The sequence below is a fragment of the Oreochromis niloticus genome, linkage group LG6 (assembly GCF_001858045.2).
Source record: "Oreochromis niloticus isolate F11D_XX linkage group LG6, O_niloticus_UMD_NMBU, whole genome shotgun sequence".
Lineage (NCBI taxonomy): Eukaryota > Metazoa > Chordata > Actinopteri > Cichliformes > Cichlidae > Oreochromis > Oreochromis niloticus.
The window spans coordinates 20706700-20950492 of record NC_031971.2 but is presented as its reverse complement, the minus strand read 5'-3'; the positions used below and the strand labels follow the sequence as shown (position 1 = coordinate 20950492).

At 39.9% G+C, this 243793-nt stretch overlaps 6 protein-coding genes and 1 long non-coding RNA gene across 24 annotated transcripts; 4 read left to right on the top strand and 3 right to left on the bottom strand.

Moving 5' to 3' along the window:
- Positions 1-480: 480 nt before the first annotated feature.
- On the bottom strand, positions 481-36345 carry LOC112847114 (uncharacterized). The gene is made up of 2 exons (XR_003220457.1): positions 36243-36345; positions 481-722 (listed from the first exon to the last, which is right to left on the bottom strand). It is a non-coding gene; the product is annotated as an uncharacterized LOC112847114 (long non-coding RNA).
- On the top strand, positions 18705-66060 carry ndst3 (N-deacetylase/N-sulfotransferase (heparan glucosaminyl) 3). Of its 2 annotated transcripts, none has more exons than XM_003454233.5 (15): positions 18705-19146; positions 20898-22199; positions 30849-30936; positions 33267-33421; positions 34746-34931; positions 41531-41659; positions 52504-52686; positions 53238-53334; positions 54201-54324; positions 54886-55060; positions 55469-55639; positions 56189-56298; positions 60965-61067; positions 62136-62246; positions 64916-66060. In XM_003454233.5, exons 2-15 carry the CDS (start codon positions 21201-21203, stop codon positions 64943-64945), a joined length of 2661 nt encoding a protein of 886 aa, XP_003454281.2. In that variant the 5' UTR covers positions 18705-19146; positions 20898-21200; the 3' UTR covers positions 64946-66060. The 2 variants fall into 2 exon arrangements, with proteins under 2 accessions (XP_003454281.2, XP_005458798.1); XM_005458741.4 differs by having other exon boundaries at positions 18706-19146; positions 64911-66060.
- Positions 66061-68514: 2454 nt separating this feature from the next.
- prss12 (serine protease 12) lies at positions 68515-90956 on the bottom strand. Of its 2 annotated transcripts, none has more exons than XM_003454232.4 (13): positions 90423-90956; positions 89220-89358; positions 84970-85142; positions 84650-84797; positions 83867-84045; positions 82682-82823; positions 82351-82568; positions 79165-79306; positions 76489-76694; positions 75818-75896; positions 75112-75234; positions 72129-72424; positions 68515-69779 (listed from the first exon to the last, which is right to left on the bottom strand). In XM_003454232.4, exons 1-13 carry the CDS (start codon positions 90754-90756, stop codon positions 69457-69459), a joined length of 2502 nt encoding a protein of 833 aa, XP_003454280.1. In that variant the 5' UTR covers positions 90757-90956; the 3' UTR covers positions 68515-69456. The 2 variants fall into 2 exon arrangements, with proteins under 2 accessions (XP_003454280.1, XP_005458797.1); XM_005458740.3 differs by having other exon boundaries at positions 84650-84800; positions 90423-90952.
- Positions 90957-92067: 1111 nt separating this feature from the next.
- Positions 92068-106193, top strand: mettl14 (methyltransferase 14, N6-adenosine-methyltransferase non-catalytic subunit). The gene is made up of 11 exons (XM_003454210.5): positions 92068-92315; positions 92717-92805; positions 93135-93222; positions 94897-94974; positions 99177-99264; positions 99340-99430; positions 100771-100912; positions 101233-101325; positions 105043-105159; positions 105300-105510; positions 105666-106193. The coding sequence occupies exons 1-11, from the start codon at positions 92250-92252 to the stop codon at positions 105971-105973; spliced, it is 1371 nt and encodes a 456-aa protein (XP_003454258.1). The 5' UTR covers positions 92068-92249; the 3' UTR covers positions 105974-106193.
- An 11053-nt stretch (positions 106194-117246) lies between these two features.
- On the top strand, positions 117247-133752 carry LOC102081708 (uncharacterized threonine-rich GPI-anchored glycoprotein PJ4664.02-like). 12 transcript variants are annotated; one of them, XM_019359922.2, is made up of 26 exons: positions 117249-117376; positions 119117-119168; positions 119429-119467; positions 119775-119927; positions 120414-121829; positions 122956-123212; positions 123499-123563; positions 123765-123913; positions 124051-125223; positions 125555-125811; positions 126098-126162; positions 126364-126512; positions 126650-127561; positions 127714-127910; positions 128312-128376; positions 128599-128747; positions 128866-128898; positions 129079-129564; positions 129730-129771; positions 129802-130007; positions 130280-130344; positions 130435-130571; positions 130680-131266; positions 132581-132642; positions 132739-132872; positions 133068-133752. In XM_019359922.2, exons 2-26 carry the CDS (start codon positions 119135-119137, stop codon positions 133154-133156), a joined length of 6921 nt encoding a protein of 2306 aa, XP_019215467.1. In that variant the 5' UTR covers positions 117249-117376; positions 119117-119134; the 3' UTR covers positions 133157-133752. The 12 variants fall into 12 exon arrangements, with proteins under 12 accessions (XP_019215475.1, XP_019215471.1, XP_019215474.1 ...); XM_019359925.2 differs by having other exon boundaries at positions 129730-130007; positions 130680-130735; positions 131036-131266; XM_019359924.2 differs by having other exon boundaries at positions 129730-130007; positions 130680-130782; positions 131083-131266.
- A 10685-nt stretch (positions 133753-144437) lies between these two features.
- On the top strand, positions 144438-155003 carry LOC100695334 (5-hydroxytryptamine receptor 4). Of its 4 annotated transcripts, XM_025908279.1 has the most exons (8): positions 144438-144507; positions 144670-144734; positions 147696-147748; positions 148154-150069; positions 150324-150424; positions 151490-151540; positions 152075-152130; positions 152702-155003. In XM_025908279.1, the coding sequence occupies exon 4, from the start codon at positions 148167-148169 to the stop codon at positions 149241-149243; it is 1077 nt and encodes a 358-aa protein (XP_025764064.1). In that variant the 5' UTR covers positions 144438-144507; positions 144670-144734; positions 147696-147748; positions 148154-148166; the 3' UTR covers positions 149244-150069; positions 150324-150424; positions 151490-151540; positions 152075-152130; positions 152702-155003. The 4 variants fall into 4 exon arrangements, with proteins under 4 accessions (XP_025764064.1, XP_025764062.1, XP_019215726.1 ...); XM_025908277.1 differs by lacking the exon at positions 144670-144734 and having other exon boundaries at positions 144444-144507; XM_025908278.1 differs by lacking the exons at positions 144438-144507; positions 144670-144734 and having other exon boundaries at positions 146869-147748.
- Positions 155004-155177: 174 nt separating this feature from the next.
- Positions 155178-165000, bottom strand: adra1d (adrenoceptor alpha 1D). Of its 2 annotated transcripts, XR_002062356.2 has the most exons (3): positions 163603-165000; positions 155785-156603; positions 155178-155348 (listed from the first exon to the last, which is right to left on the bottom strand). XR_002062356.2 is itself a non-coding variant. In XM_003454209.5 (2 exons), the coding sequence occupies exons 1-2, from the start codon at positions 164555-164557 to the stop codon at positions 156053-156055; spliced, it is 1506 nt and encodes a 501-aa protein (XP_003454257.1). In that variant the 5' UTR covers positions 164558-165000; the 3' UTR covers positions 155178-156052. The 2 variants fall into 2 exon arrangements, 1 of the variants encoding a protein (XP_003454257.1); XM_003454209.5 differs by having other exon boundaries at positions 155178-156603.
- Between the last annotated feature and the right edge of the window lie 78793 nt (positions 165001-243793).

The window sequence follows — 243793 nt, the reverse complement described above, 5'->3', positions numbered from 1 at the left end:
TATTGTGTGTGCCCCGCGGCACACGCACTGGCGCACAAAACAGTGTGAAGAGTTTAGATATGGAAGTTAAATGTGGAATTTTGCAGCTGCAGATCACAACATTTTGCCGGATATCAATCAGTTTATCATCGAGATTTTTTTTTTTAGGTAAAACTCTTAATAGTTTGTTTCACTGGATGATTTTTTTTCTTTTCATTGAAATGCACATTCCTTCACTTTCTCCTTGGTAACAGTAGCTTTCTCTGTGGGGAGCTCCTTGCCACCACCCCCACCACCCCCACCACCCTCCCACACTGTTCCCCTACCCCTCCTGTGCTATTCATTCAGTGCTGCTGTACCAAATCAGCCAGGGGTGAGGGCTTTGTGGAGAATGGGAGTGGGCTAAAGGGTTATGAGGGAAGCATGAACCATAGAGAATAATACAAGAATAAAGGCAGGCTTTAAAGTTAAGATAAAGATCCTATGTTTTTTTCTTCAGTCTTTTTTTTTTTTAGCTTCTCTTGTGTTTTTGTTGCTCTGGCTTTGCTGTCTTCATCTGCTTCATCTCTCTCTCTCGCTCTCCTCTCCCTCTCCTTGGCAGTGGACGGAAGGAGTCAGGGTGATAAATAGGTGGTGTCCGATGTGCTTCTCCTCTCCTGTCGTTCTTCCTCTCCTTCTTTTCCACTCCTCCTCCTCTCCGGATTCGGCTCACCGCACTCCCCAGGCTTACAGCGTGTTCATTCCTGTCAGCAAAAAGCGAATCACTGGAACAACCAGATCTTCTGTGCACATGTGCACACACACACACACACACACTTGTCGGCACACACACAGGAATAAATGAAGAGTCACACACAAACATAGACCACAGAAGGCCTGATGAAATAGGCCAATGGTGGTATGCTAATGTGTAAAATGTACTCTGATGCATAGAAAGCCACAGTACTTAGCAGTTCTTGTAGAAATACACTCACAGCCACAGTCTATTAGTGTTCACAATGCACATAGTCTGGATGAATTAGCATCACCAGTGGCCAGCATTGACACTGCAGATAACTATTTAAATCAGGCATTTTCATGCACACGGGACAGAGGTGTTTGGGTTATTTTGAACGAAATTTGGAGAGAAAGAAAGAAATTAGGAAAAGTTGATCCGTAGTTAGAGCCCTGAAGCTAGAGCTCATGGTAGCTTTATTCCTCCTAACACCTACGGGCATTTTTCCTTAAAGGTATACTCTATTTCTACCAGCACCACATATTTAAACCTTGAAGATGGATCAGTCAAGAAGAGGCCCCTTGAATCTGCCACCTGTGCAACTCCTATCAGGACATCTCAGATAAGACCAACATACCATACTCTGTTTTTGAGTTTGGACTAACACAGCTTGCGGTGTCAACGTACCCTCTCAAAACATTCCCACTGTAGTGCACTTCCCCTGACCTCATGTATCAGTGGAGTTTTATTGAAGAACAATTGGTGTAAGCATCCCCTCAATGGTGCCATGCATCACTTGTTGTATAATTGAAGAAGCTGGTTGCCTTTTAATGATCCCCTGGCTGACCCTGGGCCTGTATTTGCATTGTTTTTAGCTTAGCACATGGCTAATAGCTAGCCTAAAGGTAAGCCGGCCTTACTTAGGATCGAACACCAATTTCCTCCACGCCAAGGGCGAGCTCACCACATCATTTGAAACATAAGAGAAAAGGTGCACGCTCACTCACAAACGTAGCTACCCATTCTCTGCACTGCACAACAGACTTCCACAGACATGTGCACAAACACACCGTATTACTGCACCTAGCATGTGGCCTCAGGGTGTGTTAAATAGGAACAGTGAAAGGTGCTATTTATTTAGATGATGAGCGTGAACCTGCTAATAGAAGGGCTATGGGAGGTAGAACTGTGTTTTTTTCTTCCCCTTAACCTAGGTAGACTCCTTTAAAGAGGTCACAGACAGTGAAGTGCAAAGACAGAACATGGCAAAATAAAATTGAGTACAAATAAAACAGGCTAACACAGAGACACGCCACACCCGCTGCCATGCCATTCTTTCCCAACCCTGAACATGTCTTTAAATTGGGTTATAAAAATGTGTATCTATTGGCCTTATATGAGAATCCAATCTTCCACGAGGAGGGGGTGAGCAACAGAGCAAAGTGATAAAAAACAAATAAATCAATTTAGTTGCCAGATTTATTTTCCGATCAGAGGGAGCAGTGAGTGATAAAAACTGTATTACACCCAATGCTAAGCTTCGCTTGCATTTTTTGTTTATGTGAACAGAATCTGTGTGTGTGTGAACTATGTGTGCGAATACATTTGTGCGAGATCGTTGCCTTTGTCGGTGGTGAGAGACATTTTTTTGTGTGCGCGCTTAAGGCAAGTCACCTAGCAGATGTACAATGTCATAACCAATACACTGTAAAAGCCCACTGGGTTCCATTTAACAACAAAGAAATATCTACTATGGTATGTGCACAGATATAAACAATGTTACAGCTCCATCCCTGGCCCACTGCTGCCCTTACGCTGTGTCTATACTTCACTCTCTTTATGGTACTTATTATTGGAAAGTCAACAGGCATAAAAGGATAGGGAAGCCCAGCCAATGTTTTGGAGTGTCGTTTGGCAGGTGTAGTGAGGAGGATATTGGGAGATGGGCAACAAAAAATCGCCTCGATTCACAAAACTACATGGGAAATAATTCACTTGGACTGTATGTCTCTAGGCACTCAGCATTTAGAATGGGCTCTGCCACTTTAATTGAAAGGGAAGGGGGAGACAGGGAAAGAGAGGGAAAAGCTGTTACAAACAAGAGCATGATTTATGAAATCCATCCTTCTGTTCGTCCGAGCGAGCTCATTATGTATGCGCAACAGAGAGAGTGTGAGAAGACGGATGAGTCGTCCCCGTGGCAGAGGAAGAGGAATGGCGGCGCTAAACTCCGCCGGTAATCAACTGGTGAAATTAAACATCAAAAAAACAGGAATGATTGTGTGCGGCAAAGCGATTTGTCTGCAATTAGCGACCAGTCGCATAACTCACGCACAGGCACACATAAACACATTCAGTCTTAATGGAACAAGACATGTCACTGGGTGTGTCTTTGCATGTGTGTGTGTGTGTGCAGAAATACGGCGCAGGGTAACCATAAAAACAGTAAGTTAATAAACTGGAGAGACATTAACAGGATCTGGGGCAATTGGTGAACAGCTACTTCATTTGTCAGCAGCTTTTATTGAACACTTTCTGAAAGGCAGCTGTATTTATGACCTTTTGGCTGTCATTTGTTTACACTAGTTTAGGAGAACTCAGAAAGGGCGTCAAAACATAGCTATATGAAAACAGCTTATATGAAAATGGCAGATATAGTGAAGTTATTTTATGAGGCGTAATATCCGTAATGACAGGGTCAGCGTCACCTTTTCTCACAGCTTAGGAGCTCTCTTTATTCCTTGATTGCTCTCAGCAGCTTTGTGATTAGCTCTTAAGTAGAAACTCTTAGTAACGCTTAGTGCCATTTAGGAGGACTAAGATAAGATGCTTTGTGAATGCCACCATTTTTGTGAAAGTGTTTTATGAATGTATCCTGCATCAGTATTTGCAGAATATCCAAATTACCAACACTCACATATCACCGTAACAGAGCGTGTTACCTAGTTGTAACTAGATTTCCTTTTAAGGGCATTTTGCAAGTTGTGTAATTTTTAGGAAACAGGTTGCCAGCTCTCAGCTTTTTGGTGTGTGGTTTTAGCTTTTTAACTCCAGTGTCCTGCTCATGGGGTCTCAAGCGTATTCTTTGCAAACCAAAAACAGACAAAGTTGCTGGAGGTGCATGCATAGGCCCTGTCTGTAATAATATAGCCTAACGTGTTTGTGTTGTTTTAATAACTGAGACTTTAAAAGGGTTATCCACAGGATCCATGTGTGAGTCAGAAAATCAGGATACTTGCACAAATTAAAGCATGCTACACAGCAGCAATAATTTCCTTAATTACTCTAAAATCTTCATTATTCTCAAAACAAAGACATGATTGGTCAGAACCCTACACTAAATCAAAATCTGTGCTTTTCAACACCTCAGAGCTGGCACGTTCTAAGTTGTTTTTTTTTAATTCTTTTACACAGTGTCCATTTCTAACATTGAGTCTTAAACTCCATTAAAGTAGTTTTTGTACTGCTGCTAAAAACCTGATCATTTCTCAATTTTCAGCCTTTATTCTAAGTATAATTTGCAGTAGAGATTGTGTCACATTAGTACAAAAAGTTACAGACTTTCACCTTCAATTCACAAATATCATTGCATTAACTGTGTTTAGGAACAGCCATTTTTATACCCCATTTTTAGGGGCTCAAAAATTAATTGGACAATTGACTGACAGGCAGGTTTATGACCAGGTGAGCCCTGTTCACTTGTTATTTCATTACAAGTGAAGCAATCTGAAGTTGATTTTGTATTTGCTGAATTTGTATTTTATAGCTTTTATAGCTTATATATAGCTTATTTTCTTTTATAGCTTATAGGGAGGTCATCCTTAGGATGAAAAATAATCTTCCTTCCTCTTAATATCCAGTCGTGATACTTACACAGTACTTGTGGATGGTTTATATTTTCCATGTGTCTTCTGTATGATCCTTTTTCTGTCATTTGAGTTTGATATTATAAGTCTAGAAGTCTGATTATTCTCTAATACTCTGTTTGGTTTCTTTATAGTTTATTCTCTATTGTATGTGTTGAGTCTTTGGTTCTTTGGTTAGTTTTAGTTGCTGACGACTTTGTAGAGTTTGTTTTTAATTAGTTCCTACTCTTTTTTTTCTTTTGTTTCTCCATCCATCTCATCTTCATTTATCTTTGTCTCCCAGTGTTTCTTCATTCTTCATGTGTGGCGACTCTTATGTTCATGTTCAGTATATTTCCTATAGGTTATTTCTTTCTTGTTAAGTTTCTGTTTTGATTTCTCTGCTTCCTTTAGTTACTTCCTGTTTTTACTTTGAAGACTGTGCTCTTCTGTCATATCATGCATAGTTTTACTTCATGCCTCTGTCCTCTCTGTTTCTCAGCTGTTCTTGTTACTGACCTGTTTTCTGTTAGCCCAAATGCATCTGTGTATAAATGGCACTAGTCTTCCTCTTGTTTCTTGTAGTACTCTATTGTGTTTTCTCTGACTGTGTAATCGGTGTGTTTCTTCCTAGCACAGCCAGTGCTTCTGGATTTCCTTATTCTCCTTTTTCTGAACTCTCTGCATTTGGGTCGAACATCAGCTAACTCCTGAACATGACCATACAAAGAGTTTACAATGAAGAACAGGGAAGCCAGATTAGGCTTTGTCTACCTAACTACCTAAAAATGTTTGGACAGTTCTAAAACAAAATCTTGACAGATGAAATAAAGATTAAGAGAAAAGTTTGGAGAAGGAGAGAAACAATCAGGATTCAAAGTATTAACACATTTTCTGTCAAACATGGTGGAGACAGTGTTATGACATGGGCGTGTATGGCTTCCAGTGGAACTGGGCCATTGGTTTTTATTGATGATTTGACTGCTGATAGAAGTAGCAGTGTGAACTCTGAAGTTTACAGATCTGCACTCTGTGCTCTCTGCTGCAAAACTGATCAGACAGAGCTTCACAGTGCAAATGGATAAAGACCCAAAGCAAACTGCAAAAGCAACCCAAGAGTTCCTTAAAGCAAAGATGTGATATTCTTCAATAGACAAGTCAGTCACCTGATCTCAGCCCAACAGATCATGCTTTTCAGGTATTAAATACAAAACTGAAGGCAGAGAGACCCACAAAGAAGCAGCAAGTAAACATGGCTGCAGTAAAGGGCCTGGCAGAGCAGAGCGCCACATTTTTCTAGTACCATAACTTGCTGTAGTTACAAATATTAGCATCACGCATCTAATAATTGCAAAATCTGAAAAAATAATTAAAAACAATCACTTAATAATAACAGGATATGCAATTATAGATAATTGTGTTGTGGGACATCACCAAAGTGATTTTTTTTTCTCCATTCAAAACACTCCCTAGCAGCGTATAGGTATTTTGTAATCACTGTAAACAATTTGCAGTGTGAGTATTTAAGAGAAGCAATTTTCACGCATGCACTGCACCCTGAACATTTCTCATCATTATCTGGCCGAGCTGAATGCAAAAGTCTGAATCTGGTATAACGCAGACTATAATATGCTAGCTCCTTTGCACAGACTTCACGTGAGAATACAGCAGCTAAATGTCTGGAGAACTCACAGTGACCAAGTGGGCATCAGTTGTCTTGTGCCTGCTGCATGTTCTACGCGGGTGCAGCCCAAAGTGTTTCCAGTAGAGAAAATCAGATCCGTGTGATGTGTCTAATGAATTTGCTGCCATGTAATTTGGACTCACTTTCATATTTTCTTCCTCCCCTCTTAATCATTGATTTTGCCTCCCCACTAAGCTTCAACAAACTCCTCCTTTTGTCTTTCAGAGCTACTCCTGAGGTTAGTACTAACACATACTTAATAGTAATATTAGGGAACCAGCCAGTCAAAAGCTTCCCGGCCCTTTTCTATGCATAATACCACTTGATTTGCTGTGCTTAAATAGTTCCTGGTTTTTATATGAATCAGGTTATGTCTGGTATACAAAATGAAAACTCCCAACAAGCAGCTTTGGACAATTTGAGAATTATATATACCCTACAATGCAAATTTTATGAACATTTACGTACACTGAGCAAGCCTGCACATTGCAGTAGTTGCACGAGAAGGTCAGCATGTCCTGTTATTTGTTATTCACATTGAATTAACCACTGCTAGTCGAGGCTGATATCTCTGGTTTGCTTTGGAAAAGGGTTGCGATAGGAGCTGATGAAGTCCTGCAGTCAAGCAGCAAATGTGGGTGTCTGCATCATTTCCAAAGCCTTAAAAGTTAAAAGGAGTCCACAGAGTAACCAAAAGTCTCCATTTTAGGGACCCTAAAGCACTACAGCTATATGGATTTCAAAAGTTTTGCATCTTACACAAACATATTAGTGTAGAGTCGAACAAAACCATCACATTCCTCTGTCCCCTGAACAGAAAATCACTTCTGTTCAACCCACAGGGGTGCTGTGAAGGGAGGGTGGAGGGGGGGCTTCGAGCATCTGATGATTTGTGTGAATTGCTCTCGCAATATGTTGGCTCTTCACCTCATGCCAAGAAGCAGGTGAAATAGAGTTGACCCTGATGCTGTTTTGCTGCAACATGCAAAGGAAATGGAATCTCACAGGGTTCATCAAGATCACACAAACCATAGGGCCCAACCCAAAACCAGATCTACCAAAGTCTCTTTTTTGGACAATACCCGAACCTCTCAATCTCTATTTACCCCTGCTGTCTTCAATCTATCTTTTCCTCCCTACCTCTGACCTTTTCACTTTTGAGTTCCTTCATACCAATCTGCTCTTTCATCATGTCGTCTATTCTTTCTCAATCCCGCCATACTACTGACCTTTCAGTTTCATTCTTCCTACATTTCTCTGCCTCTCCTTTCCTCCTGGTCTAGGCTGTAATTCAGCTTGTTTCAGGGCCAGTTAGGCAGCCAGTGGAGTTAATCTGTCTTTTCAGGTCATAAATCACTGCTTGGCGTCTCTCTCTCTCTCTCTTCCTCTTCCTCTATCTCTCTCTCTCTTTCTTCTCTCTCTCCCTTTTCCTTGCTCTTACCTGCTGCTCAGACATAGAGTATACTTTGAGGTTATTGTGCCTGACAGTCAATGCTGGTGTTCTTTGTATGCATGCTTGTGTGTGGTTATCACTTCTTTAACGTCCAACAGATAGAGAGTGAAACTGCATACTCTGGAAGTGCCACAGCCAATAAGAAAAGACTGTTAAAATGTCAAGACCAATCAGAAGTGATGCTTCTCTCTGCGGTGCAGTTTGCAACTGTGTGTGTGTGTGTGTGTGTGTGTGTGTACGTCAGCCTTTTTGCAAACACAACAAGAGCATGCTCTGGTAACAGATGGAATCTACTGGCTGAAATTTCAATCAAAAGCTGTGCAAAAAGAAAAACATTTTGAGGTTAAAGACATGCTCTGTGCACGTGCGTGCCCATGTGCGCATTTCTCTGTGTGCACGCCTGCATGTGCTCGCTGACATGTGTACAACCGAGCAGGTGCATGGGAAACTGTTGGCCTCTACAACAGACAAAACCACATCAGGAACTAGAGTGGCGGAATTGATGGGGGAAGAAACGCAGAAGAAAGAAGGGGTAAGGAGAGAAAACAGATTAGCGTAGCAGGAGGGAGGAGAGAGAAAGAAGGGGAACGCAGGAGGAGAGTAAAGTTGAATAGCAGGAGGGCGGGAGTTGGAGAGCGGGTGAATGAATGTGTTGTGAATCTATTGTGCCCGGACCCTGAATGGAGTGTTAGTAAGCTAAGTAGTAACTGGTGATTTACTGCTCCAAGGCCATATCAGCTGAAGTGGCCAAACAATGCCCTTTCGCAAGCAACATTTACCAACTAGAAGAACCGTGTAGGACTCTGATCAGGATCAGAAGTGGAGCAAAGTGTTTGGGATGAGGCTTCGCCAGAGAGGGTGAATGCTGGGGCAAATGCTACCCAGACGGATGACTGAAAACTGAAAAATCAGGGAGATTTTAGTGACTTTTCCAGTGCATTGTTTAAGTTCTGAATTCCATAAGAGAACTGATGGAGGATGAAGAGGTGGTTATCATCATATCAGCAGTGTTCACGTGTATCACACATTTAGAGTTTAGCCCTGACAGTGGGGATTGTATTTTGCTAATTATATTTTCAACATTTCAACACAAACACATTTCTCTCTCTCTCTCTCTCTCTCTCTCTCTCAGCTTCTCACTTTCTCTGTCACCTTTTCCATCACACTCAGTAAAAAAAAAATTGAAATGCCAGTCATTACGAGCAAAACCTCCCAGCTTGGGGACCCTGAATTTAGACCTATCCATGACATTAGAAAAACAAGCCCTGTGACGAATGAGAGAAAATAGACGAGTAGCAGTGTGTGTTCATGTTGGTGAGTGTGTGTGTGTGTGTGTGTCCTTAGCTACATGTCTGCCATTCTTATTTGTTGAGAAAGGGAGATTCAGTTGACCACTCTGACTCTGTTGCACTGCAGAATTGCGATAAGGACCACACACACACACACACACACACACACACACACACACACACACACACACACACAAACACTCACTCACACAATCATTCATCTAATCTCTAACTCCATTCCTTACTGCACTGCATTGTTGCTCTGCATATATAGTAGACTGCAACCAAGATAATCTGCATCAGAGTTTCTGCAGGAGTGTCACAGGAAAGGGACACTCAGAGAAACATGATCTCTTTCCACACAGAAAAGCACACACAAGTGCTGCATGAGCAACAGTTGGCTCTAACTTGCCTCCAGAAACCCCACAAGACCTCCTTTCAGAGACCCCAGAGACCTCAGCCTCCATCCTAATACTCCTCCATCCCTTTCCAATTCATCCTCTCCTCAGTTCTGTCCCTCCCCCTCCTCTGCCCTTCCCGCCCCAGCGAGTTCTCAGTTCTGACAGAACAGTTAATCATACACTCTCTGCAGGGTCTCATCCTAGGTGCGTGCATGAGGCGAGGGTGTGTGGGTGCGTGCGCACGTGTGTGTCTGTGTGTGTGTGTCCAGATGTACACCTTCATTTTCAGCAAAGCAGAAGATCCATCTTTCTCACAGCTATTTTTCTCGTTTTATTTCGCTTAAAGAATCCTTATCTCCATGCGTTCATGAACAAGCACATGCAACTCAAACAAAGTTTTTCTTTTCAAATACCGGACGTTACAGCGGAAAAGAAAAGCTCGCCGTTTGGTGAGAATTTCTCTCTGGCTTCCTAGCTGATTGGTTTCATAATTAATCATTCATTTTCGTTTCATTCACTGCTACGGGAGGTTGTTGATTAGATCAAAGAAAGAGGCTGCTGAGCTCGATTCCTTCCACACACTTTTTCAGAATTTCTGCGAAATTCCACTCAGAGTGAAACATGAAAGCAGCGCATGAGTAATGTTAAATAAATAAATCAATTAATATATAAATAAGGCCTGCATATATTCTTGATCAGGCTGTTATAATGGCAGAAAGAGTCGGCCGCATGTGTTTGCTGTGAAGTGATTTCGGCGTGTGGTGGAGTGCGCCTTTAATCGGAAGCAAAATGATGTGAAATCTTGACTGTGGAGGAGGGTGGAGGATGTGGAGAAGTCCTACTGTCTCGAAAAAAAGAGAAAAAAAACCTGTTTAAAACGGAAACCTGTTACTTACACTACACGTTGCCACCTTTGCGCGTAGTGAGCGATCTCCAGCAATGCAGACCAAGTTGTTATAGGAGGGAGTTGTGAGGAAGCCTGTGTTTTATTTGAACCAGCTCTTGCAAGACTTGGAAAATATCTCAGCTAGTGAAGTGTGAACCTACTGGGCTTATGCTCCACTTTGATGCGTGAAACTACAAATGTGCTGCAAAATGTGTCTCTTTCAGTATGCTGGTTCGATTTTAAGTGGACTTTTATTGGCGCTGTCAGCCAGGAGAGGAGCAACCTGTCGACTATCTGATCAACTCAGTAACAGACCAGAGAATTTCCATTAATGTGTGAACTTTAAAACTGTTTTTGATGCTGCAGCACAAATAAATATCTTCACAGCGTATGATTTTAAAAGCTTTATGGCTTTTGGTTTTTAGAAGAGTTGAAGAGATCTACGGGATTTTTAAAAAAATGAATACATTAATTTCAGACAGGCGTGTGCGCCTTTGAAACAAACAGAAAGGGTGGAAAAAACATTCATCAAAGTGCAGAGAGGATGAGCCAAAACAAATATCAAATATCGCCCAAGACCATGTGATTCGCTTGAGATTGTCTCTGGAATGGAAATCTTCCAGTTGCAGCTCTCTGACACACACCTTATGTTTTGGGTATTTTCAGTTAAATTTTTATCAATAAATGAAGTTAACTTTAATGTGTTTTATAGATTTCGTTCACCAGGCAAACCTCTTAGAAGCTTTTATCTCTGCCAAGGAGGTTATGTTTTTGGTAGCGTTCGTGTCATTCTGTGTGGAAACATGAAAACTCGAAATGTTTTGAATGAGTTCTAATAAAACTTTGTAGGTGTGCTGAGTGGGGCCATGTTAACAATCCACTGAAATCTGGCTTACATCCACCAAGGTCTTCAAGGTCTACTCAATGATTGATTGGTTAAAAAGTGACAAAAAGACTTATAACTTAGAAACTATGATTCTTGCTAGTTTGCTGTTTCATTAACATTAACAAAATGCACCCTAAAAAGATATTAAATTTTATGTCACATCTGATCTCTGAACTCTCCCTCAAGGTCAACAGATTGATCAGAAGGTCAAAGTGAAAATAACTCTATGCAATGCTATTTAATACAGTGTTTCTTACTGCTATTGTTTGTACTGACAACATATAGGCATACAGGAAATATAGATTAATGGGGAGAGATTAAGTAAGAGATTATGACTTTTTTTATATGTTACAGCAACAGGTTATAACCTTTTAAATGAATAACAACTGAATATTTGTATTTTTTGGTAATAAATAAATAAATTTGTGATCAAAAACTTGTAATTATTACCAACTATTAAAACAAATGTACTAAACACTGAAATGAATACTGTACTTGTTTTAAATCCACATAAAAAATAACAATAAAAAATCATAGTACTCAAAAATATGTCAAATGGATTTCAACAGGGCAAATAACAAAATGCTGCACTTGTTTGCATGTATGTTTACTGCACTACAAACTTCTTAAAGTTCATTTACAGAGAACAATGAAAATATATATATAGAAAATACAATAGTACTTCTTACTGCCATTATTTGTATTGACAACCTATAGGCATATAGGGAATGATATATGGGGATCTAAATCTCAGACTTCTTCTTTAATGTCATGTAAATTCATTACAAATTTTCCTTAAATCAAATTTTCATGATTTTTTTTTTTATCTTTAAAACTATATTTCAACTGTCTTTTTTTTGTATTGGTAATATTTAGCAAATACTGGCATATGGGGATTGTAAATATCACATTATATTTTATTTAGAAATATGATGTCACATTTGACCTCTGACCTCACTTTTACATTTCACATCTGCCTTTCTTCAAGTTGACCCCAAAATGTGTTATATCTTTAAATAAAGTAATGTCAGGAGAAAGAGAATGAGCTTCCAAGTTAATTAAAAATATATATCAGTATAATATTATATAATAAACTCAAATTATTCATGTCCGGTTATCTACAAAACAGTGCCTATTGTGCATTACCTTCACCTACATAATGTTTGTGTAATCAAAGTGAACACACGTCACCTTTTTCTGATTTGTCTGCACTACAAACTTCTTAAAGTACTTTAAAAAAGAACAAAGAAAACAAAATGGATATATACAATTTAATTCTACAGTAAATACTGCCCAGGAGTTAGCTGACTTAGCAGAGGTTTGTGCTCCCTGAGTGCTTCTAGTTTGGTTATTGCATTGTTGATACTTGGATGCATATGTGCAGATTTTATTTACTAACACATTCACTCATTTTAACTTTTTTCTTACGAGAAATGTAAGGACTTAAACCTTGTGATCAACTCCAGCATCAGTGAAGGCAGGAGGAAACAAACATGATTGTTAGGACCAGTGCAGTCAAGATGACTTTGTTCTGTAAAGCGTATCCACGGGGAGAAGTATGAATTGCTTTGGAAGAGCATTTGAATTAACATTTGCTAAAGTAGTCAACCAAAACACTGAACTTCTCCCGACCACCTCCTGCTCACATTCTCATGTTACATGTCCTCAACTGGAGTCTGCAGGGCAAACCATCTTTCTTCTCCTTTGTGCTGATATAATATGCTTAGGGACACACATCCTCTGCCTTGCACACACACACACACACACACACACACGTCAAACATGCACACACCCAAAGTGCACATGAAAGTGTGGGCGTGAGCGAATATTAAAGTCAGCAATTTTGAGGTGCGAAAATTGCTCTTGCTCTCCGGGATATTTTTAATTTCCTATTAAACATCATTACGCTTGCATGATTATGCATGAAAGCCACACCTATGCACGTGCTCACACACTCACGCTCCCGACGCACACGCACCCCCTGACAAACTCACCAAGTTCACATTGCGTGACTGACCATGTGATTCTCATCCTTGTCCTTCATTTCATTAGACAGGGGGCTGAGGGAGCTATTCTGGGAGAGAATGGTAACTCTTTGTTGGTTGCTCAGCTGAAGAGATGTCTCCAATAGCAACTGAGACCTATGGCCTGCCCCCCGTGGCGTCCAGCGCTCATATTTGTGGCTGTGAGTGTCCACGTCTGCATGGATTCATCCCTCTGTGTGTGCCGCCTTTAAACTGTGTTCTTGCACGCGTGTTTAAGCGTGTGCGGACGAAAACAGCGGCCAACTCGTCTGTCATGGCAGTGCACAGCAAGGGATGAACACGTTAGTGTCAGCTGAAGATGTGGAAGGCGAGTAGAGGACAGGAGTGATGTGACTGTTATTGATCCTGTCTGGTAATTACAGCACGATTTATTACCAGAGGAAGATGGGGGAGGAAGCAGAGGAGGAGGTATCATATTTAGTTTGGGGTTGTAAGTCAGGTTTTTGGCGAGCGTGAACAAGGTCAGAGAGACAGAGACGGATCACTTTACCCTTCCTTCCCTTGAGCGCTGTGTGATCTGATCGCTGTTGTGCTTTCTGACATCCTCCCCCTGTACTTTCTCTATCTCTCTGTGCTCATTCCTAATTTTCTGTTGTTTAAATTCTCATACGACCACATGATATGCGGCTACAACGCCGCCAGACTGGTGTTTGTTTTTCTTAAACGCTTGCGCACACGTCTAGCCTTACCGCTACTCTGTGGCTTTTTGTCTGTCAGAAACATCACTTCTAATCAGCGCTGAGATGAAGTGTTGATATGATATGAAATGAAGGTGCGCTCCGTCACTCTAACAAGCAACAAGCCTGCCAGTGTTTGTGGCTTGTAAAAGTGTGGGAGTGTTGGGTTGTTTACAGAGATGTGTGGGCGTCAAGCATGATCTTGTGGGTACGTGTGCGCATTTATGTGTGTTTCTGTTTGCGTGGAGGCAATATTGTTCCTGAATTTGTCAAAAAAAGCCCGTGTTCTTATTGGCGAACCACATCCTGTCTGTCAATGAGTCACACGGAGTAAACAAAGTCTTACCAAAACACACTGCTGCGATCCTGCTCACTGTTTGCACTGCTGAGACATGGAGATCTTTTCCACCTGACCACTAAATGTAATCTAACGAGGTTGCATCTCTGTAGTAAAATACTTCCTAATGATAAAAATGATTACAAGCAGAAAAAAAAAGTCTTATAATGGTTGGTGGAAGAGTTTAAAAAATGTAAAAGAAAAGTGTTTTTTCCCCCACAAAATTCCCAAGAACACCCAGAAGGAGCTGGATGTGGAATCTGTTGTGCTTCATTTCTGTTGTATAAAATTTGCTGGAGCTGAGAACTTTAATAGCCTCCATATTTTCTTCCTCACATTATACAGAAATCCAGGGAAGCATGGGAGGTAAACAAGTCTCCATTACTGCAACGACTTCTTGCATTTTAACCTTTGCTTTCTATTATGTATTATGTGGTACTTTCTCAGTTCTCTGTTGCTGCTCCAACTGTATTGGCAAACTTCAGCACTGGGAAAAATAAATAAATAACTGTGAAACACACAAGTCTTTACTTCACAACAAGCTCCCCTATCTGACCCAACACTTAATATAGGTTTACTGGGTGTGCAGAGCACTAGGATTAGCTTCAAGTAACATTTTATCTAACGTTGTGTTGGTGCTGTTTTTATTTCTTGATTTTATTTAAAGATTTTTGTGGTGGTTTTTTGGGTGGGGGTGAGGGGAGCATATTAAGACTAGAGGCAAAGACAATGGCAGCAAGCACTGATCATAAACTAGCTGTGTCACACTGATGCAGATACCTGTGAAATAGCTGTGAATTTATCTAATCATTAATCAGATTAAATGCTACTGAACCTCACCTGAAAAGCTGTTGCTCCACCAAGTAAACGCCTCAGGAGTGACAGCAGCAGAGGGAGATGGCACAGTACTCACGTCGGTAGCCGAATTATTCGAGCCTGTTGTTTATTCTCTGATTTACAATTTTAATTCATCAGGAGTAAAAATCTCATGTGTTTGCTGGAGTTTTTAGAATTCTCTCTCTGCACCGGTGATTTGAACATTTTTCCAGGTGTCTGACATTCAAAACTCATTGTTGGCGTTTTTGGTCTGACACCTTTGCACCCTGTAGTGCTGGGATGTCAAACGAATTTTGCATCGAGGGCCACATGCAGCTCGCTTTGATCTTACGGGGGCCGGACCAGTGAGACTCCAATTTCTGTCACTGTGAATTAGCTCAACTACACATTTAATCCCTGAGATATCTCAATATAAGTAAACAGAAGTGCAATCTCAACAGTACATCTCAGATTTTCTACATAACAAAGAAATGCTACTGAAGTAATGCAAGAAATCTGACTCTTTGGGCTTAAATTGTTAGAAAGTCATGTGTAAAATTACATAAAAAGTTGTTTAATGTAATTATAATTTTTTTTTGCTAATTCACAAAAATATGCTGTTTTATTTATTTATATATATATTTATTTATTGTGGGTACATTGCAAAAAAACCAGACATTTCTACAGTAGACAGTTAAAAAAAAACCTTTTAAGTAATTTAATTAATACTTCATGACTGTAGAATGAATGGCTGTGGGGGGAGGCTTTCTCAGTAGGACAAGCTGTAAAATTTATAAAAAATACAGTTAAAAGTCCAAAATTTAGGTCCTACTTCAAATTTTCCAAAGCCATCCAGTTGGCCGGATTGGAGCCTTTGCTGGGCTCATTGTGACCCCTAGGCCTTATATTTGACACCCCTGCTTCAGTGAATACACAGTAGCTGTGGGCTTATTGAATAACATAGCTTCAGCCCTGTTAATTCCATTTATAATTTTTCTGTAAATTGCTCTACAAAGCATCACTGAGCCCTGCTTTCACTCAGGCTTTTTCTTGTAATGAGAGGGAACGTGTACAGTTGTGCTATATGAGTATGTTATATATGTGGTATGAGGCAGGATAAAATTAGCAATTTATCCGTGTTTGTAAAATTAAAAAGAAAAAAAAACCATGTGATATTATTCATAACAGACTATAGTTGCTGCTGTATGTTGCTATGGTAATCCTGCTACTGGCAGCCTTCCAGTGATAGATTGATCCAGGACTGGTTATTCTATACACTAGACCCAAAGATGGGAGAAGAAAATCTTTCTTTCTCCGTGTGCGTGTGTGCATGCATGTGCTTGTTTACTGTTGTGTACGCGTATCTTTGGCTTATCAATCTGCGAGTGCTGTATTGATTGGCCAAAAGATATTTCCTCTAATGTGCTTGGGGATGATGGGTAAGGGGGGGAGGCAGCTTTCACTTAGCCTCCAAGCTCTTAAGAGAACATCTATCTATCAACATTTCCAGGCAAGGGGAGGGGTCAGGAGCGGGTAGGTAGTTCGATCTTACTCACTTACACACACACACACACACACACACACACACACCACACACACACACACGAAGAAGAAGAAGAAGAAGAAGAAGAAGAAGAAGAAGAAGAAGAAGAAGAAGAAGAAAAAGAAGGCACAGGAATCATTGAAATAACACCAGCATCAAGCAGCCAAGACACCTTAGCAAAGCGAGCATGTTGTTGTTTACACTGTGGGAGGCAAAGAGCTGATACATCTCAGAGAGCTGCTGCTTGGAGCCATAGATCCTGCGCTTTGTGGAAACAGCCAGCAGAAGAGAGTATCGTTAGTAGTGCCCGGGCACAGGTTCCACTGTGTGTTCAGTGCGAGCGTGCAACAATCTGTCCAGTGTTTTGTTGTGTTTTTTAATTAGGACTGTATAGTGTGAACGATGCTCTGTGTAGATGCCTGCTGCTCTGACTCTTGCGACTATGTGATGCATCGTGATGATAACGTCCCCTCGTCCCCCTCCTGCTTTTGCACTTGAGCTCCATTTGCTCTCTTCAGGGCCTCGCACAGGACCAGAGACTCGCAGAGCCACCATTTAGCTCTCAGCAGGGAGAGAGAAAAGAGGGGGAATCAGTCGCTCCTCCTCTCTTATCTCTCACTTAACAAAAGCCTCTGATGAAGACAACAAGCATTCTGCCTCCCGCTCTCCATCTCTCTTGCTCTCTCTCATTTATCTCCATGCTTTCCTCTGTTGAACAGTCAGGGTGCTAGTTGAACATGGCAGCTCTGACACTTTTCACATAGTCCTTTGTTGCGTGTGCGCTCTCACATGCATTTGTGCGAGCGGCTGCATCCTTTTGTGTTCCGCTGCGAGTTGGAGACAGCGTATACTTACGCATGTGTGAGCTTAGCATTCTCAGCACTTATTATTCTTGGGGTTTGTGGCAACGGGCAAGTCTGTAATTACCTTTAGGGTTAGCGCAGTCACGTGTGGGAACGCATACACATTGTGGGCCCACGCTTGCACCCTGCACACAGCTGTCTGGTTTTCATTTCTGGCTTATTGTCTCCAACTAGCACCATAGCAGGGCCGCTTCTTCACTTGTAATGTGGAGGAAATGGGTGAACAGCCTCTCTAATTACACTTCACCCACTGACACTAATTTACATACAAACACAATCACACTCCAATCCAAACCTTCATTATCTCTGGATTCCATTCTGTAGGGCATGATATTTTGGCTGTTATGCGGTATTTCATTCAGGCTCTGTTACTCACCATCACCGCTCAGTTATTATGGCTAAAGTGGGAGCCACGAATTGTGGAACTATCGACTCAGAGTATGACCCAAGAGTGGGGAAAAAATTCTCAAAGTGTGTGAGAACTCACATGTTAACAGTTTGGATGTGTTTTCCACCGCGCTACTATGTGCGCCTTAAAGTTCTTTGCATAAAGTTTCCGGTGAGGCTCTCCTCTCTCTCTAAAGCAGATACATTATCTTTATGCCGTCTGCTCTCTGTCGAACACACACTACTACAACAAGCTCCATTGTGATGTGAATGAGGGGCCCACCAGCTCCACAGAGACTTGTGTGAGCTAGAGTGTGTCGCTACAATTAGGTTAAAGAGATTGATGAACTACTAGAATGTAAAAAGGGAACAACTTAAAAAAAAGATTAAAAAAGAAAGAAAGAAACACGAACACTCCCCACCCCACCACTACCACCCCTCATGATTGACAAGCTGTGACTGTTTGATGGACATGTACAAAATTAGGCACGTTGAGGCTGAATCACATGTGGGCAAATATGCATGAGTCAGGGCGCTTTGAATAGTGATTATAAGACATTTCCCGGCACTGGTCATATTCTTTGTGACGCGAACCTGGCTGCAGTCTAAAGCGTTACTCCTTTCTTCTTATTCTTTCATCCTTGAGTACTATAACTTGTCCGAGGAGAGCGAGAGAGAGTCGGTAAAAGCGCGCCATTAACTTGCACCGGTGCGTATCGGTGTGTGACATCCCTCACCCAACTAACACCAACTAAAGGGCCGTTGAGCTTTTACCGGGTCCGTGATCGCTGATGCCCGAGAAAAAGGCTGTTTGTGTCAATCAAACCGAGCCCCAACCCACCCCTCCTTCCTCTTCTATCTCCCACCTCCCTCTCTCTCTCTCTCTCCCTCCCTAGCTCGCCTCCACTCGTGTAGGCGCTTTTAAACCGCGGCGTTTACGCGCGGCAGCCAGTCGTTTACGGGCACCTCCTGCGTCTACGGATATCTGCCGGCTAATCTTCACCTTAATAAGCTGAGATAACGGGACAAGTGAGCATAGCTCGTACCGAGAGAGGAGACAGCGGGTGGAGACAGAGTAAGAGAGAGCGAAGAATGATGAAAGAGGGGAGGAGAGCGGATCATTCCGGCTGGCCGCCCCTACTGCTCTAGTGGAGGGGAGAGAGAGAGCGAGAGAGGGAGAGAAGGAGAGAGAGAGAGCGAGAGATGGCACAACGCCTCAGCATCCGAAACACACGGGAGTGGTACGCCACCGACACCGGAGCTCTGGACTCATCCGAAGCAGCGTCGCACACTCACCGCTCCCCTCTCCACGCACGGCGGTGCCTCGTGCTCGGTTAAAGGTAAGTGGGCGAATCGGTTCTTCACATAAAGTCCAGCTTGAGAAAGCGGATTGGAAAACTCTTTTATTGCCTGCTGTTAAGTTTGAGTTAGCCTTTTTTTATTCGATCTGCCTGAATCTGTGGTGCGTGTCGCCTCTTTTTTTTTTTTTTTTTTTTTTTTCTTTCTGAAGAGGTATTGTTGTCTCCGTGGGTCCAACAGACGCAAGACTAAATTTGTGTGTTTTTTCTCCCACCCTCTTCAGGCTTCATAATATAGTTAGAAAAACTACACTGTTAATCTAAAGCTTCTTTTTTGTCTTTCGGATTTTAAAGAAAGGTCGCAGATAAAATATCACCAATTATAAACCATCAACAGTTATTTTGTGACAAACACCAAAATTTCCTTCTTTTTTTTTTAGCTAAAAACTGCAGTTTTGAAAAATTCAAAGCTGCACAAACTTTTTGTTTCATATTAAACTTGACAAAATGTGCAAAACGAGCTGTTTCCTATTCTGTTTTTCTTACTAACGACAACGGCGCTTTAAGTTATTAAAAAGGGGGCGAAAACTTCCACATGAGGCGTCCAACTGTCCATGTTAATCCAATTCCAGCGCCCTCCTGTGGTTCCAACAGTGGGGCACATGTATGCATAGAGTAACAGGTTCAATCAGCTCAACCATGCCGTTGAGAAACTCACCTGTCCCTAAGTTATAGGCGCTTCTTTATCCGCCTCTTACGCTCCGTTTCTAAGAGTCTCCTCCGCATTTTTCACGCGTGTGTAACTTTTGAACACATTTATCAGAGCTACTACTCCCAATTCAAGTTAGGATGACATACATTTTTTCAAGTAAGTCATACAACTATCTTCTTCATGTTGGCGTAGAGATAAAAAGAATACATTTTCACATCATCCCATTTCATTTCCTGGTGTTACATTTAAAGCCCCCTTCCTCTGAAACCTTCTTGTTTCTCGTGTTCACTAAATGCGAGGAACACAGTAGGGTGGAGAACATGAGGAAAGACTATTGATATTCAAAGAGACAGAAGGAGAGAAGAAGAAGGGTGCAAAATGACAGAACTTGGATTGGATGATGGGGGGGGGAGAAAGAGTAAGAGATGCTGTGGGATCTTTTTCTCTCCCTGGCTCCCGGCAAATACATTAAGATGCTAATCCTGGTCTTTTTTGTCTCTTTCTATAATTCATTGCATTTTTTTTCCCTCTCTGCTCTTTTTCTCTGTCTCTCTTATTCTTACGCTTTTCTCCCGCTCTTCATTTCCTCTGTACTGTCATGGACTCCCCCCAGATTAGTGCTCCTGGCAAAAGGATTCCGACTCTAATTTTGTGGTATTTCAGATGATTAGGCTCAGAAATAGGACAGAGGTGCACAGAGTTTGGCGCAATTAGATGTATTCTCAGCGGAACTTTATAGGAGTGATTAGTTGAGCCCATATCCACCTCCCCGCACAGCCATATTAACACACAACCAGCTGTTGTTTATTCGCGGGGATTGACTTTTGTGTTGTGTCTGTGCTTTTTTAACTGTGATGTTATTTGTGTGTGTGTGTGTGCCAGAGGTTGGCTAAGCCCTAAGGATGTGAGTTGTTTTCAATCAGCACAGTAGTTACCAGCTGTGCCCTCACATTCCCCAGGGTGGCACAACCAAGGTACACACACACCCGCAAGCAGGCACGCAGAGAACTAATGCATACTATTCAACCTTGCCTGGCAAATTCACTCTTTCTTCTTTTCTCCTTGTCCCCTTTCCCTGCAGATATTAATCATCGCCCACCTCCATCTGTGCACGTGATTCCACTGCGAGGACTGGGAGTCGAGCACCTCGGCTGCTTTGCTTCAATCAAGACCTTTGTTCCCTGACATCCGGCACAGCTCCCTTATCCGACTGCCATGGTGACATGACACACACCTGAGTGGCTTTGTGGGTTTGCTCCTGTCTCACGCCTAGTCAATCGCTCGGGTTTCCAGAAACGCTCTGTCTCCTGGACTTGCTCGCTAGACTTCAACAAACTACAAAAGACGTCACTTCTTCCTGCGCACGACCCCTCAACAGGTTGCAATGACTGTGGCCGTCCGATTCCGCCGCCATTTACGAAGGCTCTTGCTCCTACTGGCCTCCTGCTGTCTCGTCTCCCTGCTCCTCTCTGCCTATTTTCTCTTTACGAACTCCTCCCCTTCCATGCAGCTCGGACAATCCCCTGAGCCCGCCTGCTCCCAGCCGCTCTCCATGTCCCCTTATCGTCAGCTCCCGTACCCCTACCCTCCCAACCCTCCTCACACACATGTCTACACTGACCAAGTAGTTCTGGTGCTGGTGGAGTCCCAGTACTCCCAGCTTGGCCAAGACATTGTAACTATACTGGAGTCGGCACATTTCCAGTTCCGTATGGAGATTGCTTCAGGAAAGGGCGACCTTCCGCCACTTACAGAAAAGGGCCGTGGACGATTTTCGCTCATCATTTATGAGAATCTGTTAAAGTATGCAAATGCAGACACGTGGAACAGACAGCTGTTGCATCAGTACTGTACTGAGTATAGAGTGGGCATCATTGGCTTCTATCGCTCCACGGAAAACTCCCCATCTACTCTCAAACTGCGAGGCCTACCGCTGGTGCTTAGGACCAACCAGGCGCTTTGGGACTGCTGTGTGGTCTCTAGTTCACCTCTTCTCCACCTTACCAAACCCGGGACAGATCGAGGACCTTTACCGGGTGAAGACTGGACCTCATTCTCCTCTAATCACTCCACATACCAGGCGGTGCTGCACGCACGGGCTAAGGAGGGTGGAGGCGCAGGCAGCGGAGATAATTCAGGGCCTGGGTTCAGTCAAGGCCTCCAGGCCACAGTGGTACAGGACATGGGACTATACGATGGGGTGAGGAGAGTGCTTTTTGGCCAGGGACTGGCCTACTGGCTCCACAGACTCATCCTGGTGGATGCCATTTCCTACCTCACAGACAGGAAGCTTACTTTGGGTCTGGACCGGCACATACTGGTGGATATAGATGACATTTTTGTGGGGAAAGAAGGGACACGCATGAATGCCAAGGATGTGAAGGTATGATGGTGCTGGGGCGTGCGTGTGTCTGTGGGATAATGTGCATTAGAGAGAGAAAGATAGGGATAAGGAGGATGAATTCATGTCGGGTCAGTTGAGTTGGATTAGATTTTTCATTCTGGTATCAACTTCTAAAAACAGTAATTGATGGCAGTGCAGCGGTGGAGATAAGGAGGTTTTGCCGATTGCACTGTAAGTCACCTCAACAGAAGATTGTTCCAGGAGAGTATTTTAGAGGATTTTTTTTTTTTTTTTGAGCTCGGGCATGAGTGCTTTGAGGAGATATTTGGAGGAGCTTTTGTATGTGTGTAAGGTCCCTGTGTGTTTGTGTATCAAGTGCATATTTGTTGGGGTACAACGAGAGGGTATTCTCAAATGGAGATTTAGCCAAAAGAGGCCATTTAAAGGAACAAAGATGTGGTGTGAAAGGGGGAAACAGGAGGGGTAAGAGAGAGAGGGGGAGAGAGAGAAAGAGAGGTAGTGAATGAGCCAGTCAAAAGATGAATGGCATTTATTCCTCTTTTCCCACGTTCCTCCTCTTAGGAAAACTAAAGGAGAGTCAGCCGTGCAGCCTGCCTCTCAGGACAGCTATTGTTTCAAAACACACGCTTGCATGAACAAACACACACACACACACACACACACACACACACAAATATGCAGATAAAGAGCCGTGCACCTATGTGATGTATGCGTGGCAAAGTAAAATATTTCCAAAGACTTAAAATCTTGAGTGAATGTAATATTTATGAGAGAAAAAGTATTTCATGTTTGCTGGAGGGTGGATAAATCTCCCCAGCAGGAGGAATTTTGTTTGAAATCATTGGTCACATTCTCCCAGTGCGTTCTCGCTCCGAGAGGTTCAAGCAAAATAAATTGTGTTTTGGGGGGTTTTCATGTATGGCAGTGTGTCTGTCTGTGCGACTGTCGGAGGTGTTTGTGTGTGCATGTCGGGGGAGGACTCTAAGGAAGGTGAGATTTATGCTGCTATGTGGTTACGTGCATGAGCTAAGAAGAGAAGAGTCTGCTCATCACCCTGCAGTCACAGGATACATATACGTGATATAGAAATGTGTGTGTTTGTGGTTGGTTGCTTCCTGAATCACTGCTTTAGATTAGAATGTCACTTTCACCTGTCCTGTCAGGCACTGACAAAAAAAATGAGGCACCTGTCCGTGGCGGAAATTTGGGCCGGAGATGAGAGGAATGGAGAAAAAGCAGGAATGCAGTGTGTGGCGAAGTGGAGAGGAATTCCACCCTTGAATATAAAAAGGATGCTTCTATCCAAAAAGGATAAAAGAGTGCATATTCACGCACGGTCACACACATGTACCTCCACGCACCGACGCGGGCACACTCTCGCACACATTGCTGAGCGCATGCGCGTTCACAAAATGAACACACAAATGCTCCCTAGTTGGAGTTTTCATTTTAAGTCTGCCTGACTCTTCAGCTTTGTAGCATAAATATACATGAGGATGAACCAGTGCCATAACAGAAGGGCAGGGAGATGCGCACGGAGTAAGCGATGGAGAGGAGGAGATGGATAGATAGAGAGAGATAGGATCTGGAAAAAAAAAGAGGGAGGGATGCCATTTGAAACACATTACCTCCATATTTCGACTCGTCTCTCTCGACTTCAGGATAGCTGGCAATTGCAGACAGGAAAGCTCAAGGAAAAAATCAAAAAGGAAAATAGTTTGAGGGCGGGAGGGGGGAGGTAGAGAAAGTTGGAGCGCTGCGCCCAAGGGAAGAGCTAGCAGCTAACTTTGCATTTTCAGAGAAACAAAATGCTGAAGGGAAATGAGAAATCAGAAGGGAGGAAGTAAGGCAGCAGGAATATGATGATTTGTAGCAGCTGTCCCCTCAGAGACGGACAGCCTCGGGTGGAGTTGTCAGATTACAGTATGAGTAAGGCAACTTACCACATGCACCAGCAGCCACAACATTAAAACCACTGACAAATAAGCGAACTTTAATCACGTCGTCACAATGCCACGTTTTTGCTGGGAAACCTTGGGTGTTGACATTCAGCAGCAGCGGCCTACCCCAGCGGGGGTAAAGTGCCCACTGCAAAAAGTGGTCCAGTTGAAAAATGACAAAAAAGAAAAAACACAAAGGTGTTGAGCCAGCCAGCAAAAATCGACGGAGCATCTGCAGAATGAGCCAGAACAATCCCGACTGACAGAGGCAAACCTGCTCTTATGTGTCGAAGCCATTTTTTTGGAGGCGATATTAGGTGATGTTAGGGCTTTAACATTCACAATGACGTGACCCACCCATTCATTTCCCCTGTTTTCTGCTACGTCTGTCACGGTGCAGCGACTGAGTAGTAAAAGCTGTTGCTTAGATTTCAGATGGGCTCTTAAAAACAAGCCTGTCCCTTCGAGCAGGATGTCACTGAAAAGCTGTTGAAAGGGATGACTCATATTAGATGACCCTGTGCGTAATATACATCTGGCTTTGTGTGAAGGTGACAGCTGAAAAAGATGAACACTAGCGGAATTCGGCGAAATTATTTTAATCACAAAAGCGAGCTGTCTGCCAAGGTCTGATGGAGATAGCTTTATGGAGTAAAATATGTAAATTGTTGTTGATTCAATTTGGGTCAGAAGTGACCGACTGATGACCGTGATGATATTAAAGGCCGCTTTTATCTCCCATAATCAAGCGCTTCGAAGGTCTGTCCAAGCATTTTTTTCATATTTCATAATGGTTTAATTCAACCATGTGACATCTGACATATGATATAAAAAAAATAAAAGAAAGATACCACAATAACTACTTTTGAAGGACAAATACAATCCTCCCCGGTGCTTTGAAAGCAGCTTATGTTCAACATCGCAGCAAAGTATGTAACACGGAATGTTATCGACCAATTAGTGGAACAAGATGTTTGCAGGAGCAGTGCTCGAAATCCTTTTTTACCTCTGCAGAGCCAACATTCAGTCTCATGTTCTCTCAGAGAGGAGACTGGAGTGAGACAGAGAGAGAGAGACCAATTAAAATGCCACCCTCCTTCTCTCTGCACTCTTCATTAGTCTCACCCCACGAGTTCATCTGGTGACAAACAATACCTACACCCCCCCCTTTCTGTCTGCACACACACTTACACACACAGCTGTATTTCCTCTATTAAAATGATTCACAGGGAGGCACCCCACGGATGACATTTCTCAAAATGAGGAATGATGCCAGTCAAAAGCTCCCATCAATGATACTTGTGCCAGTGGTTGTGTTTTTTAATTCATGCGTGTAGGTTTTCTCCTCTCCTCCGCCTCAGAGTGGTCCTGAGGGAGGTGTCAGATCCTCATCTTCAGATCTCTCTTTATCACCTCCACCTTTCCGCCCTTCCACCTCCTCCTCCTCCACACACCTTCCTCCTCGCCTGAGTCATTGATCACTATCTCTGGCCTATCTGTATTCCTCTCTAAGCCTCTCTCTCGACTCCCTTCTCGTTCTCTTCCTCTCCGAGGTGTTTTCTGTAGTGGCATCATCAAGTTTAGACGAGACACTCGTGTAAACATGCATCTTGCTTGTGGATTCAGAAGCCATGACATGCACACTCTTTCAGAACACGGGGCTGCAGTCATCTGAAAAAGATTTTTTTGGATTGTTGTGTTTGCAGGAAGAAAACAAAAGCCTCCCTGATTTGCAGGGTTTCCTCCATGTTGTATAACCTCTCCCCCCATATTCCTATGCATATATATTCAATTGTCCAGCGCTAGACATCATATCTCAGTCATCATATCTGAGGAAATTGCCCACAGTTTACCATTTTTATATGTACCCCCAGTCCACATCTTGCACTCGTAAGAAACAAATAGTTGAGTAAATAAGAATAAATTGTGTTTACGGAAACAGAACAATTCCTTTTTGCCATTTTCATTATTTTTTTTTAATTTAGTGAGTCAAATAGTTGCCACTTTCATGTGGCCTAATAAACCGTAAAGTACCATTTTGTCTGTAAGATTGAATAGAAGGCCCGGTTTTTGCAGCGTTCCCTGACACAGGGCCGAAAACAATGCGCTGCACGCAGGTTTGAAATAGATGTCTGAGCTAAAGTCTTTTATTTTAAAATATCCTTATAATCGCTTTGATTTAACCTTAAATTGAAAACAAAAATGGCATTACACAAAATGAGCAATATACAGATTTCAGTGAAGGTTTTTGGCTTAGTTGTCTCTAATTTATTGTGCAATCCTATTTCGAGTTAATCTTTAGACCCAATTAAGTATGATGCACATTTGCAACTTAAGTCAATCAAACTAAGCTCTTTCCATATCCGTTTACCAGTTTGCCAAATGCTGTTACGTAACTAATGAATTAAAAAAGACATAAACAGTGGATGAAAGATTAAACAACAAAAAAAAAAATCAGTGCAGAGCCAAGGAAATTCGAGAAAGACAATTGATTAGGGTCTTTTGTTACAACAGGCACACAAAGCTCTTTGTTTTTGTCTGTGCTACAATCATTTAAAGCACGCACCCTTTAGGTAAATGACAACGTTGCAGGTGGGAAAGAAGAAAAAGAAATTATATAGAGGATGCCAGAGGAGAGCGGGATAATGCTTCCAGCATGATGCATCCTGACATCTGCTCTCACTCATCCCCCCGATCAGGGCGAGAGAAATGATCACAGCCAGCCCTGCAGAGAACTTTTACAGATATGCTATTAGGGAAATGAAATTGCAAGATTAAATTGTCTTTATTTAATTATTTTTTTAAGACAGTCACCACTGTTGTAAAAAGTACTGCAAAGAAAGCATTTACCTATTTAAAAAAAACATATATATATATATGTATATATATCTTTATAGCTCATTTTGTTTAATTAACAGTTGTTGTCAGTGCTCTAGTTTTACTCCAATTAAACTCTAAGAATGTGGCCGTGGGCCATGTATTTTCTCCCACAAAATGAGGCAGGTTTTGCAGTCACTGCAATCACTGAAACTCAAACTCCTTGAGGGGCTGCCAAGTAGAATTTAGCGTGAGTATGGCGATGCCAAAGCAATCACAAGTACCTTGGAAACATAAATGCAAGTGAATAGATGATTTAGTAAAAATGCTTCAATATAATAGGCTACACTGACTTGAATCTGACAAGTGAGCGTGGAAGTGGAATAGGGACGGGAAGAGTGAGCGAAGGGAAGGCTGGCATTAACTAGTGCGGTTTTCTTTCTGCTCATCAAATAGAGATGCCTGACCTAGTTAAATCTGCTGGTCTAGTGTTAACATTACACGCACATACAGTGTAGGCACAAAGCACTCATGTAGATGAATCGAGAACTTTGACCTGCTTTGTTTTCGCAAAGAAATTAAAACTCGATAAGTGTTCCTCTCTTGTTTGTTGTTTCTCTCGCCTTCGAATTTACTTGCGCGTAAAAAAAATTCTACTTAAAATAAGTTATTTTATAATTGCTCTTATTATTTTAGATATCCCAGTGAGCCTTAGAGCTGTGGAAAGGAAAAGGAACGGGGGAAAAAGAAGCAGTGCAAATGCAAGAATGACAGAATGGGGATATGGTGAAGAGGTGGTTGCTGTAAAGGGTTTTTGAAAGGCAGTGAGTGCCAGCTGTCCAGATGCCTGTCTCCCATCTGTTTGAACCCCAACATCTAGCTGGCAACTCTTCCTGCACACACACATGAAAGTACACGCACCGACGCACACTGCCACTCGCACATACACAGAAACAACTGGCATCGCTTCTGACACTAGCAGTGTTAGGAAGCAGTGGGATTGGGCACAGAAATTAGGGCTATTGCTCGACCGCTAATCCCAGTGTGTGCGTTTACCTTCATCGCTCGGATTGGAAGGATCTCTCGCGCCCTGCATGGTCCTGCCTCCCAACTCTCACTTTGCCTACCACAAAGAATCACTTTTGGCCAGTTTCAGAACTATTCTCAGGATCCAGCAGACACTCGGGCTCTGTTTTTTTCAGCTCCCCTAAGAAAACCAGCACGAGGAGACGTCTCTGTCCCTCAGAGAGACAGAATTAGTTTGAATTCAAGAAGTGAACTCCCTTTATTATTATTATTTTATTTATTGCTCACCATGTACCCACGCTTCTCCCTGCTCATACCTGCACATTCTTTAGTGGTTCCATAAACTCTGAGAAGCTGGGTCTAATTTGAAGGCAGTAAACAGCAATCATTCACCGAGCGCAGTGGGTTCTTTTTTTGTTTGGTTTTTTTCCGATTAGTCTTTGCTTTGTTTTGTTTTGCTATCACCGAGGCATTAACAAAACACTCTGTCTTCTTTGTTTCTTTTCAGCTTTCTTTATTAATTTCCCACCAAAATGTAGCTTTTGAATGGATTTGGAAAGCCACTCGAGAACTGACGCACGGTTGAGAACCCTATCTCAGTTAGCAATTTGTTGCCGGTAAAGGTTTTTTTTGTAATTGCCGAGTGTTTTGAAAAAAATACAAACACCTCCCTGTCAGTTGCTTCTCTGATGTTTACAATGTGAGAGTTGGCTCCTGAATAGCAGCGTCTTTGATGCAACAATTTGTCAACATCACATTGTCCCTTTCACAGCGCTGCATGTCAGAATAATCCTTTTCAGGAGCACTCAAATTAGAATCCCCCCAAAAATGGAACATCAACAAGAAAAAAAGAGTTTAAAAACATATTCTGCTAATAAAAGTATGTGACGAGTCAGAAATGGGAGGAAAATATTTAGTGAGACACAGGTTTACCCTTATGTGGGTCTAATCTTTCAGAGGACCTGCATGTAAATGGGTTTCAAAAGCAAAGGAGAAGATAGGTTCTGTTTTACTTCCCTCTAGATAAGAAAAAACCATGAGATCCTAAAGTATCTGCACACAAAACTGTCCTTGAGGTTTCTACAGCGGTAAAACACAAGACGAGGAATGGAAGGCAGTCGGGTCATCACGCTTCAGTCTCCACCTCTTACCAGACGTGACCCCTTCAGGCCTCCAGAGCAGAGGGATAAAGTCCCAAAAATCCATACGATGAAACAGAGATGCCATGATACTGACTTTCATAGCCAAACATGCTAAAAGCAGCAAACATTTTCTTTGTGACTCTTCTGTTTCCTCTGTGGATGTTTGGTAACAGAATACAAATGAGACGTTCAAACTAATATACCGCACACTTGGACACACACCTACGCCGACTCTCACAGTTATCTACGCACGCGTTAATAATACATTTTGACCAAGTGCATCAGGCAGTGTAGATTGAGTTACCATGCAAAGCACTCAGCTACAAACTTAATTTAATTCTTAAGTCTTTCTATCCACACGTTGGCTCGCGTGTGCATGTGTGCGTAAGATATAGAGGATGTCATAGCAGAGTAGACAGGGGATCAGATTAGGGAATTGTGCACATCTGTCAGCATGCAGCCATCTTCAGCACCATTAGATTAGAGTTAATGAAGACACTCCACGCATGTGTCTGTGTATTTGTTGGTTTGAGAGACACACTCGGGAGGAAAGAAGAGAGGGGAAAACGGAGAGCGTGAGTGGGGAAGACTGCCTGGAACCAATTCCTTGCTCTCAGTTCAGCTGTGCTCAGGTCTCGTAAATCACCGAGGGTTCCTGGGGATCGATTAAAAGCGGCATGACAAAGATTGGTAGTGGAGATGTGGAGCTTATAGCCCAACAGAAAGACCCAGCAGACTGAGATATAAAGAGAATTACAGGAGTTTTATGTATAAACAAAATATTTGCGGGCGCAAACGGCGAGGAAGTGCAACGATAGCAAGAAGAGTGTGAGAGCGTCAGAGAGGGAGCAGGGGTAGAGGGCTATAGAAAGGGAGAGTGAGCGCTCTTTCCTCCATGGTGCTTTAGCCTTCCTTTCAAATTAGAGCAGCCCTGTCTCCTGAGAATGTGACATTTTCACGGCGCAAGCGAGGGAGAGATGGAGGTTGAGAGAAGGGTGGGAGGGGTGGAAGACAAATGGGGAAGGGGGGCAGAGAGGCAGCTGCAGGTTCTCACAAGTGGGAAGATGGAAAAATAGAAGGAGAAAGGGAGACAGAGAGAGGCAGCAGGGATATTCAGGGTTTCACTTGGTAATGTTAGGGATGGATGGAAACAGTGATCAGAAGGGAGGAGACTGTGTGTGTGTGTGTGTGTGTGTGTGTGTGTGTGTGTGTGTAGTGGGGTGGGGGTATTAGTCCACCCTCCAGAGGCTACTAATGCACTGACCTTCATTAACTTGCATTACTGTCGGTGTGTGTGTGTGTGCGGAGTGTGCGACTCTCTTTAGTTAACACTCATTACAGAGTCTTTGTTTAAAGGCCAGTAAACTAATGAAGTCATTAAATAAGTGAGGAAAATCCCGATTCGAGCATTGAAACTAGAGATTGCAGAAACTTTAAGTACGGGAATGGAAGACTTGTGCGCATAGAAAACAAAAGAGGAGACTTTAATAATGAGACACAGTGCAAGAGCACATTGGTGACTGCTTCCATTGAGCAGCCATAGTTTAAGCACTCACGCGAGCACACGGCCATCCTGGCAGCTGTCGAAGGAACAACTGCTCACTTAAATATACATCAAAGAAACACAAGATCTAAAAGCAATTTGTATGTGTAGACTCAAGCTGGGGAGAAATAAACTTAGCATATTGCGTTTATTTTGAATCTATCTATCTGTCTGTCTGGCTGTCTATCTGTGTTTACAGGCTCTCCTTGATACTCAGAAGCAGCTTCGTTCTCAGATCTCCAACTTTACCTTTAATCTGGGCTTCTCTGGGAAGTTCTACCACACAGGTGTGTTTTCTTATGTTTTTCTATCTAAACTGTGCAAAATACTTTAAATATGATGAATACTGTATGTATACATATTTAAGAGAATCAAATAAAATAGAATAGGATAGCCTTAATTGTCATTGTACATGTACAATGAAACTGTGGATGCTCCACACCAACTATTCCTCCCTCCACCCAACCGGTCGCGGCAGATGGCCGCCCCTCCCTGAGCCTGTTTCCGCTGGAGGTTTTCTCCTGTTGAAAGGGAGTTTTTCCATACATGAATCAACATGACACAAATACATCTTTATAGTTTAATTAATATTCCACTAAGGTGACACTAAGAAAGGGAACTTATTGCAGAGAAGTATAAACTACACTGTTTTGGTACAGTTAGCAGCTGCAGTGAACCAACGAATACAAACCCTTTCATCACCATTTTAAGACTTGGACACCAAATAGTTTGGTGTTTTTATGATAAGCCTTAGTGACTTTATAAAGAATACTGCAAAAATGTAGGCATAATGTGTTCAGTCACATAGAAGAAATGTGAAGGATTTATTTGATTTATTTGAAACTTCAAATGAATGCGAAATGATGCATGTGTAACTATATGCATCGGAACACAGAAAACAATCTCAGAACATACCACCAAGTACTGTGTAGTCCACTAAAATCACACTACTTACATTTAGCAATTACTTTATTAGGTACGCCTGTTCAACTACTCGCTAATGCAAATATCTAATCAGCCAATCATATGTCAGTAACTCAAAGCATTTAGCCATGTAGACATGGTCAAGACAGCATGCTGAAGTTCAAACTGAGCATCAGAATATGGAAGAAAGACAACTGAATGTGGATCTCAGTGCAGCAGAACACCTTTGGGATGTCGTGGCGGGGGAAATTTGAATGAGCAGCTGACAGCAGGACGCAGTTGCTGTCGTGTCAGCACGAAGCAAAATCTCTGAGGAATATTTCCAGCGCTTTCCTGAATCTATGCCACAAACAGTTCTTAAGGCAATAGAGGGTCCAACCCAGTACTAGCAAGGTGTAACTAATAAAGTGACCAGTGGGTGTATATGTATAGTATATCCTTGTGTCTAATTAGCAGTGACATGGCATGTAGCTGTGACTATTGAGAACATGTGTTTATTTTTGCGAGCGCTGACAGTGTGTTGCTGGCCTTGCTCTTTCAAAAATATTTGAAATAAGTTTGAAGTAATTTGACTGAGAACACTAATGCAATACTGGACAGTATTCAGGAAAGTGAGAGATGAAGGGTACTGACACACAAAAGTACACACTGTTTTAACAAGCTGTGACATTCAAATGCGTCAACACACTAACAAATATTTTTAGCGTTGAAAAACGAATAGCAGTGAAGCACGTGTAAAATAACAGCAGTGTGCACAAAAATAATGAGAAAGCCTAATGTCGGTGGGGAAATGCATTACTGATTTGGGAACTGCGTTAAGAACAGTGAGAATGACGTTTCTGGTGTGAGAGTTGCACCAAAGCGATTTAGAAAAACTGTAATTTTCGAAATTATGGCCATAGTTAGAGACCATCAATCAGAATATGCATTTGGGAACAGCTACCATATAATTTTCAAGTAGCTGGCGTGTGACGAATACACCTCAGTTTCTTAGTTTGATCCACGCATGACAGGTCACACCTGTTTGCAAAGCACCAGGATGGTAACAGGCTTTAGGATGGGACTAACCAACAGAACAGGGTAGCTACATCCATCTTTTTCATACAGACTATTTTTTTACAGGCGTGTTAGCTGGAATAACGTGACCCACATGGTTCTAATTATAATTATAGTGTGCATATGTTATCACATCATCACTAAAACCAATATATGTTATATAATAGCTTTAAATTTAAAGTTGCACAGTAACACATTTAACACATTTATGAGGTTATGACATACTGCATTGGATCCTCCGCTGCCTTCTGGCTCCAAGGACGGTGCTTATTGATTTTCTACTTAAATTGTCTAAATCTGCAGTAAGAGAATGAAGGTGTGGGATTCACTGGAAAAGAAAAATCGAGGTGAGGCTGAACATGATTATAATTAGAAGAAATCTGATGCAGAATGGAACACATCTCCATCGCATCTGTTATTGCTATGGCATCACTTTTCATCACCATGGTATCGGACCACCGTATTTAGCAACACAACCTTAAGACAACTGGGTTGCATAGTGATTCTTATCTAACCCTACACCAGCAGGAAGCTAGCAGTCATGTGGACGTAATCTGAATCTGCTTGTTGTTGTAAGGTGCTTAATGCTTTATTTCTCCTTTTGCCCTGTTCTGTTTGTGCGTTTTTGTGCACGTAGGCACAGCGGAGGAGGACGAGGGAGACGATCTGCTACTGAAGTATGTAGATGAGTTCTGGTGGTTCCCCCACATGTGGAGCCACATGCAGCCTCACCTCTTCCACAATGAGTCCTCACTGCTGGAGCAGATGGTCCTCAACAAAGAGTTTGCTCTGGTGAGATGGATGGGCAAGCATGCACACATATTTCTTTCACCGTCTCTGTCAGTGTGGTTTTCGTCTTGCGGGTCCTTGATCATGCGAATTTCCCAAGACTGCACTTTTTTCAAGGGCATCTATGGCGGCGTGTGGGGCTGAAAATGAAGCCGTTGAAAAACTGCAGTTCCCTGAGTGGCCACATGAGGATGGCTTCAAAAGCGAGTCAGTCCCCAAAGATTATTCCCGTGATAAATTGCTCAGCTTTAGAGCACATGTAAACATTTTTACAGCCACTTTTGGTCCCTATAGATAATTTCCCTTTTTATGCCAACTTTGCAGGGAATTACATTTTTATAAGTCACCAGTTTGAATTGCATTCATGCTTAAAGTCATGCAATAATAAAGGTGTGTCTGGATTTAGTGAATTGGAGTCATTAAAATTGATCCCTCGACTGTATTTGAGGTTTTGGTGCCTTTTTCATATTGTGATTTGACATCAAACATGATAATATATTCAATGTAAACTGTGCTATTTTTTGTTTGATGATATATTTACAAATGTTTGGGGAGATTACACTTCCTGCTAAACAAATTAGTTGCATATGGGCATGTTTTAACAGACTGAGACTTGGTTGGGGCGCAGCAGCGAAGGAACAATTTTGCTTCCGACAGACAAATAAAATGTAATATCCCTGCTGGGAATGATGCACTTATTTTAAAAGACACCTGAGTCCTATTTAATGTCTCCTGGTTAATCTGAAGCCCTCAAGGTTGAGTGCTTTTTGTTGCTCTGCACTGCTTTATTTTGTCTGCTTTGTTAGTACCTGTGTATGTGTTTGTGTTTGCGTGAGCGAGCAAAAGATGATTTGTATGACCGTGCTGGAATTCGGTGTCACACACGCGAGACAACGAGGAGGGGTTGGTTCATGCTGTTGAAGGTGAGCGTGAACATAAAGTCTGATCACTAGCCTCTGCTGTACACACACACACATGCACGCTTCCCTCCTTCATCCCCTTTGGCCGCCGATGCTTAGCTTTGACAGTGTGTGTAGGTGTGTGTCAGAGCAAAGGACAACACCATCAGTCTTCGGGATGCACCCGGCAACCATCCACCCTCACACACACACGTACACATGCTCGTACAAACTATATATTTTTTTTAATTTCCAACCCGAAGGCCAGCATCATAACAAACACGGTACAAGGCACGTGCTTCGTCTGCAAGGTCAGGCTGTTTATGTGCTACAAAGTCCTTTGTTTGGGAGCTGCAAACGTGCCATTATTTCTGTGTTTATGTGTATAACCCTCATTTTCCGTGTCTTTGCACGTCTCCCCTCTCCAGAACCACAACATCCCGGTGGATATGGGCTACGCTGTGGCCCCTCACCACTCGGGTGTCTACCCGGTCCACCTGCAGCTGTATGAGGCTTGGAAACGTGTGTGGAACATTCGGGTCACCAGCACTGAAGAGTACCCCCACCTCAAACCTGCCCGCTACCGTAAGGGCTTCATCCACAACAGCATAATGGTGAGGAGATGACGCAGCTTCACATCCAGCACATACATGCAAATGCATCCCTCCTTGCTCGTGTGGATAAATACACATTGATTAATTGACATATTGCTGCAAATGCATGAAAAGCAATTAGGCTCTTCGCATCTACCTGTTGGATATTTATAGCTGAACATGCCTCATTTTTGTGTGCAGCTAAATGCCAAACCCCAAAAAAACAGGCTGTCAAATATCTCATTTCAAAACATGTTTTTTTTCCTGAAAACATATTTCTGATTATTTCATTATTTTCTATTTTCCCTGCTGTTTCTTTTTTTTTTTTCTTGTTATTTTCATCTTCTCTCAGGCTAGAAGTAGTAGTCATTAAGCTTGTTGTTGCACAGCACTGTGTTGTGGCGGGTTCCTCTTTGATAGAAGTCAGAGCTGGTGCTGTGTGCAGACATGTTTTTAATAAAACACTTTGGCCTGGCAGACAATGCATAGATGTGCATTTTCTAGTGCTGTGTGACGCTGCAGATTTTGCTATTGATCCAATACCAAGTAAACACAGGGCCAGGATGGCCAATAACGATACTTTTAACTTATAAAGGCAAGTTATACAGAGGAGAGAAGTGTGTCGTAATTTTTGAGATGAATCATCATCAATTTGCAAATTCTGAACATATTTTAAGGACTAACTTACTGTGATTTTTACTTTCAACAACAAAACAAATCAAATGCATCTTTCAGTTTTTCATGTATTTTTTAAACTGCTGGGCCCACGTCCTCATTTTAGGTTTGACAGTGTTTTAGTAGGTAAAGGTGAATGCTTGGACATGAATTGAGCTGCGGTTTGGGGAAGACCTCGAAGGGGACTGGCGACGGCTCCCGGGCCTGGCAGATCCCCATGTGCTAAATAGGAGTGAAGAAGTTAAAGAATTGAGAACAAGGAGGGAGGGAGGGTGGGGCACGTAAACAAGAATGAACAGCTTGCAAAACTGGGGGAACATATATAGATGACAACCGGAAGGAGCGTGTTTGGAGGCGTGGTCCCGCTCCAGAAATTACATACATACATAATCTCCAATTTTTGGAGACCTGAAATGTAAATGTGCCTGTCTCTAAAGGCATTGGGTTCATGCAATAGGCTATAAATAAAACAGACGTGACAGTCAACACAAAAAGTTTCAGATATTTTTCACAGTGCACATTAGAGGTATAGTTTTCATCTTTCAAAAGTAATTAATTTAACACAATTCAGTTAGAGGATAGAAACAAAGTATCTAGTACCAATACTAGTACCAGTATTGATATCGGCACTATCAATATTTGGACTGATCCACCCACCTCTAGCATTTTCTAATGAAAGCTGGTGAGTCAGGTTGGCCAGATAAAATGATGACTCTTATTCTGTGAGATTGACTCTAGCACTCGAGGCACATTAACGAGCTTCCTTCCCTGTAGGTGAAAAAAAAAAGAAATATTAGCAGATCTCTGACTGGAATTAAAACAACAGATTCTAAATTTGTGGAGCAGCTAAATTAAAAAAAGCTTAAATCTGTTTGAATGTTTTGCTTTGTGGCTCTGTTCTTTTATCCTGCTCTGAAAAAACCCGCATGACTCCCGTCTGTGTTTAAATAAGTCTTTGCTGAATAGTAAATTGCGTGATGATTGTTTCTTGCGGCCCCCTAAACAAAAAATCAATGATGCTGTGCATGGTGTGTAACCTCTCTGTGTACACAGAGGTGTATGCGATATGAATTCTTTGACCTTGTCTCACCGCATGCTCAGCTTCACGTTAATTTAACATTTATTGGCTTCCCAGTGCAGTCGACGGGCTGGGCTTTTCTTTGGGTTTATTTTCTATATGTGCAGGATGTACCGCAGACTAAAAAGCTTTGGTAATGAGAGCATTTTTAGCACTTCTATGCTCCAATAAATTATTCATCAGTCGCCATTTGAGACGACAATAGAATAAAACTTTTGTCACCCATTTCACCTAAGCAAATTGCCTTCATCCCTCCCTCTGCCTCCCCCTCTTTTCTTCATTCACTTGTCAGTCAGGCTCTTTGTCAGTGTGCACAACAGTTCCCCTATTGACAAAAGAACCAATCACATCTGACATCAAAATTACCGGTCCGTGTTGTTCTGTCATATAAGGGTCTCGAACAAACAATTTGAACAGACAGCTATGTCAATTTTCTAATCAGTCCCTGAAGTCTACTTTTATTTTCTCGTGACAGCATCATGAAAGACATCGACGTAATCCTACTTCCTCTCATTACAATGGCACGCTCACTTTTTGACAGGCTACAATAAGTTATTGTGCGTGATCAATAGTAAGGATTTATGAAAACTTATGAATCAATGAGTTCAATAAAGAGAAAAGCAAAACATGAGAAAAAAAAAAACGGATACATACCTGTTAAACAATTTTACGATATGACACATCACAAGGAAAGATGGAAAACAAGAAAAGCCACAAATAAAATTGTTTGTGTTTTATGTCAGAAGAACTTGAAAAGCTGCTGACAGAAAAACTGAAACAATTTCAGATGCTCAAAAACAAAAACAAAGAGATTTCCGTGCTTACAGCTGACAGAAATGTGATATCGCTGTCCAAGTGTTGCCTTTGAAACACTTGTTCCTTTTGTCTTTCAAATCTAAGTGAAGGCTGTAATGACACACTTTTGAATAGTGAAATAAACTTGTTTTCTGTTTTCTCAGTTAGAAATATTCATCCACATTGACAGTGGGCAAGGACATATGCAAATTAGATATATTCAGCTGAGCTCAGGCTGGAAATGAAGGGACTGATTTCCTGATCGTGTTGCTTCCACAAAATCAGACCGCGGACCGATGGACTCGCCCGTCACTGCTAAGTACAGACTCTACATTTACATGTCGGAGGAAATGGTATTTTAAAAAAAAAGATGTGGTGACATTGCCTCCAGCATCCTACACTAAACCGCAGGTCTGTGAATCAGAATAATCTGCCACTGGTGATCTACGAGGTAACCCAAACATGCTGCGACTAAATCACTCCTATAGAAGCCTTCAAAACAATGCACATTAATCATATAATATAAAAAAAAGCTCAATTTAACCTCATTAACACTGTGTTTAAAGGAAGTAGTATTATTGGATGTTCATTTTGATGAAGTTGCCCAGCTTTTGATTTTTGGAAAAACACAGTTTAAAAAATTAATCTCACCTCGAGGTGAATTTATTAGCTGTTCTGAAGCTTTTTTCATAATGTAAAGTACTTGCATTTACATAGTGCTTTTCTAGCCCTACACCCCACTCAAAGCACTGCAGACTACAAGTCTTTTATCCATAGAAGACTATTCTGTGCATTTAAAGCACTTCCATGGCCATACCTCACGTCCATGCAATCAGCCAGTTTGCCTAACATGCATGTCTTTGGGAGTGTGGGAGGATGCTGGAGTACCCGGAGGTAACCTACTGTACTGGAGGAACATCAAAGCTCCTCACAGAAAGGCTCCAGCCTGGCCTCAAACCGCTGCCCCGCCACGCCACCCATGCACCCGTGTCATACTGGCTTCATCAAGATCTTTATTAAGATCAAGTGATGTGACTGAAAGCTACACGACAGCTACTTAGGCGACATTACTGTGGCGACATCAAACTGCATTTAAAAACCGTGTTTAAAGTGTAACCAGTGTGTTGAAAAGGCCCATCTCTCGCTCCAAGACATTGCACGCTACACTGACTAAATAGCAAAGGGAGGCCAGAAAAAACAGAAAAACAAAATCAGAGCATAGCTCATGGAGGCAGAACAGTTTTTCTGAGAGGCAGCTTGTGTGGTGGTTCATGTGTGTATAAATGTGCACCTCCGCGCCAGTTAAAAATGAAGTTTCGAATGAGCTCACCATAAATTAGCTGATGAACTTTAAGATTCTGATGCTTCTTCTCGCTTCCCGACCTATTGTCTTGCTATTCTGGGACATCACTCACTTCCCTCCCGTTGTCTTTACCTTTCACATTTTTCACTTCCAATTTTTCCCGCAATTTCTGTCGATTAATCTCTTTCTCCTCTGCCGCTCGCTCCATCTTTGTTTGTTCCGAGGAGGACAGGAAGTTGTCTTAAGGCTGTAAAATTGGCGTGCGCGTGTGTCTCTGTCAGCAGATTGAGAGCCACCCACTGGACCCACAGTATCAGAACAAATCACACTGAGATATGGGGCTGTGCTGCGTGTGTGTGTCTGCGTGTTTGTGTGTCTGCATGCGCGTGCGGTTGTGCGAACATGCATACTTGTGTGTGTGTGTGTATTTCTTTTTAAAATGTACTATATCAGTTTGAGCTATAGCTCTGTGGATAATTGGTTTGGTGAAATAGTGCTGAGTGTCTGTGGCTCTGGTGGCCTTCTCTCTCACTCTCTCTGGTTCCATCTCTCTTTCTCTCTCTCCCTCTTTCTCTTTTTGACTCTGCAGTGTTTTATAGATAAACCAATATCTGTGCTTCCAGCCTTTTACTCTCTATTTCACACAGAGAAGTGCTTCACAAGAAGTTAATGCACTTATTTTGAAAGACCTTTTCTCTTCTCTTCTCTTCTCTTCTCTTCTCTTCTCTTCTCTTCTCTTCTCTTCTCTTCATTTAATCATTTAATGGACTAATTAAAAGACATTTAGTTTATCAACCATTAAAACCCTCGATCTGGCAACCTCTCATTTTTTTCCCCATTGTTCTATATCTCTGCAGGCAAATCATTTAAATTAACAGAAATAATGTTTGTTTGAACAGTCTAAATTCTAGTACTTCTTTTGGGGGTGAAAAAAAAGTCTTTACTCAGTTCAGGTTTCTGACGTTTTGGACCAGTTTTTGTATCTAGGTTCCTAGCTACACAGCTCCCACAGGGTGTGGGGGTGGGGTGTTTTTATTATGTATTTTTATGGCCAAAGGTGCACAGTGCACCTGCTTGAGGTGGGATTAAAAGTAATCTGTTATCATCTCCTCCTGCTTCAGTAAACAGCAAGTTACCAAAATACCAAACAGGTGCAGGTGAGGTGAAAAAAAATTGAACAGTGCCTGAGGAAGATTTAACTAATCACCAAAGCCTTGTGCTGCACACCTGCATGAAAACAAGGTCTCTGTTGCTTTGGTGAAGACATCTCGGCTGGATAGCACTTTAGGACACACAGCTCAAGCGCACTTGATGCAGGGGATGGTGTGTCTTTTGACACCATTAATTGGGCTCTGATAAACCTTTTTCACAGTAGGCATGTTGACTTGTCATTACAAGGAAAGGTAGAGCTAAAAACCTTTAATAATGGCTCTATTATGACTACGTTTCAGTTAGCCAGCACGGACAATACCAAAGGGCCTGGAAGTGGAACACCTGAATTGAATAAAACCATTAGTAATTACGCCTTTCCTTTTAATCTTACGGCAAGTCAAAGCACTAGTTGTGAATAAGGTCTGCTGAACTGCGCAAGACTGTGACTTGAGCCATCTGCAGATGTATGCGGTTAACAATGCCATATGCTGTGTGAGACATCAGAGTGACCTGCTCAGATGTCTGCATTTTCTGTTTGGATAACGCCACACAGACACACAGCTGTACATTTAATCTTATCATCATTTAATCTTTACATCTGTCATCCGAGCCATTGCTGTTATTTTACGCCATCTTTCTACCTGGTTTGTTTGTATGTTGAATTTGAAACAGATGAGTGATCGGTACTTTAAAAAAGAAGCTCACATAGGACCAGCTGTTGTAGCTTTTTGATTTCAAATCACTGCATCACGTTGGTTTCATATGCATCTTAAATGGGAATTCCCTCACTTTAACAAGGTGTGATCGCAGGAATATTGTGATCACACCATATTAATATATATATATATATCTAAAGTGCTTTATGGCTTGAAATTGGATAAACTGCTTAAAGTGGTGTCATATGAAGATTACAAGTCTGAAAATGAAAACCAGGTCACCAGATGTCTGTAGCTTGCTCCTCATCTGTGCTTGAAGCCAGAGGCTCAAGGCTACAGTAGCCTCTACAAAAAATCTGAACTATTTTGCTGTCACTTTTTTCTGATGCTATGTGAAAACTGTAAGCCCAAATTCGCCCAGTAGTCATTATTATAGTGAACTTACATTTTGTAGTTTTTTTTTACATCAGTATAGCCTACATGCTGCACTAAAGGTATCCAAAGCTTCACTGAGAAAAGGTTCACACAACATCTCCACCCAAGAAGTTTTCTATACATTGATTTGGGCGAGTACCCTCCGTAAAATATGTATTTACCACAAAAATGCATTTATTTTTTTTGACCAGCATTGTTGTGCCATGTTTTCATGGTGCAGCATTAGTTATATAATTAACAGAATGTCCCAAGTAGTGTCAGAGTTTCTTCATTTTGCCAGTAAACTGACTTACACATACATCCAGTCCTCAACATAAAAACCACTGAAAAAGGAGCTGGGAATACTGAATGAGTGAATAATGTTGGTCACAGCCCAGGAGTCTAACAAGGCTAGAGATGTCCCAGTGCCATTATTATTATTTTTGCCATAAATGAGTGCTGGATAATGATATTTGTCTTATTTATTCGCACTTTTGATTTAACATGAAAATATATCGTATGTCTGTGTTTGTGTTTTTGTGTGTAGGTGCTGCCTCGCCAAACGTGTGGCTTGTTTACTCACACCATCTACTATAAGGAATACCCTGGAGGACCAAAAGAACTGGACAAAAGCATCCGTGGGGGAGAGCTGTTTCTCACCGTGCTGCTCAACCCAGTGAGTCAGAGACAGCACGCCCACAATCAAACACACAACTTCTCATGCAAATGGATATAGGGAGGGAAAGACAGCACTTTAGTTAGTTTTCTTTTCACCTTATAGAACCAACAGGGCTTCCTGCTCTCGCTCTAAAGGTAGCTTCCTCTCTGTCTGGTTCATTCTGTTTTATTTTTGCTGTGTGTGTCTGTCTGTCTCTGTTCCTGTCAGGGGCTGCTTCTCACTGTGGAGCTGTGTTCATCTCCCCACTTTAAATTAGGTCTCACCACAGGGGGGTTGCTGTCTCACACACATACACACACACACACGAGCGTGCATGCACGCACACTCGCGCGCGCATCCTCCCCCTCTCGCTTACCCCTGCTGTGTATGTCAGCTCAACTCGATTTTGCTTTGAATTAAGGAACAGAATTAGGTTTTGGTGGCAGTTAAGATACTCATCCATGTGCACATCCTCACGAGTGCATGCACTCACACAAGAGAAATTCACAGGAATTGTCCCCAAACAATCTCTTTCTCTCTCCGCCTGTGTCTCAAGCCACACGAGCGTGCACGTGCACAGACGCACACAGCGACGCTCATAGACCAGCAGTAGGCTCTACTGAAGTGTCAGGTAGGGGAGTGCTGAACTAGAGGAGCTGTCAGAACTCACCGAACATCAGAGAGTCAAGTGCGGCTCCGTACAACAACCCAATCTGCCTCTTTTTTTTCTGTCTCTGCACCGCTTTGTCTCCGTCTCTTTCTTTTTTCTTGCTCAGGCTTTCTTTCTTCTTTTCTTTCCTCCTTGTCGTCTCATTTTCTCTGTTTTTCCTCAGTACTTCCCATTTTCTTCTTTTAAGCACAGAGTCTGAAGTGTTTTAAAAGGAAATAATGCACGACGTTTCCATTGCAATAATTGCTGCTTTGCTCTCAAATGACACTTAATAGGAATCAGTATGTATTGAGTTCTACATAATTTTTATAATTGCTTTGCATCAGGTAAGTCTCCAGCAAACATGAAGTGTTTTACATTTCCCCTTGCAGCAACAATAGCTTTCTAATAATAGACAAAACTAGGTGGTTGGCACAGAACAAATACTAGAGGGAGCATAATTTGCCTTTTTTCTGTCTAACCAGCATCATGATTAGGAGCGCTGCTTGTTATGTATTGTTACGATGAGTGAGACAGATTGTATTAATACACTGAGTTAGCAGGAAAAGTGTAGCATTTGAAAAGGTTCACCTGTGGCTCTAAAAGTATGGCCACTTTGAACATGTCACATCAGTCATGTTAATTACGTGCTATTTAGCAAGAGCCTGTCTAATTCATGCCATGGCTTAAATTGGAGCCCAGTTGATTCAGGACTTTTGGATCTGATGCTGATAAATCTTTTCTGTTCTGTGAAGACATCACTTAGCTCCTCACCTGCATCCACACCTCAATTTGGCTCCATTTTTTCTGTCATGCCCAGTTGTGATTCTACTCTTCTACGTGCTGCGGACATACTGCTGTAAATACTGCAGACTATAGAGTTGGGACTGCTGTACTGGACAAACTATGTGTTGACATCACCCCGAGCATCTTTTATTGCATAGCTTTCTGTCAAAAGAAAAGGATAGCGGTAAATACTGGATAATGCAAACAGTGGCACCAGTATGTCTGTGATAAGCCAGCATCAGCTGAGTGATATATGGGCTGGCTCCAGCTTATATATTCGACTTTTCCCTGATATCTGTGAAACTGAACTGCTTGGGAATCTATGATGATGCCAAGAAAGTACCTGGTGCTTGTTTTTAGTAGTTTCAGTGTTAGTTTTACTCTTTTTAATCATTATTGTATGGAGGGCATACGTCAGAGGCAAGATTTAGAACAATCAGTGCAAGTATTACAATATGAACACAGAACTTTAAAAAGCAGTTGACTCACAGGCTTCATCGACAGCACGAGTCTCAATAAACTCGTCCATCAAAGCCTCATCAGGCAAGTTGTGATAAAGTTTTACCAAACTAACAAATACTTAACAAATGACAGAACCTTTTTTAAAATGTTACATTTTCACAAAAATGTTTCAGTTACTCCAATTTCTATTTTTATTTCAGTTAGCTATGAAAGCCTTGCTCCGCTGTGTAACGCTTTACATATTTTCTTGACAAGTGAAAGGTCGCTGGCTTGCTTTTTGCCAGAGGAGCAAATCCCTTCCCGATTTGCTTCCTGATGGGCATCCTCTACCAAATCAAAACCTGTGGCGCTACCAGCAGTGGTCACCATTATGAAAGGTTGGAGGTTCGTTTCCTCCTGTCTTCATGTCTGCGTGGGTGAATGTAGTAAAAAAACACTTTGGGTGCTCAGTAAGAGTAGAAAAGCAGTATAAAAATACTGGACTATTTACACAATTCCCTGGTAGACACAAGAGTGCAGCTCTGTTCGACACAGTAAGGGCGAGCATCTCGTCAAACTGACATGCTCCAGATTTAGGCCCTAATTTTTGTCATGTAAATTCTGACAATCCTCATTAAAAATGTATTAGTGTCATGCTTTAATACCACTATACATTAATACAATTGTGTAGCATTAATTCTTAATGAATAAAACAAATTAACCAACCTCCAGCATATTTAGGAACACACTGAAGTAAAATAAATATTGTGAACTCAGCATAATCCGAAAACACTTTGTCCTCTTTGTCCCTCTCTTCTACACACTCACTCACACACACACATACACATACACACAGGATCTATACAAGAATTTGAAGTTCTTATTGAGAGCCAGAAACACACACACACAAGCTAATTACACCCTCTCAACCCCCCCCTCTATTTCCACTATCGTTTGTCCTCTCTTTCACTTTCTTAATCAGTTTAAAAAGGGAGATGAAACTCTCCTCTTGTTATATCAAGAAAAAAAAAAGCAATTTTAGCTCTAAGTGGGAGCTATCTGCCATGAATACATCTGCACACACACAATCCATACGCATACAGACTGATGAATCATTTTCGCTTTCTCGCTGCTATGTTTCCATTTTGCAGACGTAAAAACGTAATTAGTGTGTGCACTTTGCCCATGTAATCAATAGCGTTCTCTAGCTTGCTGCTTTAGTCCCCGAGGGTTTCCTATTGTTCGATGATCTGCACATTGGTAACATTGACACTTTCTGTGCAGTGACTTTAACTGACCTTTTGTAGCCGTTCACTCCTGGCAACAATCAAAAGCACGCATGTGCGTGCATGTGTGTTTGTAGGGTCTGGATACTTTTGCGTCAATCCAGTCTGCATTAACGTTTACTGAGTTCAACTCTCACATACAGTAAACAGTACACTCAGCAATTGATTGGACTCTGCAAACAGCCAATAGGCCACAATTCATTCCCCAATAAATGGCCAGAGAGATGTCGAGAGAGACATGAGAGAGAGAGAAAAGGGGGAGCAGGGTGAGAAGGTGGCAGACAGATTGAGATTTAATTTTCAGGTCACGGCATCTTGTGTCACTTGAGAATCCAGACACATACAGGGAGGAAGTGATGCACATATAGGGTCTCACACACAAACACACACCGATGCAATGTTTGTGCATCCAAGGCATCTTACTGCAGTGCGTGTGTGTGTGTGTGTGTGTGTCTTTCTTTCTTGTATAAATGTGTGTCGAGCTGGCATAAGCAGAGCTATAGACATATATCAGGGCTGACATTTAGCGCTTAGCTCTGCCACTAAGCTTATTAGCCAAACACCAAATATCAGCACAATCTCCCTCCCTCCTAGCCCTCTGTTTTACCCACTTCTCACCCTCACATGCTTCTCCTTTTTCTCCTGTCAGGCTGTCTCGAGGCCTCCCTTCTCTCTTCATCTTATCTTTTTGTTTTTTTTCTCTTTTTCTAATTTTCAACATTTGCATGTTGACTGTGCTCACACATGTGAATCTTTCCACTCTTTTTCCTTTTTGTCTCATTTCCACTCCTTTCCACCTTCCCTTTTTCCTGCTGATTGCAACTGAAGGCTTTGGCAGCTCGTCAACACATCAAGGCCCCTCAAACACACACATGCTCACACAAAATGAGCCACAGTCCAAACAGGGAGAGAAATTACAAAGTGAGAATAAACCTGTGAAAGATGCCAGTATGGACGGGGCCAGTAGATGTTGACTCGAGCGGGCAGAATAAATTGAATTGAAATCATTTGCTGTATTGATGTTCAGCTTTCAATTATCCACTGATGAGGCAGAGACAGTGAGATGGCCTGTGAGACGGGAATAGAGAGAGCCACTGCGAGAGCGATAAGAAGAGAGAGGATGATGGCGAAGAAGGAGGAAGAACTGGGGGGAGGGATTTAGGCTTCTGTTTAGTAGCAATATCAGTTCAATCAGGGAGGAATGTATGTGGAACTAAGTGGTCTGTAATGGGAAACAGGCTACTACAGCTACACATTTAGGAGAATAAAAGCACCAGAGATTGGTGGTGGTGGTTTGGTAATGGTTGAGGGGAGAATAACACAGACACACACACATATACACATATATATATATATTCAGAATCGTGGAGTAGGTCTGGGACAGCATGAGTAAACAGAAGCAATTAAGGCTGCATAAATCATCAGTAGACCTATGGAGAACTTAGGTGAACTTTTACACAGTTTTTCAAGGCACTTCTACGCTGGAAAGTTTCTGCTGTTTGAGAAGCTTCTTTTGGAAAGTGTGTTCACGAGACAAACTGATCTTATTATTTTCTGTTTACTAAACTTAGTATGAAGTTAACTGTTAGATAAAACTGTGACATTTTTAATTAACGACCACTGATCTTTTGCAAATGTGTTTATTGCTGTATTTTCTCTGCGAACACCGTTGCTGTGTTGTGACGTTGCCTTTTGATACCAAAATTTTGTTTAGTATGTGTTTTGTTTTTTAGTACTATGCAGGATAGTTGACACACAGCTTCACATGGCACACATCTTAACCTCACTAGCAGCTAAACACACGAACAGCAGCACAACAAACACAGTGAAACATTGTAAGACTGGCACTGCTGTCTTTATGCAGAATTCGTGAGGTTAGTAAAGCTTCCATGTCAACAGCCTTTAAGTATGAACAGTGATCATGAATGTTAACCTGGCTGGCGCACACATTAGCCATTTAACATTTAGCAATTACTAACTTTAGCAATCTGAATTTGAAGTTACCATTAGGCTAGCGGCTATGGCTATTAATAAAATGATAACATTAAAGTGGCAGCAAGTGTTATCAGTTCTGCTCATCTGTGCAGTGTTAACAGGATAACACAATTATTTGTGTGTAAAAAGTGTTATTTTCTTCCTAAAACTCCAGATAAAGATAAAAGTCTGCCGGTAACCTAGCAAAACCTGTGGCAATCAAACTTACCAACGTTCTTTGATCAGTAACAAAATCCAAGTCACCAGAAAGACAAAAAAATGTGTAATCTTAATTTTTTTAAAAGCATGGACATTAATTTTGTCATTTTTTTCCTCCACGGTATCCAAAATTGTACACTATGATAAACAATTAAGGTATCATGATCAGATCAGAGATGTTTTCCAGACAAACTTACTAAGTGAATATGATACTGAGTGTGCAATGTGAACGTCTTGAAGTGTGTTTGAGAGACAAAGAATTCGTGTGACGCATGACAGATCACAAAATTAACATGAATAAAGTGTAAACTGCCATTATCTCTTATTATTTAAATAATAAGAGATTATATCCTATCGTAGAAAGTATATGTAGTTTTTTGATATATCAATATACTCCAAATAATAGAGAAATTGTTGTTTAATAAATGAAAGAAAGCATAGATGTCGATTCAGTATATTTTCTATAATCGTCCTAACAAGCGATGGCTCAGAAACACATTTTTTTTCACATCTCAAACGAACGCTACTCGCCCAGTACACAAATAAATGAATGAAGAAAACAAGAAATGCTGCCAGCTGGCTTAACGTTAATGTTGAGGAATGGCGGTGAACAAAACCGTGACATTCTTCCAATAAGACAACATTTCAGAGCTGCAGAAAAAGTAATTTTCACAAAACCAGCAACTTAGACAAAGCGAGGCAGAGTTAAATCTGCAGAATTTGAGTCCGTGTCGCTTTGTCTGCTTGACTTTATAAACTTCAGCTGCTGTGGTCACCACCAGTCTCATCAAGGGGCCTTGAATGACATACTGTTTAGTCAGGCAGCCAGCGATTATTATAGCTTGCTTCAAGTTTTACACTTCCTTCTCTGTCGCCTTCATCTCCCTCTTTCTCCTCATCCTGCTCTTTGTGCCACCTGTCACCACTATTGTCGGCAGTGATGGTGGTGACATCCTGAAAAGGGCCTGTAGCATGCACATGACTGTTTTCTGCAGTTTCAGCCATGTTTGCCTGAAGGGTCTATCTTTTGGGGCCCACAGTCTCTCCCTTGCGTTTTTTCTTATCCGTTTTGGAAATCTGACTTTGTTTACTGGTGTGCATATTAACAAAGGGATTAAGCCAAAAGGGGAAAGGTTTTAAAGATGGGGCTGAGCCAGCCCAGTGTCAGTTTTACTCCCCAAAACATTAAATTATTCCATTGTGTGAGTCATCAAAATCTGATCCTTCCACAGCTCTGTCATCGAGATGCACCGATTGCAGTTTTTCTGGCCACTGTGATTTCTGTTTTTTGTGACCTGCCAATTCAGATTTTCTTCTAAGAACTATAACATGACAGCATTTACAAACTAACAAAACAAAACAACTTTCATTCAATGCAAAATATTATTTTTATAATAAAATCAAATATTAAACTTTACAATTTCCCTCAAACTGCAATAACTTATAGGATCTTCTTGTACTGAAATAACTGAAAAGAGGTGCTGTACACCTACTTTTACCCGACATCTTTACACTTCCAAACCAATAGATTTATATCACATAACAGATAACAGGTTCTTACATCATTTTCCAGCAGTTTTTTATGAATTCACCAGATAGCAGGCCATCAACCCTTTTCTCTTCTTCTCTCCTCATAAATTTCCTTTAGCTTTGATCCTTTGCTCATACTATGGCTTCTGGCTTGTGGCTGGCTCTGAGTTCTGGATAGCTTCAGCTATCACTCGTTAGCTTCTTTTAAATGTCCGGCTGTGTGAGGTTGATTTAAATGTCTAATTAAGTTTGTAGTTACAAATGTTTTCATGTTGGTCCCCTCGCAGTTACTTGAGCAAATTTAGTGTCTTCCTTTTTCAGTGCAGAGCTTTTGCTCTAATGACAGCTTAGCACATTGTGTGAGTATGCACGCGACTATTTGTCTGCGCCTTTGTGCACTTACAGCATAGGCATGAAATGGACCAGCTTGTAATCGGATGTACGTGACGCTTACAAACCCAGAACTCTGGATATCAGCTGACTGATCCCTCTATCAGTGCATCTATAGTCTTACCTGCTAAACTTACATGTATGGTATCAGTTTACCCTTGAACTTCACTGAGATGTGACTTCTAGTCAGTGTCAGGCACAACTATGGTATCGTATAGTTGTAATTATATCTATACACCTTGAGTATAACAGAGTATCAATGTGCATATCCTCCTCAGGGAAGGATTTTACAGTCGCACCAGCCGGCACATGAATGAGGATGTTCAGTGTTGTAATACTGCACTTAATGCACTTACAAAATCCATGACAGTCTACATATTGTATTGTACTGTATGTATATATATATATATATCTGTATATATTCTCATACATAGATACAAAGATAGATAGATCAGTAAAACAAGTAATTTCTTCCAAAATGCAATAATGTTCAAGAAGATTGGCGCATGTTACAAACCTAAAATACATGACCCATAATCTTCTAGGACATGGTATTTATGCTTGTACGTGAGTGTTTCTGTGCCCGCGTGTTCATGTGTGCATGGATTTTGAAGAACATCACTCCATGTTGGACTGACACGCCTCATCAGATCATCTAGGTCAGCATGAGATTGGAGAGAGGAGGGGAAAAAAAGATGATGAAAAAGTGACTTTTTCAGGCAGATGAGAAAGCGAGAGGAAGACATTAAATGGATGAGAGAAGAGGAAGGAAATGAATGTACGCGGGGGGAATAAGGGGAAAAAGACAGGGGACAAAGATTAAAAGAGGGAGACTGAGGAGTTGGGTTCATTTCTCTCATTTTTATACTTCTCTTCCAGTCTAGCTCCGAGTATGATTCGAGCCCAATTCTGCTGTTAAATTATTAGGATAGTATTCTTTATTAAACGCACATATGGGGCTCAAAGCTATCCAGTATTCAGGAAAAGTATCCAATATTCAACAAGAAAAGGTTTATATGGTTCTGGTAATTGAATTCTTAGCCAGAGCGAGCCCTTCCACCGAAAGGGTTTGGAGGTTTTGCTGTGTCGGGAGATTAACATTCTCTCAAGTGGGTTTTTTTGTTGTTTTTTAATTCAGACTCACCTGCCAAGGTTACTCCTGCTGTCTCCTTCCTTTGTTAGCCCTCTCTGTACTTTTTCTCTTTTTCTGCAGCTCTCCAATTACAAACACAAATCATCTTTCCTTTCCCCCTTTGTTTAATTTGGCAGCCAGTGCTTAAGCTCCATAATGAATAATTTCCATGTTCAGTAACACTGGGATTCTCTCTCTTGCTCTCTTTGTCTTTCATGCATATACACCTGCACATATGCCACATAAACACACGCACACACACACACACACATACATACACACATACATACAGCACAGCCTGTCAGCCTCGCTCAGACATCATAGGCTATTGAGTGGTTTGAAAGGAACATAAATCACTTTTTGATCATCTTGCCTTGCTTTCAAAAAAAGCACAAAACAACACAAAAAAAGGAGATTTTGAAATCATTCTTATTTACACAGGTAAGATTTGCCTGCACTCAATTTATGCCACTCCAAATCCTTTTCATTTATATTCGCAACCCACACGCTCCACCCTAACTACTGAGCCACAATATTCATTCTCCCAACTGGGGCTGTTTCCAGTGAGACATGGTTGGATTTAATTTTACACTATTCTAAGAGCAGTGCTTCAGCTATGTTTTTTTTTTTTTTTTTTTTTTTGGTTCATCTTCCAAGTAAAAAGGTTTTGAGGTTTTCACATTACAATTCATTGGAGAGGATGAGCTAGCAAACAGTTTTTAGTGGCGTGCCTTTCTGTTGTTGTTCCTGGCTGAGTGCTCGGTGATGCCTTGACAGTGGTTCCACATTGTTGCTCTAACATCAAGTAGATTGATATGAAGCAGGCAAGCCTGGGTGGTGCACTGCTGGCTGCTTACAGTGAGCACAAGATAAGAAGACACCGGCGGATGCACTCAATTGCGTTGGAATATACAAATGCACAAATGCATAAACATTTGCGGCGGCATAGATACATAGACACTCGCGTGCACCAAAAAAAAAGAAAAAAAAGAAAGAAAAATTAGTCTGACGTGGATACCATTGCGTTCTCACACGCAAGTATCCCACAATTCATCTGTTCCCCTTGTCTCCTTTCCGCTGTGTCTCTCATGCTAACACACTCACATCAATGTTCGGAGGCGATCAGTATTCTGAGCAGCTTTCCAGGTCAGCCGGACGCTGATCCATCAAACCCCCGACACTGTGTCGCTCTGTATCTACAGCAACCTTCGCCGTTAGAGACGAACAACAACAGTCCTCTGTCATCAGGAAATTCACTGTCTGTGCTTGAATGAGTCGTTGTATGTTTGTGCATTTGCACGGACTACTTTCATTTTAGGAGCAAAAAAAAACACAAGGTCAATATTAACATAAAGGGGAGGGAAGGCAAATGGTACTGGTAGGGTCCTGGTAACTCCCCAGGGAATGAAAGTAGACAATGCACTGTAACTCTGTAATGTGATGTATTTTAAAGGTGAGGCTGTTTTGAGGTTGCAGTAAGGTTCGGGTTATGGTTGGGGTAAAGAGAGGTTTTGATTAAGGCAAGACTTTATAGCTATGGTTATATCATAGTTATTGTTAGTCTCCAAGAAATGAACGTAGTCTAAAGAAATCATAGATACACGGCTGTGTGTGTGTGTGTGTGTGTGTGTGTGTGTGTGTGTGTGTGTGTGTGTGTGCACGCACGTATCCACACACATACTTCTACACAGACACATTTATTCATGCATATACTGACACACAAGCTCACATTCAACAAATAATTCATACCTTAATGGCTGATGTTACCGTTTCATCCGGACACATTCTCAAGCTCTGTGCAATCACAAAAGAAGCATGTGTGTGTGAGTTTATGTGCGCACACTGACTCGCGTGCATTTGTCTGTAGCAGCTATCTTAGCTTGTCTCTTTGATCAGCCTATAAAAGCACTGAGCCGTGGACAGATAGCCCGGACCGGCACACTATCGCTCCTTCGCTCCCTCTGAGTCTTACCTTCTTCCTCACAGACATTCACTGTCGTGAACACAATCTGAAACACTCCCCCATGTGTAGGTGCATCTTTCCGATCACCCGGTGGCTACGAGGAGCATTGTGCTGCCTCCTCAGCTTTATCTAGGAGTGGTGAATACATCAGTTTCAGTTTATCTGTTTGCCTCTTTGTACTTGAAAGCGGCATTGTGCTGAAAGTTAATGTACAATCTTACATAACAAAAGTGACTGTGTCACTTTGCAAAGTGATAGCAAATATTTATACTGGCTGGACAGCTGCTCTGTTAGGGAATTTAAAGCCATCGCACTCTGAGAAATAATCTGTTTGCTTTCCACTGCACCCAACATCAACAAACATGGGAACTTGGGAAATGGGTTTTTGACTTTATCTCAATTTTACAAAATATAATAAGTACATATTTCCCACTCTCTATTTACATCCCTTTCCCTCTCCACCACCACCGTCTCTGCCTGTGTCCTTTCCAGATAAGTATATTCATGACCCACTTATCTAACTACGGCAATGATCGACTGGGGCTCTACACATTTGTCCACCTGGCCTCCTTCCTTCGCTCATGGACGAACCTGAAGCTTCACACCCTCCCGCCGCTCCAGCTTGCACATAAGTACTTTCAGCTCTTTCCTGAACAAAGAAACCCACTCTGGCAGGTGTGTTTGCTATGGTATTTTCCTACAGGTATGGACTTGTATTGCTGCTTGCATTTGTACGGTTTTATCGGTGCTGTTGGGAGTAATAAGATGTTCTTATTACTAGGATTAAAACATATTCTGGAACAAAAAAGAAAAAGAAATCCTGAAAAATTCAGATGTACAAATGATCTAAAATTAGATTAGTAATGTCATTTTCAGAAAACACTACTTAGGTGGTGTTTGCTTTGGTTGATTGTAATTGTTTTTGCTTGCGTATGATTATGATTTTTGTTTAAATATTACAAATATCAAGGTTTATTCCTAATAGGGTATTTTTTTCTTCAAATATGATGCTTTTAATAGTACTGTTTGAGAGTGTACAGTATATAAGCTTACACAAATTTTTAGTGACTTATGAGCAGTATGCATAAAACAAAAACAAATGCTTAACTCCTTCTTTTTATGCTGCAAATCCTCTGTGGTATGGATTTTCAGGGGCATGTTTGTGTTTCTGTGTATAATATGTGCATGATTGCTTTAACCTCTAATCCCTTTTTTCTGTGATGTAGAACCCGTGTGATGACAAGCGACATAAAGACATCTGGTCTAAAGAAAAAACCTGTGACAGATTACCCAAGTTCATGGTAATAGGACCACAGAAAACAGGTAAAAATGCAGAAAAAAAGCCCACAATCAGACATGCACAAGCAACAAAGAGACTGCTTCTGTGTGCCCAGGTGTCTGGAACTACCACATCAGAGCCTATTCATTTAATCCCCCCCTCGCTCTTGTGGTCCTGTCAGAGGCAGACAAAGGAGGAGGCTCTTACCACCTTTCTTCCACCCACATGTGATCTACTTTAGATGCACAGATAGAGAACCTCTCCCTTTTTTTTCCTTTTTCTTTCACTGGGGGTCGTTCAAAGACTTAAAAACATGGTAGTGTGTATACATTACACAAGTCCTGAGTAAGTCCTCTAATTGCTGCTGTTTGGTGTGAAAGGTTAGGAGGTTCTAGCCGCTCATTAACCAGGTGATAATCTCCCAAATGGGAGGAGGGGGTCATTATAGCAACATTAGCAACCAAACAACAATAATTACAGCCCTCTACGTCCTCATTTTGTTAGAGGGTAAGTCAGAGATGTTGGAACAAACAGGAAACAAGACGAGAGGGAAAAGTAGCAGGATTGTGTATGAGATAGTGTGAGGGGGACTGGGTGAAAAGAGAGCTGCTCAGGGCGAGACAGAGGGCACGACCAGAGCCCCAGTGCTGATTGGTGTCAAATGGTTTTAAATCATTTGATGGGAAGGCCTATGATCACTACACACACACACACACACACACACACACACATTCACATAATCAGTTCTCAGCAAGATATAAATCTTGCGGAGGGAAAACTCATCCAGTATGGATCAGTGGATGACAGCTCTCACACACACACTGATGAACACACACACTCACACACACACTGACTACTCTCTCCTGAGCTGAATTAACAAGCCAGTTATGAATTATGCCCTTTCTTCCAGGAACGACAGCACTTTATCTCTTCCTACTCATGCATCCCTCCATCTCCAGCAATTTCCCAAGTCCAAAGACTTATGAGGAGGTCCAGTTCTTCAATACCAACAACTACCACAAAGGAATTGACTGGTAAGAACAAGCACAAACACACACACACACACATAGCCTAACCACTGTTTGTTGTCTTTGCCTTTTATTAGTCAGTGCTTAAGGTGAAATGAAAGATTACAAGCCTTTTTGTGAAGTTGTTATGGATTGTCCTATGTCTTGCAGACTCGAGTGATCCATTAAGCAGTTCAAAACAGTTCAGCAGCGTCTTCCAAATGATCTTTTTAAGCCTGCAAACATAAGCCAACAGACATATGGCTGCCTAAATTGACCCATAAATGGGTTACTTAGCTGACAGAGACACAGCTGGTGCATTCTCCAAAGTCATCCATAAAGACCTGACTGTGAAAATTCTTCATTAAACACAGTTTAAAATATATCACGTTTATTTCAGGATCATTGTCTGAGCCCATATAAAGGCTGTAACTTTGTGACTTTAGAAGTGACTTTGAAAAAAAAACCTGCTTAAATGCGGCTGGGTGAGTTTGCAGTGATGATTAATGCTTGTGCATGAGGGGTACGTCTTGAGTGTGTGCATATGTTTATATGACTACTTAATTTTCCCTGTGTCTACTGCCTCAGGTACATGGAGTTTTTCCCCGTGCCCTCCAATGTTAGCACAGACTTCCTGTTTGAGAAGAGCGCCAACTATTTCCCCTCAGAGGAGACCCCACGGCGAGCTGCTGCCCTGCTGCCCAAGGCCAAGATCATCACCCTGCTCATCAACCCTTCTGACAGGGCCTACAGCTGGTATCAGGTAAGTACTGTGCACAAACACACACAGAATACATTAGATGCTTTTGCCTGCTCACTTTTTTTTTTTTTAACTTGCTACAGTTGCCTACTTCATCTGCTGCATCTCTTTATTGATTTAAAATTGAGTTCTTTATCCAAGAGTGTGCTTGGAGTCGCTTGCATGCACAGAGTTAATGAGCCTAATTATCTATATATTTATCTATGAATATCATTACCGGAAATGTCACAAGATCCCAATATCTTTTCCTTAAGCCTGCTTAATTAATGAGATATGAATGTCAACTATGTGCCAGCGTAAATGTTATATCACTGACCACAATGAAAACACGCTCTCACGCAAAAGGTGTGAACGTATTACTCGTCCAGAGTATTCTGTGAAGCTCATTTGGTAGTTGTGATCCTTCTCCAGCATCAGAGGGCTCATGAGGACCATACAGCCCTGCGCTTCACCTTCTATGATGTCATCAGTGCGAAAAAGGGTGCGCCGGCCGAGCTGCGCTCCCTGCAGAACCGCTGTCTCATCCCTGGTCTGTACGCTACACACCTAGAGAGGTGGCTCACGTACTACCCTGCTAACCAGGTATGCACAGACACAGACACGGGGCTATGCACGTGAAAAAAGTAAATAAGAAGTGAGATTAGCTTCTTAACAGCTCTTTGTGATTTGTGATTGTCATAAAAAGACATGGCTGAAACAATGGTAATCGTGTCTTCATTTTAGTGATTAGATTTTGCCTTGACGAATGAGAAATTATTGATTCAGCTTATGAAAAAAAATTAAAGTAAATTGGTCTTAACCCCTTAATGCCTAGTGTGTCATATTTGATGCATAAGTAGTAAAATATAAAAGTTAAAAACTAAAAATATTGCACAAGACATTTACAAAAAAAAAAGAAAGAAAAAAAACTGCTGGATGTAGCGAATATGATGCAAATTAAAATTCATATATGCTAATTAACATATGATCATTTTTTATTTGTCAGAATTAAATAATAATAAATAAACGTAATAAAACGTAAAAAAAAAAAACGTAAAAAATTGAATTTTTTGGCAACTATTTTATGGTTCAAGCTTTAAAGTGTTAAAAGTCAGATTTCAGATCTGAGCACATGATTGCATCTGTGTGTAGTTGATGATCATAGATGGCCATCAGCTGAGAACTGACCCTGCAGCAGTGATGGATGAAGTTCAGAAGTTCCTTGGTGTCACTCCCCATTTCAACTACTCCCAGGCCCTTACGTAAGTCTCTCCCACACTCTCTCGCTGACTTCGACCTCTTTTTTTCTTAGTGTCGGTCGTGACTGTCTTCCATCTCTGGCCTGCTGGAGTAACCGAGTGTGCACCGAGGTGGAAATAATTAAAGAAATTAAACCCATAACAAGTCCCTATTCCAAATTTGCGTGAAGCCTGACATCTACTGGTGAACAGTGGGGACAGCTTGCTAAGTGGTGTCATTCTCTGAAAAAAACACAACAGTGACATCATATGCCTGTTGCTTAAGAGTTATTAAAGGTCACACTTGGATGTTTGTGTGCTTATTAGAGCACACAATTCCAGACCACTGGACAGTTTTGGAAAATGTGAAGCAGGGAGTAGATTTTGGAGTATTTTCACAAGTTTTCCTGCTGATAAAGACCTCCACCATGGCTATTCATATATATCAACATAATTAAATAACAGATAAACAATTAAATGATATTTAACATGAATGTTTTTCACTATCTACTATAGAAATTTCAGTTTTTTTACAATGTATCGACAGGGGGGGAAAAAAAGGAATTTTCGCTGAATTAACAAAACCTTCCATTTTATAATTACAGGACAATCAAGTCAGTAAGCTACAAGAATTCATTTCTGTAATTTTAACACATTTCGTACAATTTAGCCCCAAGCTGATAAACTGATAAATGTATTTGGTGTGCTACATCAGCATTTCTTTATGGTGTAGAAAAGAAATAGAGGTGTTTTGGTTTTTTTTACACTGAGATATTTCTATAATTAAATTTCTTTACATGGACAGAAATGGGACTTTCTTTGGTTCGGCCCTCTTAAGATCAAAGTGGGATGCATTGGCTCATGTTATAAAATGAATTTGACGTCCCTGGTGTATGAGGATATGTGGAGATGGACACAAGATAGAAATGAGAATGTAAACCTTAAAGAGTAACGTGGAAGTAGAATGATAGAAGAAGTTTATGTGCATAAGAGAGAGGTGAATACTTTTTTAGTGCAATGGCAAATTAGCAAATAACAAAATATTTTTAATGCTTTAAATTTGTTGAGGAAGTCTGAAATATTCTGATTTGCAAATATTATTAGATGTTCACCTTTGGCCCACACTTACTGATATCACTCCCCATCATTGGGTATATTAATGTCTAATTGCATTACTTGCATTTTGAAAGTAATGTATAATTCTGGACAAGTGTGTAAGAATTACATAATCACTGTGTACCACATTTCTAGATGTATTTGTGCAAGAAAGAAGGGAATAATTAATGCATACTTTTGGTAAAAGTTATTCAGCTGGTGAAGCTTCCACCTCTTTAAACACAGGACAGTAGCTATCCTCACATACTGTATCTGCTGCTTAAGTATTTTGTGTTTCAGCTGCCTGAAAAAAAAAGGATAAGTCTGCTGCACAGTGTCAATCCAAAAGAACTAAAATAGCAACGACGACAGTGCCAGTTACCAAGATAAATAATGAACACATCCATTGCAGTCTTTCACAGCAGATAAAAAAGGCATGTGCACCGAGCAAGTCAGAAAAATGGCTTCAATTGTGTAGCCAATACATGCTGTTTGCAACCTCAAAGACAGCATATTCCACATATGTGCTCAAATTTCTTTTCACGTGTAGTCACTAAAATGACCCCAGGTTCATTTTTAATCACGTAGATCGATATAATACGCTGTATATCAAATGTTTTCAGATACGAGTACATCTAATATGTTGGTTGAGCTGCCTAAAATATGTCAATCGAACTCTGTCGAGCTGGGATAACAACACAGGCCGGCTGCAGGATACAATCTGGCCCACTAGATGGTTTTTGAAAGTGTGAAAATTGCAGCATCATTTTTTGGACTTCTTACTGTTTTTGGTTTTTTTGCAGCAGGAATCATTGTGCAGAAAAACATTAAGAATTGATCAAGAGAGTGGTTGTGAGAGCTGACTTATTATTGTGGCAAAGATGTTACAGATGGTTTGCCATAGCCAAAGAAGATCCTTGTTGTGTTGCTTTGTAATGATGATAGAGTGAGTGGCACTTTTCAAGACATGTTGGCTGTTCAGTAACATCCATCCATTCACACTTCCATACAGCTTCTTCCACTTAACCAGCTGAGGATTACGGAGGGGCTGGGGCCTCTCCCAGCTCTCACAGGGCTAGAGGCAGGGTGCACCCTGGACAGGCCACCGGACAGTACCTGTTTTTCAAAATAGATTATTCATTAAATAATAGATTTTTGTTTAATTATTATATAGTAGTACAACTGGTCCAGCCCACTTGAGCTCAAATTTAGCTGTATGTGGTGCATGAACTAAAGTGACTTTTAATATACATAACTCAAGAGAATTAGCTTCCGCCTGTGGATGCTCTGTTTCAACTCATTCTCCATTAGAGATGTTGCATTTGACCTTTACGTTTTGGAGGAGCGCTAAACTGTTTATTTCTCAAGCACCACTCATCAGAATGCAATCTGCTTGCAAGCCCTCGAGTCTACAGACAGGGACATCTAGAATTTGTAGCTCAGATTGGGACAGAGTGCCTCTGTCTTGGATCACACACCCACATGCATACAAATAATTTGTAAAGAGATGCATTTTGACAGAATAATAAGGAAGCTGTGTGTGCGCTTGCGAGGTTGTGTTTTGGCTGAAGACCGACTTACACAGAAGCCTAATCTTTCTTTTCTCCTTCTCATTCTTTTGACATGGCAGCAGTCTGACAGATCCTCAACGCTGGAGCCTATTTATTTAATCCCCCTTTCATTTCTTCCTCCTGTCCTGTCAGAGGAAAACTGAAGAAGAACCACTTAACTCTTTTTTTATACTTCTATACCTGCTGATGCATGCAAATAAAGAAAATATTTGCATCTTTCAATCATATCCACATTAGCCCTGATCCTCCGTCTGTCAAAAGCAGATAACAATAATATGCATCTTTTTTTATATTTATCTCCTTTTCACCTCTTTTATCTCTTTATTTGTGCTACTGTAATGCACAAAAATCTTCCACAAAACTAAAACGATCTAGTATTGGTTTAAAAAACATAGTTCTGACTGATCAGGTTATGGACACAGGAATCCTTTGGCAGCTGATCCCATGTGTCCGGTGCATTGTGGGGAAGGTCTGTATGAAGTTTGGAGGCTAGGACAACACATTGGGACGTTTTATTTTGTTACATGATCTTCTGCTGGACAGTTTTGAGGGGGTTATCATGTTGGATTGGTTGCTTTTAATGTTATTTGAATCACAAGATACAAGTTCCTTATCAGTAAATGGCCACATTCGCAAAATTTTGCTAATGTTTTTATTATTATTTAAAGAGCTATAAGATTAGCCATAAGGTAGATTGATATGAAATAGCTGTACTTTTGAAATTTGACTTTTGAGTTTCCATCAGTGGTGTACATGCCCAGGTATTGACATGTGCCAAACTGTGGAAAATATCAGAATCTTTGAGCCATACAGTCAAGGGTTCTGATGGCGTTGTTATGTTATTAACAGCATAATTTGTATCTACATGCCGCTTACAGGAAAGAGTCACTGCAGATCAATATTCAAGTTTTTCTGTCTATTTGATGAATCATTTTTTCCTATTCTGGTGGAAATTGGTTTCTTCCATAGTGATTATACCCCTGTCCTGGACACGAGAGGTCCCTGAATGGTTTGATGGATCGTATGTTATGGCATGATGTCAACCCAGTTGAAGATCTTGGCCTGACGCCTCAGAGAGCAGGCTCCACCACCATCATCAAAATGTATTGGGGAATGAGTTTTGCAAAAGTAGTCCAATCCCTCCAGCAGAGTACAGTAATTCACAAAGGCACTTTGCTGTGAAGGTCACCCACTATCTTCTTGTCTTAAAAAACAGGGAGGGGGGTGCAATGCTTTTTTTTTTTCCAGTGTTCTAATTTCAACAAAAGTCACAAGGAAAATGTAACACAGGGTGGAGAAATGATACTGAGGTCACAAAGTGGCCAGAAGCAGCACATTCATTTACTTGTGACACTACCTCTTCTATCAGAAGCCATGTTTCCTGATGGCTGCTCTTTCAAAGTGCAAGATTGCAATTAGCCACTCTGTGCCTGATCATTTACCTCTTATTCATGGCAGTCAGGAACGTCTTGCAGTTGTCCTTGCAATTGTTTCTGTCACAATGAACGAGTATTATATTAGCTGTTTGCTGCTGAATATAAGACACATGACATCTTAAATGCAATGCCATAAATATGGATTGGTTAAAGTGGATTAAACAAACATACCATTTAATGGTTCTAACTTGCGTGCTCCAGGGTATTTTTTTTCACATAGAAAACAGAAACCGTTCCAGTGAATAAACAGGCTATAGTCTATGCATATTCCTGTATCTTTTTTTCCACCACAGAAGAGGATTACTGTATTAACCAATGAATAAACTGTACTTCTTCCTACTGCGTGACTGCGTTAAGACGACGAGAGAGCAGGAAAGGTGACGAGAGAGTGGGCATAACATAGATGATGATGACAGAAAAGATAGGAGCTGAATGCAACCTTTCTGTTTAGTTTGTGCGAATAAGATGTGTCCTCTTTTTCAGCTATAGCTGCTAAAAAATGGAGCACTTCCAAATAGGATGGCCTTGACAGCAGCACTGAGGTTTATTTTTTTTAAGTATTTGATTTTTTTCTTCCTATTGTCACAGCTTTGACCCTCAGAAGGGCTTTTGGTGCCAGCTCCTTGATGGAGGAAAGACTAAATGTTTGGGGAAAAGCAAAGGAAGGAAGTACCCCCCTATGGAGCCAGAGGTAAGATGGTTTTAGTTTAATTAGAACATATTATGCTCATGAAAGTACTAACATACTCCCTGGATGAAATGTTTGAAAAAGATGTACAAAAAAGAAAAAAAAAAAGAGCTGCCAGACTGATTGACAGTGACAGCCCACAATCCCCTCTATCATTGTGGCAAAATTTCCCACAGGACTCAGCATTGGATGGAAACTGTCACCCAATCAGATCTAGCCAGAAACTTACAACCTAATCATGAGGACTCGATAGTGACACAACCCCTGTGAGAGAGAAAGAGAGAGAAGGAGAGTAAGGTGGAAGGAGAAAATCCAATCCATAAATCTTTGTCCTGGCTACTGATTCCACAGAGGAGACCAGACCTGCAGACAATGAATCACACATTTGCTCTCACGTGAAGACAAACACATAGATACAATTTGTCTTCCCACATGTACTCACACATGGCTAATGGCTGCGCCTCACTGTCACCTATAATTAAACTGTTTCTGAGTTTCCACCAGGGGGACGGAGGTAGAGGACAAAGCAGGGATGGGGAGGGAGGAGGTGGAGGTAGCACTGGGCAGACAAGAGAAGTAGAGAGATGAGGAATTCACACAGGGGGGCGAGAGAGATAATGGATCTCATGCATCCTTCATGTAATTTTCTTCCCTTTATAACTTCATTTTTTAGCTCTGTTGGTACCACTTGGCACTTAGTGGCCCTAAAGTCCTACAGAGGAGAAATAAACTGATCTTGGTTTGTGGCTCATCATTAATCTCTCTATATATATCTCTCTCCCTGTCTCGCTTTTATTGTTTGTCTCTTCCCAAAATGCCTCTACATATCCCTCCTTTTCAACCCCTTTTCCTCCTCTTGTGCTTCTTTTCTCCTTTTCACCCGATACCTTTTCTGCCTTCCTTCCCATTTCTTTGTTTTCCTGTGTTGTCTTTCCAATCTACAACGTATCGAATCCTGATGGACCAACCATTCCTATTTGTGTTACTGCCTCTCTGTCTCCCTTACTCCCCCATCTCTTGGTCTTCTCTATTTTCATTCTTTCATCGTCTCTCCTTTGCTACTCTCTTCAGGCACGTGCATATCTCTCCAGGTACTACAGAGAACACAATGTGGAGCTGTCAAAGCTGCTGCACCGTCTCGGACAACCTCTTCCCTCTTGGCTGAGAGAGGAGTTGCAGAAGGTCAGCAGATTGCTTATCTCACCAGCCTACACAGTATATGTTAGTTGAAGAGTCTGAACACATTAAGAGCGTATTAAACTGAGCGGTGAAATATACAGCAGCAATTCAAGTTTTATAGGTTTTTTTATTGATTTAATTTTAATTTTACAGTGGAAAACACTGCACACTTAAAATGCCCAAGGCTAAAATGGGTTAACTTTATTGAGCTCCCATGTTTAGAAAACTATTCAAGACAATGGTTCAGTGGATTCTGTGTTGGCAGAATTGTTTCTGTTAATGTTGGGTTAATCAAACAAACTAAAACTGAATTGTTATAACGTGGTTGTACATTTAGTCTGCCAGTCACAGTTTTGTTTGTCCTCTGCTCATCATTTACAACTTAATGATGATACCAAAACTTGAGTATAAATCTGAGTCAGAATAATATGTAAATATTGTATATAAATATCCACACTAGCCCAGTTTTAAACAGTTGATTTTTAGGCTGTGTTAGTTTAGAGCACGGGTGTCAAACATAAGGCCTGGAGGCCAGAATTAGCAAGGCAAAAACTCCGATCTGGTCACTGGATGGCTTTAAAAAAAGTGAAGTAGGGCATAATTTTTGAGTTTTCAGATGTATTATCAAAAGTTTTACACCCTTTTCTTCTCATAAAAACTTCCCCCATGCCCATTTATACAACACCAAAGTAACTGAGTAATAGATAAGGACATTTTCTGTGAATTAACAAAAAGTTTTTGAGTTTATAATTGCAGGGCAGTCTTGCCAATGAGCAGTTTTACACATTTCTTTCAGTTTACCCCCAACATGTAAAATGAGTTTTACCTCCTGGGTTTAGAGTATGTTTAGAGGTGATAGTGCTGAAGGCAATCAACAGTTATCAATGATTTCAACAAGACACAACTCAGTTATATAACCAGTTGTGATATACTTTGGGGGAAAATGTTGTCACAACCCCCGTGTGACAAAAGACATACTTTATTGATCTCAAAGCTGGGAAACACCTTGAGTACAGCAGTTATACTTCAGGTATACACAAATATGACAATGAGCTTAAATAAGATCAATAAAACGGAACACAACATGACCAAACAAAATAATAACAAGATAAAAATTAACCTGGAATCAGTATAAATACAATAAAGTTGAATAATTGTAAAATTAAATACAAATGCTAAGTAATAATATAGTATATAAAACAATAAAATATTAAATATCGATCAAACAAAACTGAATTTAAAATGGCCTGCAGAATGTAGTTAAAACAACTATCAGATGCTCACTATAATCCGGTCTCTAAGTGATGACATATGAAACCTGCTTCCAAGCCTAAACTACTAAGCCTGTTGTGTTTTTAACATGGTTTAATGCTTTGCATCTTGTTCTATTTAATCTCAACAAGCCCCTAAAAACAGTCAGTGATCACTATCGGCCTCTCTTGGTTTTTATTACAGCTATTCATTTTAAAGCTTAGTTTTTAAAACCTTATGATGTAACTACAGCCCGGGCAATACAGCAGTATATTAATGACTAACCTTATATTGTGGATTTGGTTATCTCAGTTGTTCTCCTGACAGAAGTTTAGTCTGTTTACAGCATCCTGCCAAGCATTTACATTTGTCTCTAACCATCGGGAACCCTCACGTTAACTTGTGGAAAAAAGTTAGCGTTCATCCTCCCGCTTCACTGTTTTTATGTTATGCTAACATAGCTATGTCGCTAGCTATCATGTAGCACATCATTATATAGTCCAACTTCAGTAACCCTACAAAGCGTCACTGCAGTTTAGTCTTCATTTATGTTCTCTGTGATAGCAGAGCTGTACGTTTTAATTTTTTCAGAAACCCCTCAGTCAGAACATGATTTATCATGTTTAGGTGGAAACTAGTGAGCTAACTTCCTGCTAACTTCTACCGCTGTTAAATTTAATAAATTCCGTTTTCATGGATGGCTGGAAAAAGAACAGACATTCTGTACTTAAGTAGAAGTATAAATACTACTGTTAAAAAATACTCCAGTAAAAGTTGAAGTACTGATTCAAGTTCTTTACTCAAGTAAAAAAGTACTTGAGTACTTGCAGTGATAAAACAATAACTCCCCCCAAAAGCGTTAAAGCAAAAGTAATGAGTAATGAGTTGAAAGTACAGATATTTGTTTAAAATGTAGGGAGCAAAAGGAATAAGTTGACAAAAAAAAACTTCTCAAGTTAAATACAGATACCAAAAAATTGCACTTAAGTGTAGTAACAAAGTATTTGTACTTTGTTACTTTCCACCCCTGGTAATGAACAATGCAGTGCAATAAAAATGCTGAGTGTGTGTCACAGTTTGTGATGTTGCCCTGCTGAAAAACCCCCAAATCAATCCAATAGATATTCAAAGCATAGAAGATACACGAAGCTTCATAATGTTGTTGTTCTCTTTTTTTGGCACACTTGAATGTGCTGCATTTTATCACGGTTTATGAGTCAAAGGAAGCCAGCCACATGACATATAAGTTTTCCAGTCCACTGACAGCATTCAAATCATGCTCCCGTTCTATTAATGTACTTAGCATTTAGATCAATAAATCAACAAAGTGCAATTAAATTACTTTATCCCATTTCCTTCCCTCGTCTCTGCATTTCCCTCTGAATCCCCTCCCTCTCTCTTTACTGCTTCCTGAAGGTTAGATAACCTTTGCATCCATGAGCCATGGTTAAAAGTCTTGGGGTCAGGGACCAGGAAAGCGACCAGGAGCACCTGACCTTCAGATGCACTGTCTGTGGCCTTTTAGTGCACCCTGAGGTGAAAGCGAGGACGGAGCGCCTTGGTTCACCGAAGAGCTGTGACCCTGCTGAAGGGACCAGAAGTCATGAAAGCGCAAAGAAACTTTGTGAGCTGATACAGAACTCTTGGATGGATGGGTAGATGGGTGGGTGGATGGATCTGTCAGGTGAATAGACAGCTCTGAAGAAAATGGGACTAAAGGGAAGAACCACATGACAACAATGATGTGAACTGTGGGACAATGAGAATTTGGAAAGTCTTTGATGCCCAAACCCTGTTCTGGTGAATTCTCGTGCACACCTGCAGTAAATTCAATGATTAATAATTTTTATTTTATTATCACCATTAAATTATGTTGCCAGAACAGCGCTGGTCAGCTGTGCGTGGTTCTCATAGACATTACTTTGCACTATGTTCTGTTCTATGTATCTCCAATACAAAAACACATGCTATGAGGTCTCTTTTTACCTTTTTTTTTTAGTTTTTCTGTTGTAATGAAAGAAAGAAAGCAAGGAGGACACATGCATAGACTCAGGGTGAGAGAAAAACTGTTACTTTCCATGATAGGTTCTCATTTTTTGTGATTTTTCTTTCTTTTTTTAAGTACAGCTAGTTTTTGGTAGATCTGGTAGCTTTGTTAACCCTTAGAGATGTCACTTGTGGCTTTAGCGGGAAAGTTTGGACTGTACATGAGTCACTGAAGCAAAAAGAATTGCCTGCTCATTATTTTCCTGTGACAAGACATCCAGGGGAACATTGTGTCCATTAAGCAAAGAATGAGTGCTGATGATTTCAGCTCTAAGGACTGAGGAGATATGAGTTTGTGGGTGGAAGACTGGTCAAAATCAGCCTAGTGACTATGACAGTTAAAGTAGCTATGCTAACTGCAGGCAGTTTTTGTTTTGTCGGTGTCTCAGTTAAGTCTCAACTTGACTTTTTCTTCCCCCTTTTACAAGCATTGGCCTCTGTTCTTTAGCTTCAGTTTGAATGCAAAATCCCTCAGTGTCAAACACAAAAACCAAAATTAAAGAAATGGATATGACTGACAGCTGATCTTTTTTAATGAGTATATTATATTATTATTACCTGAATGTGGAATCTATACCTGAATCCACATTTGTGAACTTACACTATGCTGTTACTACTCTTCAAAGGTAAGTAAAAATGACATGATGAAAGTATGCAGTGTATCTGGTATTGTATCAGAGAACATTTAATGAATACAGCAATACTTTCCATGAGATTTTTCTGCTTTGCATACTTGCTAACAGTAGTTGTGACATAGTATCTTGGTGCAATATAAATATAAGTGAAATAGCAAGGGGGGGGGAGAAAGCATACATTCAAAACAAATGCCCCCCCTTTTTTTTTTTTAAGTTTTCTAACTTTATTTAGTTGCATCTTAAATGGGGTATATCTTCCCTTTGATCACAGAATAACAGTCTAGAAAATCAAAATTATGCTTCACCTTCCTTCATTATCCTCACCTCAATTTTCCTTTCTATCGTCCCAAACACTTTTTAGGAGTTCCTTTGTATAGAGAAAACCAACATATGAGAAAGCTTCCAAAAAAAAGCCACAAAACCATAAATGTTGTTGAATGACATTTCGAGAGTTGTTTAAAGCTTTGATTCTTACACTGTCTGTGTGCATTTACACTCACTGTCCTCTGTATGAGGTACCACTGTTCAGCTGTTCAATTAAAACAAACATCAGAGCAGCAAATCACATGGCAAGATGGCATGTATCCATGCACGGAAACAAGTCAAGACAACCTGCTGAAGTTTCACTCAAGCATCAAAATAAGGAAAAATGTGATTTAAGTGACTTTGAGCATGGCATGGTTGATGGTGTCAGACGGTGTCGTCACAGTTTTTTAGAAACTGCTGATTAACTTGTATTTTCACAGTAAACTTTTCTAAGTTTTACAGAGAATATTTCAGAAAAATGAGGTAATAGTTGATGTTAGAGGTCATTACTGAGTATTAGCTCAAATAACAACTTTTGAACAACATGTTGAACCTTGAAATGATGGGCTACAGCAGCAGAAGACCACACCACTCTTGCTAGCTAAAAACAGGAAAGTGAGGCTACAGTTCATATGGGTTCAGACGGACAACAGAAAAATGAAAAAAGGATGTAATGAGTTTTGGTTTCTGCTCCAACACAGATGTTAGGGTAAAAATCTGGAGCAGACAAGAAAACATTGATTCATCCTACTGTCTATGAGTGGTTCAGGCTGGTGATGGTGCAGTGGTTTGGGGGATATTTTCTTGGCACAGCATCATTAAAACACCACAGCCCAAGAACTGTTGCTGACCATGGTTATCCCTTTATAACCACAGTGTAAACATCTACCGAGGCTGCTTTCAGCAGGATAACCCACCATGCCACAAAGCACAGATAATCTTAAACTGGTTTGTTGAACATGCCATTGAATCCATTCGATTTGTGTTGTGGTGGAAGATTAGATTCTTATCATGGATGAGTAGCTGACAAATCTGCAGCATTTGTGTGATGCATGACCATGTCAATATGGACCAAAACTCTGAGGAATTTTTTTCAGCATCTTGACATAAAGTTTAAAGCATTTTTGAATGTAACATTAGAATAACTTTATAACTTTGCAATGTGAGATAATGACCACAAGATGGGGCTGTCAGACTTAGAGCTCTGAAAACTGCACCTCTAAAATAAGAAATGCTTTGATTTACACCAATGTTTAATCCCAACTTTTGGGATAAATGAAGTATATTTACCATTTCTTGCAATGTGTGCTTTTTGGGCACAGAAGTGAGCATGAACTTACAGGAGTGCAGTCTTCTTTACATGTAGAGCTTTAAAATTTGCCAAAAAAAAATAGATTTTTCTACACATGTAATTAATTTAAAAAAAAATTTAAAATACGAGTGTTCTTGTTGTATGTTAAGAGTAGGAATTTGCCGAGATCCTAATTCATGAGGGAGGCGTATACTGCGGATACACCAGAAGGCCTGATTAGATACAAAAACCGAAACCCCACCACTACAGTTTTATAGTGTATACTGTCTCATGTGAAAGCAAAGCTTCATGTACTTGTGCTGAAAAAGGTATGATGACATACTTGTAATCTTTTAACACATTTTGAAGAACATAAAAGAAACACGAAATGCTGGTTTTGCATTCACAAATGCTTCTTCTACATCTTGTCTCGTAAATCAGGAATACTCATAAACTGGTGGCAGTTCCTGCACACGCTGTGTGACATACCAGTGTCATTGTTTGCCAGTGGGTGTGTCTACACATCATCTGACAAGGGGTTGCTTGCTTTGACACTTTGCAGTGAAAACAAAAAATCCCTGAAAGAGCTGTATTGTTCCAGCAGCTGTGACCTATTAGGTATGGTGGAAAGATGGAGCATGTAGTATAAAATGTAATGGTATAAGGTGAATGTATTTTTTAACTTAAAAAAATAAAATATGAACTTATATATTGGCATCTCAATTAAAAACACAAACTCAGATTTTTTTAAATATATATTTTTATCAAAATTCGTGCTTACTAAGAAATGTTGAGACAAAAACATGGTCATTTATCATTTAATAATAAGGAGGCAGTGGGTGGTTTTTTTTTCAAGTGTAACAGATTGTCTCCTTTCACTGTTGTTAGAAGCATGACAACACTCAATTATCTGACCAAGACCTTTGAGTCACTGTGATAGATCAACACTTCAAAAATGCTTTGTGCTTTTAATCAGAAGGACTTACGCCCCTTCCTTTCTCTGCATATGTTACGTAGTGCTACGTCAAGGACAAATACTGACTGGATAGCAAATACAAAAGCCTGAGAATTACCAAGACCTGAAATCACACAAAAACATTACACAAACAAGTATGAAATGAGGTTAAAAGTCATGTTTCACTTAACACAGAAGCACTAGATCTCATGCATTAAGTACCAAAAAGGATTTCGTAGTGCAAGTATGCAATATTGTGCTATTACATACTGTTTCAGCATGAGTACATGCACATTTACAGTATGCTTGTTCTAACACTGTGGTCCCTTTTCAATGTTTTAGTAGCATATTTCATGACATAAGTTACAAGGTATAACTTCATAACAAAAGCGAGTACAGAAAACACAGTTTAAAAAAGAAAAATCAAGGGCTGTACGTGATGCTACATAAACAAAGAGATGCTTAGCTTACAGAATACACCATCAGAAATGAAAAGCTCATAAAAATGTTAAATTAGTAAAATAAGTGCTAAAGAATAATTTCCCTTGACAAAAACAAAATACAATAAAGTTCGACATTGTCTTCCTGTCACTAAAGGTCGGGTTGTGAGATACCTCACAGGATTATTAAGAACGTGACATCAAGTATTCATAACTGAAATATGCTGTTGTGTAAGTAGCAGGCTGAAAATTAATCCTCTTGATTTAGATGTCCGTTGTTTTCAGTTTATTACTTCTTTTTCTCATCCCGTCCGATTACTTTGCGTATCCAGGAGCTAAATGCGGAGACTTTGGTGTAGACACCAGGGGACTGCTGTGTCCTGCAGGCATGACCCCAGGATGTGACCCCGTAAACGACCCAACCCCCTCCTGGGCGCTCACACACCAGTGGACCTCCACTGTCTCCACGGCAACTGTCCACACGCCTTTCTGAGTGGATGCTGCCGGCACAGAGCATGCGGCTTGTGAAGGCTGTGTGAAAATGCTCCTGGCAATGGCGGCGTGGAAACAGAGACAGAGGAGCCTGCTGCAGGGTCTTGGAGTATGAACGGCCTGGAAAAGGAGAGAGCAGAGGACAGCAGGTTTCAAAGGCGCGCCTGAATTTATCCTCCAAAGAAAGAGAGCAAGGTTTCAACGGGCAGCAGGAGAAAAAAACTGCACTTTCTTCTGCATCTTCAGCAACATCAGCATCTCATGGCTTGGCGCACGGTCATAGCTCTCAGACACACATTCAGCATTCAACTCTGACTGACAGCAGCAGCTTCACACTGTATGATGTGTGGGTTGCGAGATTGTGATGACGGATGGGTTAAATTTGGATAGATTGTGTGTGCGACCATGATTGGATTTCAAGGAAAGTGAGGCAAACATACAAAACTGATGTTTTTATGACGATTACTCACAGTGAATTCTCATTTAGTGCCATCATCAAGAATTTCTGTTTATCCCACAACTTAGATATAAAACATGACCTAGAACACATGACTGCATGTGGTTAGTGAAAAACAGAAATACAAAGTTTGCATGATGTTGAGCTGTTAAATGTTTAGTCCATTGAGTATTATTATCACATGGTAGAATGCTGATTTTAAACATTTAGCTCACAGTGCCACACAGCTTTTAATCTTTGCGGTTATGAAGCAGTGTTCCTCATGAGTATCACTTTTGCTTAGTAAATTTTAAAAACTTGACTGGCAAGTATGTGGCAGCTCCACTTGACTGACTTAACTTCATTGCATTCCTATGAAGGGGATTACAGGGTGTTGAACTTGGAGACAAGTCAGTTTCAAGTCTTGTGGCTAAGAGTGGCTTTCTTTCATTCCACATGGTTCCCACGCTGCGTCTCTTTAAAAAAAACACACCCTCTTACATCTGTTACAGCACACATAGCCTCCTAAAGGCCAAACAACAAGCAGCAACCCAGATATTATCCATTGTGGCTTTCCACAACTGTGTTGCTGAGACAAACAACCAAACTACAGGGAAGCACTGCTGATAAGTAAGCTCAGAGCTCTGGAGTTGTGATTGGTTTCTTTCTCTGACCCTCTCCAATGCCACACAGTGCTGCTAACTATCCAAGGCAGCTTAGGGTGGCACGTATGTGTAAAATGTGCTTGCGTGTGTGATATCAGAGGGGCACTAACAGCTGTACTGAGCACACATGTCCTCACACCCTCTGAATAGCCTGCATTGCCTCACTTAAATAAACTAATAAAAACGCTCTTTTCCACAAACATGAATGTTTTATGGCACGTGGTCCACTACTTAGAATCCATGTGTGAAACACGCTCGGATCTTGGTAGGGAGTGTGTGTTCTAGCATGACCGTGTCCTGTATTCTTGTTGTTTAAAGATCACTAACAGATGTGCATGTGCGCATATGGCTAGAGACAGAAAATGAAATCAAACAAGTACAATTTCCAGTACTGATGAGGGACTCGTCTTTACTTCATCTGGCTTTGCAGGTGACCTTTAAAAACACATTCAAATGAGAACATAATTTTTCTGCTCTTTGGAGAATCTCCCTTAACTGAATACAGAAACAACCCTTTGGGTGCACTTGTTTCCCTTTATTGCTGTATTGTACCACATCTTGTTGCTTGATGAGGTTTTGTTCCTTTTTAACAGTGAGAGGCATCTGGAGGTCTCCGTTAGTTATTTAAATAAATTTTTAACAGCAGAAGTAATTGTGACAAACTATTTTCAGTTAACAATTAACATGAAACTGATAACGTGCAAATGTAAAATTATAAAATCTATGTTGGCCTTGAGAGGTAAAAAAGCACTGCAATTTAAGAAAACACCAGCAAATAGAATAAATATTTGCTTCGTTTTAATAATAAAATAAATAAAAATAAATAATAAAACCATGAAACAAAACGGAAGCGTTTTAGGGGAGACAATAACGTGATGGACCAGCTCCAAAAGTGGCAAGCTAACAGTAAACGGCTAATAGCAAACACGTATCTACAATATGAAATAAATAATGTGATTACAACACGCATTACCTCCATCTTTTCTTCCCTCTTATCTCCCACAGATGAATCCTCCACTTTTTTGAGAGTTTCAAATGATCTGTGTTTCAAATTTGGTCTGAAAATCTCATTATTTGGTTTTTGTCACTTCCGCAGCTGGTCCATCGCGGTATTGCCTCCCCAGGCTACTATGATTTATTCAATTTCTGTTGTTTTGTGTGCTTTTGCAGAGTTTTTCTATTTGTTGGTGTTGTTTTAAATTACTGTCCATTTGACCTCTCTGGATCACTACAATACTGTGGCCCTATGGCGTTAAAGAGTTATGAATGAATACTGATGTATATTTTGCATAACGTTGCGTAATGTTTTGTGAATTCACGCTATGCACCCCAGGCTATCCGCTCTCAAATACACATGCACGGCCTCACCTGTGTCGCCCCACCCGGTAATGTGACAGTTGCTGGCTTGTTTGAGCACTCGCTCTTTCCTCATGGGGAGGCAGGCGGGAAGGACATGACGGCTGAATGACACACACTCTCCCGGGATCTGGCCCATTGCCCCCGGTGACAGACGAACCAGGGCCAGGTCGTAGTCATTGCTATAAGAGTGGTAGCTTGGATGGAGGACAATTTGATCAACACCGTACTCCTCTTCATATTCCTCAGGGACGAGGGAGTGGTAATCTCCCACTCTAACTTTATACTGCTTGGTGCTGTTTCCATACCTGCAGAGGAATGAATAGAGATATGGTGTTTGTTTTGGTAGCAACAACAATTCAACTAAACACACACAGAGACATATAATATATAATATACAGTAGTTTTATGAGTTCTGGTAGAAAGAGTGTAAAATGCATGCATGCACAGAGCTCACAAAGCTGTAAAATCCTCTAAAGTGACTGGTTCTAAAATTCAGGTTTCAGTACAAATACACAATTCACAATACATTAACTTTAGCAGCATTCACAATACATTAACTTTAAATGTTGGGAGAAGCAACACAGTACAAAATCTTCATGCAAAAATCTCATTTATCTCATAAATGCTTGTACTAAGGTCTAAACAAACAGAGCATAGCTCAAGACAAGAGTGACAGCAAATCTGTCATTCCCTCCATGCAAACCTGTAATTATCTGACTCATAGTGCAATGTACTTGTTTTTTCACACTTTCAATTTTTTTCTTTGGCGTTTGAAGTCTTTGAAATAGAGAGGGAGGGTTTAGAAACAGGGAAATGAAGAAGAGTGAAAGAAGGAGGCTTTTTAATTGAGCCAAGTCTCCGTGTCTGGTTACGCATAGTGCAGTCTTTCCGGAAAGATCTCCTGACCTGGGAATGCTACCGGTTTCCTGGCAGAGCAGAGACACTGCTGACGAGCCTTTCGATTACATAAATCTTCACAAGCACACAGTCACAAATACTTCGATATCCACAAACTCACACTGACAATTTAAATTAAAAAGGTAACCAGGCTTCATCCTGTGCTTAAAGCAAAAAATCCGGATTACGACGGATTTTTCACATATTGCTGCTGCTACTGAAATCTGTGTGTAATATTATTGTTGGCACACCTGCAGCTGTACAGCTACAAGAAATCAATCGGTTTATGTGTTGGCTGCGATAAAATGAGGTCATTTTTCATAAAGAGAATCAAACAACATGGTCATGGTACGAAGGTTGAACAGCTGTACTTATTTCATATTTAAGCCATCTATACTTGTAGACAAAATCGAGCGGACATAAGTGAATACACCAAGTTGCTCATCTAATTTCTCTGACCTATAAGGGTCGCATAGTATTTTGTTGCTTGTTGCTGTGTGTAACTTTGTGCTTGTGTATGCATCGCTCTATTTTGGAATATACTGGAAGAAAGGCGACACCGTGAAGTCGGAAGTCTTCACAGGTCTTTGTCCTCTGGCTCGCATACAGCAAATTTCTTTTCAAAGCTGTCATAACCGAAGCCAACAGGTTGAGCCATTGAAAACTGATATGTAATCAGGCAATTAAGACAAGCAGCACTGATCTTATATAATTATACCAAACCCACTGCATGCTTGACTGTAACTATTGAAGACATAAATAGCTGAGCTGGGTGTCTGTGGCAGATATGCTGGGCGGAACTATTTTTTGGAATTCTGGTTTCTGTGGTCACTACAGAATCTGAAGGTCATACCATAAATGCACAAACACTCGCAAAGGTTCAACAGCGAGTGCAGTGCAAAAACAGCACAAAAGACTTTGACACGTGTAATGACTTTCACAATGAAAAGTGCCTTGAGGTGACTGCAGTTTAGACTTCATGATATACAGATAAGGCTTAGAATTGCAGTGAAAACACGACAAGAGGCTGTATATGCAAAGAAACAACTAATAATGAGATGCTAATATTAGATAACTGTGGCTCTCATTCAGCAGTCTTACATGTCAGCCCCACCTCACAAGTTAAAAAGGTGAGTTCCTTAGGGCTGTTTCTTAAGCAGCTCTGGATGTCTGAATCAGTAAAATGGCAGCCACACAAAAACTATTAGAAACTTTCTTTTGCAGCACAAGAACAATTAGAGCATTATACTTGAGGATAACTGTCAAAGGTACCACAAGGCCTACAATGCAACCTTTGAGCAAGTCGTCAGTTTAATCTTACCCTGGTGATTAACTAATCACCAAGTAATCACTGCTACCTAAATCTACCTCCTGTAAGTAAGTATAGTTAATTTGGAGCAGTTCCTGTGTGTCGTTTCGAAGTAGCTGAAAGTAGCAGTTTCGCAGAGGAGTTCTTGTATATACATCCTCTGACAGTTAAAGTGGTCTGGGAATGGCTCAAGAAACGGCACTGGGAAAGATTTAGTGAAAGAATTCTTCCTCTCTGTAATGTGGAAACACTTGGATTTATAGTGATGGACCTTCTGGGGTCTTTATGGGGTTGTGGTTCTCCCACCAAACCCCACCAGTGGAAGTAAAACCCAGTAACAACCAAAATATATTATCAGTAAAATAAAGCCTGACAATCCAACATGTACCGTGTAAACATTTAATGTGGACTATTTCTTTTTCCACTGCCTTCTCTACTGTATGATAGATTTTTGGTTTGTGGCATCATGTGGAGGCCTGTAGTCCAGATGAATTTGAGATGAAGAAATTGACTTTCTTCCTGCCACCTGCACCACAACCACAGCCAAACCACCACTGATTAATGCTCACATGTTCAGCTCTCAGCCCTTCATCAGTCTTGTGCATGCACACACATTGTCGAGCTGCTTTAGGGTGAATTCAAATATGCTAATTCATGCAAAACACCTTTAAGACTTAGCAAAATATATGTGTAAGCACACTCCACATTTCCACTTCAACAGTTGAATATGTGCGATATGAAAAAAATTCAGTGTATTTGTCTGATTAGCGGATGTGTGTTTTTGACCTTTTGAAGCAGTGTGCCGAAGTGAGGACCCAACAGGTGTCAATGAGAGTTGCTCCACAGACCAACCTCCCATCTACTCGAGATCCTCGCAAACGGATGGCAGCCTGCCATGGCCAGCCACCCCTACAAAGGAAACAGTCAAACGATTTAAAATTGTATCTTTAGGCACTTTCTTACTAACAACTTGTGACAGAAACAGGAAATAAACACATAATTTGTAATACTTAAAGGTAAAATTGTATTTTTACAACAACAACAAGGTGATTCCCAAAGAACTATTGGCTAAAAACATCGCACATCGTGGCATGGTGTGTGCTCTTAAACAATTTGAGAAAACTGGACAAGTGCAGGACGTTCACCATTAATGAAGCAGTGTGAGATCATCTCGATAGAGTATAGAACCAAAAGGCAGCCGACATCCAAAGAAGAGCTTTGGATTTCCCATTTTCTCAGCTAAATAAAATGAAATAAGGGGTGGCTCAGTACTTTTTCACAGCAGTGTATGACATGCTTTGTTTTAAAACTTGCGTCCCCACACAGTGTATCTTGATGTTTGTCTGCACACACGGTTTTCTTTGCCTATAGCTTCAGATCAGCTGTTTTCTATCTAAAGTTTGCTTGAAAATGTGGCCATTATTCTTTATTCTATATCTCTGACAGGATTTTTCCATGCTGTTATTAATCCCCGCTCTCCCTGCCAACTTACCTCAGAGAGTTTTCTCCTCCTATGACTCGCCGCTGGCGAGTGTGTATGAGCCGCAGACCGCAAATTGAGTCCACAGGATCTGACAGAGACAAAAGAGGGACCAGTGGTTGTGTATATTTGAGAGTCTGTGGGAGGGTGATGATTGCTAAACCATACATCTCAGCTCCAGTGTTGGTCTTATTAAATGTTTAGTCTGGTCAAAAGCATAATAATTCTTTTCCTACTTTCCTATATGAACCTGAATTCAATTAATAAATAAATAAAGAGATCCCTTTCATCGTTTGTGTCTATGTGATGTCCAAAACTACATGCAAAACGAGACAAAACACAGTCCTGCACTGGTTATGTGAGAAATGGTAGCATCAGAACATGTGCAGGTAATAGAGAGCATTGTGTGCGTCTGCCCCGATGTGTCGCTGACAGGATGAAGCAATAATACTGTAAAACTCTCCATTTTACCATCTGGATACGCACAGTCATTGAAGTCGCACACTTTCTGCTCCAACTTAATGCTGGTCCTTTCTTCAGCCATTTATATCTTTTGAGTTTTCCGGTTTATATAACATTTTGGAAGTGTTTGCTAAACATGGTATAGTTTCCAGATGAATAATAGAAGCTCTATTTATTTTAAGAGTGAAAAGTGAAAAGCAGGTCCTGACTAACTGACTGACCTTTCACCTCTTTATAGCTGGGTTGAGGAGCTCCGTAGTCGCATATGACCCCGGCGTCCTCGCTGTGGCGGCAGTTGTGCGTTCCTGGAACCTGTTTGATACAATCAGCTAACGAAAGCTCTTCACCAGTGCACTTCACGTTGTCCACGTGGATGGGGCCCGTCCCTTCACCGAAGTATGCCATCACGCGGGCCTTTGCCACGCCACTTGAGAGGACAGACGTATAAACAATTTAATACATCGCTTTCTCAATTATAGAAAACAAACATGAGAACAGGCTGAACTCTCCAAAAAGTAGCACATACTGAGAAACACATGTTTATGATCATAGGGAAAAGAAAAAAATCTGTAACACAAATGAAAGGAAAAAGTAGGTCTTAGTAAAAATATTTAGATGACTTGGGAGATCTGATGGTAGTTCTAAAGAAGAGTTAGTGGCCACCATCAGTGGACCTGACAGATATTAAGTTATATTGTAGTAACAGCAATTTCAAATATATTTATGTAAAACAAAATAATTATACTAAATATAGAACTACACTGTAGCTCTGCATTGCATTTTCTGAACTTTGTTTTTGCATAAGCAGCAATGGAAAACTCTGACAATGAGCTTTTGTTGGTATTTGAAATGGAGCGATGTTTGTTGTGTAATACTCTAAGGAAATTTTGAATGTGTGGCGCATCCAGACCCGATTTATTACCTTTTATGCTGATCTTTCAGCTGTAACAGATCCGACTGACACGAGTGACAAGGCTTTTTCCGAATTCCATTTACAAATGTCTATAAAGAAGAGTTGAACATTATGGTATACTTTACTTGTTGCCACATAGACCAGTTTAGGTGCATAAGTGTAGGCGGTGACAACAAAATGGTTTAGATGTTAACATTTGACATTCTCAGACTGTGACGCAAACCGGGTTGACTAAGGATAACAAAACTTTGTACCATTATCTGACCCCTGACTTAAATTAGCAAACAACTAACGCAAACTGGCCTGTAGGATGAACTCGTGTAGGTACAGGCTGTAACTGTGAATTTAATTAAGACTGAAAGATAACAGAAAGAGGGGGTTTTATGTTGCATCCCTGGAATCTGTTGGGTGACAGGTCTCGTTATCCACTGGGAACCTCGTGTCCCTTACTTACTCATCTAATGTTGTATCTGTGTGTTCAACAGCTCCCTAGACAATGCTCAGCATGTAGAAAGTGACCCTCTGAGTTGCTTGGAGCTACGCCTAAAGACTGACATCATGCTAGCTTGGTGTGTCTCTGAGGCAACCTGCAGTTAATGTACAATAACAGTTAAAAAAAAAAAAAAGAGAGAGACCTACTCTGGATATAAACCACTGAAGTTGGAAAGGAGGGCCAAGTGTTTTCTCAGACATCATATTTCATGCGCTTCCATTAATATTACTTGCATTCAGCCCCATTGTGAATGTACCCATTATCTAAAGACCATTTTTTTCTCAGTTTATTCTGTTGGATAAGTTCTTGATATTAAGACAATCTTTGTGAGCGCGTATTCTGCAAAGGTGAGTAGAGTTGTTGACAAGAGCCATGTCTCTGCCAAAATGCCTCCGCAATTGAGCATGAAAAAGCTGTGGGAAAAAAACATCCATCCATCCAGCCATCTTTTCTCCTTATCCATTTGGGGGTCATTGGAGGTTGGAGCCTATCCCAGCTGCCATAGACAGAGAGGAAGGGTATTCTGTATATATACATACATGTGTATATTTTTATCACCACCAGAGCAACCTGCAACCCTTGCAGACCATTCACCACACCCTGTATGAGACATAATGATAATTTCAAAATGGCTTTACATGCCTTTAACACACTTCCATCAACTCTCTAACACTTATGCATTCCAGATGTGGCTTTCATCTGCGAACAGATGTGTCACAGAAAACTTGGTGACTAAGGCATGAGTATGCTTTGCTGAGGAGTGATGAGAAAGGAAATAAGACAGTTTGTTATAGTGAAGTTTTCCCTTGTCATCTCATTAACATTGTTCTTGAAAACAAAAAGGCGTCTCAGAAGAAAATAAAAAAGAGGCCTCGGGACAGGCTTTTCAGTGCCTGGAAACATATCCGATACTTCAAACGTGACTTTTGCATCATTAGCCTGCGTGTTAAATCAAATGTTTATTTTTGTAAAGGTTACAGAAAGGTCACCAAGAAAAGCTCATACTAAAACATTTTAACAACTACAATCAAAGAAAGAAAATTAATAAATAGTGAAGCACAGTTGTTTTTTATGATTTATAATCTACTGTAGCTTTTTTTTTACTGTAAATAAACTCGAGCATTTCAGACGTGTGATGAAGTGTGAAGTGGAAACGTGGGGGGGTGGGGGTGATGGATTTTGCAAACCGAGTAGATTCAGTCTGGATTCACTTAAGTGGGTATATAACGTACGGGGAGATCACGTTGCAGTTCTACAACTTACAGCTAAGCTTTTCTCAAACACTTCACAGTACCTCTATCCAGATCCTGTCCAAAAGTGCTTGCAGTTTTTTCTTTTTAAGCAGTTAGTGGAGTTGCGACGTAATTAGCTAATGAATCAATGCCGTGTGTGTGTGTGTGTGTGTGTGTGTGTGTGTGTGTGTGTGTGTGTGTGTGTGTGTATGTGAAATTAGCCAATTCCAGGTTTTCCCATATGCATAAACTTACATACCTATATCCCAACTGCCTGCACACCACCTCAGCATCATGATCGGTCCATCCATCATCACAGACAGTGCCCCACTGACCGGACAGATAGAGCTCGACACGCCCTTCCCTAGGGCTCTCTCCTCCCACTAGTCTTACTGGTACACCTGAAGAGCACATACACACACACACCCGTTTAGGCTGACAGTGCATAAAGATCACATGCTGGCTCAGTTGATTGAAGATGTCTAAAACCCAGAGTCCTGAAATGTTCAAAGAAGCACACATTCCTCTAACAAACCTGATATGTCTATTGAATGGAAGCATGTGTGTACATGTCCTCTACAAATGAAGGAGCTGGAACACCTATCTATTTTCTTACACACAAACACAGTGTGTGTGTGTGTGTGTGTGTGTGTCAGTATAAGATTGTTTATCCTTATTGGCTGTCATCTCATTTTTTCACACGCACACACTTTCTCTTGTTCTTTCTTTCTTTCAAGTGTTGTTCACTTACACCGTCAATCAAAACAGTATAAGCTCTACATTGATCTAATAGTTGTGAGCATACTGATGCCCAAATATGCACGCACACACACCCACACACCAAACAGATTTAAGTGTATACTAATGTCTTTCCCATCTGTAGACATTTTCAGGATCAGTTTACATTCTTTCTACGTTTCAGCTAAATCTGATTTTTTTTGTTTTGCCACTGAATCCACATTCCTAGATAGAAAGAAGAAAGATTTTCTCATGGAATTTTCTTTCTTTGCTTCTTTCTTTGTTTCTCTAAAAGATCATTTCAGAGATATCATTTTTCTTCTGTTTTGTAGTCTAAACATTCCTAAGCAGGGAACCTCGGTATAAAATTATTCTGGCTCCATCGCATTAAATGAAATGCCAGAATTTTCTTAATGACTGTGCTTTTGGGACATAGGAAATTTAGAAGGGTGAGTTTTAGGGTAGGGAGAGTTAATTGTGGGAATGTTTACATCTTAGTTGGCGTTGGCAATCAAGGAAATGCTTGTCCATCCTTAGAAACACAAACAGTTTTTCCTGTCTTAACACACACACACACACACACACACACATAGAATTGTGTTTAATCAACTAGTGAACATTACCTATATAATTTTCTTCAGACTTACCCCGGTCATAATCATAACCTGTATCAAGTGCCAGCATTAAAATAAAAGGCTTTAGATTTTAATGATTTACATCAGTGAGTTTTGTTCAGGAGGGAAGGTCTTCTCAATGTGACTATGTGGAGCCATATTTATATCCCCTCAGCATGAGTAATAAAAGTAAACATACGCACACACACTACATTACTGCTCTGACACGGCCTTAATGTGATGATCTATCACAACAGAGAGTTAAAGTGAAAGGCTGAGTGCCTGGTTTATCCTGCCTGCCTGGTTACTTTTTTCCCTTTTCCAAAAACAACACAGCCTGATCTGTCTTCGGCATGCCGAGGGATGAAGTAGGGCTTTGCTCACACATGTAAACACTCAAACACAAACATATAATCAGACGCGCATACAAATGCTCCACAGTAATAACAGAATTCTTGAGTTGCATGTTTGCGGGGTAAGAGCGTCTCTCAGGCTATTGCCAAACAATGTAAGCCATCTAAACCCACCAAATTAAACAGCCACTTCATGTTGTATGTGCTCTCTCTATACAAACTTCAAACCTGTCCTCAGTCAGGATGTAAAAATCACAGTGTTTTCTGTGTCATTGGCCAGACTTATTAGACTTTTACATGTGACATTTGCAGAATGATCTGAAACCTGAGCCATCTGAGCCTAAGGGCAGAGATGTATGAAGCTTTACCCTCCAGCATCTCTGACCCTGCAGAACTTTATCGCTGTCTGGAAGCCACAGACATAGATCTTGTGTTATGCGATAGGTCGGCCATACATGCCCACTGGTGCCTGGCAGAAATGATTTTACCATCAGAACGTGTAGGTAAAGGTCTGTAGTGGAGTCATTTGATCATGATGACTTTACCATGATGTCAAGTTATTAAGGCTGTAAAAACCAACTGACAGCTGTGCTTACTCGAGTTAGCATGGCTTATATCCTCCTCTCTCTCTCTGTCTCTTGGAAAAGGTTGGCTTTGTTCTTCTACGCACGATGAGCTTTAATTGCCTGCAGGTTGTGGCAGATGTTTCAGAAACAGATTTCAGATGAAGTGGACCTGACAGATATTAAGTTATATTGTAGTAACAGCAATTTCAAATATATTTATGTAAAACAAAAAGAATTATACTAAATATGGAACTGCACTGGAGCTCTGCATTGTGCCTTCTGAACTTTCTTTTTGAACAAACAACAACAATGGAAAACTCTGACAATGAGCTGTTGGTATTTGAAATGGAGCAATGTCTGTTGTGTAACAGTCTAAGGAAATTTTGAATGTGTGGCGCATCCAGACCCGATTTATTATCTTTTATGTTTATCTTTCAGCTGTAATAGATCCAATTACCTGACCAGCACGAGTGACAAGGCTTTTTCCAAATTATATTTACAAATGTCTATAAATAGGAGCTGAACATTATGGTATGCTTTACTTGTTAGTACATAGACCACTTTAGGCGTGTAAGTGTAGGCGGTGTTAACCTTCATGTATGCAGACATTTAAAAAATAAAAAACTCATCTTGGAGATTCTACTTAAGAATGGAAACTAAATTCATTTCTTGGAAAGTATAACAGGTTGACTGACTCCTGGGGCATCCCATATATGCAATGAGGTGATTCCTACTGGGCGAAGGCGAACCAAACACGAGAGGGGGAAAAACAAAGTCAACTGATCAGCAACACTGAAACTCTTAACATGGACTAAAATCAGTAAAACTGGAGAAAATATCATTAAGTGTATGTGAAAATACATTTCTTTCTAATGACTAACCATGAACCCTCAATGATATTTCTGAAAAAACAGTATGAATGTAAATGTCTGCATACCAACCACTTTTCCTAAAACACTGTCCAGAACGATTTAGAGATTATGCATGCCTGCACGCCCAATATTTCCTGTGTTGTTATAATAATCCAGTCTAAAGTTTTAAGTAGCACAAGTAGCACCATGCTTCAAAGAAATCTGTATATATACATACAGGTTACAGTATAATAGTAAACATAACCACATACATAACCATGCATCTCTCCCATTATATATAACCTTTTAATGTACTCTCTTACTGGTTGGAAGACCCTCTCCATTGTGCTCAGGGCTGCATGCAATGGTAACATCTTCCTGGTGTGTGCAGTCATGTCGGAGCCACTCCCTCCTGTTGCACAGCAATAAGCTAGGTTCTTTCCCCGTGCAGCTCACATCATCCAACAGAATAGGACCTAACCCCACCCCGAAGCGTGGCACTGGAGTGTCTGGCCCTCCAGTAGAGAGAGTCTCTCCCAACCTGCACATGCAAACACACATCCACAATCAAACTAACATGTTTAAGTTATTTACGAGTAATGAATTGGAATGAATATAAAGATGCATGAACGGGTGGGAAATACTTCACATTACCTGTAGCCAAGCTGTCTGCATACCACTTGTGTGTTTGAGTTTGTCCAGCCGTCGTCACACACCGTTCCCCACTGACCACGGTAGAAGATTTCTAGACGTCCCTCGTGGCTGCCAGCTCCCCCAACCAACCTAACAGTACCATCTGGAGAGAGTGATTGGGGGTAAACGGGTTGAGAGAAAGAGAAATGTCCTTTTTTATGTGAATAAATGTCTTCCAGATTTCTTCCAAAAATCACATATTTTACTTTTATGGTTTTTTAAGTTTTGCAGGAAATAACAGACCACAGCACAGCTATCAACTGCACTGTGAACGTTCAGAGAGTAATTACTGATGTTGTAATGAAGAAAAAAGCACGCCCAATATTTCCTGTCTGAACCAAATGGTCAGTTTATGTAGCCAGTGTTATGACTGGAGACTTCTGATTTTACGTTTTGGTAACTTACATCCACCAAGATGTAAGCTACCAAAAGTCAACTTAAGGATTTATTGGTAAGAATTTAAAATTTCATGTCACATTTGACCTTTGACCTCTCCTTCAAGGTCAATAGACTGACTAGATATGAAGGTCAAAGAGTTAATAATGCTATATAAAGCTATTTAAAACTGTTTCTCACTTCCATTGTAATGACAAAATATACACATATAGGGAACGATAGAGGGAGATAATAAATATCACATTATTTTATTATGACTTTCTTATGTAGATGACAGTAACAGGTTATAATTGTTTAAATACATAACAATTGGAATACAATTGCTGTGTATTTTTATGAATAAGTTTCTTTTTTTGGAAGGGGGGGTCAAAAATTAAAATTATGTGTAGGATGTTAAAATGTTTCCACAGGGCACTAAAACAGGCAAATAACAAAACCCTGCACTTGTTTTTACGACAGACCTCTTCTACTCCAGTAAAAGTAAATACAGCCTAGAGATTGAGCTGCCTTGGCAAAGGTTTGCGCTCTCAGAGTGCTTCTTGTTGTTAATGTTATCAGTTACACCTGTGCTTGATAAATCAAAAATGTGGGAAGCAACAAAAAGCAAAAAGCAAAGTCTTTCAGGGTCGTGGGAACTTCGTGATTTCTCCGGTATGAGGTGAGAAGCTTTGATTTCTATATCTTTTAAAATGCCTGTGTGTATCTCACTTGCATATTTTTGCTCCTAACACTGATTGTTTGATGACCTACCTGTAAGAGGATTGCAGGACACCCCTGCGTCCTCAGAGTGCAGACAGTTGTGTTCTCCCCATGCAGTTTTTGGACATTGCTCCAGAGTGAGCTCATTGCCTGTGCAACGCACCTCGTCCAGCCACACGCGGCCCGAACCCTTGCCAAAGTGTGCCTGGCCCCATGCCCTTGCAATGCCACTACAAAGAAAAGGAAAGATGCGGAATTCTAAGATGTCTGGTCTCTAGTAATACTAATGCAAAACACATGTGCTCATTGGACATGACGTACAAAATGCAGCGCATGCAATACCGTATCCTTGTCTCCTTTTATTTAGCGGATTTACAGAGTGAGCACATATGTCATGTTTAATATCTGGAAACTGGTTGTCACGCACATCCCTGCGAACATAAACATTGTATTGGAGCGATGTATTTGCTCCCCGTATAGCGCTGCTAAATATGCATATCTCTGTGGTGCTAGAATTCTAGCAGGAACAATGAGCCTGATTCACTGTCTGACCCCCAGATGTTCTTTACTGCTTGCTCCTCTCTCTGTGTGTCCGAATGGAAAGAATACTTGTCATACTTTTGGAGACAGAGGGAGAGAAAGACGGCAGGATACCCACACGAACTCATCTGCAGCTGCCTTCTGTATCTTTCTGCATCTTTCTGCCACGTTTTATATCACTTCTGTCACATCGGCAATGTATTTCCTTTATGCTAATTATTGAGCAGAAGTAATATGAATATGAAAATTTGTATCACTTTGTGTTTCTGTGTGTGCGTGTCAATACAACTTAACCTCAGCCCCAGCTGTCGACACACCACCTCTGCGTCACTGTCATCCCATTGGTCATCGCATATGGAACCCCACTCCCCGGCATGGAAGACCTCAACCCTGCCCTCTGACTTTGACCGGCCTCCCACCAGCCTTATGGGAAGGGACACACCTGCTGAAGTGTGAGCAAGCATGAACACAGCGTCTGCTGCTTCTTTATTTTTAATTTTTTTTATTTTAAAGTATATGTTGATTGAAATTTGTACTTTGTATAGTTTGTAAGATCATTTGATTTCTTTCATTATATTATCACAAACGTCTGCCCATCGCAGACCTATAATTACCTGGCTGCTGGTTGCAGGTAACGGCTGCAACCAGAGAACACTCCTCTCCATTCCAGGTAGCCTTGGGACACTGGAGCAGGTCTGGCTCTTTGCCTTGGCAATGGACCGCTGTCCAGTGGAGCTTGGCTGTGCCTGGACGGAACAGAGGAACTGCTCGAGCACGACCTGAAAATCTGGAAGAACGTCAAAAGGGAAACATATTAGTTACAGTCATTTGAAAAGCTTTTTTATACCCCAGCTGACACTGACCCATCCCTCCATCTATTTTCTTAATTACTTATCCTTCTTAGGGTCACAGGTTGACTGGAGCCTATCCCGAATCACACTTGGCAAGAGGCAGTCCATAACAGGGCTAATACACTCTCACATCCTCTCAATAGCCAATTTAGAATTACGGTGGCCCCTAGAGACAAAGCACGTACAAACTCCAAAACACATGCAAACTCCAAAACACTTGCAAAATCCAAAACACTTGCAAACTCCAAAACACTTGCAAACTCCAAAACACTTGCAAACTCCAAAACACTTGCAAAATCCAAAACACTTGCAAACTCCAAAACACTTGCAAACTCCAAAACACATGCAAAATCCAAAACACATGCAAAATCCAAAACACTTGCAAACTCCAAAACACTTGCAAAATCCAAAACACTTGCAAACTCCAAAACACATGCAAACTCCAAAACACATGCAAACTCCAAATCACAACGGAAGTGCTCCAGGACGCTAGGGGCAGTGTTGAGCTCAATTTGCAAAATAAACGGCAAGTTTGTCTGTATGGGACGGTCTAGTCTCCGTCGCGCTTCCCAGGTTGCCTAGCAACCATGATACTAACCGCTGGAAACGTGTCATACAACTTTGTTTGACAGAAAGGAAGGAGAACATATTTTGTTCATTTGTTTGTTTGTTTCTACAAGAGCTTTGTGTGATTTGATAAGTATCTGAGGCTGAGACCACAGGACTGTAAAACATGATTTTTGGGCTTCATTTCTGTAATGAACAGTCATTTAAGATTAGTTAGTAAATAACAATTAGCTAATGTTGTTCATGAGACTAAAGTCATATCACTTTGGTAATGTAAATATAATATGGCCAATATTATAGTTATTATATTAATCATTATTAGCTATTACAGCAGTGAACATGAACTCTGTGTCAAATACTGAGCCTCAGTACAGATTCAAGTTGCAGTTATCTATATGTCTTATCACCTTAAATCTTCACTCAAAGAGAAGTATCTTTGACAGTGCATATATAGGTGTATCATATATAAGAGACAAATGTTGTTCCTTCAGTATGTTGGCATTGCTAAATTTGGCTCATTGCTTACATATATTTATAAAAAGAAAATGTACAAACTGTGATAACTGTTTCTGATAAAATGAAGAGTAGACTGATATATTGAATATTCCTTTATTGGGTGAGAAAATCAGAGCATGTCATAACTGCTTTAAGTCATACAGAATAGATATCAGAGCCTTAAACAGGCTGACTTCTGCTAAATGGGTCAAACTGGGCAGAAAGTATACAAACACATAACATCCTTATAGAATATGATGTAACACTATAGATCAACTTACCTCAGAATATATAAAGCATATAAACAGTTACAGCAATATGATGCAACAAACACAGCAGTGCTACTAATCCAAAATACTCAAAGCTTCATAGAACTGAAACAAACATTTATTTTTAGCTCCATTCTGCTGCTGATACATACTTTAGGTTTCTGAATATTAAACTTGTTGCTGCCTTTCATAGTGTGTAACTTGAAGGCCCTGAGTACTTTCTCCCACACTGAAAACACTGGGATGATAACATTATTTGAACATTACCTAATAAGACTGATTCAGGACAGACAATTAGTTATGTTAAACTTTCCTAGCAGTCCTTCACAAACAGGGAACAGTCTGTCTATTCTCTCCATCTGTCAGCTGCTGCTGGCTCTTCCTCCTCCTCTTCCTCACACACTGCTGAGTTTGTCCTGGTGGATCATCAGGGGTGCAAAGCCTCACAGATGATGTGCAGCAGTGGGTCCCTCAGTCTGTCCTCACTCTGGACACTTGCAGTTGTCACACATGGAAATCAAATGTGTGATAAGCTGCAGGATTCAAACACAAATGTAACTTATAAATACATGTTCATACTTTTATTCCACAATCAGAGAGAAAGAAACAGAGAGAGAGTGCAGGACAGACAGACAGGTGACAGTCTCAGGTGTACACACTGCTACAAAACAGCACAAGAGAAGGAGGATTTAGTGTTTGTGTTATTACGAGTGCTAAACAAGAAGAGTTCCCAGATGGTCCAGTGGACACATGTGTGACTCCTGTGATTAAAGCATCTTTCTTTCAGCTTAACGAGTGAACCGTCAGCTCGTTCAAACACACGTTAAAGTCCGTTTGGCTCGACACCACCGAACAGAGGCAGCAATATAACATAGCTAACATTAACAGTGCAGTGAATCCTGCTTGTGCCGTCATATTCAGGACTGCAAACCGAGCAGCATCACTGACTTTCAGCTTGTTGTGTTTGTGGATATATGACTGACTTTAATTATCCATAAAATCATCACATTCTCTGTAAGATTAAAGTCAACTATTGAACGGCATATATTTTGAAGTAAAGGCTTTAAAACCAAGTTAGTACAAACATCACTAATGTCACTTAACTTTGCTGACATGTGGCCAACAGTAATGTTTTAATGTTCTTCATTATAAAAACATTTGCGCATAAATAAGTGACATAATATTCAGTACTTACTTCTGAAAGTTTACTCTTTGGCGGCTCCGCTTCCGCCGTTTTTTTCGGCAAAATTATCCACACCACGGCCGCGCTATGAAATCTGGGATATGTTGGGCCATGACGGCTACACCGACCCATCCTTAAAATTCAGGGAAATTAAGGACGCATTTGAGGGCCGCATTTCGAGCAGCCTTTGAATTGGGACAGCCTTCGTCGTTTCGCTGTGACATAATCGTCCTTAAAATGTCGCCTTTAAGGCTGCAGACCCTGAATTGGGATAGAGCCCAAATCCGGTCATTGGTACTTCCTGGCTTGTGTAGTTACTAGGTAACGAAAGCTCAACACTGCCCCTAGCGTCCTGGAGCACTTCCGTTGTGTTTTGGAATTTGCAAGTGTTTTGGAGTTTGCATGTGTTTTGGAGTTTGCAAGTGTTTTGAATTTTGCAAGTGTTTTGGATTTTGCAAGTGTTTTGGAGTTTGCATATGTTTTGGAGTTTGCAAGTGTTTTGGATTTTGCAAGTGTTTTGGAGTTTGCAAGTGTTTTGGATTTTGCAAGTGTTTTGGAGTTTGCATGTGTTTTGGAGTTTGCAAGTGTTTTGAAGTTTGCAAGTGTTTTGGATTTTGCAAGTGTTTTGGATTTTGCAAGTGTTTTGGAGTTTGCATGTGTTTTGGAGTTTGCATGTGCTTTGGAGTTTGTACGTGCTTTGTCTCTAGGGGCCACCGTACCATCATGCCACCCGACACTGATCCAAATCTCATTTAAGAACAAGAGTTATGAATTACAAGCAGGCAGCTTTATTAACCTGCTAGCAGTAAGCTTGAGCTGTCTGCACATGCATAATCTGTTGTTCTGGGCCAATGCCATCAGTAGTTCTTATACCCAACAGCTTTCAATAATTAAGCATCTGAAAGTCATCACCAAGCACTCCAAATGACATATGCCTGGCATTTGCCCTTTTTCCTTTCTGCTGTAGACTTTCATTGACTCCCGTGTGAATACAAACACACACGCAGGCAAGTGTTCGTATGTGCCATGTGCCAGCGCTGGTGTTAGTGACAACATGTGCAATAAGTCAAAGAGTTTCTCTGTTCTCCAGGGAGAGCAGGACACTTTCTCACCTGACTATGGACACTGCTGTTATATACAATCTGACTATAGGCTCCCTTGAGAAGCATGACTAACATCTCATAATCAAGTCCACGACACACAGCTAGAGGCAAAACAGAAACAGAGAGCGTAGGAGTGTGCGGGAAACAACGTAAATGGCACGACACTCAAGGTATTTAAGTGCCTCTGGGGAATAGAGGGCTGGAATGTAAAGAAGAGTAGGAGCAGAAAAGAGGAGCGTGCTTGAATGAAGCTCTGTTAGACCACTGTAAGCAGTTATGAATTTAACGGCAAATGGTGACAGAACCTGCACCTGTGTCTGACGACGTTTGTGAGAGGGAGGGATAAAATAAATACCGCACATTTAAGCACATGTGTACACGTTTGTGCTCTCTCACCCCTTGCCCAGCAGTCTGCAGACCACTGTAGCATCTTCCTCTCCCCAGTCGTTGCTACAAATAGACCCCCACGTTCCCCCAAGGTACACTTCGACCCGGCCGTCTAGCTTGGAGCGGCCACCTTGCAGACGGACGGAGCCTGAGATGGAAAGACGGTTGGAGAAAAGTAGATGTAAAACTATATGTGATGTGCAAAAGAAGCTTTTTGGGGAACATTGAACTTAAAGTCTGTGTGTGTGTGTGTGTGTGTGTGTGTGTGTGTGTGTGTGGTGGTGCTGGTGGGGGGGTATCTGATAAATCATCAGATATACTAACAGGTGTTTTTGTGTATTTTACCACATCAGATGCAAAAAATAAGACTAATGTAAAAAAGTGAAATATTACAGAATGCAAAAGATGTGTCTGTGACTGTTTTTAAATGTGACACCTTTTTATATTTTCTACCTGCACAGCCTTTTCCTTCAAAAATGGAGAGACATGTTCCTCCTGTACTGCCCCACAATGCAAATCATGATCTAAATATTTATAACCCATAAGATGAATAAGATTAATATAAAATGAAAAAGCTGCATTTTTCTGATTTATTTGATTTATTATTTGCAGTTATAGTCACTCGGTGTGTGAGCATGCATCAGGGTAACCTGGTTGCTTTACATTGTAAAGTAAGAAGCTTACAGCGAATGCCTCAGTCCAAGTCCATGCTAACACACACATACACACACACACCTGGCGTCCTGTGGCTCTCTTCCTTGTGCAATAGTAAACACACTGAATCTGGAGACCTCACTTACAGCCATGTAATTGTTAAAACGTTCAGTAACAGACACCAAAACTGTGATATAATACAGCTGCATATGGTTAAAAAAAACAGAAGAAGCTGAAAACACAAATGTTTTCACATGAATAATCACATTCACACTCTGGTAAACCAAAGGTATGATCACCTTTAATTATTCCATGGGTGGATGCTCTGTGACTCAGCTGCACAGCACTGTAAAAACACATCTATCTACAGCTGCTCAGCCTATACAAAAATGTACATTCCATTCATATTGGCCTTGCTGTAGCATGTCTTGAATCCTGCTCGTCTGGGGATTTCACCTTCTTCTAGGTTTAATATTTGTAGCCACGTTCAACAATTTCGAGGCTGTTAATTCCTATAAAACACAATAAAGCTGCTGCTCTGTAGGCCTGCGTGTTTACCTTGTTTACAGTCGCAGTACCCCCAGTCTACTCTGCCTCTGTGGTTCCTAAAAAAGCACCAGGGTCGGATTCGGCCGTCCGGGTTGCGACAGTGGTTGTGCTCGCCTATGCCTTTGCCCGGGTAGCGCTCCTCGAAGCCGGCCACTTCGGTCCAGTTCATGCACCGGGTACCGGACTCGGTGACGTCTATCGCTCCCCGGTAGAAGCCGTCTTTTCCACGGCTTCGGGCGCAGTCGGTGAACGGAAGGATGAATGAAGGGACGCTGCTGGCATAAAAGCAGCAGCTGATCGCAGCCAAAAGAACGGCTTTTAAAACAACAAATGGCACACTCATGTTAGGGCTATGACGGATCCTATCATCAGCTGAGGGTTTCCACGCATCCAGTCAGCCTCTCGCCCAGCCGTGGGACGAAAGTGAGAACGACGCGGATCGATGAAACCCCCTTTTCTTTTTTGCATAGGCAAGGCAGTCCTCCAACGAAAATTCAATAACATAGACTACATGATTGCTTCGACCAAACTGCAGTGTACCTATATTTAATAGGAATGGGTTTTTTTTAGATATTTTTTTTTCGCATTGTTTTATATATTTCAGTACCCTTTACTACTCATTAACCACTCGACCAAGTAGTTTAGAAATATTCTATAAAATCAAATCTAAAACCCCTCCTGACGGACAGCATTCAAATCCTCTCAAATATTAGGGCATTTGCTCTAATAACGTAAAACATGAAAATACGTGGTATTTAAATTTTAAAATGCTTCTACTTAAAAAAAATATATATATATATATATATATATATATATATATATATATATATATTTAATATTTATTAGACGGTGGTGTTCCTATTATTGCTCAAATTATACGTATTCAGTCGTTTGGAGCCGATTTGTAGGGAGTTCATTTGAGATGCGTTCTTGCAGGTGAGTTATCTGAAGCACTTGCTTTTATCATTTTGCACAATTTTCTCCTGCGCAATCTTCTCTCAAAAATGCGTACGCTTTTTCATTGCGTGTCTTTCACAACTTGAATCTTTTGTGACGGATCGTGTCTGCAGGAGTTTAACAACGTGATGTGCTTGAAAGATAACAAATGTTAAGAATGACTTCTCAGTGAACCAGTGCGTGAAAACTCAACACCAATAAAGTCAGCGACGAAATCAACGCAGTGAGGTGTGCTGGGATTGATTGTTGACATGCTAGACCGGCCTTCCTGTCAGTGGTGGATACGCCTTGAGGTAACGTGAGCGCTCTCTGCTGTGATTGGTGTTTAAATTATTAGTCGGGAGCCCTCGTGGGATCTGTCCGCTGCTGCTTGAAGAGCGAGGAGAACTAACCGTCTCTGATTGGAAGACGACTTGCGAAACGTCAGAGATACACGCCGAAAATTGTGACATCATCGCACCGCGTCCGTTCAATCACAAAGGGGTTCACTCTTTAATTAATACCGGCGTACACCGCCAATCGCTGAGACAGGCGGTAAATCACTCTTTTCTTAAGACCCAATCATTGTTCATACTATGATGGTTTAACCAATACAGTTAGGCATAACTGTATAGGAGCCAAATACACATGTGCCTTTGACTCTCATTTTGAACAAACTCCACCTGCTGATGGGCAATAAAGTGGCACGCATAGTGCCTGTGCGTACTGGTGTCGAAACCGATTGCACCTATCGACTTTTCCATTTTTTAGCGGTTATCCCCCATTAGCCGGTTGCTAGCTGTTGTTACAGATAGCAATAAGTGTTATATGAACATATTTTATTTACACCAGCCGCCAAGGGGGTTTAATACTGTGTCAGAACCCGGTACATAAGACGCAATGAACAGCCGTCTTCAAGAGATACGCGAGAGACAAAAACTTAGGCGGCAGCTGTTAGCTCAACAGGCAAGTACACAACGAGCCCTCCAGCTGCCTGTCAACTTACCTACATACCTAACGGATTTGTGTTAATAACGTGGAGCTAAGCGTGTTATGTGCAAAATGGATTTTCAGATAGTTTTCCGCCCAATACACCGATGTATGGGTGCCGATAACAAGCCTACCCCTTTAAAACATTCAGAGTGGTCGCCCTTGAGAGGAGCAGACTCGGTGTACGTCTAAATAAAAGATTTGAGCGCATTGAGGAGCCATTACAATTATCCGTAACGCTATGGAGTCACGTACCAGCAGTACAAAATACCAAGGGGTGTTTTATTAAGCACATGTTTCGTCATAGTTGGCACTGTATTGTTAACAGAACACAGGCAGGAGGGACTTTATATTTACTTGCTCTATCGTTACCACAGCTGGGAGCTGAAAGCGCAGACAGCATCGGAGCAGTCCTACACAGTAAAGACGAACTAAAAGAGATCGAGGAGACTAGAGAAACATGCAGGTAAGCTATAGTGTTGGTACTGTTCATGGTGGCTGTGGCTCAGGCGGTAGAGAGGACCATCCACCAATCACAAAGTCTGTGAATCATTCCTCATCGCCACATGTTGAAGCATCATTAAGCAACATACCCCCCAAGTTCCCCTGAACCGTTAAGAGTCCCAGTCCGTTTACTAAACTGCAGAAATCCTCAGAAGCATTTTTCTCTTTGGGTTTACTGCATGCACAGTCTTTTTGTCATCTTATGAGCTCCGTGATGTCATTTTTTTCAGTACCAAATGCTTGCTTTGGGACTAAGGAAATGTTGAAATATAGAGGTGTATTCGTTTTCAGGGCTTCATATGACAGCACAGCCCCATCTTCTAAAAGGAAAGCACAGACAGAAGGAGAGGACACAGAGGAGGATGTGGAAGAGCAAAAGGTGAGTGTAACCACATAAATGTTGAGTTTATGAGATTTGGCACTATATAAATAAAACTGAATTAAAAAGCCTGGATGTGTCAGGAGGAGTTAAGTATTGTGACATTGTGCCATAGACAGCAATAACATATGCTTAAAGTGGTGGAGCTTATGGCAAAGCTATGTTCAAAAGTGTCTTTATCTGACAGTACAGTTAAAATGGTCACTGACATCAGTAGTGACGACATAAAGGCTCTTATTCTACAAGCATCAATACAGGAGTGCCTTGAAATTTGGCGTGACTTGTACACAAAGGCTTGTAAAGGTCTGGATTAGAGGACAAAACTAATCTGCTAATCTCTTGTCTGGTAAATGCTGTCTTTGAGCCAGAGTTTGACTTTGCTCTTTTGCATGACTATAATGACGTAAATACAAATGACTTATGAAAAAGGTGGAAGTATTAGATCATTTTTCCATTTAATACTTTAAAGTATTTTTAACACTACAACCCATTAAAGGTTTTAACAGATTATATCTTAAGGTAATGAATTGTATGGTGAAGTATAGATTTACAATCGTAATTTCAAATAAGTTGGCATGCTGTGTGTGGTAATAAATTGAATGAATAGAACAGAATAAAGTACAGAAAACATGTAAAATATTGAAACATTTTGCTATTTTATTAAAACTAAATGGTTAGCCCAGAGATGGATTGGCAAAATATGATAGCTGGGATAGGCTCCAGCCCCCTGTGACCTGCAACCCTAATAAGGATTATGGAAGGGAATGCATGGATGGATGCATTTAAAAAAAAATGGCCTTATGGAATTTATTGGCAGCAACACATTTCAAATCTCACTGTTGGATGCTGGTGATGTTACATGGTGCTAGACTGCATGGGCTCCAAACACTTCCAGTCTGTGAACAGAGCTTACCTTGGACTGTAGAGCAGTTGAGACGTGTTCTCTGGATTGACAAATCATGTTTTTCCATCCGGCACTCCCCTGGATGGGTCTGAGTTTGGAAGTTATGTAGAGTCCAGGTGCTGAACTGGTCTGCTTGCAGTCCAGACCTTTAACCAATTTAAAATATCTCGAACATCATAAAATGAGACGTGCAACAAGGAAGACCCAGGAGTGCTGAGCTGCTAAAAGGCTATATCAGATAAGCCTAGCAGCTGGTCTCCCAGACATTTACAGACTCTTGTTAAAAGAAGACGGGGTTCTACACAGTCCGTAAACATGGCCCTGTTCCAGCGTTTTGGGGAAGTGTTATTGCCATCAAATTCATGATGACCTATTGTTTTTCTTAAAATGGTACATTGTCTCAGTTTCTGCAGTGAATAAAACATGGGTTATGAGATCCGCAAATCATTGTATTCTGGTTTTATTTACATTTCCCACAATGTCTCAACTTTTTTGGAATTAGTGTTGTATTTTAATATAGTGCAAAATGCATTGATTCAGATGTGTTAGAACAAATGTATGGAAATGTGGACAGATTTAATAGGCTGACAATGTCCCATCTCCCTCTTTGATTTCCATCTAACTGATTTAATGTTTTTTGTACATTTGTGTCTTTGTCTTACTCTCCATATTAAACAGTGGTGGAGTTTATTATAGTTAGCAATTCTCTTGTTTTATTATGCAATTACATTCGGCTGTATTCGTTTGCTAACCACATGTTTGTGTTTTAGGATGAGTTGGAAGTGCAGCAACCAGATGAAACCAACCCATACGAAGAGGTGTACAAGGACTCAAGTACTTTTCTTAAGGTTGGGAAACTCTTTCTTTGCATTCACAGTCTCATTTATGTGGACTTGCATAACCTGTTTCCACACAAAGTATCCAGCAACTTTAAGACAAAAAAATGTTTTTGAATGGACGTCTAACATTCCTAGATCTACAGATTATTCAACAGATATGAGAACACAGCAGGTTGTCTCAGTCTCTGCTCTCTGTCTACATTTGTTTTTTGTGGTCAGTACACACACACACACACACACACACACACACACACACACACACACAAAAGAACATGTCTGTTCTTTTGTTCCTTCCAAGCAATGACAGTTTGTCGCATTTTCACGAGAATAAAAGGTGTACCTTTATCAGGGAGTGCATCTAACCTTACTACACAAGTAGATTACTTGTAACTGGAATGCTTCAAAATTCTTTGCCATTGTGTGCACATTTTATTAGTTCTGATTGGATCTCATCTCTCCAGAATATTTTCATCTCAGTTTCATTCATTGATGAAAGTGTCAGTAGAGTTTATCATAGTTTTTGTCCTTGTCTGTTAGTTTTTATTTAGTTATCATCTTGTAGATGCTATAAAACCACCAGAATATAAACCTAATTGTCTGGCTCGCTTTCCTCACTTTGTTAACCTCACTGCCTCGCTTTATTCACTCCCTCTGCTTATAAATGCTACGTTTGTTAAGTGTTGCAGGTTTACTGGACATGAAACGTTAGATCATGATTACACCAAATGTGAAAATGAGTAAAACCTTTATATAACCCACAATTCTTTATGTATCCTCTTCAAACTTCACAACAATATACTAAGCCTTGGGGGACACAATTGCCTAGGTTGGCTAAGCATTTGACATTGACCTTTATTGTTAGCACTCAAGGTCAAAGTTGACCTTAGAAAAAATATCAAGAAACTATATCAAGTAATATATCGTTTGACAGGGCATGAAGAGAGATGTACAACATCCTCTCTGTTTTTTCAATATGACACCTAGAACATCACAGTGACACTATAATAGGCTAATGTCAGTATATTCTAATAAAAACATCAAAATTTAAGTATAGCCCTTGCCCTTCAGGTGTAGTTGTGCTGTCAGAGTTGTCTTGTTTTCAATTTTAAATCAATTGCACTGATGATAGATGGTTCTGTGCAAAATATAAGCTGTAGGTATGTTAGACATGCAAATCCTGAAACCCTACACTATTACTTAGACTGTAACTTCACATGTACCTCCACAGAAACTGAATTACACATCGCATTAATGCAGCCACAGCTGTGGCAGGCCAATTTAATACCATAATTTCTTACTTTAAATTTTGAAATTCTTCTTCTTTCAGCAGTTTTTGAATTGATTGGTAACAAACAATCAGCTCAAAGAGAAAAAACAGCCTCCAACTAATGTGTAAGACAAACAAGTTTTATTGTGGCAGCAACAGCCGCCACAATAAAACCAGAAGTGCAAGTTTTGTTTGTCAGTATGAACTTGGACAGCTTGGAGATAGTCAGTGGAATGTTTTCTAACTAATTACATTATTGATTCAGTGCCACCTTCTATTGTAACACTATGCTACCTGTACTGTAAGCATTTATGCTGTGTTAGTCAGTTTAGAAAGGAAAATAAAACTTCACAAGAGGATAGATAAATCATAAATGCTTGTATTGTTCTTAAAGGAAATGCCAAAATCAATACTTAAAAAAAGACAACAAATACTCTGAAAGTGCAAACCTCCACCAGGGCAGCTTACTCTCTGAGCTGTAATTACTTTAAGGGAATAGTATTTTATTTTGTTTTCGTTGTTTTCTACCCCTCAACTGTGAAAGGCTGATGGAGTATTGTCGCTGTCCCGCCGAGCAGGCTGGCAGGCTGAATGGCACTGTGGACACCCAAGTTTGTGAACGTGATTCACAAACTTCTACTAAAAATCTTGTGCAAGTTAGAATCTCAGGAACTGCAAGATCAGAGGTCAGGTTTTCTGAAAATACTGTGAATGCAATAAGTTAAGAAAAAGGCAATGTAGGATTTTGAAATTGATACCATAGATGCGTCTACTAATAAGCTGAATGGTAGCACTGGTAGTCATCAGTATTTTTTGAACTTACTTTAAGAAATTTGTAGTGGAATGAAAACAAATACAAAGTGCAGGCTTTTGTTATTTGCCCCTTTAAAAACCATTTTATTGATGCAATTTTGAGTACAATTTTTTAAAAATTTATTTAGATTCATTCTCTGGAAAATCTTTCTTTAAGTGTAAAATGCATTTTGCAATCAACTCAAAAGAAAGGCAAATGTGAAACAGACAGACATTATGCGCATATCGTGGTCTAAACCAATCAGAGATAGACCTCTCTGATTGGCCACGGTCCAGATATTCCTGTAGTCCTACGCGTGTGTACGTTTAAAAGTGCAGGCGGATAGAGAGAGGTGAGTAGCTTGAATGAAGCGATATTGATAAATTAAATCCTGAATCGACTTTTAAATATAAATGTACATTGGCACAAACGCCAGAATCTCAGGTTAAAGCTCGCAAAACTATTTTAACAATCACCAAACAGCTAAAACAGCAAATGAGAGCAGGTAAACGGATTCCACACAAAGACTTGAACACAGAGCGCAGATCCGGCGCATCACAATCAGCAGGTTGTGGCTTTCTCACCCTACCATGCGGGCACGCCGTCGGGGCTGAAAGCTGATAGCTCACAGATTCTGATGCGTCGGGTCCGCGCTTTGTTTACACGTCTTTTTTGCGTTAGATTCTAATGCTGTGGGTTTTGGCTCTCTCCAGCCAAAATTGAACCAGCAGCAAAAGAAGATCAAAACTACGCTTCACATTTGATAAACATCGTCATTAATTCCCTCGTACTTTTGCTGTTTTGCTTCCACCACGATAAAATCACACTGCCTGCACAGCGCTCTCTCTCTCTCCGCTGTTTTTTTGTTTTGTTTTGTTTTTTCCAAAAATGACCTCTGACAAGAACCGTTCACGTACCGAACGTGATGTACAGAAATGTTACTACATGTCACATCAATGCAGCTACAACTGTCATAACTGTGAATGAGCCATTCAGTGCCTTCATTTCTTCCTGTAAATCTCCATTCTGATGCCACTTTTTGTAATGATTGGCATAGATTGATCTGCTCAAAAAGAGAAACCACACCACCAACTAATATTCTTTGGCAAGTTTAGTGGTATGAATACTGGCAATGGCATTAACCTCTTACATAGGCAATTGCTTTGGTGATCTTACTCTTAATTGTGGTCAGATTATATGGTACAGTCAAAGTGACAAAAAGTTTGAAGAAAAAAAAAACCCCTAGTAACTGTATCCTTATCAGGTGCTTCTGAAGTAATCAAGAGCCAAGAATCTGTAAGAACAAAAATATTTATTTTGCCTAGTGTTGACAGTTCCAGTTAAGTTTGCCAGTATGAATATTTGACTTGGACAGCTTCATGGTTGTCAGTGGAATGTTTTTAGCATCACTTTCTATTGTATTACAATACTAACTAGTATTAAAGATTTATGAGTTAATAATAAGATTCAAAAGATGAAGGTTAATTATTTTGTGAATACTTCCTAGTCCAACAGTCGCACTGACAACTGTGCAGTTCAATCCAGCACTTCACAGAATTGTAACCAGTCTGGTGAGTCAAAGTGAATGACTTCTCAGTTTAGTTGTATAATTAATAACAATACAGAAGAGCAGTCTGCCTGAGTTGAATTTGTGCCCCCATTTTCTTTCTTCTTGGGTTTTTTTGTTTGTCTGTTTGTGATTTAGAATCAAGAACCAGAAGTAAAAAAAGAAACAAACAAACAAAAAATGAGAAAGATGGTTCCAATCTCTAAATTATAATCTATACGACATACCATTTTGGTAAATATGCACAAAATCAGTGATCAGTATCACTGTTACAAACAACAATCAACTCTGGCAAATAAGGGATAAATGAACAGGATTGTTCATGTGCCATGTCATACATCTATAGTAAAATAAAGTGATCAGTGGGTGGCAGAGTATGGAGTGACACATCAGTATCCAATGTAGTGGTTTATGTGCAAGTATATCATCAACACTCACACAAATACAAGAAAACATCCTTTGAATAGCTGTCCACTGTAGTGACTACTATGCGTGAAAAGGTTAAGATGGCACATATTAAATGTATGATAAAACTCGTGTTCATATGTTTGTTGGCTCTTATGGCAATTTCTTTTCATTCTCAGGGTACCCAGTCATTGAATCCTCACAATGACTACTGCCAGCATTTTGTGGACACTGGGCATAGGCCACAGAACTTCATCAGAGATGTTGGTAAGTGTGTGCTTGGCTGTTTGAGTGTTTATATGCATGTATGCAAGTCTGACCTCTGTGTTGCCTGTTGTAAAGGCTTGGCCGACCGATTTGAAGAATACCCTAAACTTCGAGAGCTGATCAGACTGAAGGACGAACTCATCGCCACTACCAACACCCCTCCCATGTATGCTAAATGAATACTTATATTTATCTTATTATCAGTGCAATTAATTTATGCTTGAATTACAGTCCATCTGGAATGTGTTCACAGCACTTCAGTTGTTCTACCTTTTGTCATGTTACAGCCTTATTTTAAAAGGGATAAAATTAATTTTTTACCCTAAAATCCCTTAATTTGATTTGATTTTTAAAAATATTTATAATGTATTTATTAAAATAAAATACTAAAAAATTATAAAATCTCACAGTCTTCACCAACACATTCAGAATTGAGGACTGGTGCATCTTCTTTCCACTGATCATCTGTTTCTACAACATGAATCGAGTCCACCTTTTATAAATTCAGTTGATTGAACATGATTTGGAAAGGCACAGCTGTCTATATAATGTCCCATAGTTGATAGGTCGTGTCAGAGCACAAACCAAGCCATGAAGTCCAAGAAATTGTCAATCTGAGTGAATTGGGTAAAAGGACCTTAGTCGGAGAGGTGATTGTTACTCTGACAGAGCTCCAGTGTTGCTCTGTGGAGAGAGGAGAACGTTTCAGTAGGACAACCATTTCTGCACCACTAAACCAATCAGGCCCATTTGGTAGAGTGGCCAGACTGAAGCCAGTAAAAATTCCTCAGTAAAAGACACATGACAGCCCATCTGAAATTTGCCAAAAAGGCCCCTAAAAGACTGACCGACCGTGAGAATCAAACATTCTCTGGTCTGATAAAACAAAGATTGAACTCTTTGAATGCAAAGGGTCATGTCTTGAAGAAACCAGGCACTGCTAATCACATGGCCAAAACATCCCTACAGTGAAGCATGGTGGTGGCAGTATCATGCTGTGGAGATGTTTTTTCGGCAGCAAGAACTAGGAGACTCTAATCAGGGTCGAGGGAAAGATGAATGCTGCAATGTGAAGAAACATCCTTGATGATAACCTATGCCAGAGTGCTCCAAACTTCGAATTGCGGCGAAGGTTCCTCTTTCAGCAGGACAGTGACCTTTAGCACACAGCCAGATAACAAAGGAGCAGCTTTGGGACCACTCTGTGAATCTTCTTGAGAGACTCAATCAGAGCTCAGACTTGGACCCACTGGAACATTTCTGGGTTTTTTGCATTTAAAAAAAAATGTATTAACTTTGCAAGAATTTCAAAGAAACCTTTTTTCTTTACTTAGACACTACGGTTTGTTTGTTGAATTTTGAAGTAAAAATGAATTTAATTCCTTTTGAAAAAAGCTGTAAAAGCTGTATGACAAAATACTGGAATAAGTGAAGCACTGTGGATATGTTCCACTGTAAAGTAGTCACTGACTGTTTCAAGTTTGGTATATGTGTCTGTGTGTTTAGGTATCTCCAGGCAGACCCAGAGCACTTTGACCTGAAGGATTTGAAGTGCAAATTTGATGTGATTTTGCTTGAACCTCCTCTAGAGGAATACTACAGAGAATCAGGCATCAGCCACACTGAACGCTTCTGGACCTGGGATGATGTATGTATACTATTTCTGGCTGGTTTGCATTCACCGGTTTGGGCTAGCATGTAATTAAATAGTGAATATTTTTACTACGTATGTTTTTTTGTTTTGTTTTTTTAAAACACTACAAAACTAAAATAAATAAGCTGGAGAAGTTATTATCTTATATGTGAAGGTGAGGTAGGGGTTGGTTTGAAACATGACTCAAAGGATAGCAAACAGATTGGACCTGTAGTATCCAGAATGGCACTGTTTATCTGCTGATGTGAAAATGTGTCATAATTCTGTCATTTTTGCTTATTCCTCTTTCCATTCCCTTCACTCTCTTATTATAGATCATGAGACTGGAGATAGAAGAGATATCTGCTCTACGTTCATTTGTCTTTCTCTGGTGTGGCTCTGGTGAAGGACTGGACCTGGGCAGGATGGTAACGCAATTTTTTTTTTATTCACAAAAAAAAGAATTCAGTCGTGGAGTGACCCAAGATTTCCCAATGTAACAGGTTGATCAATATTAGAAACTTTACCTGTTAGTGGTTTTAATGTTGTGGCTAGACAATGTAAAAAAAAAATTCTTTTTTTTTTTGTCTGCTTGTTCACACTACAAATAAAATGCGACAGCAAACGCGCTCTAGTGTGAACGCTCAAAGCGGCCCGCATGCGCAAAAGAAGACGTCACACACAACGAGCTCTGTTTAGACCCAGACCAAACAATAGTGTTTGACTGATGGCCCTTAATATAAAGACTTCGGACTTTACGTTTCCCAATTTTTGCTTTAAATTATTCTGTTATTTACATAATAATGTAAATATGTTATTTACATAATAATGTAAATAACCTAATAATGATCCTTATTGCTGTTTTAGAGAGGAGCGGTGCTTCAAAGGGTAGTTGCAGATTTCTGTCAGAATCTGCAGATTATACAGTACAAATAAAATGTTCACGTTGTCTTCCCAACAGTTTCACTGACATCTACACTGGATGGCCAGGAAGCGTTCGCGATGTCTTCTCGGGCGCTTCACCGGCGCTGATAATTGGCGTCTGTCTTGTGTCAGTGACGTAAAAGACGGATTTAATGCGACATGACTGTTCAAACAGCAGTCGCTTTCTAAAACATCGGATATGTATTGGATTCAGTACCACATACGAAAGTGACCCAGATCGGATTTGAAAATATCAGATTTGTGCCGTTCACACTGTCATACCATGATCGGATATGGGTTGCATAGGGTCAAAAAAATCAGATTTGATGCGCTTTCGCCTGCAGTGTGAACGTAACCTAAGCCTCACTTATGAGTTTCAGGGGAAGAATATATCTGCTTTTGCATTGAAGTTAAAAAAGTTTATGTCAATTTTATTTGCCTTTGACAATTGGTGGAATGAAAATTTACTGATATCAGGACCCTGTTCCAGAAAGCAGGTTTAGAGAAAATCTGAGTTAATCAAGACAACAGGAAAAGTTTGTAGGTTTTCCCATCTGGAAGGAAAAAAACAATTTAGTGAGTAAACAATTTAATTCGGTTCAATTTTATGTATACAGTGCCAAATCATTACGGGATGCCTCAAGGCACTTTATATTGTAAGGTAGATCCTACAATAATACATACACGAGAGCAAGAGCAATAACCTAAAACCTGTATTAGCTGCTGGGGTAAGAGTGTGTGTGGTTAACATGCTCATTGGCATATTTTCTTTGGAAAAAAAAAACCATGCTTCTCCTGTGGTCCTGGCCAATTTTAAGAATCTGTATGACTCACAGTTTCGTTTCCTCATTCATTTAAGTGATAACAAAACTAGAGCTGGGCGATAAAACGATAACGATATGTATTGCGAAATAACTTTTTCTCGATAGAAAAATTAAACTATTGCGATAGACCTCATCTCTCTTGTCCTCTTAAAAAAAAAAAAAAAAAGAACAGCCAATCCAAATTAAGTAGCGCAGAGCCGAACCAATCACAGCCGCAGCGTCACGTCACATGACTTGTTACGTACAGCACAAGCGCCAAGGCGCACATGTGTATTTGTTTTTGCAGCCGGGCCGCCCAGGTAATGAAGGAAATGAGTTTGCCGACTACAGAAAAATCAACCGAGAGCGTGAGCGAAGGTTACCGAAGAAAAAACAGATGATGGTTCCAATGCTGGAGAGATTGTCAAACGGAAGGGCCACAGAAGTTCCGTAGTGTGAAGGTATTTCGGCTATTTAAGTCTGACAAAAAAACAAAGTAGCGCACTGTAAATTGTGCCGAAAGCAAGTCTGGATATACAATAAAGCGGTGCATGCTCAATCTCTGACTGAAAGCGCTAATTCGTCATTCGGCTTTTGTCAGACTAAAGTAACTGTTAAAACTGTTTGAAAAGCTAAGCTATACAACAAGGAGAGATTGATGCTACGTCCACACGTACCCGGGTATTTTTTGAAAACGCAGATTTTTCTATGTGTTTGCACCTTTCGTCCACACGTAAACGGCGTTTTCAGTCACTGAAAACGGAGATTTCTAAAAACGCCTGCCAGGGTGGATATTTTCGAAAACTCCGTTTTTGCATTTACGTGTGGACAAGAAAAACGGAGAAAACGCAGCGTCAAAGGTGTGCGCCTTTTTTGACGTCACACTGTGCGCCACGTTATTGTTTCGGTGAAATGAATTTCTACAATACTGTTACTGTTAATTGTACTCTCTGCAGTGTTTAAATGCTTACATATACACACATAGTTACTGTCCCTCCACACATACGACTCGGTTCTGTTTCTATGCCCCATCTTTGTTTACTATTTCCTACCGAGGCTTCTAGACTTCTGATTGGCCAACATTTCTACACGGTTAGGAATATATCGCCACCTGTTGCTTTGGCATGTTCCTAGCAGCGTTTTCCTTCATTTTTGCGTTTACGTGTGGACGGGATTATTTTTTAAAACGAAAACGGAAAATCTCCGTTTTCAAAAATACCCGTGTACGTGTGGACGTAGCCTGAGAATTTCCTTTTAGTTCTCAGTTTATTTGATATTGACAAAAGTTAGTCAATTTTGTCTGTTCTTCTGTAAAACGACCTAAGATTTATTTTTAGACTTAAAAAACTTAAAATTTTGTTTCTAAGTGGAATTGACAATTTAGTGGTCTGTTTTGTTTGTTCTATTTTGAAACTTAAACGCTTTAGCGGCTGCCTTTTGTGTAGTTTACAATATTTGGCTTTATCTGAAACTGAAGTCTCATGTTCCTTAAGTACATCTACCCTGTTGAACTTATTATGGGAAATAAATATTTTAATTAAAACAAGCTGCTAATTATTTCACATTTTACTTGTGAGGAACGGCACATTTAAATCTTACAAATATAGTTATTTGGCTTATATCGTGATATATATCGTTATCGCCTGAAATGAAAAAAACATATCGTGATATGAAAAAATCTTATATCGCCCAGCTCTAAACAAAACACTTTCCAGAGTTCTGTAATCTGTAGAAATGTCCATCTTTGTGAACACTGAAATTGCAGTCCAGCTGTTCTATATCTAAAGAACAGTTCCCTGCCATCAGTGCAAAGACGGAGAGAGTGATCAATGGACGTCGCAGATTACTAATAAACTCAGAATAAATTATATAACACGTACCAACATAAATCTTGTGACATAAATGTAGTTTACAGTAGCTTTTTAAATACAGATTACTTACAGTCTGATCTGTTCTGACTGTGTAAAAATGTGTTCACATGTTGACATAAGCAAAAAATGCTGTGGAATGAACACTTGAACCTCAACATTTGCAGTTTCTAAAAACAAAATTGCCACCAAATAATATCAAATTTAAGAGGAAATTCCTCTTAGTTTCATCCTCACCTGACAGTGATCACATGCTCTCTTTCAGTTTCTTTCTTTGTCTTCCTTGTGTGACTGCTAGTTTTTGGTAACTGAGCCTAACTTTAAAAAGTTTAGAAATGTGTTTTCTTTTAAAGATAACAATTTACAGTAGATTATATACGAGTTACACATTGATCTGGCCTACAGTAAATGGGTAGGCTTTACTCTGGATTTACTGTGCTGACATATCAGTAATATAATCCCCTCTGATAATACTGAGGGTGGTTATTTATTCAGTCCATGCAATACATTGGGATGTCATAATACCTACCCTTTATTACTTCTTTTTCAGTGTTTGAGGAAGTGGGGCTTTAGGAGGTGTGAGGATATCTGCTGGATCAAGACCAACAAGAATAACCCAGGAAAGACCAAGGCACTGGATCCAAAAGCAGTATTCCAAAGGACCAAGGTATTTTACACACACACACACACACACACACACACACATGTCAGATATGTACTCATATATAATTTGGTACATTATAGATGTAAATTGTGGGATTAATTGTATAGCATGATGCACAATGACAAACAACACGTTCCTTCCAGGAACACTGCCTAATGGGAATCAAAGGGACAGTGCGTAGGAGTACTGATGGAGACTTCATCCATGCCAATGTAGACATTGACTTGATCATCACTGAGGAGCCTGAGATGGGAAATGTAGAGAAGCCCGTGGAGATCTTCCACATCATTGAGCACTTCTGTTTGGGCCGCAGGAGGTTGCACCTGTTTGGAAGAGACTCTACCATCAGACCAGGTACGATGGATATGTGCTTTTCTTTGTAAAATATGTTAACTTAAAATTAATTGACAACAACATTTTATTTACTTATTTTCAGTTCAATCTCTCTGTCTTCTGTTCTTGTTTGTCATTACACATATTGTTTCTTTTTTTCCACTCTCTCATTCTAGGCTGGCTGACAGTGGGCCCTACTTTGACAAACACCAACTTTAACCCAGAAACCTACGCTGCACATTTTGGTTTACCTAACTCCCATCTGTCTGGCTGCACTGAAGAAATAGAGAGGCTCCGGCCCAAGTCTCCCCCTGTTAAACTTAAGTCGGACCGTGGTGGCGGAGCACCCAGAGGGGGGCGTGGTGGGCCAAATGCTGGAAGAGGGGGAGACAGAGGTCGAGAAAGAAACCGACCAAATTTCCGTGGAGACAGAGGAGGGTTCAGGGGGAGGGGAGGGCCACATAGAGGCTTTCCACCTCGCTAGAGTAAAGAACTAATGCCATCCACACTATAGTGGGAATTTCCATTTGTTTTGTCTGAGGATTACTCCGTAACTCATTTTTGGATGTAAATGATTTGGATGGAAAAAGTTGAAAAGTTTGCCAGTGTGGTTACTTTTTTAATCATTTTGATTTCTTTATATTTTTCATGGATATACCTTAGATTGAATAGGAGTTTCCTAAATAAAGTAGATTTTCACCATTTCTGTTTGCTTATTGATTTTTGTATTTGGAGATGAATGTATATGTACTCATACAGATGATCGGGTTTTCATATTTAGACAGGTTATTGACAGTAAGTGGAAAGTATAACAAACAGTGTTTATTGTTGATGGAAGATAGAATAACAGTTAACGTCCTTATTATTATTGTGTGGGTAACATTAAGTGTATCCAATTTTACACTTCTCAAAAAAATGCAAGATATCACAGTATATGTCACAGTATATCAACAAGTCAAACTTTAGGGATATCTGTCTGTCACCTCCATTTATGTCAAAGCAGGCGAGAGCAATTAACAGCAGCTTGTGCTTCGTAACTGGACTTATTCAGTTGATATCATTTTAAATCAGACGGTTGAGTTTTCCCTCATTTGTTTTAGCAGACTAAAAAAAGCTTCTGTCTCACTGCAGCACTACAGTATACATTTTGTATGTTCATTTTAAATAATGCCTTCTGTAAACGGCTCTTTAATGCAGCGAAAATTATGTCTGTGTGTCTATCAGGCCTCACAAGTACTTTATTTATGGATCAGCGCAACATGCATGTCACGAGCACTTTCAACTGATTTGCTTATCTGTTGCATTCATGCTCTTACTGCATGCTGTCAAGCATGTGAAAAGAATGTCAGCAAAGGAGTTCTAAGGAATTTGTTACAACATGAGGAACAATACACATTTTGAAACTTCACACTCAGTTGAGTAATCCTGTTTGTGAGCACAGTTATAGGGTAAATTCGTTTTGTAATTAGATTTTAATTATTTCATTATGAGATGTTTTAATGAACTTTAACTACAGCTAGTTTCCAGCATGGGTTTGTCCATTTAAGTATAGTTTTCATTAGTTTCAATGTCAATTTCAATCTTTTTAATTGTTATTATATGGGAACTATTTGCTAGGGTTAAGATTTATTGAGCTAAGAGTGCATTACAGTATAATTACAACACTGTATTTAGGTAGTGTACTCACAGTCATGTAGACAACCTAAATCCAAGCAAACAATGCCTCGCCAGCTAGTGTAATCAAATTGTCCACCTAAAACTGAAGACATTTTATAGTTATTTAATTATAGTTACATCTAAGTGGTAAATAGACTGGCACTTACACAGAAATCTGCACTCAAAATTCTCATTCAAGTACTTACAGAAACATTCATACAGCCCTTTTATTTTATGTCTTTTGTCTTTGCACATTGTTAAAGCCCAGTGTTCATACTCATGTAGCTTTTCAAGGTCCCAGTAAATGATGCCTCACCAAGCAGGCTGTGTTCACAAATGTCACCAAACTGAGAAAAATTAAAACGACAATTTCCATTTATTTGAAAAAAAGCACAAATTTTCACATTTGTGTTTGTAGTTTATCTTTACTTAACTTTAGCAACCTTACTCTGGAGTTGATCAACAAATAAAGTTTAAAGTCATGTAACACTTTACTAACGACCACATCATCCCACCCCGTCACAAGCCATAAAATTGTCATTGTAGCTCAATCCACCATTCATCTAATGCCAATAAATTGTATTCAACTCCTTTTCAGAATCAATTAATTAGCTAATGTATGCATATTAAGTCAAACTAAGATGGAAAACAAAACAAAAGACCTTGCTAAAAAAAAAGGTCTGTGTGCACATTAGCATGATACATTTTACAGAAAGTTTTTAGGCATGACTGTGATTGCGGAATCTGACTAAACCATGTGCTTTACGTCCTTTTACTTCCTTCTTGCAAACAGAGATGTTAGCAATAGCCTGACACACCAATGTGAAATGCTGAAGTTACTGTGTGCTAATGGAAAAGCAAATAAAGATTTATGAATAAATTTAAATACTTTTGAAATCTTCAAGGTGAAGGTCAGACATCATGTTTTCTGGGAATCTTGTGACTGTGATAACTGAAGAAGGAAGTCACCTAGGATTTTCAAATTACTAGGAGGCTGGGGGGTTGCAGTGGCGGTCACCAGTGTTTTTTATTTTTGTGTTCACATGCATACTATTTAAGGGTTAAACCACTCGCCAGAGATGGACGTTTTTCTTCTCCGACAAGCAAGTGTGTTATTTTCTTTCTTAAATGGTTATCTATTGTGGGTGTGTTGTACACTTCATTTGAGCTTGTCAGTAGAACTGAGTGATGATCTTGTCCTTTGTGTTAGACTAATTTTTGTTTTTCATAGCCTTAAGTGAAGCATATTTGTAAAGTTTGTACATGTAAAGTTTCCCAGTCTTTCCATTACTGTGTAATACAATCAATAGGGTTATTTAAGTTCATATATTTTCAATTCATTATATACAAAGTTAAACATGCTTTTTTAAATTATTATTTTTATGGTTATGGCATATAACTGGTGAAAATCAGAAATACTGATTTTTAAAATATATTTTTAAATCAATCAAAAAAAAGGTTTACTGTATAGAAATAATTATTAAAGTGTGCTCAGTTATACACTCAGTGATTGGTTGTGACTCTTTAATCACAATGTGGGGCTCAGCCAAGAACAGGTTGGTTGGTCAATCAAGCTCAGAAACATCATAGACAACAAACTTTTTGGTATTAGTGTTGCTGTGTTGGGCAAGTGCTAATTCCTACTGGAAAAAGGGAATTGCCATCTCCATAAGGTTTAGCAGGAGATAGAAGCATGAAGGACTCTAAAATCTGGTCGAGGGCTGCACTGAACACAGTGTCAAAACCAGCACCAGCAGGTGATATGGCAACCAAACTCCTTACAGACTGGCTTGATACCAAGTACATACCCTTAATCTTGGAAATGTATATTTACTTAAGATACACAGGCAGGTACAACCTACCTATATCATCAGCTCTTTAACTGAATGGTTTAATAGTTCATACTCTTGCTGCATGAATTCAAGCATGTAGAAAGAAACTCAGCAAGTGAGTTCTAAGAGCAGTAGACCTTGGAAAAGTACAGTTTGTGAGCACAGCTATAGCTAAACTTTTTTTTTCACTATTTCATTCATATATATATATACATTCTTTAATTTAGTTTAGTTTCAGGTAGTTTCCAGAATTGGTTTGCCAATTTAAATTGAGTTTTCATTAGTTTTTAATTGTTATAATATGTGGGGTTTTTGTCAAGGTCAAGATTTATGATGCTAGAAGGAAGCATTACTGTATAATCATAATACTTTGTTAAGGCAGCACAATCACAGTCAGGAAAAAAACCTAAATCTCAGATGCAAGTTGTTACCACACTATTAGTTTAACCCTGTAATTTGCTTCACCTGAACCACTGATCTTAAGCTTCATCGGTTTTATGGCCTCCTTTCAAACAGTGACATTACCAATGCAGAAGATTAAGTTTAAGCAAACATATGCCATTTTGAAAAGTAATATATTTTCAGCATTGGACTCATTTTCCTCAAGACATCTTGTGCTATTTGGTATCAGATTATAAATAGATAATTCAAGTGCAAACATTACCAGCGAGTACTCATACTGAAGAAACTGCAGTAGGACTTTTTATTACAGCTCAGTAACATTGTGGTAATAAGCTGAAATTGGAAACTAGTAATAGCAATTTATTACCAATTAATTACCGAAGTAATAGCCAAGCAATCATCTAGTATCAGCAGTGGCTATAACTGAGTTATATGATAGTGAAATTCATAAACTGGGTAACAGTGTGGTTGAGGATATTTAGTGCTATTATTGGCAACAAAGTGTTTTGTTTAAGCAGATTGTCAGAGACTCAGGGTGAAGATCCTTTATAGCATGTTGACTCTTTCTATTTTTACTTGCAAATGCAAGTGAACTATTGGGCCCTTATACCAGCATTGTCACCTTGCCGTTTTATTTTCAATGGCACTATCTTTGTCTTTGGGGCCTGTTAAGTTTCATTTTATGTGCAATGTTGAAGCTGCAAATAGATTTGTGAAAATGAAAACAAACACATTTTCAGGAAAAGGAAAGGTTTTGCTTCAGCCAAGTCACAGGTGAACTTGTGAGTGTGTTTGATGGAAACAAAGTTGTTGTCCTGGTGACTTGACTTATTTTTTTAACTTGCCCCAAGCCATTCGGCCAGAGGTTACGATGAACCCTGCTAAAGTTGTCTAATGAGCATCTAATGAGTTTTGCTTATGTAAAAAATATAAATTCAGAACCAGGGGCGATTTTAGCCGATTTTTTGGGGGTGCTTCAGCACCCCCAAAATGAATCGAAGCACCCCCAAAGATTTCTTACTTTTTTGACAATATTTGCTGTTTTTGTGACAGACTACTAAAAATATAAAAAGCATACAGTACTTGGTTGAGACGTAACATTTCAACAACAAAAGTATAGATACCCCCCCAGATGGTTTGTTCCAGCTCGCCTCTCCCCTACTCTGAGATGCAGCGGAGCGGAGGTGTGAGTGACTGGCTGAAAACAGGACATATTAGCTACATTTAACCTGCAGTTACTCTTTATATAGTTAGGTAGGAGTCAGACCATGTTTCTTTTTAGCCGAAAAACATTACACCAGGTAACCTGCAGTGTTGAAAACTTGTTTTCCGACGATGTTTGCTACCCTACAATCCGTCCTGCTCTGTAGTAAAATCAGCGACATTTGACCGTCCTGTTGCTCCCTTTGAAATGTATACAGCCTATTTAAAAATCTAAAACTCAAAATTGTCCGTAGCCTACTGTTGTTACCACTGTCCTGTTTGAAATGGATACTAACTAGCTAACTGACTGAATGCCCATTAACCTTATAACTCCTGTTGTGTGTGTGTGTGTGTGTGTGTGTTTGTGTACAGAGAGACAGCCAGGTTCATAATGGATATAAGGAAGTTTTTTTCAAAAAAAGGAACAACATTCAGGTAAAAGTGTAAGAACAAATGATCCATCAATAAAGGATAATGTTGGATCAGTGTTTCAATATTTATATCTTTTATTAGATGTTCATGTGGTTTTGTTATTTGCCTTTTGGTTGAAAGTACACTGAGAGAGGACTTTTCATTAGTGATCTTAATAGTATTTTTTTCATATTAATGTAATTTTTTCATCTAATTGAATACAATCTATTTGTGTATGATTGTCAGTCCAAAGAGGGAGAGAGGAAAGAGGGGAATAGGAGGAGAAAGTACAAGGTCAGGAAGAACCAGGTAAGAAAACAGACAGGGAACAGTGACAGGCAAAACAGAAACTGTTAAACTGACAAAGTGAAAAAACCTGATTTTACTCACACAATCTGGAAGTTACGTTCTCCCTATATTAAAGCTGCTATACAGAATCTGCACAACAAACTGGGTTGAAACATTTTTTGACCCTCTTTAACAACATTCCAACATAACATTATCATTGATTGGGGAGATTAAAATTCATGATATATTTTTATGTGGTTCAGCCACAACTCTACTAAAACTTCAGCCAGTAATAGGTAGGCCAACTTTTGGACCGTCCAGTTGTCTGTATGACTGCCGCAGTACGTGCACCACATTTGCACACTATCAGAAAGTGCCAAACGGTGCCCTGGTGGAGTGAGGAGCTGTAAAGAGAAGCAGAGTGCTCTGTTTATATATATAAGTGTTTTCAGCTAGCTTGTTTCAAAGATTCTGTACAGCAGCTTTAAATGTTTTCCAAAAGCACACATACACTTATCAGTGTTTCTCAAACTTTTTACAGTGTGTACCACCTGAGAAAATGTCAAGCTCTCCCAAGTACCAAGCATGAAACTCATAAATCTTACAACACAAAATTAGTATTATTAAATTAGTCAAATTAGTATCTGCAGTAAAGATTTTTTCATACATTGTATACATTCTACCACAAGCAAAGTTGCCTCCATTTTTATATTTTTTAATTAATATTTTGTAATAATTTATTTGTAATAACCTATTCTGTTTTGGGAGTATTTTTATGTATCTGTATTATATTATACATACTCATTAAAAGTGAATCTCTGTCCAAAAAATGCACTCAGTTTACTTTTTACTCACTATGAGCATCATTCATTATTCTCTCCCAGGATTTAAGGTTAGGATATGTATTTTTTTTATTCCAATCCATTCTTCTTTTGCAACATTTAAATAAACTTTATCAGATTTGATGGTTTTGTTACAGACTATTCAAAATTTGGGGATTAAATTGTGTTAAAATGTACAGTGACAAAAACAGTGATGTCATGTTTTGTGACGAGGACCCAGGCAGAGAGAGACTTGATGAATTTAAGAATCTTATGATTTAATAAAGAAATTTGCAGACTTGCACAGAGATGGTTAAATTATGATGACTGATAACGGAGATGAAGACAACAGATGACGAGGACAGGGAGGAACAGGGGTTTAAATGCACCAAGGAGACAGTCATAGAGAACTTGGGACAACTGGAGACATTTAAGGATGCAGGGACTGACAGAGACAGGGAAGAAGTCTCATCGTGACGAGTAAAGTTTATTTTGCCTGGCTGGGCAGCTCTCTGGGTGCTCAGCACCCCCAAAGCTCTGATCCTAGAATCGCCCCTGTTCAGAACATTAGCTTTCATGTAAAGATAACTCCCTATAATATAGGAATTATTAAAAAAAAATAAATAAGGAAGCTTAAGCATAAGTTCAATAAGGGTGATCTGTACACACTTCTGTCTGCTTCGGAAGTTTTACATTTTTGTGTGTATATTTTTAAACAGTTTCAGCATTTAACACACATTGAAACCTGCAGGTATAATGTTGGAAAGCCCCTGAAGTTGTAAAGTGATTCCTGCCTTTTCAAACTTGTCTTGCTAGAATGTTGGAAAACCTGATATAGTGGGATCACCTAAAGTTCTGGTAACAGTATAATATTGTACCGTATGCATAGAAACAGGAAGACTATATTGCATTTAAGATGTAATCAATTGTTTGCTTTGTTGAAACGATGTAGACAGAAATGTTACAAAAATCCTTGTTCAGTCTTTATTTCAATGAGTTTAATATTTACTTAACATTCCTTAAATCTCCCAAACTTTTTTGTACCTTGATCTATCTCACTCTCAGAAAAGACATCTGATGCAGTCGATAACAATTCCCCCGTCACAACAAGTCACTTCATGATCCTCCTTGATATTCCGCAATTGACTGGAAGTGGTGTTATTCCAAATTGGAAGCAAGAAGGATACAAAAATCAGATCGTGTAAAGTTACAGAGTGCTGAGTTCCAAACCTCCTTATGCATTAACATTGTGTTTTTAATGGCACTGGTTTCCATGGCCAAAACAGCTGCAGGTTTAATGTAAAAGGGACCTACTACTTTTGTCCATGAACGTTGTTTTACCCAAACTTTCTCTGAAGTCTTGCTGCATTTTTATGAAATTTCTGAGTTTTGTCATTGGTTGCCCACACAAATAATTACTGTATGCTTGACATGGAAAGGATACGTTGTAATTGGAATTCATCATGTGTCATAAAGTTTAAAACAAAAAACAAGCAAGTTTGTAGGGCTTAGAAAGTGAATGCTTTTAAATTGCAAAATCAGTCCCCTGACCTTAAACCAGAGAGCATTCGTTAGAAAGACAATGTAAAGATTTAAGCAGTTAGATCCTTACAATCTAACTGAATTTTGTAAACCTAAAATAAGTGCAAAATAGGTTTGCAGTTCCTACATTAATACATCATTTCTGTTCTTTGTTTTCCTTATAAAAATGAACATTGCGCAACGTATGTAGCTCATGAAGCCAAATTTCTACAATACGTCACAGTTTCAAGTCAGAAGTCTAGGTTTACACATTGACTTCAGTTGTGTCACAGATATAAACAGGTTTGTTATCTATGGCTCCAATCATGCAGGAGTAATAATAATAATGGATCGGATTTCATATAGCGCTTTTCAAGGCACCCAAAGCGCTTTACAATGCCACTATTCATTCACTCTCACATTCACACACTGGTGGAGGCAAGCTACTGTTGTAGCCACAGCTGCCCTGGGGCAGACTGACAGAGGCAAGGCTGCCATATCGTGCCATCGGCCCCTCTGGCTAACACCAGTAGGCGGTAGGGTAGTGTCTTGCCCAAGGACACAACGACCAGGACAGAGAGCCCGGGGATCGAACCGGCGACCTTCCAGTTGCAGATACGCTGAGCCACGGTTGCCCGTGTAGAGTAGAGGCTGGTTGGTGACTGCCTGGCAACCAGCAAGGCCCTTCTGTATCTAGGTAAATGGCCAGTATTTGTAAAGCACTTTATTTAGTCCCTAAGGACCCCAACGCGCTTTACACGTTCAGTCATCCACCCATTCACACACACATTCACACACTGGTGATGGCAAGCTACCTTGTAACCACAGCCTCCCTAAGGCGCACTGACAGAGGCGTGAAATAATTTGCAAAGACGGTGCTGCGCCAAAAATTTCCTTGTGATTGCTTTGCACGCAAGCAGATCACCTTAGTCATGTTTTGCATGGAAGATCCAATTGTCTCCAAATTCTCACCAAATAATGGAGCATTTCCGAAGCAAACTTCAGGCATCTACAGAAATCTACTGGTGGTACAGCACTTTCTTTGTGAATGATTTCAGGAACCACCAGATAGCTGAGGAATGCAAACGAACTTTGTTTCTTGTTTCTTTCTTGTTTCTTCTGGCAGACAAACCTGGCAGGAAAAGAAAAGGCATCATGTTACATATATAACAAGCGCACTCAGAGAGCACACTCCCCCCAAGGGCTAGACTAAAACTTTGATGTTTTATGATGTTTTCATTACAATATGTTGACATCTTGATGTGATTTCTTGAAAATGTTTTTCAACGTTAACTTGAGTGCTAACAAGGAAGGTCAAGGTCAAATGCTTAGTCAAACTAGGTTGTTGAATATGGTAAAATACATCATCAGTTCAAATTCAGCAGTCCAAAAAGAACAAAAAGCAAGAAACACAATAAATATTTCTCATATGTCATGTGATACCACAATTTCATAAAATTATTTTATTCAAGGACTTACAGAAGCATGATTACGTTAAGAACAATTACTTAGCAACCTATAAGAGAGACCTTTAAGAAAGAAAGAAAAAACTTCTACTCTTAATAACTGTAATCGGCTCATTTGTGTAATATTTCTAACCCCATATAACCAAGACAAATAAGAATTGCATTATTGTATTTATTTCATTTTTTTTAATACACTTCATTTTTAGTACATATATTATAGTTTAGTGTAACCAAAGTAAGATATATTCTGGTATAATCCTTTCCTGCATTGCATTTTGTTTTCTCTGCCTGGTCTCTTTTTTTAATAACTCTCCCGGAACAATTATAAATTTTCTTTTCTCTTCCTTTTGGCCTTTGCCAGTAACAGCTTTTACAGAGTAATGCAGTCAGACTTGCTCTTAGCGTTGACACACACCTCAAAAGTACCAACAACACATTCTAGAAAAATACCGAGACTCAATATTCCAGTAAAAATACTGTCAACATCCTGCTTCTGACTACAAAAGGTGTAAACTTGGCAGTCACAACTAGAACTGCAGCACAAATCTCATGCTGTAGTTCATCCAGCAGTTTCTTTCTCAAGGAAAGAAACTCAATTAACTAAACATATATAATATATATATATAGTTAATTAATCATACATAATACACATGAAAGAGACAAATACTAAGATACAGACAGAAGTTACCAGATAATTATTTTTTAGTGTATAGACAATTAAAAGCAGTTCTGCCAGCTAATTACAAATGTACAGTGAAAGCCAGGGATCGGAGCAACTGATATGACTCAGCACCAGATAAGCATAAAAGTTATGCAAAGTGGAAGCTTCCAAAGGAGAGTCTTATGAGAGACTTATTCATATAAAATGCAGTGATGAGTACTAAAATCATGGCCATTAATAAAGGGCAGAGGGAATGTTAGACAAGATCCAAATGTTTACATGTGGATGCTTTTCTTTTATTTCAGTTCACACTGCTGAAATACACCAACACTGGTGTGAGGCGCATCATGGATTCATAAGTTATTTAGTTTCCATCTTCCTGGTTAAATAAAGGTTAATAAATAAATAAAATAAATTAAGATATCAGATAAATCTGTGTGATCACACTTTCTGCATTTCATCTTTTTGTGTATGACTGATAAGACAAGGTCCAAGTGTGTGTTAAGCTTCATTGTAAATGTAATCAAAATAGCTCCAAAAATAGGCTTAAAAAGTTCAATGTTACACATCTCTGACATCCGACACCACAAAATACAGTAGTAGTGCATTAGTCCTAAGTTGTAAAGTTCAAAAGCACGCCATATTTAATTGACGTCGCTTTAGACTGACAGCACTGAAGGTACCACGTGTTGCCTTGTCTCCTCTGCCCGCATGTCTATTTTTCACCTCCTCCACCACTTGCCTCTAAGGTGATGGGGTTTCACAGTAAAGAGAATGAATTCAGGAAAGGAGTCAGATATGTAAATAAAAGAAATTCACACTGATTTTGTAAACAACCAGTTGTATTTGCAAATACTTGTGTTTGTACACTGAATTTGAATTTGTTCTATTGTAGAAATTGGATATTGCATATTGTTTGTATGCTCAAAGGATGATAGAAACTAGCAAAGTATTTCTGACAGTTTTTTTTTAACATTTTAACACAAAAATATAAGTAAGATAAAAAAAAATATGTGATAAAAAAGTGTCATTGCTAAGAGAGAATACTAAAAGCATTAGTTTATTAGTTTCCCTGATCAAACTTTTGCTGAAAGTGATGGTAGGATTTGGTGATATTTTATGTTAATGATGCAGATAGACCTTTTTTCTTTTTCACAGGTTGTTTAATCGCAGTTAGTTTAAAGACAAATCAAACCCAGAGCAGTATTTGTTGCAAGTACTAATGATACAACTTAATCATTAGTCCTTGGAGCACTACTCATGAGTAGATTTTCCGACCAGGTCTGAATGTGTAAAACTCCACGAATGCTCACATTATTTACATCAAACTGACGCTAGAATCTCTCTACGTTAGTAGACTTGGCATTGCCATTGCACCTTAAGCCTTTCTACATTCTCTTTACTCAGAAAATGATGAACAAAACAAGTCCAGCTAGTTATGTCACACTTTAAAAAGCAAGAATTTCTTGCTTCACTTACAAAATACCTTTGCCAGCCACAAGTCTTCAGTTACTTATTTGGACTTCAGCTGGTAAGGAGTCTGTTGCCTTTTAAGTGTTAACCTACCATTCAGGCTGCACTAATACTGACTAACAGAATACTGCTGCACAGTCAGACTCCCAAGGGGTAAGAGAGTTTTTTTTAATTTATTTTTTTTATTTTGATACTACCACAAGTAAATATTTAATATATTAATATATTTAATTCCTCATTAATATGTAATTAATGAAGAATTAGTTTACACCATCAATGTCTAATTTCTTGTCAAGGTGTCGTCATTCTGCACTGACAGCTCTATGAAATAAATATGAGAAAATTTTTTTGTACTTTTGCGTGTGTTTAATCCTTGTTTAAAGAAATACACATTGATTTTTATTAAAGACTTAAATGATAACGATATGATGAAACCAATAATATTCAAAAAATTTAGATATTGCACTATAGTACATAATATTATTATTAATAAATCAAAATAAATCATTTTGATGTCCTAAAGTAGCAGATAGTAAGTGTCTTGATAACAAAGCACATTAGGAGAAGACTCTTATTATATATGCATTTTTATTATTCATGATGTTATTAAGACTGTGCTGAGTGTAAGAGTTGTAACATAGGTCTGAGACCAGACTTCTTACTGGTTCTAAATAAAATTTTCATATGATTGTCACTTGAATTAGACTCAGAAAGGGAAGAAAAAAATCCCTTTATTTGTCACTAACTACAAGAATGCTGCTGCACAGTCAGACAGGGTTTTTCAAAGTTTTTGTTTGCTTGTTTTTTTAAAATTCTGATACTAACACAGCTAAATATTAAAAATATCATGACTGAGGAATTAGTTTCCACCACCAAAGTCAATTTTGTATGTTCTAATTGATTTTTAAAAAATTTGAGAAGACTGTTAATAAGCTATAGATTCATATATCCTTAATTGAACTGATAGTTTCTAAATCTGGATAACTGTTTTCTGACAGTAATTTCTCACAATGTCTGTTTTTCCTGTTCACGTTCAGGTATTTTTCTCAAATTAATCAACAATGGCATTTTTGGACGCCATTTTCACAGGAGATTGTTAAATAACAAGAAAATGCCTGCCAACAATGAATTAATTCATTTTTTTTAAAGCCGGAAAAGTTGTATGCTGTAATTGATGGGTTCTTTGTATTTTCAATAATAGACTGCCCTGCATAGCTTGTCAAGGTGTGGCTGCTCTGCCCTGACAGCTGTGTACAGTGAATATGATTAAAAGTTCTTGCATGTTTGCTCTTTGGAATTTCAAAGAATTCCACGTAAAAACAACTGCTTAACTTATGAAATACATACTGATATTTATTAAATACTGAAATGGCTTCTAATAACAAATAGTGTGACAGAATAGAAAGATGGAATTATATGATAATAAATTCATGATACATACAGTTTTAATGTCAGAAAAGGAGAAATAGTAAGAATCTTGATCACAAAGCACATGAGAAGATATATTTTGTTATTATTTATTGCATTTAAGTATTCATACTGTCACACGATATGGCTGAGACCAGACTTCTTATAATTTAGTAATTTCTTAGTAATATACAAATATAAATGTTTCAGATGAAAATAAAATGTGTTTTTCCAGCATGTCATCTGGAATTTTAGTTTATTCAAATTGTGGCAGAGTGTCAGTATTGTAACTCTTTTCTTCACCTGATATAATGGAATGAAAACTACTCTAAAAACTGAGACACAGAATAGAAAATTGAACCAGAGTCAATAAGTAAAAAGTACTTTTGTTCACACATTTTGTGCACGTTTTATTTGTTTGAGAAAATTTAAAAAATAACAAACAAAAAACATTGCAAATATATTTATGGAGAGTTGTATTCACAGGAACCAGGCACAGGGAAGATGGAACCTCTCACATTCCTTCTTCTATTAGCAGGTATTTGTTGGATTGTATGTTTCTCTCCATTTTAGTCTCTTGGTATTTGTGGTTTCATGCGTGTGCAAGTGTGTGTGTGTGTGTGTGTGTGTGTGTGTGTGTGTGTGTGTGAGAGAGAGAGAGAGAGAGCGAACAGAGTTATGAGGGCCCTTTTTATACCAATTTATATTTAAAATGTGTAAATGTGTAGACTGAATTTGCATAATTTAGCTTTTTGCCTAAATTCAGATGAGAATAATAATCCAATTAATATTCTACAGGACTAGTGGGAGCAGCATCTAATGACAATTCAACAACAGGTAACAAAAACAGAAGCTGAAGGAGCTTAGAGCTGAAAGGGCTAAAAGATTTCCCCACCCCCCACCCACTCCCATTCCTCTGTTCCCCATCCTTCCACCCCTTACCACAAGTTGACGTAACTAAAGAAACTCTAGTGTAATGAAATGAATGTACATGCTTTTAAGACAGTGTTCTTTTTAATGCACAACTGTGTCAGTAGTTTACTGCATTCAATGAGAAAATACTGAACAGTTCAGGTGGAAGAACATGTGGGCATGGGGGACTCCCATTCTGTTAACCCAAACCCACTAACACTTCTATTTTCAGTTACCACAACCTCATCACAAGTCAACATAACTTCAGTAGCAAGCAATGCAACCTCACTACCAGAAGGTACAACTTCACTAACAGTTGTTGGAACCTCAGCACCAATAAACTCAACCATAAACTCATCACAACCCACCACAACATCATCTTCAGGTAATCTAATATAAATTTGGTACTTTTATATGAATGGCAGTTAATTTATTAACATATTTTATGTTTTATGTTTTTTGTTTTGGAACAAAATCAAAGTGAAAATGAACTGCAGTTTATCCTCGTTATGCTTTTACACATGTAGAAATTATAAACATGTGTAAAGACAACAGGTGCCTCTGTGTTCAGTGTCATTATTTTTTTTTTAAACAATGATGGCGATGAGCACATCATATGAACATAGGATGTAATAAATGTTGAAAATATGAGAAAATACTTGTTTTACATAGGAATTGGCAGACCTGTGGAAATAAGAAAAGATCAGATGGCTATGTTGGTAGATAATTAGTCCAATTAAGGAGAAGTCCAGTATAATACATTACTATGTTTTGTTTACACAAGTCAGATCAAGTGTCTTTACACAAAATATGAATGCTAACTGGAAAGATCAGTGACATGAACCTACTACCACAATTAATTTGATCACAGCACCACCCTTATCAACAGAACCAATCGACATGACCTCCCTGCCACTCAACGCAACTTCATCAGAAAACATGACCTCAGTACCTTTCTCACCAACAGCAACAGTGAGCATGACCTCGTCATCTCTCAATGTAACGTCACCACAAGTCAACATGACCTCAATACCACTGAACCAAACATCAACAATTAATATGACCACAGCAACACCCTCACCAATAGAAACAGTGAACATGACCTCGTCATCTCTCAATGCAACGTCACCACAAGTCGCCATGACCTCAATACCACTGGACCAAACATCAGCAATTAATATGACCACAGCAACACCCTCACCAATAGAAACAGTGAACATGACCTCGTCATCTCTCAATGCAACGTCACCGCAAGTCGCCATGACCTCAATACCACTGGACCAAACATCAACAATTAATATGACCACAGCAACACCCTCACCAATAGAAACAGTGAACATGACCTCGTCATCTCTCAATGCAACGTCACCGCAGGTCGCCATGACCTCAATACCACTGAACCAAACATCAACAATTAATATGACCTCAGTACCACCCTCACCAACAGAAACAGTGAACATGACCTCGTCATCTCTCAATGTAACGTCACCACAAGTCAATATGACCTCAATACCACTGGACCAAACATCAACAATTAATATGACCACAGCAACACCCTCACCAATAGAAACAGTGAACATGACCTCGTCATCTCTAAATGCAACGTCACCGCAAGTCGCCATGACCTCAATACCACTGGACCAAACATCAACAATTAATATGACCACAGCAACACCCTCACCAATAGAAACAGTGAACATGACCTCGTCATCTCTCAATGCAACGTCACCACAAGTCGCCATGACCTCAATACCACTGGACCAAACATCAGCAATTAATATGACCACAGCAACACCCTCACCAGTATCACCATTCATCATCACCTCCTCACCAATCAATGCAACTTCACCACAAGTTGACATGACCACAGTACCACTTAACATGACCTCACCTGGAAATATGACCTCAGCACCACCCTCACCAACAACACCCGCCAGCATGACCTCCTCACCTCATAATGTAACCTCATCAGGAAATATGACCTCACCAACATCCTCACCAATATCACCAGGCAGCATCACCTCCTCACCAATCAATGCAACCTCACCACAAGTTGACATGACCACAGTACCACTTAACCTGACCTCTTCAGGTAATATGACCTCAGCACCACCCCCACCATCAACACCCGCCAGTATGACCTCATCTTTCAACGAAACCTCATCAGGAAATATGACCTCAGCACCACCATCACCAATATCACCAGGCAGCATCACCTCCTCACCACTCAATGCAACCTCACCAGAAGTCGACATGACCACAGTACCACTTAAGCTAACTTCTCCAGGTAATATGACCTCAGCACCACCCTCACCAGCAGCACCAGTTAGCATGACCTCACCACTCAATGAACTAAACACAACTGCACTACAAAACATGACCTCAGAAACACCTGCATCAACAGTATCAATCAGTATGACCTCCCTGCCACACACAACCTTACCACAAGTGGACTTAACTACTGTGCAACTCAGCACAAACTTGCAGCCATTTAACACAACACCAATTAACCCAACCTCACCTGTTAATATGACTTCAGCACTATCCACATCAACAGCACCACTTGGCATAACCTCAGCACCACTCAATACAACCTCACTACAAGTCAACATGACTTCAGAAACAAATAATCCAGCAACACAAGGTAACGTGACCTCACCGCCACCGTCACCGATAGCACCAGTGGGCATGACATCACCATCAGTCAATGCCACCTCACCACAAGTGAACATGACCTCAACACCACTTAACCTGACCTCACCGATTAACATGACCACAGTACCCGCTCCATCAACAACACTAGTCAGCATGACCTCAATGCAACTTAATGTAACCTCACCACAAGTCAACATGACTTCAACAACGAAAAACACAGCCACACCAGGTAACATGACCTCACCATCACCCTCCCCAACAGCACCAGTCAGCATGACCTCACTACCAGTCAATGCCACCTCACCACAAGTTAACATGACTTCAACACCACTTAACCCGACCTCAACAATTAACATGACCACAGTATCTGCTCCATCAACAATTCTCGTCAGCACGACCTCAGCGCAACTTAATGCAACCTTACCAGGTAACATGACGTCAGCAACACTCTCACCAACAACACCAGTCAGCATTACTACATCGCCACTTAACACAACCTGACAACAAATCAGCTGTTGTCAATACCACTTTAGCCAACCTCATTAATTAATGTGACTAAAGCACCATCCTCACCAATAGCACCAGTCAGCATAATCTCAAATCCAATCAATACAACCTCAAAACAGGTCAAGACGACCTCTATGCTACTTGCACAACTCACCACCACTAAACACAACCTTGCCAGTTAACATAGTCTCAACAACATTAAACCATGGCAAAAGTTGATATGACCTTAACACCACTTTATCCATCCACAGTATCCCCCAGCATGACCTCACCAACAGTCAAGACATCATCTCCAGACCTAACTTCACCAGGAACATCCATACCATCAAATGTCACCTCTTTTAGCACTACAACTACAGCTGCAACTACGACTACAACTACAACAGCTGCACCAGTACCAGAACCTAAAATCAATTTGGGATTTAAGCTGCAGCAAACTTTTTCAACAGAACTTGAAAACAAAAGCTCACCAGCCTATATACAGTTGGAATCAAATGTGACCCAACAGGTGAGTTCTTGGATTTTGTTTAACCCTCCCAAAAAGTCCACAACTCCAAACCTTTTTCTTTTTATCTAAATGTACTCAGTCAATATATTTTAGAAATATGAATAAACAGAATTAAAGTTGGTGACACCAAATAATGCAGGATTTTATGATTTTCAAGGGGAAGTATACATGTAACATACAAAGTATGAAACCTTTGTGGCATGATATGAACTTGATTTAAAATATTTTCCAATTTCATTTATATATAATATGTATTTATATATTTTTCAACACAATTTATTCCTAGCTCAACAAAGTCTATACAGAAAAATATGGATCTAGCTTCAATCGAACAGTCATCAATAGTTTCAGGTATGAAACACTGCTTACATTCTAAAATGAACTATTTACTTTTTTGCAAATGTAAATAAGTTTCTATGATAAAAATATGTTCAGAATTTTAACAATAGATTTTACCAGTTCATTCTTGCCTACTTGTTATAGGGCTAATCAATGATAAAAATTGACAAATGAAATGAAGGCATAGAAAATCAATACATTTTTTCTTTACAGACAAGGATCCATTGTGGTTGATGCTCAGCTGATATTCAATAATGTTAGCTCATTACCAAATACCAGCTCTGCAATTGCAACTTTGACAGAAGCTGCTGCAAGCTCAAAAATTTCCCTCTCAGTTAACACATCATCTATTACAGCAACAGGTCAGTCTTCAGATAATTTATCTTTTTATCCTTTCTTATCATTTATTGTCATAAATTGGATGTGGATATCAAATATATGATAACAAGGAAATAGTCAGAAGACTGTCCAATAACTTATTTAATATTGTGATTTCCAGTTGTGCAAACAGCACCAACAGAACAAGTCACAACAGCATCTTCAACGATGATTCCAAGCATGACCTCACTGTCATTGAATACAACATCACAACAAGTCAATATGACTTCAGTAACAAACAACCCACCCACATCAGGTAATGTAACCTCACCACCACCCTCACCGATGGCACCAACGGGCATGACCTCACCACCAGTCAATACAACCTCACTGCAAGTCAACATGACTTCAACACTACTTAACCTCACCTCACCTGTTAACATCACCTCAGCATCATCCACATCAACGGCACCACTCAGCATGACCTCACCGTCATTGAATACAACCTCACCACAAGTCAACATGACTTCAGGACCATTTAACCAAACCTCTCCAGTTAACATGACCTCAGCACCATCCACACCAACACCACCAGTCGACATGACCTCACCACCAGTCAATGCAACCTCACAACAAGTCAACATGACTTTAACACCATTCAACCAAACCTTACCAGTTAACATGACCTCGCCACCACCCACATCAACAGCACCAGTCAGCGTGACCTCACTGCCAGTCAATGCAACCTCACCACAAATCAATATGAGTTCTACACCAATTAACCCAACCTCACCTGTTAATATGACTTCAGCACTATCCACATCAACAGCACCACTTGGCATAACCTCAGCACCACTCAATACAACCTCACTACAAGTCAACATGACTTCAGAAACAAATAATCCAGCAACACAAGGTAACGTGACCTCACCGCCACCGTCACCGATAGCACCAGTGGGCATGACATCACCATCAGTCAATGCCACCTCACCACAAGTGAACATGACCTCAACACCACTTAACCTGACCTCACCGATTAACATGACCACAGTACCCGCTCCATCAACAACACTAGTCAGCATGACCTCAATGCAACTTAATGTAACCTCACCACAAGTCAACATGACTTCAACAACGAAAAACACAGCCACACCAGGTAACATGACCTCACCATCACCCTCCCCAACAGCACCAGTCAGCATGACCTCACTACCAGTCAATGCCACCTCACCACAAGTTAACACGACTTCAACACCACTTAACCCGACCTCAACAATTAACATGACCACAGTATCTGCTCCATCAACAATGCTCGTCAGCACGACCTCAGCGCAACTTAATGCAACCTTACCAGGTAACATGACGTCAGCAACACTCTCACCAACAACACCAGTCAGCATTACTACATCGCCACTTAACACAACCTGACAACAAATCAGCTGTTGTCAATACCACTTTAGCCAACCTCATTAATTAATGTGACTAAAGCACCATCCTCACCAATAGCACCAGTCAGCATAATCTCAAATCCAATCAATACAACCTCAAAACAGGTCAAGACGACCTCTATGCTACTTGCACAACTCACCACCACTAAACACAACCTTGCCAGTTAACATAGTCTCAACAACATTAAACCATGGCAAAAGTTGATATGACTTTAACACCACTTTATCCATCCACAGTATCCCCCAGCATGACCTCACCAACAGTCAAGACATCATCTCCAGACCTAACTTCACCAGGAACATCCATACCATCAAATGTCACCTCTTTTAGCACTACAACTACAGCTGCAACTACGACTACAACTACAACAGCTGCACCAGTACCAGAACCTAAAATCAATTTGGGATTTAAGCTGCAGCAAACTTTTTCAACAGAACTTGAAAACAAAAGCTCACCAGCCTATATACAGTTGGAATCAAATGTGACCCAACAGGTGAGTTCTTGGATTTTGTTTAACCCTCCCAAAAAGTCCACAACTCCAAACCTTTTTCTTTTTATCTAAATGTACTCAGTCAATATATTTTAGAAATATGAATAAACAGAATTAAAGTTGGTGACACCAAATAATGCAGGATTTTATGATTTTCAAGGGGAAGTATACATGTAACATACAATGTATGAAACCTTTGTGGCATGATATGAACTTGATTTAAAATATTTTCCAATTTCATTTATATATAATATGTATTTATATATTTTTCAACACAATTTATTCCTAGCTCAACAAAGTCTATACAGAAAAATATGGATCTAGCTTCAATCGAACAGTCATCAATAGTTTCAGGTATGAAACACTGCTTACATTCTAAAATGAACTATTTACTTTTTTGCAAATGTAAATAAGTTTCTATGATAAAAATATGTTCAGAATTTTAACAATAGATTTTACCAGTTCATTCTTGCCTACTTGTTATAGGGCTAATCAATGATAAAAATTGACAAATGAAATGAAGGCATAGAAAATCAATACATTTTTTCTTTACAGACAAGGATCCATTGTGGTTGATGCTCAGCTGATATTCAATAATGTTAGCTCATTACCAAATACCAGCTCTGCAATTGCAACTTTGACAGAAGCTGCTGCAAGCTCAAAAATTTCCCTCTCAGTTAACACATCATCTATTACAGCAACAGGTCAGTCTTCAGATAATTTATCTTTTAATCCTTTCTTATCATTTATTGTCATAAATTGGATGTGGATATCAAATATATGATAACAAGGAAATAGTCAGAAGACTGTCCAATAACTTATTTAATATTGTGATTTCCAGTTGTGCAAACAGCACCAACAGAACAAGTCACAACAGCATCTTCAACGATGATTCCAAGCATGACCTCACTGTCATTGAATACAACGTCACAACAAGTCAACATAACTTCAGTAACAAACAACCCACCCACATCAGGTAATGTAACCTCACCACCACCCTCACCGATGGCACCAACGGGCATGACCTCACCACCAGTCAATACAACCTCACTGCAAGTCAACATGACTTCAACACTACTTAACCTCACCTCACCTGTTAACATCACCTCACCATCATCCACATCAACGGCACCACTCAGCATGACCTCACCGTCATTGAATACAACCTCACCACAAGTCAACATGACTTCAGCACCATTTAACCAAACCTCTCCAGTTAACATGACCTCAGCACCATCCACACCGACACCACCAGTCGGCATGACCTCACCACCAGTCAATGCAACCTCACAACAAGTCAACATGACTTTAACACCATTCAACCAAACCTTACCAGTTAACATGACCTCGCCACCACCCACATCAACAGCACCAGTCAGTGTGACCTCACTGCCAGTCAATGCAACCTCACCACAAATCAGTATGAGTTCTACACCACTTAACCTCACCTCACCAATTAACGCGACTTCAGTACCAGCTACATCAACGGCACCAGTTGGCATGACCTCACCATCATTGAATACAACCTCACCACAAGTCAACATGAGTTCTACACCACTTAACCCAACCTCACCAATTAACGCGACTTCAGTACCAGCTACATCAACGGCACCAGTTGGCATGACCTCACCATCATTGAATACAACCTCACCACAAGTCAACACAACTTCTTCACCACCTATCACATCCTCACTATTAGGCAACATGACCTCAACACTGATTGTAACTTCATCTCTCACAAAGTCATCCACAGGTAATTAGACTAAAAATCACTACATAGCAACCATGAAATCAATACATGTATGTTTTATAGATACTATAACATGAGCATCTTGCTTAATTACTGTTAATTTTACTTTCACACTTGTCAAAGTTGGCACCAGCTGATATTTACTCTATTTCTAGTTGGAGTAACCTTGCTACCAACAACAGGAACATCAACCGGGCCTGTTGTTACAGCTAGTGTTCCAACTACAACAGCAACTGCATCACGAGACTCCACGGTCCAGCTAGATTTTAAGTTGTTAGAGACATTTAACCCACAACTTAAAAACAAAAGCTCTCCTGAGTTCATAGATTTAAGAAATCGAGTAACAAGTGCAGTAAGTATATGTACATTTCTTTACAACCCTGACCACAATATAAATAAAATAAAGATTTAAAATTCCTAGACAAGACATATTAGGATGTTGATATGTGAATGTACAGGAAGAAAATAATTGTTATACTATTTTCAAGTATTTACAAATTTGCGGCATTAGATAAGAGTGATAAATTTAAAAAAGAGGATAAATGGACATATTTGAGAATACTCCATGAACTGTTACAGGTTTCCAAACTATTCAGCATATTAATTGAATGTGGAGGCATGGATTAATTAAGTTAGAAAAAATGTATGACATTAAAGAAACAAAATAACATTTTGTGATGCAAGTTCTAGAACTGCTTATTCTAATTTTTATGTTTTGCTTGAACTAATTTCCTTTTTTTTTTATTACTCTAGCTTGATTCTCTGTATAGCAAGAAATTTGGAAGTCGTTTCCTGAGATCGGAGATCATAGCTTTCAGGTACATAATATCATGATAAAGAATTTTGAAAATCTTTATGCATGGCACTGTGGGTAAATCAGATTCAGGAATATTTTAGAACCACTATCAAAACATTTGGAAGCAAAAAGCATACAATGAGTCATTTCCTTTTTTATATTATTATCATTACAACAATGTGCACATTATTCATATGCCAAAAATTACAAACAATAATTATGTTACAAACAATTTTTCTTACAGTCAGGGTTCAGTTGTTGTTGATTCAGAACTGATATTCAATAATGCCACCTCGGTGCCAGAAACTAGTGAGGTGGAAAATACTCTGGTAAAAGCGGCCAACACTTCCAACTTTAATCTCACTGTGGATGCTGCAAGTATTAATGTAACAAGTAAGAGTACATTTTCATATGTTACGTTTTCAATGATGTAATGATGTATGTAATTCTTGATCTATTCCAAAGCTAAAAAAATAAAACTAATTTGAAAATCTAATTTTTGTTTTTATAGGAGTTATCACAACAACAGCTGCGGCTACAACAGGTATTAGCATTACATCATCTTGAAATTTTAACTCTATTGAATTGAATCAGTCAGGGTCACAGCTGGATAATATTGCCTTAAACTGTACAATTTGAAATGTCCTGTCTTAATTTCTGGCTATAAACATGACTCTTTATTTATTTAGTTTTTAATTTAACTTGATCTAATTATTTTCACCAGTAGTTAACCCAACCTCAACAACACTCAACATGACCTCAACATCACTTATCCTGACCACACCAGTTAATATGACCACAGCACCACCCACCCAAACAACAGCACCAGTCAGCATGACATCACCACCAGTCAATGCAACCTCACCACAAGTCAACATTACGTCAACGACAAATAACCCAACCTCATCAATTAACATCACCTCAGCACCATCCACATCAACAGCACCAGTCAGCATGACCTCACCATCACTCAATACAACCTCACCACAAGTCAACATGACTTCACCGCTTAACCCGACCTCGTCAGCAGTCAACATAACCTCAACACCATTCAGTCCAACCACACAACTAAACATGACCTCTCAACCATCCACATCAACAGCACCAGTTAATCCAACCTCACCACAAGTCAATATGACATCACCAACATCCAGTCCAACCACACAACTAAACATCACCTCACCATTAACCACCATCATATCATCACCAGGTAAATCAGTGTCTGCAATGACTGCATGACTACCAGGAATTTTTTTTTCTATAATAAAATACAATATGTAGCATTTTATAATAAAAGTAAATGTAATATCTGCGACATGATCTCGAAATAATATAATTTAACTTTGATTTGTTCCAACTATATCTATTGCTTCAGCTACTACCAATGCCACAACTGCTGCCTCAACTGGAGCTACAACTGTGGGCTCTAATACAACTGCAGCTACAGCTGTGTCTGCAAGTACAAGCACTTCTCCCACCACGGTGGCAACTACTACACCCACAACAACCACCACCACTGCATCAACAAATCCTCCTACTGCAAATGAAGGAAGCCTTGACCTTCAGTTCAGTCTCAACCAAACTTTTATGTCAGACCTCACAAACCAAAATTCAACAGCTTTTCAGACTTTAGCTCAAACAGTGATCAGAGAGGTAAGACATCAACACTATGTGCTGACAACATTCTGTTGGCCTACATAAAATTCATTGAAGGTTAAAATGCTGAAATGCCTCTTTCCCTCATCTTCTTTTATTTTAACATTTGTTTATTGATATTAAGTTTGGTTATTAAATCTTTTAGGTCCTATTTATTTTTGTAAATCCAAATCTTCTGTGCAAGATTATATTCATAAAAGCCTCAAATTTATACAGACAAGGGCATGTGCATCTGCTGTAAAAGTATAAAACTAAATGCTATCTTTTAGGTAAACATTGCATGCAGACGTGTCTATGGATCATTGTTCCTTCGTTCCATTGTTAATCGATTCCGGTAAGGCCAAAATTTGATAATGAATTTTTCCAGATATTTACTAGTCCCTTCTTGTCATAAAAGTATTTCTTTCTGTCTTTACCCCTATAGGTCAGGATCAGTGGTCACCGATATGACTCTTGTATTCCAAGACAAAGCCTCAGTTCCTACAGCAAGCAATGCAACTCAAGAACTCAGCACAAACATTAACTCTTCCCTGAACATTATATCAGGCAGTCTTAATGCAAGTAAGTATTTAACCAAACTTATTTAATTCTTTATCTAAAATAAATAAATAATTCTTTATTGATAAACCACTGGTACAGTAACAGTTTGCACTTCCATTGCTTCCACAGCTGTGCCCAATGTTACAGCAACCCCAACCCCAGCTTCTAACAATACTACAGCTGCAACAACTGCAGCTACAACCGTGGTTTCTAACACAACTGCAGCTACAACCATGGTTTCTAACACAACTGCAGCTACAACTGTGGTTTCTAACACAACTGCAGCTACAACCGTGGTTTCTAACACAACTGCAGCTACAACCGTGGTTTCTAACACAACTGCAGCTACAACTGTGGTTTCTAACACAACTGCAGCTACAACTGTGGTTTCTAACACAACTGCAGCTACAACCGTGGTTTCTAACACAACTGCAGCTACAACTGTGGTTTCTAACACAACTGCAGCTACAACCGTGGTTTCTAACACAACTGCAGCTACAACCGTGGTTTCTAACACAACTGCAGCTACAACTGTGTCTCCAAGTACAGTGACAACATTACCCACAACAACCACCACCACTGCATCAACAGATCCTCCTGCTGCAAATGAAGGAAGCCTTGGTCTGCAATTCAGTCTGAACCGAGTTTTTACAGCAGACCTCTCAGTCTCAAGCTCATCAGCTTTTCAGGATTTAGCTCAAACAGTGATCAAAGAGGTAAGACACCAACACTATGTGCCAGGGCTGGACTGGGACAAAAAAATCGGCCAGGGCATTTTGCCTACAGACCGGGCCACCAGGTATTACAGGAAAAGCCATAAAGCCTCTGAATGAAAACAAACGCAGTTGTTACAGTGATGTACCGTGTCTTGTTGGTATATATGTATGATTTCTATACATTTCACATCAAATGACCACTTTGGTTGTAAGAATCAGATAATTATTTATTAAAAGCTAGACATTTTAAATGAGAATAAGAAAGAAAAGTATTTCTTTGTGCCCCCCTTTCCCTGTCAATGCCCTAGCAAAGTTTGGCCCTGGCCAAACTTTGCTAGATCCGCCCCTGCACAGTTGCAAGCTGACAGCTGCGTAGAAAAGGATCCTGGTATTATTTGTCTCTCAGAAAAAGTGTCACCTAAAAGGTAAACCTGTTTCTCCGTCACCTGTTCAGCTCTGATGATTCAGTAAGGACATCTCCTAGTTTCATCTTCATGTTTCCCTCCAAACAGATATCCAAACTGATATCATGACCAGCAGCTTGTACGGCTGTGGCTCCAACAAACATCAGCTGATACTAGAAAGTAATATTAAATAAATTCTAACAACAGCTTATCAAGCTGCTGTTGTTTAGCGTGACATCCACTGGTTTTGTCTTTCTGGCACAAAGTGAGCAATAAACAAACAAGAGGGATGGGACTTGCGACAGAAAAGCCGTTCAGCTGATCATTGATCAGTTTCATGATTGAAGTAGCAACAGGAGAGGGAGGGGAGTGAATGAGAGAAGAAGAGGCAGCTGCGCAGCTTAAAGAGACAGAATAACTCCAGCTTTGTGTCTTTTTTTCATTCTAGCTGAAGTACAGAACAAATCGCATTCTTTTTAGCCTCAATATGTATACTGCAAAAATATTTTCTTCTGCTTGTCTGTGATAAGATTGGTTTTAGAGCCATTGCCCAAGCAAGGAGGAGGGTGCATCCGACCTCCTTGGCTGTAATTGGTCCAGCCCAGAGTCAATCATGACACATTGGCCAATCCACCACCTTTCATTGTTTATACCGTTACAAAACAAAACAAAACAAAAAAACCCGCAAAACATCGGCCCATGAAAAAGAAAAATCACCATCGGCCCAGTATGCCTGTAGGCCAGTCCAGCTGTGCTATGTGCTAAAAACAAACCTAAATGGCGGCTAGTATAATAATGTAAAATGTATAGAAATGTATATTCTTGGAAATTTAAGATGCAAGAGATTTTAATTTCTTTTTTAACCTTTATTAAGCACTTGTAAACATTTCACAATAATGTTCTCTTTCAGATAAACAGAGTGGTTAAAAATATCTTTGCATCATTCCTACGCTCCAGGGTTAACAGCTTTAGGTAAGGATAAATTTCAGTCCATAACTTATGTTTTTCTTAGATATCTGTCCTTCAACTGGCTTTAAGAAGTATTGCTTTCTGTCTTTGTCATTCTAGGAATGGATCAGTAGTTGTCAACATGACTCTTGTGTTCCAAAGTCGAAACTCGGTTCCATCACTAACCAATGCAACTGCCGAGTTGACAAAAGCACTCGGAAATACCGGACTAAATATCGTACCAGGCAGTATAAGTAAGTTTCTGGCCAAAAACGCTGTAGTTTGCATTTATTAATGTAAACTGTCTTATATAATCTTGTATTATAATTGTGCTGTTAGAGTTATGCATAAAAAGCAAGATGAGAAATCAAGTTTATAAGTATAAGAGAATGTCATGAATTTCAAATTCAAAGAATTCAAAGAATTTCTCTGTTTTTTCAATGCTCCAGGTGTGTCATCATCAACCAGTCTTCAGTCTACAATGGGCATATGGGCGCTAACACTGTTAACTGTGGCAAAAATCATGATCAACATGTAGGCAGCACCCAAGTTCACTGCAGTACTTCACCAACAGTTTTTACTGTGCTATAAAACCGGGTGTGCCAACCAAAAGAAAAAAAAAATGATATAAGAAGTCAGCATTATGAAATTTACCAAGATGAAGTAATATGGTAAAAAGATGTGTGCTATGTTTAAAAGATTAATATATATATTGTAGTATTTTTCAGACACAAATTTATGGTACAAAATATCTGATACGTTCTGGTAATGTATTGGCAGTTACCTCTAAGCAACACATTTGTTTGTTAAGGCACTTATTTTCATTGTTATTGTGGCATTTTAAAAAAACTATTAAAAAAATATACATATATTTATTTACAATGTACACTGTAAAATTATGCAAGATGCAATTTAATATGCAAACATATTAGTGTTAAATGGTGAAAAGGAAGATGTGTGTAGTTAATGATGTGAGTTGAACTGAAATGATCTTGATGCTGGAGAAAAGTGATTCATCTGTCAAATCCTCCAGTATCAGGTGAATAGTTTGGAAGGTGGATTTTAAATGAGCATCAGCAAACTGGTCTAGCTAAATATTTCCATGCTACTGTCTTAATAAAAAAATAAGATATTTTTCTTGTTTTTATTGATTAATTAATTGATTCATTAAAAGATTCTTCTAAATATCTGTTCTTCCTGTATGCCTCTCAAATGAAATTAATAAAAATCTTTCATTATTCAACTAAGCATTAGAATTTAATACTTAATATACTTTGGGTCATTTTTAAATGCCATCTCGTTTTCTCTGTTTTTTCAGTTTTTTTTTAAATTTTAATATCAGAAGATGGATGAACTACTACAAATAATTATTATTAGTGGTTTGGTGAATGTGATTTGTAGGTATGTGATGAACCTGTGATGAACAAGGTTTATGACAATTACCAGATGAGTGTACTACAAAGTGGTATGGAGTGGGTTATGGCGCTATTTCGAGATTAAAGTCAGAATGAGATTATCCCTAGCAACTACCAGAATCCAGGAAAAAAACACAGGAGCTACCAAGAAACACGCACGAGTGTGTTTTCCTTGCAATCCAGTATATGTTAGATGATTTATAATGCAAACAGGCAGAGTAACACAGGCTTTGATGTAAATAGCAGACAACAGTAACCACTCACACAATTTTAATTCTCCGTGTGTGACACCTGCAGCTCAACCTGTCTGGATTTACCTGCTCCCACTGTACTGTAATGCAGCATTTATTTTATTATTCAAAATGTCCAAATGAATTCAATAATTGTAAATGGGCACATTCTTGTGGAAGTGTAACTCTCGGACTCTGCTTGTGTTTAGGATGCAGACTTCATGTTGATTACACCAATGGTCACTCATTAGCTGTGACCACGATTTGCAAAGCAAACTTGAACTCTTATAGGTCTGATGGTGAGAGAGGTAGCAGTATATGAAAACATGTAAAACCTCTGGTTGTGTACCAAATTTTTTTCATTTACAAGTCACACTGCACACGAAGCTCCACAACTTACATTATTAAATGTTCTGGAAAATGGGTCATATCCAACTCACCAGTATGCAACGATAGACTCTTGTTGCTAAATTTCTACAATCACTAACCAACAGTAACTAGCAGGGCAAACATTAAATGTAGCTAAAAAGATGTTGTAAAAAAACTGAAATTTTATGACTATCTTATCCTGAGCATTTCCTTTATGTCATATAAAAAATACTGGTGGCATCCAGTGCTATCCCTCAGCCTACTAGTAGATGCACCTATGGTTAGGAATGGGAATTGATAAGACTTTAGCAATTCTGATTCCATTATCGATATCACTTAGTGGTTCTCATTTGGTTCTCATTGTTCTCATTTGAGAGTCACCACCATCGCTAAGCAGCTTATTAAATACATTACATTTGTGCAAATTAATTGCATGCTGTGTGGTGAAATGTTCGTGTATGTTTGAGGTTTTTCCGCTCTTTGCTGTGATCAGTGTTACTTAAAAACCAAAAAATAAAAAAAATTCTTATAAATGTTACACAAAATACTTTTCGTGATGCAGTTATTCATTGTACTACTTGTTAGCCCTGAGTTCCCTAAGGCTCTAGATGTTGTAGGGCTGTCTTGGTTGTCACACCTCTACAATGTTGCGTGGAGATCAGGGACAGTACCCCTGGATTGGGAGACCGAGGTGGTGGTTCCCATCTTTAAGAAAGGGGACCAGAGGGTGTGTTCCAACTATAGGGGAATCACATTCCTCAGCCTCCCTGGGAAGGTCTATGCCAGGCTGCTGGAAAGGAGAGTCAGTCTGTTAGTTGAACCTCAGATACAGGAGGAACAATGCGGTTTTCGTCCTGGTCATGGAACACTAGATCAGCTCTTCATCCTCTCAAGGATACTTGAGGGTGCATGGGAGTTTGCCCAACCAGTCTGCGGACTTGGAGAAGGCATTTGACCGTGTCTCTCGGGGTGTCCTGTGGTGGGTGCTCCAGGAGTATGGGGTGTCTGACCCATTGCTACGGGCCATTCGATCCTTATACAACCGTTGCAAGAGCTTGGTCCGCATAGCCGGCAATAAGTCGGACTCATTCCTGGTGGGTGATGGGCTCCACCAGGGCTGCCCTTTGTCACCGATTCTGTTCATAGTTTTTATGGACAGAATTTCTAGGCGTAGCGAAGTGGTGGAGGCTTTCACTTGGGTGGTCTCAGAATCTCATCTCTGCTTTTTGCGGATGATGTGGTTCTGTGGGTTTCCTCAGGTGATGGCCTCCAGCTCTCTTTAGAAAGGTTCACAGCCGAGTGTGAACCGGTGGGAATGAGAATCAGCACCTCCAAATCTGAGGCCATGGTCCTCAGCCGGAAAAGGGTGGAGTTCCTACTCCGGGTCAGGGATGAGTTCTTGCCCCAAGTGGAAGACTTTAAGTATCTTGGGGTCTTGTTCACGACCATGACCAGAGAAGGAAGTGAGAGATTGACGGACGGTTTGGTGCTGCGGCTGCAGTGATGCTGACGCTGTACCGGTCTGTTATGATGAAGAGAGAGGTGGGTGTGAAAGCGACGCTCTCAATTTAACGGTCGATCTACATCTCTACCCTCACCTATGGTCACAAGCTGTGGGTAGTGACCAAAAGAACAAGATCGCGGATACAAGTGGCAGAAATGGGCTTCCTCCGAAGGGTGGCTGGCCTCTCCCTTAGAGATAGGGTGAGAAGTTCGGCCATCCGGGAGGGGCTCAGAGTAGAGCCGCTGCTCCTCCACATCGAAAGGAGCCAGTTGAGGTGGTTCGGGCATCTGACAAGGATGCCTCCCGGGCGAGGTGTTCCGGACATGTCCCGCTGGGAAGAGGCCCCGGGGCAGACCCAGGACATGCTGGAGAGATTATAGCTCTCGGCTGTCCTGGGAACGCCTTGGTGTTCGCCCGGACAAACTGGAGGAGGCGGCTGGGGAAAGGGAGGTCTGGGCTTCTCTGCTTGGGCTGCTGCTCCACGTCCCGGCTCGAGGTAAGCAGAAGAAGATGGATGGATGATGGATGGATCGATGCTTACAAATATTTGAATTATCAAAAGCTGAACTTGCTAAATAAGCTTAACTCCATTAATTTAACAAAATCTTAAGTTTAAAATGTGGGAGTACCATGAACTGAATAATGCGCTAAATATAACCCAAAAAATATCTAAAACAAAGTTAATTTGCTGAAATTTCCTTTTTCAAAAATTAAAAAAAAAAAAACGGAACAAAGCAAAGATTAAAACCAGCAGAGAGAGACTTCAAAGCAATCATCACAGTGATTTTACTGTAGAAACACGAACAGATAGACATGGAGGGTGGAGCCTGACTGATCATCAGCTTGTTGCTTGTTGAAATTTGGGTCTTGCTCTGCTGGGCAGGGGCTTAGCTTGGAGTTAGCATGCTGTCTGTGCAGATGTTTAAAAAGAGCCGAAGCTGAGTTACCGCCATAATGCATCTGTTTCTCTCCTGCATGCAGTTTGCCTTTTTACCATTGTGCTCTCCTCCTTTTTTTGCCAAAAAAAATAATGTTCATATCCACGCTCTAGACCACTACTTTCCTTCTCTGCCACAGGAACTCAAATCACCTGATCAAAGCTCAAGTGCAACTGGAATTGATAAGCAGCAAGCAGACTAAAAAATCCAAGGAATTGGTCCAGTAGGAACTGGTTCTCTACATAAATCGGTTCTCGATTTCCATCCCTACCTGTGGTGTAAATTTGAAAATCATAAGTGGTTTTCAAAAAAGTTGATTTCTGACCTTGAGTTTGGGATTTTTAGTAGATGCACCTTTGGTATTAGTTTGAAAATCCCAGATCATTTCCTTCTTGAGATATGGCATTCAAAAGATTTTCAGAAAACTTGACCTCTGACCTTGTGGTTAATATCAAAGAAATTCTTACTTGTCCAAGATCTGGAGTAGATGCACCTATGGTATAAATTTAAAAAGCCTACATTGCCTTGCTCTTGAGTTATTTTATTGACAAGCTTGGGTGTCCATGTCACTGCCCGTCCAGTTCAATAATAAGTTCAATAAAGAAGAAATATATTCACTCATTGGCCTGCTTTCCCAGGTTTTTGGCTGCTAGTCTTTTCTTTTACATAACTTCCCCTGCTGTAAAACACAATGCCAACATCATCGTGTAGTCCGATCATCTTGCTGCCTGCCGTCTTCAATTTAGTCAGCCTCCACTCTGCGTACTTTAATCGCTCTGCTCATCTTTCATTCTGTCTTGCAGACTTCTTTGTGCAACCCACTTCCTCCCATCTCTGTCTCACGCAAGACACTCCATCCGAGCCTCCACCTCATGTTTACCACCATCGACATCTAAACTATGGGGAGTCCTGCCCTAATTCCCATCACCACTGGGATTTTATTCTTCTGTGATGGGCCATCAGATGGGCTATATTAAACTTTCTCTTTTTATTCACTAAGTATGACTATTAAAAATGTTATAAGGCATCAAAACAAGCAGGCTCCCAACACTAGCAGTCTTTTCTTAGATGTAACAAGCACTTAACTGGGCTATACATGTATGTTATAGTGCAATTAGCAGATTGTTACATGTGAATTTACCTTGCCTCACCATTAGTGCAGTAATTAAGAAAGAAATTAAGCTATTTCTCCACAGATCCTGGAGGAGATTTGAGAGAAGAGTTGATGAAAACATTTAATTGTTTCTAAGGACATTTTAAAACAAGAGACTTTTATAAAGTTGTCATTCAAAGTTTCATTAGGATTGGGAGAAACTGGTAATACTACTACTACTAATAATAATAACAATGATAATAATAAACACTATAGAAATTTAGGAATGTGAATCCTTTTATCTCTAAAGAAAATAAATATGCTTACATTAATCTGAATAAACTGCCTTTTAAAAAAAAAATTCAAAGGGAAGCTGTTTGCATAAATGTGTTGCATGTTCCTCAGCAATTGTTGCTTGTAGAACGTGGGAGGAGTCCACTCACCAATTTACTGTTTGAGAGAAATATATTGTTTATTTAAACAGTAATGACTTTGTTGTTTTTGCATACATAATACATATAACAACTGTAATGAATGTGTAATTTAATGATTGTTGCATTTGATATATGTTGTCATTATCTATATGTAATGAGAATGGCATGCCAGAAGAGGGCTGCATTAACCCAAGAATTAGTCCCTGAAATTCAAGTGTTTTGGTGCTCTGTAAATCAAGGTTAAACTGCCCTCGTATCAACAGGGAGTGACCATAACATAAACAAAAATCACATTATGTGTAGAGAGGAGTGCAGCATTTCTCACAATTCTGAAGTCTAATTTAATTAAGAGTATCACTTTTTCAAGATTAATAACAGCTTTGGTCTTTGTGACCCAGTACTCTTTGGTAAATAACTTTTCATTTGGGGCAGCTGTGGTTCAGGTGTTGAAGCAGGTCATCTACCAATCTAATCCCTGGCTCTTCCTGCTCATGTGTCAAAGTATTTGTGAGCAAAATACTGATCCTCAAGTTGCCCCCAAGCCATCCATCATGTTACGTAAAGTTCTAAGGTATAGATAAAAGCACTGTATGAATGTGTGTGTGAATGAGACAGTGCCTTAAGTTGTCAAATTAAATAAGCTGTGTCCCAAAACGTAGGCCGCATCCTTCGGAGGACCCGGCCTTCGCGGTCTACGTGAGCTGGGTCCTTCAAAGACCGAGAAGGCCGGAAGTGCTAGGCTGTGAAATAGGACAGTCTCGCCTTCAGATCTGCGTCACTGCTGTCTCTGTGGAGTTTAATAAACTCTGCTGTCTGCTCCTTGCTATCTAAAATATAACAGGACACTGGCGTAAATTCCCGACCGTCTCACACTTCTGTTTAATCAGTTTTCTGTTTGACGTTTATTCAGCTGTGTGAAAATCCCGGAGGAACCCTCCCGAGGGATTAATAAAGTTTTATTTAGTCTAATCTAATCTAATAACTTTGATCTCAGCCAAACCGATTTACTCCGGAACAAATAAAACCCCAAAAAACCCCAAACAATTACATGTTTAAGTTATCCAAGTGACTTGTATATCATGTTTAACCTGAGTAGCGAAAGACAGCGGGGTCTGAAAACGATGAAGCCGGGAGTCCTCTGCTCTCGCCGACTCGGGTGACCATTGAACACCCCCGCTAGCTATGGAGCGGGTGGGTAACAGGCGTCTCCGAGAACGTCGGAGCACTTTTGCAAATATGCGATGTCTTGATAAACTAAGCAGATATTTGAAGTTTACAGCTACTTTCTCGCCTGAAAATGTGTTAAAAGTTTATTTTGTGACCCAGAAAGATTAATAAGAGTAATATTAAAACTTAGTAGGGGGCCGCCTACTTGGGACAGCCTTCATCGCCTGACTGTGACGTAATCAGCCTTCAAATGCGGCCTCTGAAGGATGCAGCCTACATTTTGGGACACAGCTATAGAAAGGGGCTATATAAATGCAAGTGAGATGGTTTGCGAGGCAAGCCGTGTAGAGTGACAGAGAAGGACCAAAAATGCAGACACTGGCTGAGACGTGAGTGAGCTTTATTGAAGGAGAGTGATAAACACCCAAAAGCGAGGGAGGCAAGAAACCGAACTAAGAAATAATCTAAACTGGGGAAAACTAAGAACTAAACAACAAACCTGAACTCGAGGAGACAGAGAGCAGAGGTAACATGAAGAACGATAAACAGGTAGAACGGCATGGAGGAACACAGATGGACCAGTAACAAGCAGGAGGAAACACAGGGCTTATATACACACAGAGCATTCAGGGAATAGAAACAGGAGGGAGACACAGCTGGTGTTAATTATACATAAAAAACAAACAAACAAGGGGAAGCAAAACTAGACTCACTGCACGTAGGACTGGGACTATCAAAATAAAACAGGAAACGAGACAATTCACAAAGATGTGGACTTGACATTGAGAGTCAGACTGAAAGAATATAACACATGGAACACAAGGAAGACACTGACTTAAACCAGAACAAATAACATCAAGAGAACAAAACCATGAATAACCAATAATCAGAAAATAGAACTCAAACACAAAACACTGGGAAACACCCAGGACCAGGACAGCTAGTCCATTCCACATCCACATTTAAAAGATATCAGCAAACTAAAGTCAAATTATGGCCAGTATTTCACCAACACTCTTTCACTATCACCTTTCCACCATCAGAAAACATAAAAAAAGGACTAACAGTGATGCTGGAACCTGTTGTCCGATGAGAAGGTGTTGCGTTGTCAGCTGTGGAGCATTGAGTATGTTGAAATGCAGGATGACAACATGTGGTTTAAGGGATTTTACCTTGACTTTTCCTGCAGAGATCCTTTCTCTTCGCGTTCAAAAATACATGTTGAGATTTTTTTAGTTTTGAACCCAGCCACTGATGAGAGGTTCTCGCTTCTATGCAGTTGTCTTCATGGCATAGCCTGGGACCGATTAAATATGGTAAGTGTGGAGAAAAGCATACATTTCTGTTAATCCTCCTCTAATTCTTTAGATGAAGTGGAAGGATGCATCAGCACAATATGCAAGGTGAAAGTATTCACCTTAAAGGTACCAAGCAGTGGGGTGAAAACAGTGGATTCTCTCAAAGCACTTTGCCAACAGGACAAGGACAGGGAGAAGCAATCACACCAAGACACTCTCAAGAACTATTCCCCTAATAAAGTGGTCCCCAAACTTTTTTGCGCCACGGACCGGTTTACGTCCAACAATATTTTCATGGACAGGTGTCACGGATAAGTACAACAAAAATAAAACCAGTACCGGTACCAAAAAGAAGAAGATTTATTCATGACACACGGGAAAAGACCCAGGGAAACCGAGTTAAGGATAAAAACGATTAAAAAAAAATGCTAAAAACCAATAAAAACCCTGAAAACAGTGAATTTCACCCCCAAGCCTTAACTCTTGCGGCCCGGTACCAAACGACTCACGGACTGAGACCAGTGGGTGGCCCGGGGGTTGGGGACCGCTGCCCTAATACACACACTACCATGACCACAAATTGAACCGCAAACATGGATACCAGCTGCAGCAAAACTTACTCAGCCTCTCTTTTAGAGTTTTAAAGTTTTCCATTTACCACAAAACTGCCCAAATTCTTCACCAAACAAGAATACCAAAACTATGAACACCAAGACTGCTTACTAACCTCCATCACCTTTTGGGCAAACCACAGTAATATTACACTTTACATTCACGGGAACTGTGTGGAGAGGGTACACTCCATGAGGTTTCTGGGCGTGCAGATCTCTGATGATCTCTCCTGGACTGCAAATACCACGGCGGTGGTAAAAAAGGCCCAGCAGCGTCTCCACTTTCTGAGAGTGCTCAGGAGGAACAACCTGGAGGAGAGGCTGCTGGTGACATTCTACAGAGCCACCATAGAGAGCATCCTAACGTACGGCATAACAACATGGTATGCAGGGTGCTCAGCTGCAGACAGGAAAGCACTGCAGAGGGTCATCAACACAGCCCAGAAGATCACTGGCTGCTCTCTGCCCAGCCTGGAGGTCATTGCAAACTCTCGGTACCTCAGCAGAGCTGGCAATATCATCAAGGACCATTCTCACCCCAGCAATCAACTGTTTGAACTATTACCGTCAGGCAGACGGTACAGGTCACATAAAACCAGAACAAACAGATTCAGGGATAGCTTCTTTCCCAGAGCTATCACCATTGCAAATAAGCACAAAAACAATTGAACCTGCTTAGCCATACCATACTGTCACTGTCATTATATTATGCTGCTATTCATACTGTCATACTGTCATTATATTAATGCTGCTATCCTGTAAATATCATACTTACTTTTGTTTGAGTACTTATGTTTGTTTTATTGTACCTTTTATATCTTACTATTTTTTATTTATTATATTTATTATTGCATTTTGCACCAAGGGAGTGGCACTCCAATTTCGTTGTACCCTGTACAATGACAATAAAGGCTATTCTATTCTATTCTATTCTACAATGCATGCTCTTACTTCACCAGCTGTCATCATTGTCAGCATTGTCTGCATGACAGAGCCTCCACCATGTTTTACAGCTGGCTATAGACACTCAGTGTCACGCTTTTCCGCTCCCTTGTGTTTCATACTGATGATGAGTTGAACCAGAATTTCAAATTTGACTCCATATCTCCCTAAGATCTGTTGTATCTGATTATCAGTCCTGTTGTTGCATAATTTGGCATAGTTCAACCTCTTCTCCCTGTTTTCCTTTCTTAACAACTTTTTCTTGAGACCATTTATGACAAATGTTTTTATCTCTCACAAAATGTGTGAAAAATAAAAGAGAACTGACTCAAAAAAATATTTGAAACTGTTTTTTACCTTACATGTAAAACATCGTCCCCACCTTGTAACACTAGTATAGAAAATGACCCCGAGTTTACCTAATTGGTGACCCTACTTTATGGTATAGTATTTTCTAGAAACTTGAATTATATTTCGTAATTTTGATTTTCAAGGAAGCACGATTACAACACAGTCTTTGTTTCCCAGTAACATTTTGCTTGAGTCCTGGACGAGCTCTTTAAATATATTGATTATGGAAAATGAGAAACACGCTTTTCAGTTCGGAGAATTTAAATTCATACAACGTAAAATAGTGATTATATAAATTAGTACAAATTTGAATGATCGAATAATAAACATATTGTCTCATTATTAAATATGACACTAATGATAATGAAATGTGTAATCAAATGAGAAGGGTCATTTTATTTGCTGTCGAGTACAAGCAACGAAGCACTGGAATCAGTGTCTCCTCACTTCACTCTCACAAACAAAAGAACAGATGTGTCTACCCTGCCTGCAAAGAACATTTGCATTACACATATGAGTGACTGGTTTAAAAAAAAACATTAATTATTGAGGCAATCTGCCTTTTATTGCACCCTTCATTAAAAATTCCCCCATGTTTAATTAGAACACATCCGCCACACTTGAAATGCGCCTGTCACTGGCTGAGCCCAAGGTATTCAAGCTCGGCAGGATTGGCTGTGGTCTACTGCACGCTTAAACGCATGAAAGCGATGACGAGAGCTGTTTTAGGAGTATGCCGAAAATGGAGTTGCACCAACATGAAACTAATTTCGAGTATGAAATCAGATAATTGAATAAATCCTTTGCTAATTATTTCATCACAGTACATGAAATTGAATTTGTTTCGTTTGTCTTTTAATTCTTATTTCACTATTTTTAATAGCAAAATTGATCTTAAAATTACTTTTATATTATTGTGAATGATCCTAACTTGCTTTGAAAACCTGCTGATCTCAGTTTTTTCAGTTGCAAACTTGTCACCCCTGATAAAGTTACAGGAGTCTTTCCTGAAGCGAAAGTAAATAAGTCAGTTTAATAGTTTGGATGTTTTACTAAAACATCATTAACATAGCAAGTTCCTGTCCTAGGAGGACCAAACTGATGGGCCAAATTAGTGACTTTCCATCTCAGAGTCACACTATGAAACTGGGCAAAGTTGCCACAATGCTTTGGTACTGTATTACTTGGCTGTCAGATATAATCTCCTTTTTTAAAACTGTTCTAAACCACATATTGTCTTTTGTGCCGCTGTGCACACTCAGAAGACATGACATTCGGCAGTAAGGCTGGCTTTGTTATCAGGACATCTTTAAAAAATCTAAAACAAAAAACCTGGTTTCCTTTTTTTTTTACATTTATTTGAATTGTGTTAGCAGGGGCGTTGGCAAGGCAAGGCATTTAATTAGTGTGGTTATTGTTGCATGTGTTCATTACAGCCCACTTCTCTCTACTATCTCTCTCGTCGGTGTAAATCTAAGGCTGACAGAGCTGCAGTATGACACACACAAGGGCAGACGATCATTTTTCTTCTTCACAGGTGAGTGTCAATTTTTAACCCGTTTTTCTGTCAGCGCTAGTGAAGTAAATTTGTTATAGTAAATAAAATGGTTTATTTAATGAGCGCTAACCCTGACTGAAATGTTTACAGCTTTATATAAGCTGAGTTAAACTGTAACCAATCTGCTCTTTGTTCTGATAGAATCCCTGTGAAGTTGTGAGTTGAAGCATATATCCTCGAGATGAAAAATGGAGCTTCACCCCTATGTAATTTGTAATTAAGATCGTATAGTTCATAGCCAAGATAACGCAAGTGCTTTGTTTGATCATTATGACAGGAGGACATGTAGAAAAGAGAGTTAAAAAAGTAAAAATACATAATCCTTCACCAGGAATAAAAAAATCAACTGACAGATCATTTTGTAGTAGATAGGAATATTATCAGACCCAGATGCAAATATATAGCTGTTGCAGAAATGATTATAGGCTGGAAATACAATAAATAGAAAAATGAGAAGAAAGAAAAGTTCAAATTATCTGTGCAGGGTCTTGAAAATGACTCTTCCTACACCTTTTAGCTGAATGCTGAACTATTCTATTTCTCCGATGAGGTAGGTGGTACAGTAAAGTTGCTTTTCCAGAATAAATGGTCAACAGTGCACATAATGAGATTTTCTGATACAGCAAAAACCAGTATAGACATAAAGGTAGATAAATTTATACTATAAAAAGTTGAGAAATGTTTTTAGTAACCCATTAATTCCAAAGCAAACAAGAGTTTTTTTTTTAAACCATTATCAAAATGATCCAAGCAATAGTAACTTATTACTGAAAGTTAAAGCAGCTGAGTTATGCGTGGTATCACTTGTTGTGATAAACTATACAGTAATGTGCATAAAGGCCAGGAACACTCCACATTAAGATAAGCTCTGTGTCGTCAGCACTTATTCAAGAACTGTGTCCCAACTGTCTGAAGGACAGCACTTTACTAATTTTGTTTGGAGCCTCTTAAGTTTTTAGGTTCTGTTATCATTTAATAATTTTCAAATAATTTATTGGCCAGTTATGATTATGTTCTAATTTGTAGTTATAATATTCTTTATCACAAAGGCTAAAACACACACTGAATGACTTTTTCAGCAACTCAGAGTCAGATTTTCTCAATTCGTGACTAATTAGAGACTAAGATTCAAAGTTATCATCATTTTAACTGAAACATGACACTAACTTTTTTCCCCCCTAAGTTTTGTAATTTTCTTATGCACAATGACTTAGTTTGATATAGCAAGTAATTCAAGTTGTAGTATTTCCAGTGTTCATTGGTGTACATTAGGACATGATTGTACTTTATCTTGACTGCTTTCTTATCCATAGCCACTGTCTATGATCAGTTAAACTCACCGCTCCATTATCCCTGCGGTCCTCATTAAATTCTTTCCAAGTCAGCTGGAACATCTGCTTCTTGCTCACTCCACTGTACTGGAAATGTATTCTGATTTCATTACAGTTGTATGTGTTCTGCTCAGTGTCATAGTCAGGACCACGTAAACCAAGACCAAGTCAAACCTTTGACTTTGGCCATTCCAGTCCAAATCAAGAACAAGACCAAAGCAATGTGTAACTGGTTCATGACCAACACTACACCAGGTCTTTATTCACCTTATAGGTCATCTGTGTGTCTAACTGTGCCAACAGAAATTGTTATATTAAACAACAAATGAGGTGATTGTTATCAAAGAGAAATTAGATCTGTTGACTGAATGTAGTTACTAATTGTTTCCTGGTCTAGGTCTGGTTTCTTAAATAAACTCTAAAATTATGGTCATCTTTAAGGCAATTATAATTCTAATATAAAGGGAGCAGATTTATATGTTAATGTCAAGTAAAAAAAAATGTAGTGAGGAGTTGGTGTTTATGTAAGATAACTATGGAACTTTAAGCCACAAAGCTATACGTGGGTTTTCTCTTACAAGTTACTACATTAACAATACTCCTCAATAATGTATTAGATAGCACATAGGAAATAAGATGACAAACACAAGCAGATGAAACTAATGGCCAAAACTTAAAATTTCCAGTCAGTGTAGCTGAAAGAGATTCTTGAAGTTTTGTTGCTAGGCAGATTGCTAATGTTTGCAAGCATCCTTGGTAATTAGCTTACCTTTCTCCAGGCCTTCTTTGTAATACTACGCTTGGCATAGTCCCAGGCTTTTAGTGTACTTTAACAGAGTTAAAATTTCGATGTTTGTTTTCTCTTTAAACTCATTTGGAAATGCACCCATTTTTGTTTAGCCTCACAAGGTATATAGGCTTTTTTTTTAAATGGGAATTTTCCCTAAGTATTAAAAGAAAATATATAAATCAGTCAACATAAACAATGCCGAGCTCAATCAAGAACATGCCAAAGCAGCAGATGGCAATATAACCTAAAATGTTAACACTGAAAGACCAAATGTTAGTTTTTTCTTGTTCACATGTAACTACACATATGGAGTTTAAGAAAATCTGTATACTAGAAGTTTTTCAAAAGCTTCACTTTCACTGACCTAAAACACTGTTTACCTGTTGATGAGAGATTAAAGATGAAAGAGCTCAAGTTCTGAGAAAAGTGCTGTGTTTTCCAAAACGACTGTGTATACATAGACGTGGCTTTAGACCAAGTTTGTTACAGAATCTTCCACATATTTATGTTAACATTTAACATTTCATCAAAGATTTAACATTTGAACAAAAATTATTAATGTAACCAAAAGGTTACTGAAAACCAGTCCACAAGCAGTTTAGGTATCCTGCAGATGTGTTCTTGTTGTCTTTTCTGTGCATGAGACAAACACCAAAACCTTCAGAAAATGGTTTCAAACATAACATGTGTTGTTTAATTTTTGAAATGGGTTGGTAAAGAACCAGATAGAGGGGAGCATTAGAAATGAATATCAATCCAAACTATGTCTTAATACCTCCTACCTTGATAAGCATTCCAAGATGTGGTTACACTGTAATATTATGGCAGCTGCTATGAAGCAAAAGATATATGTTATATACATGTTATATGGTAGAACTGTAAAGTAAAGGAGTTAGAGAATGGTAGACAGCAGACCAAATCACTGTGAGATATGTGGGGGTTGGCTTTACATCCATAATCTGAACACAAGATTTGAGCATATATTTTATTTATAATGATGCACTGATGACAACAGCGTTTTCTTTGCTTGTTTGTTTTCATAAAAGTGACTGAGTCCACCTACTTTTGGAGAATTTGGAGAATTCACTTCCCTCTGAAGGTATTCAAACTATTGTCTGACACATTAAGCCTTTTGTTTTATGTCCAGTCATGATTTTGTAAATCAAATGTCATATAACCTTTCAATCATTATAACAACATCTGTGTTGATTAGAAGACCACCCTGTATTGTTCGCCACACCAAGCAAAGAGATTGTGTGTTAGATACGCCCCCTGCTCTGAGAAAAAGCTTTTCAGGCCCATGGTCTCTTGTGATTTATATGGCAAACCAAAGTTCACTGTTCAAAGATTTACTGATAAAAAGTAGCCCCAGAGCTGCATTTCAGTCTGAAACAAGCAGGATTCTGGGTGGTTTGTCCACTTTTTCATTGTTAATGTGCCATAGAGTGGTGCTATGAAATGCCTCGAAGTAATTATTTCCAATTCTCTCTGTATGTTTTGACAGGTTTGATTAGACCATGGATAACAGCACCTTGGGATGGCTCGGAGATGATAACACATCTCTTCAACTCGAACTTCAATCGTGTACTTTATTGAGGCATCAAGTCTCTCGCATTTTCCTGTATGCTTTCCTCTCGGTTGGCATCATCTGCACAGTTGTGGGCAACTTCCTGGTGGTCTTGTCCATTGCTTACTTCAAGCAGCTGCAGTCCCCCACAAACTGCTTCGTCATGTCCCTGGCGGTGGCTGACTGCCTAGTTGGCCTTGTAGTGATGCCTTATAGTATGATTCGAACTGTGGAGGGGTGCTGGTACTTTGGTTCTCTTTTTTGTCGGATACACTCTAGCCTAGATGTTATGCTCTGCACTGCCTCCATATTTCATCTCAGCTGCATCGCCTTCGACCGTTACTATGCCGTCTGTAACCCTCTAGTTTACTCTTTAAAGATGAGCCACAGGCGGGTAGCTCTCCTCATCGCTGTGTGTTGGCTTGTCCCCATACTCATTTCCTTTGGCCCCATTATGCTAGACCTTCATGTTGCTGGTGTAGACATGCTGATTCCTAAAGATTTATGTGTGTTCTTGGTCAGTCGCATTTATGCTGTCATGGCTTCTTTAGTAGCCTTTTACCTGCCCATGGCAATCATGCTAATAGCCTACTGGAAGATCTTCAAAGCTGCCAAGCGGCAGGCCAGGCAGATCAGTGCCATGGAAAGCCAGATGGCTGCTGGAGTGGGTAAAGACTCAAGCAAGAAAAAAAGACACCGGAATGCCATGAAGAGGGAGAGAAAGGCAGCGAAAACTTTAGGTATCATCATGGGAGTTTTTCTCATCTTCTGGATGCCCTTCTTTACTGTCAACATCGTGGACCCGTTCATTGAATACAGCACAGAGGTGGTCCTCTGGGATCTCTTTCTGTGGTTAGGGTATATCAACTCATCTCTAAACCCTTTCCTGTATGGTTTGTTCAATCGTTCCTTTCGGAGGGCGTTCCTCATGTTTATGGGCTGCGGGGTATGCCTGCCCGGATCATCCCCTGGGATGGAATTATCGCATACTCGAAAAGAGGCAAATGAATGTGCAGAGCAATCCTAAAATATAGATTATCTACAGTATCTATACATGTAGGTGTAGATATTTCAACAAACATTGAGGGCTACATTTTTTTAAATCAACAACATTACTCTCGGACTACTTCAGCCACAGTTTTTGTTAACAGCAAGGCAAAATATGCTTAAAAGTGGGAGAATATCATTAACTGTGATCTGTCCACTAATGAGGGTGGGTTTAAAACTATGCCTTCAACCATTATGGAAGAATTTGTTCCCAGCCTATGGGTTCATTTTCATAAAAATTACATTATTCATTTTTCTTGTTATTATTATTATTACATTTGTTTCAAAAGGAAAAAGTAGCAGATCATAAAGTTAAGTAAGAGCATGATTGTGGGAAATAAGCAGTTAGAAGTGTTGGCTAACTTATGTGAATTGCTCTGTCCTTAGAAGATCCTCTGTTGAGTGTAAGGAATGTGTAAATGCAGGAATGATGGTACAATTCCTAACGAGTAGGCAATGTGTAAGATTAAAGCATCTAAAGCTGCCTCTGCAGGGTTTGTGTTGAACTAAAACCAACTAAATCCTAGGTGCTGAACATTCCCATATTTATCCTTAAAGTAATTTTTAAAGGTCTAAAAAAAATAGGCCAAAGGTTTTAAATTTGTGGAAGTGCTGTTTTTCATCTAATAAGAAAGAGAACCAAAAGATACCTAAATTAGAGGTTTTATGTAAGCGTAAACAATTCCCAAGATCTAAATGGGGGGAAAGAGGGAACGTTTGGAAGATTTGTGAAGCAAGACTTGGAGAAGCAAGTTGAAAGGAACAGATGAAACTTCACTTCAGGAACACGCAGATTTAAACCTCAGGTAAAGGTAAAGCTTACCGATGTCTATAAATTTGCTCTTCTTTGCTCAAGAATTTGAAACTATAGTGATAAAATTCACTGACATTTAGAGCTTTTGTAGCATTCCTGAGCTTGTCTGTATCACAGTGTCATTTTAAGACAAGTCACATGATCATAAAATATCAATACCGTCTTCATTTCATACGCAGATTTAAAATTGTTGTTGTCTGAGTGTTACTGTTGATGAAAGTATAATCTGATTTTAAACTCTTTCAGAGAAAATAATAAACTCAAGATAAGACTGGCCAGCAAGGACTACAAAACACACCCTGACTGAACTGACTGGCGGAGAAGCAGGAATTCACACGAGTTTGAATGTAAGCAGAAGCAAAAATAATATGAAAAACAGAGCGCACAGCACAAATTTGGGTGTGTCTTTTGTTCCGCTTTTACTGGTATTTGCAGTTTGTATGATTTTGCAGCACGACATTTAGATACAATAGCTACTTACACTTACACCCTGAGAGTTTCGATATAAATACACATTACATGAGAAATAATCGAGAACGAAGAATAAATAAACCCTGTTTATAAATATTTAAAGTTTAAACATGGTTCCCGGTAAGAATAGTCGGTGGCTAATTCCTGCACAACCCAACGAAAACATAGTTTGGGTGTCATTGATATGGCGTTACACACTACGATCGATTACACACACCCAGAAACATTCATACAAAACAACATTTTGTGTGTAAGCTTATGACTGTTGATAAATATTGCAAATTACTGAGTAAAGAGCAACACATGGGGATAAAAAATTTGAAATATTCAATATTTTGTAGGTTTTATAGATTTGATGTTTATTGAGCCAATGCCTAATTAGCACTATTAGATGTTGTGCTTGACTTTTTCTCACTGTGTGGTCCCTGTAGGACAGCTGCACTATTAAACCATACCTGATGATACAGCTTCAAGTGACACTTCAAGACATTTACTTAGAAATATTGTTTCATAAAAAATGTTCAGTCTGCCAAACCCTAAACATGTTTCTTATTAGGATTTGTTGAATGCAATCTATTTACCAATATGCAATCTAAGGTGTTATGGTAGCCCTGTTTTTCTTTTCTTTAATTTCTCTTTTCCATAAGTTTACCATCCATCTATCCATCCATTCGCTTCCGCTTATCCTTTTCAGGGTCGCGGGGAGCGCTGGAGCCTATCCCAGCTGTCATAGGGCGAGAGGCGGGGTACACCCTGGACAGGTCGCCAGTCTGTCGCAGGGCCAACACACAGGGACAGACAACCATTCACACTCACATTCACTCGCACATTCACACCTAGTGACAATTTACATATTTACAATTGACATAAGTTTACCATTTTTTATTATTAAAATAAATACTTTTACTTACCTTGTTTACTTACCTGTATCATTGATACAGGTGCAGTAAAATCTCAGTTTAAGATGGGACAAGAAGAGAAACAGATTTAAGGTAATGAAATACACTATGTGAAAAAAAACCCTACTGGACCACACCTCCTAATTACCATTATTATTGACATGTTTTCCTATGTGATATAAATGCTTTTAAGGAACCAAGCCTACGTGCCCTGTCCCAAATACTTTCATCGTGTGTCATTTACTGCATGTATTCGGTGATATTAACACAGCTGTTGACTTCCACCACACCTCTGGTTAGCACATTTTGTGGGAGCTAGAAAATGACAATATGACTTATAACAAAGGAAAATTTGTAGTGTCAATATGTTAATTTCTAATCCTGTCAGTGTTTTTATTTGTGTTGCTCAGAAATTGAACTGAAAGCACTTTATCACATGATTTAATCACTGTGTAATATTGGATGTGATGATGTGCTATGGTTTATCATTACAGCTGTTAATATGTTGATGCAAATATTAGGGTGGCCTTTACAGTGTAACCCAGACCGATACATCAACCTTGCAGTAAATCCTACACATAAAAAGTGACTACAGTGTACAGAGTTCTTTCTGTGTGTGCTCTTTAGGTCAGCCTGTGGAAATATATTGGTCGGGTAAACTTGAGACTTCATGTTGCTCGAAGGTCAGTGTGACTGATTATCTGTGCCTTAACGGGGTACTAGAATGTGTATGCTCCCTCTCACCCACTCTATTTGGATAGGTTTTAGGCACACTCTCTCCACAAACACCTCAAGTGGGGAGAGAAGATGAAAATTTAACAGTAACGACAGTGACAGTGAAAAATATGTAAAATGTAAAATAAGAACTGTAAAGCATATTTTTCCCCAAGTTGTACACTTTTGCTTTTCCCAAAGTGAACAAATTTAACTTAGTGAACAACTTCTCTTCTAAGCCATAATAAGATATATTATATTGTGAAACACCGGATTGTATATATCAAACCAAGTTATCAAATAATATACACATTTGTGAACATTTATATGAAATTTATTTAGATGCATCACAAAATACAAGATTTTTTTACTTTCTAATATTAACATTATGTGAACAAATGGCAGATAAATACATAAGTAAACCCATCCTTTAAAGTAGTGACACAAAATGTAGTAGCCAATGATCTATAATATACACAGTAGACTTTTCACAGTATGTATAATGAGTTCGTGTAATAACCTATTCACCCACCTCCACAGGCTGATGCAGACACGGATGGTCCTGAAACACACAGACTCCACTGGACCCGCTGATGCTCCACAATGCATCAGCAGTGCAAAGCAAAAAAGCTGTGTCCACTTAATCTCAGCCAAGGCAGCTGTTTTACATGCTGATTGTTTCTTTAGTTGTTATTCATTAGGAAACACAGTATACTGCACCCATGTTTGATATTTGAAAATCCAATGTTTATCTATCTGATTGTAACATTATATTGTGGATAACAGGTGTTTAAACAGAGTCACCAAGTTTCCTGCAGTAAATAAATGTACAAATTTCCATTAAGAAAGAGTTATCAGATTGTACCACATTTAGTACATGTTTTGAGGTGGTAGATTTCTGAGGATTTGAATGGTGGTTTATAATGAGCACACAATGGAAAGTAGCATTTTAATCTTAAGTATGTATGCAGTATCTTAATATACCCTAACTTTGCATTGATTATTACTTCCATGGATACAAGTGTAATGGAGATGGCATAAAGTTTGTGATGTAATTGATTACTTGCATCACGTATAAGATAAATTGGTGTAGGATGGTGTATGAGTTGTTTAAGTTGTGGCAGGAGAAGCTAGATGTGGCTGAAACGTTTACCCAAACACGTTGTTTCCATTACCAAAAACTGCTTGCTGGGGTCTGGAGTCAATGTACATCTTAATTACTGTGTATGTTCTTGCAGACAGTTTACTCATTAAATATGTTAAACCTGTCACGTAAAAGGCCGTCTTCATTTCTTTGCTACAACCAAGTTCCTATCATGTTTAATCAACTTGTATCACATATTTCTGCACTGTTAGCGTACATCCTCACAGCAGGCTGTTCTACAACTTACTGGCACCAGAAAGGTTTTGATAGATGACAACAAATTCAAAAAATCTAATGAAGCACTTTTTTGTGTCAATAATGTGATTTAATTCACTGCTAATGTTACAGTAGCACAATCATAGTGGGAACTCAGGCAACTCCTTTTATAATTTGGGATACTTCAGCCTTTTCTCCTTGTTTCTCTTCTGGAAGAATAGTTTCTTGAGAGCCAGACTTCCACTGAAGTCTACATGGATCAAATGAAGGTCCAGATGTATCTCTCGGGTCCCGTGTCAGGTCTTTGCTGGATGTTTTTTTTGATCAAGGTCTTTTTTTATTGAACAAAAATTATATTTAACAACAATTACAGCAGTATTAATGAACAGCTTTTCTTCTTTTTTCCCCTACCCATCCAAAACAATGCAACCAAGGCCCAGCCAGTTATGCTGGATGTTTTTTTCTGTTTCTTAAGGACATGACTTTCAGATACATTTCTTTTTTTAGACACCATTTGTCCAGTTTCCTGACATTTCTTTAAAAACACACTGCACACCATGCTGAGATATGCCAAGTTTTAGGCAAATAGCCCCAGAGACTGTAAAAATATTATTTTATATTTGCCAAACTCTGTCATCTTTACCATTTTTTTAAACTCAACTACAAAAATGGAAACAAAAGATATGTGTACCAGGCTGCTGGTAATAAAGCACCTAAAGATATAATAAAGTTATCACTGATTCTTTGCAAAGTTGTCTTTTATGTGTAGACACAACACTGGTTCTTCCTGTGAGTTAGGTGCCTTTTTGTGCTTGAATGATTCATAGCTCAGTGCAGAGTGATTTATAGCTGTCAGCCTGTGTTTGTTACCTTTGGCATTTTTTGTAGATTCAGCTAAAGAAATGGGAATACGTTTTGTGTTGTTTGTGACAAGCTGCTATTAACAAAGTCAAGACCAGTTTAAGTTTATATGACCACATAAAAACTTTGTAATCAGGGTAACTATATAAATTTACATGGTCTATTTTCAAGCTCGGGCACATGCTCCATTTAATAAATTATACTTTAGTGAAATAGAATGTTACCTGTTGCTGAACGGTTACATAGTATTTACTTAGTACACTCCAGCTCCTTCATGATCTTATGAAATGGAAAGATATGAAGATAGGAGCTGTTCCAATTGCACATTTTTTATATCATTTATTAGTTTTGGAAATGCTTAGCAATGAAAAAAGTTCTTCCCTTCCATTAAAGAAAAAAACTGAGTAAACTAATGGTGGAATTAGGGTTCCAACAGGAAACAACTGAGGTTTATTGGTCTTCATGGAGTCGCTCCCTTTCTCTCTGTTAATGTGCACTGCCTCCAATTCCAGATTTATGAAAGTGTGCTTGTGCTTTCCTGAAATCTTTTTGTATTTCTTTGTCGTTTGTAATTTGTATTTCTCAGTCAGTAGACATATTCTTACTGCTGCTCTGGCCGCTGTCATTAAATGCAGGTGTTAATTTATTTCCAACAGATTCACTTCTACTAAAAATAACTCATCCCCAAAGCATTTAGCTTCACTTAAAGATGAATAGGTGCACAAGGTAAAACAGCCAAAGCAACAGTGACATCTTCTGGATGAAGAAGATATTTTTCTTTAATCATGAATCAAATAACGTAACTTATCTGAAAGACTTGAAGGCATAAAACAATAAAAAAATTATTGTCTCCACATTTTTTTCCTCTCCTACATTTTTTTCCTTTCATCTGATAAACATTAAAAAAACAACATAACTTCACATTACTGTTCACTTGGCAATGTTGGCCCCTCGTCTTTACAATGCCTTGTCAAAAAAGAAACAGAGGCGCAGATTAATGATCATAATTCATTATGAAATTTTACATTTGATTAAACTGTGGCAACAATACAAAAATGCACTTGTGATTTTACTTTCGCGGAGATTGAAAACGTTGTTTTGGTACAGGTATTTGTTCTTTTGCTTCTTTGTCTTTTGTTAAATCACAAAACATGCCAACCAAAACGATAACCATTTACTCTTAGTCTTTATCACACAGTGTCAGCTGGCTAACATTTAAAGACATCAAAACTGCCTGATACAAAACTGTAAGAAAAACATACAACAATACTAATCATCCTGCCTTATGTTAACTGTCTTTCCCAAAATATTACATTCTTAAAAATTGCCAGCTGTCAGCTGTAGGCTATGAAATCTTCACATCCAGTGCCTTCAAGCGAAAAAACATTAAGTCCAAACTTACTGCTTATTTCGCACCCATGTCCCAAATGTGGCATTGAGCAGTTCACTAGAAGTTTCATCCAAATAAACATGGTGGGGCTCAAGGGATTAGGATAAGGGTTGTTGTGTGGGTCCTGTTTGTGCAAGGATCAACCCATTATTCTCAGCTTTAATCGTGCCTTGATTCTTTGATATTATGTGAACACAAAATTATGCCTTATCACAGTCTTTCTTGCATGTTGGTCCAATATGGCCCTTTGAAAATAAATAAAAGCCTCTCTGGTGACCGTCTAAATGTCAGTCTCTTTCAGGCCATAGCATTCTGCCAGATCATAAAACTGATAGCTACTCTGCTCACAAGAGTTGTAAATCCCCATAGACACCGTGTCCACCGTTTCAATTCGACCAACAGCAGGTGTGGTGCATTTTCCCGTCCCTCCCTTGATTTTATTTGACAGATTATTTACTTTCTCTTTCAGCTGGAAGGAGGACTTTCGCAGCGGTGGAAACAGACTCCATCTCTTGAAACCTAGTGCATGTCCTTTTCTCGTGTGCAGCAAAGAGCTGCCGCAGGATTCGTGCACAGCGTAGCCAGGCTTATAATCACCTCTCTCATCCCTTGTCATTCCCTTGACAGCGGTCCGCCACCTCTGGTCATAGAAGCGGCGAAGGACCCTACGTTTCTGGTGACACTGGCACTTGAGGAGCCTAGTGAAAGCCCGCTGGAACTCTTTACTGGAGCAGGGGTAGATCATGGGGTTGATGCAGCTGTTGAAGTATCCCAACCAAAAGATCACCTTGAACACAGTTTCAGAGGGTTTTAGTGCTGGGAAGAAGGAACCTGAAAGGAGATGAAGCCATCAGGAAGATGTGTGAGTTAACATAAAGTAAATGAGCAATACAATACAAATATTTTCACAAATATCCTACAAAGAGCCATTGAAGATAGAAGTTAATACTGTAAGAGAATTTGTACATTTAAAATATATTAGTTTAATAAATATGAATAATTTTTACAGGTAATAGGTAAGTAATAATAAAGCAAAATAATCATATGAAATAATCTGAACCAATCCTTTGCCATTTATATACTGCAAGAACTGCACATGTCTGTGCACAGCTCTGATATACTATTATGTTGTGCGCATATGTTTTTGCACTCTGACGGCTTTTTAATGATTTATTGTGCACCTGCAGTTTTTTTGCTTATGTGTGTTAATAGAAGCAAAGGAGGCTCTGACATTTTAAGGACAGATATTTATAGAACATGCTTCACCCTCAAGCCTCAGGGCACAGAACTTTTGTCATTTTTGCTTGAATAGCATGCATGATGAAGGCAGATTTTCTGGTATTTACAGATTTCTTGAATGGATTTAACTGATGTTAACTGATTAAATGAAATGTGCCAACACAATATTAGATGGGCTTTTTCCTGTATGGAAGCTTTCGCTGAAGGGATCAGGTAAAACATACACATTGTCATCAAAAAAATGTTTTTTCCATGCTCCAAGGACTCACGCCAGGCTTAGCACAAAGATTCATAAAAGTTTTGAAATGTTCCATATAATGCAAGCACATCACCTTTGTTTCTGCTGATGTTTAAAGTCTGTGTTTGTTATTGGTTTTGCCTGATGTGAAATACTGCAATGGATAACCTCTAAATATTCAATTTATCATCTCTATTTAGAATAATGGAAAAAGGAGGCAATTTCTATGATTTCTTGTGGTAGGGATTATAGATATTTAAGAAATATGGAATCTTAAGTTTTCTAGCTTTTGTGCATATGACATTACACACTGGTAATTTAACAAATGAGAACATTAGAGTTTTTCATGATGAAAATTGCTTTTTGCACAGCTGACTAGCAGCACAAGGCATTTTGCTTTGCTCATATACTCCCAATGCTATTTTTAGTACAATCGTCCGATGACACCCTTATTTTTCATAGAAAGCTGCTTTTCTCTATTTCTTTACCGTTGTTCTTCTCTCTCTCCAGGCCTGGGATTTAACATGGCATCGAGCCTGGACACAGAGGCAACATTTAACAATGCTATGATGTCAAGTCTGCACTGATATCCCAGAAATCCATTTTCTTTCTGCTTAGTACTGCACAGAGGCTTGCCTGTAACATTCAGAGTTCATGCTCGGACATTACTGACCAGCAAACAGAAAGAATGCACTTAAATTAAAAGAAGTGGATGATGAAACAAAGTTGAGACTTTCTTCATAGTCTTATTCTGCTTTCATCACTACCCACCCAAATTCACTCATGATTAATTAGACTAAGATTAACAAAGTAATAAGAGGAAGAGATGTTCTTTTTTGATTCATGTCCCTAAAATGACATCACCTTTAGAGGCAGACAGCAAGTGATTCACCACTCTGACGCACAGCCACAACACCATGACAACAGGTATATTTTTTATTTATTTGTTTTATTGCTTCTGAGATGGCATTCTTTTTTAATTCTGGTGTCTACGAGGTGGTTGCCATTTTGAATCCTCACTGACTGTGATTCTTTGTTCTGTGATTATTATTTTGGTCCACAGTGGTCCTGGAACATTTTGTGATGGTTCTTTTGTGAGAGCAGACAGAATCCTAATCAATCCTCTTTTACTAACCTGACGACACTTTCTCACTGACATTTAATTTTCTTTCTGAAAGTGTGTATTTTGTTTTAGGCTTTTCTAAAGCTTAAACTCAACATACGGCCACCAACTGCTAACATATACAGACATTGAAAACTTGAAACCTTAAAAGTGAGGGGATCGAGGCGCCCTGCTATGCTGTGTGCATGTTGGGTAAAGGCATTTTGTTGGCATAGTCAATTTTTGTCCACTTGTGCCCTCAGATTCATTGCAAAAACACACAGTTGCTCATAATGATCACCTGTGTTTGTTCCAGTATGACCATTCCTCCATCAATAACAGGTGCCTGAATGTTTTGACAAAAAAACAATGTGAATTGTATCTGTGCAGGTTCTCAGTCAGCCAGGTCAAGATAGTCTTGGGAGCTTGAAAATAAAGGTAACTGGATTAAATTAGGTTTGTCGAGACATTTCACCTTGTTCAGTTCTAAAAACAAATGTTGGCAAGCCTCAAATATTTAACCTCCAGTGGGGGTCGTGGCCTTTGGAGATGGTGCTGAGGGTCATGAGGTCATTACTTGAGTCAAGGTGTGAAAAAATGCGTGGGTCATTACCATACTGGGGGTCAAGGGTGAAACTAATATGAGACCTTGCCCCACCCCGTGCGGTGATTCCCTGAGGTCAGCTGAAGCAAGGTGTGAATGGGGTTGAAATGCCTGGGAGGGGATCTCAAGAATGCATTGGAGTTGGCTGACAGCGGGAGAGCATGGCCAAAGAAACTGAACACTTATGAGAGATTTTAAACAATTTATCACCATGGTCAGAACATCAAATGAAGGAATATCCTTTGTCAAAATTGTGTTTGTACTCAGGTATACTGCCAGTGGCCTGCAAAGTCAATTTCAAAGAGTAATATAGTTTTGTTCTGGAAAAACATGGCTGTCCAACAACTTATTAAGACACTCGATAAGTTATATGGTTCAAGTATAACCACTGAAAAACTATTTAGCTACTTTACGCTCAGGTCAAATAAGATCTTCAGCTTCACTGACAGAAAAAACAAAAACAAAAAAGACGATTGCATATGGACTCTAAGCCCCTGTCCACACATACTTGGATATTCTGGAAGACATACATTTTCTTTGCATTTGTGACCTTTCCTCCACTTTTAAACAGTGTTTTAGGCCAGTGAAAATAAGGCTTTGAAAACCTCTTCCAGCCTGAAGATTTTCAACAACGACGTCTCTGTATTAATATTATATATATCGACAAGGAAAGCAAAGATGTTATCTTGGAACATCAAAGATATGCGCCTTTATCTCAGTGTTTGATGTCAGGCTGCTTGGTTTTACTGTTTTTTCATGTGTTTTCACGTCGATGGAGATAGTTTTGAAAGCAAAAGTGGAAAATCCCTGTATTAAAACGTACCTGTGTACATGTGGGTGTAGCCTGTAGTCCTTATCAAGACGTGACGAACACAAAATAACTCTGGATCAAATACCAGCCACTGTTGGCAATCCACCAACACCAGGGGCATGAATAACAACAAATAGAGGATGCCCTCTGCGCTTACTCACTTACTTTCATCGTAATATCTAAAACGTATTTCTGGACTTTGTTCTTTGGACTTCTGTCAGAATAATTGAGTTCTTCCTTTTTTTTGTACACATTTCTAACTACTAAGATTCATTTACGGTATGATATTAATGACCAAATGTCATATTATCATAATACAAAACTGCAAATATTACAGACTGTAGTAATAGTAAATGTTTACTAGTAGTTAACATTAGTTGTAAAATTTTAGATTTTGTGATCGCTCGTCTCCCATTACTTTCCTGCTTAATCAAATCTGCTTGTGAGTCATGCCCTGAGTCCACAACTAATTTAAATATTTTAAAATTGGTCATCACTATCAAATGCCCCCCCCCCAAAATAATGACTATCACAAGAGGGGCAAATAACAAGGTGTAGTTTAGTATTTACAGCAGCATGACTGTGTGTATGTGGTTAATACAATATTTTCGTGATGATGAAGGGGCCAGTCACACAGCATAACAATGGGGGTTTGTTAATGTGTTACTGAGGTATTTTAACAAACCTTGGACAGTAGAGGTCTCTAGCTCAGAGAATTTATTGGTCAGAATCGCAGACAGATTAAAAGTAGCTAATGTTGTGTCACATTTTGAAGCCCTGAGATGAGCATTTACCCCGTTGCTATCTTGGTTGCAAAAAGAAAATGTATGTGACTAAGATTGGTGGGTCTGACTGTGAAACCACATGCCTAATGACATGCGGCTTTTGTTGTCAGCCAATAAATATTTTTTTTTAATATTTTTAAAAATGGCATGATCAAGAATTATGAAACAATTACAAAACATTTCTTCTTTAAAAAAAAATCCAAAATGAGTCCATAAACTCAACAAGAAATTCTTTACAGAGGTCAAATCAGAACGCTGTCCTCACATAGTTTTCAGTTTTGCAACCACGGCTATCGCCACCTGTTGGCCTTCAGAGAGACTGCAGATTTTTGTGCACTTCCTCATTGGCTTAATTTTTCTGACCCGGAAGCTTCAGACAACTCTCAAAAGACAATTAGGAAAACAAACTCATTACTTATATTAATATTACTTATATTCATAAAAAACACATTTACAACAACCAATTTCAGTCTATTACACGATAGTGGGTGAACATATTTAAAAACACTTGCGCATTTTTGAAAAACAAAAACAAAGCATTCTCTGCTAAGCCTGAAAGAAGAACCAGTTAATTTTACCACCTCAGTGGTCGTGGTTGGCTTTTGCAGAGGGAAAGAAACGGCCTTAAACGGAAATCTGACAGGCCATTCCTCTTTATTTCATCAGTTTCTGGCAATATAAAATGGGTCTGGTGTGCTAATATAGGTTGAAATGAGTCAGAGGATTCCATCTACATTTGGATCATCACACAGAAAAGTCCTGATTGGCATAAGATGAGCTGAACGTACAGCTCTGCCTCTCGGCAAAAAGTTACCCATTAATGTCTGTCTCTGCGATGGACCAACATCACCGTGTCTGACTGACCGAGTGTAGGTTAGCGAGCGGTGCTAAGGCCCCACACTCATCTGTGAGTGGTTTGGGAAATAAAAGGCAGCCACCCATAGGGTTGAATTGACAGTGTAGAACTTTATTGATCCCTGATGGAACTTAATGTTTAAAAATACTTCCTTTGAGGAGGCCTGAGGTCATCTCTCAAAGGATTTTTGCAAACCAGATGGCTTACAGCACGATGACTAGATTCTTAGAGTTCAGAGTTTTATTATGCTTTAAAAACCGAATTACAGGTCATCCATTAATCTACAGCAGATGTTAGCTTAGATAATAGTGTTTTGATAGTCTGACTTCCTTTATCATGCACATTAGAGGCCTTTCTAACATTCACCAGGAATCATAAATAAAAAAATAAAACAACTCAAGATAACACCAGACATAATTAATGATCCCTTTTGGCTGAGCTGCCTTTGAATGCAGATTTTTACTGTCACCATTTTAGATTTAAGAGTCTGTACGACCTTTCCTAAAAGCAATAACGTGATCACAAAGTCAAATTATTACAATCATTAAGGTAATGTTAATTAAAACTATTATTAGAGACTGCCTCGAGGTGCACAAATTGATTAATAATGTGTGTAATGAAATGTGTACTGACTTTTAGCATTTTAAACCTTTAAATTTCATTCCTGTCATTTTTAATCACACGTCGAGGATGGAGTATCTGTCTGACTTAGGCATACAAATAAACTTGCCCTTTTCTTTCCCATTAAGTGAATAAAATGATAAGTAGCACCAATTTCATTTCATGCACCCCGTGTGTCCCTGCAGGCTTTGCTCTAATACTTCCAGTCTGTAAAAGGAGAGGTGCAGCAAGAATCAGAGTGCTGTGTTAGTGCTATGCCCAGTAAGATAGTGGCCATTTGTTCTGAATGGCTCTCACAATCAATTATGTGAAATATATGCAAAATGAAAATCCGTGGTGCCACCATTAACATGTGGCACCAGAGCTCTGTTAGTCTAACTCTAGGTGACTCTAGTCTAGCCTGAATCCTGCTGCGTAGGCACGCTTTATTTATTCAGTTTTGCATTTCAATCATTCTTTTTGTTGCTAATATCCATATTGCCTCTTTTTGTGTTTTAAGTTGTTCATTTATGTCCAGTTTTGTCTTTAAATTTAAAGCTATTTCCATTTGATTCCACTCTAAAATGTGTTCGTTCAGTTTGATTTATGTGTTGCCTTAAAGACTGAATTGGTCACCCTCAGCGGATGGCCTTTTCAACCATCTGCAGGGGGAAGAGAGGATCTCTTTGCCTGATTTGAATCTTACATCCCACTCTCTCAGTACTGTAGTCAACTTAATGAATATCCTCAACAATAAAACATAAATGTTTATTCCTTAAAATCATGCCTGTCTGAGTTTTTACCAAGGTAAGTAGCCGGCTGGAACTGGTCATCAGTGAAGAATGTCAGTCTGTTATGACTGTTCTTTGAAAAATGTGATATTAGCCATATGAAGGAATAATTACAGTCATGGAAAAATTACAGGCATGAAAACAAACCACTTTAATGGTCATGTTGCAGAGCTGACCTTTCCTGACAAAAGAATTTGTTTTTGTAGCATTATAGCATCTTAATTTTCATCACTTCCTGGCATAGCTCCCAAAATAAACTCCGTATCAAAACCAGAACACGCAATTTTCTTCTTTTGTTATGCCAAACGCTGATTTTACAGAGTTTATCAACAGCTTGAAAAGGTTTTCTTAAATTGAAATTCACGGAATTTCATGCGTTTAGGCTTCCTTTGCGACCATAATTTTGAGTCTTTTATAAAAGTCTGTGCAGCTGTCAAGAGGAGCTGCTTAGACGCAAACGGTTTCAATCACAGTGTCAATTTCTTATACTGAACACGACCCATTTAGTCAGAACGTTTTACTTTGGACCGATTTGCATCTCACACATGATCAGTTCAGGAGTAAAATCATAAATCATAGCAGGCCCGAAACAGGCTTGTTTGTTGCTCTTAAAGATAGAAACTTTTTAAAGGCGCATTTAGGAGAGGAACATTTATAAGAAGTCATATTCTCCGTCTTTTGCAGGAGTCTGGAGGAAATGCAACAGACTGAATCCTATTTTACGCAGGACCCAGCTCATGACCCAGCATGAAGTGCTGAGAAACGATGATATAAAAATAAAACAGATCAATAAATAAAACATACCCATTGGCAGAAAGAAGAAAAAGGGCAGCCAGCAGAGGATGAACATCCCCACCACTATGGCCAGGGTTTTCGCAGCCTTTTTCTCCCTGGAGAACTTCATCAGCCGCACGGAGAGCGAACTTCGAAACGGGTGGTTTTTGCTGCTTTTTGAGCTCGACGGACGCGCGTCCTCCAGCACGCTGCGACAGTGTATCCGCAGGACCACTTCCATCGACTTATTTCTCTCCCGTTTGACTCCCGCTTCCAGGCTCCGAGTAGTCCTGCGGGCCACCACGTACACCCTAAAATACATGATGAGAATGACCATGAGCGGGAGGTAGAAAGAGAAAAGCGAGGAGAAGAGCGCGTATCCCGGCTCCTCTGTGATCCTGCAGATGCTTTCGTCCACAGGCGGCGGTTCCTTCCATCCCAGGAGCGGACCGACCGAGATCACAACAGATGATACCCACACTAGGACTAAAATAGCCACTGCCTTTCGCTCAGTCATAATACTTGGGTACTTAAGGCAATATTTCACGCCGATATAACGGTCGATGGAGATCATACAGAGGCTGAGGATGGATGCCGTGCAGCAAAGCACATCCACGGCTGCCCAGATGTTACAGAAAACCCGGCCAAACACCCAGCATCCCAGCACCTCTAGAGATGCAGAGAAGGGCAGCACAATAATGCCCAACAGGAGGTCTGCTATGGCTAAGTTGACAATGAAGAAGTTTGTGACGGTCTGTAACTGTTTGTTGCACACCACAGACAGGATAACCATAATATTCCCAACAATTGCCACCAAAATAAAAACGGAGAGAAAGATCCCAACACCGACAACCTGTGAGTCCATTGTGAAGTTCCTGCATGTGGTGATGCTGTCATTTGGTAACATCTGGTCCAAAACAGATCCATTAAAAGAAGTGAAAAACAGCCCATGGTTGCTTTCGTTCCTCAAGTTAGAGTCTGTCATTTTGAAACGCCATAAAGAGAAGTAAGGGAGTAAGTTTTCTGAAGAAAGCAGTGTGACACGCGTCGTTCTCAGTCTCCTTTCATTGTCTTTCCAGTAAGGTTGCCAAGCAGCCGTTCACACTGTCAGCATTTGTCACGGGTCAAGCGAAGGGAAAGTAAAAAGCAACTAAACTGAATAAAAAAATAAAAAATAAAACCGATGGAAAAAAAACCCTGTAAAAACTACATCCACAAAGACTGACTCGTGATTAGTGTTAAACTCACTTAAACGTGTATGTACACAATGTTTAATAAACTATAAAGTTTGGATGCCATTTTTAAATATCATTACAAAAAACAAATTAGGTAAATTTAAACATATTTCTTCCATGCGACGGGTTTCCACTGCTGGCATCCTTCATAACAAATCCCAGAGTCAGAGCTGGTACAGCAGGTCTGAACCTACTGCACAGCTCCACCCACACCACAAAAAACATAATGATGGGCTCACAGTCTCCACCAGAGAGCGTATATGTGGTCACGAATTCTGCATGACCGCTGCAAGTGTACAAGCCTTAAATGCTCCAGTGCTTTTTTATCACCAGGGTGATGAAGATGCGCTTATAGGCAAATAAAGTTTGACCAAAGAAACAAACAAAACAAAGCAAAAGGACACATGTTGGAGGTTTATTTATTTATCATACACCAGAATAAGCCTCTCTTTCATGCTATAAGCATAAAACAGTGCCACATCGCTGAGATCATCCAAACTGCCACCAGGCACCGACAAGCCATACTGACCCCTGGTGTGAAAATGCGAGTGCCTTCAGGCAAAGTGGTAAAGCTTCCCAGTGACACTGCAGCTGCTTTCTCCAGGCCTGGTGTGCATAGCTGAAGTAGAAAGACGGGCCTGCACAAACACTAGGGAGCCCAGAGGAGAGGAAAGGTCAAGAGGCAGGGTCACAGAGAGGCCAAACAAACCCTGCATGGAAAACGATCAACCCAAAACTACCGGTCTGTTTAGTGTAGCAACAGAGCGTGTTGTGACACACAGTTAATACATGTCTCCAGGATGAATCTCAAACATGTCTTGGCGAAAAGTAATCAACGACACCTAAACACACCACACCAGGATGCTGTGGTGTGTGGATTCACATACATATTTATAGAAGACAGTGTCTAGCTTTTGCTGGTACTGGACTATTGCTCTCCTGCGTGCTGAATGCTCCCCGCTGATAGTGATATCTACATCATGTTAGATTGAAACAAATGATTGCCTATTTCCAAGTGTCCATCCTGCAGGTGCGTGCAAATTCAGTAGCACTTTCTTTCTTTCATATTTCGTAATAAGAAGTACTGAATCATGCATTGAATGAAAAGCAACTTAGGAAAAACTTCACTAGTTTTCATATCACACAAGGCGGCAGAGCACTCTCAGAGATCCATAATTACAGCTGAGACCTCTTCAGATTGGTTGGTTCCCCCCCCCCCCCCCCAAAAGACCCTAATGATGATTACACACCAGATAACAAAATTGCTGGATGGATGGATAAAAACTGAAGAGACAACTTTTCTATTCTTAGATCCTTCGGGCTGCAAAAATGTGTCAAATTTACCCTAATAACAGAGTCAGTTAGTGAGTGTTGGTGAAAGTGCTCAATGCTTTTAAAATTTTTGCTTCTAAAATATATGTTCATAGAAAAAAACTCACAAAAAAACAAGCTGTAAATTAGGTACGACATGCTTCAAACATGACATGCCCACCCGTCACCTCATTCGACCCTACAACACTGAGGCACTCTACTTCCTGTTTTCATACTGAACACTGGCTCTGGACTGAAATGTCAGGTATGCAGTGTCCAGTATGACGAGTTCAGTTCAAATCAATTCAATTTATATATATATATAGCGCTAAATCACAACAACAGTCACCTCAAGGCACTTTATATGAAAAGGTAGATCCTATAATAACACAAATACAGACCCCCTATGAGCAAGCACTTTGGTGACATTGGGAAGGAAAGGAAAGGACTAGTCAGAGTTGATAGAAAGAAGAAATATTTCTTCTTTCTGATTGTCATCCTTGCATGCAGCTATAGTTTGAGCTAAGTAGCAGAAATGCTCACCAGAGTTAGTATCACCATCAGAATTTATTCATTAGGGAATGTGAATTTGTTAACCATTTCCATGCTAACGCACTGAATGTGATCACAGAAAATATGGCGGTTGGCAGTGAGCAGTGAGACTGACTGTCCATCAAACCAAGTAGCTGAGCAGTTTAGATAAAAAGCCCCAAAGATATATTAGCAGCTTGGGTCTAATATCGACTCAGGAGTCTGGCTACGGGCAGCAGCATTTCTGTTTCTAGTCACGGTGAGTCTGCTCAGCTGTCAGAGCACATCCTTTATTATTAAATTTATAAAAAAGAAAAGCTACAATCTCATCCAGCCCACCTGTTCCTCCTTATAAGAGAGCTAAATCCGCAGTCATGCAGAAAGGACTTTAGACCGCACTAACGCAGGAGATATTTGGACGAGCATGTTAGAGAATGTTTGAGGTAATGATACATGGGATGAACTGGAGGTCACTAAAAGTAATGTCCTTACCAACCCGCTCAAGATTTCCACTCAGGCAGTTGAAATAAGAGAATTTCACATCCACATTTGGATAAATGGGTAAGATTTATAGTCCCTACTTTATGGAGTGACCCCACTATAGTCAAATATTTTATTCCTCACTAAATTCTCAAAGTTTAAATATTGATTATTGTGTTCAAAAGTCAGTACAGTGCATAAGTGCAGCTCTATTCATCTGATGTCACTGTTCCACCAACAAATTGGAGAATAAAGCCAACAGTCAAACCTCAGAGTCAGAGTTTTGTTTCATATTCAGTGTACAAACTGAAAAAATACTTTGATCTTTTTTCACCCTTTTTTTGTTCAGACTACAAAGGAATATGTTTTACTGTCTGACACACAGTGCCAAAAGATTTTGTTCATTTACAGTAGCGGTGGGAATTTTGCATTATGTGGTAAAAAACAAACAAATGTACTGCACGCAGAATGAGTGTTTGCAGTTTTTGTTTTTTCCTATTCAGTTTTATGTCATTGGAATTTTGTTTTTACTTATATGTAGGCATTTATTTTGTAAAGTGCCTCCAGGCATTTAATATTGTAAGGCAAAGACACTTCACTATTTCAGAAAAAACTTCAACCATCATGAATCTGACGATCTCCTGTGAGTGAGCAGTCGGCGACAGTGGGGAGGAAAAACTTCCCTTTAACAGGAACATTTAATGACACGCAGTAGCGGCTTCTGGCTTGCTGTGAGGGGTAATCCTAACATTTCCTGCTTCTCATTTTTTATGTGTATGTGATGATGCTTGATCTCTATAAATCAACTGTGAGTCGTTGTGTGCATTTCTGTGTTGTTCTCTCTACCCTGACTCGGGGACCGCCCTGCTTCCTGTGGAGCCAGTGGTTTGCCTTCATATCTCAGGAACGCAACTGATGATCAAAGTCAATTTTTCACAACCTCTGCCCCATTCCACTCACCCTCAGAGGCTTTTGACCTCTATCAAAATTCCTGGTATTTCCTATGATAACGTACTGTATGTTTCCAGTGAGAAAAATGCCATTGTAGCCTTTACAGCCTAAATCATTTCTTAAGCAGTCAGCCATCGACGTGTTAAAAGTAAAACATTCCTCGTGTGATTTATCTATTTCTCTCTGCGTTATACTGAATGTTTGAAATGATGTTTCAAGCTGTCAGAGAGTGGAAGGACGAGTAATCTGCTGCCTGCTCATATCTTCGGTTCCATTTGTTATGGTGCTAACCCAGATTTTTGCATATTTAGACATTACACACGCACACAGACACATAAACACATTCTTCCTCTTTCCTCTCAATATGGCAATCTGCACTAGACTTTGAATGTGTGCCATCTTATCAGTTCTCAGCAGAGTGCTTGGATTCAGTCGGCCACAAGTCATGCTTTGATTTCGGCTCATACACAACTGTTCAAAGGCTAAAATGTTTTAATAGGTCAAACAGTCAGAGGTTTGTTATACTGCTTCTCGAATTGCAATATTTTGTATCTCGGAAGGTAACTGGCCTGCAAGTGTGTTATTTAAAAAAACATCATCAAAGACAATGCAAACTTTCCATATTTTTAAGAATTAGTTAAAGAAAATAAAGAAAAATTTGTGGACTTCCTAATACGGCTTTCAAAAACATATTTGCTGTAAATCAAAGCTATTTTGCATCAGAGTCGGAGAGCTGCTCTTTTCACCCAGGCTTCACTGTAAATCCAGCAGCAACAACAACATATGGCTCTCTGCTTGTATTCAAAAGTGTTGATTTACACCTTGGAAACGTTCCTCAAAGAGCTCTGTGAGCAGATGGGAAAATTTGTTGCCTGTTTTCATTTAACAGGATCTAAATTGGGGCATTTTTCACACTTTTCCAATGCTTAATTAGTGCCATTACAAAAAGAACACATAGCTGCAAGTGGAAATGGGTGAACAGAGAAGCAGTGTCATTATGTTTTCACCATTTATCATGTCCATTCTGCCTTTGACGATGCAGATAGTTCTCTATTTTATCCTTAACCTTCCAGGCAAGATGTATTTATAGAAATATTTTTTGTCTATATCTATTTAATTTATATTTTGAATGTCTTGATATATAGATTTTTATCCAAAATCTAAAATTATATCATTATGTGACTCAAAATGTAGACTTTTTTTAATGTATTCTTATTTCATTTTTCCCCATATTTATGTATGTATAATTCTGGACCCAGTCAGTGACATCATAATACTTTTAATGCATAAAGACTGGGCTTACAAATAGGCCAGCTAAAGGATAAGCACGATTTCTGACTCTAAGCTTTTAAATTAAGATGTTTGAAACTAGTCTCAAATGTGGACTGCTATCATGGCAGCTGTGGAATGCAAATCATATTATGATTGTCAGTTTGGATTGGCATGTTATGAGATTATTCTGTTTGTATAAAAGTTATAGGGGTCATGGCACAGGACCTGAAACAGACCAGAGTACCAGCATGCATGAAGAGGAGAATCTGAATCACTGGGAATGATATGCTCTAAGAATTAGAAATGAGCTGTTTCAGATTCTCTCACGAAAGTCTCAGGACAGATGTGGTCTTTTTCAGGCCTAATTTGGGGCACTGAGCATACTATGGTATGAGAAACACTGAGATTACTGGAAACAGGAAAAAAATATTTTTGGTTACATTTTCATTGATGGTAGCTATTTTTTTCATGTTCGAGAAACTGACTTCAGATGATCGGAGCTTTTTAGCATATTATCCTGCTTGAAGAAGCCATCAGCAGATGGGTGCAGATGTGGTCATAAAGGGATAGACAGTATTCGGGTAGGCTGCTTAGCTGTTACTAAGGGGCCCAAAGTGTGTCAAGAAAATATCCTTTACAAAGCAGAATGGATCCATGCTTTCATGTTGACTGCACCATAGTCTGATCCTACTATCCACATGTCACAAGTTTTTTCTTATTTACTGTTATAGCCTCAGTTACCTGCTCTTAGCTCACAGGAGTGGCACCCAGTGTGGTCTCCTGCTGCTGTAGTCCATCTGCTTTCACATGTTGTGCATTCAGAGATGCTCTTCTGCATACCTCGGTTGTAAATTGTGGTTATTTAAGTTACTGTTGCCTTCCTATCAGATCAAAGTAGCCTGGCCATTTTTCTGTAACCCCTGACCTCAGCAAGGCATTTTCTCCCAGAGAACCGACGCTCACTGGATATCTCCAGTTCATTCTCTGTGAACCCCTGAGAGAGAGATGGGTGTGTGGGGAAAATCCCAGCAGTTTTTGAGACTGTTCTCACATCAGCACCAACAAGCACAAAGTAACTTAAATCACCTTTCTTCCCCATTCTGATGCTCTGTTTGAACTTCAGCAGCTCATCTTGACCACGTCTACATGCTTACAGTCGTTGAGTTGCTGCCATGTAATTGGCTGATTAGCTTTACTTTAACAAGTAGATGAAAATGTGTACCTAATAAAGTGACCAAACAATGCAAACTTCCGTTTGTACATCTGTTGTTTCACATAACATCCCAGGGCTGATTGCAGTCTTCTTAACATGTGGTCACTGCATGTGTGCTCACAAACTGAGCATTTGTACTACAATAAAGAACAATAGATTAATGAGACAAGTCCAAATGACAAAGCATCTCTTCTGTAGTCCCCTGCTGTTGGGTCATATTTGTAGGCCGCCCATTGTTCCACAGTCAGAGGATATATGAAACTGCATTTAGTCAATACCTGGTAGTAGTCTGCCCTTCATCAAGGCTTAATTGTGGGGTTACCAAGCTGCTTCCTCAGAACCTGAGTGGCTTAAAAGTAGGTTTTGTAGTGACAAATAGAAAAAGAAGTACCATTCAATATTTTTCGCTCCCAGCTCTTGATGTACTGATGCTTGGTCAGCACGCTTTCTCGCTACATTTTATCACACGTAGCACATGTATACATAAGGAGCATGTTTGGACACTGGGTAGCATAATGACAGAAGATGTTTGAGTCTCATCTAGGACTGCTGTCTTCACACGTCCAATTTACTCTTGTTTTTGACCTCTTTTTAAAGAAATGCACCAGCACTAAGTTGCTACATTTAGAAAAGGTCATTTGGGCCACAAAAAAAAAAAACTCCAATCTGCAACAACTTTTTTTCACTATTCCCACTCTGACCTGGACACAAACTGCCTGTTTATATATCCTTGAGCCATGTGTGAAAAAGTAATTGCCTTCTAAACCTAATAAGTGGTTGTGCCACCAAGAACTGCAATCAAGTGCTTGGAATAACTGGAAATGAGTTTTTCACTTTGCTGTGGAAGAACTTTGGCCCGCTCCTCTTTGCAGAATTGCTGAAATTCAGATTTCTTGGAAATTTTTCAAGCGCTAATGGCCTGTTTGAGATCATGATTCTTGATTCACTGATTTGAGTCCAGACTTTGAATATGTCACTCCATAACTTTAAAAGTCTTGGGGATAAACCAAGAGATATTTTGCCAAATGTGAGACAAGCCTTTGAATTCTTTCTGGTCAGTAGTGCTTTTCTCTTTGAGACTCTCCCGTAGAGAGAGTCTGACCTCTCACTGACCTCAACTGGGACAAGTGAGGCCTAAAGATCTTCAGATTTTGTTCTGGGTTCTTTTGTGACCTCCTGGATGAGTTGCTAATGTGTTCCTGGAGTAATTTTGGTAGGCTGCCCACTCCTGGGAAGGTTCACCACTGTTCCAGGTTCTCTCCATTTGTGGATAATGGCTCTCGCCGTGGCTAACTGCAGTCTCAAAGCATTAGAAATGGTTTTGTAATCCTTTCCACACTGACACATGTCGATGAGTTTGTTTCTCAGCTGTTCTTGAGTTTCTTCAAATCGTCGGATGGTATGTTGTTTATTGAGATCTTTTAGCCTACTTTGTCAGAGAGGTTCTATTTAAGTGATTTCTTGATTCAACGGGTCTGAAGTAATCAGGCCTGGTGCGGTTAGTGAAATTAAATTCAGCTTTCCAAACAATGTGTTTAATCAGAGTTAATTAATGATTCAACAATGAGGAGCAATTACTTTTTCACATAGAGCCACTTGCGTTTAAATATATAAACATTGTTGAAAAACTGCATTTTGTGTTTCCTCTGGTTATTTTAATCTAAAATTAAAGTTTTTTTGATGATCTGAAATATTTAAGTGTGAGAAATGTGCAAAAAACTAAGATCAGGAAGGGAGCAAATACTTTTCACAGCATTGCACACAAATACACACACACACAAACACACACACACACCATATACATTTTTTCTTTGGAGAGACATACATTCAGTTTCTGGGAATTGACCATTTTCAATTTCCTCTTCCAAAAATATAGAAAAAGCTAGTGGTGCTTAAAGGAAGAATAAAATACTAAAACAGCTTAACAACTGTCTTTACTAGTTAACATGAATATTTTTGTTGTATGGGTTTGAAGGCAGAAAAAATTTCTGTAAAATTGTTGGCACACAGACATTTGAAATGTTTACTTTTTGTTCTGATTCTGGTATCTTGTTGACAGCATGACACACCTCCGGCAATATGAGATTGGTCTCTTTGCATTTTAATGTTTGTCTGAGGACTCTGATTGCTCACAGTTTGCTAAAATAAATGCAGTTTTCCTAAAACGCTGTAGTCAGTTCTTCTGCATGCCCATGATTTTGAAGGCCGAGACATATTTGTCTGTATTTTCTCGGAGACAGAGCTTTTAATATGCACCCTGGAGTTGTGCAAATTGAGTAAGAAAATTCAAAACAATTATATTTCAAGGTCAGGATTCAGCAATGTTGTCCAAATAAGCAGAAAATAATATTAGTTTCAATACCCCCGAGGTAAAGTGTCTAATGAGAAGCAGATATATATGCTACATATATATATATATATATATATATATATATGTATATATATATATATATATATATATATATATATGATGTTTTTAAAAAATGTTGGCAAGAGTCATAATCAAACATCAAATTTATGTGTTAACACATAATGACAATAAAGGATTCTTCTTCTTCTTCTTCCAAAGGCTTCAATAAAATTATTTCACTGGACAAATAGCATACAGTATATACATATATTAAACTAACAGGTCAATTGCCAAAGATGCCAAGTGATACAAAAGTTATATTAAAGTTGAACTTCTTTCCTTTTTTCCTGTTCTTATTTTTGTTAGTGTAAAGTAATAAAAAGGCCCATAAGGGGTTGAAGTCTCATGAGAACAAAGGACAACATCAAGTGGGATGTTGAACATGATCCCCGAGTTTAAACTGGGAACACTGGAAAAACAGAGACATACTAACAGAGTAGAGGAGCAGAGGAAAGAGGCATTTGTGGTATGACAGTGGAGACATGGCATGATTTTCTTTAGGCTCTCAACTTGAATTCTAATGTTAAACCAGATTTTTTTTTTTTTTTTGCTGCTCACAGAAAGACACCACCATGTCATTCTTTCCTCTCCAAGGTACCAGATTTTTCATCTAGAGCAGACCAGGGCACGCCCAGCTGAAACAGTCATTGGATTTTGGATATTTGGAGATATGCAGTGAATCACTACACTCTGTAAATTACAGTTTGTGGAATGTGTAGGTGATTCAGTGCAGCGTGACACTAGCAAAATAGCTAGTGCCTACTCCAAATAGCTGTAACTGTGAGCTATAGAGTATATATATATATTTATAAATGAAAAGGTATTTTATTCTGACAAAAATGGAATTCCTAAAAAAACACACACACACACACAATTTAAAACTCACAACATTTATACTCACTAAACAGAAAATACACACATAAAAACTAACTACTAACTTGTAGAGCATTGCTTAGGGCCCACTCACAAATGTATGGCTCAGGTGAATGAACATGAAATAACCCAGTACAATACATTACAAATACCATAAATAAAAAGGAAAACCAATGGCCTTCATCCCTTTAGGCCTGCAAGGTCATTTGGCCATCAACTAAACCAACAAGCCTGCGGCTATTGCACAAAGACTTTTAAATCATTGGTAAATACAATGCTGGACAGTCCATCCATTCTCTTCTGCTTCTCCAGTGTAGCGTCACAGGGGGACTGGAACCCATCCACATGAAACATATACATTTACATCAACTTGAAGCTATATAGATGCATTTTTCATGGGATACCTAAACTGGCTATATACTCACTGGCTTGTTCCAAAAGCCTCAGGTGTGCCCCTCTTCCTTGGCCCGATTCAGCAGAACAAAAGCACTTCCTGTTTCGTGTCCATTTATTTGTGGTTTTTCTCCCCCTTCAGTTGCTCCCTACTAAACCCACAGAAGATGCTGAGAACATGTCACCCCCCACTAGTGGAAACAAAAATCATCTTACCCCATTTTTAAGCATCAAAACTCAAATGATGGAAAATACACTTGATAGATTTTTAAAAATGTCTGATGTTTTAAGACGCCACTGCTTGTCGTCCTTGTCAATATACACAACATGTGAACGTGTCCTCTTCTGTACCTGATTTAGGGTGGGGATGTGTTTAACTGAATAGGTAACAGCTCATTCCTCTCTACTCTTCAGCAGCAGACACCTTGGTTAGCTTTCATTGACACTTCTAAGCAGGAGCACAGCTACACGGCCTGTGGTGGCTATGTCTTCCCATTCCCTGCTGTTAGTTTTCAATGATTTAATTCAATTTTCAGTAAAATAAATAAATAAAATCACATTTAAAATACTTTGAAACATGTTTTTTAATATATATCTCCTATGTAAAGTCTCATATATCAGGATATAGTGTCTGAAGTAATGTAACTAAGTGGCCACACAGGAATTTACAGATAGTCTCTTGCCCATCCGGTGTAGTGATAAGACCTTCAAAACCCCAAGACAAGAAAGGCAAGCAAGTAAGGTCAAAGGGCTCATGATAAGCAAGCAGATTCAAAGGCTGGACCGATAAAGCTACAACACACAGCTTTGGCATCTCATCTGGCATCTTGCATCTGGGAGCGTGAGTTCGTTTGGGAGCTACTATGGTATACACATATAACACCCATTTATTTCTGGACAGCTATTGACTGTATTTGGTGAGATATATTTGATGTTTTTATAAAGAATATTTCTGCAAGTCAATGATAGGACTCCCAGGTAATTCTGGTCTCGACAGTCTTTGCTTCAGTAGTTTAGCAAATGTAAAAATTTAAAAAATAAAAAGTTTTTTAAAACAAATCTTATATGCAACCACTCAGACAGACTCACCAGCTTCAGAATCCAAAAGTCACATATTGTGAAACTGAGACTGTCATATGGAGACTGTGAACGAAGGTTAATCGATTCAAAACTCAACAAACGACAGACGGCCGAGACCTTGGGCTGACTGGCACTGCTCGTTAGCTGAGTCAGAGGGGGCCCAAACAATGCTAAGATTAATACTGGGCTGTGATTATGGACACAGGACTGACTGACTTACTGAATCACAGCATTATCTTACCTGAGGACTAAAAAGATTGTGTTTCATATCGAATACTTAATATTCATACGTTTCGGTATGTGCTTTGTCCTTTCATCGTGCAGAAATACAAATTCATGAAAATCTAAAACTAACATATCTTGAATATTGATAACAGTGCCATTGATTTCCGTGGTTGCTCCTTTCACTCCCACACACACGTGAAGAAACACAGCGTGGAATGACATTTCACAGACGTACAGTACGCGCACTGTAAATGCCAACACTCGCTGCTTTTTATCTACATGCTCATTCTGTCGGCCCCACTTTGACACTGTGTAAATCTCACTTAATTACAAGCCGCTGACTGAGTTTACTGAGACAACTCTCCTGAGATCTGCTCTGTGTACTCTGAGTGTCCTCCAAAACGCAGGGACCCTGCAGTGCCTTTCTCACGCTACAAGCACTTTGTTGAGTGTGCGTGTGTGGAGATAGATGAAATCAGCGCTGATCCCAACAATAATACTGTTAACACACACTCATATCCTCTTAGCCTGTATCCAGTGTGGCGTAAACCATATTTGATGGCTCACTTCTGACCCAGTGTTCATTTTGTGTGCTTGTGAGCAGCTTGCTGACAGACAGAGCAGTGCGATGATTCACATTCTTTTCATAACTGTCTCTTATTTTATCTCAGCCTGACAATATAGGAACATAATTAGAATTCATGCTTGTCCTTAACGCTTCCTACCCCATTACAAACGCAGCTATATTGCTCTGGGTCTTCCCCTCCTCCCCCTTGAAATGAATTACTTTTTTTTAATGTTTCAATGAGTTGACACTGCTTACTTAACATAAGCCTAGCACTGCCTCTCATGGCATTTAATTTTTGTATCACCCGTATGTTTCGGAGTTTTTTCCCTTCCTGTGTTTCCCCTTTGTGGGTCCTCCTGTTTGTCTGTGTGGGTTGTTCTTCGTGTTCCTCTTGTTTTACTTTGTGTTTTCTCACGTGGCTTTCTGTGCTTAAACGGCTGCCCTTTGCTCCTGTATTTAGTGTTGGTGTCATCAGCTCTGTCAAAGAAGTTTGCAGCAACTCTGATAATTGTCCAAAGAGTGATGCTGTCATTTTTATTAATCCCTCTGAGAGCATTGGTAAGCGGTGGTTTGGGCATCTGACCTCGATGTCTCCTGGATGTTCCCTAGGTGAGGTGTTCAGGGCATACACAAATGGAAAGAGATCCCAGGGCAGACCCAGGATGAGCAGGAGAGGTTAACACTCTGATGTCCTCCCAGAGAAGCTACAGGTGGTCACAGAGGAGAGGGAGACCTAAGCTTCTCTGCTGCCCTCTGACCCCGGCCTACACAAGGGACAGAAATTGGATGGATGGCATTCTGTTCAAGCACCAGTAACTGAAAAAAGTATTGCATGAAGTATAAAGTAGAAAATAGAGTGTCAAATAGTGATACGGTTGCCATAGGCAGCTCTTTACAACCCACGCTGGCAGGCAAATGTTTGTCTGGAAGAAAAAAAAACAGTTTAATAATTATTAAATTGTATGTTTTAGTCCAAGCTGAGTCTCCTGGACTGGAAAGAAAAAACAAAACAGCTTTTTATACCCACGTCAGCTCGCACTGTATACTGTGAACTGCTTACTTTGTTGCAGTGTACTATCCCTCAGGGGGACAGCTACACAGGATTTGTTAAGATACTCCAGGGAACACAGGAGAGGATGTCAGCAGCAATGCAGAGGGTGAGAAACAAAAGAGCAAAGATATCTGTGCAAAGTTGACAGCTGCAACCTTCAGTGCTTTTGCATAATGCTTCGGTAATTTCAGAGGATAAGAAAATATGCCGTCGCTCCCTCGAGAAAAGTGCTCCCGTCATCTCTTCCCTGTGAGTCCCGTCAATTAGATTACACAATACTGGATAACACAATAAAACAACAAAGGTTGAAGAAATGTGCTGTGGTCCCTTTTCGCCCTCCACTCCTGTTCAGTTTTGAATATTGCATGTTACCATATACAGAATTCTTTATTTTCACACACTATCATTAGTCACTTCTTATCGTCTTACATTCCAGCCAGGCTAGAAAACAACAGTGAGGACTCGGCGTCGAGCTGGATGGGAATAGTTGCACCCAGTGTCGGCCAGGTGCTAACAAAGATTTCCAGTGTTTTATAATCCCGGTTAGCTCATCAGCAGCACAGATACAGCAGTGTGGCATTTTAGATTATTGTCTATAATTATGCTTTTTGGAGTAACATGTTGATCTTTATGATATTTTCTCTGGCCGGGACAGCCAAAGAACAAACCTGGCTGATTCCAAAATTTTCCTTTGAGGGAAACATCAGCAGATATACACTGAAACTGCATGTCTAGTGCAAAAAGCAACTGGACTGTAACAAAGACATTTACGTTGCATTATTACAGGACACAGAGAACAAAGGCAAGAGAAAGAGAGTACAGAATCAATGTGTAGTGTGTGAAAATATGAGAAAAAACATGTTCATGAAAGCAGGGAGACTGAGAAGGCAGGACAAGAAAGACAGTCACGAGAAACAGAGTACTGTGCAAAAATCTTCTACGTTAAAACGCATAGACTCTTAAGCCAGATCACAGCCTGGAGTCACAAACAACTATATGGATGGGAAGCCTTTGTGTCAGCTTGTCAGTGAAGCTTATGGAAATTTAATCTGCAATGATTTTTTTTTATAGCTCTAAACCTTTTACATCTTCCTATAGTTTAGATTATCTAACTCCTGTGAGAACAGCTGCAAAGCTAACTTACTTGTTTGGCATGTTGAATACAGCGTTTGAACAAGTCCTTGGCTGTCCTAGAGCGCACGCTACAGCATAAACTTAAAGCCTAGAGAATATCTGCGGCGACCGTTTTAGATGGTATTTCACAGATACTTCACAGATCTTGAGAGGATGTGCAGATTCCAGATGTGCAAAGGTTGCAGAGACTTACCAAAGAGCTGTGATTCCTGCCAAACTACATACATATAATCCATCATTTATATAGTTAAACGCTATACTCCCCCATCAACAAATCATTAACTTCAGCAGCTAATATAAAAACTATATAAATAGGTCAATCAGTGTTACAACGGTCAGACGCTTTAAAATGCCAGACGCAAGAATCGTGCCAGCATTGGCTGCTACTAATAACATAATGCTGTTTCCAAACTGCTGAGTGTTGAAGTGCTGCTGACAGAATAAAGGGTTTTCAGTCAAAGCAAACTCACAAAGGCAAACATTAGTCCCTAACAGCAGGATGCACAGCACTGGTAGGACTAAAGACTTTGTTGAAATAATGCTTTGTTGTTTGTTTATGAAACAGGGCAGATGCTTTCTTTTTTTTCCTTTATCTTTGCTATAAAAAAGGTGGGAAAAAAACATACAGAACCATATAATAGGAAGGTCATGCTAAACTTAGAGATATGTCACTATAATGATATCTAATTATTTGGTAGAAAAGCAGGAGGTGTGGAACCATCCTTCAGCCCTCCTGATAGTCCCCTGATAAGTGACAGGGTTGTCTCATTATTCCTGAAGACCAGAAAGTGACTGGGGAGCTGAAACCACATAGGCGTGCTCTGTAATCTGAAAACATTTATTTAACGCTGTAACTTTAATCGTAGATGTTTTCGGTACTTTTTAGAGCCTCCGGGTGGACAGGTGCATGGTCTCATGTTAATGATTAAAATCCTCCTCGACACTTGCTAACTGCCTGTTTGGTTCTGGCAATTTGCAGTAATTACTCAAATTTATTTTCACTCTCCCTCTCTCACAGCTGACTGGGGAAGAGTGACAGGTGCGAGAAGCCATGGCAGTTAAGTGATTTGAAGTGTATCCAGTAAACTATTAAACCTCTCCATTTTGCTGTCAAGTTAGAACTCATGCACTTTTCCCAAATGGTGCTCTGAAAGCAGATGTAAAAAAGCCACTGACGGGTTCAACAAGCATTACATCTTTTGTGAAATATCCAAATGAAATGCAATCTGTATTAATTGACTGATCATGCATATCAAAAAAAAAAAATGTCTGGCTTGTTTTATGGGTGTACCGTATTTCCTGCACTATAAGGCGCATTTAAAATCCTTTCATTTTCTCATAATTTTCTCATTTTCTTATAATCCGGTGCGCCTTATGTATGAATTCTGTATGTGCTGACCTCAAACCGATTTTAAAATGGTCAGCGTTGCTGCATTACTAGGTGTAACAATTGAGTTTAACATCCAGGCATCCATGAAGGCAGAATTTATTGAAATTTAATGGAGTTAGAGGTTAGCAGGAAGTTAGCTCGCTAGTTTCCACCTTAACATGATATACCATGTTCTGACTGAGAGATTTATGAAAAAATTAAAACGTACAGCTCTGCTATCACTTCCAACATAAATGAAGACAGAAAACTAAACAGCAGTGACGTTTGTAGGGTTACTGAAGTTGGGCTAGCTGGTATACAATGATGTGCTATGTGATTGCTAGCGACACAGCTATGTTAGCATAACATAAAAACAGGGAAGGATGAACGCTAACTTTTTTCCACTCGACAGCATCCTGCCAAGCAGTCGCATGGCAGGATGCTGTAAACGGACCAACCGTCAGTCAGGAGAAGAACTGAGATAATCCATCCACAATACGAGGTTAGTCATTAATATACTGCAACAATATGGGAATATAGTGGCTGCAAGAGAATTCAACATCAATGAATCAATGGTACGGAAGTGGAGGTAGCAAGAAGAATGAGTTGAATAAATTTTGACTCATCTGATGGTTTTGTTTCGCTTAATGCGCCTCATAATCTGGTGCACCTTATGGTCCAAAAAATGTGGTAAATTTGTTTAATTTAGACATTTACATTCAAGTACTATTCATGATGGCAAACCGGTGTGCTTTCAGGGTTTAGCTACACTGTTGATAATAGTTAAGAGGATCAGTTCATTGTTGGTTTTGGGCTTTTCACTGGATGTATTGACCATGAAAAATAAAGAATATCGTCAGCCTAATCCTATAGCAAATATTATTTGTTATTTGATCTTGAACTGTTGGACCTGGACAGTTTAATATTGTTAGCGGCAGGTTTATTTGAAGAAACATGTTTGATATTGTTTCATTAACAGCACAGCTGTTGTGGATTGATCCACAGGGAGGCATTTCTTAGGAAATCACAGCTGGTTCTTCCAGGTTAGCTGTGAGTCACAGATAAACGCTCCACTTACTGTATGGGAAATAATCGCTTTTTTCTTTTTTTGCCTTTCCCTAGTTTTTTTTTTCTAGCTTTTATCTTCTGAGTAACATTTACAATAACAAACACACTAATTAGCCACCGTAACCTCAGCCTACAGAGGAAGACAGAAAGCCTCTGCGGTTGCTGATTCTTGGCCTCAGAGTATTCGCGCAGGTCGGTTCACATAACCTCCGCTTTGTACAGAGGAACTTGACAGTACTGTTTTTCTTCCTTTCATAGCCTCATGCGGCTGCTGCGCTGAGCAGTTATCCATGTTTGCATTTGTTTGGCACTTAGCAGCTTTGGAAATCTCAGCAAAGTGGATACAGCGATTCTTCACTGAGAGACGCCGCATAGATAACAAGGAGCCGTTGCCCTGTTAACATCTGCAGCAAATTTCACCTTCCCATTATAATACCCATACATCTTTTCACTGAGGAGAATTGCACAGAGGATGAAAGAAGCATTTGTCTGCTTGCTTTGAGACACTAGTGTCCTCTGGCTTCAGTTAAATTCAGTTAGTAGCCCATAGTAGAGGAAGATTAAAGGGCTAACAAATACAAATCTGCAAGACAGGAGAAATGGGAGAGAAGGATTCCCCTATCGGATTCTTTTATGTGCCATGTGACTAACTGACTCCAGCTACTTTACAAGTCTCGACAGGTAAAAGACAATGCAGGATGATGCCTCATATCTGCAGATTAGTGGATGTGTGTGCCCGCGCGTGTGTGTGTGCTTTTATAATTCGTCAGTGTTATAGTTAAGTGGTTAAGACAAATTGGACAAAGTGTAACTAAAAATAGCGCAGGATATTCATTGACATTCCACGTGGCACAGCTCCCCTCTTAATGGAAGCAAAATCTCTCCACCAAGACTCCATTTCATTTCTGCATCAGAAACTGTAATGAAGCAGCACTTTGTATAATCAGGTATCCCCAAAAGCCATACTGAAACAGTACACTTTCAATTTCCTCACTACTCCCGCTGAATAATGAGATGTTGTTTCGAAAAATAAATAAATCAGCATTTGGCAGCCTTCTGATTGCTGCTGAACAGCGACTGAATCTTTTATCAAAGAGCAAAAAACAGAATGTGTCAGTTTATATGGAGTGAAGCAGACAAGAGTTTGCACAAAGTGATGGATTCTGAGGTAATAGACACATAAATGCAATTGTTTTTTTGTTGGTGGTGGTGTTGTTTTTTTTAAAAGACTGCACAGAAGTCAGTTTAAATTCAAGGATTCGCTGACAAGATTAAAGAACACGACCACTCTGAGGAGGTGGAAAATAAATTTTGAGTGCGTGTCTAAAGGGAAGACAGAGATCGAAAGAAACAGAGGTGACATCAATTGGCAGTGACATATCTGTTTGTTGTTCTGTTATTTCTTCTTTTCTCCCTTCATGGCCTGGAAACAGGTTTAACACTCAGTTGCTGCTTCTCTGAGTATATGTCTGCATTAAAAATATATAGCAGTAAAAACATTAAGAGTGGACTACTTTCAGCAGAAAAGATGGAATTAATACTTGGACGCTGACACTAAAGCAAGAAAGCATAGTTTTCAAACTGGAAAGAGATGTGTGGGGAGACGGCTCATCATCTGCAGGCAAATCACTCCATCTTTAGCTTGTCTCCGTTCCTGGTCGACATAAAGCCCAAAGCGAGATTGAGACATGAGGATTTACTGCAGATTGACTAGACTCAAATGTATATTTCATGGAGAAGGGAATGTGCAGTTAGTTTCACTTGTTTGTTTTTTAAGTCAAACTCGATGCTGGAGATGCTGCAAACGGCACAAAACAAAAAAAACGTCTGACTGATGAAACACCAGAATTTTTCGTTGATATACTTTTTTAATGATAAAAAAATATCCAGTTTTAGGGTTTCTCCTGGACAGACTTCTTTGGAAAAAATGAACTCCCTGTTGCCACTACAGTAAACCAACCCCAACCTCAACCCTAAGCCACGATAAACCCTCACAGAGAAGGACTATTGAGATTTTACAGACTTGTGACCACTAACCACGTGATGTTATCCTGTCTGCCATTTTGGTTGTGTGACAATCATATTGACAATGCAGGATCAAGTGATAAGGCCCCAGTCACACAGGCTTAGACACTGGTCTGTGACCATCTGGCAACCACCGTCATGATGGAAAAATATTAAAAAAAATATTCCACAACTGGTTGTGAACTGTTTATGGGGGCTGATGGCAGTCACTGGGAAAATCATTGCTAAATCCCCAGTCACGCAGGCCTGTAGACCAGAAAGTGACCCCATGGCAACCACCTGTCACTAGGGATAAACACGTACTCCCAAACTGATTGGCAAAAACCTCCTTGTGATTGCTTTAGCTGCTGCCACGTTGCAGCAGTCACCTGTAGTTTCCATGAAAGTGATGGACTTGTCTACAAACACAGTCTCGCTACTGTCCGAGCTGTAGTGAAATCGTGAAAAGTGCAATGCAAACTGGAAACTTTTACTTCAAAGTAAAAGCTGTGCCTCAGTACTGCAGCCAACATGTTTCAAAAGGCTCAGTTGTTTCAAGTTTTACTACCATTAGGCTATTACTTTTCTTGTATTTGCAGACAAACATGAGATAACTACAGGCAACTGTGGCTATCAGCTAGCAACCAAAGCAATCCCGAGGAGGCTTTTAGAGCAGGACCTTCTCTGCAGCCGATTTCACCCATCTAGAAACCTCCACTGCCAATCAGTGCCTTGAAGCAACTGTTGTTATGATTTGGCACTATATAAATAATATTGAACTGAATAAGTTGAGGAACAAAAAAATCTTTCCTCAAGCAACCTTAGTGATTCTATCAGGTCCAATATGCCAGACAACTCTTGAACTATGTGTCCATGACATCATGAGAGAAACCTTCCCAGTATCCAGATATTTTATTTCCCTGCAAAGATAAGATGGGTATTTGTGCCATCAGTGTCCAAAAGCAAATAAAACTGCTCTAAAACGAGGATGCCAAAGTCATTTTACATCGCCGGCCATATGCAGCCCACTTTGATCTTGAACGTCTGAGACTAATAGAAACAAGACGATAAATGGTAGTTCGTTGCCCAGAATGACCTGTAATTGTAAACTGTAAAGTTTTTGTTAATTAAAAAAATGTCATTTTTTCTTTTACCTACTTAAAAAAAGACATTTGTTTAGTAGATGATGGATGAAAGCAGTAACTTTTCTGACATTTAAGTGGGGAAGGGGGTCCTTATCAATAGGAAAAGCTGCAAAACATGTGAAAAGAGTTCAAAATATGAGAGTTCAAAGCTGTCCAGTGGGCCAGATTGGGGTCTTGGGCAGGCCGATTCTGGCCCCAAAGCCTTGTATTTGACACCCCTGCTTGTGCGTTTTTAATTCAAGAATGACAAAACATTTATTTTATTTCACTTTTTAAAAAAATCACGAATACATGATTGATATTTAATATTTAATATATATTTAATATATCTGGGAGAATAACGTGTTTAGACTTCTAAAGAGGTGCATGACAGGAAAGATTCTTGAACCACTGTTTTAGTGCCTTTGTTATGCTAAGCTGAGAACACAAAGCTAACCTCTTATCATCTACGAGGTCACTGGAAAGTCATTTTGGGGGTTAGCATGTGTCTAAAACACATGCTAGCTTCAAAAACTAGAATCAAATCAAATCTTTTACAGGTAGTTTTTCTTTTTTTTCACGTGAGTATGCCAGAGAGATGAAAATTCCACACAAAGGTGTAGAAGTGAACCTATGACTAACTTTACAGCTGTTGCCCAGTGATTAGGCAGATGTTAAGAGTTTAGGCAGAGCATAAAAGACTGCAGTAAGCATGATCATAAACTTGTTTTAAAACTATTCCATCTAACTTCTTTTCCTCGCTGATTTTCTTTGAACATTGTATTGTTGATATTGTTGTTTGTGTGACCGTACAGTCGTTCACTGTGCGCCTGCTGCTGCTGCAGGTGAAGCTTAAATAAATGATGCGGAGGTATTGATTGATATTCTGTGAGCTGCTCTGCTCCAAGAGGAGAGAACACCTCGAGCTCACATCCATTACAATGAAGAACACAATAAACTGGGCCTTTTAAAATTCGGTTTCTCTTCTCTGAAGCTGCTTGTTATATACCTCCGTCACATCAAAACACCCAAAGTGATGGCTTTATCCCATCTGAAGGCTTCTTCACATTATATTAGCTTCACGAGAAAATCTATTCTGTACACAGAATGTTAAAAAAAAGCTGCATACTCCACAAAATTTTGAAGGCTTGAGAGAAATTTCACTCAAGGACACAGAGAAAGTAACAGATTTCATTTTGCACTTTTAAAAGTCAAAACGCAGAAAACTGAAACCACCACTGATTCACTGGGTTTCTTCTTTGACCTGCTTTATTTATAATACAGATGTTTGTCACAGTTGCCTAGAAGCAGCCTTGCGGCTGTTTTGGTTTTTCATTCGATATGTGTTTGTTCACATTATTATCAGCGCCTGGATTTTTAATAAGAAGAACTGCTGCAAATCTTAAAATGTTTATAAAGATCTATTGATTGTTTTCTCAGCTGCAGAAGTAAAAATGTAATAAAAAATATAATTTGTGACAATAGTACCTGACGTGGCACGCTTAGTCAACAGGTTGAGGTTTGTGCCCTTTTGTACCTGAGTCTCTGCAGTTATTTAGTTCATTAATCGTTGAAGGCACTTTATCACTGACTTATCACGGGTCAGCTCTATGCAGAGAAGATAAATTGTGTTATTATTGTGTCCCAGAAGCAATATCCCTGTGGTGCTGAGCAAAGAACATTAAAATTCTTCTTTTTTTTCATTAAATTTTTAGTTTTTAATGTTCTGTTTTGTTATTTATACACCTCTAATGTTTTCCCCCTTTTTTCTCCTTCCTTTTGATTCCACTTTCCATATAATGTTTCTATATAAATGTTACAAATAATGAAGTTTTCCAGATGAAGTCTCTGTAACTTAGCATACTTAGTTTGGAGACATAAACCACTGCTGCACTATAAGAATATAAATGGTGTTTGTCTGACTCGTTTGAGGTTATCACTTGTATCGCATTGCACTACATGCACTGTTATGCTTGTATATCAGAAAAAAAAACACTGGTGTTTCACAGAGTGCACACTTTGATATATTAGATGGGATGTAGTAATTGTTTTTTTCATTTGTTTTAATGTCATACACTGACTTTCTGTAAATTATTTTATCGCTATAGCAAACTTGAAGAACTTAGCACAAACAGCTTGCTCTAGATAGTACATTAGTCATATGTGCAGACAATGTTCTCTTTATTCGAAAGGTTCACCTCAGAAAAGTGTGTGTGTGTGTGTGTGTGTGTGTGTGTGTGTGTGTGTGTGTGTGTGTGTGTGTGTGTGTTACTCTCATGTGAGTATCATGGTGTACAGCCAGCAGTGAGATTAGTGCTATGCAGAAGAGGATAGGGTTTGGATGGGGTCCACGGCAACGGGTGAGCAGCAGCTTGGAGCGGCTCTGCCGAGAGTCAGTAGCTCTTCAAAGGGAATAGCTTCATGTCGGTTTGCAGCATTAGATAAATGCTGTCGCAGAGCTCAGGCTAACCTTAGATTTGTCGCGGATGATGACTCTGTTAGCTCAAACTCTGGCAGTTAAAGGCTGTCAGTAAACAGAACAGTCATTTGTTTTCAAATAAATGCACTCCTCTTCAGATTCAAATGACTCTGAGGTGTTGGATGTCTCCCCAGGAAACAGGAGTCTGAGGGGAGAGTGTTTCCTGTGCTCAGTGGCTGTTCCAGGGACTGTGCCAGTGCATAATGTAAGGCTACCAGACGTGTCTGTGAGTTCTCACAGAACCATTTCGTTTTAAAATGCTACAATGGTTCTAACAGAGCTGCAAATTGTTTTCACCCCAAAAATCTGTTAAAAAATCCCAGATGGTGATCAATTATTTCCTGAATAATTTACCCTTTGCTGTCTAAATGAATTGCCATCCTACTTAGGGGCTCAGCCCCTAACATGTGACTATATGCCTCAGTCACATTGTACCAGGAGCTGCAACGGCAGCAAGAACATACACATAGCAACCCATAGAGCATATTATATATACAGTACACAGCAACAAAGAAAGCACTGAGACTGTTTTCATGTAGAAACTGCACTCAGTTCAGCTCAACATCTGGCAGAGGGCTGAGCACACACGCTAAAGCAAGCCAAAGAGCTAATTCAGCTCATCCATCTGTAGTTTGCGCGAACATAAAAGCATGAAACAACGTCTCTGTGTGCTTTGTACAAAACTGCAGGAGCATGCTTTAAATGCATGTTTGATTTCTGTTGCCCCTTTTTTCCTTGAAGCAAACGGGGTTTACAAGTGAAACATAAAGCCAAAAAGACTTTTTCCTCATCCTTCTACACAATCAAGGTAATCTAAGACACAGCTCTTGCCAAGTCCTTGACAGACGAGTAGGCAGACACCAAGAAAAACATGTCTCAAAAAGATCAGCATGTCACCCTTTCCTCTAATGTGTTGTCCAGGAGCCAAATTTTAAGTTTAAACATTAGACGTGTTATTATTAAGACCTCGTGTCTGGATACAGCCTGGCTTTGACCAGCTGAAAGTGAGGTAGAGACTAAGGGGAAAAAAATATTACATAAAAAGCTAATTTCTTGTTATTGATGTTAAATGGGATATAGTCAAAATGAAGTCAAAGATCATTTATTTTATGCGGTACTTAAGATACTATCTAGTCTGAACAGCATCACTGAAGCATGTCAGAATCCATAACCAAGTGTTTTTTAAACCTCTTGCAGTATTATTTTAGCTCTTTTTATGTTCGCATAATATTTACAACAAGTAACAGTGTTTGTGTGCCAGGAAGTGGAGGGTCTTTTTTCCAACTCTATACAATCTGAGACAATTTGCTTTTGCCCCCTTCTGCGGTGATCTTTTAGGTGAAGAGCTAAAAATCCTAAAAGAATGTGTTTTGCATACAACATGCAGCTCAGTGCTTTCATGAACCAAAAAAACAAAAGGAGGGGAAATCGCCAGTGACCTCTAGGACAGGGAGGTGGCAGCAGCGCTGGGACTGAGCATCATCCTGTTGCACTCCAAACATGTAAAAGCGATTAATCTCTTGGCTGCCCTCTTCTTCAGCTGTGGGAAAATTCCTGAGATGTCATTAGGGGAGGTTTCCTACTTCCGGTCATACTCAGGAAGTGTAAGGAAACAAGCGTAATCCCCCAAGTTTTACCCCCGAGAGGCCGATTAAGGAAGTGTGGCAATTAAAACAAAACAAAACGAAAAAAAAAAAGGCTGCATAAAAAAAAATATCCCATACCACTTAGATTTGAACATTGACTGCTTCATAGTGTACACGTTTATGATATATAACGCTTTTCTGACGGTTGTACTCTCTTTTCCTTTTTGCATCTTTCCGAATGGATAAATTATTAAACATCTAGTTTGAAGTATTTATTTGTAGTTCGCCATTGCCCTTCAAAAGAATCTGTAAAGCGGGCACTTTTATTTTAAGTGAGTGTTCCCATCAGCAGGACAGCATTTTTGTCAGTGTCATTATGTAAAAGAGGCCACGGTTAAATTAAAAGGACATAATCCATATCCCTCCTTTTAGGCCGTATTTGTTGCACTCAAATCATAAAATTTAATACAAGCTTTTATAGATGTCACCTTGATGTTTGATTCTGTGACTGCAGTGTGCAAACAATATACATAAGTCATAAACCGAGGTCGAGACAGCAGCAATCAGCAATTAGCTTTTGTTTTACAGTAGATTTACCTGACAGTTTATTAAGTACATCTTGCTAGTACCAGGCTGGACCTCACCCTTTGCTTTAATTCTTGATGGCATATCTTCAACAAGGTGCCAGACGATCTGACCTTTGTGACATGGTGGGTCACGGAAGTAGCCATCAGATGGTGGGCACACTGTGATCGTAAAGCAACTATAGCGAGGGGTGTTGCAACAATGCTAAGAGGCTAAAAGGCGCCAAGAAACTATCGCCCACACCACCCGGCCTAAAACATTGAGACAAGGCAGGATGGGTCTGTGCTCTTATGGTGTTCACACCAAATTCTGACCCTACCATCCACACATCACAGCAAAAACAGACTCATCAGACCAGGCAACATTTTTCCAGTCATGTATTGCTCCACTTTGGTCAGTCTGTGTAAATTATAGCCTCAGTTTCCTGTTGGGATGTTTCTGGTGTGGTTTTCTGCTGCTGTATCCCATCTGCTTAAACAATAAAAAAAATAGTTGTGCAATGTTAGACATTACAACAACAAAACCAGTATGTCAGTGAATTGTTTGTGCATATTGACACATTTCTGACTCGCCATCTGGACTCAATAGATTTGCTGCTGCAAATATTTTTGTATTTATATATAATGCGGTTTTAAAACCAGGTTTGCATTTACAGTGTGTGAGCAAAAGAAAATCGAGCACAGCAGCTTACGACTTAGAATGAAAAACAGAAAAGTGAAGAATTCACCAGATTAAATTATTACATAATAGCAGAACAGTAGGATCCAAATCAGAAGTTTGTATCAAATTTTCAGCCCAGCCTTTACATCAGGAGGGTGCATCTAATCAGTTCCAAACCATTTGTTTTTGCACCAGGCGCAGAGCTGTTACACGACCACCCAGCCAGCTTTTCCACCAAATTAGAAACAACTAACATATTTTGAGATCATGTAACGTTCAGTCCATAGACTCAAGCGCTTTTTTCCTGCTTTTTTCTTTTGGTGCTAAGTGCATGCTAATGTGCTTAATGCTGCTAATGTCTGTGCTTGCACTATTGAATTCCCCTTACGGTTGTGCAACACTAGAATCCACACCCCATTCATTTTAATAATGAGGGTGACAAGAGGTATTTGCTTGCCACCTGATTTGCCATCTATGAGGTTTAATCCCTAACCACTGTCCAGCCAACGTTCTTGTTTGTTTACAGCAACCACAGGATTAGAGATGACGAACAGCACGGCCAAAAAGATGCCTGCATCCAGAAGTATTTATGTATTAGCTCAGAAAGTTGGAAAGTCACACCTTTTTTTTAAAACCAGGGAGTACAAGTTTCATCTTCCTCAAACTGGCCTCAAAAGAACATATATACATCATACCGTGATGCTTAAAAAAAATTGCCTGTACAGGAAGGCAGCTATTATAATCAACCACTGTAGAGGACCATTTATGAAAAGAAGGATTTGGGATGACAGAGGTCTAATACGTCAACTCCAAGGGAAAGAGTGCCATTTAAACGGGAAATTCTGAAAGTAAATAATTGTACCCAAGAACAAACAGTTTACCTTTTTGCTTTTGAGTACTTGAAAAGACGTGGATATGAAACATATCTTTGCTTTGCGTTCCGAAGTTTTGCCTCTGCTCATTATACCTCCAGGTACAACCGAAGCAATTTCATTCCTTCGCAAAAAAGCAATGATCAAGTTTTAACTCCAAATAAGGCCACAATTTCTGCCGTGTTTTCGTGGTCTCATTTCTCAGCTGCATAACTCAAAAATGCTTCAGCATATAATTTGCTCGAGTATAAGTTTTCATAGGAGACACCTCCTTTGCTATTTTTCGTGTCATTTCATGACATTTCTTTATGATTTCCGTCCTATACAAATGTTTGGATCGGGCTCTGCTTTGTAAGGAAACTTTTATCCTAAAATTAGTTAATAATGAGTTAATGACACGGTGAAGATTGTTGTTGCATGCACGTACACTGAGCTGACACAGGAGTCAACACAGAGCGGACCATTAGCCCCTATCTGATTACGGCACTTCACCTAGGCAACCAAGTGCTGTTGTGGTCTGATCCAAGACCCTCTGAGCTAAAGAGCGCAAACACACACAGCACTTGACTTGGCCAACCTTGAGAGGTTTCAGATGGCTATAATTTTCCCTAAAACGAGAGAAAAGTAGCAAAATGCGGTAAAACATGAGCCAGGATACACATGAGAAACCAAACTGCAATGTGACAGCAAACCCTCTGCTCAGGGGATTTTTTTAATTGCTAGAAAATGATCTTGGAGTTTATTTCTGGAAGCAGTGTATCTGAAGAAAAACAGTGAAAAACTGAAAAAAAAAAAAAATGCCACGGGCAAAATGAAAGAAGATCATCTTTTTTTTTTTTTAGGTGAGTTGTAATGAATTTTTATCTTATGTCTCCTAAATCAAGATAATTACCTTCTCTCTTCTACACTTGCTAAAAATGTGTTCTGTTAACAAATGAATTCCCATTTATTTTACTTGCAGGATCAGTATCTACACCCTCGATGCTGTGCAAGCAAGTGACTTCTGTTCATTTTGACTCTGTTAGTGTTTAGTTAACATATGTCAAATGTATCCCATAAAATGTATAAATGTAGCCACCATGTATGGGAAAACAATCAAATATTAGCATACATGAGCTAAGTCCAATTAAAATAATCATGTGAGCATCTGGACACATGATTTAAATTAGAAATCAGGAGTTTATGGATACATTTATTGCACTTGTTGCAGTGCAACAGACTATAGCTGGCCATTACTGCCCCACCTAACAGGGAATCTGCAAAACAACTTAATCCCATGTACAAATTCTATTTTGATAATTCTGTGGCAATAACCATGTTCCATCCTGTCGTCATTATGGACCACATGCAGGACACTCATGATTTGTCCTGCAGGACTCATGGTAATGTTCTCCCCTTTCGAGCCCTCTGCATTCAGAAAATGCAATAACTGTGAAATTAAACTATTCTTTATTTGCTGGGAAGCCCCTGAGACCCTGTCTGGGGCTCGCACTTGACAGTCTGCAATATGAGAATCTTGGTGGGCAGTCAAATTCCCAGACTGCATACAGAAGGAACTCTTCAGGACAGATCCTGTTCCACGAGATATTAACCTTTTTTCTTTTTAAAAAAATTTCTCTGTACACTTCTAAAGCACATATTTGTACATACATACATACGGGCACTGCATGTATAATTTAGTCTCGAGTCTCTCTGTGACATAAGGAAACCACATACATCTGTTTTTAACAACAAGACCGAAACACCCTTAAGCACCACAATACAACTCCTCACTTAGAGTTTAGCTCTTCATATCTTATGTAAATATTACACAGTCTACAGAACTTATGACAACATCATCAACTTGCCAGAAGTGATGCAGTTTGCCAAGTGCGCTACTTTTTGATTGCTCCGGCTGTGCCAATTAATTTTATTTTCATAAATTAAATGTCAGCCATGGCTGGAGAAATAGCAATAAGTAGTCGTGCAGATTGTGTACATCTGTTTTAAAGTATTTCTTTAGGGCCCATGGATTTCCATATTGATATGAGATGCAAACAACACTTAACTGCTCAGATACATTTAATTAAATCATCACAGAGTGGGTCTAAATACAGCAGCAGATGAACTTTTTCACTGTAAATGAAGTCAAGATTAGGCTGATCAAGAAAAATGTTTTTTTTTAAAGCGAAGACTTAAAGCAGTCATTGGGATTACGCTAACTGATTATGATGCACGAGCTACAAAATGTCCTTAATTATCAGAAAAGATAAAAAAATGACTGAAAAAACTTTTTGGAGCAAACACCACAGTATCTGCTGAGAACATGGATTCTGACTGAGTGGTCTCAGTGGGTTGATTATTTAAGATAAAGTTTGTCTTTTTTTAACATTAACTGTACTCAAGGAGTTTAATTTATCACTTTATAGTGTTTCAGTCCCGTTAGTCACGACAGGCTTTGCTGTGTAAAACAGCTGTTGATAAGATATAAATTATTAAATACTCTGATTGCAATTTCTGGCGTTTTGCAAGGTTATAGTGCACTTTATGGTTATCTTGCAATAAATACAGGACTAAAAGCAATAAATTAACATTGTTCAGTTTCAATTATCCATGAAGGTGCGCTCATCTAGGATCTACTAATTTTATTATTCATTTTTTATTAATCAGCTTATTACAATTACAATTACAATTAACAGCAATTAGCAACATTTGTTATGCTTTTTTTTTTTTTATTTTTAAATGAACCCGTAAGTGAATAAGAAAATACAACACTAGCATAGTTGTAAAGAAGGTCAAAGTTCACTAAAGAGATCAAGCTGCTTTTTTGTTTTTGTTTTTTTACCATGCAGCAAACACTTTTTTATTTCTTCTCTAGAATTGGCACTTTTAACACGGATTCGCTTTCCAAATTTGGATTCAACTCAAGTTGCCTTTCAAGGAACTGAAGCTTTGGCACTTGCGTGTTGGCTTGATTTCTTTTTTCCTTGGGAAATTATTCATTGTTGAGGATACGCAGGCATCATGCTGTGTGCTAAAACGATATGCGTATAAATTAGTTTACTGACTCTGGGCAGGAAATATAGAAAACCAAAATAAAACAGGCAAAATGAAAAGGAAAACACACCCAAAAAAAAGAGACCCTTTAAATCTAAAAACAAAACAAAAAAATAGCTGGTGCATTTTTTTACATTGTTAAGGATCTTCAACAAATTCTTATCTGGCCTCCTGTTGGACTTAAAAGCGACCAGTTGATCCTGTTGGAACTTGAGTTCAAACGGGTGATACCTTAACTCGGGGCTGGTAGGGGTCAGACGAAAGCAGCTTTTCTCCATCAAGCTAAACTGTTTTACAAGACCACAGATAAATATGTTCTTGCCCATATGATGCGTAGTAATACAAATATACGGAGCTAATTTCAAGCATCTGGATGACATCAAATGGGATCATACCAAAACATTTACCGCTCGGCTTTTGATGAGTGGTTCTGTTCCCCGTGCATGAAATCAAATCAGTGATTATTGTGACACTGAAGACAAAGTGTGTGCTCTTAGCTATTGCACCTGGTTATAAATCAACAAAGATTATTTTCCAAATACCAAAGTAAAACAAAATATATTTTTCTTCTGTTATAAATGAAACTTTGGTAACCCTGAAAAAAAAAACCCGTCTTACACGCTGACAACTGGAATACATAAATGGAGCCTAATTAAGCTGGAGTCTATTTATTATATATTTTGTTGATTGATTGATTGATTTTCTTTGCTAATGGATCAAAAAGCGTTGGATTTGAGCTTTTTTTAAAAACTATATTTCCACAACAACGTAATTGTAACTGTGATCGACTGTGGATGTATGGATGTATGCTACAAATGTAACGGTTGTGCAGACTGAACATTGAACACCTTTCGATGCACTACTCAAAGCAAACCAGACACTGGACAGCCATCTCAGTCATAACTGTCATTATTCCTATCACAGTCTGAAGCCCAGCTGCTGCACCGGGCAGCATTTCAATCAGGATTCCTCTGCTGTGTTCAGTAGCTACAGAAGTTATTTTGCCTTGTGAAAGATTTGTAGCCAGACAGCGGCAGATAGAGAGTGGCGTTTTCTGAGACACGAGTTATTTAAGACCGCGACCTGACTTTAAAGTGGGGCCATGCCTCATTGTGTATGTCACGGTGGAGGTCGACATTCAAGGTGTCTACACCTTACAGATGATGGCGCCTGGGTGGCAGCTAGATGGAGGTGGATGAAAGGAAGTTGGATGTGTCTTGAGAGAGAGGTGAAAGTTGTGAATAGGAGATAATAACAGCAGCTGTAGAGCTTTTCATCTTAGCTGAAACAGGGCCCTTCTTCTCAGTGTGTCATAGTGTGTTTATACCCTAAGAGAAAACGAGTTCTGAGATTCAAAAAGGGACCTCAACGTATGACTCCAAGCAGACAGATGGGCAGGGAACTTACATTTGGAGAAAATCAGTAAAAGGGAAACACCCAAAAATACTACATTAGGAGAAACAAACCTTGGGAATCAAAATGAATTAAAAATCCCATAAAGAACCTGGATTTGAGAAGAGACTGGCGAACAAATAGACTAACAGTGAGCAAAGGAAAAGACGAGACTATAAATACACAGAAAGCTAATTCACTAACAAAACACAGGAGAGCCTAATCAATAGTAGCAAAGCAATCCTAAACATGGGGAAAATATGAAGATGACTGGAAGCCAAACAGCAGAATACCCACAAAAAAAGTAAAGGCAAAATAGAATAATAACTAAGAGACAAGCAAAGCAGACAAAGACAAACAAAGCAGAGAACACAGGGCTTTTGGGGGGAGGCAGAAACGCTACAAAAGAATGAAAGCAATACTAATGGTAAGAGGAAACAGACCACATTCACGTTATCACTTAAATCACTGTATTCAAGCGATCCAAATAAAACATGGTATACAAGATGACGCCGTGTTACAGTAAAATGCAACAGAAAGGGGCAGTTAGAGCGATTCTACATTTACTTAAACAGTGAGGCTATTTCACTTTTGAACAGGAACTCACGAGCCTCGTGTGGCCTGCCAAGCTTCAACCGTCACCTTCCACCGAAGAAAGAAGAACAGTCCAACTAAAACACATGCTATCATTGCTGAAATACCCACACAACATGGTCGGGATAATACAATATGCAAAAAATGTTTCCACAACAGACAGTGAAAATTAACTTTTGTTCTACCAAACACTCACTTGGCGTCAGTACCAACCTGAACCCCTTTTTGCCTTCAGAACTGCTTTAATTCTTCGTGGCACAGATTCAACAAGTTGCTAGACACATTCCTTACATCCGAAGACGAGTACACTGTGCTCAGCACCAGTGTTGGGCCCATTACTTACTATATTACTCTATGTAAAATGACCTAAAGCGCATTGCCATATAATTACCAGTTGCTAATATAAACCTGAAGCTATAGTCCCACACTCTGATACAGATCCCTGTGCTAATGGGGAAACACGTAGGATCTTTTTTTCTTTAGATATTCAAATATGGACCCAAAGCTAACTAGACAAAGGAACAAAGTTGAAAATCATCACCATAATGATTCTGCTTTAGAAATGTAAACAGGTAGGAACGGAGGCTGTCAGCCTGACTGCTCATCACTCCCTTTGTTGCATGTCGAAGTTCAGGTCTGGCTGCTGGGCTGGGTTCAGCTGATCACCATTTTCCATCTTCTTTCAATACACAAACTAAAATCAGCTCAGTTTAGGGCAAGTGTGCAGGAACAAAAAAAAAACAACTTGTTTGTTTGATGTTTTCAATGTGCAGATAACACAAACCTTTGTAGCACGTTACACATTACACCCTGCACTGGTTAGCAGCAATACTGAGGAAGGCTGTGAAATATAAACAAATCTCAGCTGGTAAGAAAATATCCCCCACACCGTTACTCCAGCAGCAGCTTGAAATGTTTTTATACAGAAGGATTGAGCCATGCTTTCGTGTTGTTTATGCCAAATTCTAATTTTGGTGAGCTTGCGTGAATCAGTCTCTTGATCTTAGTTTACACAACTGGCATCTGGTAAGGTCTTCTGCTGCAGCCCATCTGCTCCAAGCTTTAATGTGTTGTGCAACAAACAAACAAAAAAATAGAATAGAACAGAAAAAAATAGAGGTAACTTTCTCAGCCAATCATATTTGCAGATCATGAAATATCGTCAAGACTATTGCATTACATAATAGTTTATCATAGCAGAGGTCTTGGCCAACACCGAGGCTACTATTAGATTCATCCACAAAGCAGATCACTGTTTAGGACTGCGGATAAAGGTGGGTGCGTAATTAGTGAAAAAAAGAATTCACTGAGAAATGTGTTTATAATATGTAGTATCTTCTTATTACTGGTATTTCACATTAATCTAAATGTGGTGTTTTACTTTGCAATGTTTATTCTCTTGTTAAAGATTAAGATCACTTAATGTTCAGGTTAATATATTACACGTCCACTCTGCTTTGCCCGAGGCTCTTTTTGTCTTTTCTGTTCAGGAGTCTAAAATATGCCCTCTCTTCTGGTTAATGTTTCAAAGGCTACATTTGAGAAGTAGTTTCATCTACAGAGAATAATATAACACCTACTGCGGGTCCTAGTATGTGTTGCAGTGCCTATTACTCTAATGCATTACCATTTCTTTGCAAGATACAATCAGTATTTTATTTTTATTTTTTTTTAGCTTTCTCTATGGTGTTAAGCCAATGCGGTATCAGAGCAGCCAAATTTTAATTGTGTAAGAAACACAGCTCCATGATTAACCCCCACACTATCTTGTGCACTATTATGGCACCTATTACTGTATTTCAGATAATTTCTTTCCTCGTTAACAGTTTTGTGTGAGCTGCCGGGACCTCAGTGGAGCTAGAAACTGTCCTTGCTGGTGTCTCCTGGCGCTCTTCTCAATGTAGCCACGAATTGCTTTCAGCTCCGCTTAGCATTACAGCCTAATGTGTGTAATTGTGTAATAGATCGGTAAATGTTTTGTGGAAAATGGGGGCAATTTTAGTTGTCAAATAACCTGTTCTTTCTGCAGTTGATGTGACTGGGCAAGATGGCCTGGTTAAATAGTTCATTAAAGCAGCGTTTTGTTTTTTTTCACATATTCCCTCCCATAGGGTTTCTTATCTCGTCTCTAATATCTGCAAACTATTTGAAGTGCTGTAGTCTGAAAACATTTACCAACAAGAGCTCGTACAATGTATTACACCATTGATTATTCATGCTCTACCTGTTCTTTTATTTTAAGTACTTTTAGATGTTTGGCAGGTCAGACCACAATTAAGTGCAGCAAAATGGAACAATCAGACAGCATCTCCTGACCTGTACAAACAGTGCAAACTAAATGCTTTGCAATGTACTGACGTAAAAGTTTAAAGCTTAATCAATCCCCACTAAATGACTGTCAAGTGCCAGTTGACTCCTACCATATGTTTTTCTGAACCAATGAATTGATGTAAACTGTTTGGAGTCAAAATGAATAATACTTTGCAACTAAAAGGCAACATAAGAACTTTTTAATGGTGGAATACAAATTCCCTGGTCATCGGATTATGTCCCTGGGATGATCCATTTATTAGAGCCATAGATGCTCCTGACATTCCTTGAATTTAGAGTGGTAGGATAGAATGGTGTAAGACAGGGGTGTCCAAACTTTTTTCACTGAGGGCCACATACATAAAAATATAGGAGGGGCTGAGCCACTTACTAGAAATTAGGTATATAACCTTAACTTTAGTGTATTAAAGTTAGAAAAATCACTTAAAAGTGGTCAAATATGTTATATTGTTGAATATAATTAAAGACAAAACTGCCTTCATCACAGCTTTCCATAAATGGATCTTTATTGATTTATTCAGAGAAAGCTTTGGTAGCTCATTCTCAGAACAGCAGCCTCAGATTTCTTCTGAGACAGAAGATTTACAGCACAGAGAAAAAAACAATAAAGGGGAAAATGGGACGGGTACATTTCAAGTTTGTTATTTAAGTTCTTAGGCTTAGCAACACACCTATTAACGTTCATTTGAAACCGTTATCAACATTAACAGACTGAACTGGACTTAATAACAGGAGTGCATATAATTTTAGTAAATTATTCTGGTGAGTATCAGCTGCGCTGGGTATGTAAATCGGGCCATCCAGCTGTGGTGCTGGTCCGACGCCACTTGTGCCAAAAATCCGGACAAATGTCACTTGATCAAGGAGCAGATCTGCATCAGATGAGATCAGCTGACTTTGCGTGTGCTGTGCACAGCGGTGTGTACTCTGTGTGTTAACAAGAAAAACGCATATAAGAAAGTGGTGCGCAAAAGCAGGGTAGTGACAGAATTGATGCGCATTATTGATATTTGAAGCATGTGTACCTGCATATTAACACACGGGTACTGTAATATATTTTTTACTCATCTAAAGTGCTCGTGCTCTCGTCCACTCCCCGCAAAACAATTAGCAGCTGTGCGGCGTCTGTGGCATCGGTGCTCTCATCGCATGCGATGGAGTAAAAATCAAAAGCACAGCTTTATCACACAGTTGCAGTTTAATGTTGGCTGACAGTCTTCAGTGCGTCGCACAACTGGATTTCTGGACATGCTGACGTTGTTGAAGTCCTGCACTTTTTCCGGGCACATTATTTCGGTGACTTTAACGAGGCAGCGTTTTATGAGGTCTCCATCTGAAAAAGGCTTGCCATGTCCTGCGATGAGTTGGGCGACCTCATAGCTGCTATTGGAGCCTTTTCCTGGACAATTTGAGCACGAAAAAAATACTGTTGCTGACCCCGCAGGATAGCTACCCTTTGCTTTAATTTCTACTCTCGCTCAGCACCAGTGTAGGATGCATAGGCCTGATGTTTGGTTTCATAATGACGTCGTACATTATACTCTTTCATAACTGCCACACTTCCCCTTGAATTCTTTGAAGAAATATTCACTCTCCCACCGTGTCTGAAATTTTCTGCACTCACTTTCTACCTTTCGCTTCTTTGGTTCTGCCATGTTTCGTAACTTGGGGTAAATTTCTTCTGTGATTGTCCTTTTTGGTGGAGCAACTGCCTTGATCAACAGTAGCTCCCCCTGGTGTTAAAACTAAGAAGTGCAATACACTCAAGCAAAAGTTGAAGTGCGGGCCATTTTCTATTCTATTTATAAAATTACTTGCGGGCCAATTAAAAATGGACCGCTGGTGTAAGAGAAGCGACTGTTAGCATAATTCAACTTATAGCTAAGAAATGTGAAATGGAATTAAAATTAATGCATACAACATGATTTCAGAACCCTTGTTATCAGTTTAAATCATATTAATTTCCCTAAACAAAACATACTTAATTGTCTTTTTTAGTTAGGGAGACCCTAAATTGTCTCGGACCATCTTGTCATATTTTAGACTACATTTTTGAGGGGTTTGGGTTTGTTTTTTGAAAAATATTGCTAAAATTAGAAACTATCTCAGTATGATGCTGAAAATCAAGTTCATGCAATCATTACTTCTGTGTGGGTGTCACCTTATACTAACACGTTAGAGTTCTTCTAGACAAATGAAGTCACGTTGTCTTTTTAAACACCGGCACTATAATAGCTGAGATAAAGAGCATTTCTGTTCCCAAGAAAAGCTTTGACATTCAAAAAAAACGTTTTGGTGAAAAATTTATTATCTGCTTCATCTGTAAAGTTTTTCCCTTCACAGCAAGATGAACACGGAAAATGCCAACTAAATTTAGGATCAAGCAACAAAAATGTGTACAGATACAGGTGGTCGAAAGACTTACCCACTGACTCATCTTACACCACTCTGGGCTAAACTACACAAGATTTGCCATCTTCAGCACGCTCACATGACTCTTTTGGGTGTTATAACAGTTGTTATAACACTAAAATGATAAAATAATGAGAATACAGACAAGGTCATGTATAAAACCACACCACCCCTCTTTTAGAAACATAAGCCTTAAGGTGCAAAGTGTTACACTTTCCATGTCTGTGAAAATGTGAACGCTCATCTGGGTCAGAGTGACTTAAATTTTGCCATCACGCCATGAGCTCAAGGCTCTGTGTGGACATCTGCATATTGCAACATAGAGATAGTAAGCTACAGTACACAAACTCTGCTTGTGTCCACCAGGCAAACTTCAAGCAAACATAAAAAAGGTATACAGGGAATGACAATCCATGTCCGCAACACAAACCAAAGAAAAACAGCCATGTTATTTATAGTTATTTTACTCTCCAGCTGACTGTCTTGCTATTTGTTTGTCACATACTGGTTTAGCACATATTTTGACTCTTTACGTGTTTTTACCCAACTCTTTGTTTCATTCTGAGTTTGTGGTTATGTCACACCTCCTGTGGTTAATGAGCATCTCGTGTTGGTCACTAAACACTTTGTGGCATTGGGCCTGTGGCTTGCAGGCTTGCTCACTAAATCATCTCAGAGCACATTTTTCACTCAAATAATAGATATTCCAACATAAAAGTAAACATTTATCTGTGGTTTTAAAACCTTCATCATAGTGATGCAAATCACATACCTATATTCTCAAAGCTGAGTTACTTTACATCCATACATGCTTTTTTTTAATGATCACTTCTTTAAATTGCTAACTTGGTTTAAAGAAGAGATTATAGCCTTTGTGGCATCTCGCTGCCATACCTGGAAGTATTCTTTCTTCATTCAGAGTGAAAAGAGAGTCAAATTCATATTAATAAAGCCATTACAAACCTGTACACGCACCAGATGCAAGGATACATTAGTATATATATATATAATACATGTTATTAAATTTGTTTCAATTTTACATATGATTGAGTTGCAGACTGAAAATTTTCTGGTGACTGAATCTCTCAGACAATCTTAAACTGCAACCAGCTTACATGCAAAAAACTATAGATTTCCATGTATACAATTTAATTAAAAAGGTCACGGTTAAGTTTATTTATATGGCACATTTCCAACAGCTCATGCTGCACAAAGTGCTTTAAAAAATGCCACTAAAATAAGTAAAATGCAAAAGAACAACAACAGCTGATAGATGTTACGTGCATATAGTACTGGAACATGCTTGCACCTAATTCTTTTCCTTCCTAATGCTTTTAAACCACAACCTGTGCCCGACAGCAACAAGAGACCAAAACAGGAGACCAAAAATATGCACAAATAGGACACACTCTGTGTTGACGGCTGTGACATATGCAGTTGAAATTATTGGTGCTCCGCACATCTGACAGAAAAATAACAGCCATCCATTTTCTTCTGCTTATTCAATTCAGGGTCATGAGGGGACTGGAGCCTATCCCAGCTGTCATGGTGCAAGAGGCTGCCAACCCCATGTATGTCTGTGGACTGTGGGAAGAAACTGGAGTATCGAGAGAGAACCCACGGAGACGCTGGGAGAACATGCAAACTCCACATAGTAAGGGCCCAGCCTGGATTTAAACCCACAACCTTGCTTTGGGTGGGCGACACAGTTGACTGCCGCAGCACTGTGCTGACACCAAGCAAACACAAACATTATGGTAATGAAGCGTATCCAGAATTTCAAAAAATAAGCTCTATAGTCACACAACCTTGCTTCCCAGGTGTTTGCTCCTAATCTAAGCTTCACGTCACATCCATTTTCCCATGCTGCCAAGTTGACTGTGACATCCACTTGACAGCGATTCTGATGAATTATCTTTCATCAGAAAGATGATTGGACTAGACCAAGAGGTGAGTTGCATGTCTTCGTGCAACCAATTACCTGAAACTGAATTCTGTACCTCAATAAATCATGTTCAATTCCTTCTAATGATCTCTCCTTATTGAAATTCAGGTCTGGCAACTTAAAGATGAGGGGTGTTTATGTCACACGAGTCTGTCTAACTGCTCGCTTCGCAACAAAAATAAATTTGTCTCATTGCAGCAAATGTGTGTTTTAAGAGGAGCAATAATTCACAGGTTTAATGTTTATCTGTAGAGCAATCTGGCTGCATGCACATAATGCTGTTAAAGGAATATTAGTGCAATGGAGGCAGAGCTTTTGACTCGCGTTATTAACATATTAATCAACCTCACCCAGCTGGTAAATATAGACAAAACAAACGCCGCTGCACATTTTGTTCAATCACATTTTGTTCATCATGTTTGATAAATATCAGTGAGATATACATCTAAAGGAGTCCACGTTTTTCGTGACACTTTGACGTGTGATGTGTTTACAGCATTATTTATATGGGACGCTCTGTTCAGTATGGAGTTCTTTACTATAACTTTGGTGCCCGTGGGCACAATGACTGACTACAAATATAGTATTAAAGAGGACTGCTCACTTGCTATGTGCTTTCCATACAGTCCTATCTTGGTTTAAGTGGATATTTTGTCTATATATTTACTTAAGCGCCGCACAAAGAAGCAGGTGTGAGTGGTCAAACTATTTTAATGAGTCTTTAGATTAGCCTAGAGCTAGCATAATAATGCTATGGAAGATCTGGTTACTTGGAAAGCAACAGAGGAAGCAGATGGCACAACCACCCTCTGTCCACTAAAGGCAGGAATAATGAATTCCTATTTCCAGTTAGGGCAGCGTGTCAGGGCAGTGGTTAGCACTGTCACCTCACAGGAAGAAGGTTCCAGGTTTGAATCTGCTGTGCCTGTGTGGGCTTCCTTCCACAGTCCAAAGATGTGAATGTACGGTTGGCTGCTGGTGGGAATGTGAGCTGGTGGGGTGTTCATTTGTTATTATTTTAGTTCATCCTGATACATTTAGTATGCCTACAAATATGCAAATTACTCTCTACCCTTCGCCCTTCCCTGTAGCCATCCCTACTCGTGCAAGACTCTTTCATTCACAAATTCTCTCACTACTTCTAACTCAAAGTGTGTGTTCTGTTAAGTAGGAAAGTAAAATTCAATACTTTTTCGGAGCCAAAAGACAAAAACGGGTGTGCCAATTTGAATTTTTGTGCAACTAACCTGGTGGAAAACGTAGCTTCTTATTTGTGCTGATACACTGAACTTTTAAAGAACAGCAATATAATTGCACCCCATAATGTGTAAATGTGCGTCCATCGCAATGAATGTGTTTTTATTTCCTGCCAACAGCAAAGGCTCCAGCTTTCATGTCTCTTGCCCACAAGAGCTTCCTCCATTAGCAGCTTGTCAGAGCTCAATGTCCACTTCTGTGAATGATGCTGATCAGCAATTAGAAGCAATGCAGAGGCAAGCCACTATCTCGATCAGTGCTGACCTTCTCATTTTCACAAACATACACGCAAACTACAAACAGACACACAGCTTTGATCCAGGGAGGAAGAGAGCTACGAGGCGAGGAGGCTTAAGAAACAAAGTGGATAGGAAATGAAATCACTGATGAAACGAGATGAGGAGGCACACATTCAAAGCAGAGGATATGAAAAGGGAAAGGCATTTGAACTGTAGACGTTAATTAAAAAGATGAGTTTAAAATTCAGAATTAAGGAACTATACAATCTCATCTTGAAAAGAGCTCAATGTAGAAATACAGATGAACTTTTATGTGTGACGCTGCTGAGCAGAGACTCAAATAAATTAATTCTAAGGTGTAACACAAGTTGTGAACAGGAAAACATTAGTGTCTGTGTTTTCCTGCTTTTTGTAACTATGTTTTCCACCTTCGATGACCTTTAGTATTTCTCATTATCTTATTATTTAAGGCAAATGCTTCTGGTCGCTTGCGCTGGCTTTTGTTTAATTTCACCTCACATTATCGTTGTATTCTGTGTGGATATCAGGGTAGAAGGGAAAACTCTTGGAGAAAAAAAAACCCATTAGGCTGAAATGTGTCACTGCACAGTCAGGCAAGGGCTGTGAGTGGAGTGTGAGGGAGGGGGGTGTATATCTGAGGGTGATGACTCATACCTAGTGATTACATGCTGCTGCTATGTAATGATGGAGAGCATGAAGGTGCGTGTGCGCCTGTGTGAGTAAAGAGGGAGAAGGAGAAAAAGAGAGAAGGAGCTAGAAGGAGTAGTTGATGCCAACAATTCACACAACAGAGCCACAGCTCATCTCTCTCAGCCTGTTACAAATATGGATTACTGACGTGTCTTTTTGCTGCGTGGTTTTGACAAATACAGTAATCAGATCTGAGATCAGTGCTGACCTGTGTCGCTGTCACTCAAGTCATCATGGGACAAAAATGTGCTGCCCCCATTTATTTCAGTTTTATTTAGGTTATCCAAATGGATTTATTGCTTTATGTACACTTTTGCATGCTTTGCATCTTTTTTAGCATTGCAATGAAATCCAGTGGCTCTAGCTTCTTATTTTTCAGCAGAGCTATAATAGTGGAGAGATATGGCACTCAAGCTCCAAAGATGATGGTTGTCCAACCCCTTCCCCCAAAGAGCCAATCATCTGCTTGATAAACAGTCAACCAGGGAGTCCATAAGCCAATTGTGATGTTGCAGTGACTCGTGTGCAGCTGATGTTCGCACACACAGTTTTAACTGTATATTTTACTGATGAGTCCCTACATGTCTTTGTTATGTCCCAGTGACCATTAAGTTTAAAATTGTTCTCTCCATCCATTTAACTAAGAACACGCTCTTGATAGTGCAAGGAAATGCTCAGAGGTATAAAATGGATTTTAAGTGTAAGATTTGCTTCTAGACTTGGCAGATAATTGTTAAAGGGAAAAGAGAGTTGCTTATTTAGCTGAGGGGCTGACAGAAGAGACTGACCTTTTCCCACACCTTCAGAAAAGCATTTGTGGACTTATAAATGGCATTAAATTACATTTTTTTCTCCATCAAACACAGTGGGAAGTTGTTAATTCTCCAGAAATTCTGTGTTATTGCATGACCTCTCACTTTGCTTAGGAGAGGCAATAATCTGCGGCAGAAAACCTTTCCTTACTGCTTGGCACACCTCAGGAAAAATCCCCGACATGGTGCTAGATCCCCTATACCTATAACTAGAGCTAACCTACTTTTACTCAAAGTCCCTTTGGCTAAAAAGTGTAATGTCACAGGCAGCCTTTTGAAATCATTCCTGTGTGTTTTTCTGTGTGTGATGTGCGTGTTTCCATGTAGCAGACCAATGCCTACGTAATTTCAGTCTGAATGGAATAGCCTGCAGTGTGTCCTCATTCAAAGACTACAGAACAAGTGGACGTGGGGACCATGAATGGGTTTTAAGGATAGCAAAGATGTCTGCATTTTTTCTCCTCTGTGCCTCCACAGCATCAGAGGATCAAGGACAACACGCTGATATTATGTTCCGATATGAAGACAAATTGGGACACCTTGTAGTCACACATCGTTAAAACCAGTGACAGGAGAAGCGAAGATTGTTGATCATGTTATCACAATGCAGCATTCTGCTGGGAAACCTCGGCTCCCGGCATTCACGTGCATGTTACTTTGACATTTATCACACACTTAAACATTGTTATTGGCAATCAATACATTTTCCTATAGTTCTGGCACTGCATCCAATTAGATATCATTTGTTGTGACTATTAAGATGTTTCACAAAGTTTACACAGGGTGTATTAAAAAGACTCATCTGATATCAAAAGGCTATATTTTTTAAAGTAACAGGCATACATGACTAAATATAAGGTTTTACATACAAAAACGATGTTTAGAAGTCGCCGTACTTGTATGAATATGCGTAGAGTCACTGCCATGACGGCTGTTGTTGAGCTACCGTGCTTGAGTTGTTACCAGTGAACAGCTGAGGAATTAAAGTACCTTGATGATTCTTTTTGATACACGCTGTACTTCAACTCTGCTGTTCTTTAACCCCTTAATGCCCAGCATATCATATATGATCCATACAGTTTTTGTGTGATTTTGATACTTCTACACAACAACATTTTGTTTTGTTAACCAAAATAAACTGCACAATACATTTTTTAAGCAATAGACTGCAAAAAAAAAGCCAGATGTAGCAAAAATGATACAAATGAAAACAAAACAAAATATGCAAATGAATATAGATTTCTTTGGTTAAAATTTGTCAGAAGTTTAAATAAACACCTTATTCTCAAAAAATTTTAATTTTTGGGCAATTATTGCGTGGTTTAGATTTAAAAGGGTTACCTGTTCTGTTGAAGTCTTTTATTTTTATCATTATTTCTTTCTTATTTTTTACTCCTTTATCTTCTTCCTCCTGTTTTATGCAGGTGAGGGAGGTATAAGTATAACCCATTTATTCGCTACTGCTCCATGTCTTGTCTAACTTAATTGAGTCAGAAGGATGTGATCTGATTCCCTCTTGTAACAATACTCAACCCACATATTCGGGTTAATTAGGAAACAAGTCAGGTAAAAAGCATAAAGACCTTTGTGGTTGCAATGCCTCATGAAAAGGAGAGAAGTAGGGCAACCCAGGCCGAGACTTCAAATATCAGAGAGCGTGCACAGACGTAATTAATAGCTTTATTATCAGTTTCATTTTGCAGGGACAATATGAAGTCACGTTGAAGTTCCTCGTGTTGGAGCTCTCCGAGTGAAACTGATGCATAGCATTTGTAAAAGTTGAACTCTACGCCACAGATCAAGCCCATTATGACAGGACGCTTCTGTAAAGACTGATGTCACTGCACCCAATTCGAAAGGTAATGTATAATTCATATTCCTATCACAGCAGCACTGTGTCACGTGCAGGGATGAATTGTTAAGTGCAAGTGCATGAACCTAAAAGTAGTTTCTGCTGAAGAACATACAGCTGAGGCACATGAGAGCTCTCTTCACCCTATATATTTTTATTAAAAAATACATTCAAAATGTAATCCAGTGTAATGCAAACCACATTTTTTGTTAATCCGATTCTCTTCTGAGGCATATGTGTCGGGTGAGTAAGATTAAGCAGCAAATGGTGTCGAAAATTTGATAAATGAAAAGGCTTTTGTGCAGTGGATTTATGGAAGTGTGATTCACGGTAATCTTTCAAAGTTGAAGACCCGCCAAAGCACCCTCATACCCTTCCCCTCCAATGACCTTCATCAGTTCATCTTCAACTGGTCATAATCTACAGCTCTCAGTAATCCAGGGAGATCATATTTCTCTTTTAGTCAGAACGTTGACATGAACGGATGAGAAACATACAGTGGTCGTATTATGTTTTCAGCAAAAATCATTTCTCACCAGATTATGTTCACTTGTTGCATGCCCATCAAAAAACTCACAGCGTCTGCGTATTTTCTTTTTTCGCCTGCCCGCTAATTTGCATGTCTTCTCTCAGTGCCTTGTTTACCGTCTCACCCCCACTCACACAGAAACCCCTCGGGATCCACTAAGTTCGGAGGGTAAGTCAAAGCTTATGGGAACTAATCTTCACCAGTGCGCTCTCTTCCTCTCACATCAGCACGCACCGGGGTCATCTCGAGTATCCTGAACTGACATGTGATGTTTATGAGGAATGCAGCCCAAAGCACTGCTGAATGATGATACCCATGTTGACAGGAAAAGTAAATAAAATACCACTTGGCTGTGTGAAATAGTTCAGTGATAGTTGTCTAGACTAAATGAAAGTTCCATCCATCCATCTTCATCCGCTTTATCCAAGGCCGGGTCGCGGGGGCAGCAGCCTAAGCAGAGAAGCCCAGACCTCCCTCTCCCCAGCCACCTCCTCCAGCTTATCCGGGGGAACACCAAGGCGTTCCCAGGCCAGCCGAGAGATATAATCTCTCTAGCTTGTCCTGGGTCTGCCCCGGGGCCTCCTTCCCGGTGGGACATGGCCAGAACACCTCACCCAGGAGGCGCCCAGGAGGCATCCTTGTCAGATGCCCGAACCACCTCAACTGGCTCCTTTCGATGTGGAGGAGCAGCGGCTCTACTCTGAGCCCCTCCCGGATGGCCGAACTTCTCACCCTATCTCTAAGGGAGAGGCCAGCCACCCTTCGGAGGAGGCTCATTTCTGCCGCTTGTATCCGCGATCTCGTTCTTTCGGTCACTACCCACAGCTCGTGGCCATAGGTGAGGGTAGGGACGTAGATCGACCGGTAAATTGAGAGCTTCGCTTTTACACTCAGCTCCCTCTTCACCACGACGGACCGGTGCAGCGTCCGCATCACTGCAGCCACAGCACCAATCCGTCTGTCGATCTCCGGCTCCCTTCTCCCTTCACTCGCGAACAAGACCCCGAGATACTTGAACTCCTCCACTTGGGGCAGGAACTCATCCCCGACCCGGAGTGGGCACTCCACCCTTTTCCGGCTGAGAACCATGGCCTCAGATTTGGAGGTGCTGATCCTCATTCCCGCTGCTTCACACTCGGCTGTGAACCGTTCCAGTGCGAGCTGGAGGCCTTCACCTGATGAAGCCAACAGAACCACATCATCCGCAAAAAGCAGAGATGAGATTCTGAGGCCACCGAAGTGAAAGCCCTCCACCACTGAAATGAAAGTTATTCAATGAAATCTAAATATTATTGTATTAAATACATATATTGTAAACACATACCTCAAGCTTATTTTAGATGAGCCTAGGAATAAGTTTGTTGTTTTACCATTGCTATTCTCAAAGTAAATCCCCTCCGACTTCCTCTGACCCTTTTTTTTCTTCCAACAATACTCAGTCTGGGCATGCCACCACCATAAACTTGACCTTTGTGTAATTCATGCCCAAAGTGGAGCCATTACTCAGTCCACACAATGACAGCAGACTCACAATGGCCATGGCTACACATGGCAAACAATTATGCTTTCTTAGCTCAGATTTGATTACAAAATTAAATTGACACCATGTACTTTCCCATTAAAATTTGAGTATTTTACTTCAAGTAAAGACTTGTTGCACTGAAATCAACTGAATGATATTTTCTGGTGTTTTTTTTTAATTAAGCCAATATTTCTACAATAGTTTTCTGGCTGACTTTTGAAATCAAAGAGAGGAAGTTAATCCTTTCAGTTCATCTTTGTTAAAACTAATTTTTACCCACTAATGCCACCTTTCACCTTTTGGTGACTTCAACACTAGATACTGTGTGTTTTTCCATTAAGTTTGCTGGTTGTAACTATTTGAAAATGTAAAAAAAAAAATTATTTAAATTCCATGAGATGACAGTCAGGCTCAGATCTGACAGTTATCTTAAAGTGCACAGTGGAAGGGATTATAAGAGGACTGTTTTCATAGGCTCAGTGTAAATCCAGAGTATCACTTACATATGTTGAAGTCATTCCTCGGTTATGTCACATGATGATCCGCTTGGATATAGTGTAAGCAGATCTGGTTTGTATCAGCATTTTTTGTTTTTATTTTTTTCAGTCACTATCTTGTGCTAACATCTTGACTCTGTGTGGATCCATAATAAACCCGTTTGCAGTGATTAAATGTTTCAAGAGTCACGCTCTTTAAGGGTTGGGTGTTCAGTTCATAGTCTCTTAAGTAGTTGAGGCAAACCATATTTACCATGTTCAGATATCGCAGAGGGCTTCTGTGTAAGTAGAAGGTGTTTTAATTTATACCCACCTCACAGGGCTAAAACGCTGTATCTGAGTCATCTTTTTGCAGGGCCATTTATCTTCTGAAAAAGCTCATCAAACAACCATGAAATCAGAGCTCTTCATTTTCTTGTACTTATTTTGCACTTTTACCTTTGATTAATATTTGGTGATCTCATATTAATGTGCAGTTCAGTTGTGAACAGTGAATCAACTTGTGTCTGAAGTTAAGTGTTATATGGCCGCCTTACAAACTTCATGTCCAATATGTTCCAACCAAATATGGTGTTAAAAAACACTGACTAGATTCATAAGAAAAGAGTTACAGCCACTATAAAGTTGTAGCAGCTAACATATTAGCATTACACTTCTAACAATCTTAGATTGATAGAGCCAGTTAGCACATTATTCTCCCTTTAGCTCCAGTTTCACCTAAACTAATAAAACAAAACAGGACGTAATTTAGCAAGTTAGCAATGATTCATCTGTCTGGGGTTTTATGTTAACAATCCATTTGAGTCAATAGTATCCTCCGTTGTCTGCCATATAGCATTGTTTGAATGTGACAAACACCGTGGCAACCTGTCCACGGAGTACCCCGCCTCTCGCCCTATCGTAGCTGGGATAAGCCAAGGGGAATGGATGGAGTTCACTTATTGAGATTTCTCACATGAATTCATGTGCACATTTCTTAAGAGTTGTTTGCCATATTGACATATAACCACTGGTTGCTAGGGGAAAATATTTATTAAACTAGTTGGCAGTAGGTCCTGGCTGTCACTGGGTAAAATTGGTCACAAAAAGAAGGAGCGGCAACAATGATATCTTTGGCTGCTACAACGCTGCAGACTGACCATTTTTCTCCAAGGTTGTTTTTAATTACGCTGCTGTTCCTGTCCTATGATCTTTTGTTAGGCTTCACCTTTGTTTAGACTATTTTCACCAATTTTAGTCAAAAAAATAAGGATAAAGTATCTGCAGGAACAAAAGTACCCAGTATCCAAAACCCGTGTATCAAAAAATATCATTTTTCCTTCCCCTTCATCATATCTGTACTTATACAGGGCAAGCCATGACTTTGAACTATTATCATTGTGATGCATCAGGGGGAAAATGGCATTTAAATGTCTTCATATCTTTAGCTTGGAACAATTTGTTGTCCTTATCTAAATGAGCTTTAAAACACAACACAGACACACATGCTGACTGTTTAACCAACAGTCTCAACCGTGGGCAAAAGATGACAACCAGTAAATTTATAAAATACAGTTTATTAGTCAAATCACTGAGATCACTGGGAACGATCCCAGGAAACAATCATCGCATAAAGATTAGGGACTAAAACAGTCCAGTGTCCCACTTGCAAAAGGGATAAAACACAGAGTCCAAGGCCAATGTCATCTATGCTGCAAATCAGCTACACTCCACATGCTGTCAGCATTGACAGGGAACAGTGGTTTTCATCCCAGACTCACCACTCTGTGTGTAGTACACAAACAACCACCTGCACCTGACCTGCACAGAAAGACAGAAAATATCTCTGATCCTCAACTGCAACTAATTATACATTCCACCGAACAACAGAAAAACGTCCACAAGAAACATTTTTAATCTAAACATTCTCAAGTCTGGGCCACGTAACACACCCACACAGAGAGGCAGATAACATAGCAGTGTGGAATATAAGGTGATTAGACTATGAGTGCAGTCAAATAGACTCCAATTAACCCAACCCAATCACAACCATAGACTCAGCAATTGTGAAACATAGAAAACCATTCTCAAATGAGTGCCCCTTTTTCCACAGCAAATATGGAGGTAAGTTAATATGCAGGTGATACCAGACTGCCGTGTTGCACACTTGTGCTAAAAGACCCATTTTTTCGGATGCAGCTTTAATCATTAGAGAGGTTTACAAAAAAAAGTATGTATGACTAAGTAGGCAATCAACATGCGTTTTTCAGTAGTAAATGCAAGGCACGATTTTTAGATTGGAGCAGCAATTATTAATTCATGATATTATAAGTGGAAAGCACGAGCATAGCCTGAAAATGCTCAGGTACATATAATTTTTTCCCTTCAAAGCAGAGCTATGACTGTTTCTTCAAGTCTTTATTCATTCGGTGAATCACTGAACACATAGCAAAACTGTTTGTAAATGTCATCAGTCTGGAATGAAGAGAATTGGTTAGACAGCTTAGCGTAGTGAGCGGAAAATCTATTTTGAGCCCAAAAACTTTCATAGTATTAAACAAAGAGAAAAATCCGGTTTCAATAAAGCAATAAGCTGAAAAAATTCAGCTTATTGTAAGTGCAAGCATCTCATTTAACACTAGAATGACATGTGAATAGGATATTTGAGTTGTTATTAACTTATGTCAATGATCTCACTTGGAATATGTTTTGTCCTCTTGCTGTTCATGTGTCTCTGTGCTGCTTTTTCCTGCCTTTCTCCTGATCCACCAGCCTTTTGCAGCTGATGGCTGCCCCTCCCTGGGGTTATGTTGAAGTCCCAGACAGAGCCAGGAGGTTCCTGCCTCTGTTGCCAAATGTGTGCACATAGATGATCTATTGATCCTATTTGATGTTTCATAGTATCTTTTATAGGAGTCACCTTTACTGCTCGTGGTGTAAGAGACATTTTTAAGCTTTCTTACTTTCTCGACTGAGATCCAAGTAAAAAGTTTAGAAATGTGTATAAAACAGAACAAAATTATGTCTTCTACACAATTTAAATTCATTCTGTGTCTTGTTTTTATATAATACAGTCTTCCTAAAAAGAGAACCTTTGCATTTTTCAGTTCTCAGTTTTGCTAAATAAGGTTTCTAGCAAGGCCTTGCATTTGATTAAATGTTGTTTGTGAGATTATGTCACCTGTCTGGCTGGATGGATTGGCCATTAAAAAAAGTGTAGACATCAATATGATGTAACAGATGGTGGTGCAGAGCACTTTGGGGGCATACTGTTAATTTTGACATTAAGCTATCATTGCACAGGCGACCTAACTAAAATTATCATAGCAGAATGAAGACAGTTAATTTTAGTCAATTTCCAAGACAGTTTTGTAGCAATACTTTACCTGGTATCACTCCTGTGGGAAATAAAACTGCAGTTCTGTCCCCTCTGAAAGCCAGCCTCTCCTCCAGTAATTTCGGTCATTCAGTGTATTTCACCATATACCATTTTTTTTTTTCATTTCATATGTACAGAAAGTATTACATAAAAAATAGTGCCACAACTGCTACATTGCAGTTAACTATGTCGACTCCAGACTGCTAATTAACACAAAACATTCATATCAACAAATTTGCTGCAAAGACTAGTCAAGCAGATTTGCATGTTTTCCACTGGCATAAATATTTTTTCAAATATTCAACTTCATTCCATGTCATTATCCCTCCAACATCTGCATTATGTAAGAAAACTGTATGTTTGTAATAGTAATTGCCCAGTAGCTATAGCTTATCTGAAAAGCCCCTGTTTATATGTGTTGTGACGGCAGGAGAAATACGAAAGCAAATATAAGATTTTTGGAGAATTATTCTTCAAAATAAACCAAACAAAGGATACAGTTGTGTCATAATGTTCTGAGTTTATCCCAGCATGCCTCTGTCATGGTCGCCATGGCTCTGTTTCTTTTCTTTTCTTTTCTCTCTCTTTCACTTGGCATGTTTGTGTGAGTATGTGGCCGGTTAGCACTCTTGTGGGAACTCTAGAAGTATGATGCTCAATCTATGTTGCAGAGATCACTGGATGACACACACCTGCTGCCCATTTCCCTCATCGCCTGCTGGTGTTCTTAAAGTCCAGTTCTTCCTCTCCATCTTTGCCAGATCATATAGCTTTACTCGCAGTAGCGTTATTCTCATCTGGCTCCATGTTTCACATTTCCTGGTGCTTACCATTTGCTCTTCGCTCCTCTTCCCGGAAATTTTCAGTGTGTCATCCAGTTGCTCGTGGCTGTTTTGGAAACTCTCTGTGGCTTGGTGAAACTAATTGGATTGTGGTACAGACTGGGAATACTAACCTGCCTGCCTACTCACTCACCAGCTGTCTAGCCTCTTCTTGTGCTAGGAAAAGCTCAATAAAATTATTATTATTGCAGATCTCAGCTGCCGTAAATAAACCTATTGAACTGTTAGTGAGGTCTGTGCTTGGTTCCATCTGGTCAGATTACAGAATATCAGGCATATATGAAACATAGACGTGGCTTCCAGATGAGAAAAATTAAGACAATGCAAAAATGCCTGCATTCTATCTGAAGGCCACCAGATGGCAATAGCTGTAGTTGCAAAGTGATATATAGATGTTTATGGAAAAACAGCTTTGTGCCTTGACCTCTGTGAACACTTTCTTGTTGAGTTTATGTACTCAGTCACTCATTTGTGGCCAAACGGAATATAATAATTAAGTCTAGTTTTGTAACAAAAAAAACTCCATAGGATTTTTTGACTGTGTCTTATAGATTTTTACCCACTGAAACCAGGAAAAATATTTAAAAAATTCCATCTCGTCAGGTTTTCTTGCAAAACTCGTGTTTTTAGTTTAATTAAGCGAAGAAGTTTCTTTTTTAAACTATACTTGAGTATAGTTTGACTTGAGTCAAAAAAACATATCCAATAATGATTTCTTGCATTAATTTAATATTTCAAAGAGAAAGAGAAATACAGAAAATATAGTTAATTGTAATAAAATATTGATTTTTTTCATCGCTGTTGTGCTTTGTCTCATGTAAATTCTTCATGTTTTGAAAAAAAAAACTGCATGTGATGGAGGAAAATGGAGATCATTTTTGGATTCAGCACCCTAAAATCTTCATCAAATCTACCAAAAATATCCCATGCAGCTGAAAAAAAATGTTTTTGCAGACGTGTGTTATTTGTTGTATGAAAACAAACATTAGTTAATGGCTTTTTATTTACTGTATAATGTTGTCCACCTTTAATACTGTTTAGTGTAACCATAATAGCAATCTTCTATAACCATAGTACTTTAGTTCTACTATGTAGAAACAATTTCAGTGTGATATCAATTCAATATCAGTTCAATTAGTCATGTCTGCCAGAAACTATAAAACTACAGAATCCTTTCACATGAAATGACCCGAGGGTAATAATGGGATGAATTAACAGATAATTTAACTTTTGCATTCACTGAAATGTAAATAGCAAACACTGACACTCATAGTCTAAAGAAATGTGCACAGTAATTGACTGCTGGGATGGTGTTTTATTCTCTCATAATTTCACGAGCCACCACTTAAGCATCATTTTTCAAAAACACCTCGCTGATAAAGAACTATAAATCTGACAAAATTCCACATATCTTTCATTTTCACTCCCACTTTGGTTCCAACAGTGAAAATTTGGCCACAGTCTCATGGCATGTATTTAGATGTTGAGGGACTTCTTTTTAAAGCTTTTCAGACTACACTGCTCATGGATAAATGATGGTTCTCATTTTCTTAAAATGTGATGGCAAGGATTCCTGACTGATACATGACAGGTCAGCAGGTAGATCTCTCGCTGTATGTTTGCATAAGCATAATACCAAAAATGGTACAAGCTGTGTCACCTTCAAACAGCAGGTCTATCAAAAGAACGGTCCAGATGTCAATCATTCACAGTATGCACACACCCACACAGGTTTGAGAATAGGACCAATCAGACAAAATAAGCAGAAACACCTGTGTGGGTGGCCCATGGGTAAGAAGAAGCTTTAATTCTGTTCCAAAGCACATTCACAACACACCCCTGCAATATATGACAGTCTAAGTTTTGGATTACAACTATAAACTTTTGTTTCATTTTTTCAGAGTATAGGTTTTCAATATTGTGTAGTAACACAGAACGTACAACCAGGAGCAATCCATTGTGAGGCATTACTTGATTCTTTTGTTACATCATTGCTGCGCAGCGCTGCCTAGTCAACTGCTGTCTGTTTGCTCTTTACCCATTTTATTTCTTTTCCACCTACTTTGTTTGAATAGATTCATCATTTCTACTCGTTTTGTCTCTGGTTTTATGTTTTGTGGATTCCACCTTTGGTTGCCATCTACACAGTAAAAAACAGTTTCCAGTGAAAGTCCTGAACAGTTTGCCTCAACGCAAACCAGTTCAGAGCCTGCAAGACTTCTAGCTCTTCTAAGACACAGACTCTAATAACTGGTGAGTCAGTAATTAGAAATGTTAAAACAAGCTTATAGCCTGTTGTTTCCCAGAAGTCACTGTCCAAGATGTAAAAAAAAAAAAAAAAAGCTGCTAAATTAGTTAGAAAGTGCCCAGACTCTACAAAAGTCATTGTACTTGCAGGAGTAAAAATCATTCACAAAGAGCAATCTGAACTACTCAAAAAAGGCTCTGAACACCTGTTCTTGTCACGGTTTGCCGGGGCAAGCCGTGTGGAGATAAATTAGGACCCAAAAAGCAGCAGCTCAGGTGCAGGTGAGTATTTATTAAACAGGAGTGGTAAACAGAAGTGGAGACAAACAAAAGCGACGAGGGTGAGCATGAACTACAAAAACCTAAACTGGGAAAACTAACAAAACAAACCAGAAACGAAGAAGCAGGGAGGTCCGGGGAAACACACATGGAGAGACGCAGGGAGACCGAGGGGAAACAACACAGACGAACCAGCAACGAGGACGAGTGAACACACACAATAAATACACACCAGTAATCAGGGGGATGGGAAACAGGAGGGAACACACCTGGGAGACATAACAGCTGACGAGGTGGGGGAACATAAACAGGACACTCTGACATAAGACAAAAGACCTTCAAAATAAAACAGGAACACATACATGTAAAGACACGAACTAACCACAGGAATGCACGGCAGAAAAGCATGAACACAAACCGAGGAGGAACAGAAACCGTAGTACCATAATAGAAAACACAAAACGCTGGGTCAAAAGGACCCAGGATCATGACAGTACCCCCCCCCATCAAAGGCTGGCCCCAGACAACCCAACAAGAAAACAAAACAGCCAGAAAAACAGAAAACAACCCGACCAGGGCGGGCGGTGGGGGTCCAGGACGGAGGGCTCGGAGCAAAACAAAACAGGTGCACCAGACAGCAATAAACAAAACACGAGTCCCAAAACCAAAAGAAAAGAAACACCCCAGAGCACAAGAAAACAAAAGTCCAAAGCAGAAAAGTTCAGGGGCCGGCCAGGGGCCGACAGCACCGGAGCCCTAACAGTTCAGGGGGCCGGCCGTGCGGAAGGCAGCGGCGGCCACGTGGAAGCAGTTCAGGGGCCGGCCGTGCGGAAGGCAACGGCGGCGTCTCAGGCGAAGGTGGTCCGGGGGCCGGCCGTGCGGAAGGCAACGGTGGCAACTCAGGCGAAGGTGGTCCGGAGGCCGCCCACGACGGCGCCGCCTGGCCAGTGGCCGGTTAGCTGCGGTGCCAGACGAGGCTGGGCCAAGCGACGCCGAAGGCGAAGGCACGGAGGCTGGCCCAGCCGAGGCTGAAGGCACCGAGGCTGGGCCAGACGAGGAAGAAGACTCGGAGGCTGGACCAGACGAGGAAGAAGACTCGGAGGCTGGAGCTGGCGTGGCTGATGAGGCTGCAGGCGACGGCGTGGAAACCGGAGACGGAGGCGCTGCAGCTGGCGTGAATGAAGTGGCTGCAGCTGGCGTGGAAGCCGGAGACGGAAGCGCTGCAGGCGGCAGCGTGGAAGCCGGAGACGGAAGCGCTGCAGGCGGCGGCGTGGACGGTGAGGCTGCAGCTGGCGGCGGCGTGGAAGCCGGAGACGGAGGCGCTGCAGGCGGCGGCGTGGAAGGCGGAGACGGAGGCGCTGCAACAGGCTGGACGGATCCCTTGGACCCTCCAGAGGAGACAGGAGACGAAGGCCGGAGCGGTCCCTCGGACCCTCCAGAGGAGACAGGAGACGAAGGCCGGAGCGGTCCCTCGGACCCTCCAGCGGAGACAGGAGACGAAGGCCGGAGCGGTCCCTCGGACCCTCCAGCGGAAGCCATGACTAAGCCAGCGGTCATGGAGGCCACTAGCTGACACAGAGGTGACCGGCAATGCACTGAGCACTGGCTCAGCCCAGGCAACGCTGACATGATGTGGTTCTCAGGGGGCTGCTTAACCTTCAGGGGTCCAGAATCTGCTGGGGACTGAGACCCAGCCTCTGGGGAAGCCCTGGAGTGGCAAACTGTACCAACGGCGGCTAAACCCTGAAAAGAACACTGAGAAGACGTAAAACTTTCTCCCTGCGTGGAGTGAACGGGTGAACCTGGTGGCACAGGGGCCTGGACTACAGGCGGCACAGGGGCCTGGACTGCGGGTGAAACTGGGAGCACTGGAGACTGAACTACAGGTGAAACTGGGAGCACTGGAGACTGAACTACAGGTGAAACTGGGAGCACTGGAGACTGAACTACAGGTGGCACTGGAAGCACTGGAAGCACTGGAGACTGAACTACAGGTGGCACTGGAAGCACTGGAAGCACTGGAGACTGAACTACAGGTGGCACTGGAAGCACTGGAAGCACTGGAGACTGAACTACAGGTGGCACTGGAAGCACTGGAGACTGAACTACAGGTGGCACTGGAAGCACTGGAGACTGAGCTGCGAGTGGCTGCGGGGCAGCTAACTGAGCTGCGAGTGGCTGCGGGGCAGCTAACTGAGCTGAGAGCTGCTGAGCAGGCAACAAGCTGTTCCCATCATTATCTGCCGCACAGAACACAGCCCCTGAATGAACAGTCAAACAGTCCGAAAACGGAAAAAAGTCCTCACTCACCACAGCCGGCGAATTAGAAGTCCGAATGTCCAGCTGTGGGGTGGCGCGCCGGCGGCGCGATCGGCGTTTCCTCCCCGCAGATGGCTCCGACGGGCCGGGCAAGATCACCTCCGGCGAGTCGGGCAGAGAGGCAGGGGTGGCGGAGAGAAGGTGTGGTGTGAGGTGGAGAAAAGCTTGCATGGTCGGGGAAAGAGACTCCAATAACCATGGCAGGCCGGAAAAGAGCCGTTGTAGCCGGCTTTCCACTGCGCGGCGAAGCTCTTCCGGGGGATGCTCCAGCCACAGGCCGAGAAGATTCTCCACATTGTAGGTGATGTCGTCCCGGAGCTCCTCGGACGGATTTGTTGCTGCTGGGTCCATGGTGGCTGGTTCGTACTGTCACGGTTTGCCGGGGCAAGCCGTGTGGAGATAAATTAGGACCCAAAAAGCAGCAGCTCAGGTGCAGGTGAGTATTTATTAAACAGGAGTGGTAAACAGAAGTGGAGACAAACAAAAGCGACGAGGGTGAGCATGAACTACAAAAACCTAAACTGGGAAAACTAACAAAACAAACCAGAAACGAAGAAGCAGGGAGGTCCGGGGAAACACACATGGAGAGACGCAGGGAGACCAAGGGGAAACAACACAGACGAACCAGCAACGAGGACGAGTGAACACACACAATAAATACACACCAGTAATCAGGGGGATGGGAAACAGGAGGGAACACACCTGGGAGACATAACAGCTGACGAGGTGGGGGAACATAAACAGGACACTCTGACATAAGACAAAAGACCTTCAAAATAAAACAGGAACACATACATGTAAAGACACGAACTAACCACAGGAATGCACGGCAGAAAAGCATGAACACAAACCGAGGAGGAACAGAAACCGTAGTACCATAATAGAAAACACAAAACGCTGGGTCAAAAGGACCCAGGATCATGACAGTTCTGCTCACTAAAGAGATGCAGGGCATTTTCATGTCTGGTCCCATCCCTGCCTGTGGTCATGGTGTTGGATGTTTCAGTAGGTTACTGTCACTGCACACCTGGCTTTCATCAGCCTGCGCTCCCCACAATATCTTCTTCATTGACAATTTTAATCTCCTCTGGGAACTTAATCAGTTATTCAGATTTGATGGCATGCATCATAATAGACTTGGAACAGAAGTTCTTTCTTTAGATATTTCACATGGTGCTATCGAGTCAGATCCTTCATATTTCAGCTGGCAAAATCAATTAATCATGATCTACTTACTCTGACCAGTCCCGCTACTACTGACATCATCTGGGTCTAATACCAACCCTAATCAATCCCCACTTACTCCACTGGACTCTTGTGGAGACAGGACCCTGTGTTAACATTATAAATTTCCATACTGGGAGCTCTTCCTCATATAACACGAAGCCAAGTATCTCTGATCTCCTCACAGTCTACAGTTACCCGCATATCACTCCATGGTAACTTTCTCCAGCCAGTAAGCAGATCTCAAAGACCCACTGCTCTTGTACACATTAAACCCCACTCTGTCTCAGTTCACTCATATTTCTGCAACTCCCTAGACTTTAACATAAAAAAACATCTATTTATTAACAATGTCATTAATAACACTAAAGTTGACTTTATGCTTTTAACTGAATCCTGGGTTGATAACAGTAATACAGAGCTGATTAAAACATCACCCAATAATTATAGTTTTGAAGATTGCACCAATTCAAATATGATGGTTGGTGGGATAGCTGTTATATATATAAAAACATTTTTAAGTGTAAATCTTTGTCATTTAACAATTATCTGAATTTTGAATATTTAAGTTTAGCAATTCATTAATTCCACATCTGCTGCTTTGCTCCTCACTGTATATCATCCTCGTTTCCTCGAAGAAACTGGTGAACAAAATTTTACCATATTTTTGTGTCCTATGATTTTAAAATACACAATGACAAGAGCAGCAGTTCTGACACTAAGCACTTCATCAATTAATCAGAATATTTTGATTTTAAAAAGCACTGGACCCAACTGTATAAAAAGTCCCAAGCTTCATCTAATATTTTCCAGAGGCCTCAGTGTCACAATGACAAATGTTCAAGATGTTGCTGTCTTTGATCATTATTGTATACTTTCTGACTTTTAAAGTCTATCTGTTAAACATATACCAGCCCTTTTATAAATAAGTGTTATATCCAGCCAGCACAGTTGAAACATTCATTGGTGAATTTTCAGAATACATGTTAACAGCACTGTCGTTGTGAGATGAAATAATGGACAATTTCTGTGCAATTTCTTAAATTATTGATAATGTTGCTCCTGTTAGAACTGCCACCAACCACCAAAGCACGCTTGAGAAACAGTATAAAAGATTTTTTTTTAAAAATAGAGAGAAAAAAATAAACTACCAAATAATGTTTAAATTATAAAAATGTACTTTATTGCTAAAACAATGAAATTGTCAGGGTCCCTGTGCCTACCCGGTCGGCTCAGTATGGCTACATATGTTTTTCATTTTGTTCCTGCACTCTCCCTTCCCCTCTTTCCCTCCTCCCTCTGCCTGGGCGGAGCTCACCTGTGGGCTCCCGCCCTTGGCCCACGCACCTGGTCGCGATCACGCACCTGTGGCTCATTACGAGAGTGTTCCAGCTCCTTTATAAGATGGCAGCTCTGTGTTTCTCGTCGCTGGACCGTTGCCGACCCGCGTCAGTGTAACCCCAGCTCAGCTTATCCTAGAGAGTGGTTCTCAGTGATCTGCCTTAGTAATCCCTTCGTGTCTCTGCGTACAGATTCCCTGGACCTACCCCTGTGTTTCCTGAGTGATTGAGTGTGCGAGGAGTACGCCATCGTGTTTTCTGTGGAGTGTGAAGAGGGGCGTGAAGAGTGGACGGAGTGCGTGTGGACTTTCAGCGTCTTTCCCCTTTGTGTGTGGACCCCGGAGCCTGGCTTTCCCCCTCACCTTTGTAAATTACGGAGCCCCGCAGGGGACATGGGAGAAAAAAAATTACGATGAACTTTTGCGAGATTTCGCAAAACTAACTCGGGATAAAAAATTACGATGAACTTTTGCGAGACCTCGCAAAACTAACTCGGGATCTCGCAAAACAAACTCGGGATCTCGCAAAAGTTGAATTCCAACAATGGCGGCAGCTACTTAGTTGTAATATTACTCTTTCTGGGTCACAAAATAAACTTTTAAGATATTTTGAGGCGTGAATGTAGCTGTGTAAACGTCAAATATCTGCTCGGTTTACAAGACATCACATATTTGCAAAAGTGCTCCGACGTTTTCGGAGATCTGACACCCACCATCTTGAAGCTAACGGGAGGTCGAGACCTACTACAGCCGGGAGGAACACCGCTCTCCCGGCACATCGTGCCTCGACCTCCCCATCGGCTTCGAGCTGGTGGCCTCCGAAGAATGCGGCTAAAACTTTTGCTAGATCTCGCAAAAGTCCGTCTTAATTTTTTTTTCTCCCATGTCCCCTGCGGGGCTCCGTAGTAAATAGATCACCTGGTGTGCTGTAATAAAGACTCTTGTGTTTTGCTGTGGTGCTTAAATTGCCGGATTTTTGGCTTCACGATCCCCCTTCATGGTTCGTGCACGTAGAAGCTCAGTTTACTCTTCGTGGAGTTTCAGCCGACGATACTAAATACCACCATGTGGTGGCTTCTCTTGACCCGCTGTCAACCCGCCGCGTGATGACTCTCCTCCGGGACCCTCCAGCCCACGGCAAGTACACCGCTCTCAAGGCGCTGCTGCTGCGGCGTTACTCCCTCTCTGATGCTGAGCGAGCCGAGAAACTCCTTTCCCTCGCGGGCCTGGGCGACGGCACCGCCCTCGAGCTCATGGAGAGCATGCTGTCCTTGCTGGGCGCGGATGATGGAGGATTTCTCTTCACCCACCTCTTTCTCCGACAGTTGCCGGCTCCAGTGCGCGCTGGCCTTGCCAACTCCCCGCTATTGGCCACGAAGGATTACCGCTCTCTGGCGGAAGAGGCAGATCGCATCCTCCTTGCTACCAGGAGTTTCGGCGTCCAGGCGGTTGTTCAGGACTCACCAGCGTTTTCCCCTGCCTCCTCACCGATGCTCCAGGGACCCTCCGACTCGTCCACGGTGGCCGGAATCGCTGCGCGGCAGCACCGCGGAAAAGGGCTTTGCTTTTATCACCAGCGTTTTGGAGCGAAGGCCCGGCGCTGTCTCCCGCCTTGCAGTTTCCAGACCCAGGGAAACGGGCATGTCAGCGCTCGGTAGCAGCCGCGACCGCTGGCAACAAGGAAAGGCTGCTTTTCTTAGAGGACTCACGCTCGGGGAGGCGTTTCCTGGTGGACTCCGGCTCACAGAAGAGCCTTCTTCCCCCGGCTGGCTCGGACGGGCTAGCTGAGGGCTGCGGGCCATTGCTAACAGCGGCTAATGGCTCTCCCATCAAAACCTTCGGCGAAAGGTTGGTGACTGCTTTCATGACCGTGACTTTCAGTGGAACTTTGTTGTTGCTGCTAGCTCTGTGCCTATAATAGGCGCTGATTTTCTTTGTGCTCACGGACTGCTGGTTGATGTTGCTAACAGACGTTTAATTGATGCTGTGTCATTTTCCTCATTACCCTGTTTTACTCGGGGTGCTCAGCCCGTGGTGCATGCTAACTCAGTGGATTCGGGTGACGTTTTTCAATGTTTGCTTTCTGAGTTTCCCTCACTCACTGTCCCCACTTTCTCGAGCACTGTGACGAAGCATGGGGTGGAGCATTACATAACTACAGTAGGGCCCCCGGTTTTCACGCGCGCGCGCGTCGCCTCGACCCTGCTAAACTGGCTGTCGCTCGGGAAGAATTTGCCACCATGGAGCGCCTGGGCATCGTGCAGCGTTCGAATAGTGCCTGGGCTTCTCCTTTACACATGGTGCCTAAATCTGATGGTCGGTGGCGACCTTGTGGGGATTTCCGCCGTCTTAATAACGTCACGGAGAACGACCGTTATCCCATTCCCCACATCCAAGATTTTTCCGCCCATCTTGCAGGGACCTCTGTTTTTTCGAAGATCGATTTGGTACGGGGATATCATCAGGTTCCCGTGCGCGCGGAGGACGTCCCCAAAACCGCCGTTATTACACCTTTCGGCCTTTTCGAGTTTCTGCGCATGCCGTTTGGCCTGAAAGGTGCCGCCCAAACCTTCCAGCGGTTGATGGACTCTGTCTTGCGCGGGCTGCCCTTTGTTTTTGTATATCTTGATGATATACTGGTAGCCAGCAGCTCGAATGAGCAGCACCTGTTCCATCTGCGTCAGGTTTTTCAGCGTTTGACGGAGCATGGACTGATTATTAATCCGTCTAAATGCCAGTTTGGGTTGCCCGTTCTCGATTTTCTTGGGCACCGCATTTCCGCTGAGGGCGCGGTTCCGTTGCCTGACAAAGTCCGAGCTGTTTCGGAATTTCCGCGTCCTGCAAACGTTAAAGCACTGCAGGAATTTTTGGGGATGGTGAATTTTTACAATCGTTTTCTCCCCAGGGCGGCACATCTGCTGAAGCCCCTTTACGGGGCGTTAAAAGGTAAGAAGGCTAATGACGCCGTCGACTGGTGTCCAGAAAGCATCCAAGCGTTTTCTGATGCTAAGTCAGCGTTAGCTAATGCTGCCCTTCTGGCCCACCCGTCCCCCTCAGCGCCGATTGCGTTGACCACCGATGCGTCGGACATAGCGGTGGGTGCGGTGCTGGAACAGCGAATCTCGGGTGTCTGGCAACCGCTCGCCTTTTTCAGCCGTACGCTGCGTGACAGCGAACGCAATTACAGCGTTTTTGACAGGGAGCTACTCGCGCTCCACCTGGCGACTCGCCATTTCCGTTTTTTTCTCGAGGGTCGTCACTTTACCGCATACGTGGACCACAAACCCTTGACGTTTGCCATGTCCAAGGTTTCTGATCCATGGAGTGCACGCCAGCAGCGCCAGTTGGCAGCCATTTCTGAGTTCACAACAGACATTCGGCACGTGGCTGGTAAATCCAATCATGTGGCTGACTGTTTGTCCCGTGCGCTGGTTTCTCCTGTCTTTCTCGGCATAGACTACTCCGCCATGGCTGCCGATCAGAGCGGTGACCCGGACATCCTCGAGCTTAAATCCACCCAGACGGGCCTCATACTGGAGGACAGACCCATGCAGGACGGTGGTCCTTTCCTGGTCTGTGACGTTTCCACCGGCCGCCCTCGCCCAGTGGTTCCCGTTTCCTGGCGTCGTCGGGTTTTTGACTCGGTACATGCTCTCTCTCATCCGGGGGTCCGGGCCTCTGTTAAACTGGTCAGCTCTAAATTTGTTTGGCCAGGCCTTCGCAAATCAGTTAAGGAATGGGCGTCGGCGTGCATTCCCTGCCAGCGTGCGAAGGTTCATAAACACATCAAGGCGCCTCTGGAGCAGTTCTTTATACCCGGCAAACGTTTCGATCATGTGCATGTCGATCTGGTGGGTCCTCTGCCGCCGTCACAAGGTTTTACGCACCTTTTGACAGTTGTTGACCGGACCACCAGGTGGCCGGAGGCAGTCCCCCTGGCATCCACTACTGCAGCAGTGGTGGCCAGGGCATTTTTGTCAACCTGGGTCTCGCGTTTCGGCCCGCCCGCGGACATTACGTCAGACAGAGGCCCCCAGTTCATTTCCGAGCTTTGGTCGGCCATGGCTGATGGACTGGGGGCTAAAGTCCACCGCACAACCGCATACAACCCGCAAGCTAATGGGATGTGTGAACGGTTCCACCGGTCGCTTAAGGCTGCTTTTCGTGCCTCCTTACAAGGTGGCAATTGGGTTGACCGCCTCCCGTGGGTTTTGCTTGGGCTGCGCTGTGCGGTTAAGGAGGATCTCGGCGCTTCCCCAGCTGAGCTCGTGTTTGGTCAGCCCCTCCGCGTGCCTGGAGAATTCTTGCCGGAGAACCCTCCCCCCTGCTTCGATCCATCAGTGCTATCGCTCAACCCACTTTTGCGCTCGCTTCGGGTTCCTGGTCCTGTGCACCATTGCGTGCCTGACACTTTTGTTCCAAAGACTTTAGAGACTGCTAAGTTTGTTTTTGTCAGGCACGATGCCCACAAGACACCACTGCGGCCGCTGTATGACGGCCCATTCCGGGTTATCGAACCGGGCCAGAAACATTTTGTTTTGGATTTTGGGGGTCGAAGGGAGACTGTGTGTGTTGACAGACTTAAGCCTGCACATGTTCTTCCGGACAGTAATGTAGTGCCGGCCCAGGCCCCTCGCCGTGGCCGCCCTCCTTCAATGGGGTTGACAGACTCTGGTTTCCCCCGCAGGACTACCCCCGGACCACCAACGTTTGAGCCTCCTTCTGCCTTTCCTGCTCGCCTTCACCAGCCTCGTTCACAGGATGGACCTTCCTCTGCCTGTTCTCTCCCTCCCAGGTTCAGTCGTTCGGGTCGTTTGCTTAGGCCCAGGGTCCTGGACTGAATAGAGACCTAACTGTGTGTTCAAGGGGGGGTATGTGTGGCGGACCACCAGATGGCTCCACTCACACCCAAGTTGAAGGGAAGAGCTGGGTGGAGATTTTGGCGCTTACTGTATCTTAAGTTCTGAGAGACAGTGTGTGAATAAACAGTTGGAGTGAGACACAGGAACCTCTCGTGTCGTTATTTCTTACCTCCACAGTGTGACTAATTGGAGGTAATACAAGCACAAATGTTAAGATTCTCACCTGTAAACTGTAAAGATCTGGAAAAAAATGATTCATCAGCTGAAGTTTTGCATCCTCACCAAACTCAAATCTCATTTACAGATTTTTACAGATTATTTAGTAAATATTACCAGTATGCCTTTCCAGGGAATTTCCCCTGTTTGTCTTAAATGTGATTTAATCACACAGCTACTCAAGAAAAATAATTTACACCCATTGGTAATTAATAATTATAGACTCATTTCTAATCTTACATTTCTCTGCAAAATATTTGAAAAGAAAACTTACAAACAACTGAATTAATACCTTTCAGGTGTTATTTATCATGATTAAGTATCAGTCACAACCAATTTAGCTAAAGTCATCAATGGCCTGAAGCATTTCGGTTTTAGTGCTCACTGCTGTTTTTGATCATGACATTAATTCAAAGGCTTCATGATTCAGTTGATTTAACAAGGTAGGTTCTTGATTGGTTCTCGTATAAAGGGCAGGTGGCTTTTATGTTTAAATTAGCAGTTTTAGATCTGCACGAATAAAAATTCAATCAGGAGTTCATCAATGGTCAGCCATGGTTCATTACTATTTAACCTTTACATGCTTGGTACTATAATAAGGAATCACGATATATTCTTATGCAGATAATACACTGCTGTGCTTATTGTTTTCCTCTGATGGACTAACCTCTGTTCACACAATAATGAGCTGCATTGAAGACATTAACTGCTGAATATTTTGAACATTTTTTAGAACTGAACAGAGACAAGACAGAAATATTTTTTCTACGTCCATTAAGTCGGAGACAGAAAACAGTGAGCAAGCCAGGAACATTGGTATCATTTTGGACAGATCTCGTTTGAAAATCATATCAGTGAGGTTTCCAGAACTGTTTTCTATCACTTAAAAATATATCAAAAGTCAGAAATTTTTTTATCTCTAACTGCCTCTGAGAAGTCCATACTTTCATATCAAGCAGGTTAGATTATTGCAATGCTCTATTTGCTCTCCAAATTATCAATGGACCACTTCAGCTTACTCAAACTGCAGCAGCCAGAGTCCTCACAGGTAAGCAGAAATTTTGACCATATTACCCAAGTAACTGAAATCACTCCACTTGCTCCCAGTGCATCAAAGAATTACCTTTAAAATCCTTTTATTAGTTCAAAAAGCTCTCAATGGTTCTGCTCCTGAGTACATCTGACTCGCTCAATCACTCTATAACCTAATCAGACCTCTCAGGTCATCAGGTAGAGATCCTTTAAATGTTCCCAGAATCAGGTCGAAGTATGCTAAGGGTGCTTTCATTTATTGGTGTGTGTGTGTGTGTGTGTGTGTGTACCAGTATTTTTTTGTTTTTAACTTCTGTGTTAAGCACCAACACAAGCTGAGAGGTCTTCACCAAAAAATAGCAAAATCTGAGCCGATGACTTCCAAGTAGGGAGTGTTTATGACTAACAGGGTTTCTCTTTTTCAATTTCCAGCAACAACACCTGCAAGAAATTACTGAATCCAGACTAGGTCGTTACATAATGTATAAAAAAACCCTTGAATTAATCAAGATTAATCTTCACTATTGCCCACCCAGTTTATGTTCATAAATAACTGACAAATATCCACAACAAAAGCCCTTTATTGTATAGTATGTGAACAAAAACCAAATAGCAAAACATTTCTTTATTCATTTACATTTTATATTACTGTAGCACTGTCTGAAGCGTCACCTCAATGGGGGGAAATGAGCTCAAATTTAGGCAAATAAAAGAACTTAAACAAGGTTCCTGAAAGACTGTGATCAAAAAACCAGTGCTGAATGGTGCAGGAAGTGGAAAACAAACCACAAACCAAAATCTGCAACATCAATCCTTTGGACTCAGCTGTCTCAGCATCACACTGTCACTTCAGCATTTGAGAGTTCAATTCAATTCAATTCAATTCAATTTTATTTATATAGCGCCAAATCACAACAAAAGTCGCCTCAAGGCGCTTTATATTGTACAGTAGATAGCACAATAATAAATACAGAGAAAAACCCAACAATCATATGACCCCCTATGAGCAAGCACTTTGGCGACAGTGGGAAGGAAAAACTCCCTTTTAACAGGAAGAAACCTCCGGCAGAACCAGGCTCAGGGAGGGGCGGGGCCATCTGCTGCGACCGGTTGGGGTGAAAGAAGGAAAACAGGATGAAAGACATGCTGTGGAAGAGAGACAGAGATTAATAACAGATATGATTCGATGCAGAGAGGTCTATTAGCACATAGTGAGTGAGAAAGGTGACTGGAAGGGAAAAACTCAATGCATCATGGGAATCCCCGGCAGCCTACGTCTATTGCAGCATAACTAAGGGAGGATTCAGGGTCACCTGGTCCAGCCCTAACTATATGCTTTAGCAAAAAGGAAAGTTTTAAGCCTAATCTTGAAAGTAGAGATAGTGTCTGTCTCCCGAATCCAAACTGGAAGTTGGTTCCACAGAAGAGGGGCCTGAAAACTAAAGGCTCTGCCTCCCATTCTACTTTTAAATACTCTAGGAACAACAAGTAGGCCTGCAGTGCAAGAGCGAAGTGCTCTAATAGGGTGATATGGTACTACAAGGTCATTAAGATAAGATGGGGCCTGATTATTTAAGACCTTGTATGTGAGGAGCAGGATTTTGAATTCAATTCTGGATTTAACAGGAAGCCAATGAAGGGAAGCCAAAACAGGAGAAATATGCTCTCTCTTTCTAGTCCCTGTCAGTACTCTTGCTGCAGCATTTTGGATTAGCTGAAGGCTTTTCAGCGAGTTTTTAGGACATCCTGATAATAGTGAATTACAGTAGTCCAGCCTGGAAGTAATAAATGCATGAACTAGTTTTTCAGCATCACTCTGAGACAGGATATTTCTAATTTTAGAGATGTTGCGCAAATGGAAGAAAGCAGTCTTACATATTTGTTTAATATGTGCGTTGAAGGACATGTCCTGGTCAAAAATGACTCCAAGGTTTCTCACAGTGTTACTGGAGGCCAAGGTAATGCCATCCAGAGTAAGAATCTGCTTAGATACCATATTTCTAAGATTTTCAGGGCCGAGTACAATAACCTCAGTTTTATCTGAATTAAGAAGCAGAAAGTTAGCGGCCATCCAGGTCTTTATGTCTTTAAGACATTCCTGCAGTTTAACTAATTGGTGTGTGTTACCTGGCTTCATGGATAGATAGAGCTGCGTGTCATCTGCATAGCAGTGAAAATTTATGCTATGTCTTCTAATGATGTTGCCTAGGGGAAGCATGTATAATGTAAATAGAATTGGTCCTAGCACTGAACCCTGTGGAACACCATAATTGACCTTAGTGGGTGAAGAGGACTCTCCATTTACATGTACAAATTGGAGTCTATTAGATAGATATGATACAAACCACTGCAGTGCAGTACCTGTAATACCTACAGCATGTTCTAATCGCTCTAATAGGATATTATGGTCAACAGTATCGAATGCAGCACTGAGGTCTAGCAGGACAAGCACAGAGATGAGTCCACTGTCAGAGGCCATAAGAAGATCATTTGTAACCTTCACTAAAGCTGTTTCTGTGCTGTGCTGAGCTCTGAAACCTGACTGAAACGCTTCAAATAAGCCATTCCTCTGCAGATGATCAGTTAGCTGTTTGACAACTACTCTTTCAAGGATTTTTGATATGAAAGGAAGGTTGGAGATTGGCCTATAATTAGCTAAGACAGCTGGGTCTAGAGATGGCTTTTTGAGTAAAGGTTTAACTACAGCCACCTTGAAGGCCTGTGGTACATAGCCGATTATTAGAGATAGGTTGAGAGTATAACAAATATCTTTCCGAAGCAAAGTGAACACATTGCAAATGTTAGGCTTGTTAAATTAAAGAAGCAAGGGGCAGCATATTTGGAAAAAAAAAAAAAATGTTTGGCACTATGCATATATAAAGAGAAATGAGCAACCGTTAAATCTGTCAAGTCTCATATACTAAAAGATAAATAAGAGCCGAGGCCATTTATCAAAGCAATATATTGCATTTGAAGACACTCCATTTCCTTTTAAACATCAGTTTGATTTTACAGACCACTTAAACTTACTGCAGCTTTTAGACAAAAAAGAGCTTTTTCTTCACTACAGTGTTGCCAAGATCAGTTTCTGCAATTTACTGCATCAGCTGAAACACACCACTTTTATGATGGTCCACCAGACCATCATAAAAAGGCATTGCATGCACTCCAACCCTCTTTTTTGTTTTCCAGCCACCAAAGCACCTTCTTCCTATTCTTTTCCTTTCCCTTTCTTCTTTTTGCACCCTGTCCTCTTGAAGGCCCCCCATTAGTTTTAGTTACTGTCGCTCTCTCTGTGTCTCAGATGGCGAATCAATACAAAATTGCCACTGGCATCACAGGATCCTCTTAGTCTCTGTGCTGATCGTCTCCTCTTTTTATGGGCATCTGTATTAATTAGAGTAAGCTATGCTTACAGCCTCGATTGCATAATGAAGAATGGTGCAGACATGTAATGATTTATAATGGAAAAACACTGGCTGGTTTGTGCTTTCAATGAGCAAAAAAGTATTTGTACTCATTTCCAGTCAAGTATGTGATTGGTGTGTTTATTTAGTTAGGCATTCATTTAATCTTTTTCGTTGTGAAAACTAGCTCTTTGCTGGAGTCAATTAACTACAAAATCTTTCTAAAATCCCAGAAGCCAGAAGAGATTAAGTCCTTGATTTTCGTTTCACTTTGAGTTATACTCAACATACAGGATAGGAGCTACACATCTGGATTACATCCACCAAAGATGAATATATCAAAAATAACTTTTTTTCATTCTATTTTGGGGGTCTGTGAGTCATCCTGAGAAATGTACTTATTTATCTTTTAGGATTACTAATGTACTTATTAAAATGCTATGCTAAAATTTGACTAAACTGAAAGGTTTGAGAACTGCCATGCTCTCAGCATTTCGATCCAAAGTCAAATTTGTGTCCCTTAATTGTATAATAATTAACTTAGAGGGTTTACGGCACTAATTTCAGTTATTACAATACAGTTACAATTATGTTGTTACAAAGGTAATTCAATTATCTGCGTGCAAAGCTGATAAAAGGAAAAAGAAATTTTGAAAAAAGAACTAGTTTTTGTTTTTTCCACTCATAAAAAAAACATTACTTCTATTAAGCAACCCCAACACTGGGTATTAATGTGTGACATCATAACAGAGGTAAGCTTACGTTTTACATAGAAAGAAAAAAATGAATAAATATAATGTTACAGTATAAAAAAATTATATTTTCTATGATTTTCACTGGTCTCAATTGTTTTTTCTTAACATTAGTTAAACGTGAAGATGTTCCTTAAACATGGACCTTAAAACATTCTCAGATCATCAAAAGTCTCTATGCGGGAATCCCACATGAGTGCACTATTAGAGGCTCTGCATATTTGGGGGAATGTGAGTACTTTGGCGCAAGTAATTGGAAAGAAGAGACATGCATAATTCATTGTTTCTGTGTCCACAAATAGGTGTACTTGTGTTATTATCATTCAAGACACCAGAAACGTATAAAGCTGCTGTGAAATTGTATACTTTAAAGCCAAATACAAATTCGATGTTGATGTACGTTGCTAAACGTTCATTTCCACACCTGTGTGTCAGTCAGAATCTGATCTGACTGCAAATCAGTACAAAATAAATGGACATACAGCAGGGTGGCATAGAATTTCACATCTGCATATGCATAATCAAGTCAAGAAGCTTTTTAGTAACAGCTGGTCTTTCTACCTGGGATTCAAATCACACAGGCACTGTGGATCCTTTCTGAAGGGAAAGTTGAGCTCCTTCTCCGTGTATACATTGCCTAAATAGGCCATTATTAGCAGCATTAAAATGGCAATGGTCAGGTTTTTGTTGGTTACACTATGTAGCAACTAGAACAACAAAATCTGATTCATTCCCAATGAGCTTCACTTGGACTAGGCAATTCTGTCTGCCACTGGGTATGAAATCTCCCAGGAAAATGAAGGCTTGATTGCATGACCAAAAAAGGGCAAGGATACTGATTTTGTTTTCCTCAGGTAGCTGAAATAGCAGATGGTGGAACAACTTGAGTAGCTGTAAAACAAAAACAAGGAAAAGAAAGACAAAGATAGAATCTTCAAGTAATACAAGATTAAAGTCTTAGATGGAAGACTGTGGCTTTTCTAATGTATCAGTAAATAACAAGACCTGCATAATTATTAATCTCATAGAACTGGGTGTTTTAAAACAGAAAGGAATCCTATCACGCTGTGATTGCCACTTTAACAGACCAAAAAATGTATTTAAAATTATGTCTCATTTGGTATTTTTTTGTTGTGAGATTAAAAATGTATAATAAAAATGTATCAACAGTTAACTTTGTTACTTTGCAGTATTGTATTAGGTTGGAGTCACCTTGCAGGGATGGAGCAGAAAATAATTTGCGCTATAATCAACTTTTCACATTTGCCTGAACTAACTTAAAAGAAGTAGTAATCAATGTGTGGGCATTTCAAAAGAAATTGGACTTGGTGGTTCATATCTCATATCTTATGTGTTCCTTAATTGTACCCTGTAGCAACACTCCCACACTTAACAGTGTTTTCTTTTTTTACAGAAGACAATACCTGTGTTTTGGCAGTCAAATCAGGATGCCACAGGCTATTTACATTGGCTTCATTTTCTTCAAAACTTGTGTGCCCGTGTTTTGTTTATAAAGTAAAAAAAAAAATGCATCCATCTTCTTCCTCTTATCCATTTCAATGTCAAGAGGGTCCTGGAGCCGATCCCATCTGTTATAGAGCAATCCTGTACAGGTCACCAGTGTATTGCAGGGCTAAAATAAAAAGACACCCCCTCCCTCCTACAGCCAACCTAGAATTGTTAGTTAACCTAACCTCATGTGGACATGGGAGGAAGTCAGAGATACCCAAAGAGACCCTTGCTTCACAAGGATAGCCCTCAGCCTGATGATTGGTTTGGACCGAGGACCTTTTTGCCAACAAAGAGCAAAGTTGACTTGGCTAAACTGATAGTTTTGAGTATCAGCTGTTATACACTGAATTTAATCTCCAAACATTAGGTCCATCATTGAAGAGGCTCAGTAAGAAATGCCATGAATATTTGAATAATTAAGGTTATTACTCAATAAAAAAAAAAGAAAGCAAGACTAAATTATCCTGTGAATATTTTTGTCTTGTGTCAGACTTCTGACTTGGAGAGTAACAGTACACTTGGCAAAATGCCTGCCCCTGTCTGACACAAGCTCTCTCCCTGCAGCTGTAATCTTCACCAAGACAAACGGCCTCCACAGATGCATGCTTCCAGTGACAGCAATAGAAGCATTTCACACTTATTTCAGCGAAGAGAAACTCACTCTGAAAATCTGCGGCTTGAAATATTGTGATGACTTTTCATGTGCTGCCAAATTTAAGTGGTGTTTTGACACAAAACTTTCCCCCTAGGCCTCTCATACAAACTCAAACTGGTAGCAGGGCGCAGTGCTAGTGAGTGACTGGGACCTTTCTTGTGTTGTCTTGTGTGTTCTTCTTCCCAGTCACTGAACAGCAGGTACTAAAGCCAGTTTACTCAACACAAGGCTTACACCAGTCAGCCGACAAAAGGAAGATACATTTTATAATACCACTTGGAAAAATAATGAAAACGCCAGAGCTTTCATTTTTCTAATTAAACAGAGGAAATTGTGAAAGACTTTGCTGGCTCTTTGTTCTCTTTTGCGAAACAGAGAAATACACTGTACTCATACCCAGTGTTTATACAGAAAACATCCACCCTGCATTTAGTTTTCAGTTTAATTGTTAATTTGCTCTTCTACTGATCAAACTTTCATTTTAGTGTAGTCCACAAACACGGCACATAAAGTTAATAGCTCTGAAAGCTATGACTGCTTCAGCTTTTAACAAGGATGCAATGTTCTGTGTACCTCAGTTCAGTCAACAGCAGCATTCTCAGTCACGATTTAGGGCGAGCGCCATGCTGCAAGCCTCTGATTTGGTCTGTGACAAATATGGAGGCACAGTACATCTTTGCACGGGAGCAGCTCAAGAATGAATCTGAAGTAGTTACCATTTAACACGTCCATATAATGTTTTCTTGATTATACTGATTATCCTTAATGTTAGTAATGATTCAGGTGAGAAAGAGAAAGGCTTTCTATAGTTAGCATGCAATATTAATTCTGACGTGAACGTCTGAACTATAATGACGTAACTATGGATTAATTGTGGATTTAATCATTGCCAGACCACTTGAGATGTGGTGTTTGACAAAGCTTTCAACAGCACAGAAAGCTTTGTTAGGTACACCTGTTCAACTATTTGTTCACACAAATATCTAATCATGGCATCGGCTCAGTGGATTCCATGTAGACACAGCTAAGACAACCCACTGAAGTCTCAGAGTGGGGAAGAATGGTGATTTAAGTAATTCTGAACATGGCATGGTTGTTGATGCTAGTTGGGCTGGTCTGAGTATTTCATAAACTGCTGATCTGCTGGGATTTTCCTACAAAAGCATCGACAGAAAATATAAAAAATAAAATAGGAAAGCCACAGTAACACAAATAACCACTTGTTACAACTAAGAAAACAGAACAGCAAAAAAAAAAAAAAATCAAGAAAACGTATGTATACAACCAACATGAAAACACTGACTTTTATTGAAGATTCAGGCTGGTGGTGTAATGGTGTATCACTTTTGTGCAAACTGATCATCTTTTAAAAGCCTGAGTATCACTGCAGACCTTTATGACTCAAGTGAGTCAAACCTCTGATGGCTGCTCCAGCAGAAAAGTACGATTTCATAATCTCAGATTGCTTTCCTGAACATGACGATGAGTTTAACCACACGACCACCACAGTCACCAGATCTCAATCCAGTAGAGCACCTCTGGGATGTGGTGCAACCTGATATTCACATCATGCATCATGCATCATCGTGCAACCGACACATCTGCAGGAACTGTGTGATGTTGGCATTTTAACATGGACCAAAAACTCTGTCATGCCATTTTTGTACTTTTATTATATAACAAGTAGCTTTCTGACTGTTTTGGCAATGGTTGTTTTTATATCCTCTTTTTTTTTCTTGTTTTCTTCCTGTTAGTCATTGGGGAAAAACATCCAGTCCAATTTGAAGGAAAATACAATTTTTTTTCCTGTTTCTTCCACCTGGTGATGATTTGATTTTTCCATTATCCTTACTGCTTTTCAGTCACAGAATTGACAACACAAACTGTTTTACCCTCAGATAAAAGTTTTGCTTTCTATTACCTGTGAAATCTAGTTTCCAAATTCGTAACCGCGCTGTCCTGCAAACACAGGTCGGTCATGACAGATGGAGCAAACAGGGATTTTTTGTCTGATGCAGCAGCTGAATTTTGAGGATGTTACACTGATTCTGCATTCTCGCCCTCGAAGGGCAGGGCTTGACTGGATGAAGGATGATTTGAAGAACGTCAACTGTAAAGGATTTCCCTCAGGGATTTGATTACATTATTACAAAATGAAGTAACACCTGTGAATATCTAATCCTATATCGACCTCCAGCACTGTGATCAAGCAGCATTCACACAGTATATAACATGATTTATGCTCACTGGGGACATTTATTGCCAGAGCAGAAAGCAGAATGACTTTAATATACTTTAGTTTGGGGTGTTGGGTGAATTTCCAAAGGTGCATTAATTTAACATATTTGTGTGCATCAGAGGTAATATTTCACTCAACCACAGTTTTTGTAATGTTAACCAAGAGGTTTTATGTGCCAAAGGAGCCATTTTGTTTCAGTAACTATAGTGCTGGAACGAAATAAAATGGAAATAGTTTGCATAATTTTATATCTTCACAACAATAAGCTCTGATTTATTGGTTCATGGCGAGTGTGTATGAGATTTGAAGGGGTGTTTTAGCTGACTTGGTCATCATGGACACACCGGCCAATTAGCATTAGCAACTGCGATCACAAAAAAATTGTGCCGGCTATAATAATCATCTTGTAGTTTATTATTAATGTCATATGACTGCATGCATGAGCATCCAACCTACAGTTTGATTTGTGATTTGACTGTCTGGGCTGTCACATTTCATAAATGTGGTTTGATTGGATGGCTAACCTTAACTTTTATCAACTTTAAATCACAAGCAAAGCAAGGACAACAGATCAATCCAACATTTTGTTTGGCAGCACATAAAGCCAACTTGTTCAGTGTGAGATGGTTCTATGTTAAGATCTGAACCACGTGTGTCCAAGATCCTGCAGCTGTGTGGCATGTGAAGGCGGAATTGAGTATAAATGTCCTTTAAATTGAGTTATAAATAAACATTTTAGTCTGGTAACATTATTTTTTGAATCTGTGATTGAATTTTAGCTGGCTGAAAACAAAGGAAATAATCAAATTTAGATTATTTTTACTCTGCATAACAAAAAGTCAGCAGATCATCACCAGATTTGATGGGATGCTATTATCGTGCAATCAAAAAATATCTGCAGAACATTTAGTTTGAATCCCATCTGTAGATCTGGACGTAAAGGTAAATTTGACATGTTTGCTTTGAATAGATTAGATGTGTGTCTGTTTCTTTGGCCCCCAACTCATTCTTGTGCAACCAAATTTGGCTCACAGGTATGTCGTAGGCCCCTTAAGGTTATCATCTTATATTATGACATCATCATACTTCACAACTTTCTAGCTCCAGGCTAAATATACCCTTTTCAGTATTTATGCTCATATAACCACTTAAAAAAAAAGCATCATACCATTTTGAATTCAGCACAGTAACATCTAATTGATATCTGCAAAACTTCGGTTACACATGATGATATTATCACGTCATCATGTTGCCTGGCAACCTAGGAACGGATGAAAATGACCTGTTTTGTTGCTGTTTTGCACTTACAGTAGAACATAAAAGCATCTTATCAGTTTCATTTAATAAAAATAAATTCTCATTTATATTCACAAAAGCTTAATTAAACATGACATATTATAACGTCATCATATTGCTAAGCAACTACGTAGAATAGGGCTGAAATGACCCATTTTTTTGCATCCTTGCACCTACAACACTTCATTAAAGCTTCATGTCTAACAGCATGTACAGGAGCATCGGGGTGTACTAGTTTGTACATTAAAAACAGTTTGAGGTTGAAGTTTTAATTTTTCATGTTCTTTCGTTATCATTTCAACATTTTCTTGATTAAAATGTTTCCATTGAAATAGTTGCATGAACACTAAAAAGATTAATGCAGGCTCAGTCAATGTTCATGTACTGATTTCCTTTTATTTCATGTATCATATGTGACAAGTTGGATACCATACATATTAAGAGTGTGTGGGAACATTTGGCAAAAAAAACATTCTTTAATGAAAGGTAGCAGCCTACTTTAACCCCAGTCTAAAATTTTAGTGGGACACTTTGTTAAAGTCATGTCTTACAATAAATATAATGAGACTGCAAATGGTCAGGGAGCTGTAGAGCTGCTTCTCTCTTGAACTTACTATAAAAGGCAAAGCAATCACTTTAAATAACAGCCAGGAAATACTTAAGAAAGATTTAATCTGCATATGACCAAATGCCACAGCTATAACCTCTTATTACAATTCTTGGTGCATTTGTGGCAATAAATACTGAAAGTGAATAAAAACTTCAACTCTGATTAAATGCAAAATAGCAATATGAAGGCAATTATTTTCCTCTTATTTTACCTTCTCTACATTTATATTGAATCTTTCGCAGGCAGCACAGCTAGAGTAATATGTCTGTCACTGCTTTTGTCATACTTTTGTTCATGTCGTGTGATAGCAAGAAATAAGGTGAATGGCAGTGACTCCAGTTTATGGTAAAAACCTTCCCCTGATTTGTACTGTTCTTGGAAAAGCTTTCCTTCCTTTTGCTGTAAGACATATGATGCAATAATAGGTAAGTAGGGTTTTCTTAAATGAGCTGAACAGATTTTATCATTTAGCATCACTGACTCAATTCAGGGAAATGAAGTGGGTGGTTAAAATTACCCTCAGATGATGAACGTTGGAGTAGTTTGTTATTGCACTCTACCACCTAGTGGCAAGATTGTATACCTACACACCAGGTTACAGTTTTGATAGAGAAGCTTCTAATTGAGTTCTTATTGTTATACATTACACTACAGTGCAGAAAAACATGATCAGGCTTGTTTTAATGTATTTTACTATATATATATATATATATATATATATATATATATATATATATATAATTTGGACATATCAATGTTGTGATAAAACGTAATTTCTTTGCACAAAGATGCTAATTTTTGAGAAGACTGAAGGACTATAGCACTATGCCATTTACATACAATAACAAATGTAAAAGTATAGTGAATAACTGCCAGAAAGCATATGAGGTACGGTTTGTATATCGAAAAGAACAATAACTCATAATTCCACTGTCTGATTTGCCTCCAGCTAATGTGTAAATCTATCATAATAGTACCTCCTCTTTCTTTCATTAAAATGCATTCAGGAACAATAATACAGAAAATTATGTGGTGAAAATGAGACAAGGGGGCCTATAATCTCATTTCAGAAGACAAAGAGCTTAAACCTTAGAGAATTAAACGTAAGGAGACCCCAGGGAGAGGAGACGTATTACATGACAGTTATTAGTGTGACACTAATTATCATAACAATAGTAACGCTGAGCTGGGAAGTGATCAATAGTTCACCCTTTAGAGCTGTTACATACTTGGATTTATAAAATCATTACAAGGAAATAGAACCACATACTGCAAATGCAAAAGCTCAACATCTTAATCCATAACTTGGGCAGAAGAGGGCGTCTGAAGCTTTTCCCTTGGCCACCAGTGAGCATGTGGTGCAGTGCAACTGAATTTACCGCAGGTTGTAGAAACAGAACGCACCTGAGCTCAATTTAGAGTGTCATGGCAAAGGCCATGAATATTAATGAATTTCAAGCAAACTTTTTGCACTTTATCATTTTGGGGTGTGGTGTGTAGAATTTTTTGGGTGAAAACGACTTTAATCCATTTTGAAATAAGGCTGCAACCTGACAAAATGTGGAACAAGTAAAGAGCTGTGAATATTTTCCAGATGCACTGTATCCCTTAAAAAGCAAACATTATTATATCCCACATTGTACTTCATTTAAGTCAATTAAGTCAATTTTAGGTTATTTTCTCAGCATTTCAAGTGAGTAAGTGTCAGACCACCTTTAAACCTAATCCTAACCCTAAATAAGTAACCTGAAATTTGAGCTACCTAGCTCGCAATTTGGAGATAATAACCCAAAATTTGGACTTTCAGGAAGAAAAAAGAAATATTTCAGTGGAGAAAATAAGCGCCTAAAAGAAACACATCCAAAATGCACTAATATATGTTACACCTTTTGAAATATGATTTATGAATGTTCTGATTACACACTTTTCTCTATTTTTGTTTCTTTGTTTTTCTGTGATTGTTTTTGTAGATGTACGACATTCATCACAATGAATTGGGTTTCTGATGTTGTGAGAAAAAACATTTAAATAGGTCTTTCAGGCTATAGATTAGATTTGTTGTCTTCAGACAGTGAAAAAGCTGAAAAGTTGACATTGCGGAGTATTGAAGAATGACCTTAGCACTACTGTGATATACTTACACCAACACCATGGTCCAGCCTTTTGCAATCTATCAAGTTTGCTCAAGTTGTACTATCACTGACAGTTGTATTGAACATATACTGTTGAGCTGTACATGTAGGTTTGAATGTTTTTCCAATCCTTATCTTTACACTGTAAGGTTAAGAAGGTAACATGAGTAAAACACCCTCTGTCCAATTTTAGGTGCAGAGGTTTAGACTAACTAAGCATTTGTTTTACTTTATTTATTCATCGTGACAGAAGTACAACAACAAGAACCACTGGACATGATGCATGTCAGAGGTGTTGAAGGGGCATATACAACATGCAAGTTTCCCACAGGACTAAACAAATAACTTGGAGTGAAATGATTGGTTACCAGACGCATTACTGAAATCAAAGTTGTGTTTTCTTTCCAAATAAGTTCAGCCAGGCCTGAAGCAAATTGCAGGTTCCAGATCTGAATTCCTCTACATCTGTCATCAACAAGTTCTTACATGTTAGTAATTACAAGATCTTGCCGGGATATCCAAGGAGACAGTTATGGCCAACTAAAATATTCCGATAAAACATTGCCGAAAAATATAATAAATGTGTTTGCAATGCCTTACTTAGATTCCCATTGCTTTCCTTGAAGTTGTCAGGAAATAATTATTTACACAAATGTGAGGAAAACTTTCCTGAAAGTCTTTCATTCTCAACACTGGTTTCATTTTGATAATAACTTGGTACTGTGACCTGTAATTTCCCTGAGAAAGCAATCTTAAATACTGGACAAACAAAATTACATGATGTAAGAATGAACTTGACTGAAGACAACGTTTGTTATATTTTTTCTTTTCATATCTCGTAAATATACAAGCTCAGACATATTTGTTTGTTGAAGGAACCGGTGACACCGACATACGGCTTTTGATGACAGTTTCAACAGTTCAGACTTATGTCTGTTTGTCCCAGTGAGGGAAACCATCCGTGTTCGTGCGTGTAAAGCAGATACAATTGTCTCCCACAAGGCTGTGCCTGGTCACTGCTGTTTCTCACTGATATGCATCTGTTTCTCTGATTATATTCCACATCCCTGTCCATACGCATATCCCAGGATAACATCGCAAATTTCACATATGTTTTTTTTCTACAGAAGTGGTTTGTTCGCAGCATGTCTTCTGAATTTGAACCACAGAGATTTAGCATTTTTTCTGTTTTATTATACTCTCTTTGAGGAGATGGACTCTAATGAGCTTTAATGAAAAGTGAAACGAGTGAACACATGGAGGAAAATCAGTCGGTGCCTCAGCAGCACTGATTTCATTGGTCTATGCTTACAGACAACAGCTCTTGGAGGGGTTAATACATCACTTAGAGGATGCATAAAACGATACCAGGATCACTGGACCTTATTCAAACAATTAATGAGTTAAGGAGATTAGCAAATAGGTTTGTGCTAATGGTGGAGTCATTTAACTCTTAGACAGTTAAAAAACTGTGTTGGTGGATTTTCCCAGGCTCTTGTGAACTGTATACTGTATTATATGTATATTGAACTAATGATCCAAACGCTGAAATTATTTTTAATCACACACTCCACAACAACACTGTTATGTTATTAAGAGTAATGAATTTTTATTTTGCTAACAGCACAGCATACTCATACAGTATGCCTATGCTACTTCATAGAAAAATCATGTAAAATATTCATTTATTTAAAGTGTATTAAAATAAAGAAGACAGAATACATTGAATACAGTGCTGTGAAAAATGTATTTGCTCCCTTCTTGATTTCTTAGTTTTTGCTTATTTTTATTACGTTTCATCAAACAAATTTAATATTAGACAAAGATAAGATGAGTAAATAAAAAATACAGTTTTCATTCATTTATTAAGGGAAATAAGTTATCCAAACCTAACTGGCCCTGTGAGTTATTGCCCCTAAACCTAATAACTGGTTGTGCCACTGCTGCAGTCAAGCATTTGTAATAACTGGCAATGAGTCTTTCACATCGCTGTGGAGAAATGTTGACCCACTCTTCTTTATAGATTTGTTTTAATTCAGTTATTCGTTTTTGACTAAGCTGCTGCAAACCCTTCATTTTGTTTCTTTAGCCATTCAGAGGTGGATTTTCTGGTGTGTTTCAGATCACGAAACCTTACAAATAGCTTTGTAACCCTTTCCAGACTGATACTTGTCAAGGATGGCTGGGCCTTTTTTTGTGGTGTTCTTGAATGTTCTCCCCGAGTCAGTGTGGGTTCTCTCGAGGTACTTCGACTTCCTCCCACGGTCCAAAGACATGCACATTAGTGGGATTAGGTTAATTAGTGTTCCTAAATTGGCTTTCAGTGTTAATATGTGTGTGAATAGCTGTCTGCCTCTCTGTGTTAGCCCTGCCACAGACACAATCCAGGGTGTACCCCACCTCTCGTCGGCACTCCTGCAACCCTGAATTGGAAGGATGGATGGATGGAAGAGTAGGAGTTTGTTTCTCTGCTGTTCTTGAGTGTTGCTTTTTGAGATCTTTTAACGTACTTCACTTTGTCAGACAGGCTCTCATCAAGTGATTTCTTGATTCAATCTTTATTTGTGTGCAGTGAGAATGAATCAGGTCACAGCATAACAAATTTATAAAAGTTACAATACACGTCATATTGCATAGGTGATTACTAAATGATGCATAATGACAATTCAGTTAATATACATGAATATAATAAGTGTGGTAATAAAATTTGCATTGTCTCTTGCCACTATGACCAGTATATTTTTAAAAGGCGCAACAGGATTGCCCATTTAACTGAATTTTAATCTTGATCACGATTTTGGCTTCCCACAGTTGAATGAGCACGACAAAGGGACATTTAAAATGAGTGGGGGCTGATTAAATGAGAAGAAAAGCAAATCAAGTGCTCCTTAAATCAAAGGTCTGACCATGCCGCTTCTTTTCTGGACTTGTGTGGAAGAGTAACATGTAACTAGAAAGCGAAAATTTCAGAAGAAATTTTATGTGTGCCTATGCCGCTGCTAATCAGTGTAGTTTGCCATTCATACGGCTACAGAGAGCAAAACTCAGCAGAGCAGCCATTCTCCACCATGAATTATGATAAAAACAAACACCGCTCGCGCCTCACAGATGACAGCTTACAGTTTTGGGTAAAGATGAGGTGACTTCGTACAGCCCCGATTTGCAGACGCTGTGCACAGAGGTTCATGAGCAGAAGTCCCATTGTATCACGGCAGACCCCGACAATGTTTGCATGAACATGCTTTGAAGCATTACGTTATGGACCACTTTTCACACATGGTTGGTGTACCCACACAGGCAGCCGTAGCTTTTCAACTCATAGCCCAACACACACCCAAAAAACAGCCAAGAGAGCACAGACTTTACACCCGTGGGTCCACCTCCCCTGCAGCGGCACTGCAGACCACGCCCCGACACACATCAAACACATAAAATAAATATGTATGCACTTTCGCATTCACTTTTTGTTTTTTGTTATTTTTACATAGTGTTCTGAATGATGAACAATGGTCTACAGCCAGTCTTGTGTATTATTATACAAACTTTGGTTGTAAGATTCAGATAACTATTTAATAAAAGCTAAATATTTTATACAGGGAGTGCAGAATTATTAGGCAAATGAGTATTTTGTCCACATCATCCTCTTCATGCATGTTGTCTTACTCCAAGCTGTATAGGCTCGAAAGCCTACTACCAATTAAGCATATTAGGTGATGTGCATCTCTGTAATGAGAAGGGGTGTGGTCTAATGACATCAACACCCTATATCAGGTGTGCATAATTATTAGGCAACTTCCTGTCCTTTGGCAAAATGGGTCAAAAGAAGGACTTGACAGGCTCAGAAAAGTCAAAAATAGTGAGATATCTTGCAGAGGCATGCAGCAGTCTTAAAATTGCAAAGCTTCTGAAGCGTGATCATCGAACAATCAAGCGTTTCATTCAAAATAGTCAACAGGGTCGCAAGAAGCGTGTGGAAAAACCAAGGCGCAAAATAACTGCCCATGAACTGAGAAAAGTCAAGCGTGCAGCTGCCAAGATGCCACTTGCCACCAGTTTGGCCATATTTCAGAGCTGCAACATCACTGGAGTGCCCAAAAGCACAAGGTGTGCAATACTCAGAGACATGGCCAAGGTAAGAAAGGCTGAAAGACGACCACCACTGAACAAGACACACAAGCTGAAACATCAAGACTGGGCCAAGAAATATCTCAAGACTGATTTTTCTAAGGTTTTATGGACTGATGAAATGAGAGTGAGTCTTGATGGGCCAGATGGATGGGCCCGTGGCTGGATTGGT

Coding starts and splice junctions, on each gene's coding strand:
- ndst3 (XM_003454233.5), top strand. CDS start 21,201: ATGACTGTGGCCGTCCGATTCCGCCGCCATTTACGAAGGCTCTTGCTC. Junction 52,687..53,237: donor AAAGAAACCCACTCTGGCAG/GTGTGTTTGCTA, acceptor TCTGTGATGTAG/AACCCGTGTGATGACAAGCG. Junction 55,061..55,468: donor GGGCCTACAGCTGGTATCAG/GTAAGTACTGTG, acceptor ATCCTTCTCCAG/CATCAGAGGGCTCATGAGGA.
- prss12 (XM_005458740.3), bottom strand. CDS start 90,756: ATGAGTGTGCCATTTGTTGTTTTAAAAGCCGTTCTTTTGGCTGCGATC. Junction 84,046..84,649: donor TGTCGACAGCTGGGGCTGAG/GTTAAGTTGTAT, acceptor TTTTCTTTGTAG/TGGCATTGCAAGGGCATGGG. Junction 69,780..72,128: donor TACCGGGTGGGGCGACACAG/GTGAGGCCGTGC, acceptor CTCCTTTTCCAG/GCCGTTCATACTCCAAGACC.
- mettl14 (XM_003454210.5), top strand. CDS start 92,250: ATGAACAGCCGTCTTCAAGAGATACGCGAGAGACAAAAACTTAGGCGG. Junction 93,223..94,896: donor AGGATGTGGAAGAGCAAAAG/GTGAGTGTAACC, acceptor TTTGTGTTTTAG/GATGAGTTGGAAGTGCAGCA. Junction 94,975..99,176: donor ACTCAAGTACTTTTCTTAAG/GTTGGGAAACTC, acceptor TTTCATTCTCAG/GGTACCCAGTCATTGAATCC.
- LOC102081708 (XM_019359919.2), top strand. CDS start 119,135: ATGGAACCTCTCACATTCCTTCTTCTATTAGCAG. Junction 126,513..126,649: donor ATCATCTATTACAGCAACAG/GTCAGTCTTCAG, acceptor TGTGATTTCCAG/TTGTGCAAACAGCACCAACA. Junction 130,572..130,679: donor ATCAGGCAGTCTTAATGCAA/GTAAGTATTTAA, acceptor TTGCTTCCACAG/CTGTGCCCAATGTTACAGCA.
- LOC100695334 (XM_025908279.1), top strand. CDS start 148,167: ATGGATAACAGCACCTTGGGATGGCTCGGAGATGATAACACATCTCTT.
- adra1d (XM_003454209.5), bottom strand. CDS start 164,557: ATGACAGACTCTAACTTGAGGAACGAAAGCAACCATGGGCTGTTTTTC. Junction 156,604..163,602: donor TTTCTTCTTTCTGCCAATGG/GTATGTTTTATT, acceptor ATCTCCTTTCAG/GTTCCTTCTTCCCAGCACTA.